General features: G+C 37.4%; 3 protein-coding genes across 3 annotated transcripts; 1 reads left to right on the top strand and 2 right to left on the bottom strand.

The window, feature by feature from the left end:
• Positions 1-62,642: 62,642 nt before the first annotated feature.
• VTA1 (vesicle trafficking 1) lies at positions 62,643-157,297 on the bottom strand. Its single transcript, XM_062186850.1, has 8 exons — positions 157,132-157,297; positions 128,050-128,144; positions 123,879-124,006; positions 122,577-122,652; positions 99,500-99,608; positions 82,701-82,877; positions 77,686-77,766; positions 62,643-65,717 (listed from the first exon to the last, which is right to left on the bottom strand). Exons 1-8 carry the CDS (start codon positions 157,241-157,243, stop codon positions 65,572-65,574), a joined length of 924 nt encoding a protein of 307 aa, XP_062042834.1. The 5' UTR covers positions 157,244-157,297; the 3' UTR covers positions 62,643-65,571.
• Positions 157,298-168,940: 11,643 nt separating this feature from the next.
• GJE1 (gap junction protein epsilon 1) lies at positions 168,941-170,780 on the bottom strand. Its single transcript, XM_062187745.1, has 3 exons — positions 170,742-170,780; positions 169,960-170,142; positions 168,941-169,336 (listed from the first exon to the last, which is right to left on the bottom strand). The coding sequence occupies exons 1-3, from the start codon at positions 170,778-170,780 to the stop codon at positions 168,941-168,943; spliced, it is 618 nt and encodes a 205-aa protein (XP_062043729.1).
• Positions 170,781-202,780: 32,000 nt separating this feature from the next.
• NMBR (neuromedin B receptor) lies at positions 202,781-213,205 on the top strand. Its single transcript, XM_062187743.1, has 3 exons — positions 202,781-203,569; positions 209,427-209,775; positions 212,648-213,205. Exons 1-3 carry the CDS (start codon positions 203,112-203,114, stop codon positions 213,047-213,049), a joined length of 1,209 nt encoding a protein of 402 aa, XP_062043727.1. The 5' UTR covers positions 202,781-203,111; the 3' UTR covers positions 213,050-213,205.
• The last annotated feature ends 75,153 nt before the right edge of the window (positions 213,206-288,358 follow it).

The following is a 288,358-nucleotide window of genomic DNA, read 5'->3' as shown; positions in this document are numbered from 1 at the left end:
AGCTGATCTTCACAATTTGTAGTTGAAAATCTCTTAATTAATGAAATTATATACGAATCCACTCACACTTACCAAAATATTTAGAAAAGAAATATGTGGTTGGCTAAAAATGTCACTCGAGGGATTTTCCTAATTAACAATTGAATTCTCCCCATGCCTTGACATTCAGGGTGGAGTCACATGTTTTAGACAAGCATACTTTTTAGAGACATCTGACACACATTTGATCAACACCTATAGCTAAAAGCTTTCAAGTTTCTGGTGGCCTGGCTGAAGAAAAAAGAATAAAAAAAAATTCACCATGGAAAAATAAGGTAGAGAGTTATCATCACTGCCTACAAATATGCCATTTTTATATGGCTAAGATTAGAATGGCACAAAGCCCTTGCAGGGCTGTTATTTCTGTGGAAATTGTCCTTTCCAGAAGAAACGGAACAATCTAAAGGGAAATTATGACCTTTTGAATAGAGAGAAGAGTAGAAAGAAACTTTTTTTTTTAAAAAAAAATGTCAGAATAGGTGCCCTTGGCAATGAAAATCAAACAAGGGCACCTGGATCTGGGCATACACTGCTCAGAGTAGACCCACTCGGCCACTGTGATTGCTGCGAAACACATTGTGCCATGGATTCTGGTACATCACTTCATTAATCCTAGCAGTTGCTTCATGGGTAGATATCGTTATTATTCCCATTTTACAGATTTAAACAACTTAGGTTAAAAACTGTGTGACTGGAAAGGGAGAGTCAGCTTCTGGACACAGATTTTTGTTTGATTCTGAAAGGCATAATTTGATCCTTCTATTTCATTATCACATCCACCAGAAACAGGAGCAGGCTGGCAGAAAAATATATAATACAAAAGATAAAGTCTCTGGCATTGAATAGATTTAGGTCTGGATTATTTTTTCACCATTAGCAAATGTGATAAGGTACAATTCACTTAAATTTTCTGAGTCTCTGTCCATCATGGTAAAAAAAAATAATAATAAGCAGTCTAATATGAGAAAAGTGAAACCTGTGGTATATAGCATTTTGTCAAAGTCATTGTATGCCTTCCTTGAGTCGTTACTATTTTGAAATAAACAGCTTACAGTTACAATTGATTCAAAAGCAGATTAAAAGGACAAACTGATGATGGAGAAGTGAAAAAGAGGAACTCAGTCCATGGACATGGACATCATTCTAGTCCCCTCCCCCTTCCTTCTTCTGGACATGGTGAAGTGGGCTGGGACTTCTACTGTGTGGCATCCATGATGACTCTCGTGGTCATTTTGTGATGATCTATGGAAGCAGCAGCTCCAGGTCCGATGGTGGGCACTGATAGCATGGCAAGTGTGTGGGAGGCAGGCATATGTAGAGTCTGTCACCATAGTAACAAGAGCAGCGATAGTACTAGCAAATCTCTTAATTTTGTCAGTGGTTGGCGGGAAAGAAAGAAGGTTTTATTTTTAGAGTCCAGAGTATGATGCAAATCAAAGTATTTGGGTGGGCATCATGTGCCCTGTTCTTTCCCTACCCCCACTTCCCTTTACTTTCTGCTCCCCATTGCTCACATCCTCCTGCACATTTGAACTAGCAATTGCTCCGTGACATGCTGTGTGGCCTTTGATGAGGAAATAGATGAAAGTGTGGGCTGTCAGTACTTCCCCATCCAATGTGTATGCAGGAGTGACAGAAGATGGACCTTCATGGAATCTTCTGCCTTACACAGCTTCAATAGAAACTTCACTGTTGACCCTTATAGCTTCTTAGTGCTATACTATTTATTTATTTATTTGAAAGTCAGAGTTACACACAGAGAGAAGGAGAGGCAGAGAGAGAGAGAGGGAGATAGGTCTTCCATCTGCTGGTTCACTCCCCAGATGGCAGCAACAGATGGAGCTGCACCCATCCAAAGCCAGGAGCCAGGAGCTTCTTGCAGGACTCCCACGAGTGTGCAGGGACCCAAAACTTGGGCCATCTTCCAATGCTTTCCTAGGCAGTTCCAGAGAGCTGGATAGGAAGTGAAGAAGCCAGGGACTCAAATGGGTACCCATATAAGATATTAGCACTGCAGATGGCAGCTTTACCCACTTTGCCACAGTGCCAGCCCCCAAACTGTATTATATATTTTTAAAATCACTGTATATTCCAAAACTAAGACAGTGTACTATACTCTGCTATTTATATATGCTATAAGATAGTACATTATTCTCTGCTATATTTGTAAGATTAGAAATCAAAATTAGTGAGAGGTACATCTCACTGATCATCAGAGAAATTAAAATTAAAACCACAATGAGATATACTCATATACCTGTTACAATAGCTACTAGAAAACAAAACATAACAAAGATAACAAGTAGGCCGGCGCCGTGGCTCACTAGGCTAATCCTCCGCCTTGCGGCGCCGGCACACCAGGTTCTAGTCCCGGTCGGGGCACCGATCCTGTCCCGGTTGCCCCTCTTCCAGGCCAGCTCTCTGCTGTGGCCAGGGAGTGCAGTGGAGGATGGCCCAAGTGCTTGGGCCCTGCACCCCATGGGAGACCAGGAGAAGCACCTGGCTCCTGCCATCGGATCAGCGCGGTCCGCCGGCTGCAGAGCGCCTACCGCGGCGGCCATTGGAGGGTGAACCAACGGCAAAAGGAAGACCTTTCTCTCTGTCTATCTCTCACTGTCCACTCTGCCTATCAAAAAAAAAAAAAAAAAAAAAAAGAAGAAGAAAAAACAACAACAAAGATAACAAATGTTGGTGAGGATATGAAGGAAAGGAAATTCTTTGTACATAGTAGAACCATTAAGGAAAACAGTATAAAATTTTCCTTAATAAAATAGAATATATCCTATGACCCAATAATCCGATTGTTGGGTATATATCCGAAGAAATTAAAATCAATTTGTCCTCAAGGGATATCTGTACTCCAAAGTTCCTTGCAACACTATTCACCATAGCCAAGTTTTGAAATCCACTCACATGTCCATTGACAGGTGAAGTGATAAAAATATGACATACATAAATAATAGAATACTGCTCAGCCTTGCGAAAAGAAGGAAATTCTTCCATTTTTGAGAACAGGGATAAACCTGGATGACATTCTGCTTATTCTGAAATAAGCCCAACACAAGAAGACAAATACTGTATAATCTCGGTCATATGTGTAAGTTAAAAAGTCAGACTCATATAAGTAGAGAGTAAAATTATTAAGAACAGAGGCTTTGGTGGAGTTGGGGGAAGGGTATGGGGAGATATTGATCCAAGGGGACAAGGTTTCAGTCAAACAGGAAGAATAAAGGTTAGAGACTAATTGCAAAGCATAGTGACTATATTTAATAGAAATTTATTACATGCTTGAAAATTGCTTACAGAGTAGACTGTTTGAATGGTTGCAACACACATACATACACACACACAGAAATGACAAGTTACTTGAGTTGTTAATTAGCTTAACTTAATGATTCCACAATGTTTCCTATAGCAAAACATCACATTGTATCCCATCCCTAACTGTTAATTTTCAATTAATAATACAATTTTTAAAAAGAAAATAAGAATGTATTTCTTTTTGCTTGACACATTATATTAACAGGGACTTTTCTTGAATATATTATAGGAGGATTATTCATTTATATTTGGCAGCTGCTAGGAATTTGCTAGAATGTAAGTTAGGAATGGCAGGTGTTTATCTGGTTTTGTCCACTATGGTATTCCAGCTCCTAGTACAGTAGGCACTTAATACATTTTTGTGGAATTGAGTAATAATTTTAAAGCTGTATACTTCTGTGCCAATAATAACAATCTCTACCTCTCACCACATACCTCTACTTTCTCCTTTATCCCTGAGAGCCACATTTCCCTTCTATCTTTCCTTTCTGGCTTTACCTTCCCTCTCCTCCCACTACTCCCTCACTTTACCAGCCCTCCTCCCCAAACACACACACACACACACTCTCTCACTCACTCACCCACTCACTCACTCTCTCTTAGTCACAATTCTATGCATTATTATTTACATGTGCCTAAATATTCAAGAAATTTAAGTGAAAACGTCCTCATCCAATTGACAGAGCTTCAATTGTCTTTCAAGAATCTGCAAGTCAATTGATTTCACTGTATCCAACAGGTAACTTTTTAGGATATTTTCTTCAAAGATATTATAGGTAATTTTATGCCTATTATGAAAGACAGAAAGTCATATTTGGTAAGATGATGCTCCTTGTTCTATAATTGTCTTAGGTCATTGTAGTGAGTTGGATGCTAGGCAGGGCCATGATAAATTCTGCAATCTGAGGGCGGCAGCTGGGATGGCCATAACCACTTAAGTATAGTTGGCTGACAACATGAAAAGTGATCCAGGAAATACAACTCTGACAGGCACATTTTTTTTTTTACTTGAAATCTTTCTTTTCCAAATTAGTAAGATAAAAATCTACAGTAGAGTTGCTTCTCAATTTGTTTCTAAATTTCACAAACATTCCATTTTAAAACAATTCTTTTAAACATTTACTCCATCTCATCCTCTTATGGAGAGAGTTTAGAAGCGGCATTTCTTCTCAGAGGTGTTTCACTCACAGTACATGACAGCTGTTCTTTTCACCTGGTGTGGCTACCCATGGGCCTGGAGACACCAATACCTTCAGCTCTTGGGGTGACTGGAGGATGATCAGTTCTGACCAAGAGAAAGCTTGTCTGGAGTTCCTCAGATGGTGGCACAAGGTCTCTTGCTTTTCAGTAGGTGACAATCATGATGAGCCACATGTAGCAGTCACCCCTTCTTAGTGATGTGACTGCTGAAGCCATGTCATGAATCACCACCTGGATTACTTCTTAAGCACCTGGCCTTGGAGAATGCCATCACCCATCACGTTTCTCCACTGGGGGAGCTGCAGAAGGAAACCACATTTGCCGTATAGATCAAGGTTAACTTGTCTGGAGAAACTTGGCCAGGTCCACTGGTAATAGTGGCACCAGATGGTAGCTCCAAGCAAATGTTCCACAACTCATATGAAATAGTCACATTATATTTATCAATGAAAGAGGTTGGAGAACAATTAGTTTTTTGAACACAGTTTCAGGTGTTAAGATATTTAGCTGTTTTAAATAGTGATCATAATATTATTGTCACTTCACTTTTTGAACAAAGTCTCTCTTCATTGATGATTAGGAATTCTATTTTCCTATTGCATTTTTTCAAAGATTTATTTATTTGTTTGGTTGAAAGGGAGAAAGGGAGGGAGAGAGAGAGAAAGAGAATCTTTCAATTGCTGATTCATTAACGAGTGTCTGCAAGAGTAGTTGAGGCTGGTCCAGGCTGAAACCATGAGTCCAGAACTCCATGAGGGGCTCCCACATGGGTAGCAGGGATCCACCTACTTAGGTAATCATCTGCTACCTCTCATGGTGTGCACTAGCAGGAAGCTGGGTCAGAAGTGGAGTGGCTGGGACTCCAAGTGACACTCCAAATTAAGAAGAAGTGGGCATCTCAACAGTAGCTTCACCCATTACACACAACACATACCTGTATATTCATGTTTCTAACTAACATTAAAAAGTTAGCTTTATAAAAGCATATTTAAGTTTTTCATCAGCAAGTTAAAAATATTTTGAAATTGTAGACAAACTCAACATTTATCTCTAACAATTTGATTTTTATGATAATTAAGTAATTTAAAATAATTTCAGAAAGCTGAATATAAGCATCCTCAAACTATCTATGACTTGCCTCAATGTCCTCTAACATTACTATACTTGTCTATCTGTACCGTGATTTAACAAATGTTGGGAAACAATGCCTTACAGAGAACTATTTTCAGACAGTAGATATAAAATAAGAATAAGAAAAACAAAGGTAGGAAGAAAAGCTTAAGTATCTATTTTTTATACCTTGAATCAGTTGAGTGAACCAACAATTACCTCACTGGGATCCACAGAATTGCCCATACTAAGAATTTAGTAAGTGTTTATTTTTTGTTGATGGGTGGAAGGTGACCTGATGAAAATCTTGGCTGTGTTGAGAAAGTTGTTCTAGGCTTCATTCATCATATTTGGCAAATTAAAATTTGATTCCTATTTCTCCATATCTCTCAATCCTATTCTTGATAAACTTGGACAACAGAGAAAGGTTTACAAATACATAAAGAGTTGAAAAATAGAAAAACTGATGCTGCAGAAAAGTTACTTCGTAAAATGTGTAAGTCACACAAAAAGAAATGGGTATGTTTCATATCTATATAAAAACTCATATCCTCCTTCATAATAAGACATGAATTAAAACTTTTTACCATAATTTCAAACCATTAAAGTGGAATAAGTTACAAAGCTTTGTCATCTTCATAGTTAGAGAGGGTGTGAGCAAGGAGGATCTCTCACACACTTCTGGTGGGAGTGAAAATGATGCAATTATAGTGTAGGGGAATTTGGCCATGCCTAACCACATCAAATATGTGTGTACACTTTATATCAGCAGTTCCACCTATTGGCACTTACTCAACAGCTATTCTGCCAAGAAAACAAAAAGAACTTCTGTTCAAAGTGAGCTTTATAAGACTATTATATCAAAAGACTTTATTATTTATAACACTATTATATCAAGACTGTATTATTTATAAGACTATATCAAAAGACTGTATTTATAGAACTATTATATAGGACTATTTTATCAAAAGACTGTAAATACTGCAAAGACTGTAAATAGATTTTCGAATGAGACTGGTTGACTATGGAATACAGTGTAATATCATGCAGATGTAAAAAAGAAATGGGAAAGATCTATATCTATTACTATGGAATGATTTCCAGGATTTAAGTCCAAGACATAAGGTGAAGTAAAATAGAATATTATTATTTATAAAAAAGAGGAAAAGAGATGTACCTGTATGCATACCTTATATTTAAAAGGTACAATAGAAAAATAAACCTAAATTTTTTCATATTGTTGCCAACAAGTGGAGGGAAGAAATAGGGTAAAGGGACTGGTATGGAAGCTAGCTGGATTTTTTAAAAAAGTGATTTATTTATTTGAGAGGTAGAGTTATAGATAGAGAGGGAGAGACAGAGACAAAGGTCTTCCATCCATTGGTTCACTCCCCAAAGGACCACATGGCCAGAGCTGATCCGATCCAAAGCCAGGAGCCAGGAGCCAGGAGCTTTTTCCAAGTCTCCCACTTGAGTTTAGGGGCTCAAGCACATGGGCCATATTCCACAGCTTTCCCAGACCGTAAGCAGAGCGCTAGATTGGAAGAGTAACTGGGACATGAACTGGCACCCATATGGCAAGCTGGTGCCACAGGCAGAAGCTTAGCCTATTATGCCACAGCATCAGCCCAGGGCCTAGATTTTTCAAAATATATCTTTTGGAGCTGGCACTGTGGCATAGCTGGTAAAACTGCCACCTGCAGTGCTGGCATCCCATATGGGCGCCAGTTTGAGTCCTAGTTGCTCCATTTCCAATTCAGCTCTCTGCTATGGCCTGGGAAAGCAGTGAAGGATGACCCAAGTGCTTGGGCCCCTGCATCCACATGGAAGACCCGGAGGAAGCTCCTGGCTCCTGGCTTCAGATCTGTGCAGCTCCCGCCATTATGGCCAGTTAGGGAGTAAACCAGTGGTTGGAAGACCTCTCTCTCTGTCTCTGCCTCTCCTTCTCTCTCTCTGTGTAACTCTGACTTTCAAATATGTAAATAAATAAAATCTTAATATATGTATATAATCTTTTATTTGTAGATTTGTTTTAAACTGTATGTTAACATAATTACAAAAAATGAAAACTTTTAAAAATTCAAAATATAAAAAGTAAGTTTAACATAGACTCATTTGTACCAGTGAATGGCACACTTACAACAAATGACTTCAAAATAGGAGTTTGGGGCAAACGTTTGGCCTAGCTATTGAGAGGCTGCTTCAGATGCCTCAATTCCATATTACAGTGCCTGGGTTTGAGTCCCAGTTCTACTCCCAATTCTATTGTCCTGCAGCTGTGCCCTGGGAGGCAGCAGGTGATGATTCAGGCAGTTAGGCCCCTGTTATCCACATAAGAGATCTGGACTGAATTCCTTGTTCTTGGCTGCAGCTTGGCTCAGCTGTTTGCTGCAGGCATTTGGGAGTGAATCAGTATATAGGATCGATCTCTCTCTCTGCAGTTAAAAGAAAATAAATAAAAAAATAAATAACACTTTTAAAAACAGGAATTTATAAAGTCTTTAATTGGGCTATGTCAAAGACAAAAGAACTGCTTAAAGTTTAGCTGTTTTAGGATTTATATTGTCAGTGGTGATAATGTAATTATTCCAATGTTCTGCTTTATGAGCTAAGTGTACTAAATCAAATAAGGGATTATGTAATTATTTAAATTTAATATGCTCAGTGTCCTTGAAAAGCAGGGTTCCTGATATTGGAGGGAAAAAAAAAGAAAATGTTCACTGAAATGTAATAAAAATAGTCCCCCGGAGTCTGAATTGTGGTTCCTAAGTAACATTGCACACTGAAAGGAATATATCTGAGCTATACATTGATTCTAAGCTCTAGGTTAGGAAGTATACAAGATGAACTTGGAAAGCATGGCAATGATAACACAGTGATGGTGTGGTGGGACAGATGACAATGAAGCATCAAAAACCAGAATTGTGTCAAAAGGACTCAGGTTCCACACTAAAAGGGTTCCACCAACCAAAGACTGGGCATCTACAAAAACAGTAACTACAATAGATGAAAACACATCATACATGCACTTCACAAGTTCAAGCAATAATGAGGAAAAATCTCATAGTTGCCATTAGAGGATGCTGTGGAACTGAGTATTTTAAGAACTGGTAAACAGAAGAAAATGCTGAAACATGCATTCTGCCTCTCCTGTAAATGAAGGCACAGCGAAGATAAGAGGGATTTCTCTGTACTGATGTGTTTCAGTTAATCAAGGAAGAAAAACTGATATTGTACCCCATCATGAATTGATGGATCTGGATCTTAAGTATCAATGGTTGTTGACCTCACAAAGAGAAAGAGAAGCATTAATCAAATGCCTCCTGAAAGAGGAACACAACATTGATGGAATAGTCTTCCAAAACACCAAAACTGAACCTGGTTATGCTATTATTTCTTGGGAATAGGTAGTAAAACACACCGCAACACATCAGCAGCAAAACTAATCAGATAATCAGGTGTCTGAAACAAATCAATGATACAGAAAGAGAAAGAGTTAGATTGTGAAATAAAAAAAAATAAGTGAAGTGGTGTCCTATTAAATAGGACATCTGGGGGGGAATTGACTTGTAGTATTTGCCAATTTCCATGGTATAAATATCCAGTAAACCACAAAACTTGTTCAGTACTGTCTCCTATTGTGAGTCTTCTGTCTTTCCACACAAAGAGAGAGAGAGCCTATGATGGCCAGCTATGAAACCCAGACTTGTACATGTCTTCTGCTCCTAGAGAGCCAGAGAGAGTAGGAATAAGGGTAGCAGAAGCTGTGACTATTCTAATATCCTCCACTATTATCTTATCACTTCTGGCACTGCTACCTCTAAGTAGTGCTTTAAAGATCTGCTGGCTCTAAGATCCCCGTTCCATTGTCCTGTCATTGTGGTAAACACCAGAACAGTGGCTTCAACTTTGTACATAAGGAACTCACGTAGCATACTCTTCTCTGGAGCTTAAAAGGCTAATTTTCTGTTCAGTACATGGTGTTCACCCCAGAGATTTTGATTGGTTGGGATGATCTTGGAATTGTATCTACAAATCACATTCATAACTTTTTTAAAAAAAAGCTCTACAGGTGATTCTGCTGTGCAGCCAGAGTGGAGATACTATTTTTTTAAAACTTTTATTTAATGAATATAAATTTCCAAAGTACAGCTTATGGATTATAATGGCTTCCCCCCTCCCATAGCTTCCCTCCCACCTGCAACCCTCCCCTTTCCCGCTGCCTCTCCCCTTCCATTCACATCAAGATTCATTTTCAAGTCTCTTTATATACAGAAGATCAGTTTAGTATATATTAAGTAAAGATTTCAACAGTTTGCCCCCACATAGCAACACAAAGTGAAAAAATACTGTTGGAGTACTAGTTATAGCATTAAATAACAGTGTACAGCACATTAAAGACAGAGATCCTACATGATATTTTTTTAAAAATTAATTAATTTTCTATGCCATTTCCAATTTAACACCAGTTTTTTTTTCATTTCCAATTATCTTTATATACAGAAGATCAATTCTGTATATACTTAGTAAAGATTTCATCAGTTTGCATCCACACAGAAACACAAAGTGTAAAAATACTGTTTCAGTACTAGCTATATCATTACTTCACATTGGACAACCCATTAAGGACAGATCCCACATGAGATGTAAGTACACAGTGACTCCTGTTGCTGACTTAACAATTTGACACTCTTGTGTATGGCGTCAGTAATCTCCCTAGGCTCTAGTCATGAGTTGCCGAGGCTATGGAAGACTTTAGAGTTCGCCGACTTTGATCTTATTCCGATAGGGTCATAGTCAAAGTGGAAGTTCTCCCCTTCGGAGAAAGGTACCTCCTTCTTTGATGGCCCCGTTCTTTCCACTGGGATCTAACTCGCAAAGATCTTTCATTTAGGTCGTCTTCTTCTTTTTTTTTTTCCCATGGTGTCTTGGCTTTCCATGCATAAAATACTCTCATGGGCTCTTCAGCCAGATCCAAATGCCTTAAGGGCTGATTCTGAGGCCAGAGTGCTGTTTAGGACATCTGCCATTCTATGAGTCTGCTGTGTATCCCGCTCCCCATGTTGGATCCTTCTCTCCCTTTTTTGGTTTTATCAGTTAGTTTTAGCAGACATTAGTCTTGTTTGTGTGATCCCTTTGACTTTTAGATCTATCAGTGTGATCAATTGTGAACTGAAATTGATCACTTGGACTAGTGAGATGGCATTAGTACATGCCACCTTGATGGGATTGTATTGGAATCCCCTGGCACATTTCTAACTCCACCATTTGGGGCAAGTCCGATTGAGCATGTCCCAAATTGTACATCTCCTCCCTCTCTTATTCCCACTCTTATATTTAACAGGGATCACTTTTCAGTTAAAATTCAAACACCCAAGAATAAGTGTGTGTTAATTACAGCGTTCAACCACTAGTACTAGAACAACAACACCAACAACAGCAACAACAAAAATACTAAAAAGGATAAAGTATTACATTGTACATCAAGAGTCAGGACAAGAGCTGATCAGGTCATTGTTTCTTATATTCTTTCTGTAACATAACTAAGGGGTTGGATCCCAGTTTCCCCACAGTGTGCTTCAGATGGGTTAAGAGAGTTCTTCGATGGTGATTCCATCCGTTCTCTGGAGTGCTGGAGCCCCTGCACCTCTGCCTACAGGCAGCCCCTTCTATTTACAATGCACTGTAGCTATATGGTCATTTGCTCTGGTACCTAGACAAGAAAACCTGGCAAGCACAGGGTAAGCAAGAGCTGAGTCTTGTTCCCAGAGAGCACTAGAAAATGGTCATTTATTACTAGGGCAGGGAAAGAAACATGAAAGGAGCACTTTTTTTTTTTTTTTGACAGGCAGAGTGGACAGTGAGAGAGAGAGACAGAGAGAAAGGTCTTCCTTTGCCGTTGGTTCACCCTCCAATGGCCGCCGCGGCTGGCGCGCTGCGGCCAGCGCACCGCGCTGATCCAATGGCAAGAGTCAGGTTCTTTTCCTGGTCTCCCATGGGGTGCAGGGGCCAAGCACTTGGGCTATCCTCCACTGCACTCCCTGGCCACAGCAGAGAGCTGGCCTGGAAGAGGGGCAACCAGGACAGAATCCGGCGCCCCAACCAGGACTAGAACCCGATGTACCAGCGCCGCAAGGTGGAGGATTAGCCTATTGAGCCACGGCGCCGGAAGGAGCACTTTTAAATTATCTCCCTGTGTCCACCCTGAAAGTGCAGCTGACGGCTGCAGCTGCTGCTTCCCAACATCCACCTCACATGCTGCTCCAGGTCACACATCCCATTCCAGCCAGTGGCTGAGCACTGCAGGGGAATCCCAACCAGATCATTGCTCCCCAAGCTGCGTCTCCTGGAAAAGTAGCCTTGTCTCAGAGACTCTCCATTGGTCTGACTGAAGTCTTCGTGCTATCATCTGACCTGCACTGCAGATTGAAACCTTCCTTTCCTCTCCTTTCCCTTCCCTCTGACCTTCATAAACACCTCTCCACCCCCTCTCTGGATATCTCTCTGGCACTTCTAATCCCAGCCTGGCATCTGTTTCTCAGAGGGCTAAAACTAACACACATGCATTAGTGAGAACCCGTCCGTCAGATACAGTAACTGTTTCCTTGGAAGACCAAAAAAGCCTGGCTTTGAGAGATAGGATAAGAAAACAAATTTCTCAAGAAGCTAAAGGAAGTCATCTCTCAATGGGTTCAGCAAAGACATCTTTGGATTAGGGAACAGAGAGTCTGAAGAAGTGAAGCCTTGTATGTAGGGAGTGAGTTTGATAACAGAAAATTAGCCTTTTACGCTCCAGAGAAGAGTATGCTAGGTGAGTTCCTGGCAGATTTGTAGTTAATTCCAAAATTTTTGAATGTGTGCTCCACAGGAGATACTTTATGCTACCTAAATGTAAAAAATAATAAATGAAAAAAAAATAAAAATAAAAATAAAAAAAATGTTTCTCTCCAGTGAAGTTTCAGTGTCACAGTGGATGCTAAGGGTAAACTCTCTGCTTCACACTCTGGTGTGGGCATGCTCCTAGTTCGGCTTCTCCGGCTGTGGAAAACACACTTCCCTCTCACCTGTACTGCTAGGGCAAAGCTTTGCTCTGCCTTCTTCTCTCCCCATTGCTTTCTAACCCAGATCCCACTGTGCACTAAGTGTGTCCTATGCCAATTTGTTTGCTTCTCCGCCCTCCTGGCTGGACTTTGATTCTCACTAGATCTGCATCCTCCACTACTGTACAGGACGCAAAGCTGGAACCAAATAAACAAACGTGAAAGCAATCTTTTCTGTCACTCTGCTAACTTTACGTGTTAGAAGTCTTTGTTAAATTTTACTACTCTGATGGGTAAAAGTGAGGCACTTCTGCTTTTGTAAGCACTCTTTTCAAATAAGAATTTATTTTGAGTGATTTCTACCCATTTAGATGAAATTTACTGTGATTTATTTTCTACTACGTTATACTAATGGATAGTCTTTGGGGTTCTCTGTCATTTTCATTTTTTAATTTTTTTTTAATTTTTTTTATTTTTTTCATTTTTGACAGGCAGAGTGGACAGTGAGAGAGAGACAGAGAGAAAGGTCTTCCTTTTGCCGTTGGTTCACCCTCCAATGGCCGCTGCGGTAGCGCGCTGCGGCCGGCGCACCGCGCTGTTCCGATGGCAGGAGCCAGGTGCTTATCCTGGTCTCCCCTGGGGTGCAGAGCCCAAACACTTGGGCCATCCTCCACTGCACTCCCTGGCCACAGCAGAGAGCTGGCCTGGAAGAGGGGCAACCGGGACAGGATCGGTGCCCCGACCGGGACTAGAACCCGGTGTGCCGGCGCCGCAAGGCGGAGGATTAGCCTGTTGAGCCACGGCGCCGGCCCTCTGTCATTTTCTTGTCAATTTTTAATGCCTCTTTATGTAGTAAACATAGATATATAAATTCTTTAACATCAATATTGCAAATATTGATGTTATTATTACCTCCCAATTTTATGTTTTTATGTCATATATAAAGTTTTTAACTCTGAAAATGTTACACAATTCTGAGTGTAAAACATTGCTTAAAAAGCTTTTCTTTGCATTTTTGTGTTACATGTATTCTTCTAGATTTTCTTGAGAAATTATTCTCACTTTATATTTAACCTCCAAGTATCAATTGTTAATCTGGAGAAAAGTATACACACACACACACACACACATATATATATATGTGATTTTTCTTTTTACTAGGTTTTTACTAGGTTCATACTCAGAATTAAAGCCAATGTCTAAAATCTAGAGGTGCTTCATTCAAAAATATATATGAAGGGTTTTTAAAGCATAGTGGAGATTTTTTTAAATATGTCTACATATTGCTAACAATAATATGCCCAATGTTTTCTATCTCTTTGGATGCTTCATAGAACATAACTTGATGAACTTTCTTTAATGGAAGAATAGAAAGCAGTCTATCGATATTTACTGTGATGACAGGTATTCTTATTCCTTCCATCTTTTTGCTTTTTAAGATTTATTTATTTATTTGAAAGAGTTACAGAGAGGCAGAGGCGAGAGGGAGGCACACACACACACACACATACAGAGAGAGAGAGAGAGGTCTTCCATCCACTGGTTGGTTCACTCCCCAGATGGCTGCAATGACTAGAGCTGAACCAATCTGAAGCCAGGAGCCAGGAGCTTCTTCTGGGTCTCCTACACAGGTGCAGGGACCCAAGAACTTGGGCCATCTTCTACTGCTTTCCCATGCCATGGCAGAGAGCTGGATGGGAAGTGGAGTAGCCAGGACTCAAACTGGCGCCCATATGAGATGATGGCATTGCAGCCAGCGGCTTTTATCCACTGTGCTAAAGCACTGGCCCCCCATCTTTTTATATTTTCCATTGGAGAGGAAGGTTCAGAAAGAGAAAGATATCTTCCAATTCCTGGTTCACTCCCCAAATGGCTGCAAGGCCAGGATTGGGCCAAAGTAAAACCAGAAGCCAGGAACTCCATCTGGGTCTCACATATGGATGGCAGTGGCCCAAGTACTTGGGTAATATTTTGTTGTTTTCCTAATGGATTGGAGCTGGATGGAAGTGGAGCAGCAAACACCAACTGGTCTCTGACATGAGATGCCAGAGTAGAAAACGGCCACTTAACCACCATGCTGCAATGCTGGTCCCTATTCCCACTATCTTGTAAAGTTTACTTCAAACTCTTTTTTCCATTCATCTTGTTTATTATTTTCATGAGTTGAACAAATTGTTATTCATTTCATTTTTTCATGGCCCTCTTGAAATTTCTATTGTGTTTTTACATTTCATCAATGATTAACATTCTTTTCTCTGTGCATATAAACAGTTATGAGTTTGCAAACACATTTAGGTTCAGATTGATTAGCCTTCCTCATTATTTTGTCCTGTTGTAGACATAATGATAGTCTCCTCCTCTCTCCCTCCCTCTCTCTCCTTCCCATCCACCTTCTTTCTCTCTTTTTTAATCTTTGAGGTAACATATTTTAAATTTATATTACAGAAAAAAGGATTAATACTTTACTGAAAAAGAAGTTTAACAAGTGAAAAATGACATTTCATGGGTGTATTAAATGCTATAAAACAGGGGTTACTTCCACCCATACAAAACAAAAAAAAATTGGGCAAAATGTATGAGACAATTATTTAGTCCAAGCCATCTGTAATAGAAAGGAATGGTTTGAGATGAGCCCTTCCTCAGCCTGCTTCTGTGGTGCAGAAAATTCTATGAACAGAGCAAGAGGAGGAGCAATGGAAAGAAAGAATATGGTGGTCCTGCTGAGCAGTGGGGGCTGAGATCCCAGTTCTAGGTACTTAAGAAGCTGACATCAGAAGGAATGTGTGCCTTTCTTTCTTTATTTCTCTCTCTCTCTCTTTCTTCCTTCCTTCTTTCCTTCCTCCCTCCCTTCCTTCCTCCCTCCCTTCCTTCCTTCCTTCCTTCCTTCCTTCCTTCCTTCCTTCCTTCCTTCCTTCTTTCCTTTCTCTCTCTCTCTCTTTCTTGAATCTCTTTCACTTTTTCTGTCAAAATGCATGCCAAGTCTCTGAGACAATTATCCAAATAAAACATAAAAATGTTTTTCTTTTTCCCATTTTGAAAAGAATTGGCCTATAGTATCATTAAAATATAAATTTACTTGAGGATAGATATCAGCCCAAGATATCCTTAAATAAAACAGGCATACATCAACCAGAATTATTTAGCTAGATAAAAGAAGTTCAGAGACTGATGTGGGCAGCTCTCTAGTCCTGGAATAAAGTCAAAATTTGATGCTAACAAAATAGGAGGCAAAGAACCATTTTCAAGAATTAATAGAATAGGTTACCATAGATAGAGTGTGGCTGAGTGGCTTGCAATAGGCCTGGTCATGGAGCCTAGATTTCTGTTTAGAAAGTTATTTCTGGGTGGCCATTTGGAGTAGCAGGAAAGACACTGCTTGGAATGCTTGCATTGCATATTGGAGTGCTTGGGATCAAGTCCTGGCCCCTACTTTAATCTCAGCTTCCTGATACTGCCCACCCTAGGAGCCAGTGGTTGATGGCCCAGGTTTTTGTGTCCTTGCACCCAAGTGGGAGATCTGTAGGTAGTTCTTTGGTCCAAGCCCTAGACATTGTAGGCATTTGATGAGGAGTCAACCAGTGGATGAGCGCTCTGTCTCTTTGTGTATCTCGATTTCAAACAAATTAAAAACTTTTTTAATTTAAAAAAAGAAAGAAAACTTTTTCCTGTCTGAAGATCTTTAGATATCACATCCCTTCTGTCCATTTAAGGTCTTTATGGCACACCTCTGACCACCGTCATATTCAAGTGGACTCGGGAATAATTAATAATATTTCAGTGGTTTTCTTAGGACCATTTGTACACCTTTGTCTGATATTACACTGTCAGTAGATGATACAATACTCATGTCTTAACACTTGTGTTTTATTAGTGAGAAAATCATGATTCAGAGACACCAGGTAACTTTTTTCCTGGCTTATAAAATGACAGAGCTGAGAAGGCAAAGCCAGGTTGGCCGATTCTAGATGCCTCAACTTTTCCTCTGCCTGTGTGGTCTTCTACTTAAGTTACCCACAGCAAGGGCTTCTGTGGATTTTGCTATATTTGGTTGTTGGTGGTTTGAAGAGATGCTTGTACCCTAGCCAGAGTTGGCTCCTGAGTGGTTCTTCTTCAGCATTATTTGTAGGTGGTGCAAAGAGTGACAGATATCTCCAAAGCCAACATTGCCAAGTCATCTCCTTCTGCTCCTCCCAGGGAAGGTGTTTTCACAGTGAGCCTTGATTCACCGCATTCTTCCTCTTCTTCCTATCCTCAGGGTTCCCTCCCCACCTCTTTCTTCCCAGGTGTCCAGTGTCCTTCTCCCCTGGTGCATTATTCATCCGCTATTCATCTTAGAATCTCACTGGCCAATATGGTTGTCCCTAGCCACCTGCAGTCACTTAAGTTTTTATTCATTTAAATGAAATTAAATAAAAACTTAGTAGCTCAGTTGTTCTAGATCCATCCAAGTGCTCAGGGGACATATGTGGCTACCAAACTGTATTGCAAATACGGAGCATTTCCAGTAACACCATCTTCTACTTATTGGACAGGGCTACACTAAAGTGTAAGTGACTAATGACAGCTTGACATATGTTTCCTTCTGAGAGACTTATATTTGGATGAATTCTTTTATCTAATGGAGCAAGCTATGTTATTAACCTTTGCTTAAGAGAGAGCTTATGAGCATCCAGCCTCTGGCTGCCCCAGAAAGCAAAGCACCTTGACCAGTGGTGCCACAACCCAACTGCACATTAGAATCCCCTGGGAAACCTATTACAGTCAGAAAGGGACACTTCTAGGACACTTAGTTTTACAAGTTCTCTACTTGATGCTAACAGTCAGTTGGTGCTGAGAACCACAGACCTAAGTGGTTGTTGGCATGACCAGATCAGTGACCAGCTGCTTTTGCCATCTGACACTGTCCTTCATTGTAATGGCCACATTGATTTCATGTGCCTATGTGGCCCACAGGCCGGGTGTTCTTCACCCTTATTATAGCTTCAAACTCACCTACAGAGTTAATGATACCGATAAAGAAATTTGAAGGATGCAGATAGTAAAGCTAGAAGCAAATATAAGTAGTAAGATAGGGAGTCATTGCTTACTTTCTGCTGTTCAAAAGACATTCATTTCCTATTAGTCAAACTATAATTTAGAATGAAGCTGACAGAGACATTACCTCATGCAACTATAAAGGAAACAAAGAAGGATCATCATCATCAATATAGCAACAAACTATTTGTGGACAGCACCACTGGATAAAAAGGCTCTTGAAGCACATGAGGGCCTGCAGTGGCGGTGGTAGAGGAGCTCTCCAGGGATAGAATGAGGCTAGCACACACCTCTGGTCATCCCCAGCCAGTGCTCCATCCCTAATATGCTGACATCTCCATGCAAGTAAGTTTTAATTTAAAGCTCCAATCTGACAACTTGACATACATGTAACAAAGGCAATGCCTCCATCTGAAGCGGTATTCTAATCGTCATAGCAGTTTTATGAAAGGGGTAGACTGGGAATGAGGACAAATCAGAGTTCTGTGGGCCTCAATTTGTGGGACTCTCTTTAAGAAGAATACATTAATTATGGAAATAAATATTGAAAGTCAGAAAGGAAATGTCATAATTTATAAAAATTAAAATTATAGGCCAGCGCCGTGGCTCAACAGGCTAATCCTCCACCTAGCGGCGCCGGCACACTGGGTTCTAGTCCCGGTCGGGGCGCCGGATTCTGTCCTGGTTGCCCCTCTTCCAGGCCAGCTCTCTGCTATGGCCCAGGAGTGCAGTGGAGGATGGCCCAAGTGCTTGGACCCTGCACCCCATGGGAGACCAGGATAAGTACCTGGCTCCTGCCTTTGGATCAGCGCAGTGCGCCGGCCGCAACAGACATTGGAGGGTGAACCAACAGCAAAGGAAGACCTTTCTCTCTGTCTCTCTCTCTCTCTCACTGTCCACTCTGCCTGTCAAAAAAAAATTAAAATTAAAATTATAAATCAGAAAATTACAAATTAATTAGCTACTAATAAACCATATAATATTTTAAGCTTATTTTTTAGAATAACACAAATTGTATAATAACTCTTAGCAAAATGGAGATTTCAGGTTTTTTCATCCTGAAGAACTAAAATTATCAGAGAATAACTATAGGCATTGATAGTTTTACAAATTTTCAGCTTCAAATGTATTATTGGTAATTTCATATACATTTTTAGGATTTTAACAGAATCAAGAGAACTTCTGGTTTCTTTTTTCACAAATGTTTACAGAATTTTTGGCATTTAAAGTTTGCTTATCTAGTGATTCATTTTACATGCTCAGTTTTGCCCAGTTTGTCAGCAATCTCTCTAGTGGTGGATTAGGGGTTTATTATCTTTACTAAGGTTAGATTTTGTGCCAAGTTAGTAAGAAATTGATAAGAACCTAAGCCTGAGCAAGATGTATATGATCCAGTCAAGGAAGGAGAGCCCTTTGGATAAAGCAGGTGTGCAAGGAGAGCTGGAGTGGGATATAAACTCGAAAAACGTGTCACAGGCTGTTTGATAGTTGGTGATACATGCTTTTGCATTTAAGTTAAGGAATTAGCTGTTTCTAGATCATCAAATACAGAAAGAGAAATTTTTTCAGGAGCATTACCAATCGAGTCAGAAAAGTCTCTTTACCTCCACCAATCTGTGAGACTTCACTTGTAGTAACTAAGCCAGGCATGGAAGCAGCTGCAAACTACACAAAAAGAGCCCACTAAACCCAAACTAAAGGTATCATCAATTCATTCTTAGGGATGGATTTAAAAAATGATATGGTTATTCCAACTTTAACTGGCAAGGGAGAAATCTGTAGGATCTGAAGCTGGAACGCGAGAATATTCTCAACTCATTGGCTAAGATAAATGTTTGCAAATTTTGCAAGGAAAAATGACCACATGAAGATATAACTGAGCCCTAGGAGTTACCCATGAAAATGCTTCATGATAAATCCTCTGCTTAAGCCATACACCTGGGTTTGAAATCTAGCTGTGTGACCTTGCACAAGTTACTTAATCTCTCTGAGTGTCAGCTTCCTCATTTGTAAAAAGCAATAATAATAGTAGTTATTTAATGGAGTTTTTGGGAGAATAGGAATGTTATGCCAAAAATTAATTACAATGTTTAGCATATAGTCATATCTTTTCTTAAGTATATTAATAATATATTAATAATAGGTTCGTCTATTGAATACTTACTAAAATCTTCATTATAACATGATTCACCTTGGGGCATACACTGTGGTGGCACACTACTATCCCATATCAGCGCGCCTAGGATCAAGTCCCACTGTTACTTCTGATCCAACTTCCTGCTAACATGCACTCTAGGAGACAGCAGATGATGGCTTAAGTACTTGGGTCCCTGTCACATACGTGGGAGACCCAGATGGAGTTCCTGGCTTCTGGGTTTGGTCTACCTCAGCCCTGGGCATTTGGGGAGTGAAACAGCATCCGGAAGGTTTCTGTCTGCTATAACCCTCTGCCCCACCTCTCTCTCTCTCTGAATGTCTAAATAAATAAATAAATAATTTTAAAAATTAATATGATTCATCTCTTTCTTTCAATGCTATGTGGTCTCATTAGTCTTGTTTCCATTTTTCAGGTGAGAAAATGTAGGTCCCAGGCATTTAAGTAGTTTGTCTCTCAGTATGTTTTAGATGTCTCTCCTTGTAGTTTTTAAATGTCTATCTCATTGCTCAGATTAACTATGCATTTTTCTCCTCTACTCAAGTATAATAATTGACAGAAAGACCAAGATCTTGTTTGATTCCAAATCCCCAGAGCCTTATAGTGAACAAACACTACAAGTTTACTCCTTACATGACTACACTTTGTGGGGCATGAGCGTGGCCAGGCCAGGCCAGGCCCAGGGGCTCCGCATGCGCAGCTGCCCCTGGGTGCCCCCGCCTGAGTTGCGCTGAACAGAGCCGCGCGGAGCCAAGTAAGATGGCGCCCAGAGGATGTAAGATGGGCGGAATCCAAAGTTGTTTACCACTAAAACTAATTGGCTGCGCAACATCAGGGGAGGTAACAAAACTAGTGACAAGTGTATGTATAGACATAGGGCTAGTCCTATAGAAATCCCCCCATAAGGTGATTTTTTAAGTGATTGGTTGGCCCTTAGCCCTGCCCCAATGACTCTGCAGTTTTGTGCTATAAAAGGTACTATTATGCAAAAGGTAAAGGAGACCTTGCTAGACTTGGCTCCCCGCTGCGTCTGATTGTCTCCGGGACCAGGAGGCTGGGGAACGGGCGAGCGGCACACTCACCTTTCCTCGGACCCAGTCCATCCTGTACGGGTGGACTAAGACCCTGCAACACTTATTTTTTTAAAGATTTATTTATTTGTTTGAAAAGCAGAACACACAAAGAGAAACAGAGATCTTCCATGGGCTGTTTCATTCCTCAAATGGCTGCAACAACCAGGTCCAAGTCAAGGCAAAACCAGGAGCCAGGAACTTCACCCTGGTCTATCCCAAGGGTGGCGGGGTCCAAGCCATCTTTTGCTGTTCTCCCAAGCATTCTAGTGGGGAGCTGAATTAGAAGCAGAGCAGCTAGGACACCAGCTGGCAAGCAGCTGCTTAACACGCTGCACCACAACATTGATCTCCAAGCCTACATTTCTTAATGGACCAGCTCTTATTGTCACCATTGGCTTCATCTGAAACTCTGCAAATGTCTTTTCAAGCTAGAGAAATATAAACCTTTCCAGATACTGTGATGCTAGGAATTGTTTGCAATTCCCATCATTTTCTTAAAGCGTAAAGCTCCCTTTTACATGGTGAGGAAAACATGTACATTTCATGACTGTACTGCAGCATGGGAACTACTCTTTATGGAGAAGTTAAAAAACAGTCTTTCCTTTTAACTGAAGCCAGTGGAGAGAAGCAGAGGCCCACATGCTGGAACTAAGGCCATCTCCACCTCTTTGTTGGCCTTTTTTTAATAAATGGAATTTCCTCTGGAAATCATGTGTTGTAGGTAGTTTCTCTTCTTCAGTCTTACTATTATTAGAACACACTTAGTAATAATTTCTTACCAGCTTGCAAGTTATACGTAATGTTTTCCACCATCAAGAACCCCTGTTGTGGTTTATTTTTAATGGATTTATTGAGAATTCCCACTGGACAACTTTTATGATGGAATTTATAGCTATTCATTTATTTTTAATATATGTTTAAGACTCATTGGGAGTAGTGTGTAGAAGACATGTGGATTTGGTTTAGTCTCTGATTGTTCCTCTATTTCTCTGTAGGATTCTCTGACTTGTACAATGACCAACCTCTGCTCTTCCATCTTGCAATTGTGCAGCAATTGCAATCAATCAGAAATTTGAATAAAAATAAAACTGTGAAGTTCTCCTTTCAGTTCATCTCGATATTATTCCCACTGCAATTTTGTTGCATTTTGGCTGCCTGGGGAGAAACAAAACAAAGCAAATTAAACTGGGGTTCTTTCAAGATATAAGCATACTAGAATTTTTAATGTTAAATATTTAGGTTGATTTTTAAGTTAAAAGTGTAATGTCTTTACCTTAAAAAAAAAAAGAAAGAAAATCTTCATCCTATTGATAAAATGATTCCAGGTTTACAAATTAAACTATAGTAAAAATATGCAACTGCTTTTCAAACTAAGAAAACTTGGTTTGTGAAATATCCAGGTAATCAGAGTTGTCCAGGGGTAGAGACAATCCAAAATTGTGTTTGATATTTCCTCAAAAAGCTAATACTTCTTTCCTTTTTTACTGTTTTATTTCTGTTTTCATTTAAAATTAAGAAGTTTTGCAATTTATCTGATATTTAACAAGTGAACATTGGAATAAATTGAGAGCTTAGAGCAGGATGAAAGCATTGATTGGGAATGGAATGTTAATAGATGAAATGGGAGTTAGCGGGGTCAACAAAACGACAAAAAATGTGAACAATAATGCATACTTTTTTACATCTTCAAACTTTTAAAGTCCTTAACATAGTCTTCACTCCTTCCCATAAGCTCCTGGAAGACTTAGAAGTATAGGATGGGACTCTACACACACTCCTCCTTACACCTAAATAATAGGAAGACAGAAGAAAGGAGAATGACATATATCAGAAAACTCAGAGCAAATGAATTGATCTTTTTTAGGGTAGTTGCATTTCAAGGCCTCATTTCCTAGAAATTTTAAAATAAAGACACTTTCTTCATTATTAATGGAAAACTACAGCTACTTCAGGGACATAAAGTTTTGAATGTATCCTTTGGGAGGACTTTAATGAGTAGGAATGTCTTACTCATTCTTCCATGACCTCACTATTAATAGCTGTAATTCAAGTGCATCATAAAGGTTTAAAGAATGCTCATCCACTGGGAATTAAGGTCTTATTTTTCTTGCACACTGAACAGGGGTAATTAAGAGCCCAAAAGACATGGGATGAAGGGTACAGAGTGCTATTTCAGGTTTTTATTTTTTATTAGTCCACCTACTCTAGGATGCTTAGCCTCTTGCCTTTTCTTTAGTTATCATTAGTGGTTCTGAACTTCCTGCAGAACATCTGCTGGTCTTTCAGAAAGGACTTACTAAGAAGGAGAATGGAGTTGACAGGATCATACTACGACCATTGTCTTTCTGGGACAACACAGTGACCCAAACACTTGTCGGTTCTATATAGCTCACAATAACCAAGATAGAAAGAAATGATTGGAACATGAGCTTATAGCAAATTGTGAAAAATTAATTCTCTTTACACTTAGTTGATTTTAAGAGAAAAATAACAACCTATAAAATTTTCCTTCAGTGAGAGGTAAAACTAAACCAGACTTGAAACTCAAGCAGTCCCTTCCTTTTGAAGAGGGAGGATAAAACAGATCCCTTCCAAGGTTGATGAAAAGTCAGCCCAACCTCAAGGCCAGAATTCATATTCTCCAACCCTCTAGTGTTCATTTTGGTAACAGGAGCTGATTTAATAAATAAGATAAATAAGATTCCCACTCAGAATTTGCCAGTTAGCCACCTGATGAGCTTAGAACCTCAAATTCTAACCAACATGACTGTGTTCACTTGGAGCCTTTCTGAAGCTGAAAATGAATTCAGTGCTTTGCTTGGCTAATTGTATGCCTCATTCCTTTGGGTTATTTACTTGGGGGGAGGCAGTTATCAACTGTCTGTTCTTGGCACGTGAGTTCATTCATTGTCATTACATTTAAGCAATTTTTCTTCCCATGACCCTCATCCTCAAGATTTTATTCTCTGATTTTTCCAAATATTATTTTGTTGGTAATTTTCCTTGTCTCTCGGGACTTGACATATTTCTGTGTCTTTTTTTTTTAACAGTAAACACATTTGAAAACAGAAGGATCATACTATAAAGTTAAAATAAAGGCTAAAAAATTAAAATATTGAACAGATACTACATACAAACATAATAATATACGGGAAATTATGATACTTGAACTTCATCTGCCAGAGCTCATCTCTAAAAAATCTGAAGCAAATATTCAGCAAAAGTATGCATGTTTAGCAGGCAGAGTCACTACTCTTCACTGTCTTTTCAATCTTCTATCTTTATCATTTTTGTTTTTAGAATTCAAATACACAGGACGTTGGTGTAAAGTATAAGTCAAAAACCTCTTCAATGTTTATGAAATAAAATACCAATAATTAGCCTAGAAATGATGGTTGTCTTTGTCTTTCAGTCATTTAACTTACAACCTTTCTTTCCCCACCTTCCTGACACTGTTGGCTCCTATCCAACTGCTCCCCTATTATACTGTGCTTCCTGCCTCCTCACCTGTGTTCGTGATCTTTCCCACTGCTAAGCTTATCTAAAGGGTACTCTGCCTTCTATGTACCTCTCATCCATTGGCTTCCTGAAACATTTCAGAGCTTTGAGCATAATTATAATCACAGCAATGATTGGCACTATTCTTCATCAGTTAGATATCATGGTAAACACTCAGCATATTTTATCTTACTTTGTCCTCAGGACAACTTTATAAGGTTCAGAAAACACAGGCTTAAATACTTGCTTGAATTCACAGACTAGCAAATGTTGAAGTAGATTGGATCTTGGGTTTCTGTCACTGCAACATTCATATTCCCAACTTAAGGGAAGAAGGAAACTGAAGGAGGAGTGACTTCAGGCACTGAAACAAATTAGATTATAGAAATAATCTAAGTGAGCAGTGAGGGGTGAGTCATTGAAAACTGGGGAGGGGGATAGAAAGTGGTAAAATTGTTACAAAAAGTGAACTGACAACATTGGATATTCCAATGAATCTAAGGGCAGAGAAAGAAGTCAGAGAAAATGCCATGGCAGCAAGCATTTGTGGCTAAGGTGACTGGGAGTTCTGTCCAGAGCCAAGGCTTGCATTGTCAGAGTCTCAGCCAAATGGAGTAAAGACAATTACTTTAGCATACTGTCTTAAGTACAGCATATTGTATTTTTCTCTAAGTAACTGAGGTTTGTCTCCAGCGGCCCCTCTGCATAAAGACTTAGACCTGAGCCTGATCTTATTGCCAAGGGCAGCAGAGGGCAGACACTGCCCAGACAAAAGACACCAAAAGAAATCAATGTTCTGTTTTGGATTTCAAAATAGAGATTTTTGAATTCCATAGTGAGATGATAGTCTGCAGTTTTTTTTTTTTTTTAATTTGTAAAAGCTGTGTCTAATGGGAGTTAAAAGGATTTTCTCAGAATTTTCACATCTTGATTTTGAGTATTAAGTTATACACAACATGAAGTTTTAACATACATCATAGAGATGGAAGGCTATGCTTATGGGATGAGGCTGCTTCTATCAGACAGGTAGAGAAAATAGAAGTCCTTTGAATGTGTGAGCAGTGGAGTCTTGGACGGAGGAGAGTGAGAGCAAGAAAGAGAAAAAGAGAGAAACAATGGCAGGAGGAGAATGAGAGCAAGAAAGAGAAAAAGAGAGAAACAAAAGCGCTATTGACATGAAGAGAATAACAGTTGAGCCAACTGGGTGAATCTAGTGTTTGGTCCACTGTCACCTTAAAAAAGTGAAGAGGGGAAAGGACTGGTGACAGGCATAATGATAGAAAGATCCTGATCTTTCTGGGATAATCCTGAAGCAAGAATATTTGCTCTCACTTTCCAATAGCATGGCCTCTTCCAGAGAGCCTGCATTCAGTACAATTCTGCTGTATCCTGGGAATGTAAGAGTGAATAAAACAATAAGTATCAGTTCAAGAAGAGTCTTAGACTTAAGGGCCTGAAATGCCATTTATGGTTTCTAGAGATTATATGTGGATTTCAAGGGATCAAGAACTTTCTGTATGGCCTGAATATAATGTGATAGTGATAAATAACAGGAAGAAGCCAAAGATCAGTAAAGTGAGGCTGAAGAGTGGGGGTGGGGTGGGGACCACCAGCCCTAGAACCTAGTATAGAGATGTTGCTTTGAGATAAGTGTGGGCCTGCAAGGGGCAAGATGGGTCCAGCTACGCCTTATTGTGAATCCCAGCTTGGGATGCTGGAGATTGATAGTATCCATCTAGACTGCAGCAGAGGTCATCAGGAGGTAGGATGGAGAGAGAGGCAGACTGGGTGCTACTTCCCCCATCAGTGCAGCTGGGCACTTAGGTAGGTACTTGACACATTAAATTATCTCTGGTAGGATAAACAGAAAGGAGAAGGATACTGGGCAGAAATCTAAGACACTTAGTTAACCAGGGGGGTAGGAATGGCATTTAAACTGTAAAGACTCTAGTAAACATCAAATTGCAATCAGGAAGAGCAGAAAGCATTGGTTGGTGATCCTCATGAGACAGTTTAGTTGAGTTATTGGGAAGTGAATTTACAATTTTCTGTGTGGAAGTCATGGTGGGGCCATTTTAACTTCTCCACTGCAGATGGCCTCAAATTAACTTTGTATTTCACAGTGTGCAAATTTGCTTCTTTAATAATAGGGAACATTTGGAAGTTTCTTACTTTAATTATGTTTTTTTTGGGTGTGTGTTAAACTCATATATATATATATATATTTATATATATATATAAAACTTCAAAATTAATAAAACACTATTTGCTTAGCTCAGTTTGTATAATAAATGTGGATGACCAGTGCAAAAGTCCTGGTTAGCCCACAATTATTGCATAGACAAAAATAAGAAATAAGGAGTAGAGACATGTTTGGGAGGCAAAATGATGACTTTGCTGTTTTTAAAATAAAATTTTTATTTTAGAATAGTATAGAAAAAATTGTACAGAAAGTTTACATATGCCCTACACTCAGTTCCCTATTATTAACTTTTTATGTTAGTGAAATACATTTGTCATAACATGCAAAAAAATTCTGATGGATTAGTATTAACTAAATTCTATGCTTTACTCAGATTTTCTTGCTTTTTATCTAACTTCTTTTTTATTGTTCCAGGATCCCACCCTACATTATATCAACAGGTCTCTTGAGGCTCCTCTTGGCTATATTTCCCCAGATTTTCTTTGTTTGCAGTGACCTGGGCAGTTTTCAGGAGTACCAGTCAGGTATTTTGCCTAATATATTTCTCATGATTTTCCTAGGTTAGGGTTTGGAGAGGAAGCTACCAGAGGAAAAGTAGCATGTTCATCCACTTCCTTGAGGGTGAGGTTCACATGTAAATGAATTCATTTTTGACACACGAGTGTTAGAAGTGTTAGAAGCCTTCACAATTTTTCGTAGAGACTCTGTGAGTATTGAAAATGTACATTACGAAGCCATATAAAACTCAGAGCAGAGAAGGAGGAAGCATCAAGTGCCACAGGAGGATGATACTCAGCTGGTGTGTAGAAGACGAGGTGCCAGAATGAGAGAGAGGCTGGGAGGAAGCATGCCAGAGGTAGTGGGAGAACTGGCAAAGAACAGTGTCCTGGAAGCCCAAGGGTTCAATATTTCCATCACTTTATAAAACAAAATTCAGCTTTCATTGGCCACTGATGGACTAAATTAGCTAATGGGTCACCCCAATTTCCTTCCCTTCTTCCCCAGTGTGCTCCTAAGACACTAGTGATTTTCTGGGTTCTCTGGAGAGTAATATGCAGATATTTTTTTCTACGTCAGTTTTTCAACTTAATGGCAAAGTCAATATTTATAGGGAAGATTAGTTTTGAAAATAAAACTCAAACAGAAATTGTACAGTGGAGAAAAATTCTTTCAGAATTGCTTCAACAAGCCCAATTCTATGGAGACTATTCTGCCTGTACTGGATGGAAATCTGATTCCCACCCATTTATAGCACCTTGGAAGAAAATAACTCCAGATGCATGCATATCTATCCCATAGACTACTCCCTTTGCCCCTTGGGAAAAGATAGTGTGTCATTGCTTGGCATGAGGTACAGCTCCTACAGGGTTCTCAATATATATTCAACAACAAACATCATCTCTAGCCCAAACATAAGAATAAAACCAATTCTAAAACTCAGATTTCAGAGGTGATGTTAAAGGGTCACCTACTGGGAGTGGTGGCTAGAGGTTGTGGTTAAACATTCTCCATAATCTCCTTCTCCACCACCAAAGCCACCCCAAATAAGACCAGTGCAAAAGTAAACGGAGCTCCCAGGCAACTCTGACCTCTCCTTCAAAAATAAGGCCCAAAGTCCCTTTCTACAGTGCAAGGTTGATACTGCTGAATTCTATTTGTGTGCTTCCTGCCACAGTAAGTATTCCATTTATATTACAATTTTCTTCATAAGCTCTGAGAATGTATATTACTGGAGTCATTGTATTTTCAAGAAATACACAATGGGGCATTGGTTAATCCTCCACCTGCAGCGCCAGCATCCCATATGGGCGCCGGGTTCTAGTCCTGGTTGCTCTTCTTCCAATCCAGCTCTCTGCTATGGCCCAGGAGGGCAGTGGAGGATGGCCCAAGTGCTTGGGCTCCTGCACCCGCATGGGAGACCAGGAAGAAGCCCCTGGCTCCTGGCTCTGGATTGGCGCAGCGAGCCGGCCATAGCGGCCATTTGGGGGGTGAACCAGTGGAAGGAAGACCTTTCTCTCTGCTCTCTCTCTCTCTCACTGTCTATATCTCTACCTGTCAACTAAAAAAAAAAAAAAAAGAAAGAAAGAAATACACTGGGGTTACTCACTGTGTATTGTTTTATCGCCTTTAGAAATAAGTTCCTTAGAAGTTAGGAACAGCAACATTTGCTTTTGTTATAATTTAAATTTGCATTTTATTGGCAGTCAGTTGCATTCTACTGCTAGTATGTTGACCATTTATTCCCCCAGTGTAAGCTCAAGAACTAGTTTTAGATAAAACATTACATGCGTTCACCCTAATGGAATTGTAGTATCATTGTTTTGTAGATAAACAAGTTGTTCAAAGAGCAATTGAATTGCAAGTGCACACTGTGATCTATCCTTGTATTTGCAGAAATCTTTGCATGTAGCTATCAATAAAACATGTCTCAAAAATAATATTCAGACCATTTTTATATGTCACCTTGTCTCATTGCCACCTCACAATGACACACTGTTCGACCAAAAGGAGAAGTGGATATGAATGAATGAATGGATGGATGGATGAGCAAAGCAATATATTTCTCTGGGCAGCACTCTATAGAGTAACCAAGTTAGGTATTTTATACAAATTATTTTTGAGCCCTTGAACAATTCTTCCACTATTATTTCTACTTGCAGATAAAAAAAATTGAGACTCAGAGAAGTTAAAAAATCTTTCCTTCAAATAGCAAGTAACAGACCTGTGTTTAGAGTGCCTTGACAACAAAAACCTCATTTCGTTTATTACATGGCTTTTTCCTAAGGTTGCACTGTCTTTTGTTCCCCCTGAATAAAATCTTACAACAGATACCTAATGGTATTCCCAAAGGATTATTTCAGTCGTGACTCCCTAACTTTACTTCAACTTCAGAATGACAGCTCCTTTCCCGACCTACATTAATGTATTCCTTGGAGATAACTCCCTCAACATATATAGACTCCACCCTTGTTCTCCTTGTGCTTCTTAGCTTATAGGTAGTGAGTGGCATAGCAGAAAGCCTTCAAACACAGTGCACCTTGTCACTGAGATTTTAAGGAATTTAAAAATAACAATTACAAGAAAGAGAGATACAACATTTTCATGAATCACGTTAGAGCTGATGGTGGCAGGAATTTCCACTCACTTGGCAGTTATCATTCATTCTGTGGCAAGAATTCCTCCACTCTATTTTCAAAAAAAGTTCTTTTGCAAAGTATTTATCACTTTATTTAGACAAAATTTCATGCTATCACTCCTTCTTTAGGAACTACAGTTCAGAATCTGTCAATGCCATACCTTGAATACGGAGAAGCCCATGGTAGGAGGGGCTCTTCCACTAATGGTCATTGGTGTGCCTTTTCTTCTCACTGAGACGCGGATTCTGGAGAGGCAGCACTCATGGGTTAAGATGCTTTGAACCCTTCATGGATCAACTTTAGTGTCCACAGATGGAAATGTCCATAGGTCCACCTGTATGAGTCATCAAGTACAGACCAAAATACTCCCATCCTCATTTTACTTTACATTAGGCACCATACAAACACCTCAAAAATCTTCTGTTTTTATTCAAACAAACTATATGGTAGACATCATTGTTTCACCCATTTTATGGATAAGGGAAAATGCCTTGCTATAGCAACAGACTGATAAGTTACAGATCCTGACTTAATTCTGGTGATTGGATGTTAGGGCCTATCTTTTATTATCTATTTATTTTTCTCCACGGAGGCTCATTATTAACATTTATCTCCAAAAATATATAATTGGAGGTTTAGTTTATGAACATAAGCATGTACTCACTGATTATGCTTATATTTAAAGAAAAAATTTTAACAACTGTATTTCTTTTTTAAAAAAGATTTATTTATTTATTTGAAAGGCAGAGTTACAGAGAGGCAGAGGCAGAGGCAGTGGCTTTATCTACTACTCCACAGTACATTTCACAAGACTATCAAAATGCTATAGTAGGAAATTAAAGAGATGGCATATTGGCATATAAGAATTTAATGATCAGTGGTAGAAAATAAGGTCAAAGCCAGTCCTGCTCTTATCTCATATACTTAGAATATTTGGTTTTTAGATAAATTGGATATATGCCAACTTATTAATGCAACCAAAAAAAGTCTCTTCTTTGATAACGATGCCTTTGTCCTCCCCCAAGCCAAGATGTCCTTAAGAGTAAGACCAAGGACTCATTACTCCCTGATAGAATGGTTCAACATCAAAACCTTAAGTTCTACATGCACACGACAGCTATTTTCTGATGTTCATCTATATGAGTCACTCTTCAGACAAGTCATTGATTCTGCTAGGATGGTACATTTTGTAGATAACTCTTGGCAAGTCCATCAAACTAGAATGCAGGTACAAAGATATATTCTGAAGACGTCATCCCGGTATTACCTGGCATTGAACTCTCTAGGCTAAAATCCTTGGTATTCAGTTTAGTGACACAATTCAGAAAACCTTTTCTGTAAAAGGCCAGAAAGGAAATATTTTAGGCTTTGTGATCTCTGTCACAACTGCATAACCACTTATGCTGCAGCATAAAACAACATAATGTAAACAGACAATATATAAATGGGTGAGTATGGCTATGTTCCAGTAACAATTTACTGGCAAAACCTAGTGATGGACCAGACTGTCCTATGGATAATAGATCACTTCCAATCTATAATGTAGAATCCTGAGGCTCCTCTAAAGATGACATTGTTTAGTATCTTGAAAGAAATCAGTGAGAATTTATATTAGTGATAGGCTATTTTTTCTAGACAAATATGATTTCAATAATCTTAATTTTTATAATGAAATGTCAAGGTTACTTGGATATAAGTAAAGAGTGAGAAAAAACTTTTTACTCACTGGAAACAACAAAATAGTTAGGTTACAGCAACTTTTCAAAGGAATTCCAATCTTGGATCTTAGATGAGTCAGAGTTGTCCCTGAAACGTGACCTTGTGACATCCTCATCGCCTAGGAAACATCGATGGCATCTCTGACAACCAGAGGTGTATGATGTTGCATCACCACTCTGAAGTCACAGGGATGTGGTTTACTTCATCTCTTTAAAAGATTTACTTATTTTGCAATGTTTATTTTCTTCTATTTGAAAAGCAGGCAGTGGAAGAGAGAGAGAGAGAGAGAGAGAGAGAGAGAGAGAGAGAGAGAGAACCTTCCTTCCGCAATGCATTTCCCAAATACCTGTATCAGCCAGAACTGGGCCAGTCCAAAGCCAGGAGCCTGGAACTCCATCGGGTGGCAGGAATCTAAGTACATAGGCTGTCATCTGTTGCCTCCCAGGCTACATCAGCAGGAACTTGCCTCAGAAGCAGAAAACCCAGGACTCCAACCAGGCACTCCAATATAAAATGTAAGCTTTCAAAGCAGTGGCTTAACCTGCTATGCCACAATGCTGTCCAAAGAGATATGGTTTACACCCTACATCTTTGTTGGCATTATGGATTTACTAAACCTTGTTGGTTGTAGTACGCTCTGATGAAAATAGTATACAGCACATACTTTTAAGTGTCATTATAAGATAATGACAGAGAGAGAAAGAAAAAAATACTGTATATTTTGCAGAGGGTCTATCACATGGTACATGTTTAATATGCAGTAGATATTAAGAAAATCAACATTTTTTCCTGTATTTATTTGATCCAGGATACCTTGTACTGAACTCTGAAAAGTGAAAGAGGGGAAGATTTATTTCACAAGCAAGTCATAGTGATCTAAGTGGATCAAGAGATCTAACTGGATCATGTGGCCTCAACGAAAACAGAGACCTGGGAAGCTCCTATAATGTGGCTGAATATTAGCAGAGTCTTGGTTGTGAAGACTGGGTCTTCTGATTCATTCCATGTTTCATGGCAAGTTGACACCTTGGTTTTATTTACTACATCCCAGAAGCAAGAATCTCTACAATTCTTTGAATTATATTAGCAACTAAATTATAGAACAGTCTATTAAAATCAACAAAACTATTTCACAATGGGTTCTATTTTATCAGATGATGGTTTCCTTTATATGTTTTTTAAAAACATTTGCTTATTCCTTACATTTAATTCTAACTGTATCATAATGAAAATGAGAAATTCTCTGAGAATTAAGACAGTCGGTAAAAAGCACGCATACTTCATTTTGCATAGATCCAAACATTCCCATTTCTATGCACATAATTTAGTATGGGCTCTAGATTAATTGTTTTTAAAGAACATGATCCTTTTTTCAATTTTTGTTTATCTTACTTTATTTTGTTTTTATAATTGAGACAAAGACAGCCAGATAAAAACATACAGGCAGAGTTCCCATCTGCTGGCTCACTCCCTAATACCTACATTTGCCTGTGTTGATGAATCTATTCAGGTCTCACACATGGGTGGTTGGGACTTAATTACTTGAGCTACCACTTGCTGTATTAGCTGGAAGCTGGTATCAGGTACCGGAATGGGCCTGCAACTCAGGTACCTTTATGTGGGATTCAGGTGACTTAACAGATGTCTTAAATACTAAGCCAAATGCCTGCCCTTAATTCATTATAAACATTCATATTAAAAAAAAAAGTTGGGGGTTGGGGAAAGGCAGCATTGGGCATAGTGAGTAAAGCTGGCATCCCATATGGGCACCATTTCTTATTCCAGCTGCTTCACTTCTGAACCAGCTCCCTACTAATGGCCTGGGAAAACAGCAGAGAAAGGCCCAAGTGTTTGGGCCCCTGCAACCATTGTAGGAGACCATAAGAAGCTCCTGCTCCTGCTGGCCACTGCAACCATCTGGGAAGTGAATCATGGGATGAAAAGTCTCTGTTTCTCCCTCTCTGTAATTCTGACTTTCCAAATAAATAAATAAATATTTAAAAATAAAAACAAACAAAAAACCCCAAAATGGTACTAGCATAATACAAAAACTGCATTTTAATTTATGACTAAGCAACTAAACACTTGATCAATTCAAAGAAAATAATCAGATAACTTGGATATTTGACTTAATATAAGGAATAGCAAATTAAGTGAAAATTTCCTAGTCTGCTACTGTTTTCTAAAGGTAAAATTATTAGCCTTGATAGTAACTGTACTAAGCCTATTCATTCAGGTTCATTCTTTTTCTTTTCTTTTTAAAGATTTACTTGCTTATTTGAAAAACAATTACAGAGAGATACTACTGGTTCACTTCTTAGATGGCGAGCCTGGAACTCCAGTTGGGTCTCCTTGTGGGTGACAGGGGTCCATGTACCTGGGTCATTATCTTCTTTCCCAGGGACATTAGCAAGGAGCTGGATTGGAAGCAGAGCAACCTGGATTCCAACAGCTCTCCAAATGGGATTCTGGTGTCACAGTGGTGGCTTAACTGCTGTGCCACAACACACAACACTGACCCCCAAGTTCTTTCTTGAAGCCATATGAAGGCTGAACCTTGGGATTTCTTGCTTGTTGAGATTCAAACATTGAATATTGAATTTGATTATTGAATATTCAAATATTAAGTTCAAATGCTGAAAAGAAAATTTTAAAAATCTGTTGCAATGAATTTCTTATAAATCTCAGTTGTAAAAGGGTTTCTAAGGGGCCCGCATAGTGGCTCACGTGGTTAATCCTCCACCTGAGGCGCTGGCATCCCATATGGGCGCCAGGTTCTAGTCCCAGTTGCTCCTCTTTCAGTCCAGCTCTCTGCTATGGCCCGGGAGGGCAATGGAGGATGGCCCAAGTGCTGGCGCCTGCACCCGCATGGGAGACCAGGAAGAAGCACCTCGCAGCGCTGGCCATGACGGCCATTTGGGGAGTGAACCAATGGAAGGAAGACTTTTCTCTCTGTCTCTCTCACTGTCTAACTCTATCTGTCATATAAAAAAAAAGGGGGGGGGGTTTCTAAGTATGTCACAAAACAAAGGAAGAATAAAATACATTCAAAAGTCAAATTTGAGTCTCCTAGAAATAAGATCTTTAATTAAAATTAAATTTTATATATATAAAGGCATAGATATGGATGACATCTAAACTGGAAATGCATTTACAACATGTATAAAAATGATATTTTTATGCAAGGTACATGTGCAAATGATTGCAATAAAACTAAATCTATGTAGAATAATCAGCAATGAACATTAAAGAGAATTTATGAGACACGAAAGAAAAATGCCTCCAAAACAACTGAAAAGTTTCACAAACAATAAAATAAATGCCACCTGTAATATCATAGAGATAAAAATACGAATAAGAACAAAGCTTGCAGTATACAAGGCATTGGAAAATGGGGTTTGTCACATGCCATTGATGGGACTGTGACTTGGTATATCTTTTCTGGAAAGTAGCTAGACAACATATTTAAAAATATAAAATGTATATAATCTTCAATTCAGCAATCTCATTTATATGAATCTGTGCCAAGAAAACTACACAAAGACCAAAGTCTACAATTATATCCACAATATGTTTATTAGATAATTATTGATAGTAGCAGAAAAGGAATAGATTAATAAAATGAAGCAATTCTTATAACACTGAATGCTATGATGACATTATTTTATAGCGGTGATATGAAACAATGCATAATAGATATTTCTAAATGAAAACAATCAGAGAATAGAGCTACATAAGTAGCATTATTAAATGATGTAATATCTTCTACAGATTAATATATAAACATGGTGAAATGGAGCATGATTATCAAAAATTTCCAGGGATTATCTCTGTGTTTGGGTTGATCTTTTCATTTTTTTCCTTGTTACAAAGTTTAGATTTTTTTTTTCCCACTGAGAATGTGTTATTTTTCTAAGATAAGAAGTTATGTATTTCACATCCATGGAAATTAACCTACTTATTTCAGTACTAGAAGTAACCTTAATATATATAAATTTTCACAAGGCTTGCTCACATAAATCCGACTCCTCTTTTTTTTTTTTTTTTGAAGATTTATTTATTTATTTGAAAGGCAGTGCTACAGAGAGGCAGGGGCAGAGACAGAGTGAGACATCTTTCCTCCGCAGGTTACTCCCCAGATGACTGCCACAGCTGGAGCTGCGCCAATCCAAAGCCAGGAGCCAGGAGCCAGGAGCTTCTTCCAGGTCTCCCACACGGGGGCAGAGGCCCAAGGACTTTGGCCATCTTCTACTGCTTTCGCAGGCCACACCAGAGAGCTGGATTGAAAGTGGAGCAGCTGGGACACGAACCGGCACTCATAGGATGCCAGCACTGCAGGCTGTGGCTTTATCAGCTATGTCACAGCGCCAGCCCTCTGACTCCTCTTATTTGTGGATACTCAGTTATGCTCTATTTCCTATCCTCCTCTGTATTTAGGTGTGGCCATGACATTTGAGTGGAAGTGAGGAGTACAGCTTCTGGTGTATAACTTCCAAGTTCTCATTCCCATTCCTCCAGCTGGGTGCGGATGCTAGAAAGGTGTTGGAGACACAAGAGGAAAGAGCCTGGCTCCATCCATCACCACTGGCAGTAGACACAGTCTGATCAGGTATACCCACCTTGGACTTTCATAGGAGCAAAGACACAATTTGTGCTTATGCTATCACACATCTTGGAGTATGTATGTTATAGAAGCACAATCCATTCTAGCTACAATGAACCTCAACAGGTTTTCTTTAATAGCATGAAATTGTATGATATTCCCTATGACATTAATTTTTTTAATTTGGTTTTTCTAAGTGCAAACTTTTTTTTTTATCACCATTACATATTTTCTGCATTTTGTTATCATTTACCACTACAAAGTTGCTTAGGAAGTTTTCAGTGATATGAAAATATAAATAAAGTGCTGATCTCATTAGAAGCTTGCTATTAGAGGTATGAGCTGTTTCTCAGGTATGGGAGTATGCAATTGCTATTCCGAAGAGTAACTGAAAACTCTATGAAGGGGCCAGTGCTGTGGCACAGTGCGCTAAGCCACCATCAGCAGTGCTGGCATCCCATATGGGTGCAAAGTCCCGCTCCACTTCCCATCCAGCTCCTTGTTAATGTGAAAGTGCTTGGGCTCCTGGCACCCATGGAGGAGACCCAGAAGAAGCTCCTGGCTTCCAGCTTTGGCTTGGCCCAGTTCTGGCCATTGTGGCCATTTGGGAGAGTGAACCAGTGAAAAGATGTCTCTCCTTCTGTCTCTTTGTAATTCTGCCTTTCAAATAAATAAATATCATCTTAAAAACAAAAATCAGGGCCAACACTGCGTACTGGGTAAAAGCCACCATTTGCCTGCAGTTCCAGCATCCCATATGGGCGCCGGTTCAAGTCCTGACTACTCCATTTATGATCCAGCTCTCTGCTATGGCCTGAGAAAGCAGTAGAAGATGGCCCAAGACCTTGGGCCCTGCACCCACGTGGAAGACCTGGAAGAAGCTCTTGGTTCCTGGGTTCAGACTGGCGCAGCTCTAGCCATTGCGGCCATCTGGGAAGTGAACCAGTGGATGGAAGGTGTCTCTTTCTCTCTCTCTCTCTCTCTTTCTCTCTCTCTCTCTCCCTCTCTATAATACTGCCTTTCAAATAAATAAATCTTAAAAAAAAGAAAAAAGAAATACCCCCACTAGTTTAAGACAAATAGTTTTAAAAAAACTTTGTTAAGCACTTTTTAAATTTTTACAGATTTTTCAACTTAACATTTTTTGCATTTTAGAAAACTCTCTGTAGGACATGCTGAAAATCTCTCGGGTAAAAGAGGTGACACTTACTGCAATTCTGTGTACCTGAGGTAAACAGGATGACTCTGCATCTTAACTAGTGAGAAATACTGGTTTTTAGTTTCTGAAAGCATACTGAGGTTCATGAATAAGGAACACAGATTTACCAACGGAATTAGACCTTGCACAGTGGAAATCTGGCAACATTCCAGTTTTGGCATTCTATTTTGTCTGAGGTCCAGAGGTCATTCTTTATTATGCACTGTGTATCCTTGACCAGGGCTGGAGGCAGGCATCCCTATCCTGTCTGTCTTTCATTACCCAAAGGATCAGCGATTGTATTCTTCTGTGTGAATTTTCAAAAGTGAGAGATTCACAGTTTACAATTTTATAATATTTGTATTAGCGGTTTTGTTCTATTTTTGTTTTCTTAAGATTCCGATGAACACTTAGCAAAATGACTTGTTACCAGAGGGTGTGGACTTATGCTGCTGGGTGTACCCAACAGCAGACTGACTAGGCTACTGTTGACAAAGACAGACGCAAGTTTGTTTACTTCAGGGCTGTTCTTCAGATAAAAGGAAACATCTTTCTTGGATATAAAAAGCTTTTTTTTTTTTTGACAGACTCCAAACGTAACAGATAAGAATGTACTTTTAAATAATATAAGGCAGTTGGCCAGAATTTTATAGACCCTTAAATACTACTACCAAATTTAATGGGCCAGATATGTCAAAAATGTTCTTTACACTTAACAGATAGGAAAATGGAGATTACTTTAAAAATTACTTTGGCATTGACATACTATAGCAGGGTTAGGAATTGATCTCAAGAATTCCAATCAAGAGATCACCAGAGACCCTGTAAACATTGGGAATGAAAAATACAGCCCCTTTGGATTAGGTCTTTTTTATTAGGTTTTCATTTTTCTTCAACAATTCCCTAGCATAATATTTTAGTAGCTGCCTGGTTGATTTGGAAGCTCATAAAGTAATAACATCAATTAAAATCACTCTTCCCCTGGCTCTCATTCCTGCACGAATGAATTAGACGTAGGAATGCAATCCAAATTTGGAGACGGTGGAAGCCAGAAAAAATAAGAGTCACTGAGAATGAAAGTTGAGAGAAAAGCCAAGCCTGAGTGAGTGAGAACTATACTTGTGATTGTGCTATAAAAATTCTTACTGGAACATTGGATAATTATGGCGAACTACAGAAATGATCCCTAAAGGTATAGTCTTAACAATGGATAATTGTGAAAAAAAATTATAGCTTTTCTGTTTGGGTCCCTTTAGACACTGACTGGTGTCACTGTCAAACTACATAAAGTTTTCCATTTAACTGGAGCTGCAGACACTACTAGGCAGTTTTGAATTGCTTTTAGTTTCCCAGAGTAACATGTTTAAGAACATAAGATAAAATGAATAGTATGCGAGTTTTCTATTGTTGTTGTAACACATCACCTGAGAGTTAGTGAATTAAAAAGCACAGATTTACTATCGTATGGTTTTGGAGGTCAGAAGTCTGGTAAAGATCAAACTGGGGTAAAAACTAAGGTGTCGCCAGGTCTTCACTGCTTTACAAAGGTCTGAGAGAGAGTCTGTTTCCTGGCCTTTTCAAGCTTCTAAAGGCCACCCACATTCCCTGGCTCACTGTCCCCTTCTTCTGTCTTCAAACCCTGCCTAGGCAGATCAAGTCCTGCGCACAGCCACCTCTCTGCCCCCACAGGGAAAGGTCCTCTGCTTTTCAGGACGCAGGGCATTCCGCTGAGCCCCCCGGACCATTCCGGACACTCCCCCCACCTCCGATGCTGCAGCCTTCATCACAAGCATGAAGCAAAGTCCCTTTACCACTCCTAAGCTTTCTTACTCATAGGTCCTGGGATTAGGGTGTGTGTATCTGTGGGAGCTATTATTCTACCTGATAGGGTAAGAGAAAAAATAATTATGTGGAAATCAGTAATAATGATGCATTAAAACACTAAATCTGTTGTGTTTATTAACACATTCAGTAATAAGTCCTAAAGCAGGTCTAGCAATATTCAAAAATATGAAATTGTGATGAGCACAAGTGACTTCTCAACCATTGTAATGAGGTGTGATAATACCTGTAGTTTCTACTCTTGACAGCCACACAAAAAGTGGGTTGTTTCTCGTATTAATAATTATAGAAGTGGCTGGAACTGTGGTGTAGTCGATAGAGCCACTGCCTGCGGTGCAGGCATCCCATATGTGTACCGATTCAAGTCCCGGCTGCTCCACTTCCGGTCCAGCTCTATGCTATGGCCTAGAAAAGCAGTAGAAGAGATCCAAGTCCTTGGGCCCTTGCACCCATGTGGGCGACCAGGAGGAAGCTCCTGGCTCCTGACTTGGATTGGCACAGCCCCAGCCATTACCGCCAATTGGAAGTGAACCAGTGGATGGAAGACTTCTCTCTCTCTGCCTCTCCTTCTCTCTGTGTAACTTACTTTCATATAAATAAATAAATATTTTTAAAAATGATAGTTATAGAAATGCGGGGCTGGTGCTGTGGCATAGTAGGCTAAGTCTCCACCTGCAGTGCTGGCATACCATATGGGCACCGGTTCAAGTCCTGGCTGCTCCTCTTCCAATCCAGCTCCCTGCTAATGCACCTGGGAAATCAGTGGAAGATGGCCCAAGTGCTTGGGCTCCTGCTCCCTCAGGGGAGATGCAGAAGAAGCTCCTGGCTCCTGCCTTCAGATCAGCGTTGCCATTTGAGCAGTGAACCCATGGATGTAAAACCTTTCTCTGTCTCTCCCTCTCTCTGTCTGTAACTCTACCTCTCAAATAAATAAATAAAATATTTTAAAAGATAGTTATAGAAATGCTAAATTTCAGCTAGAGATTTTAAAAAGTCAATGCATGTTTTCCTCATCTAAAACAGTGACCATTTTCCGCGTTAAGAACCTCTGCTCTGAGGAGATACCAAGAAATGAATCACTGGGGCTGGTTCCTCACTGGGGCAAAGCCTCTGCCTGCAGCACCCGCATCCCATATGGGCACCTGGTCCAGTCCTAGATGCTCCACTTTTGATCCATCTCCCTGCTAATGTGCCTGAGAAAGCAGTGGAGGATAGGTGGAAGTCCCCGGAACCCTGCACCCCCATGGGACCTGGATGAAGCTGCTGGCTCCTGGCTTCGGCTTGGCCCAGGCCGCATCCTTGCAGCCACTGAGGAGTGAAGCAGCAGATGGAGGATCTCTCTCTCTGTCTCTGTCTCTGTCTCTCTCTGCCTCTTCTCTTCTGTAATTTTTTCAAATAAATAAATACGTCTTAAAGCCTTGACTAAACAAGTTCAGAGTCGGTGAACTCAAGGGGCTTCCATAGCCTAGACAGCTCATAGCAAGAGTCTCGGGTGATTGCTGACGTCATAAATAAGAGTGCCAATTGTTAAATCAACAACGGGAGTCACTGGATACATGCCTCCCCACGTAGGATCTCTGTCCTTAATGTGTTTTACTATGAAATGCAAAAACACTACTAGTTGAATAGTACCCTATACCTTGTGCGGTTGTGTGAGTGCAGCCTGTTGAAATCCTTGCTTAGTATATACTAAGTTGATCTTCAGTATATGAAGGTAATTGAAAATGAAACTCGATAAAGGGCGGGATGGGAGAGGGAGAGGGAGGGCCACGGGAGAGAGGGAGGTTGGGGGGGGGGGAAGCCACAACAATACAAAAGTTGCACTTTGTAAATTCACATTTATGAAATAAAAAATAAATAAATAACCCCCCCCCCCCAAAAAAAAAAAAGAAAAGAAATGAATCACTGATGTTGCCCTGGCAGTTCTAAGAGCATGGACCCTTTCATATGAGATGTATGTTAGAACCAATTAGGTCACTGGACCCAAAACTCCAGGCCCTATGAAACTGGGCACAGTAGACAATCTAAGGCCTAGCAAAATGTTTATTGCTCAGGAAAGTCCTGCACCTGCAGCTCTAAGACCATGCTCTGTAAACTTTCCCAGGGAGCCTTTCTGCTCACCCACCTTATCGGGGTCCATGTGGTGCCAGTAAGCAGCTTAAGTAGGGGTTCTGCTTGCTGCTCTGGCTTCAAACCCTTACCCTTGGTCCAGGGGGCTCAAGCCCCATTCTTTACTTCCTTTCAGTCTGTCCCTCTCCCTGCAAATAAAGTCTTTTCTGCTTTAACTAGGTGATTCCTCACCTGCTTTGAACCCTAAAATTCTAAATCCTAATAATGTGAAAATTGTCTTGGACAGTAAACGTGAAAACAAGATAGTTTCCATAATCCAGGAGAAATATATCCTCAAACTCTGCTTTTTCCACAAATACTTCTTGGATATTTCTTTTTTTTTCTTTTTTCTTTTTATCCCCCATAATTTCCCTTCCACTCGCACCCCTCCCATCTCCCGCTCTCTCTCCCATTCCATTCACATCAAGATTCATTTTCAATTCTCTTTATATACAGAAGATCGATTTAGTATATATTAAGTAAAGATTTCATCAGTTTGCACCCACACAGAAACACAAAGTGTAAAATACTGTTTCAGTACTAGTTACAGCATTACTTCACATTGGACAACACATTAAGGATAGAACCCACATGAGGAGTAAGTACACAGTGACTCCTGTTGTTGACTTAACAATTTCACACTCTTGTTTATGGTGTCAGAAATCTCCCTAGGCTCTAGTCGTGAGTTGCCAAGGCTATGGAAGCCTTTTGAGTTCGCCGACTTCTATCTTTTTTTTTTTATTTTCGTTTTTAACTTTTATTTAATGAATATAAATGTCCAATGTACAGCTTATAGATTACAATGGTTTTCCCCTCCCATAACTTCCCTCCCCTCTCCTGCTCCCTCTCCCCTTCCATTCACATCAAGATTCATTTTCAATTCTCTTTATATACAGAAGATCAATTTAGTATATATTAAGTAAAGATTTCAACAGTTTGCACCCACATAGAAACACAAAGTGAAACATACTGTTTGAGTACTAGTTATAGCATTAAATCAAAATGGACAGCACATTAAGGACAGAGATCCCACATGAGGAGCAAGTGCACAGTGACTCCTGTTGTTGACCCAACAAATTGACACTCTAGTTTATGGCACCAGTAACCACCCTAGGCTCCCGTCATGAGTTGCCAAGGCTATGGAAGACTTCCAAATTCGCCGACTCTGATCATATTTAGACAAGGTCATAAAAGGTTGAGGGTGAGGATAGTAACCAATGATCCTAAGAGTGGCATTAACCAGGTCTGAACAATTATACAGCATTGAGTGGGGAAAAGGACCATCAGTACACACAGGTTGGGAGTAGAGCCATTAGTGGTAGAGTAGAGGTTATGATTACAAAGGAATGAGGCCCAAGTGCACTAGACAGGGTCTAGAACAAAGGACAGAGTCATTATTAGAGGAGCTAAGAAAGGTGCTGTCTAAGCTACAATTAAGTTTTCTGATTGAGAGGCAAATAGAACCTGACAGAAGGGGCTTGATAATAATCTGTTGGACTTTAGGCCTTGTAAGTTAAGAGGCCCAGACCTATCTATCTCTTCACATGGGGTACATCCTAAGGGAGGTGTGAACCTCCTAGGGGAAGGCACTCTGTTGACTTTCATTACTTGGCTGGCCTGGGAGGAGAGCTGGCCAGGTAAAGGCAGGTGGCATCTCTAACAAGAAATTTACAGTTCTGCCTGCAATGTTGCTGACCCTACTTGGCTGTCCCCTCAGCTGCAGTGGTCACTTTGGAAGTTGGGCTGAGTGAAGGGCTTTTCAGCTTAGAGCCAATAAGATCTGTGGCTCTGACCCGGGCATCCTTCGACTCCAGGGCAGGTCCATTTCCAGTGATCCAACTCTTGGCAGAGCTGCCAGGGCTCTTCACAAGCTGACTTCTGCTGAAGCCCAGGCTTACCACATTGAAAGCCACTGCAGTGGACTGGCCTGTTGGGTCTCCTTGAGGGCAGATCACTGTACAGATCAGTCATTAATAGGCCTGCCACCCATTGCTTCTGATGCTGAGCTTTCTCTTCCTCCTGGTTTGTGTTAAAGCAGACCAGAGGATGCAAGTCAAGGGAGTGCCCGTTTCCCATCTCTAATCTTCGGTGGCCTGAATTACAAGTCTATAGTCACAGGCATGTTCTGTAGTAGTTTTTCTAAGGTAGACAATGCCCATGAGGAAAATTATATTCTCACTTTAAAACTTTCTTTCTCTTTGGTCTGAAAGGGAGGTTTTTTCTACTTACTGTATACTTTGCTGATGGCGAAGTAAATCTAGCTATGAGATTATAATTTAAGCTCTTATTTTGGCTATGCTATTACAGAAAAATGTTAGCCATTTCTTTTATAAGGTCTAAAGATTAAATTGTGCATCCTACAGATTCCTTCATAATAGAATTAGTTTCCTACCTTGAAGAGAATAGAGAAATGAAAGAGCAAATTGGGCTTGGAATAGAGAAATGAGGGAGCAAGTCCTAGATCGCTTGCTGACAATAGCAATATCACATGAATACTTAGCAAGCAGTTTCAACCATTAGATAACAACTTAAGAAAACATTTACCAGAAGGTCCAATGCCTTCTATAAATTTTAAGAATCATGTATTTGGAAACACCTCTTAAATATCTAAAGTGGTGTAGTTTGTTTAGCCAGTAAAATTAAGCACAACCATATAAAATGTTTTTAGTTTCTTTCTACCAACAAGTATAAAACATATGATACAGAGATTCAGGTCAAACGAATTAAAATGTATCTTTGATTAATTGTAGCAGCTTAGGCCGGCGCCGCGGCTCACCAGGCTAATCCTTGGCCTTGCGGCGCCGGCACACTGGGTTCTAGTCCCGGTCAGGGCACCGGGCACCGATCCTGTCCCGGTTGCCCCTCTTCCAGGCCAGCTCTCTGCTGTGGCTAGGGAGTGCAGTGGAGGATGGCCCAAGTCCTTGGGTCCTGCTCCCCATGGGAGTCCAGGAGAAGCACCTGGCTCCTGCCATCGGAACAGCGCGGTGCGCCGGCCGCAGCGCGCTACCGCGGCGGCCATTGGAGGGTGAACCAACGGCAAAAGGAAGACCTTTCTCTCTGTCTCTCTCTCTCACTGTCCACTCTGCCTGTCAAAAAAAAAAAAATTGTAGCAGCTTAAATTTATGGACAATCTTATCTATAGGCCAATTAAAATAAAACTCTTAATAAAATTTTCCCATGTGAATATATAATATGTACACACATATAACATAACATAAAAGACCAATATAGCAATTTTAATAATAGCTTTTAAAATCTTTAACTCTTTTTGTAAATTGCCAATTGATTTGAATTGCTTTTTGTTTTTAGTAACCTCAGTTAACCATGCTGTCTCTCAGTTGGTACTGTTAATACATTATTGGCTTCATCTGTTTACAAAGCCATCCCAAAGTACTGAATACAATAGAAGTGGCTGGAAAAGTCCATAGGAACCTATAGGAGGACAGCTAAACACAGAACCAACAATGCTTTAGTTTTATGAGCAGAAAATCATATATAACTGTGGATGACAAAAGACTTTAAGTTGCCATGTTTAAAATTATAAACTCATCAACCAACAAGAGGCACTTGCTTACTTCACAGTATTTTTGAAAGCACCTGTAGGATTTTGCCAGTTTTTAACCCTTTAGGCCTCTGGGGCTTTCTCATTAAGATAACTATCATGTCTAGTAACACAAGATCATTAGACTTTTTAATTCTCAAACATTTGTATTAATAGCATTTTCCATTATAGAAACTTAAAATTTAGTACCACGTCACATCTTGACAGTACTTCTAATATAATCCAAATAGCCTGATTAGTTGGTGTCTCTATAAGATGAGAGACATAAGTCCTTCAATTTTTTTAGTTGGGCCCAAACTGGAAAAACCAAAGTCCAGGATTTACTGGAAATTTTAGAGTCCAGATTGTTTGGAACTTTGATTTTTTGAATGCCTGTCAAGAATGCCAAGAAGGCTCAAAATCCAAAATATCTGGTTGAAATAAGATTCCTTAAAATCATGACATAACATAGACCAAATTTGATCATTGTTACAAGGTGATTATTCAAATCTTTGAAAATAAGCACATATTTAAATAACCTATAGCTCTTAATAAAAATTCAGCTGCTTTTGAACAATTAGAATTTAACAGACATCAAGAGATCATAATAGATTACTTTAACACATTGCTTTAACAGAGCATCAGATTTTAATTCTATGTCAAAGAGGAATTGAGCTTCCTGTGATGTTTTGCTGTGAGGTTACAGCGTTCTAGCGCTGGTGTGTTGATTCTGCCGCTGGTGTCCCGAACTTGGGCTCCCACACTCTCCACGCAGGTCCACTGTGAATCACTACTTCCGGAAGAGTTTCCTCTGCTGTTTCTTCCCCTACTCTTCCTTGAACCTGCAGTATCTCCACTTTTATTTAACTGTCTCTTCCGGGACTATCAGTGTGCTCCCTTTCTATTCCATCATCATGCCGCTCTCCCAAACCACCACCGACTTCGATCTTATTCTGACAGGGTCATAGTTAAAGTGGAAGTTCTCTCCTCCCTTCAGAGAAAGGTACCTCCTTCTTTGATGGCCCCATTCTTTCTACTGGGATCTCACAGAGATCTTTCATTTAGGTCTTTTTTTTTTCCAGAGTGTCTTGGCTTTCCATGCCTACTATACTCTCATGGGCTCTTCAGCCATATCCGAATGCCTTAAGGGCTGATTCTGAGGCCAGAGTGCTGTTTAGGACATCTGCAATTCTGTGAGTCTGCTGTGTATCACGCTTCCCATGTTGGGTGGTTCGCACCATTTTTGATTCTATCAGTTAGTATTAGCAAAAACTAATCTTGTTTGTGTGATCCCTTTGACTCTTAGACCTATCAGAGCCATCAATTGTGAACTGAAATTGATCACCTGGAGTAGTGAGATGGCATTGGTACATGCCACCTTGATGGGATTGTATTGGAATCCCCTGGCACACTTCTAACTCCACCATTTGGGGCAAGTCTGATTGAGCATGTCCCCAACTGTACATCTCCTCCCTCTCTTATTCCCACTCTTAAATTTAACAGGGATCACTTTTCAGTTAAAATTTAAACACCTAAGAATAATTGTGTGTTAATTACAGAGTTCAACCAATAGTACTAGGACAAAAAAATACTAAAAGGGACAAAGTATTACATTGTACATCAACAGTCAGGACAAGAGCTGATCAAGTCACTATTTCTCATAGTGTCCATTTCATTTCCACAGGTTTCCCTTTGGTGCTCAGTCAGTTGTCACCGACCAGGGAAAACAAATGATATTTGTCTCTTTGGGACTGGCTTATCACTCAGCATGATGTTTTACAGATTTCTCCATCTTGTTGCAAATGACTGGATTTCATTGTTTTTGGCTGCTGTATAGTGTTCTATAGAGTACATGTCCCATAATTTCTTTATCCAGTCTACTGTTGATGGGCATTTGGGTTGGTTCCAGGTCTTAGCTATTGTGAATTGAGCTGCAATAAACATGAAGGTGCAGATGGCTTTTTTGTTTGCCAATTTAATTTCCTTTGGGTAAATTCTAAGGAGTGGTATGACTGGGTTGAATGGTAGGGTTATATTCAGGTTTCTGAGGAATCTCCAGACTGACTTCCATAGTGGCTTAACCAGTTTGCATTCCCACCAACAGTGGGTTAGTGTCCCTTTTCCCCCACATCCTCTCCAGCATCTGTTGTTGGTAGATTTCTGAATGTGAGCTATTCTAACCGGGGTGAGGTGAAACCTCCTTGCGGTTTTGATTTGCATTTCCCTGATTGCTAGTGATCTTGAACATTTTTTCATGTGTCTGTTGGCCATTTGGATTTCCTTTTTTTTTTTTTTTTTCTTTGACAGGCAGAGTGGATAGTGAGAGAGAGAGACAGAGAGAAAGGTCTTCTTTTTTGCCATTGGTTCACCTTCCAATGGCCACTGCGGCTGGCACATCTCGCTGATCCAAAGCCAGGAGGCAGGTGCTTCTCCTGGTCTCTCATGCGGGTGCAGGGCTCAAGGACTTGGACCATCCTCCACTGCCTTCCTGGGCCATAGCAGAGAGCTGGCCTGGAAGAGGGGCAACCGGGATAGAATCCGGCGCCCCAACTGGGACTAGAACCCGGTGTGCCAGCGCCACAAGGCGGAGGATTAGCCTGTTCAGCCACGGCTCCGGCCTGGATTTCCTCTTTTGAAAAATGTCTATTGAGGTCCTTGGCCCATCTCTTAAGTTGGTTGTTTGTTTTGATGTTGTGGAGTTTCTTGATTTCTTTGTAGATTCTGTTTATCAACCTTTTATCTGTTGCATAGTTTGCAAATATTTTTTCCCATTCTGTCGGTTGCCTCTTCACTCTTCTGACTGTTTCTTTTGAAGTACAAAAACTTCTCAATTTGATGCAATCCCAATAGTTAATTTTGGCTTTGACTACCTTCACCTCCATGGTCTTTTCTGGGAAGTCTTTGCCCGTACCTGTATCTTGCAGGGTTTCTCCAATGCTCTCTAATAATTTGATGGTGTCAGGTCGTAGATTTAAATCTTTAATCCATGTTGAGTGAATTTTTCTAAGGATGTGATGATAGTCCGAATCCATGTTCTCTCTCTCATTAGTTTGGCATTTTAGCATACCTTCCCTTGGGTTGCTAGATAGCTTTTCCTGAGCGTTAAAGTGCCTATGGGGATGGAGACTCTGAGCAGAAGTGATAAATGTTTTTCTTTGAATGTGGGGCTTTGAGGGCATTTCAAGGTAATAAAGGGGGACTATTTGAAGTGATTCACTAGTCAATGATTTCCACTTGGAATTACATACACATTTTGGCAAAAATGGCAGATTTCAGAACCAGACTTGGTGAGCCGAGCATCTTTTTTGTAATAGTCTTCAGGAGAAGAAGATTGAAAAGGTCCTTGGTCTGAGGCGGTTTCCTTGGGTTTTCTTCTCCTCCACTAAGCAGCTGTGCGATCCTGCATGAGGGAGAAACTACATCTCTCCTGGGTCTTGTTTCCATCCTTTCTAAAATGGAAGGGCTGGACCAGATCATCTTTCAGGTCTCTTCCATCAGCAAGAGTTTGTGAATCAAAGAGTTTAGGTCACTTTCATCAACATTACCAAAGCTGTTAACACTTCATTAGGACTGAATTCAAGTTTCCAGGATTATTCAGCTTCCTCAAGACATGTAAGAATTCAAGTGCCCAAACACCAAGACTTTCCTGAAAAGGTGAATTGTGACTATATCAAACACACCCCTAGTCAGCTACTCTCCTTCTGGTCAAAAGACTCTCAGAGTGATAAGCTATCTTCAGTCTCAGTCAAAAAGTGAAAGATGGATTATTTGATAACATCCTTGGAAACTTTCTTTAGGGACCCGTGTGTGAACCTTTCAACAACTTTTTTTTTTTTTTTTTTTTTGACAGTCAGAGTGGATAGTGAGAGAGACAGAGAGAAAGGTCTTCCTTTTTGCTGTTGGTTCACCCTCCAATGGCCGCCGCAGCCGGTACATCGCGCTGATCCGAAGCCAGGAGCCAGGTGCTTCTCCTGGTCTCTCATGCGGGTGCAGGGCCCAAGCACTTGGGCCATCCTCCACTGCACTCCCAAGCCATAGCAGAGAGCTGGCCTGGAAGAGGGGCAACCAGGACAGAATCCAGCGCTCCAACCGTGACTAGAACCTGGTTTGCTGGCGCCGCAGGCTGAGGATTAGCCTATTGAGCTGTGGTGCTGGGCCTCAACAACTTTCTTACAAATACTACAGCATTGTGATGACATTCCTAAACATTTACTGAACAAAGGGTCATGGCAAAAAGAAATCGCATGGATTCTTTCAGCAAGACTTTAAGCAACCTTTCCTGGAAGTTGAGCTTGAGATGCACCCTCACTTTGATCCTTTAAGACTCTGGGTAGAATATTCCACCTCTTAACCTGCTTCCCTTTCCCTCCTCCCTCACTCTCCTCCAGTCCTGTGTAGCCCTGTCTGCTCTACAACCATCCCTTCCCTATGGTGAACTCATCTCTGCCTTTGACTTTTAGTGTCATGGAGCAGAGCATATGAAGGTCATTAAGAGGACTGGAGTTTATACAGGCAGGTTCAGCTTCAGATCTGCATGTTTAGTTTCAGAAAGAATAAAAATATGGGAAGGGATTTAGACCTGAATTTTTGTCATGTGTTTTGTCTTTCTGGATACCTGATAAGAAATACATTTAGTTTGTTCATTGATTTGCAAATGATTAATATTCATATTTGTTAAGATATACAGTGAACAATACAGCTATGAAAATGAGTAAGATGCTGTATGATCCCCAAAGAACTCACCTCTAACTATGAAAACTGTGCTACAGGTATGCTATGGTCTGAATGTCTGTGTCCCTCCAAAACACCTCAGTTGAAATCTAACCCCCAATATTAAGGGCTTGGAGGTGATTAAATCGCAAGAGTGCAGGTCTCATGATGAGAATTAAAGTCTTTATTAAAGAGACCCCAAGGAGCTTGTCTACCCTTTTCCACCTGCGAGCATGAGCAAAAGGCACCATCTGAGGCAGAGACTAGGTCCTCACCAGGCACTAAATCTGATGACCTTGGACTTCCCACCCTGGAGACCCATGAGCAACACATTTCTATCGTTAAAATATGCAAAAGACAATTACTATTGTAATTGTCAGCTATATGAATAAAACAGCACATTCAGAGTACTTGCCTATCTAAGTGGAGACATCTGACTGTACTACTTTTATTGGGTAGGCTCTCCTCAGGACTAAGATGGCTATTTTGCTGCAACTGTCAAAAGTTATGTGCTTTTCCACCAGTATAAATTCCCTCTTACACTTCTCTTTCATCTTAATTACCCATCTCACATTCTCTATTGGAATCCTGTTCAGTTTAAAAGGTGAAATTCCAATGCTACCATCCAATGAACTGTGCCTCAGTTATCCCAGTGTGAAGGGAAAAATATTGTTTCAACAACAAAGAATTAGCGTTTCTTTTGTGGTACTCCAACTATGCCTTTGAATAGGTTATTTGTGCACATCTGTGTCCTTAGATTTTGAGCTCCTGAGTGGCAGAGATACCCAGTGAAACTTTGTGAAGTCAGGGTATACAACACAGTGGTCTGCACTGCATTTTTAAAAAAAGATTTATTTATATATTTGAAAAGCAAAGTTAGAGGAGAGAGAGAAATATCTTCTATGACCAGGACTCAAACTGGCACCCATATGGGATGCCAGCATCGCAAGTGGTGGCTTAACCTGCTGAGCTATGAGCCTAGCACCATTTCATGACTTCTTAACCAAAGCCTATTGGAGTAAAATGGATTGAAAACTTGTTGTGTCCATTCAGAAAGTCAAAGATCATTCATAAGAAATTCTCTGACCTTTTGCAGTTCATTTTGTAGACCAACAACTGCCCAATATGGAAGCAGCAAAAAAAAAAAAAAAATTACCATTCTTAGTAGAAGAATTAGGATAGAAAATAAATTATTCCCACTTTCTTTGCTTTTTGTTCCAATAGTAATTTTTTTTAGTTTTGTTTGTAAAGCTTTTATTTATTTATTTATTTATTTATTTATTTAATGAATATAAATTTCCAAAGTACAGCTTATGGATTACAATGGCTTCCCCCCCATAACTTCCCTCCCACCCGCAATCCTCCCCTTTCCCGCTCCCTCTCCTCTTCCATTCACATCAAGATTCATTTTCAATTCTCTTTATATACAGAAAATCAGTTTAGTATATATAAAGATTTCAATAGCTTGCCCTCACATAGCAACACAAAGTGAAAAAATACTGTTGGAGTACTAGTTATAGCATTAAATAACAGTGTACAGCACATTAATGACAGAGATCCTACATGATATTTTTTTAAAAAGGTTAATTATCTATGTAATTTCCAATTTAACACCAAAGGTTTTTTTTTCATTTTCAATTATCTTTATATACAGAAGATCGATTCAGTATACACTAAGTAAAGATTTCATCAGTTTGCACCCACACATAAACACAAAGAATAAAAATACTGTTTCAGTACTAGCTATATCAAAACTTCACATTGGACAACCCATTAAGGACAGATCCCACATGGGACGTAAGTACACAGTGACTCCTGATGTTGATTTAAAAATTTAACACTCTTGTTTATGGCGTCAGTAATCTCCCTAGGCTCTAGCCATGAGTTGCCAAGGCTATGGAAGCCTTTAGGGTTCGCCGACTTCGATCTTATTCCGACAGGGCCATAGTCAAAGTGGAAGTTCTCTCCTCCCTTCAGAGAAAGGTACCTCCTACATTGATGGCCCCATTTTTTCACTGGGATCACACTCACTGAGATCCTTCATTTAGGTCTTCTTCTTCTTCTTCTTTTTTTTTTTCCCATGGTGTCTTGGCTTTCCATGCATAAAATACTCTCATAGGCTCTTCAGCCAGATCCAAATGCCTTAAGGGCTGATTCTGAGGCCAGAGTGTTGTTTAGGACATCTGCCATTCTATGAGTCTGCTGTGTATCCCGCTCCCCATGTTGGATCCTTCTCTCCCTTTTTTGGTTTTATCAGTTAGTTTTAGCAGACATTAGTCTTGTTTGTGTGATCCCTTTGACTCTTAGATCTATCAGTGTGATCAATTGTGAACTGAAATTGATCACCTGGAGTAGTGAGATGGCATTGGTACATGCCACCTTGATGGGATTGAATTGGAATCCCCTGGCACGTTTCTAACTCCATCATTTGGGGCAAGTCTGATTGAGCATGTCCCCAACTGTACATCTCCTCCCTCTCTTATTCCCACTCTTAAATTTAACAGGGATCACTTTTCAGTTAAAATTTAAACACCTAAGAATAATTGTGTGTTAATTACAGAGTTCAACCAATAGTACTAGGACAAAAAAATACTAAAAGGGACAAAGTATTACATTGTACATCAACAGTCAGGACAAGAGCTGATCAAGTCACTATTTCTCATAGTGTCCATTTCATTTCCACAGGTTTCCCTTTGGTGCTCAGTCAGTTGTCACCGACCAGGGAAAACAAATGATATTTGTCTCTTTGGGACTGGCTTATCACTCAGCATGATGTTTTACAGATTTCTCCATCTTGTTGCAAATGACTGGATTTCATTGTTTTTGGCTGCTGTATAGTGTTCTATAGAGTACATGTCCCATAATTTCTTTATCCAGTCTACTGTTGATGGGCATTTGGGTTGGTTCCAGGTCTTAGCTATTGTGAATTGAGCTGCAATAAACATGAAGGTGCAGATGGCTTTTTTGTTTGCCAATTTAATTTCCTTTGGGTAAATTCCAAGGAGTGGTATGGCTGGGTTGAATGGTAGGGTTATATTCAGGTTTCTGAGGAATCTCCAGACTGACTTCCATAGTGGCTTAACCAGTTTGCATTCCCACCAACAGTGGGTTAGTGTCCCTTTTCCCCCACATCCTCTCCAGCATCTGTTGTTGGTAGATTTCTGAATGTGAGCTATTCTCACCGGGGTGAGGTGAAACCTCCTTGCGGTTTTGATTTGCATTTCCCTGATTGCTAGTGATCTTGAACATTTTTTCATGTGTCTGTTGGCCATTTGGATTTCCTCTTTGGAAAGATGTCTGTTGAGGTCCTTGGCCCATCTCTTAAGTGGGTTGTTTGTTTTGTTGTTGTGGAGTTTCTTGATTTCTTTGTAGAGTCTGGTTATCAATCCTTTATCTGTAGTATAATTTGCAAATATTTTTTCCCATTCTGTCGGTTGCCTCTTCACTTTCCTGACTGTTTCTTTTGAAGTACAGAAACTTCTCAATTTGATGCAATCCCAAATGTTAATTTTGGCTTTGACTGCCTGTGCAGCTGGAGTATTTTCCAAGAAGTCTTTGCCTGTGCCTATATCTTGCAGGATTTCTCCAATGCTCTCTAATAATTTGATGGTGTCCGGTCTTAGATTTAAGTTTTTAATCCATGTTGAGCGAATTTTTGTGTAAGGTGAAAGGTATGGGTCTTGCTTCAAGCTTCTGCACGTGGAAATCCAATTTTCCCAGTACCATTTATTGAATAGACTGTCCTTATTCCAGGGATTAGGTTTGGATCTTTGGTCAAATATAAGTTGGCTGAGATGTTTGGATTGATTTCTGGTGTTTCTATTCTGTTCCATTGGTCTATCCATCTGTTTCTGTACCAGTACCATGCTGTTTTGATAACAACTGCCCTGTAGTATGTCCTAAAATCAGGTATTGTGATGCCTCCGGCTTTGTTTTTGTTGTACAGGATTGCTTTGGCTATTCGAGGTCTTCTGTGTCTCCATATGAATTTCAGCATCATTTTTTCCAGATCTGAGAAGAAGGTCTTTGGTATCTTAATGGGTATTGCATTGAATGTATAAATTGCTTTTGGGAGAATAGACATTTTGATGATGTTGATTCTTCCAATCCATGAGCATGGAAGATTTCTCCATTTTTTGGTATCCTCTTCTATTTCTTTCTTTAAGGTTTTGTAGTTTTCATTGTAGAGATCTTTAACGTCTTTGGTTAAGTTTATTCCAAGGTATTTGATTGTTTTTGTAGCTATTGTGAATGGGATTGATTTTAGAAGTTCTTCCTCAGCTGTGGCATTGCCTGTGTATACAAAGGCTGTTGATTTTTGTGCATTGATTTTATATCCTGCTACTTTGCCAAACTCTTCGATGAGTTCCAGCAGCCTCTTAGTAGAGTTCTTTGGGTCCCCTAAATAAAGAATCATATCATCTGCAAAGAGGGATAGGTTGAGTTCTTCCTTCCCGATTTGTATCCCTTTAATTTCTTTTTCTTGCCTAATAGCTCTGGCCAAAACTTCCAGAACTATATTGAATAGCAGTGGTGAGAGTGGGCATCCCTGTCTGGTACCAGATCTCAGCGGAAATGTTTCCAACTTTTCTCCATTGAATAGGATGTTGGCCGTGGGTTTTTCATATATTGCTTTGATTGTATTGAGGAATGTTCCTTCCATACCCAGTTTGCTTAGAGTTTTCATCATGAAAGGGTGTTGTATTTTATCAAATGCTTTCTCTGCGTCTATTGAGAGAATCATATGGTTTTTCTTCTGCAGTCTGTTAATGTAGTGTATTATGTTGATTGTTTTGTGAACATTGAACCATCCCTGCATACCAGGGATAAATCCCACTTGGTCTGGGTGGATGATCTTTCTCATGTGTTGTTGCATTCTATTGGCCAGAATTTTATTGAGTATTTTTGCATCTATGTTCATCAGGGATATTGGTCTGTAATTCTCTTTCAATGTTGCATCTTTTTCTGGCTTAGCAATTAAGGTGATGCTGGCTTCATAGAAAGAATTTGGGAGGATTCCCTCTTTTTCGATTGTTCTGAATAGTTTGAGAAGAATTGGAGTTAGTTCTTCTCTAAATGTCTGGTAGAACTCAGCAGTGAATCCATCTGGCCCTGGGCTTTTCTTTGTTGGGAGGGCCTTTATTACTGTTTCAATTTCTGTGTCAGTTATTGGTCTGTTTAGGTTTTCTATGTCTTCCTGGCTCAATTTAGGGAGGTTGTATGTGTCCAAGAATCTGTCCATTTCTGATAGATTTCCCTGTTTGCTGGCATACAAGTCCTTGTAGTAATTTCTGATGATTCTTTTTATTTCTGTGGTGTCTGTTGTTACGTTTCCCTTTTCATCTCTGATCCTATTGATTTGGGTCTTTTCTCTTCTTTTTTTAGTTAGTTGGGCCAATGGGGTGTCGATTTTGTTTATTTTTTCAAAAAACCAGCTCCTCATTTGGCTGATTTTTTGTAATTTTTTTTGGATTCAATCCTGTTGATTTCTTCTCTGATTTTAATTATTTCTCTTCTCCTACTGGGTTTGGGTTTGGTTTGCTGCAGATTTTCTAGATCCTTGAGATAACTTGAAAGCTCATCTATTTGGTGCCTTTCCAATTTCTTGATGTAGGCACCTATTGATATAAACTTTCCTCTTAACACAGCTTTTGTTTTATCGCATAGGTTTTGGTATGTTGTGCTGTTATCCTCATTTACTTCCAGAAAATTTTTGATTTCTCTTTTAATTTCTTCTATGACCCATTGTTCATTCATGAGCATGTTGTTCAATCTCCATGTGTTTGCACGTGCTCTAGGGATTCCTGAGTTGCTAATTTCCAATTTCATTCCTTTGTGGTCTGAGAAGTTGCATGGTATGATTCTAATTCTTTTGAATTTGCTGAAACTTGCTTTATGGCCTAGTATGTGGTCAATCCTAGAGAAGGTTCCATGTACTGCTGAGAAGAATGTAAAGTCCTTAGATGTAGGATGAAATGTTCTGTAGATATCTGTTAGATCCATTTGGGCTATAGTGTCATTTAAATCTACTGTCTCCTTGTTGATCTTCTGTCCTGTTGATCTGTCTATCTCTGAGAGTGGAGTATTGAAGTCCCCCAGTACTATTGTATTGGGGTCTAAGTCTCCCTTTAAGTCCCTTAACAAGTCTTTTAAATAAGCTGGTGCCCTGTAATTAGGTGCATATACATTGATAATCATTATATCTTCCTGTTGAATGGATCCCTTAATCATTATATAGTGCCCCTCTTTGTCCCTCCTAACAGTTTTTGTGGTAAAGTTTATGTTGTCCGATATTAAGATGGCTACGCCCGCTCTTTTTTTATTTCTGTTGGCATGGTATATCTTTTTCCAGCCTTTCACTTTCAGCCTGTATGGATCATTGTTGGATAGATGAGTTTCTTGTAAGCAGCAAAAAGATGGGTTTTGTTCCTTAACCCAATCAGCCAATTGGTGTCTTTTAACTGGACAGTTCAAGCCATTAACATTCAATGTGACTATTGAGAAGGAGTAACTTTGCCCTGCCATTTGCCAAAGATATTTTCTAATATATGCTTTGAACTTTCTGTGATCTTTTGCTGTGAGGTTTCCTTCCTTTACCTTCTTTCATATTGGTGACCGTGTTTCTGTGTTTCTGTATGTAACACATCTTTAAGCATCTTTTGCAGGGCTGGACGAGTGGTGACATATTCTTTCAATTTCTGTTTGCTGTGAAAGGTCTTTATTTCACCTTCATTCATAAATGAGAGCTTTGCAGGATATAATATTCTGGGCTGGCAGTTTTTCTCTCTTAGTACCTGGGCTATGTCTCGCCATTCTCTCCTAGCTTGTAGGGTTTCTGAAGAGAAGTCAGCTGTGAGTCTAGTTGGAGATCCTCTGAGAGTAATCTGGCGTTTCTCTCTTGCACATTTTAGGATCTTTTCTTTATGTTTCACTGTGGTGAGTTTGATTACGACGTGTCGTGGTGAGGATCTCTTTTGGTCATGTTTATTAGGGGTTCTATGAGCTTCCTGTACTAGGATATCTCTTTCCTTCTCCAAACTTGGGAAATTTTCTGCTAGTATCTCACTAAAAAGGCCTTCTAATCCTTTCTCCCTCTCCATGCCTTCAGGTACTCCTAGAATCCGAATGTTGGGTTTTTTAATAGTATCCTGTAGATTCCTGACAGTATTTTTTAGATTTCTGATTTCTTCTTCTTTTCTTTGATTTGATTGTTTCCTTTCCTGTTCTCTGTCTTCTAATTCCGATATTCTCTCTTCTGCTTCACCCATTCTGTTTTTGAGGCTTTCTAATGTGTTTGTCATTTGATCTATTGAGTTCTTCATTTCATTATGGTTTCTCGTCACTATCACAGTTTCATGTTCTACTAGTTGTTTCATTTCATTTTGATTCCTTCTTAATATTTCATTTTCACGAGAGAGATTTTCTATCTTGTCCATTAAGGATTTCTGTAGTTCAAGAATTTGTTTTTGAGAACTTCTTAATGTTCTTATCAGTTTTTTGAGATCTGCTTCTTGCATTTCCTCTATCTCTTCATCTTCATAATCTTGGATTGGGGGGTCTTGTTCATTTGGGGGCATCATAGTGTCTTCCTTGCTCTTGTTACCTTGGTTTCTACATTTGTTTGGCATCTTGGAGGTGTGGCCAATGAGTTCTGTTTGGTTCTTCAGGGTTAAGGGTTTGCCCAAGGTGACTCATCCAGATTGTTCTCTGGCTTGCTGTCTTGTTCTCTCCTTTTTTTTTTTTTTTTTTTTTTTTTAGATTCAGTTGGGAAGAAATTCCACACAGCTCACCGGGTTGCCTAGGTTATGGAGTTTGTCTTACATATGTAAAATGGTAACTGCTCTTTGTCTTGCTCGTCTTTGTAAGGTGAGTGGAGAGAGAGAGGCTAGTGACCCTGCCAGTTCCCCTTATTTGCTTTTTTTCTCTCCTCCAGTCTGCCTGGTGCAGTTCCCCCTCATGGGTACCTTAGACTACTCTCTCCCCTTCCTGGCCAATGTCTCAGGTTACCTTTCCTTCCAGTGCTCGGGCTCAAATTCTGCGGCTGGGCTTCTGTGGCTGGGCTCACTGGGTTCCCCGCTCTTGGGGCTCCCGCGGCTCCCACGGTGCGGCTCGGCGTGGCAGTGGGCCACCTTGCTCTCCCCGTAGGTCTTCTGTGTCACATCCACTAGATCTGGAAGAGTTTCCTCTGCAGTTTTTTTTCTGAATCTCTTCCTGAGGGTACAGTAACTCCACTTTTGTTAAACTATCTTTTCCTGGACTGTTGGTGCATGCCCTCACTCTTCCGCCATCTTGGCTCCTTCCCAATAGTAATTTAAAAATTATTTTCGAAAGCATTATATGTATAAACACAGGGTACTCAAAACATGGAAAGATGGGATTAAAAGGTAAGTGTATTGCAAAGCAAACATTCCTAAAACACACTCGTAGCTTTTCAGAATATGTATTTTCAGGAAATGTTTTGAAGTCCCCTCTTATGTATGGATTTCAAAAATTTTTGAAGCAAAATGAATTTATCTTTTAAAGCTTTATTTATTTGCCAGGGAGAGACAGAGAGAGAGAGAGAGAGAGAGAGAGAGAGAGAGAGAGAGAGAGAGAATTCACTGTTTTACTATCTAAAAACCTGCAACAGCAGGGTTGTGGCCAAAGCTGGGAGCTGGGAACACAACACAGGATTCCTATTTTTGTATCTGAAATCCAATTAATTGAGCCACTACCACTGCCTCTCTGGGTGTGCATTAGCATGAAGCAGAAGCTAGTAGCATGAGTCAGGTGCTCTGATGTGGGACACTGGCATCTTAACTGATAGGCCAAATGGCTGCTTCTGAACTTAATTTTTAAGTCAGCTTTACACACACACATATACACAATACATATTTAATAGGATTCTGTATGCCACTGTCTTTACAATGTTGACCTTTTTTCATAAATGATACCAAAAATAGTGAATTGGTCTAAGAGCTTTTACTATAATAACCTAGAATAAAGTTTTTTCTGGAAAATTACTCGGTTGGCAGACTGTTTTGAAATACTTAGAGACTATCAGGGAATGTCTATAATTTATCTTAGCACAGTACTGAAAAAGTATGTATTCTCAATATGCATAAATACTCATTTGTAAATAACCCCACCATGTGTTTCCATTTAAATTGAGGAGCAAAAAAGGCAGAAGTGCTGTTTCCAATATTCCCATACATGGAAATAAAATCTCTAATCAAGAGAAAAATAGGTTCTGTGGGTCATTTCCATACTATCCTATTTAGAAGTTGCCCTAAAAGAAAATGAGGAAAAGGAATCCACTGCAAAAATCCAAACCAAACCAAACATTTATTTTATTCATGGTCATAAGGACCATTTTGAGTCCAGTATACAAACCTACTTTTCTATCAATTATTGAGATGGTGTTAAGAATCTATTTTTTCTTGCAATTGTGCAGGGTGATTACCTCTTATCTTAAATGCTTAAGACATAAGTTTATAAAAAAAGTCCAGATTTCAGAGTTTTTCAGAATTTGGAATGTTGCACAGACTTTACTGACTGACCATCATGATGCTGACACAGCTCAGATTTCTGATGGTTTTGGATTCTCATATTAGTTTTTGCCTCAGCTTTTTGAAGCTCATTCTATTGGTAGGGACATAATCTTAGGATGGTGTCCCCTTGATAGTAACTGACCATCTTATTAATTTGAGATGACTCTTTATTCCTGGCGATCTTCTTTGTCAGGTTTGTGCCCATTGGCAGTCTGCATTGACAGAAGCAAACTCCCTGTCTGAAGAAACTGCAATGGTTTTGCTGTCCTGGACTTTGATTTCAACTTTATTTAAAGGGTTTATTTATTGCATGTATAGCATGTTAACATATGTCAAGAGCTGAATAAGATGGATGTCAGGATTTAACATCTGAAATATGAAATAATGTGCCTGGTTAAGATGAGGAGTGATTCAAGGATCACAGGTTAATCAGAAAACTTGTCTGCCGAAATCCTTAGTATTACTCTGAAACTTGAAGATTTTTAGCTCATCAAGAAACCTTAGAAGTCCATCTGTGCGTACTCATGTTAATGTGGGAAAACTATGGCCCAGGGATTGGGAGGGGAAGGCTTCTTTTGCTGACGGACAGACCAGATTGTGGCAATGACTGGAAAAGACCCTCAGCTTTCAGACTAAGAACAGAACTACTCTGCATTGCATTGCCCTGTGCCCACAGTTCCATAATCTTCACACCTTTTCTTCAGTTTTGGCTCAGTAGGCAGAAAAAATCAGGACCTCTGAGTTTCCCCAGTGTTCAAATCTCAATGTATTTCCTCAAAGTATTCAAATCTCAATCTCTATGATCACAATCTTCATTTGTTCATTCATGTGAAAAAATATCTTTCAGGTACAATTTCCTTACTTTATATCTATAGTTTTTTATAGTTTTATATATAAAGTTTTCATTCCACACAATTTTGGTAAATATTGGGCTTGATTATATTAATCTCTGCTAGAGTAGACAGACCAAGAACATGTAAGCTGCCAACAGAGAACATGTATGCAATGACTAGGATATTAGTGTTTTGATCACAGCTGATTTACTGCTATGAATTACAAACTGAGACTTTCTGGGTGGCACGGACTCTCTAATACTCCAATATTCTGATGTTGTGAAATGAAGGTTTTTTGGATAACAGACTGACAAATTTCAGAACTTTTGATGTAATTTATCTCACACTACGATTCTCGAGAACAGACATTTCTTAATGTAACTAATTTTTATTTGGTTTCAATATAATTTTGCACCTAGTCATCTATTAATCTCACTAGTTAGGGATACTTAATACATACCAAGTTTCAGGAGAATTACTTGGGATTCACAGATGCATAAATGGTCCTTAGAAATCAAGAATCTTAGCATTTAATGGAGGAAATATATGTAAATAAAGTCAAGCATACATCAAATGGTGAAATAAATAGTAATTTTGCCAAAGTATTGATATTACAGGGGTATTCCTTTTTTTTTTTTTTTAAAGAAAGTACTATATACAGGTATCTAATCACTGAACAATAGAAAAATCCAAATCTCTTCTTCTTTCTCCAGGGGCTTTGAATACACCCATACCACAACACAAGTAACATAGCTGAGGGATAGAGACAGAATAGTTCCATGAATTACTGATAAAGCAGATAACCAATACGGTTAAGAGGGTATTTGAGCCCCTTTGTGTCCTCATATGGCCTGTATTTATGAGAGAGAGCAAGCTCTGGTGTCTTGCTGTTCTTTTAAGGATATCAGTTCTACAGAATAAGGGCCCACCTTTATGACTTCATTTAACCTTACGGGTCTCCTGGAAGGTCAATCTCCAAATATTTCACAACAGCGGTTAGGACTTCCAAACATGAATTCTGAAATGCACAATTCAGTCCTCAACACCTCCCTCACCTGTGGGATCTCATATGTACAACTCCTTGTTCCCATAGACCATCTGTATAAGCAGTAATCAATTGAGTTCCCTTAATTTCCAGCATTTTTTCCTCTATGGTGTTGCTCATGTTTTTCTCTGCTGATTTCTTGTTTCTCTGCCTGACAAACCTCTCTTGTGAGCCCTTCTCTAACTTTGCTCAGCAAAGTCAATTTCTTTTTTTTTTTTTTTTTTTTTTTGACAGGCAGAGTGGACAGTGAGAGAGAGAGACAGAGAGAAAGGTCTTCCTTTTGCCGTTGGTTCACCCTCCAATGGCCGCCGCGGTAGCGCGCTGCGGCCGGCGCACCGCGCTGTTCCGATGGCAGGAGCCAGGTGCTTTTCCTGGTCTCCCATGGGGTACAGGACCCAAGGACTTGGGCCATCCTCCACTGCACTCCCTAGCCACAGCAGAGAGCTGGCCTGGAAGAGGGGCAACCGGGACAGGATCGGTGCCCCGACCGGGACTAGAACCCGGTGTGCCGGCGCCGCAAGGCGGAGGATTAGCCTAGTGAGCCGCGGCGCCGGCAGCAAAGTCAATTTCTAAAAAAGGCATTATTGTGTTAAACTTTGGTGGTAGATACTCAATAATTATTTTTTTGCAAACGAATGCCTGTTGGCATTTTATGAGGCCTGTTCATGAAGCTATGTTCATGGAATATTGCTATCTCTGTCCCCCAACACTTGGTATCTCAAGAGCCAGGGACTCTTGTCCTCAGACTTTCAGGTCAAAGATTAATTGAGGAAATAACTGATGATTATATCGAAGTCAGTATGTTCATGCCCTGTGCTCACCGTCTTACCCATGGTCCTTTGAAACATATTGCCAAGATAACAGGAAAACCCAGTTGCTATACCTCCTACTAGTAACAGGAACTGTTCAATGACTCTGATAATGTGGAACTCACTTCAACACCTCATTGTACTTACAATAATGTAACATGATTTACTTACATGGGTGATACTTCCTATGATCTGAAACAGGGAGTCTGATATTAGAAATGTTGGGCTCTCTTAGGTACATTTTTCTCCATGCAGCTCCCTTTCCTCATTTGTATGACAGAGATAATAAGGCTTACCTCTTAGAACCACTGGCAAGATTAAACAAATTAATATACACGAACTACTTAGAATAGTGTCAGGTATAAAGCAAGCACTCAAATACTAGTCATGTTCACAAAAATCCCTCAGCTCCAGTTACTATTCTTTTACAGCTGAAGGTATTTCTAACAATGCTGCTATAGAAGCAACAGTATGCAACGTTTTAATATTTACACAAAATCCTCTGATTTCTACAAGTTGTATATAAGTAAATTCTATGAACATCCCAGGATTTTAATTTTTAAGATTTGTAACTAGAGTCTTTTTGGTATAATGTAGAAGGCAGTAAATTTCCTTGGTTATGCTAACCATGGGAACTGTTCCTAGAGCTCCCACTGTAGGTACAACTTTGTCTTATTCCACGCCCCACCCCCCAAACACTCATCAGTTTTACCTAGGATGATCACCAGAACCTGGGTACACTATACTTCAACCTAAATATCAGCTTCCAGGCTTACAAGCTAAAAGCCAGGAGTCAAGCCTCATTCCTCTTACATTCCTACTTCACATCAGTTCACAGAAATCCTATGGTTTTACTTAAAAAAAAAAAAAAAAAAAAAAAAAAAAAAAAAAAAAAAAAGTAGGGGTGTGATCACACACCAATCACATCTTTATACCTCCATGGTGACCAGAGGTTTAAGTTTATCCCAATGATCTTTTAACTGGCTTCTCAACTTTCAACTTAACCCTCCCTTTGGTCCATTCTCAACATAGAAGCTCACACAATCTTTTTAAAAGTTCAGCCGTTATCTGGCTACTCTTCTGCTCACCTTTCACAGCTCCTCATCTTACTCAATTACAAAAGCTGGGGTATCCTGCTGGGAATGCTCTTTCTCCATGTATCTCCCGCTTTCATTGTTGCTCAACTGCTACCTCAGGCAGGTCTATCCTGACTACCCTGTTTAAAAATTAGTATGTCTACTCACAACAAATCCTCACCTATCCTGCACTTGTTTTCTCCACAGCATTTATCACTACCTAATGCAGAATTTCCCTGACATGTGATCCCCAGAAATTTCTAGCAAGTTCCCAGGTGATGACTATGCAGATGGCGCAGGGACATCTTTTGAGAATCACTGCTTCAAGAAAATCTCTTTTGATACTCAAACCTTTCTGATTTAGGTAGGGCTAAATATGCAAATTGTTAGGGACTACAAAGCATCCTTTAAAGCTTAGAATTCTCAGCCTCATTCCTTGATATGATTTGCTAGGACTTGGGTAGGACCTAAGGTTTGCATTCCTAACAATCTTTGAGAACCACTGGTCCTGTACCATACGTGATATACACTTTATTAAATTTGTCTGTTTCTTTCCGCATTAGAATGCAAACTGGATGAGGTAGTGATCCAAACCTCCTTCCTTGTTTTCTGTTTCTTCTTGCAAAGAACAATTCAGGCACATAGTAGCAACTCAATAAAGACCTGTTGAATGAATCAATGAAAACTGCTTATCTTAGTATTACATAGAAAATTCTTCCTAATTTTATCACCAGTATTTATATAAAGAAATACACACAAGAGTTAAAAATCATTATACAGTTCAGTCTTTTCATGCAAGAAAACATTCTGAAGCATTCAGCCACATAGACAATGGGATTTCCTGATATTTGAGAAATAAATTATTATTAACAATTAACATCATAGCATTAAAGTTAACAGTAACATTTATGGAATAATATCATGTACTAAGCACTTCATAAATTGTATCTCATTTAATTCTCATGACAAATGCTGAGAGGGTTAGTGGTATTATCTCCCCAGAGGATTCCCTTACACCATGTAGCCCACTAATCATGGACTCCATGGCTTCTGCATGTCTCCTTCCATCAACAGGCTCTCTCAATTAGAAGCCAACAGGAAAGGTATGAAAGAGGTGGTAGCTTTACTTTTCAGTGTTCAGACCTGTTAAAGTTTGAATTAAAATGTGTGCTGAACTGTACTTACCTCTTGTGACACTAAAGATAATCCTAGTCATACTTATTGTGAAAATAATGTTCTAAGGAACTATACCACAGCACTAGATGCAAATGCTGAGCCTTACGAATGTTCACATAGAAGGCATGTTTTGTGCAATAATTAGAACAGTTCGTTTGGTGTACAGATTTCTTCTCCCAAACCCTGTACAACAACATCACACTGATGCAGAGAAAAACAGGCAGAAGTGATTATGAGTTAGTGATTCATTTTCTTTCAAACAGCATGTTAGAATAAATGTCAGTAAACTTTTTCTTCAAGGGCCAGACATTATTTTAGACTTGCAAGACATACAACTCTGCAGTTGTGGAAAGTAACCACATATAAAATAGAAATTAATGGATATGGTTTTGTTTAAAAAGACTTTACACAACAGATGGCCAGCCAATTGTTGACTTCGTTAAAGAATTTCAATGTTAGTGGCATGAATGACAGGAACCAGATACATTTATGGTAAATCTATCATATTTACCTTGTTTCAAAAAAATGCTTCTTACTCTAGAAGTATCCATATTTCTGTAACTAAAGACAATGACTTAAAATATTGACAATTTTGCCATGCAAATCAAAACAGACATCTGGCTTTACAGTAATTTTGAACTAAAAATAATCCTTGTATTTATTTTTTTTTTTTACACAGCAAATTCAGGTGACACAGTAAGTCCATAATTTCCCACAAAATTTATAAACTTAACAATGGAGTATCTTAAGTCTAATAAATCTTCTGAATCATTCACAGCTGTGCACTCTATGGAACCTACTCCACAGCAGCTGAGAAGAATCTTAACTTAAAAGCACCAAGTCTTCAGGCATCTCTACAGATCTCTGTTTTTCATTCTCTATGACATGCAGTCAGACTGCTGATGCAGCAAATACCAATTCACCTTAAGCTTCAATGGATGAGGAAAAGCATTTGGGAAACCAACATTATTAACAATATTAAGTCTGAAAGCAATTCTACCCCTTTACTGAATGACTTTTCCTTCCATCAACTTTAAACTTTAATGAATAAAAATTGAGTTTTGAACATAATTTTTTCAGGTTAATCTAACACTTTAGGACATTTGTATTTGCTTTATAAGTCTTAAGGAAAACAAAAGGGTAATCTCTAATCTAGACTATTTTGGAATCTTTTATTAAATTTAGAATTTTACAGAAAAGTAATATGATCTGTTTGTCCAAACAGTATGGCTTTTAAAAAATTCTCTTCATGTATGTAAATTAATAAAGCTTATTTCCAATACATACTTCCTGTGTTTTCATTTGCTAAAGAAGGGTTCAAAGGGTATTTTTAGGATCTTGCCAATATCAGCCCTATGTACCCATAAATTATTGGAGCCACTAAATGGACAATAAAAACTGGTTGAGGCTGCTGATGAATGCTTCAAAAGGAATCTGATACACACAGATTTCATTGTCATATTCAATTCAACTGAAGTCTTTCTTAAAACTGTACTCTTGATAGGCTGAAGACAGAGTAATGGAGTTAGTTCCTTATGCCAAAAATACATGGATCTGTTGTACAAAGGCTTCATTCTCTGCCGGTTGTCAGTAACTTGAGGGCTTTCTGTAGATTCTGAATGGCAGTGCTTACATCTTCATACTGCAAAGCACTGCCGGCATATTTGCAGTACTTCTGAGCTCTTGCAAAGTCCTCAGGGGTGAGGCGGATATCGCCTAGAAAAAGAGGAGAATTAACCTATTTATAAACATATACAAAGTATTCTGTTGTGTTAGGTAAATGCTTATAGTCAAGATTAAAGAAAATATTTAAAGTTAGTAAAAACAGAGTTTTTTCAATTCCATACATATTTTGATATTTTCTTCAATGTTTTCGCTATAATATATGAAGACATAGTAATTTATATAAGATTTTTCTTCAAGAAGCAATAAACTATTTCTCATATTTCAGAAAATTAATTGCAATAAAAAATTATATGTATGAAAACAAGAACAGTGGCTTGATGTTTATGTCAGAGTCACAGAGCCTGTCTCTTCATGGAACAAAACACACAGACTAAACCATTCAACCCTCATTTGAGCTGGAATATAAATATAGCCTTCATGATAAAAAGAGGAATAACAAACTTTTTGTAAAAAATTACATTACTTAACATTTATGAGCTTAAAAATATTTCAGTTTTGTGTCACCTATGTAAGAAATTTTGAAGGCTTACCAACATTCTGTATTATTCAAATATACAATTAAACCTGTAAAAAAATCATCACAAATTGTCTAAAATTCACTACTATAAAGTTTTCCAGTTACATGCATGAGTAGTAAGTACCCAACTAAATAATTTGGGTACAAAAACATGTAATAGTATTTCATTTAATCTCAGATATGAATGCACTTGCAAATGCATTTTTAAAGATTAAGTTGAAAACTGACATTGTATCCTGTCACCTTGTCCTTTGAAATAATCACTGTTTTCTTTGGAAATGTTTATAAGGACTCCAGGGACTAGTGACCAGAAGGCTGGGAGCACAGAATATAATGAACAGATGACATGTTTCAATTCTGTTGATAAAGCTGCCCTCACAAATAGAATGAAATTGCTCAGCTGCTTTTAATTTTGCCATATATAAAAACAAGTAGTAAACTGATATTAGCTAGGGTAAAGACTTCAAAGTAGGTATCAAATCCAGGTGACTAATACTAAATTCCAGCCCACATTACACTGTAGGATTTTCAAAGATCACTGAAACATTATATTCTCAGCAATATAGCTCAGTGCCAGGTACTACCTGTAGGTGCTAAATAAGTTTACTGACTGATCATGAAAATGCTGTCTGCTGTATTGTACATGAAAATGCTATATTGTACATTAGTCTCATATTTTAAAATAAGTGTATATAGAATTAAACATACATTATATTCTAAGATAATATGTATAGTATATGTATATTTATGTAACAATAACTCAGGAAGGACACTGTAAATCTTCAAATATTTGTTGAATTCTATTACTAAAAAGACTATAATTTGGTTCCTATTATGAATCAGATTTTATGTTACAATTTTAACAGAAATTATTTTAATTTCTTTGAATTTTGCTTACAAAGTAATACAAATCAACAACTAGCACAAACAATTGCTAAGAGACAAAAACAGTTTCTACAATTATATTTTAGTGATGTGAGATTTCTTATTCATTAAACCTAAAAATGCTTCTGCTCAATATTTTCTCTCTTGTAAAATATCTATCAGAATCTTTAACGGGTTTTGAGAACACATCAAGAGGCTCTGCTTACTTAGATATATACACTGTGTAGGCGAGAGAGACATATTTGAAAATCAAGTATACCTAACAATCCTTGCTTGGGCTTTAATACTCTATCCTCCTATCTCAGAGCAACCTTTTAAATACACAAGGTGTCTGTCCAGAATTTACTAGATTTGCTAGACAAAAGCCCTAATGCTCAGACTAATTATATTTTTACAGCATTAGCTTTAGCACTGTCTTACTAACATATCACTTATTTATAAGATAAAATGTGTATCAAGGCAAGAACTCTGTTGTTATTTTAGTCTTTATAAACTAAACTTATTCACCAATGATAAAACTATCTTAAAATATTGCATTTTCATGACATATTACAATATTTATAAAATGTCAATGAAAGTTTTTCAACAGGAAAATATAATTAGATGTATAATATACAGGGCTTATAGAAATGAACAATTATATTAAATAACTAAATAGCCAATTTATAGATGTAAATGTAAAATGTAATAGGTGTACAGAGACATTAATTTTTAACAATTAAGAATACATAGAGAATTTAAGTCCTGTTAAATAGTTATTCTCATATTTTATAACACATCAGGCTTTCTTTCATTTTAAAAATACAATATATAAAACAATTGAATTATGACTTTTGAAAACTTTGAGACAGAGGGGAGGTGGGAGGGAAGGTGACAGGAGGAGACAGACACACAGACAGCACTCCTGTTGTGGGCTCTCTCCCTGAATTCTCTACCACAGTGCTTGGTGGTCAGCTGAAGCTAGAAGCCAGGAACTCAATCTAGGTCTCCCACATGGGTGATAGAAACCAAACCATCTGAGCCACCAATGCTGCCTCCCAGGGATTATGCTAGCAGGAAGCTGCAGTCAGGAGCAGGACCAAGTATTGCACAGCCAGACACTCCAATATGGGATGACTGGCATCTTAACCCTTAAGCCAAATTCCTGTCCCATCCACCAATGTGTTTTCTGAGAGAGTTTTTACTTCAGTATTTAGTGAGAAGTGTCTTTCCTGCTGAGGGATAAGCATCCTGTAGAAATTTTTAGTAATTAATCACTTTCAATTAATGATTTAATAAGTGATTGGGTTCAGAATTCTAAGTTGATATTTACTTTCTAGTAACACCAAGAAAAAAAAATATCCTGTTATCTTCTTGGATTTATTGATTCCTTAAAGTAATGCCTGTCTTTTTTGCCTACTACTTTAAACATTTTCTACTTATTTGAGAGGCAGAGAGAGAGAGAGAGAAGGGGGGAGGGAGAAGGAAAGGAAGTGAAGGAAGGGGTAAGAGGAAGGTAGAGAAAGAGGGGCAGGAGAGGGTGAAGCCAGAGAGAGCAAAGTTTCACTGCCTTAGAACTCTCCTTTTCCATCTGTTCATCCCTTCCTGACTCTTAACCCCTGACAACCACTGGTCTACTCATTGTCTCTGTTAGTATGCTCTTTTCAAAACGTCATATAGTTGGAATCACATTCTATGTAGCCTTCTCAGATTGGCTTTTTTTTTTTTTTTTTAAATAAAGATTTATTGACTTATGAAGGAAGACTTAGAGAGAAGGAGAGATGTGCCATCTGCTGGTTCACTCCTCAAATGGCTGCAATGGCCTGGGCTGAACCAGGCTGAAGCCAGGAATCAGGAGCTTCATCCAGGTCTCCCACATGGTTGCAAGGGCTCAAGGAACTGTACCAATCTTCCACTGCTTTACCAGCCCATTGGCAGGAACTCAATCGGACTTGAAGCAGCACCCATATGGGTTGCCAGCATCATTGGCAGTGGTTTAACCTGCTATGCCACAATACCAGCCCCTGCAGTATTTTTAAATACCAGTGAAGTGGAATTTCGGCATCAGTTTCTGGACTTGCCATGACTTTAATCTTGTCAAACCCACAGAATTCACAGCTGATATCCTTAAGTGTACACATCAGTTTTTAATTGTGGAGGAATACAGTGTTATCAGTTTTATTTAATATGTTGTTCTTTTGTTATTGTATTATATTGTTTTGTCTGTACCTAATCTAAAGTCACAACAGATATTCTCCTGGAAATCTTACAGTTTTAGAGTTTGTTATTCAATTTCTAAAAAAAAGAAATGCCACTTGAATTTTGACTGGGGTTGGAATAAATCAGCAGGATCTTTGATTTCTTTCATCCATGTGTTATCTGTAATTGCGTAATACACGGCCCCAAAATGTAATGCTTTACAGCAATTTGCATTTATTCATTTGGCTTTATATAATCAGTAAGGAAGGAATGTTGATATTTCCAACTACACTTATAGGTTTGTCCATGTCCTTTTCATTCTAGCAGGTTTTATTGTGTTTCTAGAGGAAGCTTTGTTCTAGCACTTGTCTAGATTTATTTACTTATTTGAAAATCCCAGTTACAGAGAGAGGGAGAGACAAAGACAGAGACAGAGATCTTTCATCAGCTGGTCCACTCCCCAAATGGCCACAACAGCCAAAGCTGGGCCAGGCTGGTGCTGGAAGATAGGAGTTTCACCTGATCTCCCACATGAGTAGCAGGGGCTCAAGTACTTGGGCTATTTTCTGCTGCTTTCCCAGACTATCGGCAGAGAGCTGGATGGGAAGTGGAGCATCTGGGACTTGAACCAGTGTCCATATGGGATGCTGGAACTTCAAGCAGTGGCTTTACCTGCTATGACACAACACACCCCCATTTACTTATTTTTTAAAAGATATTTATTTGAGAGGCAGAGAGAGAGAGGCAGACTGACAAAGAAAGAACTACCATCCAATGATTTACTCCCCCACTGCCTGCAATGGCTAGCCTGGACCTCGTGAAGCTGGGAGCCAGGACCTCAATCCAGATCTCTCATGTAGTAGTAACAACCTGCTACCTCCAGGATGTGCATTAGCAGGAAGCTGGGTTCTGGAGCAGAGCTAGTACTCGGATTCAGGTACTATGATATGGAACACAGGCATTCTTAGCAGCAGCTTAACCACTAGGCCAAATGCCTGAATTTACTGCCATATATGCAATCCTTTATTGGCCAAAATAAAAATTGTGCAGCACAGCACATGACTGTATTTTGATTCTATTATAAGTGCTACTTTTGAGACTTTTCAATTATTGCTAAAACACAGACATATAATTGATTTTTGCATAGTGACTTTATAGAATGTGGCCTTGCTAAATCTATTTAGAAGTTCCTTTGAAGACTCTTTGGGATTTTTTTATTTAGACAGTTGTATTATCCGACTGGACACGGTATTCTTTCTTCCTATACAACCTATATACATTTTATATCTTTTACTTACCTTATAAGCATAATAAGGTTTAAATAGCCATGGTGAGTACAAGCATCCTTGCCTTATTCTCAGTGTTAGGGGTGAAGTATTTCATCTTTCACCATTAAACAATTTTAGCTGTAGGTTAGTTACAAATGCCTTTTATCAGGTTGAGAAAGTTTCCTTTTTTTTTTTTTCTAATATATTGAGCAACTAGTTTATCATAAATTTTGTCAAATGTTGTTGATTTGTTAAGAATTTCTTTAGTGATGGTATTCTTTTCCCTAAGCTTACTGATATGAGGAGATACTAATTCATCTTCAAATCTTAGATCAACCTTGCTTTCCAAGGTAATGATAGTGTTGGATTCCATTTGCCAATAATCTGACAGTCTGTCTTAGGAAGGGTATTGGTGTGAAGTAGTTTTCTTGTAAATGGTAATCTGGTTTTGATTAGGGTAATATTAGCTTCCTAAAATGAAGTGTCAGGTACACTTTCTTCCTGTGTTTTCTTTTTTTATTTTTGACAGGCAGAGTGGACAGTGAGAGAGAGACAGAGAGAAAGGTCTTCCTTTTGCCATTGGTTCACCCTCCAATGGCCGCCGCAGTAGGCGCGCTGCGGCCAGCGCACCGCGCCGATCCGATGGCAGGAGCCAGGTGCTTCTCCTGGTCTCCCATGGGGTGCAGGGCCCAAGCACTTGGGCCATCCTCCACTGCACTCCCTGGCCACAGCAGAGAGCTGGCCTGGAAGAGGGGCAACCGGGACAGGATCGGTGCCCCGACCGGGACTAGAACCCTGTGTTCCGGCGCCGCAAGGCAGAGGATTAGCCTAGTGAGCCGCGGCGCCGGCCCCCTGTGTTTTCTTGAAGACTTCGTGTAGAATTGGTAGTATTTCTTCCTTAAGTGTTTTTTCCTTTATTAAATTTTTAAATTTATATAAATGGAACAAATTTCATGTAACTTATACATACAGTATTAACAGCATAATGACACTTCCTACCCCAACCTTCCTCCCACCCTTACCTCCCTCCCTCCCTCCGTTCCTTCTACTTCCTTTCTTGTTTTTAATTTTTGCAATAATATATTTTTTTCTTTCTTTGAGAACAAGTTTTATCATTAACTGAAGAAGCACCTAAGGAAATCAGCAATGGTGTTGGGCCCCTAGACTTACCAAACACTTATGAGACATGAGAATATCCTCTACTTTAAACACACTAAAAATAAAATAAATCTTTTTTTAAAAATTATTTTACTTATTTGAAAGAGTTACAGTGAGAAGTAGAGCCAGAGAGAGAAGTCTTCCATTCCATTGGTTAACCCCCAAAATGACTGCAACTGCCAGAGCTGAGCTGATCTGAAGCCAGGAGCCATGAGCTTCTTCTGGGTCTCCCATGCAGGTGCAGGGGCCCAAAGATGTGGGCCATCTTCTACTGCTTTCCCAGACCATAGCAGAGAGCTGGATTGGAAGTGGAGCAGCCAGGACTTGAACCAGTGCCCATGTGGGATGCCGGCACTGCAGGTGGTGGGTTTACCAGCTATGCCACAGTGCCAGCCTCTGAAAATTTCTTCATCCAGTATTCTGTTGATGGGCATTTGGGTTGATTCCATGTCTTTGCTATTATGAATTGAGCTACGATAAACACGAAGGTACAGACAGCTCTTTCAAATGCTGTTTTCATTTCTCTTGGGTAGATTCCCTGGAGTGGGATACTTGGGCCATATGGTAGGTCTATATTCAAACTTCTGAGGAATCTCTGTACTGTCTTCCATAGTTGCTTTACGAGCTTACATTCCCACCAATAGCAGATTCAGGTACATTTTCCCCACATTTGTATTTAGACAAGTCAGTGTATAGACATAGTATGTAATACTTTGTATACACAGACAATGCCATGGCTGATAAAGAACTTCTAAGATCAATCCCACTCACAGTAGCTACAAAAATATATCAAATACCTTGAAATAAATTTATCCAAGGATGTCAAAGATCTCTACAATGAGAATTACAAAACATTTTAAAAAGGAGTATATTGTTTTGGTAGTATGGACATTTTGATGATACTGATTCTTCCAATCCGTGAACATGGAAGATTTTTCCATTTTTTTTCTATCTTCTATTCCTTTTAAAAAGTCAGTGTACAGACAATGTGGTGGATTAGGGTACCTTTTTCCCAGCATTTATTATTTGTTGATTTCTGTATGAAAGCCATTCTAACGGGGGTGAGCTGAAATCTCATTGTGGTTTTGATTTGCATTTCCCTGCCTGAAATGATCCTGAGCATTTTTCATGTGTCTGTTAGCTATCTGAATTTCCTCTCTTGAAAAGGGCCTGTATAAATCATTTGCCCATTTCTTAACTGGGTTGTTTGTTTTGTTGTTGAGTTTCTTGATCTCTTTATATATTCTGTTTACTAATCCTTCATCAGTTATATAGTTTGCAAATAATTTTCCCCATTCTGTCAGCTGCCTTTTCACTTTGCTGAGTGTTTCTTTTGTAGTACAAAAGCATCTCAATTTGATGTAATCTCACTTGTCAATTTTGGCTTTGATTGCTTGTGCCTCTGGGATCTTTTCCAAGAACTCTTTGTACCAATGTCTGCAGGATTTCCCCAATGTTTTCTAATAATTTGATGGTATTGAGTTGTAGTTGCACTGACTCAATAGGTTAAGTTGGGAAGAACTGACATCTTGGCAATGAATCTTCCAATCCAGGAAAATGAATTATCTGATCACTTATTTACTTGTTCTTTTATTTTTTCAATACACTTATAGTTTTCCTTATATGGGTTTTATAAGTATTTTGGGAGACATAAACCTGAGTTTTTCATTTTCTGGGGTATAAATGTAATAGTGTTGTTTTGTATTACTGTGCTTGTATAAAAACAAATTATTATTGGGTTTTAAATTTCAAATTCCACTTTTTCTGTGCTAGAAGGCAAATGACTTTTGCATGTTAATCTTGTATCCTGCAACCCTTCTCATTTTTCTGTTGCTGCAAATTCTTTCAGATTTTCTACACTGACAATCATGTTATCTGTGAACCAAGATATTTTTATTTCTTCTTCCCAATCTATATTCATGTTCTTCCCTTTGCTTGTCTTACTGCGTTAGCAGGGACTTCCACTGTGACGTTGACAAGACACAGTGAAAAGGGTATCATTGCTTCATTACTGGCTATAGTGGGAGTTTCAAGTTTTTTACCATTAAGTTTGATAGCTGCAGTCCTTTTTTTTTTTTTTTTCTTTTTTCTTTTTGTAGCTATTTGTTGATATATTAAGTTGAGCCCTCATATTCCTAGTTTATGGAGAGTTTTCATGATGAACTGGCTTCACTTTTTTTTTTTTTTTTTTGGTGGGTGGGCAGTTGGCCTAGTGGTTAACACATTAGTTAAGATGCCCATGTCTGCGGCACAGGTTAAGTCACTGCGTGTGATGACGCCATTTAGAACCCCAGCTACTTCCCTTCTGATGTGACTGCCTACTATTGTGCCTAGAAAATCAGAGAAAGATGGCTCAAGTAGCTGGGCCTCTGCCACTCACATGGAGTCCCTAAATGGATTTCCTGCTCCTGACTTTGGCCTGGCCTAGCCCTGGCTATCATGGCCACTTGGGTAATGAGCCAGTGGATGAACAACCTCTGTCTGTCTCTCTCTCTGTTAATTCTGCCTTTCAAATAAACAAATATATTTTAGGAAAGAACAATATTCCTGTGTCCCACATCAGAATACCTGGGTTTGGGTCCCAGTTCCAGTTCCTAATTCAGACTTCCTACTAATGGAGACTCTGGAAGGCAGCAGTAAAAGCTCAAGTAATTGGGCTCCTGCCAGCCATGTGTGAGATATGGATTGAGTTCCAGGTAGTTGGCTTCCATCCATCCTGGCTCTGATAGTTGTGGGCATTTGGGGAACGAAGCAGCTGATGGGGGCTGTCTCTTGTTACTATACTGCTCAAATAAGTAAAGTAAAAAGAAATAAACAAACTAAAAAAACCTTTTGGCATCTATTGATATGACCATGTGATTATTCTTCTTTAGCCTATTAAAGGGATAGTTTATTTTTCAAATGCTGAATCTGTCATACCTGGAAAAAGTCCCACTTGGCCATGGTATATCTTCTTCTTAAACATTGTGGACTTAACTTGCTAGTATTTTTGAGGATTTTTGTGTTGAGATACTGGTTTGTAGCTTCCTTTCCATGTAATGTCTTTAATTTTGGTATCAAGGTAATACTGGGATCAGAGAATGAACTAGAAAGCATTCCCTTTACATCTATCTTCTAAACAAGATGGAACTGTGGGCACAGAATTGTTCAAAGGATTTTCTTTATTTTTAGTGCCCATGGGATCTGTAGCAGTCCACTCTTTCATCTGTGATATTCATAATTTGTTTCCACTCACTTAGCCCTACTTATTAGAGGCAGATGAATTTTACTGATTTTGAATTTTATTATCATTTTAAAGAATCTACATTAGAGTTCATTCTTCTTTTTCCTACTTAGCTATTTTCTGTTTCACTGATTTCTTCTCTAATTTTTATTATCTGTTCTGTTTACCAGCTTACTCTAGATTTGTTATTCATTTTCTAGTTTCCTAAGGTAGAAGCATAGGTGATTGATTTATAGATGTTTTCTAATATGTGCAATCCCTCTAATCACTACATTTATTGTATTTCTCAAATTCTGGAAGTCTGTGTTTTCATTTCATTCAAGTATTTTTAAATTTGTCTTGAGATGTTTTCTATATAAGTATGTTGTTTAACCTACTAATATTTTGGGACTTTCGAGCTATCTTCTGTTCTTGATTTCTAGTTTAATTCCAGTGTAGTCTGATAGCACACATTGTATAATATATTTTTTTTATTTTTAAACTAGTTTAAAAGTTTGTCTTTATGGTCTCAAGTTTGGTATATCCAAAACTACTATTTTAAGTTTGTACATTTATACACTTATAAACATATTAGAAAGTACAGTTTTGTCTTAAATGGCTTTTTTTGTGCATGTCTGAATAGAGCTGCAGTATATAAAATGTTCTGCAAATTCTTTTAAGAGAATATTTGCTTAGTTTATTTATTTGAAAGAGTGACAGAGAAAGAGGAAGAGACAGAGATCTTCTATCCACTGGTTTGTTTCCCAAATGGATGCAATGGACAGGCCTTGGCCATGCCAAAGCTAGGAGCCAGAACTCCAACTGAGTTTCCCATGTGGGTGGCAGGAGCACAGGTACTTGGGCAATCATCTGCTGCTTCCCAGGGACATTAGCAAGGAAACAGAAAAGAAGTGGAACAGTGGGGACCTGAACTGGCTCTCCAACAGGAATGCCAGTGAAGCAGGTAGTGGCTTAACTTGCTGATCGGCTCTTCAGTGGTCCTCTGACATGATAGCGATCATATGCTTTTCTTTTCTTTACTTTTTTTTTTTTTTTTTTTTTTTTTGACAGGCAGGCAGAGTGGACAGTGAATGAGAGAGAAAGAGAGAAAGGTCTTCCTTTTCCGTTGGTTTACCCCCCAATGGCCGCTGGGGCTGGCACGCTGCGGCCGGCGCACCGTGCTGATCCGAAGCCAGGAGCCAGGTGCTTCTCCTGGTCTCCATGCGGGTGCAGGGCCCAAAGACTTGGGCCATCCTCCATTGCACTCCTGGGCCACAGCAGAGAGCTGGACTGGAAGAGGAGCAACCAGGATAGAATCCAGCGCCCCGACCGGGACTAGAACCCAGGGTGCTGGCGCCGCAGGTAGAGGATTAGCCTATTGAGCCATGGCGCCGGCCGATCATATGCTTTTCAATATGTGCACAGTACTACTCAGTACTGTGTACTCATTAAATTGACATTTAAGACTGCTTCTACTATAAATATAAACAACACAGAAATAAATATCTTTGTAAATACACTGTATCCACGCCTAAACATTTTTTTAATGTTTAAAATTTATTTTCCTTTTATTTGAAAGGACGCGATGGGGGTGGGGGGGAAGAGGGGAGATATATAGATTTAGATGGATATGGAGAGAGATCTTCCCTCTGCTAGCTCAATGCCCAAATGCCAACAGCAACCACTGGTGGGCCAGGCAGAAGTCAGGAACTTAGTCTGGGTGTCCCACACCTGTGTGTGACAGGGACTCTAGTACTTGATCTATCATCTGCTACCTCCCAGAGTACTATCTGCAGGAAGCTGAGTTGGAAACAGAGTAGTGAGTCCTCAGGCTGGACTGGAAACAGAGTAGCCAGTTATGTACTCCTTTCATATAGGATGTTGGGCATCCCAAGCAGTAACTTAATAACTGTGCCACATGTCTGCCCCATCTAACTATTTCTTTAAGATACATTACTAAAAGTGGAACAGCCAGGTCAAAAGGCATAAGCATTTGCAATTTTGATAGTGACAAAGTACTAAAAATAATTAAAGCTTTACGAATTTTTATTTACACCAACAGGATTAAGAGTCATTAAAAAAAAAAGTCATTCTCCATACCCTAGCTAATAAAATTATTTTTTGTATCTAATGACATGAAATCAAATTTACTTTAGTTCTCAATTACCCTGATTATTAGTAAGGTGCTGGGCTTTTTTCATATATTCATTGAACAACTACATTACCTACTTATATTCTTGTGTATTTTTTTCTACCAAGTTTTACTTTTTCATACTTAGTTGCTCTTTACTAGATGTTCATTCCTTATTTAAATACCAAATATCTCCCTCTCATTTATGGTTGCATTATAGTAACATGATATAGAAGGGAGGCTCTGTGGTTTATGGAATTTTTAGATAACCTAATAATTTAGTGTAAATAAGGAAGATTCATAATCACAAAACATAGTAACCTTAAGAAAACTGATGTAATCTAGCACAAATTTTCATGGCAGCTTTAGTTAGATGTTTGTGTCACTATATCCAGTATTGTACAAAAAAGAACTGTAACAAAAGGGTTTCCCTTTGTATTCAGGTATTTTTGATAATATGAAATGCTCTTGTTTCGTTTGAGAATCTAGTGAACAAAGGTATTAAAAGAAATGTGCTTTGAATTACCTAGAGATTCAAATTTAAGTAAGAACGCATTTAAAATATAGCTCAAAGTCAAATTACAAAGTAATACTTTCCCTCCCCACCAATCCTCGACAGGAGAAAAAAATACATTTCACAAAACAGTAAGCTGACTCACCCTGGGAAACTGTACTGAAAAGTGCAGGATCAATGGCTGGAATAGTCTGTGGAGCAGGTTGGATAGTATTACTTGTTACACCTGCAAATCAGAAAATCACAAATGGGTATAAAGCATTACATTTCTTAATTTATGTGCCAGGAAAGAACTAAAGAATCATTGAAGAATTTTCTAATTTTACTTGTTTTCTTGAAACTGTATGTATTTTAATTGGACACAATTATGTGATGTGGAGTCTGGCATGGAAGACATGTAGGAAAATACATTATGCATTATTAATGTTACTTAGGGCAATGCCTGAGTTTCTACCCCAACCCTAACATTGCGCCTCTTTGAGAACAGGATGTTTCACCCCCACCCTAACATTGCTTCTCTTTAAGCAACGCTCTGCGTACTATTCATTTTTTTTTAAAGATTTATTTATTTATTTGAAAGTCAGAGTTACACAGAGAGAGGAGAGGCAGAGAGAAAGAGGTCTTCCATCTGATGGTTCACTCCCCACTTGGCTGCAATGGCTGGAGCTGTGCAGATCCAAAGCCAGGAGCCAGGAGCCAGGAGCTTCTTCTGGGTTTCCCATGGGGGTGCAGGGGCTCAAGGACTTGGGCCATCTTCTACTGCTTTCCCAGGCCATAGCAGAGAGCTGGATCGGAAGCAGAGCAGCCTGGTCTCAAACCAGCACCCATATGGGATGCCATCACCTCAGGCCATGGCTTTAACCCGCTGCACCACAGCGCCGGCCCCATGCTATTCAGTTTTGTGCATTTTTTACTTCATATGTCCTAGCAATAATTCCAGATTAACTCATAAGTCTGCCTGGTTTAATAGCTACATGGTGTTCTATTCTATGTCTGTATCACAGTTCACAAATCAGTCCATTACTGATGGGTGTTTTAGTTGTTGCTGATCTTTGCTACTACAGGAAATATTCTTATTCTGTATATATGTGTGGATATATTCACATAGAAATTTATAGAAGTAGGATTACAAAGTCAACAAACACATGAATTTCAAGCTGACCAATTCAATGACTACTTTTTGCTTGGTTTTGATAAGAGCTAACCAAAGACTAAGAATACATGACATAATTTTCTCCACAAAACTTGCCAAACATCAAAAGGCACATAAATATGCTATAAATCCAAGTGTACAATCTTCTCACGGCCCAACCTTAATAGCAACGTCATTCTTTGTGAAGCAATTTATATTTTTGCCTAAATTAAAATACACCAAACAGATTTACTGAAAAGGAATACTTTCTTGTTAGTATTCTGCTTTGGGTTTTAAATGCTTATTGGGACAGCCCAATATGCAAAATTCAATTGTTAGTATTAACAAGAACAATACAGAACTTATAGCCAGAAAATTTGAGTTATGTGGTACAATCTTATTTGAGTGGTAACACAAAAAAAATGTAGGCTGCATCTTATTAATACTTTTCGTCATAGACATTCAGCTAAAGCTTGAAATGACAACACAGATCCAACATGCCTCAGGTAACCCAGCCATGCCGGGCACTGCTCATTTGTCTTGAAGCAGTGAAGCAAGGCCTGTCCTAATGGCAGCCACAGAGAACATGTTTCCACTGGGGCCTAAGGTATTAGCTCACCACAAGTTCATAAGCACCTGATAAGTTAGTAAAATAGTTTTTAGTTTAAGCTACTTATTTCTTTATTGAGATGCCCAATTCTAGTCATTTTTCTTTCCTTCTTTGATCTCACTTGTCAATTTGCAAACGGGAAACAAACCCCAGACTGCAGTATGGCAGTGATGAGATCATTAAAATACTCTTGCAGAAAACAGAACTGTGCTGGAAATTTCTTCCTATTACTTAACAAAACTATTAGTATTAACTAGTAGTTTCTAATTAATTCTTATGTAGATGCTTATCTAGCATATTAGGTAGGATTAATACACACTAAATAATTAAATACTACAAGATTTCTATTTAAATACTAACTTCTTCTACAGACTAAATGGCATTACATTAGGTTCTAGAAAAGGACAGGTGCTGATTATAAAACTGGAAAAAGGGTGGGTACTTGGTTCAAAGGCTAAGCTGCAACTTGGAAGGCCTACATTCCATATTGGAGTGCCTGGGTTCAACTCCTGGCTCCACTTTTGGTTCCAGCCTCTTACTAATGCTCATTCTGGGAGACAACAACTGATGGCTCAAGTACTTGGGTCCCTGTCACAAAGTAAGCAGGATTCAGAAAGCAGACAAAAATGGAGAAAAACATGCTACTTGTCAGGAATAGGGAAGGCAATGGTAAGATACTAGAAGAATAGGGTTGAATAAAACTTCATTGATACAGCATTGAGAAAAATGCTGAGGCCAGAATATCAAGAACTGAATACCAAAGATTAACTAAGGAACTGAAATGAAGTGTATAACCCAGGTCCGTTTTTGATTTATGGATGAGGTGAGATGCATTTACAATGACAAGCTTAGCATTAATCATAACGTAATTCTATTACTTAATCCAATTAGATTTTTCAGTAAGATCTTTTTCCCTAATATTCACAGGCTGCAAAAATCATGTTTCAAGAGAAAGAAAAAACTATAGTTTTATTACCTACATAAGATATTTGTACAGTAAAGCACAAGAGGCAAACACTTTGCCTGCTTAAACAATCACTACGCCTGCCCTCTTTGCACCCCTTTTGCTTTTCTTGTGGAAGAACTAAAAACTGTAAATTAGTACATACTATTCTTCTCAGCTATCTTAAGGATTTCCCTTTGATAAAAGTACATCCTGGACCTTTATATGAGAGAAAGTAAATCATTCTTAAAGTGAGTAAGAGGGGAAACATCTGCTATATTTATAAACTATAGATGTTATTTTGTTTTTTATTAGACAACTACGAACTGATTTTTTTTTTTTTTTTTTACTCTTTCAAATATAATGGAAAAAAAATCTGGGGGCTAATTGGAGATTCCAACATCTTGAATCAATTTTAAGAGAAATAAAGTTTCAGAAATGTAGCTTTTGATTTGATAGGATTTTAGATCCTTACAAGAGAAAACAGGGGCTGCTGCCATGGGCTAGCAGCTTAAGCCTCTGACTGAGATGCTGGCATCCCATGTGGGTGCCAGTTCGAGTCCTGGCTGCTCCACTTCTGATCCAGCTCCTTGCTGAAGACCTGGGAAAAGCAGAAGATGGCTCAACTGCTTGGGCTCCTGCACCCCTGTGGGAGACCTGGAAGAAGTTCCAGGCTTCTGGCTTCAGTATGGCCCTGCCTTGGCTGATGCAGCTATTTGGGAAGTGAACCAGCAGATGGAAAACCTCTCTCTCCTTCTCTCTCTGTAACTGCCTTTCAAAAAACAAAAACAAATTAATTAAAACAAACAAACAAGGGACAGTACCAAAGTGGAAAAAGATTAAGTTGGAGAGAGTTAGGTGCAAATTCTGGTTATGTCATTTACTAAGTATGTTTGTTTTCTTGAGATAATTGCCTAATCTCTTCAGACTTTGTAAATTAGGGTAATATCCGGGCTGGTGTTATGGAGTAGCAGGTAAGGCTACTGTCTGCGATGCTAGCATCCTATATGCCTGCTGGATCATTTCCCAGCTGCTTCATTTCAGATCCAATTTCTTGTTGATGGCCTGGGAAAAAAAGCAGAAAATGACCCAAGTGGTTGGTCCTCTGCAATCAACATGGGAGAACCAAATGGAGTTCCAGGCTCCTGACTCCGTCCTGGCCCAGTTCTGGCCATTGTGGCCATCTAGGGAGTGAACCAAAAGATGGAAGATCTTTCTCTCTCCAACTCTGACTTAAATGAATGAATGAATGAATAAATAAATAAATAAAGTTGCTGTAGTATAAGTATAAATTAGCTACGATTACTATTATGATTATTATTAAGATCCTTATTTGAAACTCAGAGTTACAGAGAGAGAGAGTGAGACAGAGTCTTCCATCTGCTAATCTACTCCCCAAATGGCTACTTCATACAAATTTCTCTTCATACAAAGTTCTTTCATACAAATATACATAGAGAGTATCTTTTATATATATAATATATCATATATATTATATATTATATTCTATATTATATATTTGAAAGGTAGAGTTAGAGAGAGGGAGGGACAGAGAGAGACAGACAGAGAAAGACAGATCTTCCATCCACCAGTTCACCCATCAAATGACTGCAATAGCCAGGGCTGGGCCAAGCCAAAGCCAGAAGCCTAGAACTCCTTCCAGATCCTTCACATGGACATATGGATGGCAGGGACCCAAATACTTGAACCATCTGCTGCTGCTTTCACAGGCACATTTGTTGAGAGCTGGATAGGAAGTGGAGTAACCAGGGCTTGAGCCAGCGCCCATATGGGATGCCAGTATCACAGGCATATGGGTAGTGGCCCCCAATGAAGAACTTTCTATTTGGAAGTAAGAGTAATACTTTGTCAATAATATGATTAAATGAAAGAGCACCTTCAGTTTGTCTATCGACACTGACTACTGGAGATTCATTCTATCAGATCTTTTTGTCTATGACCACACAGTATAGATTTTCTCAAAGATAACAGATATTTCTTTTCTTGTAAAGTCATATGTCTATCATGTTAAAGAAAAAATAACCTGAAGTTCCTGCTTTCACCTGTCTGAGATTTCACTGCTACTGAGAGTCTGAGCTTTAAATCCTCTACTTCACACATCCTAGGATATACTTCACTCAACTCAGTGCTCTTCTTAAACAATATTGAAGGGTGATGAAGGGTAAAGGAAGAAAAAGAAAAAAAGAGTACTATATAAAAAAACACAGAAACTACTCCTATTAGTAAGTTATAAAGTTAATTGTAATCTATATATAAATACTTGTTACTTCTCAAACCTAAAACACAACTAAAATTAAAACTTCAATGAAAAGAATTAAATGTTTTCTGTGGCATCAAATGGAATTTAAGATCTTATACTTCATGAATATCATTAATAAGGCACATATATGATAAGAAGCGTAGTTCGTATATATAAAAGGGAAATCCAAAAGTCCTTCAGTTTTAATTTCCTACCTGTGCCATGAGGCACTTCCGCTGGTGTGTTGGCTGGAGCGTGTGCACCCGGAGGAATCTGTATGCCACTATAGCTGCCTGATGGCATGCTGCCTGGGTCAAATGCCGAAGATGATGATGGCTGAGGTGGTTGAGTGGGCAGAGAGGCTACTCCGGCATCTTCATTTTCTTCACCATCTATTATATAATATATATAATATAATATATAATAATATATATAATACATAATATATATACAATGTTAAAAGTTGGTATTTTGTTTTTATTGGTGTTTTAACTTTTATTTAATAAATATAATTTTCCAAAGTACAGCTTTTGGATTACAGTGGCTTTTTCCCCGCATAACCTCCCTCCCACCCTCAACCATCCCATCTCCTGCTCCCTCTCCCATCCCATTCATATCAAGATTCATTTTTCAATTATCTTTATATACAGAAGATCAATTTAGTATATACTAAGTAAAGATTTCAAGAGTTTGCACCTACACAGAAACACAAAGTATAAAGTACTGTTTGAGTACTAGTTATACTGTTAATTCACATTGTACAACACATTAAGGACAGAGATCCTACATGAGGAGTAAGTGCACAGTGACTCCTGTTGTTGACTTAGCAAATTGACACTCTTGTTTATGGCGTCAGTAATCACCCTAGGCTCTTGTCATGAATTGCCAAGGCTTTTGAGTTCGCCAACTCCAATCTTATTTAGACAAGGTCATAGTCAAAGTAGAAGTTCTCTCCTCCCTTCAGAGAAAGGTATCACCTTCTTTGATGGCCCGTTCTTTCCGCTGGAATCTCACTCACAGAGATCCTAAAAGTAGGTATTTTGAAATGACAAGCATTCTTATTTTATTGTACACATATTACAGTCTACATAGGAAATTCTATTTAATGAATTTGATAAGCAGGTTCTATCTCTTTAAATAACATTTTTAATTTTTTCTATGATATTAAAATTTAATTGTACCTGACATTATTATTAACGATTCTTTCAGGTTAATATTTTTGAATATTTTAACTTCTTTGCATGTAGCATATTTTTCTTTAAATAAGAACTCTATTTTGTGACTGCTGCCTTTTAGTCAATATTATTTTGTACTAGCTATTAAATATTATGAATGTGTATCGAACTACTCATAGACAAAAATTTGGAAGTGGTAAGATTTTTTTATCTTGATAAGTTTTGAAATATACTTTTAAAGAACACTGTATCATTAGCTAAAGCTGAAAACTTTGAGAAAATTAGATTTTGATAGTATATTTAAATGATAACATGCCAATTTTGTGAAATCATGTGATTTAAAATTAAAGAATAAGTATGGGATATAGACTTTTTTTCTTATTTGACATGTAGAGTTTACAGACAGTGAGAGGAGAGAGACAGAGAGAAAGGTCTTCCTTCCGTTGGTTCACTCCCCAAATGGCCGCAACGGAGCTACGTAATCCGAAGCCAGGAGCCAGGGTTTCTTCTGGGTCTCCCATGTGGGTGCAGGGGCAAAAGGACTTGGGCCATCCTCCACTGCTATCCCAGGCCACAGCAGAGACCTAGACTGGAAGAGGAGCAACGGGGACTAGAACCCAGCGCCCATATCGGATGTTGCTGCTGCAGGTAGAGGATTAACTTAGTGCACCTCGGTGCCAGTTCCTGCTTACCACATTTAAAAATACCTTTCTTTATCTGATTATACTATATCATATATTCTCTGCAGGTAATTTTAAATAAAAGAAAATCAAGGTTACCAATTATTTTGAGATGGGCTTTCTACTAGGAAATTTTGTTGATACATTTATACTTCATAAACATTAAAATCAGCTTCCGCTCTATTAGAGAATTCTAACATTTATATACTCTGGGAAGGAAAGCCACCCCACTATTTGAAGGTATTGAAAAATCGCCAAAAGCTGATAGAAACTAGAGTGAACATGACCCTGGGAGATGGGCTAACTTACATGTGATTTTCCCAAAACAGTCTGTGCAGAAGAAAGAGTAACTGACAGCTTAGTCTTGAAATATCTCTATGAACTCCAGCTAGCTACCTGCATACCCTGAAAGTATGCAGACACACTCAAGGAAGACTCCAGGTAGCCATAGTAAATAAAGTAATAGTTTAAAGCTGAAGGACAAAGTTATCAATCTGAGTTCAGGCAAGTTAACTATTAAAATAAGAATCATGACTTTGTAGAAGAAGATAGTATGCAGAGGAGTTACAACATGTTATTAACAATAAAAATCATTTGAGGTATAGGGGAAATAAGAACACTATGACCAGAGAAAGAAGGAAAAAAATAGAGAAAAAGATTTTAAATTGATCCAGAGATTTATCAGTAAAAATGGATTTTACAACAGCTTTTATAAATATATTAAAGACTATAAAGAAAAAATATGGGCATAATTCATCAGAGAAAAGAAAAATCTAAGAGGGAAACAAAAAAAGATAAGAAACAGAAAACAAATGACAAAATAGTAAGCTTGGACTGAACACTATTTTGAAGGCATGTACTGAAACACTGAATAAAACAGAAATGCTCATGTGCAGTGATTAAGACACCACTTGTGCAGCTCACATCCCATATCAGAGTGCCAGGTTTGAGTCTTGGCTCCGCTTCCAAAACCACTTCCTGCTAATGTCTACATTGAGAAGGCAGAAGACGACACAAGGGCTTGGGTCCCTGCCACCCATGTGGGAGACTAAGATTCGGTTCCTAGCTGTTGTTTTTGCCTGTTCCAGCCTTCACTATTGGCAGGCATTTGGAGTGTGAATAGCAGATGGAAGATCTCTTTCAAATAAAATGAAAATGAAAAAAAGGAAAAAATACTTTGGTATGCTTAAACTTTATAAAAGGATGGAAATAGATGTATCATGTAAGTTCTAAGGAACACAAGATGAAGTGACTAATTTTAATAGATCAAACAGAATTGATGATAAGCAATATTAGCAGAGATACAATGGAATATTTCATAATGATAAAACATCACATAAATAGTCAACCAGATGAAAGCAAGGTGCTAACTGTGGTATTAGGAAAAACAAAATTTATGGCAAGGAATAGCAGTTAAATACAGTGGAATATTTAAAAATAATAAAGGGGTTAGTTTATTAAAATTAAGCAATTATAAAATTACATGTACTTAACAAAATAGAGCTTTAAACAAAACCAAACCTGACAGAACTAGTAAAATCCCCATAGTTGAAGATTTTTAACACCCTTTTATTAGTCATACTCACAGAATACTATTAACACCAAAGGCAGAACATTTTGTCAATTGCACATAGAATGCTGATCAAGACTAATCATATGCTGGATTATAAACTCAATAAACTTCAAAATACAGCAACCTTTTTTTAAATTTTTTGTATTTTTTTTTTGTATTTTTATTTTTTGACAGGCAGAGTTAGACAGTGAGAGAGAGAGACAGAGAGAAAGGTCTTCCTTTTTCCGTTGGTTCACCCCCGAAGTGGCTGCTATGGCTGGCGCGCTGCGCCAGGAGCCAGGTGCTTCCTCCTGGTCTCCCATGTGGGTGCAGGACCCAAACAGTTGGGCTATCCTCCACTGCCTTCCTGGGCCACAGCAGAGAGCTGGACTGGAAGAGGAGCAACCAGGACAGAATCCGGCGCCCCAACCGGGACTAGAACCCGGGGTGCCGGCACCGCAGGTGGAGGATTAGCCAAGTAAGCCACAGCACCGGCCAAAATACAGCAATCTTTAAAATGTATTTTATTCTCTGAGAAAAATGGAATTGAATTAAATAACAATAAGATATTTAAAAATATCCCAGATTATTTATTTATTTGAGAGGTAGACTTGTATATATATAGAGAGGAAGAGACAGAGAGAAAGGTCTTCCATCTGCTGCTTCACTTCCCATATAGCCACAACGGCCAGAGCTGTGCTGATCTGAAGCCAGGAGCCAGGAGCTTCTTCTGGGTCTCCCATGCGGGTGCAGGGGACCAAGGACTTGGGCCTCTTCCACGGCTTTCCAAGGCCATAGCAGAGAGCTGGATTGGAAGAGGAACAGCCAGGACATGAACTCGTGCCCATATGGGATGCAGGCACCACAGGCAAAGGCCTAGCCTATTATGCCATGGTGTTGACCCCATACAAAATATTTTGAAATTAAACAATATACTTCTAAATATCCATTACTCAAAAAGGAAATCTGAAATACAGAATGTTGCTAAATTAGTTCTTAGAGGAAAACTGATAGATTTAAATGTTTTTATTAGAAAAAAGAGGTTTAAGAATCAAAGATAGATGTTTCCTCAAGAAATTACAGAAAAAAAACCAAAAACACAAATCTGAGAGAAGGAAAAAAATGAGACAGAAAATTAAAAACTTAAAAATCATTCGTTTAAACAATCAAACAAAACTCTGTCAAGAGATATTAGAATAGAGAGAAAAAAATAGATATTACCAATGTTAGGAATGAAAGAGCTGTATCCTACATACAATAAAAGTGTATTGAGGGGGCTGGTGTCATGGGGTAGTAGGTTAACCCTCCGCCTGTGGTGCCAGCACCCACATGGGCGCTGGTCGGGGTCCCGGCTGCTCCACTTCCCATCCAGCTCCCTGCTAATGGCCTGGGAAAGCAGTGAAAGATGGCTCAAATACTTTGGCCCCTGAACCCATGTGGGAGACCTGGAAGAAGCTTCTGGCTCATGGTTTTGGATGGCCCCGTTCCAGCCATTGCAGCCATTTGGGGAGTGAACCAGAGGATGTAAGACCTCTCTCTCTTTCTCCCCCTCTCTGTCTGTAACTCTGCCTCTCACATAAAGAAATATTTTAAAAAGTAGCATAGTGAGGACAATAAGGCAATATTAAGCCATTAACTAGAATACCTAAGAAAATGTCACACCTACTTAAAATACACAAACTACTAAACCCCATAAAGGAAGAGATGAGCTAACATCTGGCTATACCTATATCTATGGAAGGAATCCAATGCACAGTCAGAAACCTTCCAACAAAGAAAAGGGATGGCCTACAGGGATTAAGTGGTGGATTCTATCAGTCATCTAAATAAGAAACAATACCAATCTGAAGCAAACACCTTCCAAAAACAGTGGAGGAGGGATTACTATCAATTTGTTTTATGGTGCTGTGAAACCCTAATGCCAAAGCTTCCCAAATACATAAATGTAGATACAAAGATCCTTACTATTAGAACTAAATTTAGTTATATAAGGTCCTATCATGAATACAGGAGTTTACCAAGGAGGGTAGCATTGAAAATTCATCAATCAATGCAACACATATTAATAGAATAAAAAGGAAAAACCAATATCTTTTTAACAAATGCACAAAAAGAATTTAATTCCGCATCTCAATATCCTAAGAAAACAAAGTAGCTTGATTCAGACATTTTGTTACATCAATGAGAAGTGGAATAATACAGCATGCATCTTTACATTTACTACAAATATGTGTATGTAAATGATACTTTATATGTAATCAGAAAGTAGAAGTAGCTTTCCCAGTATAATTACTAAATGTGAGGAAGAGCTCAATCTTTGGTACTTAGCTCTAACAGTATACACTCTTGTTGAGAGATCTAACATTTCACTCTGGCTTCACCTCTTCTTTTTTTTCTTTAGTTTTTAAAAAATATATAATGTGAACAAATTTCATGTATTTCATATATACAGATTTGAGGATAATGATACTTCCCACCATAACCTCCCTCCAGCCCACATCCCACATCTCTTCGCCTTTCCTTCTTTTTTACAATGATATACTTTCAGTTTATTTTATAGTCACAAGCTTATCCCTCCACAAAATAGATTTTAACAAGTGGTATGTAGAAAAATTCCTATTCTTCAAGACAAGGGCTATAAACGATAATCAAATCTCAAAATGTCAGTTTCACTCAGACACATTACATTTTTGTACTTTGTATATTAATTACCACCAATCAGGGAAAAGATACATTGTCTTTTTAGGGACTGGCTTATTTCACTAAGCATGATAGTTTCCAGTTGCATCCATTTTGTTGCAAAAGACAGGGTTTCATTCTTTTTATGGTTGAGTAGTATTCCATAGTGTATATATACCACATTTTCTTTATTCAAGTCATCAGTTGATAGACATCTGGGTTGATTGCATATCTTAGCTATTGTGAAAGGAGCTGCTATAAACACGGGGGTACAGATCACTCTTTCATATGCTGATTTCATCTCTTTTGAATAAATTCCCAGGAGTGGGGAGACTGGCTAATATGGGAGATCTATTTTCAGGTTTCTGAGGAATCTCCGGACTGTCCTCCATAACGGTTGTACTGGTTTACATTTCTACCAGTAGTGGATTAGGGTACCTTTTTTCCTCATACCCATGCCAGCATTTATTGTTTCTTTTGATTTTTAGATGATAGCCATACTAACCAGGGTAAGGTAAAACCTAATTGTGGTTTTGATTTGCATTTCTCTGATGGCTAATGATCCTAAGTATTTTCTTAATGTGTCTGTTGGCCATCTAAATTTCATCCTTTGAAAAATGCCTGGGGGCTGGTGCTGTGGTATAGTGGGTAGAGCCACCGCCTGCAGTGTCGGCATCTCATATAGGCACTGGTTTAAATCCTGGCTGCTCCATTTCCAATCTGGCTCTCTGCTATGGCCTGGGAAAGCAGTAGAGGATGACCCAAGTCCTTGGGCCTCTGCACCTATGTGGGAGAACTGGAAGAAACTCCTGGCTCCTGGCTTCGGATCAGTGCAGCTCTGGCCACTGAGGCCATTTGGGGAGCGAACCAGCAGATGGAAGACCTTCCCCTCTCTCTGCCTCTGCCTCTCTATAACTCTGCCTTTTAAATATATATATATATATATATATATATATATATAAAGAAAAATGTCTATTCATGTCCTTTAACCATTTCTTGACTGCTTTGTTACTGCTGAGTTTCTTGAGCTATTTATATATTCTGGATATTAATCCTTTATCAGTGCCATAGTTTGCAAATATTTTCTCCCATTCTGTCAGTTGATTCTTGTTGAGTATTTCCTTTGTTTTGCAAAAGCTGCTTAGCTTGATGTAATCCCATTTGTCTATTTTTGCTTTGATTGCGCTTCTGGGATCTTTTCCAAGAAGTCTTTGCCTATGCCCATGTGTTGTAGTTTCCCCAGTGTTTTCCTTTCATAATTTGATATTACCAGGTCATAGACGAAGGTCCTTAATCCAATTAGAGTTTATTTTTGTATACGGTGTAAGGTAGGGGTCATGCTTCATACTTCTGCATGTGGAGATCCAGTTTTCTCTGCACCATTTGTTGAAGAGACTGTCCTTTTTCCAGGAATTGATTTTAGCTTGTATGTCACAGATTAGTTGGTTGTAGATGCATGGATTGATTTCTGGGATTTCTATTCTGTTCCATTGGTCTACATGTCTTTTTTTTTTTTTTTTTTTTGCCAGTACCAGGCAGTTTTGATTATAACTACTGTGAAGTATGTCTTGAAAGCTGGCATTGTGATGCTTGCAACTTTGTTTTTTGTTATATAATAGTGCTTTAGCTATTTGCAGGTCTCTTGGTTTCCATATGAATTTTAGCATCATGTTTTCCAGATCTGAGAAGGATGTCATTGGTATTTTTGTTGGGATCACACTGAATTTGTAAATTGCTTTTGGTGGTATGGACATTTTGATATTCATTCTTCTAATCCATGAACATGGAAGATTTTTCCATTTTTTTGTGTTTTCTGTTTCTTGAATCTTTTGTAATTTCATTGTAGAGAGCTTTCATATCCTTGGTTAAATTTATTCTAAGGTAATTTAATTTTTTTTTGCAGCTACTGTGAATGGTACTGATCTTACATGTTCTTTTCGAGCCATGGCACTGTTAGTGTATACAAAGGCTATTGATTATTGTTGTTGATTTTATATCCTGCAACTTCACCAAGCTCTCTTATGAGTCTCAATAGTCTTAGTGGAGTCTCTTGGTTTCCCTATATAAAGGATCATGTACTTCCGCAAACAGAGATAATCTGACTTCTTCCTTTCCAATTTGTATTCCTTTGATTTCTTTTTCTTGCCTAATGGCTCTGGCTAAAACTTCTAGAACCATATTGAATAGCAATGTTGAAAGTGGACATCCCTCTTGCTTTTGAGATGACAACTTCAAAGTTCTAATTTTATCACAGATGGTTCTTCTGAAATCTTTGGTAAAATATCAAGTTGCCAATTGTACTACTTCAAGTACAAATTAGAACTTCAGTGTTCTTTTAATTTTCTTAACAAATCTGTTCATCTTGTATTAGCCATTTCTCTGAATGGAAACAGTATGCCTCCAACCACCAAAGGTGGACCTATAGGGATCATCTTTCATCTCTTCCTTCTCTCACTCATTGATCAAGTCCCATTGATTATATTTGTATAATTCTACCTTATTCTCTCTCATTTTTTTAAAAAGATTTATTTATTTATTTGAAAGTCAGAGTTACACAGAGAAGCAGAAAGAGAGACAGAAAAAGAGAGAGAGAGGTCTTCCATCTGCTGGTTCACTCCCCAGTTGGCTGCAATGGCTGGAGCTGAGCTGATCCAAAGCCAGAAGCCATGTGCTACTTCTGGGTCTCCCACGCGGGTGCAGGGGCTCAAGGACTTGGGCAATTCTCCACTACCCTCCGAGGCCATAGCAGAGAGCAGAATTGGAAATGGAGCAGCTGGGACTCGAATCAGCTCCCATATGGAATGCCGACACTGCAGGCAGTGGCTTTACCCACTACACCACAGCACCAGCCCCTACCTTGTTCTCTTTATCTCCAAGGCCAATACCTTACTCAGGCTGCCATTACTTTTCATTTAAATTACTAACAGCCCTTGAATTTGTCTCACAACCTACAGAATTATCCTTCCCAAATTAACTGTCAAAAATATATAATATTTAAGTTTCTATATTCCAGTCAATTTTCATTCTTTTTCTCTCTGCAGAAGGATATTTTTTAATATTTAAATCTGTACTTATTTATTAATTTTTTCTGAGAAGGGAGAGAAGAGAAACAGAAAGAACTCCTATCTGCCATACACACCCCAGATGCCTAAAATGGCTCAGGCAGGCAGGGCCTGGTCGAAGCCTAGAACTGTGAATTCAACCCAAGTCTACCACATGGGTGGGAATGACCCAAGTACTTGGGCCATCTCTTGTTGCTTCTGAATATGTGCATTAGAAGTAATCTGGAATAAATGTAGAGAGGCTGGGCATCGAAAGTGGCATCTTAACTGCTAGGACAAATAGTACCCAATGCTGCCCCACCCCACCCCACCCCACCCCACCACCAGTTGTAGCTTTCTACCTGGTTTGGTTCAATTAATATTCAATATTCATCTAGGCACAATCTCTTACAATCATAGATTATAAATGCTTATTAAACTATTGCTCCTCATGAGAATATAAGGTCCTGTATGAAAGTGACTATGTTGTATACATCCCATGTACTTGCCTAATAGTAGAAAATGACATTAAGACTAAGAAGAAAAAAGTTCCTTGAATAAATGAAAAAAAATATGTGAACTATTTAAAAAATGCAAGCACAAAGGTAAGTCCTGGGAGGGGGCAGGCATTACAAATTCAGGGCTCTCGATCGTGTCTAAAGCATATAGATATTCTTCATAATGTTGACACTATGCTCTCAAAGGAAGGCTAAATGAATAGTTTTCATGTTCAATGGTAGATGACTGAGATATTTTCTTAAAATGCTTATTAGGGAAGATAACTATGTATAAGGTTTGTTATTTCATGTCAAGGTATCTACTTAAATGTAAACAAGAGCATAGACTTTAGAATTACAGGTCTGGACTAAAATCATGGTTATATTCACTATTTAGAGCTTGGGAAAGTTATTTATATTCTGTAAGTATTCATTCTTCTAATTCTAAATAGGGATGTCCTTCTACATTCAGAAATTAGGAGGACTACGATAGATAATATTTGCCTAGGTAAAACATTTAGCACTGTGCCTTAAATCTAGCAAGTATAAAATATATTATAAATATTACCTTGTTATAAATATACTAACATTTTTTTTTGACAGGCAGAGTGGACAGTGAGAGAGAGAGACAGAGAGAAAGGTCTTCCTTTTTGCCGTTGGTTCACCCACCAATGGCCGCCGCGCTGCGACCGGCGCACCGCGCTGATCAGATGGCAAGAGCCAGGTGTTTATCCTGGACTCCCATGGGGTGCAGAGCCCAAGCACTTGGGCTATCCTCCACTGCACTCCCTGGCCACAGCAGAGAGCTGGCCTGGAAGAGGGGCAACTGGGACAGAATCAGTGCCCTGACCGGGACTAGAACCCGGTGTGCTGGCGCTGCAAGGCGGAGGATTAGCCTATTGAGCCGCGGCGCCGGCCTATACTAACATTTTTAAGTATATATTTTATTAGACTATACATAACAACTTTGAAGGAATACAGATGAAAGAGATCAGCAGTGTTCAGATGAGAAAACAAAGATGAGCATTTTAAGAGAAGAAATGACTTTAACTAAAGAAAAATGATATTTTTTTTTTTTCCATTAACTTCCCGGGCCATAATAAAGGGTTTACACAGGTGCTAGGGAATGAAATGGCCTCTCCCTCTGCAGTTCATTTGCTGAAGTCCTAATTCTCCATGTGACTACATTTGGATACAGCATCTTTAAGAGGTAATTAAGATTAAATGAGGTCATAAGGGTGGGACTTTAGTCTTAGACAACTGTGAAGAGGAAAGGAGAAATTTCTGTTTCTATCACCAGCATAGCAAGAAGATGGCCAGTTCCAAGGTACAAAGACAGCATGCAAACAGAAATCAACTCCACCAGACCTTAATTGAGAATAGTGAGAAAGTGTTTAAGACATGCAGCCTATGGTTTGCTGTGACAGCCAAATCAAAGGCAGATTCTGTTACAGTGAAATGGGGTGCTGCTATTAAAGAATATTTAAAAATGTGAACATGGTTTTGAGATTGGGTAGAGGCTCAAAGAGTTTTCAGGTGCATGCTAGAAATATCAATTTAAGAGTGATTTTCCTGAGGTCTCAGAATAAGGAGTATGTCATTGGAAATTAGAGGAAGATAATTTTTTTCTTTTATACAATAGCAAAGAACTTGACTAAATTGTCTTCTAGTGTTCTGTGAAATGTGAGATGAAACTATTTTTTAAAATATTTATTTGAATGGCAGACAGAGAGAGGAGAGGAGGGGAGAGTAAGGGAGGAGGGGAGGGGAGGGCAGGGGAAAGAAGGGGAGGAGAGGGGAGTAGAAGGGAGGGGAAAAGAGGGGAAGGGAGGGGAGAGAGAGCTCTTCCATCTGCTGGTTCACTGCCCAGATGGCTGCAATGGTCAGTGCTGGCACAGAGTGAAGCCAGGAGGCAGAAGCTTCTTCGAAGGCTCCCACGTGGATAGCAGGGGCCCAAGCACTTGGGCCATCCTTTGCTGCTTTTTCCAGGCCATCGGCAGAGAGCTGGATGGGAAGTGGAGCATCTGGGACTGCCCATATGGGATGCTGGCATTGCAGGCAATTACTTCACCTGCCACACCACACAATCCCTTTTCTGAAACTGGGTATTTAGCAGAGATTTCTAAGCAAAGTATTTAAGAAGCAGCTTGGCCCTTATTACTTATAGTAAAATGCAAAATGAAAGAGAAAAAACTTAAGAAGTAATTATTATGTAAAAGGGTATCAGAACTTGGAAATTTGTAAAATTCTTACTCCATCTATATTGCAAAAAACAAGAAAGCTTTTTGAAGAGAACACTTAGGGTGTGGCTGAACAACAATTTAATAAAGAGAGATCATGGGTGAGACCCAAAGATTTATTTATCTTAGCAGAAGCCAGGAATTGATATGGGAATATAACAGCAAAAAAACTGCCAGAAGGGACTAAAGAGTACTGAAAACAAACAAAAAACAAAAAACAAAAAACTCAGAAAAACAGAAGGGAAGCCTGTTACATTTCTTATATATAAAGTATTGAATATGGAGCTATTTAGCAGCAAGTGTGTACCTATTCTTTAAGAAAAAGGAAGAATGACTCCAAACACAATTGTAATATCATCAGGGCTACCTCTATGGTTTCAACATAGGATTATCTCTATTTCAACAGGCTAAAATTCCTCTAACCATAGCTACAGGGGCAGGGCCCTCTGGCCTGCAGACTTAGGGCTGATCTGTAAGGTGCAACTATCACCCCAATGATTCCAGAAAGCAGAGCACTGACTCAAATTAAAATATTTTCAAAACTTAAACTCTAATGAAATTTGCCTTGCTAGGTTTTGAATTTGCTTGGAACCTGTTTTTCTTCTCTTCTTTTTGATTTCTCCATTTTTAGGATGGGAATGTCTATACTAACTATGCCTATTCCACGAGTGTATTTCTGTATTTATTTCTGTATTTTGGAAACACATAATCTGTTTGGATTCACAGATTCACAGGTGGAGGGCAATTTTACCTCAGGATGAACTGTACCCTCAATCTTTACCACTTAACTTAATTTAGAGGCTATTTAGAGGAGACTTTGGTCTTTAGACTTTAGAATTGATGTTGGAATTTATTACCATTTTTCAGATGGAAAGAATGTATTTTGTAGGTAATAATGTCATGAATTTTTGGAGGGCCAGGTATAAAATACCATGGGCTGAAATATGTCCCTCCAAAAATTCACATGTCACCTGGATGTGATTTTATCAGGAAATAGGTGCTTAGAAAGTAATTATTTAAGTGTGTCATAAGGATAGGGCTCTAATCTAGTAAGACTATGGCCTTCTAGAAAAAGGAAGGCAGAAGGCTCTCATTTCACCATGTGAGTTTAGAGAGAGAAAGCAGCTGTCTAAAAGCCGGGAAGAGGGTTTTACTAGAAACCAAACCTTGTGAGATCTTGATATTGATTCTTCTAGCCTCCAGACTGTGAGAAACTAAATTTATGTTAATTTACTATGCTATTTTGTTATGGAAGCCTGACAACATTAAGGTGAGTAGGAAATAAAACTGAAAAAATACTAGTGGTGTCAGATAGTGGTGATTCTTGTTGGTAGGTTAAAGATCTTGAATATTTTCTTGTGGAAAGCTGGAAACAGTAAGCAGTGGAACTGACATAAAAACATCTCATATTATGGACAGTTACTAAATTAGTAAATAAATGAATATACAACACATTCCAGAATATTAAATGAAAAATAAATGTTGCAGCAAGAACATTTCACTTCAAATTTCCTAAGAAATAATGCAAAAACTTAATGTTTTAGAGTACTCAATTTTAAACACTACACAATCTTAGTATTATATTATTTTTGCTACATTGTTAATGAAAAGAATACAGAAATTAGAGAAGTATTTTATATGAAAAAAACTTTAAAATTTAGATCATGAAGTGTGCTTTAGGGATAAACAAGAGTAAATTAACCTTGAAATGTTGTATGGAAGTATATATTTCTAAGAGATGAACTGCAAAATAAACTATACCAAGTATTCAGATGTAAAAGTGCAGTGTTTCTTTTTTACTGAGTGTCACTATAAAGTTCTTATAGTCTTCTGAATAGATAAACAGAAGAGTTTTCCTTTCTTCCTCACTCAAGTTTTTAAACTTTCAGTGAAGTGTAGTTTACATATAGTAAAATTCATGCTTTTTAGGTATATAGCATTGAAGAACTGAAATACAATGTGCAACTAGCACCATAGCCATAATATGGAATATTTACATTATTCTCCAAATTTTCCCATTCATCTTTGTAGTAAATCCCCTCCCCTCACCTCCAAGTGCTCCCTGACTTGATTCTTGTTTATACAGCACTATCTTTTTTTTTTTTTTTTTTTTTTTTCTGACAGGCAGTGTGGATAGTGAGAGAGAGACAGAGAGGAAGGTCTTCTTTTTTGCCGTTGGTTCACCCTCCAATGGCCGCTACAGCTGGCGCATCTCGCTGATCTGAAGCCAGGAGCCAGGTGCTTCTCCTGGTCTCCCATGCAGGTGCAGGGCCCAAGCACTTAGGCCATCCTCCACTGCCTTCCCGGGCCATAGCAGAGAGCTGGCCTGGAAGAGGGGAAACTGGGATAGAATCCAGCGCCCCAACCGGGACTAGAACCCGGTGTGCCGGCGCCGCAAGGCAGAGGATTAGCCTGTTAAGCCACGGCGCCGGCCTACAGCACTAGCTTTTCCATAATGTCCAGAAAGGCAATCTCATAATGTATAGCTGTTTGTTTTAGGCCTTTTAGGACTTTAAGACTTAGTCCATATTAATGCGTATAACAGCTCCTAGCTTTTAACTGCTGACTAGTATTTCACTGCAAGGATGCTTAACAACTTATTGATCCATTCATAAACTGGGAGCATTTAGAGTATTTCTGGTTTTTGGCAATTACATATAAAGTTGCTATTAACATTCATGTACAAGTGTTTGGGTGAACATATATTTTTATTTCTCTTGAATAAACACCTAGGAGGAGGATTGCCAGCTCTTGTTTTAAGACTATGATTAATTTTAAATACAACTTTTTCTCATAAGTAATGTATCAGAGTTCTAGCTGCTTAATGTCCTTGCTAGCACTTGGTACTATCAGTTTGTTAAATTTTAGCCCTAAGTGTATAGAGTAACTTATGGTGATTTTGTTTTTCAGTAAGGATGAAAAATTTCAATATTTTCTTCTGTGTTTATTTGTCACCTATTTTTTGTTTTAAATTTTAATTGTTTTATTTATTTGAAAAGGTGAGAGAGACAAAGATAAATACACACACACACACAAACACAGTGTTAGGGGGAGAGGGGGAAAGAGGGAGAGAGGGAGAGAGGGAGAGAGGGAATATCTTCTATCTGCTGGTTTATTCCAGAAACGCCTGTAACAGCTGGGGCTGGATCAGGCCAAAGGTCAGGAACCTAGAATTCAATTTGGGTCTTTTATGTGCATGACAGAACCCAACTACTTGAGCCAACGTCTGTTGCCTCCCAGGATGCACATTAGCAGGAAGCTGGAATCAGAAGTGGAGTTGGCACTAACTCAGGCACTTCAATATAGGATGCAGGCATTCTGAGCTATGTCTTAACCACTGTGCCAAAGACCTTTCCCAGCTATCTACTCATTCTTAAATGATATATGGAATATTAAACACAGTTGTCATCTTTTGTAAGTGGATACTGCCTTTTACAGATATGTATCTCACCTATGCAAAACTGCAATCCAGGACTGGAAAACTGAGAAAAACACATATGCAGAGAATACTAAAGGCTGAAAGAACTAAAATATTGTTCATTTCATCAGTGCATATTCACTTATGTGGTACTGACTGAGAAAGCACACACTCATAAAACTCGAGGCAATAGATTTGCATAGAATAATGTCAAAAAGCAACTCTACTACCAGGGCCAGTTGGTTTCACAAAAGTTTTCTATCCCTAGAAACTTAAAGAGGAGATAATTCCAAGGCTGTTGAAAATGTTTCAAAGTATAGCAAGAGACCAAAAAACATTCTATATTTATGATGCAAGCATATCATTGGATATGAGAGTACTTCAAAAAGTTTGAGGGAAATAGAATTAAAATAAATATTTATTTTGGTAGAAAATAATTTTGAACTCCATGTGAATGAATCCAGAAAATTCATGGAATATGCCTATTATGAAGAAATGAGGCATGGATCTCAAAATTTTTTACAGCAAAATTAATTTACCCTTTAATTCTTTTTTACATGAAATTTTGCACTTTTGTCCTTAAAATTTTTTTTTCATTAAGATATTAATATAAAAATCACAAATGATACTATAGGAGTGAACTGCATCCATTAGCATAATAAAATACTATATGATGACCAAGTGGGGTTTACTACACAATGCAAAGTTAGTTCAATACTGGACAATCTTTTAACACAATCCACTAAAATAAGATATCTAAGGAGACAGAGTGATGTTAGTCAATTATGGCTAGTGGGCTAGTTGCCTGTTTTATGGTTTTATCCTTGATATTGTCTATGGCTACTTTTGTACTACAATAGCAGAGATGAACAGTTGTAAAAAGCCTAAATATTTACTATCTGATCCTTTAAGAAAAAGTTTATCAATATTAGATGATCATCTTCAAAGATGTCTGAAAGTTGTAAAATGAAATGGCAAGGATCATTTGGAATTTCCTCAGTTTAGAACAAAGCTTGTTAGCTTTTAACCATCTATTCCTATTTGTCTAATCAAGAAAAACAAGTGAAAACATTTTTCCTTTTCAATTCCATCAAAAATTAACCAAAAGCCAAATGAAATAACAAGATCTTCATTTATTCATGACTAAATTTTGTAAAGTTAGTATTTGATGGAAATTTCCTTGTATATATTGTTAAAAACAAAAATCTAGATGCAGAACAGTATGAATTATCAATTGTGTGAAAAAAGGGAGGACCCCTATTTGCTTGTAAATTCATTAAAATGATGGATTTAAAAACAGTATTTACTTATTTGAATTTTGGTAGAATCTAGAAGATGGGAGATGAAGTGGCACACTTTCCATTTTTAACCTGTACTCTAATTTTTGAACCATATGAATATTATTTATCTTCCTTGCTCAAACAACAAAAAACACCTCATATGATTCAAGCAGATCTATTTAAAAAATGAGCTATTTCTGCCTCACAAACATTATATAAATTACAAATGGATTACCTTTCCTATGTAGGAATGAAAAATGACTCTGATGACAGGAGAAGCCAAGTCTCTGTTTTGACATTGACAGATCTGACAGCAGTTATTTATTCCTAGTTTTCATAGATTTTAGACCTGATAGAAACAAAATCATACTGTTCCTTCAAAAATTTCTGAATGATCTATGAAAAATTATGATACTACTAAATCATTTCACTTAGAATAAATAAACACATACCATTATCTTCCTCAATTCCAACAGGGCCTGCTTGAGGAGTCTCCCCATTCTTTAAGCAATTATGGATATATGTTGCCTTCCACCTTGCATACTTTCTGTGTTTCACATTCTAAAAAAGAATAATTTTATATAAATATTAGATGATGGGAAAGAGAAAAACAAGCATTTTCGATGACCTATATAATATTTTTGAAATAAAATCCATTTTTAGAATCTCCTAACTCTATTACTGGATTCTACAAACCTTCTAGGGCTTGATAGACTTCATGAAAATTTATCTTCCTCAAGACACAATTATAGTTCTCTTTTATGGTTTCACATGAAAGGTCGGCAGTAGAAATAGGAGTATATCCATCCAGTCACTACCTGATCAGGTCTTCTTTCATTATACCATCTACCAGATTTCCTAGAAGACAATGACTCCTGTTATATAGCCAATGTTGTTATCTACCTATACACATGTCCATGGCTCTAAAAACCTTGATCATTCTTAATCAAGCTAGTATTTTGTTTCTAATATCCAACTGACTGTGACATCTGCACTTGGACGTCTCACAAACAATTGAAATTAACTTGACTAAAACCACTCGCCATACCTACCCCACTGGCTAACAAGCACTTCATCCTCTCATGTCCGATTATGTGGGAATAATTTTTTGGCATCTCTTTTATTCTTTGTCCTTCTTTGCATTCCTTCATGTATTTCTCCAGTTGATCTCACTTCTGAAACATACTCTGAATTGGTCTTCATCACCCGATCTGCTCTGCAATATACTTTTTCTGTTCTAGCCCTACCCCCACCACATTTTCCCTACATACATCCAGTACTCTGCTCTTTCTAAAATATAAATTCACTCAAGTCAATCTTTTCAGTGGTTTGTTTATACACTTAAAAAAAAAAAAAAAACCTACAATTTGGTCCTTGATTGTTCAATTTCTTGTCAATGTCCTTATGCCATTTATTCACTGCCATTCTGTGATGTGGGCATTTTTTTCTGTGTTTACACAAGCCAATATTCACACAAACTTGTTTTCCCTTCCTTTTTTCTCATAAGTAAACTGACCAGTACTCACTATACTAGGTACTGGGGATAACAGGAGGAATGAATCAGGCATGCACATTAGAGTCCAAGGTGAAAGCCAGGTAGTAAGTGCTATCCCTAAATGTTCCTGTTTTATTGAAGTCCCATAATCTTTCTTCTCCTTTTTTTTCTTAGGGTTTTATAATTTCACCATTATGAGATTACGAAATGCCATGCCAAAAGTAAAATGACTTGCCCTGGGTCACACTATTTTAGTAGTAAAGCCACTCAATTTAGGGCTTTGGTCACCTACACTTATCACACTACAGCTTTCAGTTGAGAGGAAATATGTGGACTGATGGAAAATGGACTTTTAAAGCTCAGCTACTTAATGTGTACTAATGTAATATATATTTTGGTAGATACACAGGATCATTTTGAAAATAAATGAATAAATAGCTTAGCAAGGTTTAAACTGCTTTCTTTGGGAGCTTTAAAAATAAGCCAAATTTTCGTTGATCTGTAACTTAATCCCGTCTAAAGACACAATGGGAAAAGAGTACCATAATGACTTCAGAAGGTTTTCTTCTGTCCCAATTTTATAGAATGAATTAGGTGGAGAAATTTAAAGCACCTTGAAGTTCTTCATTAGTGTTTTAGAAGTTTGAGAAAGGATTAATTTAAGCCAAAAAGCGTTCATTTCATTAGGCACATTTTTGAAAACTGTCCCAAACGGAAATATAGCAGTAAAGTATTTTTGACTCCATACTGTTTCTAAGATATTACTACTCCCACAAACTTGTGTGCATAACATTTACAAGAAAATTCTGGCAGTTTTAACTTTAACAAATCTTCTTTGGAATAAAGAATACTACATATTATACAACATTTTAAAAGGAAATTTTTAAGATGTCAATATTTCTTAAATCTATGAAATTCCTTTTGGCTGATTAGACATCCTTTCTGGGAAACAGGAATTACAAAAGGAACTTTGATTTTTGTGCCTGGCCTCTAAGTTCCTGTTTTGTAACTAGATTGATGAAAATCACTGACAACTGCAGATTTCAGCCACTACAGTCAGCAGTAGTATATGAGTTTTCATTTAATTTTAAATTAATTTTCACTTGCCACAGTGACAAATGACCTCAAATACAGGCCATAAAAAGTATTCTCAAAATGAGCACATAAACAGACATTTTGAGATTTGATTATTGTTTACATTATTCTCTTGAGGAATAGTGGTTTTTCTACTTACTAACTGTTGAATTCTTTACTCCTTATAGGGTTAAGCTTGTGACTTTAAAATAAACTGAAAGTATATAATTGTAAAAATTAAAAAAAATAAGAAAGGAAGGAGGAGGGTGGGTGGGAAGATGGGCCGGAGGGCGAGAAGTATCATTATGCTATTAAATCTGTATGTATGAAATACATGAAATTTGTTCACCTTATAAAAGTATTTTTTTTAAATCCAGTATATATAAGAAGCACATAAGTATAATATATATTTTTGACTGAAACAATCGAAAAATCCATTTAAACCATTTTCCAGCAGCAAATCAAAACTCTGATTTGAAGAAAAGTTTTGTATTAGTTGTCTTCATTTCTTCATCTTCAATTTTCTCTTGAACCCATTCAAGTTTTTATCCTCATTAATTACTGTAAATGTTTTTGTCATGGTTACTGATCACTTCTACATTGTTAAATCTAATGCTTAGACATTATCTTTCTTGATAACTCCATCAGCATGAGAAGACGATCATCTTCCAAGCTCTGAGATTCCCTTTTCACTTGGTTTCCTATTTATTGAGGTCCACAGGCTTGCCACTTAGTTCACTGGTGCTCCTCCAATGCCTTGTACTGGTTCTTTTTCATGTTCCATGGTCTGCAGTGCCACAAACTTCAGTTGTTAGACTCCTGATCTATGTTTTACCTCCTCATGTCATCAACTCCAAAATTTCTACCTTCTGTTCAGACCTCTCCTCTGAACTTAAGGACTTGACATTTTACTCATATGTCTTATAGCCTATAGCCTGCTATAATTTCAAACCACTTACTTACTTTCCCCCCTTGAATCTCTTCATCCACCTGTCAGTAAAACTCCATTTTTAAGTTGTGCAAGCCCAAACCCCAGAGTCATTTTTGAGTCTTCTATTTCTCTCTTCTAAGATTCAAAGTGAAGCTCTTAAATTTTGCCAGCTCTGTATTCTAAGTATATTCAGAATCCATTTCTTTGTTCCTCTAGTGCAAATTCTGGTGTGAACCAAAATTATTTTTCATCTTCATTGTTTAGTAATGCACTAATGGATCTCCTTTTTTCCACTCTTGCCCATTTTAGTGAAAGGAATACTATTTTAAAAACACAAGCCAAATCTTATCAATTCTTTCTAAACTCCAACTTCCTTCACGCATCTCCTATCAATCTCCTTTCTACTTTGGATTCAGTCACATTGTCCTTGCTTTTTCTTGAACCTGAACAGGCAGCAGGTTACAACCTCAAAACTTTGTACTTCACCTCATTTGAAACATCTGTGTTATCTCCTTCAAGGCTTTGCTAAAATTGCCTTCTTAGTGAGTTCTTCCCCAATACCTTACTTAAAAATTGACCTCTTTATCCCCAACCTGAATTTCTACATGGCATTTTATCATTTAACACAATACATGTTTTGCTTATTGTCTGTTTACACTACAGGGATGTGATTCCTGTGAAGGCAGAGAGTTTGTTCATTGGTGCATTGCTAATGCCTACAACCAGTGCCTAGTACACAGGTTTTAACAAATATTTAGTGCATAAATAAATGGGTATTAAATTCTGGAATCCATGCCTTTATCAAGCTCTAAAAGCTGGTTTTCCTGGAAGCACATTATGAAAAACATAGAGCTGAAGCAAAGTACCTTTTGCAAATAAAAGAAAATGTATGCATTAAACTTGAGAACATAGTTCAACTTAGGCTTGCAGGGAAGAGTCAGTAGGTAGGGTTAAGGGTATCTGTGAAGCTTCTTAAATTATATGCAATACATACATTAGTGGGAGAGAATACAAACCTTTTATAAAATTTTCAAAGTAATAAGTGACACAAACAGAGGAATAATTTCTAAGTGGGTGCTGAAATCAATTATATTTACAGTTTTAGTTCCTCAATTATGTTAAGTATATTATACAAATAAGGGTTCTATACGACTCCCAGAAACAATGAGACAAAATATAATGAGAAATATCTGAAAAAAAAATGTTAAAACAAATTGATTACCACAATGAGTCAGATACTAAAGTATTTTTGAGAGAGTATTTTTTTAGAAATTCAATATTTTATACTTTAGCATTTTTCAAAGCAACTAGAATTTCATGCAACAAGTTTTAAAAAGGAAAGTGAAATCATACCAAATTTTAATTGTAATCTTATATGCAAATACTTAATTTTAACACCTATTTTTATCAAGATATTGGAATATATATTTCAATCAGTCATTTTCCAAACAAGGTATCGGTGTTAACTGTTTGATACATCAATTTATGGGGGTAAGAAAAGGAAACAACATTAACTACCTTTTGTATATATATTTTTAAAAGATTTATTTTTTATTTGAAAGTCAGAGTTACACAGAGAGAGGAGAGGCAGAGAGAGAGGTCTTCCGTCCGATGTTTCACTCCCCAGATGGCCACAACAGCTGGAGCTTTGCCGATCTGAAGCCAGGAGCTTCTTCCAAGTCTCCCATGCAGGTGCAAGGGCTCAAGGACATGGGCCATGTTCCACTGCTTTCCCACACCCTAGCAGAGAGCTAGACTGGAAGAGCAGCAGCTGGGACTAGAACCAGCACCCATATGGGAAGCCGGCGCTTCAGGCCAGGGCATTAACCCACTGCACCACAGCGTCGGCCCCAACTATCTTTTGAAAATAACTGTCTTCATCAGTTTTAATAGTGGTACAAGATACTCCCACCATATACCTATTACTCAGATTCTCTCATTGTTTACATTTTGAATTTATCAATCTATTTATATATATATATATATATATATATATATATATATATATCGTTTTCCTCTACCCTGTAAGTTGGAGTCACTGTGTTCCTTTACTCTTACCTTATGCATTCTCTAAGACCGATCTCATATACTTTGGCTATCAAAATAAGGAAATTTAACACCATTGCCTAATATCAGTCCTAATAAATATTGTCAATGGCCCCAATAATGTTCTCTGTAGTTATTTCTCCCTCCTGACAAGATCTAACCTAAGGAGAAAAGGAGAATGCACAGTACTTAGTGGTAATGTCATTCTAGCCTCAATATGGAACAGCCTTTGTATTTCTTTTGTATTTCTTAACCACGACATTAACAAAAAAGTTAGCTTATATGTAAAAGGTTTGTTGATTTGGATTTTCTGACATTTTCTCACAATCTGGTTCAAGTAACATTTTTAACAGGATTACTACTAAGTTACTTTTCTTTCTTAGGTCATCTTAGGATGCATGTGACATTGGTGGCATTCAGTTTGATGAGTTGGTTAAAGAGGTAAATGGGGACTTTTCCTCCATAGACTATTTTTCTCTTTGAAATTAATAAGCAATTGGAGGGGTAATAGTTAGAAATTAATATAAACAACATATCCACATGTCCTTCAAATTTCCACCCATTACTTTTTTTTTTTTTTTTAAGATTTATTTATTTATTTGAAAGTCAGAGTTACACAGAGAGGCAGAGAGAGAGGTCTTCTACCCGATGGTTCACGCCCCAACTGGCGACAATGGCCAGAGCTGGGCAGATCCGAAGCCAGGAGCCTCTTCTGGGTCTCCCACATGGGTGCAGGGGCCCAAAGACTTGGGCCATATTCCACTGCTTTTCCAGGCCACAGCAGAGACCCGGATCAGAAGTGGAGCAGCCTAGTCTCAAACCAGTGCCCATATGGGATGTCACCGCTTCAGGCCAGGGCGTTAACTAGCTGTGCCACAGCGCCAGCCCCTACCACCCATTACTTTTAAAGTCCACTGATAATTTCCTAACTTCATCATTACTTCTGTATTTATTACAAGTTGAAAAACCCTTATCCAAAATGCTTTGGACTAGAAGTGATTTGGATTTTTGAATCTGACAAACTATGTAATATCTGCATAGACTTTACCATAAGTGCATCTTTGATATAAAAATCCAAAATTCAAAATGCTTCCAAATCTGAAGCTTTTGAATATCAAGTCAACACTCAAAAATTTCAAATTCCAGATTCTAGATTAGAAATGTTCTAATTGTAGATAAGACTTCTGTTTTTTTTTTCTTTTTTCCTAAAATTTGTTTTATTTATTTGTAAGAGTTACAGAGAGAGGTAGAGACGAAAGAGAGAGGTCTTCCATCCGCTGGCTCACTCCCCAAATGGCTGCAATGGCTGGAGCTGGGCTGATCCGAAGCCAGGAGCCAGGAGCTTCTTCTGGGTCTCCCACATGGGTGCAGGAGCCCAAAGACTTGGGCCATCCCCTGCTGCTTTTCCAGGTGCATTAATAGGGAGCTGAATCAGTAGAGAAGCCAGGACTAAAACTGATGCCCATATGTGATGCTGGCCAGGACTTTTACCCGCTGTGCCACAGTACTGGCCACATAAATAAGACTTTTAGTATAAAGAGCCTTCTTTGTCTTCCATTTTTTTTTCTTTCATTTATTTTATTGCTTGTGTCTGTACAGTTCCACAGATTCCTACTTTACTCAATGGATTATCACCTACTACTATCATTCATTTTGTCCCTGAATTGGATAGTGGGAGTCCTTTTAAACTGGTCCTGGTCCCAATTATGATAAATGGTTCTGTTTTTTGGCACAAGAATGTCTAGCTTCATCTAGTGATTTCTCTAGCCAGCTGTAGATTCAAGTTTTGTACAAGCATCTAGGTTTCATTTATAGGAAAACAACACTGAAAACTTAGTGGGTGTGATTTCTATGAGCTTCTTGCTACTGGTGATTGCTTCTGAGTTCTCTCAGTATACAGATGTTGGGATTGCCTTATATATCTATTCATCAAATATATATATTTTTAAAAATATTTATTTATTTGAAAGACTTAATGAGGAAGAGGGAGGGAGGAAGGGTGTAAGGAGGGAGAGAGATCGATCACGCATGGCTGGTTCACTACCCAGGTGCCTCCAATGGCCAGGGCTGGGCCAGGCCAAAGCCAGAAGTCAGGGAATTCATCTGGGTTTCTTACTTGGGTGGCAGGGGCCCAAACACTTGGGCCTTCTTTCTTTGTTTTTCCCAGGCCATTAGCAGGGAGCTGGATTGGATGTAGAGTAGCTAGGACATGAACTGGTGCCCAAATGGGATACTGGTGTTGTAGGCAGCAGTTTTACCCACTAAGCTATAATGCCATCAAATATATATTTTTAAAAATATTTATTTATTTGAAAGGCAGAGTTACACAGATAGAGAAGGAGAGGCAGAGAGAGAGAGAGAGGTCTTCCATCCTCTGGTTTACTACCCAAATGGCTGCAACAGCCGGATCTGTGCCGATCTGAAGCTAGGAGCTTCCTTGGAGTCTCCCACACAGGTGCAGGGCCCAGAGACTTGGGCCATTTTCCATTGCTTTCCCAGGTCATAGCAGAAAGCTGTATAGGAAGTGGAGCAGCCAGGACTCGAAATAGTGCTCATAGGGGATACTGGCACTGCAAGTGGCAGTTTTACCTGCTACGCCACAGTGCTGGACCCTCAAATATATTTTTAAAAGAGTGAATATGAATACTATTTCTCTAATTCCAATCCAATAAAATTCAATCTAGTTTCTCCTTTTCCACACTGAAACTAATTTCCCCAAAAGTGAGAAAGCTGTATCCTTCAATTTATTTACCTTAAGCAGATTTACAACTATCAACCCATATCAAGATAAACAAAACCTATAAACAGTAGTTCAATATTTATTTTTCTAGTAAAATAGCTGTAACTTAAGATGTATAAATCTTAGGTGAGTACTCTGATGTTCTGACTATATCCTTACCTGTGTAAACCATATTCCTATCAATACATACCATTTCTAGGTCCCTAAAAAGTTCCTTTATATACCTTCCCATGTCAATTTCCCTTAACACCCACCCTCAAAAAGATTTTCCGCTTTTTTTCACTAGAATTAACTTATCCACTGCAGTTGATTATAAAAGGAGGGAACCCTACAGTGAAGATTTTTCTCACTTTTCCACTGCTTGACATAACATCTACAAGTTTTCCATGCTGTAGGCTATACCAGTAGACAGTTCCTTTTTATATATCTGAATAACATCACAATTTGTTTATCAGTTCTGTGATGATGGATATCTGGGTTGTTTCCAGCTTTGGGTTATTATGAATAAACTTCTATGAGCCCTCTTCAACAAGTCTTTTTCTGGACATGTGTTTTCATTTCTCTTGGATAAATACCAGAAAAAGGAACTGCTGGGTAAAAGGTTAGGAGTATGTTTATCTTTACAAAAATCTGCCAAATCTTTACCCAAAGTGGTTTTAACATGTAACATTTCCACCATGCAATGTTATGAAAGCGTTGTTTCTCTACATTTGATGTGCCCTATCTTTATTCATTTTACTGATTTTAAAAAACTATAATATCAATGACTAAGAGAGGATGTTAAAAATCTCTCACAACAATTATGAGTTTGTATTTTTTAAAAATTACAGTCAATTTTTGTTTCATGTAGCTTGAAATTCTTATTAGGGCACAGGCATTTGTAACAATAATATATTCTTGATGAAATGACCCATTTATTATTATGAAATGTCTCATCCCATTTTACCTCTAATAATACATCTTAACAGTCTACTTTATGGAATTTTGTTCACTTATATCTGTATTGAATGTCTTTTTCCATGCTTTCATTTTCAAAATGTCTGTTTTTGGTTTTAGAGATTAGCCCTAGTAAAAACAGCATACAGTAAATATTTGCCTTTTAAATTCATTCTAAAAATCTCTACTTTTAAACTGGAGTGTTAGTCTATTTATATTCATAGTGTGTCTTGATAAAGCTGTACTTAGGTCTAAAGTTTGCTCCTTGTTTTTTATTAGTCTCATCTGTTTTTGGTTTCCTCTATTTTCCTTCTCTGTTTTCAGTTTATCCAATATAAGTATAGCTAGTTATTTGTATTTTATAGTCATACATCATTTAGAGAGATGAAAAATAGTTTTTTAAATTTAGCTACATTACTGTGTATTTTTCATATTCCTCTCCATATCCAAATTTCCATTCAGTAGCATTTTTCTTCAAACTGAAAAAGCTTCCTTCAACTGTTCTTTGCAGATCCATTAGTGGTATGTTTTAGTTTTATCTTCATTTTCTGGAAGCACAGCTTGCTGTTTATACAGTTCTGCACTGATGGATTTATTTGTTCTTGTTCGTTTGTCCAGCCAGTATTTTAAAATATGTTATATCATTATAACATATTTTTTTTCCTCAACCATCCTTCAAAGCATTGTTAATCCTTTGTATAATGTGTTATTTTTATAAGATTGCTTTTCAAGATTTTCTTTCATCACTGGAATTCACTGATTTGACTCTGATGTTCTTTGGTGTGATTTTCTCCTTATTTATCTTCCTTGAGTTTCATTAGCTTTCTTGGATCTGTAACCACTTCTTCACCTAATTTGGAAAAACTGTAAGTATTCTTCAAATATATTTTCTTTTGATTCTGGTTTTGTACTCCAATTGCACGTTAGACTTCTAAATATAGAAGCAATAATATATAATGTCTTTATATTTTTAGTAAGTTTATCTTAATACAAAGTGAATATTTAAGATTGATAGGTTTAGGTTAGTTTCCATTAAAACTTTCAAGTATTCACTGACAACCTCTCTAAATATAGTATACTAGGACATTATTAAAACATTACTATTCATTGTTGTATGAGAGAGCTATGCTTCAGACTCAGGTTACAGGCTGCAATCAACAATGAATACAAATTCATATTTAACTTTTATATATTTTATTTATTTGAAAGCAGAAAGCAAGAGAAAAAGAGAGCGCTCTCATTCCCTGGCTCACAACTCAAATGCTTAAAACAGCCAGGGCTGGGAACTCAATTTGTTTCTCACATGGATGGCAAGGACCCAGGTACCTGAACCATTATCTGCTGCCTCCCTGGGTACACATGAGCAGAAAGCTGGACTCTGGGGTGGAACTAACCACTAGGCCAAATGCCCACCCCTAATTTAGTATTCAGAATGGTCCACTTCAAAATTCCCTTTTGTGTATGTCAAAGATATTAAAACATCAGCAATTTCATGTGAGTTAATCTAATGCATTTACTGATTTTCTGGTAGAAAAAGAATCATATTTTTCTTGAATTCCACCCTACTCTCATTTATTTGAAATACTAACTCAAGACTTCATCTTTTGTCCTAGTTTACAAGGGATCTGTGTTACAATAATTTCCTATTTGGTCTCCTCAATCTATCTTTCACATTAACAGTCTTTTCATCAAATGAATAAAAGCAGGAGCTAATGTGTTTTAATATATGTTAGGTACTTTGCTAAAGGCCTTATCTAAGTTTTTTCGTTAGATTCCCAGGACAACTTGAAAAAGTTAGTTATTATAATTTTCCTTGTCTTACAGATGAGGAAACAGAACTAGAGAAGTTAACTAACATAAATCGTAGAGTTATGATGTGACGTAATGGGATTCTGAGGCCATGCCTGTACCCTTAACTACTTTATACTAATAGTAATGCAAAAAATGCATTATTCCTTCATAATTCACTGATTAGATATGACATAGTTCTGCACAATTACACATAAGTAAATCCAAGACACACAGAATTTCTACTCCAGTTAGAGATACTATTACTCTCTCATCGATTTACTGTTACAATGATTAACAATGACACTTTTAAGATACAGTGAGAAGATGAACAACTAATGAACATAGCTAAGGATAAGATGAACATATATATATATGTATATATCATATATGTATATATCATATGTATATATCATATACATATATATAATGTATATACAAAACACATGCTTTTATAAACAGAATTTCTCCATTAGCATGGTTTTCTAAACCAACAGGAAGTTGTTGCTTAGTTCAGAACCTCTTGCAACTGGATATTCCTAAACAGACTACCTCTTCTATAGCCAACAATTCATTTATATTAGTGCTTCAATATTTGTGCAACACTGTTTTTTGAGCATGAAGTCCCAAAGTGGAGTCCAAACAGATCTACATTTGAATTACTAACAATTAGGACATGGTTCCCAAAACAGTGCGGGTCTGCAAACTGTACAGAAATTTTGAGAGTATTTAGAAAACTTACTTTTCATGACTTTCGGTAGTTTAATTTTTGCACTCATTCTTTTATTACTGGTATTTGTATTTTATAAACAATCAGTCCGCAAAAGACTGGACATCTAACAACAACAACAATAACAAAAAGGGCTGAGTACTTTCCTCATTGTAATTCAGAGTTCTGAATAGTGAACAAATATATCAAAAGTGTCTATATAAAATATCAGGCAAATGGCAGGTACTATAAGTGGATCATTCCTGGCATTTCATCATTGATGCATCATGTATTAGCACAGTTATTTCGGTTATCCTTTCTAAATTAGAATACCAGCACTGTGAGGGTACAAAATATACTTTTATCCTCTCAATTTAGCAGAAACTCAATAAATGATATAAAAACAATATAATCAGTATTATATTTACTTGCAATTTTCACTAAGCTAGCCGTATTAATCCTGAAGCGAAGATTATGAAGAAAAAAGGGTAACATGTTATTTGCTCCTCAAACACTGTTAATAACAAAAGAAGTCTAAAATAAAAAGAATGAAAATTATTTTGGTATAAAAAGTTTGAACTCTATATATATACAGACAGGGTCTTCAAAAAGTATTATAAGAATTATGCATGAATTCCAAAATTTTTCCACCAAAATAATGTTTAAAAAGAATTTTATTTATTTATTTATTTGAAAGGCAGCATCTTCTATCCACTGGTTCACTTCCCAAATGGCCACAAGAACTCCACCCATGTTGGCCACATGGACAGCAGGGGCCTAAGCACTTGGGACATCTTAGGCTGCTTTCCAGGTGCATTAACAGGGAGCTGAATCAGAAGTGGAGCAGCCAGTACTTGAACCAGAGCTCATATGGATGTCAGCATGGCAGGTGGCAGATTAACCTACTGCAGTGTAACTTGGCTCCCCAAAAAACTTAATTTTTAATCAATTTTTTTTCATGAACTTTCTGACATACCCTCAGATTATGTAAGGTGTTACTATAGGCAAATAAAGTATTTATGTTTTGCATATAATTTTGTACAACTATGAGTAATGACATGAAAAAAGGGAAAACTACGAGGAAATGGATCAAGAAAAAGAAATGTTGAAATGAAAGCTATTATATTTAGGAAAGTTATGAAAGAAAGATATAAAGAAAAATGAACATTATTTCCATCTAAAGATAGAAAAATGAAAAGTTAACCATATCAATGTTTAAAATATCAACTAATCAGCTACTTTTTAAACTCCAGTATTTTATTTAGTGTAAAATTTTACATTTAATTTTAAAAGATCTAGAGTAGCAAAAGACAAAGTATCCCTTTCAAATACTTGCAGTATAGTTTATTTTAAAATATAATAAATACTATGTCAATATATCCATGGCGTAATATTCACACAGTTAAGAGCTTAAAGAATGGAAGCATTGAGAGAATGGAGAAATTCATACAATGGCTAGCATAATGTAGCTAAGACTTGATGACAAGGTATAACTTAGAGCATTGTAGGAGTCTGGGCTTGCATTGCTAAGCAATGAGAATTCTCTGTAGATAGCGGGTGGAGGTGGAGGTGCGAGGTTGGGTAGAAGAAATGTCTGGTCTACAAAATCATTTGGTCTGGCTCTGCCAAAGCAACTGCAGGCGGTACTTGAAACTCAATAAATCCATAGCAGGCTAATATTTAAGTTGATAAATTTGTATGGTCTGTGAATGATGTTATAAATATCCAAACGGTCCTTGGCAGAAAAAAATTTCCCCACTCCTGCTGTAGATTCTTCAATAAAATGACAGACAAGAATGGACTGCAGGGAAATGGAACTCAAAATAGGAAGGTAAATAAATTAGGAAAATTGTGGAAATCTAGCTTGTGAACCAGTGGCCTGTATAAAAGGGTTATATTTTATTAGTTATTTAAAAATATTTATTTATTTGGAATACTTACAGAAAGAGAGGGAGAGTGAAAGGGAGCACGAGAATGATCCTCCATCTGCTGGTTCACTCCCAGATGACTTATAAAGGCCAGGGCTGGGTCAGGCTGAAGCCAGTAGCCAGGAGACCCAGGTCTCCCACCTGGCTGTTGGAGCCCAAGCACCTGGGCCATCTTCCACTGCTTCCCAGGCCATTAGCAGGCTTGGGATCAGCTCAGCTCTCGCCGTTGCAGCCATCAGGGGAGTGAACCAGCGGATAGAAGAACTCGCTCTCTCTCTGTCTCTACATCTCTTGTCTGTAACTCTATGCATTTCAAATAAATAAATCAATCTTTAAAAAAAAAGAAGAAGAACTGCAGCCAGGACTTGAACTGGTGCCTGTATGGAATGCTGGTGTCACAGGCAGTGGCTTTACAAGCTACACCACAAAGTTGGCCCCAAAAGGATTATATGTATCTTTTTAAAGATTTATTTTAGGGGCCAGCGCTGTGGTGTAGCAGGTAAGGCCACCACCTGCAGTGCCGGTATCCCATATGGGCGCCAGTTCAAGTCCCTGCTGCTCCTCTTCTGATCTGGCTCTCTGCTGTGGCCTGGGAAAGCAGTAGAAGATGGCCCAAATCCTTGGGCCCCTGCAACCACGTGGGAGACCTGGAGGAAGCTCCTGATTCCTGGCTTTGGATCAGTGCACCTACGGCCGTTGCGGCCAGTTGGGGAGTGAACCAGCGGATGGAAAACTTCTCTCTATCTGCTTCTCTTCGTAACTCTGACTTTCAAATAAATAAATAAATCTTTAAAAAAATAAATAAAGATTTATTTTATTCATTTCAAAGACAGAGTTACAGAGAGAGGCAGAGTCAGAGGGAGAGAGGTCTTCCATCTGCTAGTTCAAACCCAAATGGCTGGAGCTGAGCAGATCTGAAGCCAAGAACCAGGAGCTTCTTCCGGGTCACTTAAATGAGTGCAGGAGCCCAAGGACTTGGGCCATCCTCTGCTGCTTTCCTAGGTACATTAGTAGGGAGCTGGATTGGAAGTGGAGCAGTCGGGACTTGAACTGGCACCCACATGGGATGCTGGTGCTGCAGGCTGCGGCTTTAACCTGCTGTGCCTTAGGGTTGGCTCTAGGATTATATTTTAAATAAGAGAATTTGAAACAAGACTCAAAAATCATTATTACATTTTATTATACAGAAGTTTCAGGTGTTCTGATTGCTTATGCCTACACTTACTATGCCCATACTACCTGATATTCTTCTCCATTCTTCCCAGTAGAAATTTATTCTTTGCAGCCATAATTTTCAGTGGTTCTATTTTTCACTAATATTTATATAACATATAATTTATTTGTTTTTTATCCCTACTTTTCAGCTTCTAACCTAAAATTACTCCTCTAATTAATTATATATTATTTGAAGAGCAAAGGCAGATTGATTGATCAATAGATTGTAGATTGATGGAAAGATAGATACAGAGAGACATCTCCCATCTGCTGGTTCACTCCCTAAAATCTCGCAATAGCTGGCATTCGGCCAGGCTGGGGCCAGGCTGAAGGCAGGAACTGGGAATGCCATTTGCAATTCAGGTCTCCCAAGTGCACAGCAAAAGTACTTGAGTCATTATCTGCTGCCTCTCAGTGTATCATTAGCACAAAGCTAGAACTGGGGAGTGGTGCTGGTACGCAAAACAGGCACTCCAACATGGGATATAGTCATTTCAAGTTGCACCTTACCTACTGTGCCAAAAGTTCAAACCCTCTAAAACTATTTTTACTTCTCACTTTCCTGGTTTGCATTTTTATCTCATTCTTTCTCCTATTTTCTTCATCACTCTTCATATGCCTGGACAAATAATCATAGACCTGGCATAGCTACAAAGGACCTCAGCGATCCTCTTGTGCAAAATTTCCATTTTACGGAAGTCAAGTCCAGACAGGGAAGAAAAACTTCTTGGCCCAGTGTACAGTGGAGACTGGCTTTGTTTCTTTTTTCAGAACAAATTTTCAGAGCTTATAGGAAATAACCACAAAATTTTAAAAACTTAAAATACAATTTAAAAACCATCATTATCTTGATTTAAAGATAAAAGTTATATGAATAAAAACAATTGTTATTCCTATCCTCATCTTCTGTTGTTATTTTAGATTTTAGCATTTCTATCAGAGTATTTTGAGAAGCAAGGGAAGGAACCAATTTAGAAGGAAGTCTCATTTTTGTTAAGAATAGGGGCAGGCATTGTGATACAGTGGGTTAAATTGCTGCTTCAGAGACTGGCAACCAAGTCCTGACTACTCCACTTCCAATACAACTTCTTGCTAAATGGCCTAGGAAAGCAGTGGAAGATGGTCTAAGTACTTGTATCCCTGCCACCAATGTGAGAAATTTGGATGGAGTTCCTCACTCCTGGATTCAGCACAGTCCTAACTTGGTTGTTGTAGCCATTTGAAGAGTGAATCAGCAGATGGAAGATGTCTGTCTCTCTCTGTAGCTCTGCCTTTTAAATAAACAAACAAATAAAACTATATTTAAAAAGCTATGGAACATCATGCAATTAAATAACCCTACTGCATTTCCATGATAAATACCACAAACCAACAGCCAATATCATACTGAATGAGGAAAAACTGAAAATATTTCCCTTCAGATCTGGAAGAAGACAAGGTTGTCCACTTTTACACTCTTATTCAACACAGTACTGGAAGTTTTAACAAGAGCACTGAGGGAGGAGAAAGAAAAGGCATCAAAACTGGAAAAAGAGGAAGTCAAATTATCCATGATTGCAGCTGACATGATGTTGCACATGGAAAAACCTAAACAATCCACCAAAAAGCTGTTAGAATTGATAAAGCAATTTGGTAAAGCTGCAGGTTACAAAATAAACATACACAAAACAGTACCTTTTTTTGTATGCTACTGATGAACTCACAGGAAGAGAAATCAAGATAGATATCCCCATTCAAAATAGCCACAAAAAATCAAATATTTAGAAATAAATTTAACCAAGGAAGTCAAAGATCTCTACAATGAAAATTAATAAACATTGATGGAAGAAATCATCTAGGACACACAAAAAATGGAAAGATATTTCTTGCTTATGGATTGGAAGAATCAACATCATCAAAATGTCTATAATACCAAAAGCAATCTAAAGTTTCAAGGCAGTACCTATCAAAATACCAATAGCATTCTTTACAGACTTAGAAAAAACAATTTTGAAATTTATATAAAATCACAAAAGACCCTGAATAGCCAAAGCAATACTGAATAAAAAAAAAGCAAGCTGGAGCCATCACAATACCTGATGTCAAAGCATAATTCAAAGCTTTAGTAATTAAAACAACTTGATACTGGCATAAGAAATGATACACAGATCAATGGAACAGAATAGAGAACCTAGAAACTAATTGACATAAACACAGCTAACTGGTTTTGACAAAAATGCTTAGACCATACAGTGGAATAGGATAATCTCTTCCACAAATGGTGCTGGCTAAAATGGACATACATATGTAGAAGAATGAAATTAGACACATAGTTCTCACCATATACAAAAATCAACTCAATATGGACCAAAGACCTACATTTAAGACCTGAGACTATGAAGTTGCTGGAAGAAAATGTAGAGGAAACACGCCAAGACATGGGTGTAGGGAATGACTTCTTGAGCAAGACCTCCAAAGCACAGGCAACAAAAGTATAACTTTAAAAAAAAAAAAAAAGGCAGTTTATCAAAATCAGAAGCTTTTATGCAGCAAAGGAAATGATCAATAGAGTGAAGAGACAGCCAGCAAAACGGGAAAAATATTTGCAAACCACATATCTGACAGAGGATCCCAAATATATCAGCAACTTAAAAAACTAACAGCAATAAAACAATCACTCCAGTTAAGAAATGGGTAAAATGCTCAACATCACTAGCCTTCAGGGAGATGCACATCAAAACCACAATAAGAAATCACCTCAGCCCATCCTTACTGGATGGCTAAAATCCAAAACACTTAGATTAATAAATGCAGCCAAGGAAGTGGACAAAGGGGAACACTTATAGACTGTCAGTGGGGATGTAATCAGCACAGCCACTGTGGAAAACAGTGTGGAGATTTCTCAAAAAACTAGAAACAGAGATGCCATATGATCCATCATTCCCACTACTGGATATATATATCCCAAAGACTTGAACATTATATATCAAAGAGATACCTGAACCATCATGTTTGTAGTAGCACTGTTCACAATTTGGAGCCAAAATTTGGAACCAACCATGGTCTCTATTATCAGACAAATGGATAAAGAACATCTGGTTTATATACAAAATGGAGTATTATTCAGCAATATAAAAGAAAGCAGCAAAACAGACTCAACTGGAGGAAGCATGTTAGGTGAAATAAGCCAGACCCAGAAAGACAAATACATCATGTTCTTCCTCATATGTGGGAAATTTAAAAACCAAACAAAAAATAAAGAAAAAAAGATATGTCTGTGTGTATTTTGTAAAACTTTGTTTTATACCTCTGTCTAATCAATGGTTAAGAATATTATACTAGAGGGTTTCAAGACAGTGGAATAGGGAAGGGTGTACTGCTCTAGGCTAGGGGAAATTAGTAAAAAAAAAACACACACACACACACACACACACAACAAAAAAAAGGTGGACAATGTACAATTTCAGGGGGAGTTAAAAACTGCAGTGGAGATTCTAGGAAGGACAAAGAATGCTGTGGATCGGTGTGGAAGGTGCAGATGTGCAGCAACAAGCACAGACACAACACAGGACCCAAGCAGCTAAGAGCTGGAGAAAGCGTTAGCTCTGGAGACAAGGTGAAATCAGACTGCCTTGGCCCAGGCCACTGGTGAGACAGCCAGAGATAGCCTGGTGAACTATACTGTCTTTGAGTTCGGCATGGGGCCCTGAGGGGGATAAAGTGCCCACTAACCCAGCAAGAAAAGGGGCACGTTTCTCTCTCTCCATCCCTCCCACAACGGCAACAGGCAACCAGCTGAAAGGAAGTGGGTGACAATTTGGATTTAAGAAGGAACTGAGGCAGCTCTTGTGTGTGTGCCCAGCAACCGGCAGGGACAAGATGTTATCTTGACAGCAGCAGCAGTGCTATCAGCTCAGGTGCAAACACCCTGCCATGGGCAGGGAGAAGGAGCCATTTCAACAGTAGCAGCTGCAGAAGCTCTTGTGCGTACCCAGAAACTGGCACCACTTTGAAATGAGTAGGGGCTGTGCCAGATTACTTTCAGGAATTACTAAAAAGGCTTGTATGCCAACAAATTGGGGAACCTAGAAGAACTGCAGATTCCTGGACACATACAATCTACCAAAATTGAGTGAGAGTCATGAAGGCATAGAAAACCTAAACAGATAAATAACCAAGATGGAAACTGAATCAGTAATAAAGACCCTCCCAACAAAGAAAAGCTTAGCACTGGATGGCTTCACTGCTGAATTCTACACAGCAAAAGTACTTGAGTCAGACTTTTGAAGAATAACTAATTTCAACTCTTTTCAAGCTATTCAAAAAGTTGAAAGGGAGGGAACCCAAACTCTTTCTATGAGGCCACGATCATGTTAATTCCTAAACCAGAAAAAGATACAACAGAGAAACAGAACAATATCCCTGATGAAAACAGATGTAAAAATCTTCAACAAAATATTAACTAATCTATCCAACAACACATCAGAAAGATCATTCACTGGGACCAGGTGGAATTTGTCCCAGGTATGCAGGGATGGTTCAACATTCACAAATCAATAAATGTGATACATCATATTAACAAATTAAGTATGTCTTATTAAAACATTTGATTAGTTCAATAATGCAGAGAAAGCATTTGATAAAACACAACATCCTTTCATGATGAAAACCTCAAGTAAACTGGGACTAGAAGGAACGTTCCTCCACACAATCAAGGCAATTTTTGACAACCCACAGCCAGCATATTATTAAATGTGGGAAAGCTGGAAGTATTCCCACTAAGATCCAGAAACAGACATGGATTCATTCTGTCTTCAATGGTATTCAATATAGTCCTGGAAGTTTTAGCTAGTGCCTTTAGGCAAGAGAAGTAAGGCTAAAGGACAGAAATTGGAAAGGAGGAAGTCAAACTAGCTCTATTTGCAGATGACATAATTCTATATATAAGGGAGCAAAAAGTCTCCACTAAGAGAGTATTGGAACTCATAAAATAGTTTGTTAAAAGTGTCAGGATATAAAATTAACACATAAAAAATCAATAGCCTTTGTATACACAGACCTTTGTATACACAAGCTTTTTCACTGTAATGTAATTTTAAAATGCTATCTCAAAAACTGAAAAAAAAAGAAAAAGAAGTGGAGAAAGAGAGAAGGTAGGAGGAGGAGCTAGAGGGAGTGAGGGAATATTATCATATTCTTAGAATTATATCTACAAATCACACTGAATCTGTTAAAAACTAAATTAAAAATTAAAATAAAAAATGAATAGTTTATAGCAAATCCTGAAATATACCTAGAGCACAGTAACTATACAGGTTTTAAAAATCTGCCTACCTGTTTTGTTCCTATTGCTCTGCTTCCTGTCTTTTCTGTGCTAGTGGTTTCAAAGTATAGGATGAAACTAAAGTGGAAATTGAAAGGAGGGAATGAGTGAAAACTACTAAATGGATTGAATAATCAATTACATCCTTGGTTTTTTAAAACAACTAATCCATTCAATAATTTTTGAAATTATAAATGTTGGAATACTGTGTGCTTTGTTTTAGGTAGGCATATACTTCTTAAATCACCAGTAAATACAAGCCTTAGATTTTTTTGGATCATAACGGGGACCTGTGAGAGATGGCTGGTGATGCTGAATGCTTTGTTTATCCATATTTGTATGGATAGAAGATTTTCCCTCCTTCTTCCCCAACATCCTGTCTCACCTGCTGTCATTCAGCCCTTCAAAAAAAGAAATAAGTAAACTGGCTTTGTTTTGTTTTATTTATAAAAAAAGCTAGTAAAATCACGAGTGTAATTCCTCCCTCTTTTGCTCAAATTGAGCATTATTTAAATTGCACTTTAAAGCACTAGGTTTGAAAAATCTAAATGTTAGTAATCACTATGAAGTCTCCATTTACAGAAATAAAAGGATAGAATCAGAAACAATGCTGAATGAAAGGGACAACACATTTGAAACAAGGCGATCAAACTGGTTGGCTTGAGAATTATGCTTATTGTATATGGCTTATCTCACCAATTTTTTTGTTGGTTGTCTTTATACATTTAGTCAACTTTAGTTTGCAGCTCAGAACTCAGGAAAAGATCGCTATAGCATACTGGATATGAAAAAAAAAATCAGTATTATGTTATTTGTAAATTTTCATATATATGCTTTTGCTGAAAAGTACAAATTTTGCATTTTGTAAGTAAAATATATAAGCCAATGGAAAGTATCAATATAATTACATATTAATTGTGTGCACACACATTTTCTAATTCAAATATATAGACTCTATATAAAGGCCCAAGACTAAGCCTCAGTCCAATCACAAAACACATTTCATTCTGGTCTTCAGAATGTTTAATTTCTTCTTTCCAAAACAGTCTAGACTCCTCCAGCTGAAACTTTTATCCAACAAAGATGCTATTTCCTACTTTATCCTAGTGCCATTACAAGGTAGCAGAGAAACTTAGGTAGCAAACTGGGTAATGAGATGGAGAAAAAAATAAAAGAGGCTTATTGTTTTGGAAAAATGTCTCACTTCATTTAATAATGTCAGTATCTAAACAAATCCCATCCCCAATCTCTCCTGAAGGCTTCTCCTTGGGCTCACCTAGAGTTTCTTTGTTTGTTACTATGTTCACACAGCTAAGGAACCTGTTCTTTGTTGAGGGTACGTAAAAATAAACCTAGATTTTTCTTCTGAAATGCAGATGAAACACATACATTATATGTATGGAAATGTTATGTATCAAAAGTAAGAAGGTTCTATCCCATACTTAAGACTTTTGGAAGTCTGCTTTTTTCCTTTATCTATGATTTTACCTTTTATCTGTGTTTCCCACTGTTAGTAGTTATAACTTCAAAGGACCATTTGTCTGTATCTGAGATATATGGGCAAAGGTAGTTTCCCCAGGTAAAGAGAATCAAGACAGTAGTTGGAAGCATTTGGCATTCTGATCTACTACTTTGTGTTATCATGATCTTCTGCTCTGGTATCTTGAAGTCCTATCAATTTCCATTACTTTGTTTCTTTATTCACTTCTTCCTCTTGCATTCTAAACACAGATGTTTATCAAGGGTATTTACTTTACCACCTCTACTTGCAAAACAAAGTTTACAAGAAGGGTTTGTCTAATCTTGTAACTTGAACCATCCTCTCTACTTTGCTGATTTCTTGCCTATTTACTTCTACAAGTCTTCTGGTTATTTCATTGTTGATATCATAAATGCACTCCAAAATTTAATATCTATGTCTCAATGTATATTTTTCTCAAGCTGAAAACAACCCATATATACGACTCCATCACTCATCTAAAGTCCACAGTAATTATCAAGTTTCAAGCCACAGACTTGTACTTCTTCACTCCAGCTCATTCTACAGAAACCTATCATTGGAACCATAGTTCTTTATTTGAAAATTTCACTGAGGATAATAGGCCTTCTATTATCTGTATAATCAGGTTATGACTTTTCTATTGCATTCTCACTATTCCTCACCCAACTGTTACTCTCAAAACAAAACACAATGTCTATAATGTCTCTGCATCTCCAAGTATCTAGCACAATGTCTTATGCTAGTAAAAGAGAAAAAAATAAATGTAGATTGGTAGTAAGAGATAGGAGCTGATCCACCAGGTCTTCAGAATTCACAATACAAACATTTCAGGTCTTCACTCTCCAGATTTCAGTTCCTTTTTATACTACTCTATATCAAAAATACCTGAGAGCAATGGCTCTCAATTACGCATTGTGCCACAATCTACAGGTGTTTCAAAAATCTATCAGGTGGCTTCTGGGTATCTGAGTGACTGAGTAATGGTTCTGAATTGCGTGGACAAGGGCAATGAATGCAGATGTCTTGAAATAAAACCCTGCTTATGATTGTCAAGTCTAGAGCTTAACTTGTTCTATATCACTGTTCATAGTTTTGAAATACAGTACAATTTTTTACAGGAATGCAAGCACCTCAAACATATACTGTATTTTGTTTTGTTTAGTTATTTATTACTTTGAAAACAATCCTATCACAGAAAGCAATGTGCCTCAGTATTCAGGTCACTAATATAACCTGCTTATAGCAGTCTCATTTGTGGTTTTCTCTTTCTAGATTAATAAATCCTATCTCAAAACACATTTTTCACGCCAATGGTAAAGCCTGCTACAGTGAAAATAACAAAGCAGTAAATTTGTCACAGTCTCAATGTGTCCATATATAAATGGATTATGTGCTGAGTTATCTTGGAGCTGCTGACAGAATCATACATTTATGAAGTATCATATAAAATGCCAAGTCTCATGTATTTTACAATGAAAAAAAACACAACAAATATTTCTGACTAGAAATGAAATTGAAAAAAAGTCTTAAAAATCTCTGGTATATTTATCAAATATCACGTAGTAATTAACAGCATATAGGATTAGTAATACCTAAACACATAATAAATCAAATACTATCTGTGCTTTCCAATATAGTATTTATACATGTGCTGACACACTGGATTCAAAGAACTTATAACCAGAAGTGTAAGACATTATTAAAAAGAATATGACCTTTTTACTTTTTTAAAGGATTTCGTAAAAAACTAAAAAATTACTTTTGCTTGTATTACATTTCTGATGAACATGCAGCTCTAAGTAATAAGAAAACAGATAACATTACTGATCTTAAGCTAGTAAGACAATAAAGAATGCATACTAACTTCATCTGTGAGTTCTCCAAACACTGTTATGACATCTATTAAAAGACTTGCAGTATAGAAGGACTTGATCATGTTTCTGGAAGACAAAACAGCAGGTTTCATTTAAATGAAAAACAAATGTAGTATTATTCATGCAGCTATTTGAAAAAAAAAAACAATATTCATAAATGCACTCTGAAAACAACATCTTAAATAAAATCAGATTTCAAAAATATACAAGAGATCCTTTTCTAATCTTATCAGGAGAAAGTAATATGACTCACTTATAAGTATATATTTACAGCAAAGAGTAATTGCATGCTTTGGATTTTAGAAAACGTAATTATAGTGAATCCATATCAAACCTTAACACATTTATCTGCAAATAAATATCATCATAATAATGACTAGGCTGTGATTTTGGCTAAAATCAACACATATTTTACTGATTGTTAAAAAAAAAGACTAATTAGGATATATTTCCTGATAATATAGATCTGTTAGTCATTTTATTCATCTTATTTTCAAAATTTTTATTTATTAATTTGCTTATTTGAGAAGCAGAACAAGAGACAGAGATTGCACAGTTACATCAACTAGTTCACTCCCCAAATGCCTGCAAGCTGGGAGCCAGGAAGCCAAATACTTCAGCCATCACTGCTGCCTCCTACAGTATACATTAGCAGGAAATTTGGAGGCAAAGTCAGAACTTGAATCCAGGTATTCCAATGTAAGACCCGTACATCCTGATGACTTAATGCTAAGCTAAACACCTGACTCAGTCATTTTCTCTAAACTCAAAGGCCTGCGCTTATAAGCATAATTCAGTCTAAGGTGCCATGGTGCCATGGTGAAGAAAAAAAAAAGGTGTGCGTGCGTGGGAGGGGCTTCAGGCATTTAATGTACTGGTTAGAGGATAGCTGGGAGACCAGGATTGTGTTGCTGGCTCCTGGCTTTAGTCTTAGACCAATCCTAAGCTCTGTAGGGACTGAATTGGTGGCTGGAAACTATCCCTTTCTGTCTTTCTGCCAAATGGAAGGGAGGAAGGGAGGAAGAAAGGAGAGAGGGAGGGAGGGAAAAAGGGAGGAAGGGAGGGATGGAGGGAGGGAGGGAGAGAGAGAGGGAGGGAGGGAAGCAGGGTGAAAGGGAGAGAGGGAGGGAGGGAAGCAGGGAGAGAAGGAGGGAGGAGAGTAGGAAGAAGGGAGGAAGGGAGGGAGGAAGTAAGGAATCAATATACATCACTCAAGAAAGACAGTTGTGCCATAAAAAAACTAGATAATTCTGTTCAGTATGCAACCTCTCAAGTTTTCTTTTTTTACTTACTTGTGAAATCGCCCAGCACGATCTTCATTGTCTGCATATAAAAACATTTTCAAAGCATAATTCTCCAAATGGGCAGAGCCAACTATTTCTTGAGTAATAGCTTCATTATCACCCAACTGTTTCTTAAGCTAAAATAAAATCAGATACACAGTTTATAATTTAAGAGCTTGACAAGTATGTTTTTTTTTTAAAACTTTTATTTAGTAAATATAAATTTCCAAAGTACAGTTTATGGATTACAATGGCTTTCCCCCCCTAACTTCCCTCCCACTCGCACCCCTCCCATCTCCCGCTCCCTCTCCCATTCCATTCACATCAAGATTCATTTTCAATTATCTTTATATACAGAAGATCGATTTAGTATATATTAAGTAAAGATTTCATCACTTTGCACCCACACAGAACATAAAGTGTAAAATACTGTTTGAGTACTAGTTATAGCATTACTTCACATTGGACAACACATTAAGGACAGATCCCACATGAGACGTAAGTACACAGTGACTCCTGTTGTTGATTTAACAATTTAACACTCTTGTTTATGGCGTCAGTAATCTCCCCAGGCTCTAGTCATGAGTTGCCAAGGCTATGGAAGCCTTTTGAGTTCGCCGACTTTGATCTTATTCCGACAGGGTCATAGTCAAAGTGAAAGTTCTCTCCTCCCTTCAGAGAAAGGTACCTCCTTCTTTGATGGCCTGTTCTTTCCACTGGGATCTCACTAGCAGAGATCTTTCATTTAGGTTTTTTTTTTTTTTTTTTTTTTTTTTTCCCAGAGTGTCTTGGCTTTCCATGCCTACAATAAATACTCTCATGGGCTCTTCAGCCATATCCGAATGCCTTAAGGGCTGATTCTGAGGCCAGAGTGCTATTTAGGACATCTGCCATTCTATGAGTCTGCTGTGTATCCCGCTTCCCATGTTGGATCATACAAATAAGCCTAAAATAATTATTTAAGGAAAATTACATTCATTTCAATAAGAGATGTATCAGTGAAATCTTGCAAAACAATTGTCCTGCTCCAGCATTTAAAACAAATTCCAATGCTCCCAAAACTTTGAAGAAACACACTTACAATAATCCATAAGCATAATTGAGTGCTGAAGATCAGAATAATCAAGAATAAAACATAATATATTCAAGTATTTGGATGAAAATTTCAAAGTAATGTGGTCTTATCTACTGTACTATCAGATTACCTAAAATTGGAATTAGTCTTTTCTAAACATATATAATTTAAAATTTTAATTTCACTTTTATCAGGTATTAAAAAAAGTAAAAGAACTGTGTTATGTCCTAAATAGTACCACTCAAAACAAAACAATGAGATTCAATAGTAAGTAATGCATAAGATGATAAACTCAGAATTGGATAATGGAAATTTTTAAAATACAGACACATACCTCAAATCAATACACAACTTTTAAGTGTATAAGTCTATCTCCTACCCACACAGTATAATAAAGTATCTTAAAAACAACAAAGTTCTACCTTTTTATTCAGACTATCATATTGGAATAAAATGACTTTCTGGAATACCAGATCTCAGTATCAAACTATTATTTAAAAATTACTTTTTTCAAAGATGTTATGAGGTAAAAATTTAAACAGAAAAGTGTCTCAGAAAATGAGCAAATACTCGGCCGGCACCGTGGCTTAACAGGCTAATCCTCCACCTTGCGGCGCCGGCACACCGGGTTCTAGTCCCGGTTGAGGCGCTGGATTCTGTCCCGGTTGCCCCTCTTCCAGGCCAGCTCTCTGCTATGGCCCGGGAAGGCAGTGGAGGATGGCCCAAGTCCTTGGGCCCTGCACCCGCATGGGAGACCAGGAGAAGCACCTGGCTCCTGGCTTCGGATCAGCGCGATGCGCCGGCCGCAGCGGCCATTGGAGGGTGAACCAACGGCAAAAAGGAAGACCTTTCTCTCTGTCTCTCTCTCTCTCTCTCTCACTATCCACTCTGCCTGTCAAAAAAAAAAAAAAAAAAGAGCAAATACTCTCATAAATATAAAGACATAATTTAAGTCCAGAAGAGAATTAATATTGGAATTTATTTTAGTTCCTTTATAAATGTGCTTTTATACTTTATTATTATAAAAAAACAGCTTGGCTTCTTTATATCCAAAGCTATTATCTTAGTTATTATAATTATATTGTGAAATTAATAAAGAGCTATATTCTACATGTTTGTTAGAGTTGGAATTTGACAAATATATTGCCACGAGTGAAAAAAATTTTCCTGCCTGCCCCAACTTCATCCCTCCAAAAGAGAATATTTAAATTTTCATGCTTCCATAGAAGTAGCTACAGAAGCAGGCCAGACAGGCTCCATTGGCAGCTGAATTCCCTCTGTGGCACCTGAAATCTCATTGCAGTAGATGACAGTTACTCTGAGTCAATAGGCCAGAGAATCACATAAAGTTACAGAGAACACTTCTGTCCATAGTTACTTAAACATAATGAGGCAAGAAAGTTCTATGTTGGGATATGCCTTCATCTGAATAATACTCTGAATACATCTGAATAATACATCTGAATAATACTGAGTAATACAATAATAAAAAGCAAATAGAAAACCCTAGACCCATGAGTCTAAATGTTTTGACTTGATTTTTAGTGTGTCTAAATTTTGTTTCTGTCAACAAAAGAAAGCAATTACAGGGTGGGAACCTGGCACCATGGTTAAGATGCTGCCAGGGACATTTATATCCCATATTGTAGAGCCTGGATTTTTGAGTTGGCTCCACTCTCTACTGAGATAGATTATTGCTCATATGCACCCTGGTAGGCAGCCAGTGATGGCTCGAGTACTTGGGTTCCCGTCATCCATGTAGGAGACCCATACTGAGTTCCTGGATCCTGGTTTCAGCCTGGCCCAATTACTGAAGAAGATCTATTTCTTCATGCACTGACTCCCAATACAACTCATTCAATTTTCCATCCATAAGCACCACAAACAGTGATCTGTGACATTACATCAGGCTCAAGAAGGTGACTCTTTAGTCACCTACCTCATTCCTGCTAAGAGGGGAGGATACCTATATCTCATCCTGGACTGAAAGAGGGAGGATGAGGATAAGCAATCAATAACAATTCTTTTTTTTTTTTTTTTGACAGTCAGAGTGGAGAGTGAGAGAGAGAGACTAGAGAGAAAGGTCTTCCTTTTTGCCATTGGTTCACCCTCCAATGGCCGCCGCGGCCAGCGCGCTGCGGCCGGCACATTGCACTGATCTGAAGCCAGGAACCAGGTGCTTCTCCTGGTCTCCAACGCAGGTGCAGGGCCCAAGCACTTGGGCCATCCTCCACTGCACTCCCGAGCCATAGCAGAGTTGGCCTGGAAGAGGGGCAACTGGGACAGAATCCAGAGCCCCAACCAGGACTAGATCCCGGTGTGCCAGCGCTGCAGGTGGAGGATTAGCTTATTGAGCCGCGGAGCCGGCCAATCAATAACATTTCTTTCATAGTCTCTTTCACTAATAAATGGCTCATTTCACTAAATAAATGGATAATTTCAGTATGTAAGGGGCTGGTGCTGTGGTCTAGTAGTTACACCTCTGTCTACAGTGCTGGCATCCCACATGGGAGCTGGTTCAAATTTCGGCTGCTCCACTTCCAATCCAGCTCCCTGCTAATGTGCTTGGGAAAGCAGTGGAAGATGGCCCTGGCACCCACGTGGAAGACCCAGAAGAAGCTTTTGGCTCCTGGCTTCATATTGGCCCAACTCCGGCCATTACTGCCATTTAAGGAGTGATCCAGAGAATGGAAAACCTCTTTTGTGTCTCTCCCTCTCTCTGTCTATAACTCTGCTCCCCAAATCAAAATACATCTTTAAAACAAAAAGAGAGCTATTTAAGAACTCCCAAATCAATCCATATGACTGCATGAAGGGAGGCTTGAAAGTCTGTCATTTATGAAAGGATATCAAAAGCTACTGTTCCACAATAATGTGGAACAAGATACTTGCATCTGCAAAGATGGCTGAATCTACTTTAATTTTTACTTACAACTCTCCTGACAGTATGGTGTAAATAAAAAAATTGTATCTAGCTTTCCCTCAGGTACAATGTTACTGACTGTTGCCAAGAGAAAAAAACTAAAATGAAAACATATACATGAAAATGAAATAAAATGGTATTTTGAGCATAGTCAGAAAATAAATGATCAGTGTTTAACTTACAGCTTCTAATTGATCCATTAATTTTGATAAAAATTTACGACACTCAGGAGTTTTACTATCAATCTTCATTCCAGTTTGCATGGCATATAACCGACCTATAAAGATAAGAAAGATAAGGTGATTTAAACAATTTTTCTTTAAAACATTCTTTTCTATGACTGAAGGCTTAAAAATATATGTTTTGCCTAGTGAATAATTTAAAACATAAATAAATTTAAAAATAAAACTTTGACAATTTTACTTATAAATAAAAAAAACACAAACATTATATAAAGAATGATAAAAATCCAAGATAGTAACAACATTTTATCAAGTAATACCTTCTCTTTTTGTAGTATATTAAAAAAAATAAAAGAATGACTAGGTAGGTCCTAAACTGTCAAAAGTACCTATAATTTAATTGGAGAATCAGGGCACTCAGAACAATCAGTCAAATGTACAAGAACACTTGCCAAGTATTAGATAAGTGATACTGACAAAACAGACAATGTGGGCTATGGTAGCAAAAAATGAGACTTGAATTAAGGTTTATAGCAAGAATTCACTTTTATGATATACTCCACTTTTAACAAATTTTATGTATATGATCTTTTAAAATATACATGCATAACTTCTCTTTTAAAAAACTAATGGGGTAGATGATTAGCCTATAGTTAAGAGGCTCACAAATCACATAGGTGTGCCTGCGTTCAATTCATAGCTCCAGCTTCTGACTCTGCCTTCCTGCCAGTACTGATCCTGGGAGGCAAAGGTAAATGAATGCTCAGTTGGGCTCATCCCAGCCCAGATTCAGTAGCTGAAGTCTAACCAGAAGATGCAAGCTCTTTCTCTGCATCTCAAAAATTTTTGAAACTTAAAAAATAAAAGTAAAAACATCTGAGGTAAGCAAAGGCTGAAGACATCTACTAACAACACAATCCTAATTACTCTCCTAGTAATTACGTAGTAATTGGTGTTACCAATGGCATGTACATTACATTATAAATTATATCATCTGTAATTTATCTCTCATATCAATTATATGACCTGGGTGGTTAGTGTTAGTGATTCACAGTATGTAAATATCATTGAAACTAAGCACATCTATGTAGTTCTGAAATTTTCATTCTTACAAATAATGTTGTGCTACCATACTTCCTTGTGCATACACTCAACGTTCCCTAGGGTGATTATCAGGAAGTGGAATTATTGAGCTATGATAGGTAGGTAGGTATGTAGCCTTTTTCATTTTGAGAGATGATCTTAAAACTGTCCTCAAAACTTAAACAGGCACTTTTCAAGAGAGGAAACTCAAATGGTTAGCAGACACATAAAAAGTGCTCAGGATCACTAGCCATCAGGGAAATGTCACTGCTAATCCACTGCTGATGGGAATGTAAACTGGTGTAGCCATCGTGGAAGATAATATGGGGATACCTCAGAAATCTGAATATATACCTACCATATGAACCACTCACCCCACTTCTGAGAATTTACCCAAAACAAAAGAACTCAGCATAGGAAAAGAGTGATTTGTACCCTCATGTTTATTGCAGCTTAATTCAGAATAGCTAGGATCTAGAATCAACCCAGATGTCCATCAACTGAAGACTGGATAAAGAAATTATGGTATATATACACTATGAAATACTAAACAGTGGTAAAAAAAAATGAAATCCATTGTTTGCAACAAAATGGATGCAACTGAAAACCAGTATACTTAGTGAAATAAGCCAGTCCTCAAGACAAATATCATATTTTCTCTGATCTGTGGTAACAGAGTACCTAAAAGGTAATCTATTGGAGGGAAATTGACACTTTGAGATATGATGATCTTTAACAACCCTTGTCTCAACTTCTGAGGAATAGTTTTTGTTTTCTTTCATACTTTTTTAAAAAATTATTTACTTAGTGTAGGGTTTACTTTATGAGTGTAAGTTAACAAAATAGACCTTTGTAAAATACAAGAATGGAAATAGGAGAGGGAGGAGGAAGAAGGGTGGGAAAGTGGGTGAGAGGGAGGTTCAGGTAGAAAGTATCACTGTTTTTGAATCTGAATATATATGAAATACATGAAATTTGTATATCTTAAATAAAATTTAAAGAAAAAAAAAACACTGTCCTCCAAAACAAAGTAGTAACATGCAGTTATATCTGCAACATTATGTAAACATCTGCTTTCCCCAAACTAAAAAAAAAATGATATTAAACTTAAATTTCTGTGAATCTGAGGACTGAAAGCAGTATCTCTGTTGGACTTTTCCTGTCAATTTGAAGACTCATTGATTTCTGTTTGTCTCAACTACTAAAAAGGTATTAAGTATTTGCTGGGTAGCTCTATATTTTCCATTTTGAAATAGGTGTAGCCATCCATAAAGAAGAAAAAGCATCTGCCGAATCAGCTTTTTTAACAAATTGATTTATAACAATTCTTTATGTAGTCATAAATAGAAATGTAACATCCTAGCCCCCAATGCAGTCTTGTCAAACTACCCTCCCTTCTAGCTTTACTTTTCTCTCCAGCACATAATCATCTACTATTTATGCATTCTTTGTCTCTATGCTCCATGCTTGGAGCTCTGAAGCTCCAAGATGATAGGGATTTTTGTCTATTTGGTTTGCTGATGTGTCCCTGGTATCTAAGAGAGTGCTCAATAAACATTTTCTGAATAGATAAATACATGAATGAAAGAATAGCTCATTCTGCCCACTGATTTAAATGTCACTTTTCTCATTCATTATAATATATTAAATTTTCTTGGGATAACAGGGTCCAGTTCTGTGTATTTTCTATCCTGTTAGGCTATTGCCCTATCACTGTTTTCTATACTAGAGGTTCACAACAGGGTTTAGTATCTCTTAATTACTCTTATGATTTCAAATTCAATTCTGTTTACCTGATAAAAATTTTTAAAAATGTATTTAATACACCTGCATACAGTAACTGCATCACTGTGTTTTCAATTTTGATGGTTTTATTGAAGGAACTGCCTTTTTTTATTTTTTATTTTTGACACGTAGAGTTATAGACAGTGAGAGAGAGAGAAAGAGAGAAAGGTCTTCCTTCCGTTGATAGACTCCCTAAATGGCCGCTACAGCTGGCGCTGCACCAATCCAAACCCAGAAGCCAGGTGCCTCATCCTGGTCTCCCATGCGGGTGCAGGGGTCCAAGCACTTGGGCCATCCTCCACTGCCCTCCCGGACCACAGCAGAGAGCTAGACTGGAAGAGGGGCAAACAGGACTAGAACCTGGAGCCCATACGGGATGCCGGTGCGACAGGTGCAGGATTAACCAAGTGAGCCAAGGTGTCAGCCCTGAAGGAACTGCCTTTTAATCATGACGCTTTATGGCTACCTCATGTTATAGAATTTGAAATTTAATTTCTTTTTTTTTGACAGTCAGAGTGGACAGTGAGAGAGAGAGAGAGAGAACGGTCTTCCTTTTGCCGTTGGTTCACCCTCCAATGGCTGCCGCGGCTGGCGCATCTCGCTGATCCGATGGCAGGAGCCAGGTGCTTCTCCTGGTCTCCCATGGGGTGCAGGACCCAAGCACTTGGGTCATCCTCCACTACACTCCCGGGCCACAGCAGAGAGCTGGCCTGGAAGAGGGGCAACCAGGACAGAATCCGGCGCCCTGACCGGGACTAGAACACGGTGTGCCGGTGCCACAAGGCGGAGGATTAGCCTGTTGAGCCACGGCGCTGGCAGAAATTTAATTTCTTATTGTATTTATTTTCTCATCTCAAATTTAAGGATTTGATCCATATAGTTACTATTAACAAGAGGAAAAAATAATGGAGTTTCACAAGTGTCCAGATTTACACTGCCACACTAACCATTATGAGAGAACACTTTCACACAGATACTAATCTGAGATGCCAAAAAAAAGAACTTCACTTAAAAAGCCCCTGCTTTGACCACAAACGTTACGGAATTTTCTATCTTCTTTCTTCTTCTATTAACCAGCCATACTTCAGTATGAAGTTGTCCTAGTCCTTTTCCCACTTGCTTATGCCAGGTTTTAATCAGTGACTCCTGTTCCCCTCCAAATAAGGCTTGGGGGCCAGCACTGTGGCACAGCAGATTAAAACCATGCCCTGTAGCGACGGCATCCCATTTGGACACTGGTTCGAGTCCCAGCTGCTTCACTTCTGAACCAGCTCACCTGCTAGTGAAGAAGCACCTGGCTTCAGACAGGCCCAGTCCTGGCTGTTGTGGCCATTTGGGAAGTGAACCAGCATGTGGAAGAAACTCTCTCTCCTCCTCTCTGTAACTCTGCCCTTCAAATAAATAAATAAATATCAATCTCTATTTATATTTCCCAAATAACTGATTTGGCTGAGGTCACAGAAAGCATGATTTGATGACTGGAACTCTACTACCCATTTGGGCCTTAAGGAAACCTTGGAAATGCCAATCATGTGCTGCTTAGTAGCTCTGTTAGCTGGAATGGGCTTGGGTCCCACATAACTTCATGGAGTTGGCACACTAGCACTAGGTACTGTCAACACCATACATTCTTTTAAACAAGGGAGTAAATCCTTATTTCCTTAGCCATTGTTATTTTATACTTTTCACAGTAAGCAAGAAACTTCAGTCTAATAATGCAAAAACAGCATCACGTTGTTAATTCTTATCATTTCAGCTCTAATAATTTCATATACTTTCACTCACACACTTGCCGTTCCACAATTAAATTACCATCTCAAACTTCTGTACTACAAAGCAACCATTCTGAATGCTAACTCTTTTTCTTCTAACACTCAGCTATGCACATAAATTCAAGCTTCCTGTTCACTGGCCTACACATTTTTTTTTTTATTATCTTAGTTTATACACATATTCAGTCTTTGCCACTACAAGGACATTATAACATAATATCTATAATTGAAGAAATTGAAGAACGGGATTACCTCTGCATTAGAAAGCATGAGGACATAAACTAGCGTGGCTTTTCTGAGTTTCTTATGTGGTTTATAATTTGTAGCACAAAAAGTATATAACAAGATACATTCTCTAATGTTAAAAAAAGTGAAAAGACCTTAAAATCCACTTATGAAAATTAGTCTTTTTCTCATAAGGATGAAATTTTTCCCATAAGGATAAAAAAAATCACTTTTATGTAGAATTCTGTTCAAGACAATTTATCCTAGTGGCAGTAATGTAATCAAAAATGAATGTCTAACATGGAAAATACTTACCAAAACAATTAAATGTGTAGCTAAATTCATCTGTAAGAAAATATAGTTGATTTATTTCATCAAGGAAATGTTTATTTTTATGAATAAATATTATTTGATGATGAGTAATGAGGCATATTTGCAATAGGATTAAATACTTTCCAAACTACTTTAATTTAATGAGAGGCATTTAGGAGACAAACATTATAAATTTGAAGGTATGTAGAATTCAAAGTTTCATAGAATCTGAACATTAATATTCTGACATGTTTATGCTTATCCATGAGAAATAAAAAATTCATGATATAAATATACATATAAAGATTTAGAAAATCAATTTTATAAACTGATGTTTTATTTACTGGTTAAATAAACATGACGCTTCAAATAGGATGTATTTATACATACTGATGCTTAAAAGTAAATTTTATTCCAAGAAATAGAACTGAGTAAAGTACTCTACTCTTTTTTTTTTTTTTCTTAAGATTTATTTACGTATTTGTTAGGCACAAGTAGAGAAAGAGAGGGAGAGACGGAGAGATCTTTCATCTACTAGCTCAAAAAAGATGCAGCGGCCAGGTCTGAGCCAGGTCAAAGCCAGGAGCTAGGAGCTTCATAAAGGTCTCCCACGTGTGTGGCAGGGTACCAAGCACATGGGGCATCCTCTGCTGATCTTCTCAGGTCACTAGCAGGGAGCTGGATCATAAATGGGGCAGCTAGCACAGAACCAGTACCCATATGGGATGCAGGCATTGCAGGTGGTGGCTTTATTCACCACGCCACAATGCCGACTCTGCTAACTCTACTTTAAGTACATATACTGTAAATACCAGCTATATGTTTAGCACTATCCTTTGTTAAGGGACTTCTCAAAGACTAAATATTATAGCTTTTGGAGTAACAATATCTTTTTTTAAGAAAAGATTTTATTTATTTCTTTGAGAAGTAGAGTTATAAATAGAGAAAGGGATAGACAGATAAAAAGGTCTTCCATCTGCTGGTTCACTCCCCAAAGGCTGCAATGCTCAGAGGTGGGCCAATCTGAAGCTAGGAGCCAGGAGTTTCTTCCAGGTCTTCCATGTGAGTGCCTGGGCCCAAGCACTTGGGCCATCTTCCACTGCTTTCCTAGGCCATCAGCAGGGAGCTGGATTAAAAGAACAGCCAGGACATGAACTGGCACCCACATGGGATGCTGGTGCCATATGCCAAGGTTTAGACTACTACACCACAGTACAGGCCCCAGAGAAAGTATATCTAAAAATTTGGAATACAAGATGGCTGAACAGGAATACAACATGCTATTTTTGATGAGGGAAAGACAGCAATAGAAAAGCAGAGGAAGTGTGCTGAAGGGTAGAGCTGGAGAGATGTTTACAGTGAAAATTCTAAAGAGGGACACCATGGAGCAGCATGGAAAGAGCAGACATGAAGCTCCAAGTGTGGACACCACACATGATTCCCGTAGCTGCAGGCTGGAGGAGACCCCAGCTTCTGAGAGCTTGGTGATGCTAGACTGGCAGGCTGTGCCACTGGTGATATTTCATGAGGGAGATCTTGAGGAACATACTGACTTTGAGTCTGGCCCGTAGTCCTACTGGGGGAGGGGAGGCATGGTGCCCGCCTAATGGAGTGAAGGAAAAACACATTTCTTTCTCCCTATCCCCTCATAAGGTTGCTCAGCAACCAGCAGAAGGAAGGCACCATCTTGACAAGAGTGGAGGCTGTGGCACTTCTTGTGGGCAGCCAGACTATATGAGAGAAAAATCCACACCTCCCATCGATTTTAAGGCTGGCTGAGAGGGTTGACAGGTGGCTAGGCACTCATGTAGGACTGTGAGATATCCCATCCTCTCAACCCATCAGAGGCTCCGGGGCTCAAACTGCCAAGGTGGAGCACTCACAAGCAGTTGGCTCTGGAAACACTCTGCATTCTCCGTGGATGGGGCAGGCTTGCAGGGAGGAGAGGGAATCCTCTGCATCCTGTGACTGTGGGAGCTTTGTGAGCTGTGACTGTGGGAATTCCGACTGCATGATAGGGCCGGGGTGTAGCTGGGTCTCTGGTGAGTCAGTGGTCTAGTGTCTGAGGCTCAGAACTTCCTAACTATGGAATGGTTCATTGCAGCAGGTTCTGTGCTCACATTAAGGACTGCAGAAGACTTTTGTGAGGTTCATGATTAGCATGGGAAGAGTTGTAGCCTCTATGGACTAACCCTGAGCACTGAATCACCTTGGAAGAGAGGAGGTGATGGTATGATTACACAACAGCCATGATCACACCATCCCCACTGTTAACAATAGAGATCTACTCAACTTGGGTGTCACCCTGGATTCTCACCCAACCTTTGAGCTCTGACCAGAACTCCCTGGTTCAACTCAGAACATGCCTTTGGGTATTCATTCAAGGAACAGATATTCGAATAAGCTACAGAGGCATAGTTCAAAAATAAAACTCACTAATGGAGAAAACCAACAAGTGTTTTCACAAATGTCTAAAAATAAATGCACAAATACAAGAAACAAGAACAAGGAAGACAACATGACTTCCCAAAAAACACATAACACTTCAATATCAGAGTGTGAAGATGAAGAGATTGAGGAAATGCCTTAAAAGGAAGTCAAAATAATGATCTTAGGGTTACTCAAAACAATGCGAAGCAAATTCATGAGTTAATGAAATCTATAAGTGACATGGATGATAAATTTTCCTGTGAGATAGAGATTTTGGAGAGAAATCAATCTGAAATATTAGAAATGAAGAATTCATTGTATCAAATAAAAAATACAGTGGAAAGCCTTAACAACAGACTTGCTGAGGCAGAGGAAAGAATATCTGAACTAGAAGACAAATCTTTGAAAAATTCTCAGATAAAAAAAAAAAGAAGAAGAAGAAGAGAAAGAGGAAGAAGAGAAAGAGGAAGAAGAGAAGGAAGAGGAAAAAGTGGAGGAGGAGGAAGAAGAGGAAAAAGAGGAAGAGGAAAAAAAATTTAAAAAATTAAAAACAGTGTTTGAGCTTTATGGGATACTATCAATTGACCCAATATACAGGTCTTTGGAATTGCTGAAGTGTGGAAAGAGAGATTGGAAAACAAGGCCTATTCAGCATGATAACAGAAAGCTTCCATTATTTGGAGAAAGAAAGGAACATCTGAGTATAGGAAGCACATGGAACACCATTTAGACATGAGCAGAAAAGAACTCCAATAAGACACATGCGGTCAAACACTGAAACATAAAGAAAAGCTTCTAAAATGTGTTGGAGCGAAATGCTGGATTACTGTCACAATATCTACAATTAGTTGATTCCTCATGAGAAACAGCATAGGCTAGGAGAGAATGAAGAGACACAGTCCAAGTCTTAAAAGAAAAAAAAAAACAAAAAACCTTTCAACACAGAATACAGTACCCTGCAAAGTTCTCGTCATTTACAGATGAAGGTGAAATAAAAACCTTCCATAGCAAACAGAAATGGAAAGAATTTGTCATCATTTGTCTGGCATTACAAATGAAGTTTAAAGATATGCTATAAACAGAAACAGAAAAATAGTCATCATTATGAAAGAAGGTGAAGACAAAAAAATCTCCTATTAAAAGTACAAAGGAAATCCAAAGCAAACAATAGGAATATTTAAGGAAAAAGAGCAGGGCAATAGTAAACTTGAAGGTAAATGGTCTAATGGTCGAAATTATCCAATTAACATACAGATTGGCTGAAAGAGTTAAAAAACAAGACCCACCTACTTGCTGTCCACAAGAAATACAACTCAACAACAAAGATACACACACACTGAAAGTGAAAGGATGGAAAAAAATATTCCATGCTAACAGCATAAACTAGCAACTGTAGCTATCCTAATATCAGATAAAAAAGACTTTAACACAAAAACTGTTAAAAGAGACAAGGACTTTATGTAATGATTATGGGATCAATTCACCAGGAAGATGTGCTGTAATAAATGTACATGCACCCAATGCCAGGACAATTGGCTATTTAAAACAAATATAAATGGACTTAAAGGGAGACACAGACTCCAACACAATGTTAATGGGGGACTTCAACACCTCAGTTTCATCAATGGACAGATCAACTAGAAAGAAAATAAATGATAAAACAACAGAGCAAATCTATACTATGGACCAAATGGATGTAAATGATATCTATAGAACATTTCATTCCAAAGTCACAGAATACACATTCTTTTCATCCCTGCATGGAATTTCTCTAGGATAGACTATATGCTAGGCCATAAAGCAAGTCTCAGCAAATTGAAAATAATGAAATCATACCAAATATCTTTTCTGACCACAGTGGGATGAAGCTGGAAATTAACTACTCAAGAATCTCTAAAAATATGAAAACCCATGGAGACTGAACAACATGCTCCTGAATGAAAAGTGGGTCATAGAAGAAATCAAAAACAAAAAATTTCTGGAAACAAAATGGAGGTGACAACACAACATATCAAAACTTATGTTATACATCAAAAGCAATGTTAAGAGGAAAGTTTATAGCAAGTATATCAATAAAGTGGAAAGGCATCAAATAAATGAGCTATCAAATTATCTCAAGGACCTAGAAAAACAAACCAAATCTAAAATTAGTAGGATGAAAGAAATAGTTAAAATGAGAGAATAAACAAAAAAGAATACAAAAGATCAGTGAAATGAAGAGCTGTTGCCAGAAAAATAAACAAAATTGTTACAGGATTGGCACAACTAACCAAAAACAAAACAAAATCAAAGAAGGGAGAAGACCCAAATCAATAAAATCAGAGATGAAAAAAAAGAGATGTAAAAACAGATACCACAAATATAAAAATAATAAATGAATCACCAGAACTACAATAAAGTTTTATGCAAACAAACTGAAAAATCAAGAAGAAATGGATAGATCACTGGAGACTTACAATCTACCAGAATAGAGGAATGAAGACACTGAAACGTTTTTTTATCTTTTATTTAATGAATATAAATTTCGAAAGTACAGCTTATGGATTACAATGGCTTCCCCCCCCATAACTTCCCTCCTACCCGCAACCCTCACCTTTCCTGCTCCCTCTCCCCTTCCATTCACATCAAGATTCATTTTCAATTCTCTTTATATACAGAAAATCAGTTTAGTATATATAAAGATTTCAACAGCTTGCCCTCACATAGTAACACAAAGTGGAAAAATACTGTTGGAGTACTAGTTATAGCATTAAATAACAGCGTACAGCACATTAATGACAGAGATCCTACATGATATTTTTTTAAAAAAATTGATTAATTTTCTAAGTAATTTCCAATTTAACACCAACTTTTTTTTTTCATTTTCAATTATCTTTATATACAGAAGATCAATTCAGTATATACTAAGTAAAGACTTCATCAGTTTGCACCCACACAGAAACACAAAGTGTAAAAATACTGTTTTAGTACTAGTTATAGCATTACTTCACATTGGACAACCCATTAAGGACAGATCCCACATGGGACGTAAGTACACAGTGACTCTTGATGTTGATTTAACAATTTAACACTCTTGTTTATGGCGGCAGTAATCTCCCTAGGCTCTAGTCATGAGTTGCCGAGGCTATGGAAACCTTTAGGGTTCGCCGACTTCGATCTTATTCCGACAGGGTCATAGTCAAAGTGGAAGTTCTTTCCTCCCTTCAGAGAAAGGTACCTCCTACCTTGATGGCCCCGTTCTTTCCACTGGGATCACACTCACTGAGATCCTTCATTTAGGTCTTCTTCTTCTTCTTTTTTTTTTTTTCCCCCCAGAGTGTCTTGGCTTTCCATGCCTACAATACTCTCATGGGCTCTTCAGCCAGATCCAAATGCCTTAAGGGCTGATTCTGAGGCCAGAGTGCTATTTAGGACATCTGCCATTCTATGAGTCTGCTGTGTATCCCACTTCCCATGTTGGATCCTTCTCTCCCTTTTTGATTTCATCAGTTAGTATTAGCAGACATTAGTCTTGTTTGTGTGATCCCTTTGACTCTTAGATCTATCAGTGTGATCAATTGTGAACTGAAATGAGTGAGATGGCATTGGTACACGCCACCTTGATGGGATTGTATTGGAATCCCCTGGCACGTTTCTAACTCCATCATTTGGGGCAAGTCCGATTGAGCATGTCCCCAATTGTCTATCTCCTCCCTCTCTTTTTCTCAGTCTTATATTTAACCGGGATCACTTTTCAGTTAAGATTTAAACACCTAAGAATAATTGAAGACACTGAAATTTAAACATTCCAATAACTAAGATGGAGATTGAATCAGTAATAAAGAACATTCCAACAAAGAAAAGCCCAGGTCCAGATGGCTTCACTGCTGAATTTGACTAGACATTTAAAAAACTAACTACAATTCTTCTCAAGCTATTCAAAACAAATCAAAGGGAGGGAATCCTCACAAATTCTTTCTCTGAAGCCAGCATCACTTTAATTCCTAAACCTGAAAAAAGATGCAACAGAGAAGAGAACTACAGACCAATTTCCTTGATGAACACAGATGCAAAAATCCTCAATAAAATACTAGCTAATCAAATCCAACAACACATCAGAAAGATCATTCACGTGGACAAAGTGAGACTTATTTCTAGTATAGAGGGATGGTTCAACATTCACAAATCAATCAATGTGATACATCACATTAACAAAGTGAAGAAAACCATATGATTATCTCAATAGACATAGAAAAAGCATTTGATAAAATAGAACACACAAAAATCAAATTATGCTTTTGTATAGACAGACAGTGCCATGGCTGAGAAAGAACTTCTAAGATCAATCCCATTCACAACAGCTACAAAAAAAAAAAAAAAAAAAAAAAAAAAAAAAAAAAAAAAAAAAAAAAAAAAAATCAAATACCTTGGAATAAATTTAACCAAGGATGTCAAAGATTTCTATGATGAGAATTACAAAAACATCAAAGAAAGAATTAGAAGATATAAAAAAATGGAAAAACCTTCCATGTTCATGGACTGGAAGAATCAAGATGCTGGCAGACAGAAAAATTTGACACATAACAAGAAGAACCAATAGTCCAAACACATCAAGCAATGACAAAATAATGGAAATAACAGATACTAACATTTAAATATGAAGTCATTAACAAAGAACTTAAAGAAGTCATGCATTAAAGACATGGAACATATACAAAGGAAATCAAAAGGAACTTTTAGAGATGAAAAATGTATTTGAAAGGAAAAATTCACTGGATAGGATTAAAAGCAAGATGCCAAACAAGAAATAGTGAACTTTGCGAAACAGCAATGGAAATCACCCAAAATACAATGTAGAGGAAAAGAATTAAAATAAAAGAATCAAAAGTCAGTCTCCTGAGGTATGAAAAAACATCAAGTGTGGAAAAAAAAGGTGAGGGGAAGAGTGGGCTGATGATAAAAAGTGTTGGAACATGAAATCAACCAATTAAAATTCTTTATCCACCAAAAATATGTCAAAATTAAAGATGAAATTAAAGCTTATTTCACACAATAAAATGAAGAGTATTCATTGGCAGCAAGTCTGCATAAGAAATGATAAGAGTTCTTCAAAAAGAAAGAAAAATATCAGTTTTAAAACATAATTATAAAAGGGAACGAAGCATGCTGAAAATGGTATTTATATGGTAAAACATTGAAAAAAAGACTTTTTTTGACAGGCAGAGTTAGACAGTGAGAGAGAGAGAGAAACAGAGAGAAAGGTCTTGGTTTCTGTTGGTTCACTCCCCCAAATGGCCACTATGGCCGGCGCACTATGCCAATCCAAAGCCAGGAGCCAGGTGCTTCTCCTGGTCTCCCATGCAGGTGCGCAGGGCCCAAGCACTTGGGCCATCCTCCACTGCCTTCCTGGGCCACAACAGAGAGCTGGACTGGAAGAGGAGCAACTGGGACATAATCCAGTGCCCCAACCAGGACTAGAACCCGGGGTGCCGGAGCCGCAGGCGGAGGATTAGCCAAGTGAGCCGCGGCACCGGCCAAGACTTATTCTTATGTATAGATTTCTTTGAGACAGAATGGGTGATTAAAAAACAAACAAACCAACTAACCAACAAACAAAAAACAGGACAGGCATTTGGCACAGCTTAGGATGCCAAGATTCCATATCAGAGTGTATAGGTTTGAGTTGACTTAATTTTTGATTCTAGCTTCCTGCTGACGTACCCTTGCTAGGCAGGAAGTCATGGCTCAAGTAGTTGGATCCCTGTCAGCTAAGTGGGAGACCCATACTGGGTTCAGGGCTCCTGACAACATTCAGCTGGACCCAGAGTCTGCTGTTATGGCATTTAATGGTGATCTAGAAGATGGAAGAGCTCTATTTCTTTCAAATAAATAGAAATTTTAAGTTAAAAAATGTATTATAGGGTTTAAGGAATATGTGTAAGAACAATGCATGATAACTATAGCAAAAGGACAGGAGAGAATAAAGAAAATAATTACCTCATATGTGAGGTTATGTATTATAAATCAATAGACTGAGGTTAAGTGGTAGATTGTGTTGTAGGCACTAGGGCAACCATTAAGTAACTGGGGGACTATTTAATAAGCCCACAGTGGAGGCATAATGACATCTTTTAAAAATTTGAAGGGCAGAAAAAAAAAAAAAAAAGAACAAGATGAGGCATGTAGAAAATCAACAGCAAGATAGTAAACTTAAACACAAACACATTAATGATTACATTAAATATAAGTGGCCTAACCACAGGTAATTGTGTCCCCAACGTTTTATCTCAGCAAAAAGTATATTAACATTGTCATATATAAGCATCCTTAGCCCTAACTTCTTTCACTTAGCAAATTGCTGTTAATTCATGAGGTTGCATGTTTTAGTACATTTTTATTGCTAAGCAATGATCCATTTATTCCACTGCATGGAAATACTATAACCAGTTCATTTAACTTGAATATCAGGACATCTGAATTATTTCTAGTTTCTGATGAATACAAACAAAGCCACTAAAAATAGAAATCACTTAAATATTCTGTTAAAAGGCAGAGGTTATCATATTAGATAAAAAAATAACAAGACTTGACAATATACTGTCTGCAAGATTTCAGTGAGTTGGAGTTAAAAATAAAAACTAATTATCATGAGTCAAACACTGATATGGTTATTTAAAAGTAGAAAAATAAATTAATCCATCAAAAATTTTTTATGAAATGAACGCCATTATCCTGATTTTATGAACAAAGAAACTGAAGCTCACAAAAAATTATATTTGCCCAAGGCCTTGTAGCCAATAACTGGTAAGTTAGAATTTGACTCAGGTGCAGTCTGGCTCAGGATTCACCATATCAAAACATCTCTATATATGCACATAAAATTAAATATAACCACAATTTTACATATACGAGACTATATAATTTGCACTGTTTGTTTTTTACACTATGCTGTGGGAAACTTCTGTAATGAATGTAATCTCATATCACTTTCACAGTTACATAATACTCTGATACGCTATTATTATTATTTTTACAATGTTATCATCTCCTTTAGGTAAATTCTAATAAATTAAGCCACCACTTTAAGAAGTCCAATATTTGGTGTCTTCATATGGAGTTGCCTTAATTTGTGATCCTCATAGATTAAGATATTAATCTCATTAAGAACCTTACTGATCCAATTGTTTCATTGTTCATTTTTTTCTTCATAAGAAACAGGTCCAGAGATATTAGCTAGCACTTGAAGTTATAGAATAAAAATGTTTACATAACATTAACTTTTAATTACTTAAAAAAAATGCCCACCAAAGAAACAGAATGGAAATGTGGCAAAATATTAAGAGACATGGGCCTTACTTAAAAAAATACCTTACTCAAAAAAAATAGATTATTCTCACAAAATAAAACTCATGTTTGAATAAATGTAAAAACCAAAATATTAATGAATCCAAGTAGATAAATCAGTGATCCAATCTCCTGTGTGTTTTTATTATCAACCTGTCATTCCTATAATATAGTACTCTAAGTCAGCATATAATTAAAAAAATATTTAGACAATAAGACTACTGAAAGTAATTTATCATACAGATTCAGAAAACAGCAAAGAATGAATTAACTGCTTTTTCTTGCTTTGTATCTGAACTTTAAATCCAATTTGTATATGATTAACAACAAAACAGTAGGCTACTGATTATTAATGCTAATATTTATGTGGCTTTCCTTGATCACCAAGGAAATCCACTATTACTTAGTCTTTATTAAACTAGGCTAAAATTTTTATTTCTATGTCCTGTTACATCTCAGAACCAACGTAACCATATGTATTTGCAACTTCCTGAATTGTATCTAATTTTCCTAATATATTACTGAGGCCCTCTTGAAAACATTTTCTGAAAGTCTATTAATTTTACAATGTCACCCCCTAGAGGAAACAAAAAACAAAACATGAAACTTTATGTATTTGGTTACTTAGAGCAAATTAAAAAAGAAAAGAAAGAGCTTTGGGATTTAGTTTTATTTATGGCACTAAGCCTGCAGGCTCAGAATACTTATCATAAAGTCTCCACTTTTAATAGGGACTCAAGTGTATTTTCTGGCTTTGCTAAAGGGGCTGGGGGGAAAGAACTTAACAAATACATTGTTAATAATAGAAATGCTGTCGTTAATTTCCATTCAGGAATTGCCCAGGTTATTTTACTGGCTTTCTGCCCCTTCATGTACCACCAATTTAACTAGTTCCTTTTCCCTTGCTCACTCAACAACTAATTCTCTAATTACTATCTACTACCAACAATTTTCAGTAAAACATTTCTCATCTGACATTTGTCATTTAGATCCTGGGTCCATCACTTAGTAGAAACGGCCCAAAATATAACATCCCACAAAGTAATCAGGCAAAAGAATTGGTTAACATCAGCTGGATCAAAGATGGCATCTAACTTAACCTCAAGGAGACCTGAAACCCTATTATACCTTCATTACAATAATATTAGCATAGTAAAAATCGCTTGCATCCTTACAGTTTACAGTTGTCATGACAAGCTAAGGTAGTTGACCATACAAGGAGATCCCTAATTCCTGTAAATTGCCACCCTTTCCTAGAAATACAATGAATGCTCTGTCAGATATATTTTTTAAAGATTTATTTATTTATTTGAAAGGCAGAGCTAGAGAGGCAGAGGCAGAGAAAGAGAGGACTTCCATCTGCTGGTTTACTCTCCAGATGGCTGTAACAGGAGAGCTGAGTCGATCTGAAGCCAGGAGCCAGGAGCTTCTTCCGGGTCTCCCATTGGGGTGCAGGGGCTCAAGGTCTTGGGCCACCTTCTACTGCTTTCCTAGGCCATAACAGAGAGCTGGATTGGAAGTGGGGCAGCTGAGACTCAAACCAGCGTCCATTTGGGATGCTGGCATGCAGGCAGCGGCTTTACCCACTATGCCACAACGCTGGCCCCAAAACTGGAATTTCTAAAGTATAGCTGCCTTAAATTTTACCAAAATGCTTTCTAAAACTTTGTACCAATTCACGTGGCCATTTCAGCAAATATTTTTACCCTGTACTCATTTGCAGTTATAATTTTTTCAGTCAAAAACAAGTAGGTCATTATAATTTACATTTAATGGAAGAAATAAAAAAAAATACAGTAAAATAGATCCCTCCTAAAGCATGAAGTTCTGTCCTACTGAAGCCTTGTTTTTTAAATCTAAAAACAAAAGCCTAAAGAAAGATCTGCTGCCTTTTAACCCAACTTGTATTTCAGAAAAAGAAGCAAATCTCTCAATACTATTTAGGAAACTATCATAATGTTAAACCAAAAATTTCAAAATGAAAAAATCTTTTAGAAAGACTACCAATCAACCTTACTTGTAATATTCTTGGTGTTGGAGACTGGTACAAAAGAAAAAATAGATTAGCACACTAAGAAAAACACAATAAATTCACAGCTTTGACACCAAAAATGGAACACAAAAGAAGAAAAACTGCTAAACTGGACATGATCAAAATGAAAAGCTTTTGATCTGGGGCCGACGCTGTGGTGCAGCGGATTAAAGCCCCGCCTGAAGTGCAGACATCTCACATGGGTGCCGTTTCTAGACTTGGCTGCTCGTCTTCCAATCCAGTTCTCTGCTATGGCCTGGGATAGCAGTAGAAGATGGCTCAAGTCCTTGGACACCTGCACCCGTGTGAGAAACCTGGAAGAAGATTCTGGCTCCTGGATTCGGATCCACATAGCTCCAGCCAGCTGTTGCGGCCATCTGGGGAGCGAACCAACGGACGGAAGACCTTTCTCTCAGTCTCTCCCTCTCACTGTCTCAAATTCTACCTCCCAAATAAATAAATAAATAAATAAATCTTTAAAAAAAAAAAAAAACTTTTGGTCTGTAAAAGACCACGTTATGAAGATGAAAAGACAAGGTATAGACTAGAGGAAAATACTACAAAACAGATGTGTCAAAAGACTAGAGAACTTATGAAGAACTTTCAAGACTCACTCATAAAAAATGGCTAAAACCACGAATGGACATCTCACTGAAGACAATACACATACAGCAGGCAAGCACAAGAAAAGGTGTTCAACTTCAGTAGCCACCAGGGAAACAAAAAATAAATAAATAAATAAATAAATAAAGCCACAACAGGTCTCACTGTAACAATGCCTAGAATTAAAAATATTGACACTCAAAATGTTGGCAAGGATATGGAGAAACCATATCACTTATTATGTTTAGCAAATCTGAGTCTAAATGATGCAGCCACTCTAGAAAACAATTTGTCCATATCTTATAAAACTAAACATGCAATTACGATATGATCCAGGAACTATATACCTGTTTGTATTTAGCTTAGAGAAATAAAAACTTAAGTTTCACAGAAAAATCTATATGTGACTATACCAGTTCTATTCATGTTATAAACTGGAAATAACACAAATGTCCTTCAATGGTTAACTGTTAAACACTTAAAACAGGTTGAGGAAAAATAGAATTAACAGAATCATCCCACCAGACTGAAACTGTGAGTTTAACCTGCTTGCTAGATTTGTTTTCTCCAGACTTGAAACAATAAAATTCTAGATGGCCATGCACATGAAACCTCGGATGGAAGCAGTTTCTGCAAACTGGAACTGCTGTCCCCTTCCAGAAGCCATTTCCTGCTGGAATCCTGTTTTGACTCCTGTTCCCAACAACACCCCTTTTCAGCATGAAGCAGTCAGAGTGATCGCTGCCCAGTTCCCTAACAGAAGTGAGGGTCCATTCTCCTAGGGGTGGGAATGTTAGGAATCAGATGGGTTAATAGGTAGTAGAAATTGGGGTGCAGAGTGCTTGCTTTCCTACTAGGGTTGTTTTTAGCAAGGTCAAAAATGCCAGGTTGCCGACTCCTTGAAAGCTTCTAATTTTACTTAAGAATAGCAAGGGAATGGTGATTCCATCTTCCTGAGGTCAGTTCACTGTAAACAAGTTACCTATCTCACCCTTCTTATGGCTCTTTGCTTTATCATGAGTAAGCCAGATAGGATAAAAGATTGAAAATCAGGTCTTTTGATGGATTTTGTTCCTGCCTTATAACTGAGTGTCAAGCTGATAAGTTTTTCTTTTCTTACCCAAAATTGTGTTTAAAAACCCCAGTACCAAGGGACCTTTTGGGGTTTTTTTTTCCTCTCTTAGAAGCCCCCCATCTATGCTCCTCTGGCTGGAGGTCTCTGACTCTAATAAATCTTGCTTTTAAATCTCATAAAAATAAAAAGTTTATTTTGGTGCCCCAACTTTTTGATAGTCACACTTTTTGTTTCCTAAAATACATTTTCCATGAACTTTTAATGATGTGGCATACATACCACGGATACAGTAGTTAAAAAGGAACAAACTAATTTGAATGAATCTCCAGTGAAGATATAATTTATATATGAACACATATGTGTATATATATACATAAGTGTATGTGTACATGTGTTTATAGGTAAATAGGATTTCATTGATACAGCATGTGTTTAAATGCTAAAATTTTAGAAATGCAAAACAGGTTTGTATTTGCCAGGATTTAGGAGTGAGGCAGGGTAGAGGGGACAGTATGTATTGTTAAAAAAGGAAACACAAGGGATCCTTCTTATAAACTGTTCAGTATTTTGACAAAACTGTTTAGAACTAAACATATACATAAAATACATGTAAGTCTGAGGAAGTATAAGATTAGCAGATTGTATCCATGTCAATATTCTGGTTATAATATTATAGTTTTACAAAATATTACCATGGGGCAGGGGTCACTGAACAAAGGGCACAAAGGACCATACTATATTATTTCAGACAACTGCATGTAGATCTGGAATTACCTCAAAAGAAAATGTTGGGGCTGGCATAGTGGTTAGGCTGGTTAGGCTGCCTCCTGTAATGCCAGCATCCCACATGAACACCAGTTCAAGTCCTGGCTGTTCTGCTTCCATTCTAGCTCCTTGCTAATGTGCCTGTGAAAGCAACGGAAAGATGGCCCAAGTATCTGAGACCGTGTACCCACTTGGGAGACCATGATGAAGTTCCAGGCTCCTGGCCATTGTGGCTATTTGAGGAGTGAACCAATGAATTAAAGATCTCTCTCTCTCTCTCTTACAAATAAATAAAATTAAAGGACTAGTTAAAAAAAAAAAAAAAGAAAAAACTAGTGGGATCCATTACAAAATGGAGAGATGCTACAAATATGAAAAATGTTACTATTTTGCTATTACTCACTACAATAAACAGTTCAGAGAAGTAAACAATAAGCCTCATAGCACTATCACAGAAAGCCAAAAAGTAATTTAATCTACATTTCAACATTCCTTCCTGATTAAAAAAGAAAACACCAAATTATTTAGAAATAATAACTTTTAGCAGAAGTTAAATTTAACTAGCAGAAGTTATATAACAACTCCAAATTATTTAGAATAATAACTTCTAGCAGTAGATGGGGCAAGTGCTTGGGCTCCTGAACCCATGTGGGAAACGTGGAAGAAACTCCTGGCTCCTGGCTTTGGATCAGCCCAGTTCTGGATATTGAGGATATTTGGGGAGTTAACCAGAGGATGGAAGATCTCTCTCTCCCTGTTTCTCTGTTTAATTCTGACTTTCAAATAAAAAAATAAATCTTAAAAAAAGTAAAGATATTTATAAGACCACCAGATTATTATCAAGCCCCTTCTATCAGGTTCTATTTGCCTCTCAATCAGAAAACTTAATTGTAGCTTAGCACCTTTCTTAGCTCCTCTAATAATGACTCTGTCCTTTGTCCTAGACCCTGTCTAGCGTACTTGGGCCTCATTCCTTTGTAATCATAACCTCTACTCTACCACCAATGGCTCTACTCCCAACCTGTGTGTACTGATGGTCCTCTTCCCCACTTAATGCTGTATAATTGTTCAAACCTGGTAAATGCCACTCTTAGGATCATTGGTTACTATCCTCACTCTGTCTTTTATGACCTTGTCTAAATATGATCAGAGTCGGCAAACTTGGAAGGCTTCCATAGCCTTGGCAACTCATGACGACAGCCTAGGGTGGTTACTGGCGCCATAAACTAGAATGTCAATTTGTTGGGTCAACAACAGGAGCCACTGTGCACTTGCTCCTCATGTGGGATCTCTGTCCTTAATGTGCTGTCCATTTTGATTTAATGCTATAACTAGTACTCCAACAGTATGTTTCACTTCGTGTTTCTATGTGGGTGCAAACTGTTGAAATCTTTATACCAAATTGATCTTCTGTATATAAAGAGAATTGAAAATGAATCTTGAAGCAAGTGGAAGGGGAGAGTGAGCGGGAAAGGGGAGGGTTGCGGGTGGGAGGGAAGTTATGGGAGGGGGAAGCCATTGTAATCCATAAGCTGTACACTGGAAATTTATATTCATTAAATAAAATTAAAAAAAATTTAAAAAAAGACAATGTAATAAGATTAAGGATACACAGCAACAATTTCCAAGATTACTTTAAGCAGTCATAAAGAACAACCTGCAAGGAGTAAAATTTGTATTCAATCATTATGATTTAAGTGAGTGAAATTAAGAGAAATGAGAAGGGAATTCCAGGCAGAGCATCACAAGTGAAGCACCAGAAGTAAAAGAGAAAATAATACTTTCATGTATCAGTATATAGTTTGGCAAAGTAATCTTACATTGTTTTTCTCCCCCAAAATTCTTCCTTGCTCTAGGAATTTAGAAAGTCTTATGTGCTCTAAGACTAGAGACATGTATCTCTTCATACAATTTTAAGTTGATAAATAGACCTCTTTATTATATGTTTAAACAGGAAGAAAAAAATGTAATTTCTATGTAATAACAAATATTAACATCTCTTTTCCAAGAGTCAGAAGTTTTATATTTTTCTTTATTCTTTTAACCCATATTTGTATTGACTAACTTTAGAATCTCATTAAAAGGAATTTGTATACATACTCAAAAGTAGTTACTTGATTATCCTATTTCTGAAAAAAAACAAAAATTAAAATATAAATTTTTACCAAATTTCCTGTGAAATAAGATGCTAAATATTAAAATTTTTCTTCTTGAATAACCTGCATTATCGTAATACATAATAGATCAAAACACCATAAATATTATATTTCTTAACAATCACTAAATATAAAAAGTTGTATTGGAAATGCATCTTATAATGAGTTAAACTGGGGCTTGGCTTTGGGGTACAGCAGGTAAAGTTTTCACTTGAGAAGTAATATCCTATATGAGGGCTGGTTTGAGTTCTGGCTGCTCCACTTAGAACTCAACTAATTGCTAATGAGTCTAGGAAGGCAATGGAAAATGACCTGAATATTTGTGATCCTGCCACCCATCAGATGGATTTCCAGGCTCCTGGCTTTGTGGGGAAAGAACCAGAGGATGGATGATCTCTGTTCTCCTGCCCACTTCTCTGTCACAATCATTTCAAATAAATAAATCGTATAAAAATGAATTAGATCAAACTAAGTTATATTTATCAGCATCATCAGCTAGATTAGAACACTGAAGTTCCATTCCTACTTCTGAATCTAACATGGGGAAAAATTTCATTCACATAAAGAAGCAGATCAGAATGGAAATTGTGCCAAAGCAAAATCTGAATTCTTTCAAGTTCTTCTGTGTTATAGGCTAACAACCATATAATCACTTCTCATTGAATAATAATTTTTAATAATATCTTGGCTGATTCTTCAATTAAGGGCTGCTTAATTGCTTCAGGGCTGGCACTGTGGCAGAGTTAATGCCCTGGCCTAAAGAGCTGGCATCCCAAAAGGGCACTGGTTTGAGACTTGGCTGCTCCACTTCTGATCCAGCTCTCTGCTACGGCCTGGGAAAGCAGTAGAATGATGGCCCAAGTCTGTGGGCCCCTGCACACACGTGGGAGACCCGGAAGAAGCTCCTGGCTCTTGGCTTTGGATCAGCACAGCTATGGCCGTTACAGCCAGTTGGAGAGTGAACCAGTGGATGGAAGACCTCTCTGTCTCTCCTTTTCTCTGTATAACTCTTTTTGTTTGTTTGTTTGACAGGCAGAGTTAGACAGTGAGAGAGACAGATTTCTGTTGGTTCACCCCCCAAATGGCCGCAACAGCAGGCACGCTGCGCCAATCCAAAGCCAGGAGCCAGGTGCTTCCTCCTGGTTTCCCATGCGGATGCAGGGCCCAAGCACTTGGGCCATCCTCCACTGCCTTCCGGGCTACAGCAGAGAGCTGGACTGGAAGAGGAGCAACTGGGACAGATCCGGCACCCCACCTGGGACTAGAACCCGGGGTGCCGGCGCCGCAGGCAGAGGATTAGCCAAGTGAGGCGCGGCGCCAACCCTCTGTGTAACTCTTTCAAATAAATAAATAAGCCTTTTCTTTTTATTTATTTTTTTGACAGGCAGAGTGGATAGTGAGAGGGAAAGACAGAGAGAAAGGTCTTCCTTTACCATTGGTTCACCCTCCAATGGCTGCTGCGGTCGGCGCACCACGCTGATCCGAAGCCAGGAGCCAGGTGCTTTTCCTGGTCTCCCATGGGGTGCAGGGCCCAAGCACTTGGGCCATCCTCCACTGCACTCCCGAGCCATAGCAGAGTTGGCCTGGAAGAGGGGCAACCGGGACAGAATCTGGCGCCCTGACCAGGATTAGAACCTGTGTGCCAGCGCAACAGGCGGAGGATTAGCCTATTGAGCCGCAGCGCCGGCCAATAAATAAATCTTAAAAAAAAAAAAAAAAAAAACAGGTGTGCTTCAAAATTTGTTTAAAAATAGAAAGTGTGCATGCATTTGGCATAGTAGTCAGGATACCACTTAAGATGCTTACATCCTGGCCGGCGCCGCCGTAGCTCAATAGGCTAATCCTCCGCCTGCGGCACCGGCACACCGGGTTCTAGTCCCGGTCAGGGTGCCGGATTCTGTCCCGGTTGCTCCTCTTCCAGTCCAGCTCTCTGGTATGGCCCAGGAGTGCAGTGGAGGATGGCCCAAGTCCTTGGGCCCTGCACCTGCATGGGAGACCAGGAGAAGCACTTGGCTCCTGGCTTTGGATCAGCGTGGTGTGCAGGCTGTAGTGCGCTGGCCGCGGCGGCCATTGAGAGGGTAAACCAATGGACAAGGAAGACCTTTTTCTCTGTCTCTCTCTCACTGTCCACTCTGCCTGTCCAAAAAAAAAAAAAAAAAAAAAAATGCTTACATCCTGTTTCAGAGTGCATAGGTTCCAGTCCCTGCTACACTCCTGATTACAGTTTCCTGCTGATTAGCACGCTGGGAGGCAGCAGACGACAGCTAAAGTACTTGGGTCCCTGCTGCCCCGTTGGAAGACTCAGAATGAGTTCCAAGCTACAGGCTCTAGCTAGGACTAGGCCCAGGTGTTGCAGGCATTTGGGGAGTAAACCAACAGATGAAATTTGTCCATCCTTCCCTCCATCTATCTTTCAAATAAATGAAAATTAAAAAAAAAAACTATAAAAGATATGTTACTCTATAATTAGTTATTTATTTACTCAATTCCTATGTTATACACAAAAATGTTACTACAAAAATTCATTATTTCACTTTCAATCAGAGCTTTCTAATTTATCATAGAACAGAAAAGATTGGGAAGAAAATGGAAATACGATTAGTTTGAACATCCCTTAGTCTCCCACCACCAATTCCAATCACCCCTGTTTTAAATGTATTTCAAAATCTTATTTAAGGAGAATATTTACTAGATTAGATAACTGGCAAAGTCATTTAATGCTAAACCAACCAAGACTTACTTTTTCAGAAAAATGTGAATGATTTTCCCATTGGAGTATCAACCCAGGCCCTATCTCATTTCTGAATTCTAACTCTGAAACAATAAGCTACAGAGCCTTACAAGAATGTGCTGTTCTGATGGAAAAGGGTACTTCTACCTTCAGTATTTTTCCTTTGCTTTTTTTATTCTGTTCTCAATTCAAGCATGATATTCCTTAAGAATGAACAGAAAATGAAGAAGTAAGGTAACAACAAAAATTTTTATCATTCTGGAAATTTAGAACATTTTAACACAGGAGAGTTTTTCAGAGGCATTACAATTAACAGATATGTGTGTACATGTACACATGTAAAAGACTGTGAAAGACACAGAGAATTTTCTATTTTGGTCCTTTCATGTCCTTATTTCACCTTGGCCCCAAATTGCTACCCTTTCCCCATTGATGAAATACAAAATGATCAAACAATGGTTGCCAACAGCTAATCCTCAGATCCATTCTTGAGCAACTATTCCTGAAAAGAGATAAGATCCAAGTGACTCCATGCATCCCCTGTACATAAAGTTCTACTCTCTTCCCTCACATCAGAACATACTTTTATAACTTTTCTCGTCCAGCATTCTCAAATAAAGGCTTAATGTTGGGGCCAGCACTGTAGCACAATGGGTTAAAGCCCCGCCCTGCAGCCACCATCCCATGTGGGCACCAGTTAAGAGTCCTGCTGCTCTATTTCCTAGTCAGCTCCCTGCTTTGACCTAGGAAGGCAGTGAAGATGGCCCAGGTCCTTGGGCCCCTGTGCCCATGTGGGAGACCTGGAAGAAGCTCTTGGCTCCTGGCTTTGGATCATTGCAGCTCCAGCCATTGTGGCCATTTAATAGGGAGTGAACCAGTGGATAGAAGACCTCTCTCTTTGGTTCTACCTCTCTCTGTCAATCAGTCATTCAAATAAACAAAATAAATCTTTAAAAAAATTAATAAAGGCTTAATGTCTGCTATTTGATTTTATTTCCTAAAAGAAAAGAAGAGACAGGAAGCTCCGGCTAAAAATGCATGCTTCCCAAATAGTAATCATTTGAATAGTCTCTTTTTCTGGACATCCTGCAAGATTTTCCTCCTTCACTCCTGGGAGGGGCAATACTCATAAAAGTGATCATGTTTGGGGCTGGCGCTGTAGCACAGCGGGTTAATGCTCTGGCCTGAAGTGCTGGTATCCCATATGGGTGCTGACACAGATGCTCCACTTCCAATCCAGCTCTCTGCTATGGCCTAGGAAAGCAGCAGCAGATGACCCAAGTCCTTGGGCCTCTGCACCCACCTGGGAGACCCAGAGGAAGCTCCTGGATCCTGGCTAAGGATCAGCGTAGCTCCGGCCGTTGTGGCCAATTGCGGAGTGAACCAGTGGATGGAACACTCTCTCTCTCTGTTTCTGCCTCTGCCTCTCTCTGTGTAACTCTGACTTTCAAATAAATAAATAAATCTTTAAAAAAAGTGATTATATTTGAATATATGCTTTTCTTCTTTAAAGGAAAAGGGCAACTGTAAACAGGAAATGCCAAAAGACTACTTTGCTATCCTGACCACAGGAGTTTTGTCGGGAAGATCAATTTTAGGAAACAAAGCATCGTAATTCAGAATTGGGACACTGATTCCTTTTAAATTACTGGAGCCCAGTTTGAAGAGCACTGATTTCCTATGCTTAGCACACAACTATAAGGAAAGAAGTTGCTATAAATGGTATTTTGTTGAACAGTAGAATCAGACCCATAAATATAGTAGCTATGGAAATGATCACACAGCAAGTATAAATAAACACATTAAAAGTGTTTCAATAAATAAGTGATTAAAAATATCATCAGTAATAAGAAAGTATCAGAAATAACTAGGCCAGTTTGAAAACAAATATAGTGGCATTAAAAAACAAGAGAGAAAAATTCAATAAGTGGGTTAGACAATAGGATATGCGGAGGTGGAAATGGGCCACAAAAACTCACAGGATGTACCACAGACAAAAAGTAAAAAACATGAAAGAATTAAGAGACATGGGAATGAAAAATGTCACGTTAATCAAAATTTATGAGGAAACAGGGATAATAAAAGAGAAGCAATATGTGAGCAGATTATAATAGAGAACTTTCCAGAACTGATGAGATACCTGCTAGTTGGAACATATTTTGGTCCCCAAACTCATACAGTAGGCTAAACTTCAGAGTCTTACTGGCACTGAGAATGCACCAACTTAACCCAATTATAAAGCTGGAAGTGAGGCATTTGGCTGTGATTAGATTGGATTGGGTCACTGGGGTGAAGTCCTCATAATTGAATCCCGGCAGCTTTAGATGAGGCAGAGACACAGACACACATGCGCCCTCTTGTTTTATGATGCTCCACATCACCTCAGGACTCCTGCCAGTAGGAAAGCCTTGGCAACAGGCCAAACCTATGATCTTGAATTGTGAACCTCCAAAACTATAGAAAGAAAACAAACACAGTTTTTTCTTTTACAGAGTTAGGCTGTCTCAGGTAATTCATTGTAGTAGTGAAAAGCTACTAATATGAAATCCATCTAGATATTCAGAATCCAAAATCCCAAAAAGTACACACAAAGAGAAAAAGGCCTAGGAAATCAGAATGTAAGCCATAAAGAAAGAAACAGAGAAGTTGGCTATATTTTAAAATTAAATACTTTTGAATAAAGGACTTCTTAAATAGAGTAAAAAACCAAACTTCGAACTAGAAGACATTTCCAACACATATAAAACAGAATTAGTATCTACATTATTAATTTAAAAAAAAGCAGAGCAATACAAAACAGACAAAAGCAATAAATAGGCATTTCAAAAGGGGATCACAAATGGTTAATTAACATATGAAAAGTTGTTCACCCTTATTAAGACTCAGAATTGTAAATTTCTGCTCCAATGAGACATCATTTCACACCCAGCAGGCAGACAGAAATTACAAAATCTAAAAACCTATCAAATATAGTGGGAATGTTACTGTCCATTATTCCTTAAATTCTACATGTGCATGACATATATTCTTTTATATGCATCTGTTTGAAAACATAATTTTCATTAAGTCTGGACTTGGTGATTAAAACGTTTGTTCATAACCCTGATGAGAGTAATTTCGGTAAAATATTGCGCATCAATACTAGTCTGAATTGGGCTGAAAAAACCTTTATTGATAAGGATGTAAAGACAACCACAGACAACTATTTCAATCTACAAGGTTCGGTAGACAGCAAGGTGGGACACCTTGGAAAGAACTAGGAGACAATACTAACACAGGAAATAAAGGGTCCCTTGGGCAGTCACAAAAGTTTATAATATAGTTCATGAACAGGGATGAGTTTCAGATAGGAACAAGGGGTCCTATTTCACTGTTAGGAGAGATTACCTCTTTGTCCATGTCACATGAGTTTCCCCCTCCTGGTATCCAATTCAGTCACAAAGGGTCCCCTGCTCCTCCTTTCACACATGCAGCAAGACCTGCCTTTCATGCCTTTCTTAGAGTGAACTCAGTGAATTGTTCTCCAAACACTTGGAAATTGAAATACCCTCTGCACTCCCTACCATCATTCCTGGTATTCCTTATTCTCTTCCCCTGCTTTACTTTTCTCCATAACCTAACATTCTAACCATGCTCATGTTACTATATGTAAGATCAAAGACTACAGGAATTATAGCAAAAGTGCCCAGTGATTTGGCACAAGGCAGAAACTCAATAATACATTTTGAATGATTAATGGTCCCTGCTTGAGGAACTTGAAGAACAAATATAATAGGAATAATTCTCTAAGATTTGAACGACACGACAGAAATCCACAGAGAATGATCAACTGACTGACTACAGAAGAGGAGATATTTGAATTTAGATTTTGACTCAAGAGTTTTCCAAGCACAGAAAAAAGGTCGATGTTGCAAGAGAGTGGAAACATGGTGGTTAGGCAGAGGGTCTTGCATTTGAAAAATGAGGTGTGGAGTATGGCAGGGATGATGTGGACCAGGTTGTAGCTAACCTAACGCCCACAACAGAGGACATACAATACTGAGCTCCACTAAAACCAAACCAAACCCTTTTCAGCAGATTTACAGGTGCTTGGTCACCTGTTTTATTTGCACTGAAGGTACAGTATGGGATATGAAAAATTTACATGAAATTACGGGAACCACTCCTCTCAATCGCCGTTTAAGAAGACGTCTGGACAATCTATTTTCCACCAACTGTAGCTTCTGCGTATCACAACCGAAGTCGCACGTTGCTACTGAAGGTGTCAACTGCAGGTATTAAAGTCCTGACAGGTTAGTAACAAACTCTCCACTGAACCATGTATCTGCTTCGGAATGGGCTTGCAGCCTGTGCATGTTACCACGTTTCCAGCCGATCCGTCTTCCTTTAGTCCACATCACTCCTCCCTTAGAGGCACTCACCTGCGTTTATCCCCAGACTCAATTACTGCCCTACCCGAGTTACTTGCCAGAGACAGAAGGCTCTCCTGTGTGGACACAGACAAACTCGGGGAAGTGTATTCGAGTTCCAGAGCCCATGCAGTCACTTCTGGGGCATTTAACTAACTCAAGGTGTTTTGAGTTGGTTTTTTTTTTTGCCTTCCTGGGGTCTATGAAAAGGTTTGGCGCCCTGAAGTCCGCGGGGACCCCAGGGCTTTCGCAGGGAGGCCCAGAGGTCGAAGCTCAAGTCTAAAGTCGGGAGGCGTGGCGTGCCCCACACACCCAGGGGCGGTGGGAGGGCCCCGGAACGTAACTGAGTAAGGGGAGGCGCGGCGACTCGAAAAGACTCACAGTAATAGGCCACCACCGGGTCCCGCTTGTCATGCTCCTGAGCCGTCCTCAGGTGATGCTGTATGCTCTTAAACTGTGGGGGGAGCGGGGGCAGCGGAGCCAGCGCGGCCATCTCCACTCCGGACTATCACCACTTCCTACTTGCGCGCTGCCGACACTTCCGCTTCCGTCTGGCCGGTCGCGCGCACGGTCACTCCGCGCAAATCCCACGCGCTGTTCCTTAACTCCGCGAAATCGGGTCGACTACGGGAGCCCAATAGGGACATCACCAGTGCGCCTGACTCGTTGCTCCTGGAGCCTCGGGAGTGTATGGCGCATGGCACCAGCGCTCTCTGCTGGTAGGAGGAAGACTTCTTGTTTTGCTTTGCTTTGTTATTTGTTCTCTTTGTGACTAAAGGATGGAAGATTCTCTGTCTTTCCACCTCTTTGGAATTTTACCTTTCAAATAAATAAATCCTTGAAAAAAACAGGACAGAACAAGAAAGTCATGTTTGTTGACTAGGAGAAGGGTTATGGGCGTGGATAGACTTTGGTATCATTCGGGAATGATCAATTCCAGTTCTTAAAATATCAGCAATGTCTGTAGAAGGCTTTTGATTTTAGAAACATTAATTTCAATTCTTGTATGAGGGGGGAAATGGTGTGTTTAAATTTAAAATTTTTTATGTTGACACATTGGTAAAATAACTATGCTTTTTTTTCCCCCAACTTAAACATATTCAGATACATAAAGCTTAAAGAAAATCGTGCCTTTGTTCTGGACTGGCTAATGCATGTTTTGGTAGATGAATCATCTGTAGATTGGATAGTGTTTAACCATTTGGAGATTATTTTTACATTCATTATCTTGTAATGCACAGGTAGGGTATTTGGACTTCCTGTTTTCTTACTAGTATGCAGAAGAAATCAGCTTTGCCTTCTGTCCTCGGTGACTGTAACTCGTTTTCTTGCCTCCTTCACAAACTATCATTCTTCAGGAATTTACAGCTTACTTCCTCCAACCACCTTCGTATTTATTTACAATCTGTTTTAGTCCCAGTGTTGAGGACATTTAAAACTCCTTTTCATAGTTCTGAGATTTCCCTCTGCTTACCATTTTCTAATCACTCCCATTCCTCCACTCTGGAAGGACTGGCTTCATGGCCTTATGTCATCCACAGCCTTTGTCTGTATCTATTTGCAGAGTACATCATCTTACTCTTGGTCTTTTTCACCCAACTGGGCTCTGAGTTCTGTATTCTCTCTCAATCTGAGCCACATATATGTGTGTTCTTTCTCTTTCTTTTATTCCCATTCCCATGACATTTCACTCAGGAATTGCTGAAATTAAAGAGAAATTAATGAAGAAAAGAAGACAAGGATAATCGTAAATGTCTTTTTTTCCTCCTGATAACTTCTCACATATTATTTTCCTGTTCTTGACTCTCAAATGTGGTTGCTTTAATCTCAGAAGTTATTAAATGACTGAATTCATATGGAGGTCAGTCTCCCAGGCATTCTGATTTTATTCTTCTTTGTTAGATCCTAAATGTCAGAATTTCTTCAAATGTCCCCATGAAATTTTAATGGGACATCCAGGGCTGAAAACCTGCCCCAGTGAATGTCCACAGATGACTTCCCTCTGCTCTGATTGCTTTGAGCGACACCTGCACTTCCTGCTATTGAGATTAAGGTTGTAAGATGTGAATTCTTTCTACTTCATTTGGCTACAACTCAAAAGTAATATGTACTTAGCTTTTGCTGTACATCTACCGTGTATCATGAATGTTTCTATGGTATTTACATTAATTTGTTTAGTCTTCAGTAAACTCTGTGAGGAGTATATTATCATGGCCAATATTTCATTAATGAGAAAAATGAGACATAGATTTAGGTCTCTTTGTTTAAGATTTATTTATTTTTACTTGAAAATTCAGGGTTACAGAGAGAGAGAGAAGGAGAGGCAGAGAGAGAGAGGTCTTCCATCCACGGGTTCACTCCACAATAGGCTGTAATGGCTGGAGCTGCACTGATCTGAAGCCAGGAGCTTCTTCCGGATCTCCCACGTGGGTACAGGGGCCCATAGGCTTGGGCCATCTTCTGCTGCTTTCCCAGGCCACAGCAGAGAGCTGGCTCAGAAGTGGAAGTCGAGACTCGAACCGGCGCCCATATAGGATGCCAGACTGCAGATGGCAGCTCTACTTGCTATGCCATAGCGCCGGTCCCGATTTTAGGTCTCTTGCACAAAGTCACAACAGCAAGGATTAATATTCAGCACCCAAATCTAGGCATTTTGGATACAGAGCTTGTGCACCTAACCATTATTACTTGCTGGTGACATCACTACACAGCACATATTCTTGTGATTTATGTTTGCTCTATTCCATCTTTCTGTACCTGAAAAAAGAATGTTTCTCTTCCTGGTGAAGGCTGTTTCTTCCTGTTATTCTTCTCATCTCTTCTTTTAGGGCTGGAGACTGCCAATTCCTTTCCCATTTGGAAACATTTAGGGAAGGAATAAAAATGTAAGTGAAATAGAAGTGGATTTTACTCCAAATGCACACATACGTGACTGTTTTTTTAAAATTTATTTTTATTTTTCGACAGGCAGAGTGGACAGTGAGAGAGAGAGAGACAGAGAGAAAGGTCTTCCTTTGCCGTCGGTTCACGCTCCAATGGCCGCCGCGGCTGGCACGCTGCGGCCAGCACACCGCGCTGATCCGAAGCCAGGAGCCAGGTGCTTCTCCTGGTCTCCCATGCGGGTGCAGGGCCCAAGGACCTGGGCCATCCTCCACTGCACTCCCGGGCCACAGCAGAGAGCTGGCCTGGAAGAGGGACAACCGGGACAGAATCCGGCGCCCCGATCGGGACTAGAACCCGGTGTGCCGGCGCCGAAAGGTGGAGGATTAGCCTATTGAGCCACGGCGCTGGCCCAAGACTGTTTTTATGAGAGGATAATTGATATGATGGACAGAAGTACAGAGACATTGTTAGCATGAGAGCACATTGCAATTACACTATGAAGCAAAGTAAATACCATCAACAGTGAAGTTTGTTTTTCTGGTTTTGCTATTAATAATTTATCATGATGTTTTAGTATGAAGAAGGATCTAAGCTCTCCTCCATCCAGCATTGACTAGCCTATTTAAAATCTTCATCTTAGGGGCCAGTGTTGTGGTGTAGTGAGTTAAGCTACCGCTTGTGACACCAACATCTCATGTCAGAACACTTGTTTGTGTCCTAGCTACTCCATTTCTGATGCAGCTCTCTGCTTGTATGCCTGGGAGAACAGTGGATGATGGCCCAAGTACCTGGTTCCCTACCACCCATGTTGGGAGACCTGGATGGAGTTCCAGACTTCTGGATTGGGCCTGGCATATCACCAGCCATTGCCACCATTTGGGGAGTGAACCAGTGGATGGAATATCTCTGTCCATCTTGTCTGTCCCATTTGCTCTGTCACTCTGCCTTTCAAATAAATATATGAATGATTGTAAATATTTTCATTTTATTTGAAATGTAGAGACACACACACAGAGACAGAGATATCTGGCAACCACTGGTTTACTTTCCAAATGCCCCCAACAGATGGGGCTGGGCCAGGAACTGAAGCCAGGAGCTTAGAACTCTACCCAGGTACCCGACACGGGTGGGAAGAACCCAAGTACTTGAGCCATTATTACTGTCTTCCCAGTGTGTGCATTACCAGGAAGTTGGAATGTGAAGTGAAGCCCAGATTAAAACAAAATACTCTGCTGACCCAAATACCTGCCAGTCACTGACCAGTTGTTGAAGGATCTGGCATCATGGATGCTGGGATGGGGCTTGACCTTTACAAAAGGGGAATGAGAAGAGATGTGCAAGGGGACAAGACCTACAACAGGAAGAAGAAAAGACACTAGAACTGACAGGTGTTTTGATGATAAACACTTGCACCATGTCCTGAACTCCGTGTGTATTTATGATTAAAGAAGTTTCTGTTTCAGCTGTGGTCAGAACAACTTTGGGTGTTACATATCTGTATCTATATATTTTGGAAACTGTGTATGTGGCATTAGTTTCTTTTTCAGTGTCATATCCTATTTGTTTACAGTTGCCCCTAACAGAGATCAGAAGAGTAACAGAGAAGACCCTGAAGATGTGGTTTGGTCCATTTACCAGGATGGTGGCTGGAAAACATTGAAATGATAAAAATTTTAATTTATAGTCTCAGCAAAGATATTTAGTTGTCGCAGCACCTTTGAGCTACACTATCACATATTTTAAACAATTAGCTACATATGTGCAGAATGCCTTCTGGTCTCTGGTTTCTGTAGTATTCCTGTTTGACTTGCCTGTCCTGATACCAGATCCACACTGTTTTATTACTGTACTTTCAGAGAAGTCTTGAGAGTAATGTGAGTCTTGTCTTTTGTATTGTTACTTCAAAGTTGTGTTGGCTATTCTAGGTGTTTCACGTTTCCTTTTAAATTTGTAAACTGCTTCAATTTCTGCAAAAATTTGCTGAAATTTTGATTGCAATTGGATTGAATATACAGGTTAATTTGGAGTGATTGATGTTGTAAATGATTAAGGCTTTCCAACTATGGATATGATATGGTTATTGTTCCCATTAACTTAAAATTATGCTTTGTTTCAACCCTTACTATTTTACAGTTTTCTTTGTGCAAGTCTAGCACATATTTTGTGAAATGTATCCTTATGTATTTCATGTTTTATGTATGGTTGTAAATGACACCATATTTTACAATTTAATTTTCACTTTTTATTACTCTGCAAATAGCTTTGATAAATTTAATCATTCTCTAGATTTTTTTTACATCCTCTAGAATTTTTTGTGTACATGATCTTGTCCATGAATAAGGATAATATTTATTCTTTTCCAGTCTGCATTGCTTATCTCAGTCTTATTATAACTTTTGAAAAAATATGTTCAAAATATACATTTATTTTGTTTTTGTTTTTGTCTTACTGAAATCCAATTTAGTATTCAATAGAAGTAGCAAAAGTAGATAGCTTTGTCTTTTTCCAGATTCTTTCAGTATTAAATGGGATGTTTCCTATAGGTTTCCTTAGATAGTTTGTATCATGTTTAGATTGTTCCCATTTGGAATGAAAGACTTGGATTTTGTTTATTTCATCATTGATAGGTATTAAATTTAGTCACACTTTTAGCTGTATCAATTAATATTACTGTGTACTCTTTGTCTTTTATTCCATTAATGCAATTCAGTTACTTTAATTGTTTTCAGGTGTTAAAATAACCGTTCATGTATGGAATATACCCCACTTGAACATGATATATTATTTGCATATATTTTTCTACACTATGCTTAATAATACACCTCAGTACAAATTATGATATCCAGATTATGCTGATGTCATTAAACAAAATGGCACTTGTTCCCTCCTAATTCCCAAAAGAAATTTTAGAATATTATTTCATCCTTCAATATTTGATGCAGGTCATCAGGGAGCCATTTAAACATGGAGTTTTCTTCATGGAAAATCTTTGGATTTTAAATTTAATTTATTTAATAGATATAAGCATACTAATGCTTTATGCTTATTGTTGATTCAGGTTTTAGAAAATGTCTTTCAAGGATTTTTTCCATTTTATCTAAGTATCATACTTACTGCCATAACATTCCTTATGGTGTTCCCTTATAATCATTTCAATGTCTTATTGTGATATATTTTTTCATTTATCATACTACCAACTTTCCTTTTCTTCTTCTTTATCTTAAATTATTTAGCTAGAAAGTTATCAGCTTTTCTAATATTTTCAAAGGGCTAACTTTTTGTTTAATTGATTTTCTCTATTGTCCCTCAGTTTTTGTTTTAAACTTTGATTTTTGTTTCCATCATTCTATTTGATTTGTATTTAAATTCTTCTCTAACTTCTTAAGACAGGAAGCAAAAGGCATTTTATATTTTTTCGTAATATAATATTAGAACTGTTATTCGGCTGAACACTGTTTTAGTGCACTCCACAATTTTGATTAATTGTGTTTGCATTATAATTTTGTTTAACTTTTTTTAAGATTTATTTATTTGAAAGTCAGAGTTACAGAAAGTGAGAGACAGAGAAAGAAAGAGGGAGAGAGAAAGAGAAAGAGAGAGATACTTTCTATACACTGGTTTATCCCCAAATGGCCACAATGTCCTGGGCTGGGCCAGGCCAAAGCCGGGAGTTTCATCTGGTTCTCCCACATTGGTGCAGGGACCCAAGCACTTGGGCCATCTTCTGCTGCTTTTCCAGGTGCATTAACAAGGAGCTTGATTGGAAGTGGAGCAGCTGGAATTTGAACTGGTCCCCATACGGAATGTTGGCACTACAGATGGCAGCTTAACCCGCTGTGCCACAGTCCTGGCCCCTAAAGTTATTTTAAGTTTCTTTCATAATTTCTTTGATTCGTGGTCTAGTAAATGTAAATGTATATTAGTTTTTCAAACATTTTGGAATATTTCTGATATCTGATTTTTATTGATTTCTTAGTTTAAATCCATTGTTTTCAGTGAATATACCCTATATGATGTCAATCTTAGAGATTTTCTTATGGCTCAAATTGTCTCATTTGGTGAATATTCCACATACATATGAAAAGAATATATATTCTGTTGCTGAATGGGTAGAATGTTATATGTATGTCAGTTAGTTCATGATAGTTACAGCAATATTTAAATCCTATGTATTCTATCAGATGCTTTATTTGCCAATTGGCTGAGAGAAATGTTTTGCAATTATTTAATATAATTGCAATTATTTCTCTTTTCAATTCATCAAGTTTTGCTCTGTAATTGGTGACATACACATTATAACTGTTATGTTTCCTAATGAAATTAAACTTTAATTGTTGCAAAAAACTTTTAAAACTTTCTCAGTTGTCCTTGCTCTGACATGCTCTTGATTTCTGTCGTATTACTATATTTAGTCCAGGTCTCTGAATTTTAGTGTTTCACGATATATTTTTTTCTGTTTCTTATTATCTACAAAATACTTAAATATTTTAAATCTTAAATATTTTTTTTTTTTGACAGGCAGAGTGGACAGTGAGAGAGAGATACAGAGAGAAAGATTTCCTTTCCGTTGGTTCATCCCCCAGTGGCCACTGCGGCCGGCTGGCACACCGCACTGATCCGAAGCCAGGAGCCAGGTTCTTTTCCTGGTCTCCCATGCGGGTGCAGGGCCCAAGCACTTGGGCCATCCTCCACTGCACTCCTGGGCCACAGTAGAGAGTTGGACTGGAAGAGGAGCAACCGGGACAGAATCCGGTGCCCAGACCTGGACTAGAACCCAGTATGCCAGCACCGCAGGCAGAGGATTAGCCTAGTGAGCCGGGGCGCTGGCCTTAAATCTTAAATCTTTAAATACTTAAAAATATTTAAGATGAGGGTCTTGATAATTTGGTATGACATAAAAATACTTTCAGATAATATCTGTTTTATTTAGGTCTCAAGACCTTCTATATTTATTGTAATATTGATATGTTTGGGTTTAGGTCTACTGCCTTATTATTGTTCTGTATTTATCTCAACTGTTTTTGTTATTCTCTTTTCTGCTATCTTTTGTATTAATTGAATATTTAATGATTCTATTTAATTTATTTTGTTAGCTTATTAGTCAATATCATGTCGCTTTGTTTTGCTTGTTTGTCTTACATTTTATAGTGTACATCTTTATTAAAATGTGCTCCCAGTTATATACTTTATATATATATCATTATAATAATCTTAATAATCTATTGCTTTCTTGATTTCATTTGCCAGAGTCTTATTTAGTTTATTTATTTTAAAGAGCCATCATGGATTTATCTATTGTGTATTTTTCTAATGTATGACTTTTTTTGCCAATATCTTTATTAAATTATTTTTATTCTTCCTAGTTTTATTTTGAAGTCTTTTTTCTTTCTTTTCTTCTTCTTCCTCTTCTTCCTTTTTTTTTTTTTGAAAGTCAGAGAGAAAGAGGGAGACAGAGAGAGATCTTCTACCCACAAGTTTGTTCCCCAAATGGCTGCAGTAGCCATGGCTGAGATAGGTCAAAGTCAGAAGCCAGAAGCTTCATCTGGGTCTTCCACATTGGTGGGAGTAGGCCAAGTACTTGAACCATCTTCTGTTGCCCTTCGCAGGCCATTAGCAGTGAGCCAGATCAGAAAGAGGAGCTGCCAGGACTCAACACAGTGCCCATATGGAATGCTGGTGTTGCAGGCAGTGGGTTTACCTGCTGCCCCACAACACTTGCCCCTATTTTAAAGTTCTTATGTCTGATTTGAATTATGCTGCTTCTTTTTTCACAGTGGATTTATCTTCAGCTGTCAATTATCTGTACACTACAAATTTTCCACACAGTGTTAACTGTGTAGCCTGTGTGTTTCATTTATAAATAGCCTGAAAAACTCCATCTTGACTTTATTTGACCCAATAATTTTTTATGAAATAGTTTTAAATATATTTTTAAATGGTTGGATGTTTATTTAGTTTGACACTCAGTTTTTTATTATATTTGTATTTTTGTCAGATAAATTAGGTTTTCATATTTGAAACAATTTTATATAGCATTTATTATCTAAAATCATATGGCTGTGTGTTACCAACCCTGATCAGTTATTAACAAAATATAACTGTAGTATAATAGATCAGCAAATAATTTAATCTAGTACTTTCACTTTATATCCATCTTTGACTATAAAAATATGTACTTGTGTTAGTCCTTTCTGTGTTGCTATAACAGAACAGCACCAACTAGGTATTTATAAAGAAAAGAATTTATTATTTTTACAATTCTGGATTCTTAGAAGCCCAAGAAACAAGGGCAGACATCTAGTGAGAGCCTTCTTGTAGTATCATAACACAATGGAAGGCACCACACAGTGGCATCATCAGAGAAAGTGAGAGAGAGAGAGAGAGAGAGAGAGAGAGAGAATTGAACTGCCTATTACAATAAACCCAATCTTGCAGTAACAAATTCACTCCTTCAATAACAATATTAACCCCTTACTGGGGACAGACCCCTCATGATGTAATAATCATCTCTTTAAGGTCACACTTCTCAATATGGTTGCGTTGGGAATTAAGTTTCCAACATGAATTGGTGGGGCCAGGGAATTCAGACCATGGCAGTGCCATTGGAAGTGGAGGTAAGCAGTGTCCTTTGGGGCTTTGATATCCTATCCTTCCACCTTGCCTGTGGAGGAGTCCAGGGATGTCAGGGTGGCTGGGTTTCAAAGGGCAGACTGAAACCCAGGGGAGAGCAGCAAAGCAAGAGAACTCCAGAGATTTCCAATGGGCCTTCACCTGAATTCTGATCAGTGCAACGCCTTTAAAGATGTTTCTTGGAAAAGAACATCAGGAAAGGATTAAAACGACCTGAACTCATGATTCACACAGGACACTGAGAATAGTAGCAGTTTCCAGTAGCTAGAGTGGAAAATCTCTCAATAAAGGGGCATACTTTAACAATGGCCGACTCTCAAGAATGAATAAGAGTAGATCAGCATGTTTATCTATGAATGGCAATGACATTAAGGGGTGTTTAGAAAAAAATATCTTCCCTGTGAAAAATCCTGAGAAGCAGGCCATGATAATGTCTTTACCCCTCTCCATTTTTTTCCCTTGGATGCACAGAAGACTTCCTTCTTGTACATATATCCATTCATCTAGCAACTATGAGCCAACCAGTATGAGGATGAAATTCAAGACTTTGAGAATACTGGAAGGATAGGATTTCCAAACCAGCAAAGGGACACCTGATAAATCACTCAGAAAGGATTTGTCTTAGTAATGAGGCAAATTTAGCCCTTTGGTAAAAACTACACTGGTTATATCTAGCAAAGCTTAAAAAGGCAGACAGGACCATCTTTTTCCAAATAACTTTATTGTGTCCCAAAATAAATATTAAGAATATTTATGATTAGGAAAAACCCCAGCTTCCATCGAGGTAAAACCCACGATATCTGACATTCAACCAAAAATTACTAAGCCTTGAAAAGATGCAGGGAGGAAAGTATCTCCTGTAATGATGATATGTGTGTTTGTGGGAAGATGGGTGGGAGAAGTCTCCCTTGGATTCAGGCAATAAAGGAGTCTATTATCTGCAGACAATTTAAGTATAATAATGTTTATTTAAATGAAATAGATTAATGGTGTTTATTAACACGAACCATAAGTGATTCTAAATACAAGACGGTAACTAAATAGTTATTTTTTTCCCCTCAGAGAAGGCTATTTGCATCAGTTCCAACTATCTTGGCATGCCATATCCACCCACTAGGATGTGGTCTGATAAAGATAACTACATCTTAGTTATCGTTATATTTGGACTGTCAATGCAGTACATGCTAAATAATATATCCTCAGAGGCACTTGTTGAATGGATACAAATTGGATGCTTTCCTGCACTTTTATGTGGATAAAATGCAATGATTTAAAAATTCTAAATCCACAAATTCATAATATCAAAAATAGACTGAAGAATGAAAGATAAAAAAAATTGAAAACCTCAGTATTTGACTATCCTTTTCTTTTTTTTAAAAATTTTTTTTGACAGGCAGAGTGGACAGTGAGAGAGAGAGAGAAGGTCTTCCTTCTCCGTTGGTTCACCCCACAATGGCCATTGCGGCCGGGCACTGCACTGATCCGATGGCAGGAGCCAGGTGCTTCTCCTGATCTCCCATGCGGGTGCAGGGCCCAAGCACTTGGGCCATCCTCCACTGCACTCCTGGACCATAGCAGAGAGCTGGACAGGAAGAGTAGCGACCGGGACAGAATCCAGCGCCCCGACAGGGACTAGAACCCCGTGTACCGGTGCCGCAGGCAGAGGATTAGCCTAGTGAGCCGCGGCGGACTATCCTTTTCTTAGGCAGACACCAGTATAATGCAGTAACACATAAAGATTTTAAATGATACAAAATGAAGATGATAAGATGATTGTTGGTAAGGCATGCAGATAAAAAGAAACACACTGAATTAATATGAAACTGTCTTTGAAATAACTTCTTAGCTATTGAAGAAATATAACTTAATATTAGCATAACTTTCCATTTCAATAACATTGAATATAGAAGCTGTTGTTACAGGATATCTAAGGGCATAGAGGTTTTTCCTTTTTCTCTTTTCCCAACACGAAACAAGGAATCTATGCACAATATAATCCATAGCATTTACAATTTATTCTCTGGTTATATTTCCATTTCATTTGATACTAAAAATTTCAAGAAAACAGGATTATAATACTAAAATGAAATTTTTCCATTTCTTCAAGTTAGTGACCAAAATATAGAATTACTCTTTAGTAAATAATTTCCAACTTTTTACTTAAATCAGTCACATTTTACATGAATGAGAAAATGGTTTCGTCTTCAAAGTGAACACTGCTTGGCTGAGTGGAAAGGGAATAGGAAGATCCGGAGCCTAGTCTGGTTGTATGACTTCAGGCACATAAATTAATCTTCCTGAATATCAACTTTCCATTCTGTGTAAAAGAGATTGTAAAATTTTCTCTAACCACGAAACACTGTGATCAATGAATATGCTCTATGTGAAAGGTCTCTCTGAAAGCATTGTTTAAAAATGAGTTAACATTGCCTCTATGTATTTATTTCAATAAAATAAGTGACAAAATTAAAATAAAATTAAGTGGTTTTTTTCAAGGAACACTATCTTAGAACTTAGTGTTAATGTTTTATAGTTGACATAAATTTCATACAACTAAAGTAAGTTTAAAGAACAGATAGTTGTGTTTTAAATTGGGATACTCAATGAATAAGAAAAAAACTAAATAAAAATGAATTATAAGTAAATGTGGCATGATTACAGTTAAACAACTCTTTGGTCATTGCCTAATTAGAAAGCATAATCTTCTAAATATGATCTCAAAAACTTCAGCAATACATAATATAATTGTAATTACAGTAAATGTATACATAGCAATGAGAAAAATGGTCTTTTCAAAGTGTTCTGGAACCATGCATCTTATAATTGTCAATTTCCCCCCAAGAGATCCAGCATCACACAGGAAAAGAGGTTTTACTTGGAAACCAAAGAGGTGAATCTGAAGCCAAAATGCTATTACCTCTAAGCTAATTCTTAATAAAACTGAGAGGATATATATCACAGTATAGATGGGCTTTTGAAGAATGCATTCTTGATTGATGCTTTTACATGCAGCATAAAGATGGAAAATGGCTCCAGGAACCAGGACAATCACTAGTTGCAATGCCCAGAATACCTAAAGATGCCAGAAATAACTTAGTCAAATTAATTAATCCTTGTAGAACCAAGAGTACACTAAAAACAATTCACTGATTCCATAGAGGTTAATTTGAAAATTTTGGTTTTATAAAATTTTTATAAGCAATAAAGTAATACAGTGAAGGTAATAAAGTTAAACATATCTCATTTATTTAGTAAGATGTTTAAAATTTTAAACATACGGCAGTTTTGAAAATATAGTTATGTTTTACTGTCATTGCCTATACTATTACTGATAATAGTGAAATGATTTGTTTCTATCTAGAAATATGAAGTATAATGTAACAATAATGTATAATATTATATAACATAATATATATAATATAATATTACATAACAATAATGTATAAATATAATGTATCTAGAAATATCTAGAGTAACAACATCAACAGATAGTAGAATGCTATAGTTGAAAGAAAGTCCTGACCACCTCAAATTAATTTATTTGTAACATGCAACTAGTTAGAAATAAAGTAGCATAATTATAAAAATAGTACCTGTTAGAGTATTTCTCATCTAATTATGACATATTTTACATTAGAAAGCTAAAAATTGTATTGCTTGCTGAGTCAATGTTCATGACCCCACAGGAAAACTTACTTGTGGAGTGATTGGCCTGAACTGATTGTAACAGAAGAGGTTTACTTCTCTTTTGTCTGGATCACAACTGAAGTGCAAAGCCTCATTCCCATAAACTGCAAAGCCTAGCACCCCAAGAAAGAACATCCGGACAGATCCAAAGAAAAGGGTGTGGAATTGGCCAATCACAGTTGGAGGTTTAACCTGTTATGGTTTTAGGAGAAAAAAAAAAAAACTTTAGGAAAAGAAACATTGAAGAGCACATTTTAAGGCTCTTTTCATTATCACATTTTTAAAATTTAAGATTCAAGACGGTTTGAATCAAGATAGACCCTTAGGATCATCAAGTCAAATACAAATCTTTTCACTCAAATTTCACTTTAGATTATGAAATGCAACAGATGAATAGGGACATATTGCCCATCAAATGTGTAATTATGGAAATATTTAAACAGTTATTAATTCAATTAATATCCCATTCCCCTGTCATTTCTTGGAAATCAAGTTCTTAAAATCTTAGAATGTCCAATCCTTTTAAAAGAAAATTAGATTTAAAAATTCAGTATTAAACTCATTATACATACTGTCAGAACAAGCAGATAATGCTTATTAATTATCATTATAGCTTTTATTCTACTTGTTAGTTATGGAATTGAGAGCATAAACTACTTTAAAACACCAACAACTGAAAGTACTTCCTGAATTTTTCTGTTTATAGAGATATTCATCAACAATCATGCAAATCAGTTTGAAATACAGACAAGACTCATAAGATGGATTTGTTTGGTTTGTATCATACTTACACATCCTTCATAGAAGTTTTTGATGTAATTTAGAGACATGTCTCAGGAGATGTTACCTTGGCATCCCTACAGGTTTACTCTTGACCCACATAGCCAGTTTCCTTCTGCCAGATGAAACTCCTGTATTCTCTCATGACTCTTACGGCAGAAAATTCTATCACTGCAAATTTCTCTCCCCTCCTCCTTCTTTTCTTTCTTTCTTTCCTTTCTTTTTTTTCATAGCTCTCTGGGGCCCCAGTCAACTTTCCTATCTCTATCCTAAAACAAAACAAATACAAAGAAACAAAAGCAGAGGGCATGTGGTCAATCTAATAATCCCTTCACTTGCACTGTCAGCATAGCCAGCCAGTCAGCCAGCCAGGAGTGCCAGCAAAGCAAGAGGCCAACCCCACAAAGACTCTGAGTGCTGTATTCCCCTGCAATTACCTGAGAACCACCCATAGGTTAATCCGTGAACTCTAGGTTAAGGTTTTCTCTGAAAATGTAGTGATTTTTTTTTTTCAATTATGTATGTCCTAAAAGATAAACACATGAGAAATATACCTACTTCCTTCTTGCTTACCCTCATGGAATACAATTAGTTTCTGAGAAGTGTAAGAAACTGTAACCCACAGGCTGTGCTAGCTATTCCATCATTAAATATTACTGATGTGTTGCTATCGTTGTCTCTTTTGCTGAATGATTGCTGTCAACATGGAAAGCTCTGCAAGCATGTTTCTGCTCTAAGGAAAAACACAAGGGACTGCTAAGCAAGGTAAGAGCAGGATCTAGCACAAACCATGAGCACAAACCATGCTTTATTTTGTCCTCTAGTAAGCACATCATCTGCTAGACAATGTTGGGGCACTGAGGATCACCAGGCACCAAAGAAGACAAATAACCACTTCTAATTGGTAAGAGGAATCTTTAAAAATGTATACAAAATGGATATTATGAAAAACCTCTGCTGGATGTTAAAAATTTGCACCAAAGTAAATTCGAACCAACTATTTTTTTTTTAATTATTATTTGAAAGGAAGAGTTACAGAGAGAGGAGAGAGAGAGAACTTCTATCTGTTCGTTCACTCCCCAAATGGCTACAATGGCTATAGCTGGGCTAGGCCAAAGCTAGGAGCCAGGAACTTCTCCCAGGTCTCCTATGTGGGTGCAGGGGCCCAAGCACTTGGGCTGTATTCCACTGCTTTCCCAGGTGCACCAGCAGGGAGCTGGATTAGAAGTGGAGCAGCTGAGACTGGAACTATCCATATGGGATACTAACACTGCAAGAGGTGGCTTTACCTGTTATGCCACAGCCCTGGCCCCAAACCAAATGGTTTTGTTTGTTTGTTTTTTGTTTGACAGGCAGAGTTAGACAGTGAGAGAGAGAGACAGAGAGAAAGGTCTTCCTTTTTCCGTTGGTTCACTCCCCAAGTGGCCGCCATGGCTGGCGCGTTGAGGCCAGAGCACTGCGCCGAACCGAAGCCAGGAGCCAGGTGCTTCCTCCTTCTCTCCCATGCGGGTGCTGAGCCCAAGCACTTGGGCCATCCTCCACTGCACTTCCTGGCCACAGCAGAGAACTGGACTGGAAGAGGAGCAACCGGGACAGAATCTGGCACCCCAACCGGGACTAGAACCCGGAATACCGGCACCGCAGGTGAAGGATTCAAGTGATTCGTGGTGCCGGCCTGTATTCACGTCTTTTGCGTGTATACCCCAGTAGTAGGATGGCTGGATCATACGACAAGTCTATTTCTAGCTTTTAAGAAATTCCCTTGCTACAGTGGCTGCAGTAATTTACATTCTCATCAGCAGTATAAAAAAAAATTCCTCTTTCTCCATATCCTTCTCAACATTTGTTAATCTCTGCCTTTTGGATAATAGCCATTCTGACAGGGGCGAGGTGATACCTCATTATGGTTTTGATTTGCACTGCCCTGATGGCTAGTGATGGTGAACATTGAAATTTTCTCTATGAAGGGATGAGACTATGCTGAAGTTGAAGCTTGCAGAAGCAGACTATCCATATCAACTTGAGAGGAAAAAAGTTAATTTTGTTCATGACCTAATTTAAGAGGACTGATGATTAACAAGGTAAATAATAGCCAACATCATAGACATCTCCATTAGTTCAGCTGACTTTCAATTTTAATTGAAAAATTAAAGAGGAACAAACTTTCTGCTCAATGGGTGCCCAGACTATTGTACCCAGACCAAATGTAGACAAAGAGCAGAGCTTTCAGTGGAAATTTTAAACAAGTGAGATAAAGATCTTGAAGCATTTCTTCAAGAATTGACACAGGAGATGAAACATACCTTTCCTAGTGTGATCTTTTGTCTTTAGGGATGGCAGCCATGGCTACTGGGAGGTGGTGGTAGTACAGTCAAAAAAAAAGTGGACTGGTCAATACTAAAGGTCAAGGCAACTGCATTTTGGATGCCCAAGGCATTTTGCTTGATGTCTTTCTGGAGCATCAAATAACAATAACATTTGCTAATTCTAAGAGTGTATTAAGATAGTTGAAGCACTGGCAGAAAAATTTCACCAGAGTTCTTCTCTGCCTTGACAATATTCTGCTTATTCCTCTCATTAAACCAGGATAATTCTGTAAAGTTTTGATGAGAGATCCATAGGCATCCACCTTACAGTTCTGACTTGGCTCTTTCTAACTTCTCTTTGCTTCCTAATAATAAGAAAAACTTCAAAGGGAATCCCTTTTCTCTTTAGTTAATAATGTAAAAATCCTGCATTTACATGGTTAAATTCCCAAGACCTTCAATTAAAGAATTAGATGAACTAAATGGCTGGTAGCATTGTATACAAAAATCTATTGAATTTGATGGAGCTTACCTTGAGAAATAAAGTTTATGTTTTTATTTTTTGTCTTCCATTTTCCATGAACTTTTTTAATTCTCCGCATATATCTACTTATTATCTTTTATCTCTATAATGCCAGACTGGCAATGTGTGTGTACTTTCTTCATTTGCCTTTCTCATCTTTGTCTTGTGATCTGCAGATTATAACTTTCTAGACAATATAACTGCTCTCTTCTAGCAAGTAGAGGAGTTTCTCTATAACACATGTAATTACAACTAATGAGAAAGAGACCATGGCCTTGTAGTACTGGAATGCTTTGCTGGATATGAAAAATAGGCAACTTTAACAATCCCTCATAATGGTGAGATAAAAGAAATAAGTGTTACCTTTCTCTGAAGGGAGGAGAGAACTTCCACTTTGACTATGATCCTATCGGAATAAGATCAAAGTCAGAGAACTCTAAAGGCTTCCATAGCCCTGGCAACTCATGACTAGAGCCTGGGAAGATTACTGACGCCATGAACAAGAGTGTCAAATTGTTAAGTCAGCAACAGGAGTCACTGTGTACTTACATCCCATGTGGGATCTGTCTTTAATGTGTTGTCCAATGTGAAGTGATGCTATAACTAGTACTGAAACAGTATTTTTACACTTTGTGTTTCTGCGTGGGTACAAACTGATGAGACCTTTACTAATTATATACTGAATCGATCTTCTGTATATAAAGAGAATTGGAAATGAAAAAAAAAACCTGGTGTTAATTGGAAATGGCATAGAAAATTAATTTTTTTAAAAAATATTATGTAGGATCTCTGTCTTTAATGTGCTGTACACTCTTATTTAATGCTATAACTAGTACTCCAACAGTATTTTTTTTCACTTTGTGTTGCTATATGGGGGCAAACTGTTGAAATCGTTACCTAATATATACTAAACTGATCTTCTGTATATAAAGAGAAATTGAAAATGAATCATGATGTGATTGGAAGGGGAGAGGGAGCGGGAAAGGGGAGGGTTGTGGGTGGGAGGGAAGTTTTGGGAGGGGGAAGCCATTGTAACCCATAAGCTGTACTATGGAAATTTATATTCATTAAATAAAAGTTTAATAATAAAAAAAAGAAATTAGCGTTTATTCTTATCTTCCCAGAATCAGAATTCCAGGTTTTTCTTTGTTTTGTTCCTATGGAGGAAAAAAAATCCATCTAAATGTCATGGAATAAATTGGGCTTTGACTTCTGCCATTATTTAGTAATAAATATTATTATTTATAAAAAAATAGATGAATGCCAGATCTATGAACATCATAAGTCTTATTAGGTTCTTTCAGAATGTATAAACTGCCTTAACCTTTCAAATGTTAATAGAAGATTAAATTGCAGCTTCACCATCATTGCTGGGTCATTGTGGGGGGGAACAAATAAAATAATTCTGGTCCACCCCTTATAGGTTTTGCCAAGTTTACTAAAGACACAAGGGAATGATGCATACAGGAGGCCAAAATATCACATAAAATTAGATTGACAATGGGCATGACCTATATCTTTGGGAAAGGGTGACTTTTAAAAATTAGGAAATGATTTTAATAGTTTTATTTATTTATTTTTATTTATTTGAAAGAACGAGAGTGAGAACAAAAGTGTGTGTGTGAGAGAGAGAAATCTGTTGGTTCACTCCCCCAATTCCTGCAATAGCCAGGATGAGCCAGGAATTCCATCCAGGTATCACATGTGTGTGGCAAGGAACCAAGTACTCAAGCCATAATCTCTGTCTTTCGGGGTGCATATTAGAAGGAAGCTGAATCAGAATCAGAGGCAGGACTTGGTCACAGACAATCAGATAAGGGATGTGGGTGTTCCAAGTGACAATCAACTATGCTATGATGTTTTCCCTTGGAAAGTGTGATACTTAGACAAATATATTGCTGCTGCTCTGGTCATTGTTGTATCATGGCTGCTTTTCTTGCATGGAGTACTTTGCTACCTCTGGAAGTCTTAAGGCAAGAGGAGAGCAGAAGGAGCTGTTGATCTCTGTGGGCAACTTGCTCATGAGGTGACAGTGCCAGGCAATAAAGGATGTATGCTCAGTGATACCTTCCTAAAGATAAGGGAAACTCACCAGATAAGATAGCAGCTATACTATAGTCTCATATGTATGTCAATTGGTGGATTATTTGGTAGGGAGATAACCTGGGCACCTTTAGATGCTATCAGTTGCATATTTTAAAAGCTGCAGGTTTCAAAAGTAACCAAGGGACAACTCCCAATGCATTGCTTAGGCTTGTTACATGTTTACTAATATTACATTAAGTAAAGCACATTGCAATCAATACCGGATCACATTTGAGAAATAAGTTCTCCTTCTTGATGGATATGCAAAGTCACTTTGCAGAGGTGTGCATGCAGTAAGAGGAAAGATTTAGGGACAATTATATGTTCTACCACTATGTTCCCTCTGATCACAATATTCACACCTTTCCCACTTGTCTTCACTATCATCCCCAGATGCAAAAACTCTAATTTAATTATAGCATGAAGATCTAAGTTTAAGGTGTTGTGATTTGCATTATATCTGCATGTGGTCAGCTATGACTCCTCTTGACCCAGAGTCTGAGTGAACAAAAGGAGCAGCGATCTTCTGAACAACATCAATGTACACTGGTGATGCAGGGAAAGGATGATAACAATCACTCCCAAAACAAAAGGAGATAGACAACTCTCACTAGTCCACAATAATTGTGAAAACTTTAAGGAAAAAGCTAGTTATTCCCACCCTGAATACTTAGAATGTCCATTGGTTAAGGCATAATATTCTTCTCTAAAAGCTGCTCTCAAGTTTATTGTTCTCTGCTCCTTAAAGGAAATAGTTTCCTGGTCCATTGTATCAATGACCTATACATCCAGCCTTTGGGTTCCTGGTTGAAAGTGTTTTCACCATTTTATTAAAAAGAAAGCATTGTGCTTGAAGCTGAATACCTTCCTCAGAATGCTTCCTGAAAGGAGAAAGTTGGGGAACCAGAAGACTTATATATATATATATATATATATATATATATATATATATAACTTGACCAGTATCTGGCCCTTTAACTTAAATCTGTGCTTCTTTTGTGGATATGATATTTAATTTTTTAAAATTTTCTATACATTAGATTTAACACATGTAGTTTGAAAAATGGTCACACAATTATTTTAAATACTTCTCTCCCTTTTCACATATATATTGATTGCTGTCTTTATTTTGTTAAAGATTTTTATTTATTTATTTGAAAGTCAGGGCTACACAGAGAGAGGAGTGGCAGAGAGAGAGAGAGAAGTCCTCCATCAGATGGCCCACTCCCCAACTGGCTGCAACAGCCGGAGCTGCACTGATCCAATGCTAGGAGTCAGGAGCCTCTTTCGGGTGTCCTACATGAGTGCAGGGGCCCAAGGACCTGGGCCATCTTATACTGCCCTCCTAGGCCATAGCAGAGAGCTGGATCAGAAGAGGAACAGCCGGAACTCAAACCAGTGCCCATATGGGATGCCGACACTTCAGGCCAGGGCGTTAACCCGCTGCGCCACAGCGCTGGTCCCAATTACTCTCTTTAGATCAGTCTTCTCTGAAATCATGCTTCTAAAAAATTTTAGAAACCTTTTGTATATTTGAGATGATCATTAGTCATACCAAATGGCCAGCATGTTTATCAAAATGTGTTCAACATCATTAATCATTGAAGAAATGGAAATTGTGAGATACCATCTTATATCTTTTAAAATGGCTATTAGTTTCCCCCAAAAGGATAAATGTTGGCAAGGATATAGAGAAAAATAAACACCTTTACACTGTTGTTGGATGTGAACTGCTACAGCTGTTAGAGAAAACAGTTTGAAGTTTACCCCCAAAAATAAAAATAGAACTTCCTAATGATTTGACAGTTTTACTTTTGAGTATGTACCCAAAGGGAATTAAACCAATATCTGTATTGCCATATTCATAGCAGCATTATTCAACAATAGCCAAGTGTTGAAATAACCCAAATGTCTACCTAGACGAAGATTATATATGTGTATATATATGGTGTTAGTCAACTTTTCATTACTATATTCTAATGAATTATCTGAGGCAAGCTTCTTTATGAAAAAGAGGTTCATTTAGCCCACCATTTTGGAAAATAAAAGTCCAAACAGCATAGTGCTGTCTCTAATGTAGTTCCCTCTTAGCTGGATCATCTCAAGGTGGGAAGCAATGGTAAGAGCACATGTACAATGAAGCAATTATGTCCTGACGAGAAGCCAGAGAAAGACTCAGGGGAGAGGCTCAAGCTTTTTTATTAACAACTTCTAGTGAAAGCTCATCCCAAGAGACCAGAATTCTCTTCTGTGTAGAGAGCACCCAATGAATCTAAGGAACTCTCACCAGACCCTGACTCTGAAAGGTTCCATCGATTCCTATATCACCTTTGGGGCCCAAGCTCCCAGTACTTGAAGCTTTAGGGGGAAAAACCTTTAAACCATAGCACTTCTGAATGTACAAATGCACATGCATATGCGCATGTGCGCACACACACACACACACACTGGAATAACATTCAATGTCACAAAAGAATGAAACTAGCCATGCGCAACCACATGGATGGAATTGAGACCATCATGCCAAGTAAAATCAAGCAGACACAAACATCAAATACTGCATGATCTCACTTAACGATGGAATCTAAAATCTTCAGACTCATGGAGTCAGAGTGGAATGGTAGTTCCCAGGGGGGAGCAATGGGAAGATAATGGCCAAGAAGCTACAACATTTTTATTATGCAAGATAAATATACTTGGGGAGATTTAACGTACAGCAATGAATGTATAGTCAACAATATTGTGTTGTATACTTGAAATTTGCCAAAATGGTTGATCTTAAGTTTTCTTAATACACACACACGCATATACATAACTATAAGAAGTGATGAGTAAGTTAGTTTGTGGGATTATTTCACCATGTATATCAATATAATAACATTATGTTGTACATGTTAAATATATGTAACTATTTTAAATATGGCTGAAAATTGAAAATAAGCTGCATGTCTTATCATAGAACTATACCTTTTTCTCTTTTTGTGCTCATTCACCCATTTTTTTATCCATCCATTTAACAAACGCCTACAGGACGGTAGCTTTGCAAAGTTATGAATTTGTGAGCACAGTGCAACTCTTGCCTTCAAGTGGCTTACATGGAACACATGTGCTTATGCCATGTATGTATGCATATATTTATATGTGTATATGATAGAGATATATGCTGCTGAGGATTTGCTTAAAATAAGGCATGGTTTATATTTAATCCTTCAGAAAATGATCACAAACTGTCTTGGCTGATTTTGCATCTGACAAATGGGGGAAATGATTTCTATGTAAATTTCTTCTCTAGCATTCTTCAATTCTTGGTAGTTAGCACTTGTCACAGTAATTTACTGTTGTCCTCATGAGATACCCAATGAGTGTTGAATGGGTGGAATAGAGGTCAATTTAGGTATTCACAGTAGTATGCTTCCCAGAATGGCAGCTGAGATAAGGCAATCCGGATAGCTGCCTAGATTCATAAATCACAGCCCTTACCAATTCACATCTCACTGAAATATCTGACCTGCCAAAATTGGGTTTGTCTTTCTCCATGAATAATTTATGTTTTCTGGAATGGAATTGGGCATAGCTTGTTTAAAAGGGCCAATAATCAATGATGTTATTTTGGGCTAATGATTTACCCTTCTGGAGTGTGCTTCCATTTCTTCATGAAGAAAGACCTGGATACTATTTAAGTAATTTCACTGTTCTTTGGTTTTATGGTTCTATGTATTATAAACATATTCTCATTATGAATAATATTTTCCTGCTTTCAGTGTGTCTGATATTTTATATTTCATTTTGTTGATGGTTGAATTTTTTCTTTTCAAAAAATTTAGAATTTGTCCTGCAGCATAATTCAGTTTCAAGAACCAGTGGAATACATTTGAGGCTTGGTTTAAGAATCATTTAGGTGAGTTTAGACTAACTTATAGTTTAGATAAACTTGGGCTTACAACCCAAATAATCTATTTCTCAGCAGATGGGCATAATACCTACACAAATGAATTTTCTCAGTGCAGACAATTCAGTGCTAGGTCTCCCTGAGATTTGATTAGACATCCCTATTAGAAGTATCAAGATCAGCAGTTGTTGTAAATTTGTAAGGATGGTTTCCATATCCTCCCTTCCCTGTGCCTTTTTTTTTTGACAGGCAGAGTGGACAGTGAGAGAGAGAGAGAGAAAGGTCTTCTTTTCCATTGGTTCATCCCCCAATGGCCGCTGCGGCCGGTGCGCCGCGTTCATCCGAAGCCAGGAGCCAGGTGCTTCTCCTGGTCTCCCATGTGGGTGCAGGGCCCAAGCACTTGGGCCATCCTCCACTGCACTCCCGGGCCACAGCAGAGAGCTGGACTGGAAGAGGAGCAACCGGGACAGAATCCGGTGCCCAGACCCGGACTAGAACCCGGTGTGCCAGCGCCTCAGGCGGAGGATTAGCCTATTGAGCCATGGCACCGGCCCCCTGTGCTTCTTATCCATAATCCATTACCTTACCTGTTTTGAAATTTTTTTATCTGAAAACCCTTATACTACATATGTTCTTGAACACATTTCATGCCTGCTGAGAAAGAAAAAAAAAAGATGTGGAGAACACATAGAAAAGGAGGCAATAGTTAGACCAACCAGTGTAGTTCCTTCAGAAATTACAAAACGGTAGATCCAGGCAGCCAAGGTGCTAACCCTTTAGTTGTGCTAGCAGATATATTATTTCCAATTTCTGAAACTCATATCAACTTCCCCAAAGCTTCTATGCTTTCTACCACTTTTTAAAAAATTTGTTAATACATTATATTCCCAGGGTCATAGAAAGTGTATGATAATTCCTACAACACAATTCTCATCAATATTCATGTTAATGTGATATCAGTACAAAAGAACAGATTATATGTAGTTCATAAATACAGTTCTAAGATTACAATACTTCTCTCTCTCCCTCCTCATCTCTCTTTCTTTTATCCTCATCCTTCCTTCCTTCTTCCCTTTTTAAATTTTTGAGATAACATTTTTAATTTACATTAAAGTCAAAAGCTTAATGCTCAACTAAGCAAAGAGTATAAAAAGCAAAAAGTAAAAAGACTATGGTTCATTGAGGTCTATAAACAATAATCAAATATAATATATGAGCAATTCCTTGCTAAACCTGAGAGAACATAGGGATAATTCTTCAATTAATAGGTTGCTCCATTATGAGACAATGTGCATCATATAAACCTGCTTTGGAGAGCTCTTATCTGAAGATATCACATTACCAAATAAGGAACTCAGAGCATCAGAGTGGGCTATAGGTACATGATTAATATTCATGGAAATAACTTAGTGATGACTGCAAGAGTAATAAAACTAATATTAGCATATGCCATTCAACATGTTCAGGTTTTCATGTTATTTCAAATCATTTTAATACCAAAGGAATTAGAGAATTTTACACACAATAAATAGATCATTTAGAGTCATTGATAGGAAGATTACAGTCATCTTTCTGATAAATACTCAGTTTTTAAACTTGTCTATATTCAGTTTCCCTTTCTTCTTTTCTTGTAAACCAAATAGCTGTAGGAACTTGAATACCTGATAGTCAATTAATTTTTGTGAAATTATTTGCTAGAGAATCAAAGTCAGAAAGCCTGTGCTTACTACTACTCCTTTATCAGTGCTTATTCCTGACTTCATCCCAATTTTCATCAATAAGAAATTCCATTTTATCAACTTGTTGTCAGTTTTCAATACTGAACATAATGAAGCATTGTCAATGTTTTTGTTGTGTGCCTCATTGTGGAGAAAATTGATTGCTTTATATTTAGCAGAACAGTGTATTGTATCTGCTTCTTAATTTCAGTATACATGAAAACATATTTTGTGTTACTGAAATACATACCATTCTTTTAACTTATGAAATGCTTGTAAAATTGAACTTTAGTGCATATAATCAGTCTTATGTGCATAAATTCCAGATTACTGAATTAAAACCTAATACTAAATTGCTGGGCTATCATTAGAACTTCCATTCCTTATTCCCTCTGTGACATGTTACCAGAGAAAATTCACTGCTTTGAATAATAATAAGCTTGAGACAGATTTAGCTTTTGAAAACTGATTAATGTCCTTCCCTGTTATGAACTACTAATTTATAAAACACCTTTGCTCCCTTTGGAAAGAGGAATTTAATGTCAATTTTCCTATGAATTTCTCCTTATTAAGTATTTGGATGTGCTAATTTATCCTTAGAATGTTAATACGTATCTTAGATATACTAGAGCTGGTAAAATAAGAAACCAGATGTACTATGGTTATATTAGTATGCTACTGACTATAATTATTTGAGTTTTATGAGTCTTATAAACTAAAACCATGACATATTCTTTGGTAGTTTCAGAAGGAATTATTTTCCAGATTTACATGCTAGGGGTATAGTGAAATGTTTTGTAACTTGAAGACCTTCAATCACCTTATCATTGCAAACCATATTGCACACACAAATAAATGGAAGTCAATCACAGAATTTATATGTTGTCAGGATTGGTATAAATTTTAATACATGATTTCACATACTGCAAGTTTCTAATATCAAGTTTTTACTTTAATATTTATTTATTTGAGAGGCAGAGTTACAGATAGAGAGAGGGAGAGACAGAGAGAAAAAGTCTTCCATCTACTGGTTCACTCCTTAAATGGCCACAGCAGCCAAAGCTAGGTCAAGCTGAAGCCAAGAGACAGGGGCTTCATGGGTGAATACAGAGACCTAAGCACTTGGGCCATCTTCCACTGATTTCTCAGGCAGTTAGCTGGGAGTTAGATCAGAATCAGAGCAGCCAGGGACTTGAGCAAGTGCCCATATATGATGCCGGTGCTGCAGGGTGAGACTTAACTGACTACGCCACAACTCCAGCCCCCCTCCAACATCAGTTTTTAATCTATGAAATGTACATAAGAATTTCGTATTTTCAGTGAAATGGCAGGTTTCCAATGATATTAATCTTTATGATGTTAGATGTTAATTAGTTAAAAATTAGCATGTTAGAAGCCGGCACTGGGACATAGCGGATAAAACCACCACTTTCAGTGCTAGCATCCCAAATGGGCACTGGTTCGAGTCCTGGCAGCTCCAATAACGATCCAGCTCTCTGCCACTCAACATGCTCAGGTAGTAGAAGATGGCTCAAGTCCTTGGGCTCCTGCACCTGAGTGGGAGACCCAGAAATAACTCCTGGCTCCTGGCTTCGGATCAGCAGAGCTCCAGCCTTTCCGGCCACCTCGGAGTGAACAAGCAGATGGAAGACCTTTCTCTCTCTGCCTCTGCCTCTCTGTGATTCTGCCTCTCATATAAATAAATAAATAAATCTTTAAAAAATAAAAAAAAAATCATGCTAATGACAATGGTAATAATTATGTCTTATTTGGCTAAGCTTGGATATAACTTATAGTAATAATAAACTGAAAGATGATTTTATGCCAGTATACTTGTTAGGAAGCATATACAACACTGAATTATTAATTAAATATAGAATGAGTAAGCACTAAAGATGAATGACTCCTAACAACACTTGGCTAAAAATGACTTATCAAATATTAAGTAATACAAGGATGTCTTGATGAAAAGCATTCTTGTTTCCTAACATTTGTAACTCGGTAGCATCAACAATTTTGCAGGATTTCAAGACTAGTGGATGGATGGTCCCAGTAATTTATTTTTGAAAAGTCCTAAAAAAACTCTGAAAATCGAACTCCTTGAAGGCCTTAATCCATCTGATCAAGATTTTCACTGTACAAATCCCTTCAGATCTAAGTATTCTGTTACAGCTTCCTATAGTAATTGTAGGCTACAAGAGTATTTTGTGTAAATGTGGATATGTGTGTTTGGGTAGATGTATCTTTTTGTCAGATTAATGTAGAGAATGCTGCCTAAGTGCCTCTCAGGGGGGCACACCCCACTCCCAGAGGTCTGGGGATGGACACACCCACCCGCCCCCAAAGGAATGTGGCAGTGAGTGCAGCAGGGGGCTAATGGACATGAATTGGTACCTGGAGTATTTTCAGTAATTTGTAAATTTGCATGAGCATCTAACTGGGCCTGTCTCTGAAGATTTACAACACAGCTCTAATCCTTATTTTAGGCCACCAGACTGAATTCCTTTTCCCAAATCCTTAAGTTGATGTATAACCTTGCCTTTGAGCCTGCTGGCTTATAGATTTGCTGGTAGCCTCTAAATAAAAGTGGGAGTGCAGGGGCCAGCGCTGTGGTGCAGCCAATTAATGCCCTGGCCTGAAGTGTTGGCATCCCACATGGGTGCCGGTTCTAGTCCCGGCTGCTCCTCTTCCGATCCAGCTCTCTGCTATGGCCTGGGAAAGCAGTAGAAGATGGCCCAAGTCCTTGGGCCCCTGCACCCATGTGAGAGACCTGGAAGAAGCTCCTAGCACCTAGCTTTGGATTGGCACAGCTGTGGCCGTTGCAGCCATCTGGGGAGAGAGACCTCTCTCTCTGCCTCTGCGTAACTCTTTCAAATACATAAATAAATCTTAAAAAAAAAAAAAAAGTGGAAGTGCATAGCTATCCAGTGGCATGCTCTTAAAATGGATGCTCCCACGTCCTGTCTCCTCATTTAAAACACCCCACAGATTAAGAAGTTGTGGTTGAACTCTTTAATTAACACCCAATTATTCTTAGGTGTTTAAAATTAACTGAAAAGTCATCCCTGACAGTAGCTCTCTCGCTCTCTCACTTACCTCTCTTTCTCTGTCTCTCTCCCTCTGTCATTCTGCCTATAAAATATAGAAAAATAATAAAAAAATTTGAAACCCATGCAGTTTTCTCATAATATACATTTTAATGAACTTCTTGAAAATCCTTTGTGAAAGTGAGAATATGAGATATTTATCTGTGTGTGCTTGATGTATTTCACATAATCTTTTTAGCTATAGCTCCTTTTTTCTATGCATGGCTTGTTGAATGGAGATTTACTGAATTTTGAATATTTTCTGTCACTGTCTAACTGGATGACCTTGAAAATAATTGTTCTAGATTTAGTTTTGTCACTCATAAAATGAAAATAATATGAAGATCCTAGTCTGCTATGAATATGACAACAGATAATGGATGCAAATTACCTGGCTTGATATTCGACACATGAACCCTAATCATCAAATTGTACTGGTTATATCAGTAATTATGTAGTGGCCATATCAATAATTATGTATGATTTAATCATCCTTACTCTCAATGGTGGTCTATTTTTCTCCTTGAATTCACATTTTTGGTGCATAAATTAAATATATTTATAGAAATAAATTCTTTCATCAAAATTTTTACTGATGATCATGATCAAGTATCTATCTCTTAAATAGATAAAATAAGGACTACACTTTTTGAACTATGATGTTCTTTTCTTCTACTGTTGACGTCTGCTAGACACATAGAGATGAATGAACCCAAGAGGGAAAAGAAACATGAGACAGATATTAGTCTTGTTAATACCTGATTTTGATTTAAATTTGTAATGGATTTAGAAAAAGATAACTTTTAGCATGATTCATTGCTCCTAATAATTAATAAGAACAATTTCCTTATTCTGAAAAAAACAATTTGTAAAGAAATAGTAGATTACTAATCACAAAAATGTGAAAACCACCTAGTTATATAAAGAAAGATGCTTCTCCACAAAATACCAAGGAAAAAAGCTTTAGCCTTGACCCATGGAGATTGCCTTCAAGGCGACAAGGTAATTTATTTTTTCAACCTAAGCTCATTCAAATTCTTGTCTTCTCTGGCAATATCACTGCAGGTTATATTCAGTGGGCCAAATTCATATCAGTCTTTTAACCTCTCCAGAATACTTTGCAACTGCATGTATCAGCTTTGAGTGGAGCTTTTCCTATTTCATAATTGAGCTCTTCATGCTGAGAAACCTCTTGGGGATCAGGAGGGATAGCCATGAAGATGCGAATGTAGGGAGAATAGGACTAAAGAACAATTTTTTTAGACAATTTATTTACATGCAGAGAGTGGAATATGTTTTAGCTAGGAACATATTTACAGAATAACAACATTTCCCTATGAAAATGTAACACTCCAGGAGTTTATCTTTTATATTTATGATTATCATTTAGATATTTACAGATATAGAGATGCTTCCAAATGTGGTAAGGTTGCTTGTTATACACACTGTGGAAAAGGAAGCATGCGCTGTTCAAATCTTCAAAACTGGTGTTTTGCCTGCATCACATAGAAAAGATGAGTGTAATGAATGTGTTTAATCAGGTAGATGGAATTACTTCTTTTGATTTTATTGGTAATATTTTATATTGGTTATTATTTCAGATCATCTCTACAGAGAAGTCATGAAAGGGCTAAAGTTTGTGAGAGGAACATTTTATATAGAAGAGTTCTATTTTATAAATCTTATCAACAGTCAAATATCAATGAATTTGCTGCTTAACCACACTAACTTCTTGTGCTTCAGGAATATTTCAGTCATTCAACACCATGACAAGCTTGAGTCATCAAAGATACTTTCATTAATGGAGTCTTCCTTGGCCACACTTGGTATGTATGATTCAATCCCTTTTCAAAACTGAAGAATATAAGTGACTTTAGGCTATAAAAATAACCACTCCATTTTTATGGAAATGACAAGAGAATAAGAAAGCAGTTGTCAACCATCTGACATAGAATTTCTTTCCAGTGAAGTCGCATATTTCAGATTTTCCACTGCTTAGTCTCAAGTGAACCTAAAAGTAGGTGGGGTCACAGGTCCAGTTATGAGGCATTAAAAATTTTTTTTGAAAATAATTAAATGAAATTCAAAATGCCATCACATTTGGGTAAAATTGTATAGAAATTTTTTCATTTTTAATATTTTATGATTTGCAGAGGTTTTCCACTTGAGTTATTTTATGTAGCTAAAAATAAACCTACCTGATGAGTAAGGTATATACACACACACACACACACATATATATATATACACACATATGTACATATATATATATATAAAATAAAAATAAGTGTTGGATTTTTGTAAAGGAAGCCTAAAATGATTTTGTTTCTGATTTGACACTGCTTGGGTTACTGCACTTATACTTCAGTAGTACGGGTGAAAATAAATTGCTGGAGACATGATCATTCTGTTGTCACCCTTTGTTATTTTGATTTTGGTTCCCTTTGTGGTTTACCTGTACATGGATTTACAAAATGTAAACATTGCTCAGTAGGTGGCGCCAATGAGACATGCAATATTGAATTGTCTAATCCTGTTTATTACCAGAGATTTATTATAGTTTAGTAACATGGATGTTGCGGGTAAAGATAGTAGTCCTGCTCATGTGGGGAGTGCTGAAGCCACATCAGACTATTGTAGAGACTTATTAAATCCTTGCCTTATACAGAATTTGAAGATAATGTTTTTTCTTTTGTGTCTACTTCATTATATTTGGAAAGAAAGAAACAGCATTTTTATTTTTGCTGACAAGAAAGCCTACTCTTTGCCTACATACAGTGCCATTAAGTCATATGCTGCAACAGGAGAAAACCTGCATTGCATTAGTTGATCTGGTAACATGAAGTACAGAAATAAGATACTTTGGAGTTACTAACTGCTAAGGAATTGTAATCCTACATATTTGGAAACCAAACAACTTCAATCTGAACACAGAATAGTGATTAGAGGCTGGGATGAATCACAGGTTTTGATAACAGTTATGGAATCAGAGTTAGATTGAAGGAATAAATTCCTAGTGCTACACAGTGTAGTGGGTTACTATAGGTCACAATAGACTATCATGTACATTCTGAGCAAAAAAAGAAAGCAACTCCAAGGCTGCAATCATAAAGTAATATCAAAGAAGATGAAAAATATGATTTCTCTGATTTGATCAGCACATTGTGTATGTGTTTTGAAACGTCACAATATAGCCCATATATATATATGTATATATATATATATAATTATTGCGAATAACAAAATTTTAAAAATTGAGAAACACAATTTTTTAAAAAAAAATTATAAGCCTTTTTTCCTCGACAAATTTATAGAATGCTATTTAGCAGTTTCCGGAAGTGTTTCAAATTAGAAAATTACATTTTTTAAAGATTTATTTATTTATTTGAAAGTCAGAGTTACAGAGAGAGGAGAGGCAGAGAGAGGTCTTCCATCCAATAGCTCACTCCCCAATTGGCCACAATGGTTGCAGCTGTGCTGATTTGAAGCCAGGAACTTCCTACGGGTCTTCCCACACAGATGCAGAGGCCCAAGGACTTGGGCCATCTTGTACTACTTTCCTAAGCCATAGCAGAGAGCTGGATCAGAAGTGGAACAGCTGAGATTCAAACGGGTGTCCCTATAGGATACCTGCACTGCAGGCAGTTTAACCATCTAAGCCACAGCGCTGGCCCCCAAAAATGTTTTTTAGATAATTCATACTTGTGCGATCATCACAACAGATTTTAAAATATTAAATCACTTCCAGAAGAAACCTCACAGCATTAGCATTGCCTCCATTGTTTTCCACTTTCCTGCAGTTCCTCTGGTCACAGGCCATGACTAATCAACTTTCTGTCTCTACACATTTGCCTGTTTTGAACATTCCATCAATTTTGTGCATTTCATTTTATACCAATGTAGTAATCTAAAATGAGGTCTTTAGCTTCAAAAACATATAGTATATTGCATTTTTATTGTAATCACAAAGTATTTTTTCTTTTTTTAAATATTTATTTTTATTTATTTATTTGAGAGAGATGCAGAGAGAAAGAGAAGGATAGAGAGAAAGAGATCGTCCACCTGCTAATTCATTCCTCAAATGAGTACAATGGCAGGGCTGGGCCAGACTCTTGTCTGGTCTCTCTTGTGGTTGCAAAGACTCAAGGATGTGGGCCATCTTCTACTGATTTCCCAGGCCCAATAGCAGGGAGATAATCAGAAGTGGAGAAGCCAGGACTCAAACTAGGGCTCATATAGGATGACAGCCATTGCAGGCATCAGCTAACTCTATGCCTCAACACTAACCCCACAAAATATTTTCTAATATCTCTTGCTATTTCTTTTTTGAACTTTAGTTTTCATATATTTGTGAATTTCCAGAATTTCTTTGAGTTGCTTGTTTCTACTTGGTTCATTTGTTATCAGAGAACATACTTTGTTTGCTTTCAATTATTTCAAATTTATTAAGGGTTGTTTTAGTGCCTGGCATATAGTCAATCCTGTGGGAAGTTTCCATATTCACTTGAGAATCTGTATTCTACTGTTTGGTGAATTGTTCTATAGATGGTAGTGATGTGTCTTTGGCTTGTATTTTTAAGTTTTTTTTTTCAAAGATTTATTTTATTTATTTGAAAGAGTTACAGAGAGAGGTAGAGACAGAGAGAGGTCTTCCTTCCGATGGTTCACTCCCCAGATGGCCGCAACGGTTGGAGCTACACTGATCTAAAGCCAGGAGCCAGGAGCTTCTTCTGGGTCTCCCAATTGGTGCAGGGGCATCTTCTACTGCTTTCCCAGGCCATAGCAGAGAGCTGGATCAGAAGAGGAGCAGCTGGGACTAGAACCGGCGCCCCTATGTGATGCTGGCGCTTCAAGCCAGGGCTTTAACCTACTGCATCATAGCTCTGGCCCCTTTAAGTTCTTTTTTTCCTTATTACTCTTCTGCCTAATTATTCTAGCCATTATTGAAAGTAAAATATTTGAATATTTGAGTTATCTATTTCTCCCTTTATTTCTGTCAATATTTGCTTCAGGCAATTTTGAGACTTGGTTGCTGGTACCTATCTGGCTAAAACTATTAAGTATTCTTAATGGATCAACACTTTTGTCATTATAAAACATCCCTCTCTATCTCTTGTAAACTTTTTGTTTTAGTTTATTTTGTCTGACATTTGCATAGCCCTCTGGCTCTCTTACAGTTGTTTGCTTATTCCTTTCCCTGCCCTTTTGCTTTCAACTTATTTGTGTCTTGGAATCTAAAGTATGTCTTCCATAGAGTCGGATCCTACTTTTTCATCCAGGCTGACAGTCTGTGATTTTTGATTTGATTGTTTCCTCCATTCATATTTTATATCATTATTGATAGAGTTGGAATTATATGTAACATTTTCTTTTTTATGTATGTCTCATTTATTATTTTGTACTTATGTTCCTTCTTTACTGCTTTCTTTTGCATTAAGTAGATATTTTCTAATTTTTAATTCCATATACATAATTTTTACATCTTTTGTGTTTTTAGTGGTTGCCATGTACATTTTAACTTATGAGAATCCATTTCAGATTTATAATAACATTTACAGTGAGATATAAAAATGTTAGTCCTATACAGGCATATCCTCTCTTCTCTCTTCATGCTAGTATTATACATATTACATGCATAATTGTTATAAAGAAGCTGGGAAAAGAAGGGAGAGCAAGCAGATCTTTATATAGTTTGCTACATTAATCTTACTGTTTACTATCATACTCTCTTTAATAATTATGTAATTATATTTTCCAGTGCTCTTGGGCTTTTTACATGTAGATTTGAATTAGTGTCATTTGCTTTCTGCTTGAAGAAATTGCTTTAGTATTTCTTTTTTAAAAATATTTATTTATTTGAAAGTCAGAGTTACACAGAGAGAGAGAGAGATGGAGAGAAAGATCTTCTATTCACTGGTTCACTCCCCAGATGGCCGTAATGGCTGGGCTTGGGTCAGGCTAAAGCTACTTCCAGGTCTACCATACTGAGTAGCAGGGGTTCAAGCATTTGGGCCATCTTCCCCTGCTTTTCCCAGGCCATTAGCAAGGAGCTGGATGGGAAGTGGAGTAGCTGGGACACGAACCAGGGTCCATATCAGATGCCAGTGTTTTACCCACTATGTCACAATGCTGGCCCCTCCTTTAGTATTTCTTGTAAAGTCGTTCCAATGAAAAAAATCTTACTTTTTATTTACCCAAAAATATTTTTGCTTACCCTTTTGAAGGATGGTTTTTCTGGATTTAAATAAATGGAACTGGGGCCGGCGCCGTGGCTCACTAGGCAAATCCTCCGCCTTGCGGCGCCGGCACACCGGGTTCTAGTCCCGGTCGGGGCACCGATCCTGTCCCGGTTGCCCCTCTTCCAGGCCAGCTCTCTGCTGTGGCCTGGGAGTGCAGTGGAGGATGGCCCAAGTGCTTGGGCCCTGCACCCCATGGGAGACCAGGATAAGCACCTGGCTCCTGCCATCGGATCAGCACGGTGCGCCGGCCGCAGCGCGCCTACCGCGGTGGCCATTGGAGGGTGAACCAACGGCAAAAGGAAGACCTTTCTCTCTGACTCTCTCTCACTGTCCACTCTGCCTGTCAAAAAAAATATAAAAAATAAATAAAAAAAATTAAAAAAAATTTAAATAAATGGAACTGTATCAAGCTCAGAAGCTTTTGCGCAGCAAAGGAAGTGATTAATAATGTGAAGAGACATTCAACAAAATAGGAAAAAATATTTGCAGACCACCTATCTGACAAAGGATTAATATCCTGAATATATCAACAACTTTAAAAACTCAACAACAAGGCCGGCGCCGTGGCTTAACAGGCTAATCCTCCGCCTTGCGGCGCCGGCACACAGGGTTCTAGTCCCGGTTGGGGCGCCAGATTCTATCCCGGTTGCCCCTCTTCCAGGCCAGCTCTCTACTATGGCCCGGGAAGGCAGTGGAGGATGGCCCAAGTGCTTGGGCCCTGCACCCGCATGGGAGACCAGGAGAAGCACCTGGCTCCTGGCTTCAGATCAGCGCGATGCGCCGGCCGCAGCGGCCATTGGAGGGTGAACCAACGGCAAAAGGAAGACCTTTCTCTCTGTCTCTCTCTCTCACTATCCACTCTGTCAAAAAAAAGAAAAAAAAAAAACAAAAAACTCAACAACAAGAAGCTACCAATTCAGCTTAGAAATGGGCAAAAGACTTCAATAGACAGTTCTCAAAAGAAGAAATACAAATGGCCCATAAATATATCAAAACATGCTCAACGTTAGTAGCTATCATGGAAATGCAAATCAAAACTACAATGAAATATCACCTCACTCCTGTCAGAATGACTAAAATACAAAACACAGAGAGTAACAACTGCTGGCCAGAATGTGGACAAATGGGGATACTTATACACTGTTGGTGGGAATGCAAATTAGTGCAGGCATTATGGAAAACAGCATGGAAATTTCTTAAAAAAACTTGAAATAGACTTGCCATACAATCCAACAATCCCGTACTGGGCATATACCCAAAAGATTTGAACGCAATGTATCAATGAGATATTTGCACCACCATGTTCATAGAAACACTGCTTACAATAGCCGAAATTTGGAACCAACCAAGGTATCCACCATCAGATGAATGGATAAATAAAATGTGGTACACACACACACACACACACAGATACACACACGATGGAATATTATTCAGCTATAAAAAAGAATGAAATTCTACCTTTTACAACAAAATGAATGCATCTGGAGGATATCATGTTGAGTGACATAAGCTGGACCCAGAAACACATATTCTGCATGCTCTCCCTTATATTTGGCACTAAAATGCAAAAAACAAACAAAAAGAAGAAAGAATAAAGTAAGAAATGTCTGTGTTTACCAGTATTGCTGCAAACATAGTTTTGAGAACTTTGTTTTATACTTTTGTGAAACTAGTGGTTAAGGATGTTATACTACTATAGTTTTAATGATCTGTGATTACTTCAAAATTTACTGTGTATGGATGTGGTCATTTTTCCATTCAATTATTGTTTATGGTCATTTGTCTATATTCCCACTACATTGAGGTCTTTGCTTAAAAGAAGAAAAAATAAAATAATGAAAAGGTAGGACGAAAAAGATTATTGTTTGAGTTTTTTTTTTTTTTCATTATTCAGTGTTCCGAACATGGCATCCCATTGGAAGTAATATGCCTCCACCATTTTTGATGAGAAGTCAATTGTTAACCTTACTGGTGTTCCTATATATTCGCAAGTCGTTTTTCTTTTGATGCTTTCCATATTTTATTTTTGGCTTTGTCTTTGGATATTGTCACTTTGATGTGTCTGGATGTGGATTTCTTTGTGTTTATACTATTTGAAATTCATTGAGATTCTTCAATATATATACAGATTAGTGTTTTCCAATAAATTTACTGTTACTTCCTGGTGTATTTTTAATCTCCTTATAGTTTGTCTTCTGTTCTGGTACTCTGATTATGCATATTTTTATATTTAATGATGTTCTGTATTTCTCTGAGTTTCTGCTAATTTTTTTAAATCATCGCCCTGCTCTTTAGATTGCATTTATCTATTATCCCATCTTTAACTTCACTGACTGGCCTGCTGGTTCAAATCTACTGTTGAACACTCCAGAGAACGTTTCATTTCAATTATAATAATTTTCAACTCGAGAATTTTCATTTTGTTCTTTTAAAAATAATCTTTATTTCTTTTAAAATGTTTTATTTTTGTTTTTAACAGATTCACTGTGATTTGTAGATACTATTCTAAGAATGTATGATATTCCCTCCTTCCCTCCCTCCCCTCTCACTCCCTCCTTCCTTTTCCTATTTTTTTTTTTTTTTGGTTCTTAAGATAACATATTTTAAAGTTACATTATAGTAAAAAGACATAAAACTTCACCTAGTAAGAAGTTTAACAAGTGTCTTTTAACTCTTTTTGAATTCTCTCTTTGATGAGACGTTGTCACCATGCCTTCATTCACTTTATATTGGCCTTTAGATATCTGACCAGATTTAAAGTAGTTACTTTGAAATCTTTGCTCAGTTTGACATTTGGATCCTTGTAAAGACAAATTTTTGTTGTCTGTACTTTTCCTGTATATGGATCACACTTTTCTATTACTTTACATATATATATATGTGTGTGTGTGTGTGTGTGTGTATATGTGTGTATATCTATAATATGTTTGAATGACTTAGATAATATGTTGTAGCAATTCTGTATATTGAGCCTCATTACTCTTCCAAATTTGTGGTTATTTGCTTAGTAACTAAGTTGGGCTATTTTAGCTGTGTCTTTTTTCCCACATTGTGCAGTCTCTGACATCACGCCTCACAGGACAAAGCCTGGAGTATGTGCAGTCATGCTGGGATGAAGGGATTTTAGCAGTATTCTTTTTTGATTGTTTTCTTGATCTCTTTATTAATCTGTCTGTCTCTGTAGGTATTACATCCAGCTGTTAGTCAGCTGTTGCTGGCTGGTTGCTATATTGTTTTTAATAATGCCTTGGGGGCATTAATTACTCCACAGTAAGATCCAATTACATCCAGGACCTTTTACAATAGTAGTCTTTGAGGCCAGTCTTTAACATTTGTTCCAACCCCAGGAGTGCTCTTAGCTGTCTCTCTAGCTTTCTCTGATAAACTTGTAGCTGGTTTACAATTCAGATTATTGATCTTATGGAGCTACAAGCCTCCTTGTAATTTATTGCCTCTATAATCTTTATTGTTTTCAAGAGTGTCCTTCAACTTGTATTTTCCCACATTGTATCACAAGTTCCTTTGGAGAGAGCTTTGGAGCTCTGTTCTTTTTTGGCCTGTTCCTCTGCTCTCCTGGGCAAAAATCTCTGTCACAGTTTTGGGGGTAGGGACAACTGACTTCTTACCTTGAGTGACACTGCTGCCTTGGGAGCAGAACCATGTGCAAGGGTAGTGGCCTTTGATCTCCTTTGTTTATCTGTCCTAGTATCTCTTCCCTACAAGGGAGATAGGGTGAGAGTGATCAGAGCTCAGTAATTATGGCCTGCTGCACCTGGGGTAGAACTTCTGAATTACTAGTGCTGCTACCATGTATTATTAAGATAGTCCCAAATCACTCAGCTGCTTTTACCTAGAGTAGAGCATGGATCTGGGGAGGAAGAGAATTGGAGGTGACCTGTCCCTCTTGGGGGATATTGAAGCACTTGACTTAGAGAGGAGAAGAAGGATTTCTGTGTTCTTGGCTGCACACATGGAGAGGAATTTGTTATGCTGAACAAGAGACATGGATGGTAGAGAGAGAAGGTTGAGACTCAAATGCCCCAGACTTTCACTGGTTTTACTGGGGTTTAGTAAATACTGTTGAGTAAAGATTCTTCACTTGCTGTATGCACTTTGGGCAATTTCTACAATGTTGCATGCTTATGTAACTATAATTTTACCAGTTATGGTTTTTCACAGAATTACTGTCTGTGGTGCTCTTTATACCACCATTCAGAAGTTGTGTTCTCATCCAGGGCTACTTCTGCTTCTTTTGTAATAGTATATCTGAAGTCCTGCTTGGTTTAGAGCTGTTTTGTTGGCTCATGTTTTCTTAACACTTATTCCATATGGAAAAACTATTTTGTTAAGCCTTCTTTTGAAAATTAATTTACTTATCCTCCCCTCCCTTCCCCTCCCCTTCCCTCCCCTCCCCTTCCCTCCCCTCCCCTTCCCTTCCCTTCCCTTCCGTTCCCTTGGAGACAGAGATTTTCCATTGACTGGTTCATTTACTGAATGTCTGCAACTCCCAGGGCTGGGATACACTGAAGCCAGGAGCCAAGAACTCAATCAGGTCTCCCAGATGGTTGGTAGGGACACAACTGCTTTAGCTACCATTTTGCTGCCTCCTAGGGTGTGCATTAGCAGGAAGCTGGAAGTGGAAGCAGAGCCAATACTCAAACTGATATTCTCTGATAAGGGTTATAGTTGTCCCAAGTGGTGTCCTAACCTCTGCACCAAAAGCCTGCCCTTTTTAAAGAGTCCTTTATTAGACTTAGAAGCTTGTTATCATTTGCCTTTCTCCTCAAATAGCTTAACAATGGAGTCTCAATATTCTTGCCAGAAACTTCTGTTCTCTGAATGTCACTTTTCATTAAATGCAAATTGTTTGTTGTAATTTTGCTATGCTTTGTTATAGTTAAACTACATGTGTCCTTGATCTGGTAATAGAATTTTATTTTATCTACTATATATATTGCTAACTACCTGGTGCAAATTAGGAAACACATTTACATACAAAATGTATTTCTCATGAAAAGTCATGTGGTAGTTGTAACCCCCCCCCCCTTTTTTTTTTTTGGCCACGCAGAGTTAGACAGTGAGAGAGAGAGAGACAGTGAGAGAGAGACAGAGAGAAAGGTCTTCCTTCCGTTAGGTCACTCCCCTAATGGCCACTATGGCCGGCACTGCGCTGATCCGAAGCCAGGAGCCGCGTACTTCCTCCCGGTCTCCCATGCGGGTGCAGGGACCCAAGCACTTGGGTCATCCTCCACTGCCCTCCCGGCCCACAGCAGAGAGCTGGACTAGAAGAGGAGCAACCGGGACAGAATCTGGCACCCCAACCGGGACTAGAACCCCGGGGTTTTGGCGCCACAGGTGGAGGATTAGCCAAGTGAACCACTGAGCTGGCCAGTTGTAACCCTTTAATAAGACTTTATCTATGTGTAGCTGATGACCTGGTACAAGATTGTAGATACTGTGGTCATCAGTACTTTCATCCTCTTCTGATCCATGTAGATCTGTTTAAAATAACCTCCACATTATGTTCTTTTAAAGAAAAAGGTAAGTGTTATGGCTTGTATATCTTCTGGTAGAATTTGTATGTTGAGATCTAATCCCTAATGTGATAGTACTAAGAGGTAGGGTCTTTAGAGTGTAATTAGGTTCTGATAGCAGAGGGATTGGTATTCTCTTAAAGGGCCCAAATGAGATATTTGACCCTTTCTACCATGTGAGGAAGAAATGAGAAGGCACCAACAACAAGGAACAGGACTTCACCAGACAGTGATTCTGCTAGTTACATGGTCATCTACTTCCCAGTTTACAGAACTATGAGAAATAAATTTCTGTTCTGTACAAGCTACCCACTTTATATTTTGTTGCAGTAGTCCAAAGAGACTAAGATAGTGAAAAGCTATTTTGACACAGCAAAATAAAGACTGTGCAGTGATTTCCTGTGTAACTTCCTGTCTCCATACCTTAACAGCTTTCCTCATTATCACCATTCCATCCTGAGTAGTACATTGTTACCACTGAGGCACGCTTGTTGATAGAGCACAATTAATCACCCACAACTCATAGTGTATGTTAGGATTCACTCTTGGTGTACATTTTATGCATATTGATGCATGTATAATGACATTAATCTATCTTTATGGTATCACCAAGGATAGTTTCACTGAATTAAAATCCTCTGTGCTACACTTTCTCTGCCCCTCATTGCTGGTGGCCACTAATATTTTTCTGACCCCAGATATTTTCTTTCTCCACTGTTTTGCCTTTCTTTTCCATATTGTCATATAGTTGGAATCGTATGGTGTTTAACCTTTTCACATTGACTTGTTTCATTTAGTAACACACTTAAATTTCTGCTGGGTCTTTTCATGACTCATCACCTTATTTCCTTTTAGTGCCAAATAATTTTCTATTGTCTGATACATCATAATTTATCCATTTTCCTACTGAAGGCATGTTGGTTGCTTCCAAGTTTTAGCCATTATGAACGAAGCTGCTACAAACATCCTTATGCAAGTTTTGGGATAGATACAGATTTCCAACTCCTTTGGGTATACCATGGTTTATGATTGCTAGATTATATGACGAGGGAACGATTAGTTCTGTAAGAAATTGCCAAACTTTCTTCCAAATTTGACAATTCCACCATCAATAAATGAGGATCTCTGTTCTTCTGCAGCCTCCTTAGCATTTGATATTTTCACTGGTTTGTATTTTAGCCATCTTATAAATATATAGGGGTATTACATGTTGTTTTAACATGCAATTTCCTAGTAAGATATGATATGGAGCATCTTTCACTCGTCATTTGCATCTGTATGAATTTTTGCTGCCGTGTCTGTTAAAGTCTCTGATCCACTTCTTTTCATTGGATTGTTCATTTTCTTATTTTTAAATTTTAATTTTAATAATTATTGGTATATCGTGTATATTTTGAATTGCAATAGTTCCTTGCCATATTGGTCATGATTTAGATCACAGATTTCAGTCTGTGATATTTATTTTCATTTTCTTGACAGTGACTTTTGCAGTACAAAAGTTTTAAATTTTGATTAAGCATTTAAGTACCGCTTATTAGTAATTTTTTCATTGATTGTGTCTTTGGTGTTACATCTAAGAATTACTTGGATTTGATTTGTTTTTTCTCCTTTGTGAACTTCTAGGAGTTTAATGGTTTTCTTTTTTTTTTTTAAATATACGTTTGGGTCTATGATTCATTTGGAGTTACTGTGTGTATGTGTAGGGTGTAGGGTCAGTCTCTAGCTTATTATTATTATTTTTTTGAATTTGGATATCCAACTGTTGCACCACCATTTGTTGCAAAAACTGTTACAGTGTCTTTGTTATTTTGTCATAGATCAGTTGACTGTGTTAATATGGATCTATATCTGGGTACTTTATTCTGTTCCAGTGATCTACTTGTCTATACTTTCATCAATACCACATTTTCTTGATTACTGTAGGTTTACAATGTGCTTCAAGTCAGGCAGGACCTGTCCTCCAACTTTCTTTTCCTTCAATGTTCTGTAGGCTGTTCTGGATCTTGTACTTCTCCATGTAAACTTGGAATCAGTTTTTTGATACCCACCAATTACCTTGCAGGGATTTTGATTGATATTTCCTAGAATCTATAAAAATGGTATGAAAAAATAATATTGACAACATTGAGTATTCTCATCTGTGAATAGGAGATATTGTTACCATTTATTTAGTTCTTTTTTTGTTAACTTTTATTTAATTAATATACTGCTTATGGATTACAATGGCTTTCCCCCCCATAACCTCCCTCCCACCTGCAACCCTCCCCTTTACCGCTCCCTCTCCCCTTCCATTCACATCAAGATTCATTTTCAATTCTCTTTATATATAGAAAATCAGTTTAGTATATATTAAGTAAAGATTTCAACAGTTTGCACCCACATACAAACATAAAGTGAAAAATACTGTTTGAGTACTAGTTATAGCATTAAATCACAATGTACAGCACATTAAGGACAGAGATCCTACAAGAGGAGTAAGTGCACAGTGACTCCTTGTTGACTTAACAAATTGACACTCTTGTTTATGGCATCAGTAATCACTCTAGGCTCTAGTCATGAGTTGCCAAGGCTATGGAAGCCTTTTGTGTTCACTGACTCTGATCATATTTAGACAAGGTCATAGTCAAAGTGGAAGTTCTTTCCTCCCTTCAGAGAAATGTTCCTCCTTCTTTGATGACCTGTTCTTTCCACTGGGATCTCACTCATGGAGATCTTTTATTTAGGTTTTTTTTTTTTTTTTTTCCAGAGTGTCTTGGCTTTCCATGCCTGAAATACTCTCATGGGCTTTTCAGCCGGATCTGAATGCCTTAAGGGCTGATTCTGAGGCCAGAGTGCTGTTTAGGACATCTGCCATTCTATGAGTCTGCTGTGTATCCCGCTTCCCAGGTTGGATCGTTCTCTCCCTTTTTTATTCTATAGGTTAGTATTTTCAGACCCTAGTCTTGTTTATGTGATCCCTTTGACTCTTATTCCTATCATTATGTTTAGTTCTTTGCTTTCACTCATTAGAGTGTTGCAGTTTTTCTCATATAGATCTTGTACATATTTTATTAATTTATACCAAAATATTTAATTTTCTAAGTATTTGTAATGTTTTAGTATTTTTAATTTAAAATTCCACTCAAACATCAAGGGTAGATGAAGGTTCTCTGAAAGGTCATGGGAACGTGGATCTAAAAAATATTACTTTGGTGCAGAAATTTTTAATATCCCTGCTTAATTTCACTTCCATGACCTTGTTGAAGTCATTTCTTATATAGGAAAACAATTAAGTTGTGCATATTAACTTTGTATCTTATAACCTTGCATAATTTTTTCCTAGTGGAAAGAGGGATTTTGGTCTGTTGTTATGGATTTTTGACATTAAACAATCATGCAAATCTGTGAACAAAGATAATTTTAGGTCTGCTTAGCCAATTTACCTCTCATTTCTTTCCCTTGTCCTTATTGGCTAGCACTTCTAGTAGAGTGCTGAAAAGGATTGAGGAGAGAGGATATCCTTTCCTTGGTTCTGGTCTAAGTGGGAAAGCTTTGTTTCTTATCTTGGTAGAATTTATGTTTCTTCTGCTTGTAGTTTATCAAATTTCTTGGTTAGGAGGAATTTTAGCTTTAATTAAATATGGAAAATTTTTGGTTATTCTTTCTTTTTTTTCTTTTAAAAATTTATTTATTTATTTGAGAAGAAGAGTTACAGATAGAGAGAGGGAGATTCAAACAGAGAGTAAAGTCTTTCATCCATTGGTTCACTCCCCGAATGGCCGTAGTGGCTGGAGCTGAGCCAATCTGAAGCTAGGAATCAGGAGCTTCTCCTGGGTCTCCCACTTGGGTGCAGGAGCCCAAGCATTTGGGCCATCTCCCACTGCTTTTCCAGGCCATTAGCAGGGAGCTGGATCAGAAGTGGAGCGGCCAGGACTTGAACTGGCACCCATAAGGGATGCCGGGGCCACAGGCAGTGGCTTAACCTAGTATGTCACAGTGCAGGCCCTGGGGCTATTATTTCTTCAAAAATATTTTTTTCCTATTTCTTTCTGTTTTGTACTTTAAGGGCTCAATTATAATCATAATGAACAACTTAAAATTTCTCACAGTGCACTATTTCTCTGCTTATTTTCTTTTTAAAAATTGTTTTTTGCAATAACATTTTAAATTTACTTTGTAATAACGGGCTTAATATTCCACTAAATAGAGTTCAAGTAAAAGGTACGAAGGCCATCGTTCAGTAGGAATATAAACAAAGGCTATAAACAATAATCAATTCCCAAGTTATCATTGTCACTCATATATTAAGGGTGTTTCTTCTCTCTATATTAGCTATCACAAACCCTATGGTTTGTGCATTATTTCAAGCAGTGAAATATAATAAAGGTCATATGAACTTTTAATTGAATTAGTGAACATAAAATTGATTACAAAGCCGAGGTCTGCCTTGCCTAATTCAACAATGATAATGAAACACTGTTCTTGGTGGAAAATATCTGAAAATATGGCTTAATTTATAAAAGACTTTGTACAGGTACACATTTTATCAGTTTATGACTAGATCATTGTAGGTAATCCTTGGTTAATTTCCTTGTTCTTGAACAAATTTATCCTTTTATAAACAAAAACTAGCAAAATGCTTTTCTTAATGAAAAAGAATATTATTTAGCTAACTCCAGAGCTGGGCAACCATTATGGTTGATGTAAAGCTCAAATGGTGAGAGTTTAAGCAATTATTTTATTGATGGAACCATCCTGTTTAAAATAGTATATCAAGGGTGGGATGTTGGTGCACCAATTAAGATGTCACCTGCAATGCTTGCTTACATTGGAGTGCTTGGGTTCCAGTTCTGGCTTTGTATCCTAATCTAGCTTCCTGCTAATGCATACCCTAGGAGGCAGCAGGAAATGGCTCAAGCTATTGAGTCCTTGATACCTGTGTGAGAGACCAGATTGGGATCCAAGCACCTGGGTTTATCCTGGTCCAACTCCACCTGTTGTGGGCATTTGGAGATGAACTAGTGGGTGGAATATCTCTCTCTGTTGGTCTGCTTTCTAACTAGCTAACTGGATAAATAAATAAATGACTTAAAATAGTATATTAGATATTTATTTAGTATATACCTAGGTGTTACATTGCTCCATCATAGGCGTGCGTTTGCTCAGTCTTAATAGAGAATCTATAAAAATGGTATGAAAAAATAATATTGACAACATTGAGTATTCTCATCTGTGAATAGGAGATGTTGTCACCATTTATTTAGTTCTTTTTTTGTTAACTTTTATTTAATTAATATACAGCTTATGGATTACAATGGCTTTCCTCCCCATAACTTCCCTCCCACCCACAACCCTCCCCTTTACCGCTCCCTCTCCCCTTCCATTCACATCAAGATTCATTTTCAATTCTCTTTATATACAGAAAATCAGTTTAGTATATATTAAGTAAAGATTTTGGTGTTCCTGAGGCCTCCAGAGGCCGGCCTCAGCCTCTAGGTAGGACTTGGGGCCCGTTTGGAGCACCGGGCTGGCTCTTGTGTGCCCTGGGGCGGGCGAGAGGCAGACCAAGCCCAGCGCGGCCAGGCCTGCTGTCCTGACCGCTGGCCTCTCTCAAGCCGTGGCCTGCATTCTGCCCTGCATTCTGCCGGGCACCTGAGCTCAGCCCTGTCCCAAACTTGCCCTCTTGGGCTGCACAGCCCTGTGCGTGTGTGCCTCCCACTCCGACACCTAACTCACTCCCCTAGGCCCTGCTCTAGAGCTCGCAGGCCTCCCAGGCTGCCCGTAGAATTAAAAAAAAAATAGAGATTCTCAAGTCAGTTTCTAAAAGAAGAGAAAAATTTCCAATTCACCTTGAAAAACTCAGTTTTTACTAAAGCTGAGTGTATTCACACACTGTGACCTAGCAAATCCATACCTGAAGTTTATGCAGATGTGTACCGGAAGGCATGTACAAGAGTATCCATGGAAACATTATTTAAATAGGCTAACATTTTTAAGTATCCAAATGTCTGTCAACACTAGAATGGAAAAATAAATGAGAGATTTATAAAATTGAATACCACACAGCAGTAAAAATCCTACACAAACATGTATTGGGGGGGGGGGTGGATCTCAGAGATGTAATGGTGAATGAAAGCAGCTAGATACAAAAGTTTACTGAGTGATTCCATTCAATCCGTGCTCTGGGAAGGCAAAGCAATCTAAGACAGTAACAGGCTGAAAGAGGATGGTTTGAGGACTGTTCTGAGTAGCGGCTAGACTGGGCACTACGGTTAATAACCTATAACTAAAAGTAATATTGCCAACTGTAGAAAACTGTTTCACATTTGGTAGAGTGAAAGGAAGAAGCACGGAGAGGGAATTCCATTCATTTCATTCACCCTTTGTCATCACTTTCATTCCTAAATTAAGCCTTTAAACTTGAGGGATTTGAGCAACGCCCAAATCCTCCCAAACTTCTTGCCTGGGGCTCCTCCCGCTTAGAGGCGGGCAAAGATGGGTGGATGTAGGGACACAGGGTGGGAGAGCGAGGAATCAGCGCCTCTCCAGGTCCACATAATACAGTAGGAGCTGCGGGGCGAGCGAAGTGCCCAGGGTTCTACGTCGCCCCCAGCGATTCAGCGACGGCTGGTTGGACAGCTCCCGGGTCGCTTCCGCTCCTGCCAGCCCAGTCCTGGGCTGGGCAGGTGCTTCTGCGAACCCCAGAGGAACAGATCCTCGTTTTCCAAAGGACTGGTCTCTGCTAGCTGCAAGCTAGAACAAACTACCGAAGAAGAAACTGAGACGCGGCTGCCTTGCCGCTCCCCCCTTGCCGTTTTTAAACTCAGAGCTAGCAGGAGCCTAGGTATCCCCTGGAGAGTGGAGATTCTGAAAGTGAGCGCCGATGTCTTCCGGGGTCCTGTCCTGCTCGGGACGCGGCGCTGCAATAATTGCCCCGCGGTTGTAAACCTGCAGGGACCAGGGGGTAATCGCTTAACGCCAAGTCCGTGAGCTTTGCACTTTGCAGGGCATCAGAGTGCATGACAACTCTGGTGCACTTTTCCGGAGCAGAGACCATGCCCGCCACGTCTCTTCCTAGCCATTCCCAGAGCACCAGCGCGAATCAGAGCAGTCTGTTTCCCGAGGTGTGGGAAAGGGATTTCCTGCCTGCCCCCCACGGGTCCACCGCCGAGCTGGTGATCCGCGGCGTGATCCCGTCGCTCTACCTGTTCATCATCACGGTGGGTTTGCTCGGCAACGTCCTCCTGGTGAAGATCTTCATCAGCAACAGCGCCATGAGGAGCGTCCCCAACATCTTCATCTCCAACCTGGCGGCCGGTGACTTGCTGCTGCTGCTCACCTGCGTCCCGGTGGACGCCTCGCGCTACTTCTTTGACGAGTGGATGTTTGGCCAAGTGGGCTGCAGGCTGATCCCGGCCTTCCAGCTCACCTCCGTGGGCGTCTCTGTGTTCACTCTCACTGCCCTCAGCGCGGACAGGTGAGAGCCCAGGTAGCACGAGGTGGCCTAGAAAAGTGGTGGAGAGGGGAGGTTAGGGTGTGGGTGGGGAGAGGCTGGGGATGGAGAGGAACAGAGAGTATCCAGGAGGTAGAGTCAATGGAGTAAGGGTGGACTGAGCTGTGAAGTTTGGTAACCAGTAGAGTACCTAAAAAGTAACCTATAGGAGGGAAACTGACGCTGTGAGATGAGATGATTTTTAACAGCCCTTGCTTGTCTGGACTGTGGAGGAGCAGTGTTTTTTTCTTTTTCTTTTTTCCCCTTCATACTGGTTGTTTAACTCTTAATGTAGGGTTAATCTTATGAGTATAAAGTTAACTTAAAATAGATCTTTGTAGAAAAAAAGAATGGGAATCGGAGTGGGAGGAGGAAGGTGGGAGCGTGGGTGGGAGGGAGGGTAGGATAGGAATTATCACTATGTCCTGAATCTATAGACGTGCAGTACATGAAATTTGTATACCTTAAATAAAAATTTTAAAAGAAATAATATAACTATTACTTTAAGAATACTTAAAATTGGATTAGTTTGAAAGTAGGTTTAAAATTGCATTTCCTGGACCTTCTTGTCTACCACCACTTTGGGAACTTTATTATGTACTTCATAGAAAAGCTATAGAATAAACATGAAAAAAATGCAACTATCTAGTGCATGTGTTCCTAAACCTTAGATGTGCATTTTCCTTATTCAGTAGGATAATAATCTGTTAAGTAATAATGTTTGCTTATGTTAGCTAAATGCTTAATTTTCTTTTTCTCTCAAATATGAGGAGACATCATTTACATTTATTAACTGAATTATATTACTTATTTGAAGCAAAAAATTATAATCATAAATGATCTTCACACAGTTCACATAGTTCACATGTCACATTCTTGTTTTATACTTGAAGTTAGGAAATACATATTTTTCACATATAGGTGCTAACTTTTAGTATCTTAAAACAATGCTGAAAAAATCCATCCTTCATATCAGATCTGCTTCCCACATATCTTAAGTGTGTGAAGTTTTCTATTTTCTACCTTGCAGATCAAAGAGTTTAAACCTTGTCATTTTCTAGGTGTGAATATTGAAGTCCAGGGCATGTAAGACTTCCTGGAAGAGCTGGGAGGAATATCTAGGCCTCCTAACTTGGGGTTCAATACTATCATTCCCCGATATCTATGCAGGAGGTAATGTCTGAGAGGTAGTAGGGCCGTATGTATAATTAGACATCATTACACAAAGCTGTGATCCAATTCCCTGGAGGAATGGGAGCCTGACTTAAACTATTTAGCTAAACAATTTGACAAAGATAATTAAACTGATGTTCACTCTCCTCTTTACTTTATATATTAAATGATTAATGAAAAAGGACTGCAGACATGAATTTCCTGTTATTCCCAATTTTATCTTACATTATTGTTGGATTGGAGTTAAGCATTTTTGAAGAAAAGAAAATAATTCTGTGAGGAGTTGAGAGCCATAATCATTTTGAGTTGAAAATTTCAATGTGTAGTTCATGTAATATATCTCCAAAAACATATCCCTGAAAAATTGGATGTTGTGTAAATTAAGCACCTCGTTTCATTTATATCACACTTATTCAATGATCTTTAAAGAAGTTTTTCTTTGAAAATCAAAATTAAAACTTGACTTTTTTACTTTAGCTGCCCTTATTTATGGCATCCATTTTAATTGGAAAGTTAAAAAAATCTACCTTATTATTCGGGCAAAACCTAAAGATCAGCTATGATAATAGTAAGATTCCCATCATTGTGCTTTCAGCTTTAGAATGCAACATCAGTAGCAAGAACTAGGTCTTGAGTTTATTTCACAACAGTTTTCTCAATCCTTTTTCATGGGGAACCCCCTATCAAGATCAGAGAAAAATGCTAAATCTCATATATTCCCTGGCCTTTTGGTTGTTACTGTTTCCTTCATATAGGATGTGTTTTGTGAGTATAGAATGAATATTTTAGTAATAATGATAAGGAAATGTAGTTTGACTCTTTCACTTGGGCCATGGACCACTCTTGCTTATCTTCAGTTTGTTCCCAAGGATTTAAAGCAGCTTAAAAATAAAAATACAGACAACATACAACAGAAATAAAAAGAAAACTAGAGGTAGGAAGTTGAAAAATAAAAGATGACTGACACTGTTGCCAAAAGTGAGTCATAAGTTTTTCTAAAAGCTTTCTAGTTGCCAGTCCAAAGAGAAAAATCAGCTTTTCATAATAAGTGCTCAGTTGCTATTTCTACATAACCATAGAGGCAGGATGAATTGTTAATACCTACACTTGATTTTATTGACTTTAATTTGAAATTACATGATTTATTGTTAACTAAAAGTCATTATACTTCAGTGCAATAAATTAAATATCACTTATTCATTGACCTCAAACTTCTGTTGCTCATTTCTTTTGTCTGTCTCTTTAGAAGGAAGGATCATTTTATACTGAATTAGGGAGACACTATAGAATTCTGACAATATCCATATTATTGTTAGAATTTATGTGTTTTATAGTTGCTGATAATTTGTCTGTCTTAACCTGAGACCTGCGGAATACACTGTAAGGAGGCAGCACAGCAGGCGGAGTATTTATGACACCTGGGTGCTGACCTTGCACTATGTCCAAATATCTTATTTGGAGACAAAAAAAAAAAAAAGAACAACAAACAGCAAAAAACACGTTTGTAAAGCAGTATTTTTCTTATTTGCAAAATAAGAATAATGTTGTTAATGGGATGGGATATACTGTGAAGGACATGCATCTGATTTTTCAAATATCTGACTTCTGTTAGCTTCCAGATGCTCTCCAAGCTGCTGCTGAACAGGTACCCATTGCAATGGACAACCTTGCAGGAACCCTGTGGGGAAGATGCTGGAGGTTGTACTTGGTTCTCTTGAAAGGGGGTTTCAACACCTGGTTTATGCTTGGAGTCACCTGAAAATCTTAGTGAAATGCAGAATCTCATACTTCCCGTCTTAGAGACCCTACATGAATAAGTGTGGGGAGAAAAATCCTAGCAATCTTTCTTTTTCACAAATTTTCTGGGTGATTTTGAAGATTGACACATTCTGGGCAGCACTAGGGTAGACTCTGTCTTCATTTCTCTGCACCATTTCTGCTTCAGAGCAGTATCTAATAACTCCAAACCCATTCATCCACAATTGCTCTTAATAAGTGATCTCCTTGTTGCTCAGGCCACCTTTTCATTAATAGTTCAACAACCATTTAATGAGAAGCTACTATGGATCAGGCATGGTGTTATGCATGAGGCATACATCAATGAGCAAGACTTTCCTGTTGTCATATAGTTCACACTTAGACTCTTTGTTGTGGGCCTATTCCCTGCTTGAAGAAAGAAATAAATGCTTATAAGAAAAATAAACTACAGTAGTGTAACTAGAAAGATTTGTCCTCTGGTGCTTTTTTGCTTTTTGTCCATCATTGGTTAGTGCGTAACATATTCTTTGACAAGTGAAAGCTATGCTTTAGTAATGATAACAACACTTTGGTAATCTCTTATTTTTCACCCATGATTTCTGGTTTTGTAGATTTTACAATGCTGCACTTTTGTTAAATGTATATGATTTAGGAGCTATCCTGGGGCTCTGTCCTCTCTTTCTCACAGGAGGTGGTTTAGGATGATCCCTGTTGAAAAGACCTGCCCTGACCGGCACCGTGGCTCACTAGGGTAATCCTCCGCCTGCGGCGCTGGTACTCTGGGTTCTAGTCCTGGTTGAGGTGCCGGATTTTGTCCCTGTTGCTCCTCTTCCAGTCCAGCTCTCTGCTGTGGCCTGGGAGTGCAGTGGAGGATGGCCCAAGTGCTTGGGTCCTGCACCTGCATGGGGGACCAGGAGGAAACACCTGGCTCCTGGCTTCGGATTGGTGCAGTGCGCCAGCTGTAGCTGTGATTTGGGAGGTGAACCAACAGAAGGAAGACCTTTCTCTCTGTCTCTCTCTCTCTCTCACTGTCTAACTCTGCCTCTAAAAAAAAAAAAAAAAAAAAAAAAGACCTGCCCTATCCTGCCCTGCACTCCCACCGTGTTGCTTTCCCTAAACCAGGAAGGCTCTTTCTGGGCTAGAAATCTTATTGTAATGGGAGTTTTATGATTTTAATTTCTATTTCAAGTTTCTGAACATCCTTTATGATCATAGTGCCTGATATAACCTGGATGCTTATACATCCTCAGAATTCATAAGTTGGAACCCTAACCCTAAAGGTGATGGTATTAAGAGGTGGAGCCTTTGGAAATGATTAGGTCATGAGAGAGGGGTCCTCATAGATGAGATAAAAGTCTTTATAAAAGAGACTGAGAGACCTTTGTCCCTTCCACCAAATGAGGAAGTAGTGACAAGGCATTGTCTTTGTGCCAGTAAGGAGACGCTCACCAAACACTGACTCTGCCAGTACCTTGATCTTGGACTGCCAAGTTTCCAGGACTGTGATCACTAAGTTTGTGTTGTTTGTGAGTCACCTGGTCTGTGATGTTTTATTACAGCAGCCCCAATTTGCTGAGACAGAGCCTCTCCAATAGTATGTGTTCAGATACTGAGTAGAGAAGTGACTAGCTTTTGAGTTTCTTGATAAACTAAAAAGAGGGCACAATCTATTTGTAGTAATCGCTTCTCTTCACTCTTATCCACATAAAAATAATTTAGTAGTTTTTGGTACTTTGCTATTAAATATGAATTGTCAATCAATATTAACTTTTGGGAAGACATACAAGGCCAAAGGCACTACACAAACAAAACCCTGAACCATGCCAACAAGAGATGATTCAATTTTTTCTGTATTAATTTCATAAGAAATATGACAAGACTATAAACATATAATAGGAATGGTATACTATGAAAAATGAAAGCTTTAAAAACAAGAAAGAATTTTAAGAAAAAGAAAACATGGTAGCAGAAATAAAACATTCAGAAAAAGAGATGGACGCTAAAGCAACAGAACATATTAGAAGGTAAACCAAGAAAGAGGTGGAGATATGCTTCATAGATATGAAAAATACTAAGAAAAAAAGACACATTGGGGCAGGCGCTGTGGCACAGCAGGTTAAAGCCCTGGACTGAAGTGCCGGCATGCTATATGGGTGCCGGTTCATGTCCTGGCTGAGGCTTTTTGCTGTTATTCTTCCTTAATTTCTATGCATTTCATGTTTCACATGGGGTGTTCTACTTTGTGAACTCTCCTTCCCCTGGAGGGGCTGGAAATGTCACCAGCAACAAGATGAGAAGGGGAGAGAGAAAAAGGAGAGGAAGGGAGAGAGAGAGAGGGAGAGAGAGAAAGAGAGAGAGAGAGAGAAAGAGAGAACACAGGATATTGTTTGACTTGTTATTCTTTTAGTCTTCATATTTATAGACAAAAATTATCAGTCTAGATTTTTCTCTAAAACTTATTAATGTCCTTAGGAAAAACAGTGGCAGGTCTCAGACTCAAAAGCTATAGAAGATTATCAAATTAAAACATAATATTATTTTGTGGATATTTTATATTTTATGGCTATTGTGCAATTATAAAAATTACAGTAACAATAACTTTTTGAAAATAAAATGCTTAAAATATTAGATAATTAATGATATTCAGTGAAAGATGATAGTATGTGTAACTTTAGAAAGTACTTGTGAAAGAGTTAAGCAAATGATCACAATTTGAGAGATGTCATTTTAAATTATTTACTTCTATCTTCCTGTCTTCTATGCAGTGAAATTACTTGCTTGTACACAGACATGGGGACCTTAGGACAACCAGGGACTAACGGGGTATTAATGCTTCTGCCATCAAGTAAGATGTCCACCCTCCCCCCCCCCCCCCTTCACAGAGTAACTTGAGACCTATTTGCTTTCCCAGGTACAGAGCCATTGTAAACCCTATGGACATGCAGACATCAGGGGCGCTGCTGTGGACCTGTGTGAAAGTCGTGGGCATCTGGGTGGTCTCTGTGTTGTTGGCAGTACCTGAAGCTGTGTTTTCGGAAGTGGTGCGCATCAGTAGCTTGGATAACAGCAGTTTCACAGCGTGTATACCCTACCCTCAGACAGACGAATTACATCCAAAGATTCATTCAGTGCTCATTTTCTTGGTCTATTTTCTCATACCACTTACTATTATTAGTGTTTATTATTATCACATTGCAAAGACCTTAATTAAAAGCGCACATAATCTTCCTGGAGAATACAATGAACATACCAAAAAGCAGGTAAGGTTAATAGGTATGTGTGCTGGGTGTGTATGGGTCAATGTTCTGTTTCATGGGCTCTCAATACTGGATTTGATTAGAAAAGATGCACCTGCACTACACTAGCCTTAACTAGAAGTGTTTTGGGGGATCTCTAGTATATGGTTATGCTATAGCCCTTCAAAGCCCCAACTGGGTTTGTGACAAGACTAGGAATCTCATCATTAGAAATTAATGCCTTTGAAGGCCTCTCTTTATGTGCAAAAGTTTATGCAAAGGACATAGTAAGCCAAAACAATTTAACCTAGTAAGTATATATTTCTGTCATTAGGCCACTAAAGAATTTGTAAGAAGCATGTATCAGGAAAGGACTGTGTGACACTGACACTGGAACCTGGGAATGAGACTTGGGTTGGATGCCAGAGTGAGAGGGTCTGGAAAAAGTGAGAACAGTAGAAAGAGAATGAGTATGATCCAGAGATTATTTATAAATTTAATATCATTATTCAAAGTGCTTGGGACCAGAAGAATTTTAAACTTACTGATTTTTCAGATTTGAGAATATTTGCACAGACTTTACCTTATTCTGAAAATCTGAAAATTCAAAATGGTTTTGGATTTTGGGACATTTTGGGATCTGGGACATTTGGGATTCTCAAATTTTACTAACATAAAAATACAGCATACACTGCATATCGTTTTTGTTCCCTAAAAATATGCAGTAATGATTTCAGGTGAAAACTCATTGTGTTAATCCACAAACAGATAGAAATAATGTTCTTGTGGGAAGTTTCTGGTTATACGTTTGTGTACACCTAGAGCAGAACTCTAAAATTTTCTGTAGGTACAGGGAGGTCATGGGTGCCTGTTCTCAATTTGATGGCAAACAAATGGAATCTCAGACTATTAATATTTGCTGAAACATAGATGGGGTAATTGGTGGGGGCCGTGTGTACTTTAGCAACAGTAGAAGTGGGTAAATGTTTCTTGCATGGAAAATAACCTTTTGAATGGCCATGGACATCGAAGATCAACATCTGCTTTAAATACTTAAAAATTAATCAGCTATTGAAAGTATTGATAGATAAATTAGTAGATTTATTATTTAAATATCTGATGCCCCTGAAACAAAATATCCAGGCCCTGGGCTCACTGTGCTTTTTGCTGTACATAAACATTTCTTTTATTTGGGGTCTTTTGATTCAATTTGTATCTCAATTTTGGGAATGCAAGTTTTGGCTTTTGATATCTAAGGTCGAGTTTCTCTCATGCACACAAAATGCACACACAAATGGCCTTGGTTCTCTTTGTTTTGGTGAGTCTCCCTACTGGGCCAGTGGGTCTTAATATTTGCCAAGAGGTAATCTCAGTGTCAACAGCCTGCCTATGCACCAGAGTCTCCATGTGCAGACTGCTGTGAAAGTCTTGCATCCATGCTCCACTGTTTAGAGAGGACACTACTTAGAAATAAACAGTTCACATTTGACCTCCTTAGAACTTCCAAGATGGCACTGGAATACATCTGTGGTACCATGTGACAGTACTTCACGAAGGTCATGGAAAATGCACCAAAATTAAACCCTTTTAATTCTAGTTTTTCATGAACTTTCTGAAGTGTTCTCTCATTTGTGTCTTGAATTGGACTCCTCTTTATTTGCACCTTCTTTTGCTTCCTCATCACCAATCTCTGTTACTCATCGACATCAGCTTTGTTCCAATGCTAAACTTTTCATTGGTTTCTGGAAATTCTAATTGATGGACAAGAGTATTAGATGAGAAAATATCATGATGCCTACCATTAGTGTTTTTTGGTGAATTATGACTTAATGTTTTCATTTGTCTATTTAAATATTTAAACAAGTTAGACAAGCATGAATTAAACCTTGGACTGTGGATGTTAGGTAATTATTTTTAATTTAAAATGCTATATCCAGTATTTGAATTTTTCCTATTTATCACATTTATGAAAACCTTCTTATAAAAAAGTAAACACAGTGCCACATTTTATTATACAGGAAAATGTATTTTTATTTGTAAGGGTGACCTAAGATAGTAATGTTTGTTTGATTTACACTTATATCAGGTGCTTTCACTTGAATCAAGAGTTTAAATCTCAAATTCTTTTTTTATGAAGTAGGAATTAAAAATGTCAGGCTGTTTCAATAAATCTATTTTCCTTATTTAAAATATCTCTCACATGAGAGTGCCTGGGTTTGACTCTTGGCTCCAGCTCCTGATTCCAGATTCTCATCAATGCGGATCCTTGGAGGCAGCAGTGAAGATTCAAGTATTTGTGTTCTGCCACGCATATGGAAGATCTGGATTGCGTTCCAAATTCTAGGCCTCAGCCCCAGTCCAGACTCAGCTGTTGTGGGCATTTGGGGAATGAACCAGTAAATGGGAGATGTTTTTCTCTATCTCTCTTGTTCTGCCTCTCAAATAAAGCCAAAAATAATAAAAAGTGTAAAGTACCCCGAGTTTTGAAAAGTATCTCAGCTTGCATTTCTTCCACCCTATTAATTTAATGGATTTAATACAAATAGAAATGAGTTATTTTAATATCAACACAAAGAGACTAAGCAAAAGGAAAATAGCTCAAAATAAGTTAATTTTTGAAGATTACAGTTTTCACATGAATACATAGCCATTTATGAATAATTTATCTTCTAATATTGTATAAGCTAAAGTATATTGTTAAATGAAAATAGCATAGTGATCAAAATGGGTATTTCAAACTATTAACATCATCATTTTGAGACAGAAAATAAATAATTCATATATTTCAGATATATTGTTTATGCTATGACTTTTACTCCTTTTGTGACATTATAAGTTTAAATGTGGCTGGGTCCATTTTCATTTTAACCAATGGGACTATTTCCTTATATTGCAGATGGAAACACGGAAACGCCTGGCTAAGATTGTGCTGGTCTTTGTGGGATGCTTTGCCTTCTGTTGGTTCCCAAATCATATCCTCTACATGTATAGGTCTTTCAACTATAAGGAGATTGACCCATCTCTAGGACACATGATTGTCACCTTGGTTGCCAGGGTTCTGAGTTTTTGCAATTCTTGTGTCAATCCATTTGCTCTTTATCTACTCAGTGAAAGCTTCAGGAAGCATTTCAATAGCCAGCTCTGTTGTGGGAGGAAGTCCTTTCCAGAAAGATCAACCAGCTACCTACTCAGCTCTTCCGCAGTGCGAATGACATCCCTGAAAAGCAATACTAAGAACATGGTGACCAATTCTGTCTTACCAAATGGAAACAGCATGAAGCAGGAAATGGCGTTGTGATTTTGGCCATTCAACTCAACTATCTGGAAAGAATTTACTGACTTTTCTATTCCTATTGAGCAGAACAGAACCAAATAATTTGACCCTTCTTACACTGCTAATTCATTAAACATTTCTCGATTGACTCAGGAAAGGCAAGACAAACATTTTTCTCAGAACAGGACTGTACATTATACATGGAGCAGGTATTGTGTTGCAGCAGGTTAAACCAACCCTTCCAATGCTTGAATCCCATGTAGGTGTACTGGTTGGAAACCTGGCCACTTCACTTCCTATCCAGTTCCTGCTATGTACCCTGGACAGCAGCAGATGATGGCTCAAATGCTTAGTCCCCTGACACCCATGTGGAGGACTGAGGAAGTTTTGAGTTCCTGGCTTCGAATCCTGGCTTTTTTGGGCATTTGGGGAGTAAGTCAGTGAAGAGAAGAACTCTCTGTCTCTGTCTCTCTCTTTCTCTCTTTTGAAAATAAATATGTAAACATTAAATTACATTATGCATGCATACTTATAACATTGAAACTGTTCAAAAAGAAATTTGATATATGTATCAATATTAATATGCAATATTAATATATGCATATTAATTTTAAACTAGTTCTGTCTTGAAGCATAAAATAAATTCCTATTTTAACTCATTGATTCAATGAAGATTATATTCAGATTATTATTATTCGAAATGCAAGTCATATTTTGATGGTGAATTTTATTCATAACTAGCTCATACACACACACACACACATATATTATATATATATTATATAAATCTCCATTTGATGAAAATAGCAGAAAATCCAAACGGCAGAGTTAATCATAAGTCAATAATATTCATTGTGGTTCTTTGTGTGATTAATCATACTTTAGAGAAATAGTTCATATCTGCTATTTATAGGTATGTGATTAAAAAGTATGATGGAATTTGTATTATGAATTGTAAAATAGGTATATAAATATGGTTTACATCATGAATATACAATAAGTACGTGTTCCAAACTGCAAAACCGTGACTCAGATATTTGCATAGCTGTTTTTGTGTACATGTCTAAATCTTTGAATACTTAGATGATTCTGCACAGATGTGATAAGACTTGGGTAATTCTGGTGAGCTCAACCATTTACTCATTTTTTCTTTTAATAGCCAACTGACAAGTGTATGAGGTTTCACTGAGGCAATTTTCTCTACATGGTATCACATTTTTCTCTGAATAAATGTCTAGAATTTTTTTCAGCACAAGGCAAACATGATCTCGATTAAATCCTAAAAGATAATTCCTTCTTAAACATGTATCAATACTTGTAATTCTTATACTTAAGTCAATCTCTTTCATACTCTTTCCTTTTCTAAATCTCCTAGGACGACTTAATATATTGTTAGTCTGTAAACTCTACTCACTCATAATCAATTGTATGTAGCAATAGGTAAAATAAACACAAGAAAGTTGCCTGTGATACATTAAGGATAATAAGGATAATAATTTTTGTGTGTATTATACACATAGTGCTAAAGATTTACATGCATTATCTAATTTAATCATCAGCATTACCACTCAGGTGAACAAGACACGAATTCAATCTTGATGAGTACTAAGTTATACAGTTTGGGGAGTGTCTTTATCCACAAGAATACACAAGTTTGTGAATTTTATAAAACACCTAGTAACCTACCCATACTGTGAGAGCTCTGAACTTAGACTTCATTAAGTTCATGATAAATGTACCTCTGAGCAGGTCATGCTATTATATTTTTTTATAGATTAGAAAATTGAGATTCAGAGATATTAAATAACTTTAAGATAGTCATGTGAAAAATGTGGATTATAAACTAGCTACAACCATAGTATGTGTGCTCTATCAAAACTCAGATGTGAATTTCTTCTACTTGAATAATTTGTCATAACCTTTAGAAAAGCAATAGATTCACTCATTAAAAATACCTTATGTAGCATACATAAATTTTTGTGCTATGATTTTATAATTCTCTTAAGGTCTACCCATTGAAATCTAAGAAGTAATAAAAAAATCTGGTTGGTGGAGAGTCTCCTTGCTGATATAAAGATGTTTGTATTTTTCATGTCTAAATGAAGGTGTATTAATATATATGAAAAATTATAAGATTTGTGCACACATTTGTTGCAAGATTAATTTAATTTCATATATATACATATATCTTACATATATATGTATATTAAAATAGATGAATATGTATCTTGTAAGATATATGTATCTGAAATTACGAGTATATATGTAAATATGAAATTAAATAGGAGTATGTAGATCTTATCTGTGAATCCCCAATTTTAAGAGACTTATTATTATGTAGCCTGATATCTGATTTGTTTTTCAAGAATGACACATGTATATCCATAAAATATTTTTCAAAATTTTTACTCACTTTTTTTTTTTTTTTTTGGACAGGCAGAGTGGACAATGAGAGAGAGAGACAGAGAGAAAGGTCTTCCTTTTCCATTGGTTCACCCCACAATGGCCACTGCAGCCGGTGTGCTGTGGCCGGCGCACCGCGCTGATCCAAAGCCAGGAGCCAGGTGCTTCTCCTGGTCTCCCATGTGGGCACAGGGCCCAAGGACTTGGGCCATCCTCCACTGCACTCCCGGGCCACAGCAGAGAGCTGGACTGGAAGAGGAGCAACCGGGACAGAATCCGGTGCCCAGACCAGGACTAGAACCCGGGGTGCCGGCGCTGCAGGCGGAGGATTAGCCTAGTGAGCTGCAGCGCTGACCTTACAATTTTAATAAAAATATCTCCATACTGCACCTAGTGCAATAGCAATGGCATCACAAAATTCAGTTTTCCTTTTTATGAAGTTTATTTATTTATTTAGAAGATACTGAGAGAGAGGTTTACTTCCCAAATGCCTGCAATAGCTGGAGCTTGGCTAGGCCAAAGCCAGGGGCCTGGAACTCCATTTGGGTCTCCCAAGTCATTGGCCATCTTCTGCTTCCTCCCAAGTGCATTAATGGGAAGCTGGATAGAAAGTGGAAGCAGACAGAGAGCAGGCACTCTTGATACAGGATGCAGATGTCCTAAGCAGCAGTGGCTTAATTCACTATATCAGAATGCCTGCCCACCTAAAGAAAATATATCTGAATGTATGATTTTTATCAATATTTCAAACTTTTGGATTCACTTAAAATATTTTCTTTTTCAATATTGATGTTGAAAGTCAGAATTTCTCTCAATATTCACCCCTATTTCTTGGAGACTTAGTCAATACTTATAGTTCTGTTCACAAGTTGAACAGGTTCAGGATTATCTGTGAAGACTATTTTTTCATTTGGCTATTGCATTTACAACTGAGTTACAATCCTAATTCAATCAATAGCTGTTATGATTTCTCACTTTGAAGAAATTCTGTGAGTGGTGCTATTTTTTCAAATATTCTTTCTTTAAAACACATACCTGAGTGTTACTACAGTAGTATATATGGACTTGAAGTGTTCATGGAAATTGTGAGTTATCTTTAATTCTACTTCTTTAAGAGTTCTTTGAAGCCTCCTCTAATAATAAAATTAAAGCAAGTACTTAATATCTGTTCTTGTTGTATACTTCCTAAGTCAACACTTCATGCTTTACATACACATACTTACAATCATGCATATATGAGATTGGGTTTGTATTAAAGTTAGAGTTTAAAATTCAGCATGTGTTACATTTTATGTTTTTAGTTTATATGCACTTATTTTATGTACTGAGCTTTAGAAATGTTAATGCAAGTGCTCTCTTAGATTCAATGTATAAGTGAATGAAATTATACAAACTCAGTAGGCACTGCACTTCAGATTCTCAATTTTGACCTTTTCTTGGCTGGTGGTATATGGTATGATATTCTCTTGTGTTGCTGGATGGTGGCAGTGAGCTGCAGCTTCTGCTCAACAAATAACATTGTACAGTGCACTGTATTTAATAAATTATATGATATAGTTCATACTCTTAGAAATTAGGCTTCGTGTATAAATGACTTTGGCCAACTATAGGCTAGTGAAAGTGTTTTGAGTACATTTAAGGTAGGCTAGGTTAGGCTATGATGTTTAAGAGGTTAGAGGTGTGAAATGCAATTTTGACTTGTACTATTTTCAATTTATGTGATTATTGTGATATAACCACGTTTTTGAGGAACATCTATATTTGTTTATGAGGATTTGAAGATTTCACTGTTTTTGTTAGGATTTGAATGTGTCTCCCCAAATTCATCTTAGAAATTTCATTCACAGTGGAGCAGTATTGAGAGATAAGCACTTTAAAAGGTATTTATTTTATGAGCTTTTGACTTCACACATGGATTCATGCCTTGATTATGAGAGTGGATGCCATATGGTGTAACTACTCAGCTAGTTAAATTCTAGGTGAGCTGGAATGCTTGCAGCCCTGCAGTGCAATATTTTTCTTGTTACTATTGGCCTGATATGCCCACATTTCCAGGATGCACTTGTTTCTTCTGGGATCAGGTTGCGTTCTAAGACTCCACTTCATTTCTATATCAGAAAAGGTGTCACCCTCTACTGAGGCTGGGTACTGGAAAGAGGTCTCTTTTCAGCAAGGACCATATTTGGAAATATTGCTTTTTTTGCACTCCTCTCTTTTCATCGGCAACCCTCTGGCCTACTCATTATGGGTGTTTCTCTGCATGGAGTGACCCACAATAACTCATTAATGTATATTTATTCCCTTACAGTCAAATAAATCCAGTTCATACTTGTTTTATATAGATGTCTCCACTTTGAATTCTAGTCTCTATTGGAGTAAGGACCTGGAATGCAAATTAAGATAACCTGGCCTACACCAGATTCATTATCTTAGGTATGGCATCCTTATAAGGAGTGAGTTTGGCCCCACCCTTTGCGCTCTCAGATGCTTTCTCCCCATGTGATGTGATGCCTTCCTCCATGTTATCCAGCAGCTGTGTCACCTCAGCCTGTACTTCCCAGCCTCCAGACTGTGAGTCAAATAAATTTCTGTTGTTTATAAATTACTAAATATTTTCTTATAACACCATAAAGCAGACTAATAATTCTTGTTACCAAATAACAATGTCAAAGAAATTAACTGCAGATTGAGTGTTGTGGTATTAAGATCCTGCTTGGCATGCCCGCATCCTGTGTGACAGTGCCTGGGATTGAGTCTTGGCTCCACTTCTGCCTCTGCTTCCAATCATGTTCCTGCTAATGTGCACTCTTGGAGGCAGTCACACAGTGGGAGAACCATATGGAGTCCCAGGCTCCTGGCTTTGGCTAGTACCAGTCTTAGTTGTTGCAGGCATTTGGGGGAATGAACCAGTGGATGGAAGCTTGCTCTCTCTCAATCTCTCTCGTTTCTCTCTCTTTCAAGTAGATGAAAATAAATAAAAATAGAAATAAAACATAAATGTATTCATAAAATCATACCATAGAAGTAAACCAATAGAATGATATGTATTAGAAGGAGAATGAAAACATTGAATTTCAAGTCTTAAAAAAATGCATGGATAGAAACATATTTTAAGAGCTAATCAATGACTGATTTACATAATCCCATTTAGTGGTATCTTCAAGGAAATATTTCTGAAAAAAATGTACCTAAGGTGGTAATATCTAACATAACAGAAATTTTATCAAATTATTATTTTAATGCAGATGTAAAATATGTACTTTTATATGAATCTCTTTTTAAATCAGGAGTTGTTCAAAAGAAACACAAGAAAATCCCTGGAATGACTGGGATCAGAGACTGTCCCCTTCAATTGTATTATTTGGAAAATTGGTTAATGATACCATAAGGGTTAAATCAGATAGTGCTTTACATGTGCTTATACAGAGCCTGCCATAATAATATTGAGGGAAAGTAGCTTGTATCACCATATTTTAAGGTTCTTTTTCCACTTCCAATCTAGCTCTCTGCTATGGCCTGGGAAAGTAGTAGAAGATGGTCCAAGTCCTTGAGCCCCTGCACACACATGAGAGACCAGGAGGAAGCTCTTGACTCCTGGGTTTGGATTGGTGAAGCTCCAGCAATGGCGGCCAATTGGGGAGTGAACCAGCAGATGGAAGATCTCTCTTTCTGCCTCTCCTACTCTCTCTGTGTAACTCTGACTTTCAAATAAATAAATAAATCTAAAAAAAAACCAAAAACACAAATGTAATTTCTCCATTTACTAATATTTTGTTACTGGCTTCATTGCTCACTAGGAAATAGTTCCACTAAGTTTCTGAAAAATGAAGTGCTTCATCAACTAGGCATCTCTTTGAATAAGCATATGTATTTCAACCTCAAATAAAATAACATATTGCATATTTTCCTTAGACTATTTCAAAACAAGGGTGAAAAGTGTGAGGATATATGGTCAGCTTTGGTGTAGACATTTTGGTAAAGTTTTAAAAGAAGTGTGCTACAGAATGTCTGATTCTAACTATATCCTTAGTGAGTATTAGAGGAAACATAACTTATAAGTTGTGGTTACAGTATTTTATACCACCTCATTTTCTAAATTGTTTTACCAAGTTTTACAAGTGCTCTATTTTTTCCATATGTTGTGTCTTAACACAATTCAAAACAGGAAATTTTCTTACATGTGGAGCCAAGTCTTAATCTGAAGCAGGCAGTTTGTGTTTGAAGTGGTACACAATAAAACTTAAACACAATTTCATTTCTGGGAACTATTCTTTTGGGCAATAAACAGATTATAATTATTCATTATTTCTCCTAGTCGAAGAATAATATAAATATAACATCCTTAGTAACATAAGAAATATTTTACAAAATATTTATTGATACTCAACAGGATTATTTGAAGTGTAAAACCTGTAACAAAAGTGGAAGTTTTTCAGTGAACTCTGAAAATCAATAATTAGATTGTCCAAATGGCTGTTTTTATATATTGAGGAGATTTAATTGGGAAACATGAGTCTATTCTGAGAACTACTAATTTTCTGTTGAATGTTAGAAATCTATTTACTTCTGGTATGTGGTATTCTTCATACCTCCTAGTATAAGTCAGTATGATCTGTCTTTTACTATTTTGTGCATATTTTATTTATACGATTACAAGAATGAAAGAAGACTCCTTTCTTTTCTTTCTCAGGACATGAATTTATAAGAGTGAAGAAGATGGAAAAAAAATCACAAATCTTTTTAATGTGATCCTGTCATTTCCATTAGATTTATATTCAGGAGTTTATGGTTTTCAGTGGGTGAAGTTTCTCCAATGAAGTGATGATCGACAGTTACGTGGCATCTATCAGGGGTGAAGAATGTCCAGCCTGTGAGCCATAAAAGCCCTGGGGAATCATGTGATCTGGCCCTGCCAAGGCAATCACAGGCAGGACTCAAAATTCAACAAATCTATAGCAGGCTAGCTTTTTTAAAAAATTTTTTTATTGGGGCCGATGCTGTGGCGCAGAGGGTTAACACTCTGGCCTGAAGCGCCGGCACCCCATATGGGTGCCGGTTCAAGACCTGGCTGCTCTACTTCTGATCCAGCTCTCTGCTATGGCCTGGGAAAGCAGTAGAAGATGGCCCAAGTCCTTGGGTTCCTGAACCCACATGGGAGACCCGGAAGAAGCTCCTGGCTCCTGGTTTCGGATCCGCACAGCTCCGGCTGTTGTGGTTATTTGGGGAATGAACCATTGGATGGAAGACCTCTCTCTCTCTCTGCCTCTCCTCTCTCTGTGTGTAATTCTGACTTTCAAATAAATAAATAAATCTTTTAAAAAGGTTTTTTTGTTAATATAAAAAGAACAATTATATGTATTCCTTAGTTATAATTCCACGAAGGCAACCACACTTCCCTCACTCCCCTGCTGGCCCTGATCCCCCTCCCTCCCTCCTTCCTCTTCATCAGTTTTTGCAAAGACATGCTTTTCATCCATACTATATTCACAGGGTTAATTCACCACTAATCATAACATCCAACAAGAAAAAGTAGGAAGACCACAGTTCCATAGGAGTATATATACAAGCTAAAAATGACAATCATATCCTAAAGTGACCATTTCATTCCTATACTTTATTTACATTCTATATTAACTGTTACATATCAAAGAAAACATTTGATATTTGTCAAAAAGAAAATACAGTGGAAAGCCTCAACAACAGACTTGGTGAGACCAAAGAAAGACTATCTTAGCTTGAAGACAAATCCTTTGAAATACTTCAGTCAGACAAAAAAAAAAAAAAAAAAAAAAAAAAAAAAAAGAGAGAGAGAGAGAGAGAGAGAGAGAGAGAGAAATTAGAAAAAAGCTTAGAAAAAACCTGAAAATAGTGTTTGAGATTTATGGGATACTATCAAATGATCAAGCATACATGTCTTAGAAGTTATTGAAGGCATGGGAAGAGAATGGATTAGAAGGCCTAGTTAGTGAAATAGCAGAAAATTACCCTAATTTGGTGAAAGAAAAGCACATCCAAGTACAGGAAGCACATACAACTTCTAATAGACATGATCAGAAAAGATCTTCACCATGATACATCATAGTCAAATTTCAACAGTAAAACATAACTAAAAAATTCTAAAAATGTGCATGAGAGAAACACCAGATTATCTTCAGAGGATCTCCAATTAGACTCATGGCTGATTCATCAGATTCCCTACAAGCTAGGAGAGAATGGAGAGACATAGCCCAAGTCCTAAAAGAGTCAACCCAGAATACTGTACCCAGCAAAGCTCTCATTTATCAAGGAAGTGAAACTTAGACCTTCCAAAACAAACAGAAACTGAAAGATTTTGTCATCACTTACCCAACCTTCTAAATGATTCTTAAGGTTGTGACACACAGAAACAGAACAATAGTCATCATTATGAAAGAATGTGAAGGCAGAAAATCTCCTAGTAGAAGTACAAAGGAAATCCAAAGCAAACAATAAGAACATGTATAGAAAAATAGCAGGCTAACTTTTAAGTTGATATTTATATATGGCCTGTGAATGATGTTCTGAATGTCCAAATGGCCCTTGGTAGAAAAATGTTTCCTTGTCCTTGAGAGGCACTTAATTAAATTCAATTTAGTGTGTATTTCTAACTTACTTTGAAAGCAGAAATGTATTCAGCTAACTATTGACAGTGGTATTATGTCTGCTTATGTGCTTAATCAAACACATCTCTTGGAATTAATAAGAAACCTATAAATGTACATACTGGATTTCAGGTGTGCTTGAGCTGGCTGTTTTATTTTTGTATTCCTGCTTAAGCTCTAATAAATTGTCAAGATTGTCTAAAAATTAGAACTTGTTATTCCTATCTGGCAGTGTGCCATGAAGCATATTAATGAAATGTAACATTGTTTGAATATAATGACTTGGCATATCTCATGGAAAAGGGCAGGAGAATTTTTTATTAAAGAACTAATGCAAGAAATAGAAAACAAAGATAAATATTTGAACATTTTTGATGCCTTTTACTTCTTTGTTTTATGTGGACCTCAGCATTTTGATTTCTTTTTAATTAGTAACACATTACCTAATGAAATCAGGGTGGAAAAGCTGCCCAATTGAAGATAAAAATCACAAAATTCTGGAGGTGGGTACCACAATCTTTTTAGAACATTCTTTTGACGTCAAGTAGGGAAATTTCTATTTAAATTATCTCCTGATTACATCCTTTGCCTTTACTAACAATTCCTTAGATTGGTGAAAATCTAATTTTCATGTAAAAATAATTTCCTGTCTATGTAATTACATAATTTTTCTTAATCCCAACTAGAATCCTACTAAACATTTCTCAGGAGTATTTTATTTTCTCTCTGCAGTAATTTAAACTGCAAAACTAGCAATAGACTCTGAAGGGAGCCAATTTCACTACTTTTAAGTCTACAAAGCTAGGCCAGAAACAGAGCTGGGATTGGATCTCAGGCACTTGAATATGGGAATCAAGCAAACCAAGCAGTAGCTTAACCTCCTGCACCATAAGGTCCACCCCAGGCATAATGAATTTAATTCAAATAAAATCAGCATTGCCAACATGAGATATTTTCCATTTCCATTTCAGAATCTCTGGAATAAGTATTTTTGAACTTATTGTTTATGTTGTGGGTTTCTGTGAGTGAGCTTACTGATAGAATAGTCAGAGATCATTAATTATAATTATTCCACTTATTTGATGCATGTGTGATTACTTTCTATGATCTTTAATTTAATAATTAAAAAATCTTAGTGTATCATAAACAATAGCATCATAAAAGTAGATTTGGGGGATATTATAGGAGAAAAATATACAGAAAGAATTTATGGATTTGTAATTGTTTACAAAAATGCGAAAAGTAGTATTTCAGAAACTTGAAATTTATAAGAATTATAAATAAAACATTTGAAATTTCTCTTTTCAGACATGATCTTGAAAGTTTTTAAAAATTTACCTTCATTTTTTTTCAAACCCAGAGAGAAAGAGAGAAAGAAAAAGAGAAAGAAATCTTCTGTCTACTCACTCATTCCATAAATGTTGACAATATCCCAGGTTGGAACAGGCTGAAGTCAGGATCCTGGAACTCAATCCAGGATCTCCCATATGGGTGGAAAGAACCTGACTAATTGAGTCATCCATCTACTGCCTCCCAGGATGTGTACTATCTGGAAGCTAGTTTGGAAGTGGAGGGGCCTGGATATGTACCAGGTGCTCTGATATGGGGTGTGGGTATAGCAAAAGCATCCTAACCGCTGCCCTGAATGCCCCTTCAAAATACAAATATTGTGAATAAAACAGCTTGGGTTTGATTTCCACTGCATATTCTAAGAAATCTGAAAATCTTGTACTTTCAGTATATTTTTTGAGACTTTTTACTTCAATATTCAATATGTGAGCTGTCTTCTACTTTAACTATACAGCTGGTTGATACATCATGATTTTTGGAGACTATTCGAGTTTCTTGAATGTTTTTGTGTGGATGGAATCATACTGTTAGAGACAGTATTTCTTGACATATTTTTTTCAGAATTGTATTATAAGAAAACATGTTTTGGTGTCAGTACTCTCTATATCCTTTAATAGAAAGGCTGCAGAAATGATGATGAGCTGATTTTTAGTCTAGATAGTTGGGATTTCGGTTAGCATGCCCACATCCCACCTCAGAGTGTCTGAGCATGAATTCCAGCTCTGGCTCCTGACTCCAGTTCTTGCTAATGCAAACTGTGGGAATCAGTCTTGATGTCGTGAGTAGTTGGATCCCTGCCATTCACTTGGAAGACCTGGACTGAAATTCTAGCTTTCAGCTTTAGTTTGGCCTACCCTACCATTGTGGGCATTTGGGGAAGTGAATCAGTACATGGGAGCTCTTTCCTGGTCTGTTTGTCTCTTTATAATTCTCTCTCTCTTTCTCTGCTTCTCAAATAAATAAAGCAAAATTAAAAGTGGTGGCAAATGAAAATGTCTTAAATTTTTGTAAGATAATATAGGGCAAAATGATAGATGAAACTGAAATATTTAAATAAATTTGCTGCACTTAATTACTCTTAAAACATAGCTTTCATTCCTTTTTGCATACGTACTTTATGCTAAGATAACATTCTTGTTCTTTGGAGAGTTTCAAAGTCGTAATATTTTAATAGAGAGCCAAACATTTGGTTAAAAAATAAAGTATCCAAACAACCATTTGTTTCTTATTTGGCATCGAAATAAAATTTACATGATTATGTGAATCTTTCATCATATTTCAATATTTTAATATTGATACTGTTTAGATTCTTATCAGATTCAAGTGGCTAGGTTAACTATAAATAAATTATTTTGTTACTACAGGTTTACTATGTATTTCTTAGATTGAATCAGTTAACACATATGAAATTCTACCTACTTAATAATCACCATTAAAGAAAAATAATGAATACATGATATATTTGTTTAAGTAACTGAGCATCCTGCACTCTTAGGAATAATAGCCATTACAAATAATAATTAGCAAAGGCATTTGTGCATCTGATTATTAGATATATAAGATAGGAGACAATAATTAAGACACATATAGGGGCCGGTGCCGTGGCTCACTTGGTTAATCCTCCACCTGTGGCCCTGGCATCCCATATGGGCGCCGGGTTCTAGTCCCAGTTGCTCCTCTTCCAGTCCAGCTCTTTGCTGTGGCCTGGGAAGGCAGTATAGGATGGCCCAGGTGCTTGGGCCCCTGCACGCATTTGGGAGACCAGGAGGAAGTACCTGGCTCCTGGCTTCGGATCGGCGTGGCTCCAGTAGGAGCAGCCATTTGGGGAGTGAACCAACGAAAGGAAGACCTTTCTCTCTGTCTCTCTCTCACCATCTAACTCTGCCTGTCAAAAAAAAAAAAAAAAAGACACATATAGATAGTGCCTCATGTATCCTACTTCCTGTGCATAAGTAGAAATTTGCATGTTTTACACTAAAAATATTCATAGAGTGGTATAAAACTCAGAAATATCATTAAAGAGAACTTATTTTGCTCAATATTTTTATCAGAGAAATGATAGCTTTTATGTATTTCAGTTTTAATTTGTTAGTATGGGCTCTTTTCCCTCTTTAATGTTCTCTTTTATGAATATTCTGGATGACTTTAGAAATTACACTTTATCACTGCAGTCAATAAATTTGTTTCATAAATTACTCCATGACTTAGAAACAATCAAGGAGTATTTATTTACTGCTTTCCTTTGTAGTGATGACTTTGAAGTGGAATCAAATACTTGAGTAAAATCACGCAACAAAACTAGAGATGGAGTGGGTATTGGTGTGATTTGGAAGTAGCTGTCAAATTTGTGCATAAGAGAAAGTGGTCTGATGGAAAGTAAGCCACCAACAGCCATTACTGATATAACAGAGTAGGAGTGGATGCTTTTTGGTAGGGTATATGTGCTTAGGCTCAAACAAAGCATAATTTTAAGTTCCAAATCCATGCTGAAGTAGATTCCAGTGTACTGGGCATTCTCACTCTTAGGGATTAAAGATAGGAAGGTTTCCAGTATGGAGTGAGAAAATAAAAGAGAGGAAAATGAGAAGGGTTGTTGAGTCTGTGACAAACATTTTCAAGTTAGGTCGGGGACTGATTTGCCCAAGAAGGTACTGTATGGCACCTTGAAACAGCGATGTAAGGGCTTGACCTGAAAATCCACCATGACTTATTCCTAAACATCTGCTTTGGATATTTCAATGTGCCTGCAGTTAACTTATTTCCAAACTCTATCCCTCATTTTTTCTACATTTTGGTAAATGTCATACCTTTCACCTTTTACTGAAGTAAGATAGAGCCAAGATCTTCATCTTTAAATTCTAATGCCACTCTTAGGATCATTGGTTACTATGCTCACCCTGTCTTTTATGACCTTGTCTAAATATGATCAGAGTTGGCAAACTTGGAAGGCTTCCATAGCCTTGGCAACTCATGACGAGAGCCTAGGGTGGTTACTGGCGCCATAAACTAGAGTGTCAATTTGTTGTGTCAACAACAGGAGCCACTGTGCACTTGCTCCTCATGTGGGATCTCTGTCCTTAATGTGCTGTACATTTTGATTTAATACTATAACTAGTACTCAAACAGTATGTTTCACTTTGTGTTTCTATGTGGGTGCAAACTGTTGAAATCTTTATACTAAATTGATCTTCTGTATATAAAGAGAATTGAAAATGAATCTTGATGTGAATGGAAGGGGAGAGGGATCGGGAGAGGGGAGGATTGCGGGTGGGAGGGAAGTTATGGGAGGGGGAAGCCATTGTAATCCATGAGCCATACACTGGAAATTTATATTCATTAAATAAAAGTTAAAAAAATAAATTCTGATTCTCTTAATCTATTACTACATACTCAAAGTGACCATTTTTTTTTTTTTTGGCCTTGACGAATATTGTAGTTCTTAATCTTCCTGTTTTTGCTCTAGTACCAGATAAAATCCACATTCCACATCCATACTCTACACTGCAAACAGAGATAATGATACACCTAAATCAGATCACCCTGCAACTTTTCTTCCCTTTAACCTTAGAATCAAATACAAATTGGCTTGTTTAGGGGCCGGTGTTGTGGTGCAGCAGGTATAGCATCCATTTGTGATGCTGGCATCCAATATCAGAAGGCTGATTCCACTCCTGGGTACTCAGTTTCCAATCCAGCTTCATGCTAATGTGCATGGGAAGGCAGAAGAAGATGGTCCACGTACTTGGGCTCTGGACACCCTTGTGGGGAAGTCAGGATGGAGTTCCTAGCACCTGGTTTTGGTCTGGCCCAAATCTGGCTATTGCAACTAATTGGGGAGTGAACAAGTAGATGGAAGATGTCTCTCTCTCTCTTTTTCTCTCTCTCTCTTTGCTCTGCCTTTCAAATAATAAATGTACAAATTTTTTTATAAAACCACTTGCTTATTTTTCATGATCTGGCTGCTCATTCCATTTTCAAATTCACTTTTTACTTACCTTGCTGAACTTCAGCTTCCCTGGCCCTCTTTTATGTTACTTCAGCAGGTAAATTGGCTCTTATTTCAATACTTTTTTGCACTTGTGCCTTATGTCTGGACTGTCTTTTCTCAGATATTCACAGAGTTAACTCATGGCAGAGAAACTGTCTGTGATCAATCTGAGGCAGCCACTCTTAAATCGTGTCTTCATATTATTTTGTCCTGGTTTATGTTCTTATAGCTCTTGTTTATTTACTTAGTTATATGATTTTCCTCCTTTATCTTGAATATAATCCTTTAAGAGCAATGGACTTATTTGTGTTGATGCATATAATATCCTAGGGCTTAAATATAGTTCATGAAATGTAGTTGAAAGTATTTGGCTCTAACCCAAGTAACTGTCATCTAAATAGATATAGCATTGGATGGTGCTGAACTGAGAGGTGAAAAGTGTACCTGGAAATAAAGTATGGAAGCGTTTGGTATGTCATCTTAGGGGCTGATTCTACAGTCCTCTTTTTTTTGGCTGACATAAATGGTAACACTTCTTTTGACCAGAATTAAATGATAATTGATCCAACTCTAAGAAGTACTGAACTTATCATTATCTCATACCTTGCTTATATATTCTTTGGACCATAGCACAGAGATCAACATGACTTCTTCATGCACTCATGGAATTTGACAAATTTGCATCTATGACCTCCCAGAGATTGATATTTCTGACAAAATGTCATCTGGATATCCTAAAGGAGAAATGACAAGAGCAAAAATCAAAACTGGATTTTTTTTTTTTTGTCCTGAAAACCACAGAAGAAACTCATGCTATTTTTTTCTTAAATACCTTGTGATTTGAAATGATGTGAAGTTCAAAGTTGTTTATTAGGAAACAACTTTTTTATGCCACCTGAGAATTCTTTTTGTAGGTTAAATCAGTCATCTTGAGATGTGGGATCTTGGCTCTGCAGTAGTTGATTCTTGTTATACCTGCATGAAGACTTCTGAATCAGTAAGCTTTGCATTACTGTAATGAACCACCTGAGGCAGACTTCTTTTAAAGAAAGGCAAATTATTTTGGCTCATGATTCTGAAGGTGCAATGTTGAGGGCCCTCATCTGGCAATTGCTTTCTTCTTGGCAGATTCCGAAGCAACACAGGGTGTCACATGGCAAGAGACAGGGAATGGGGTCACTGGGTCAGTGGCAATTAATACACAGAGCACAAAAAATGTGATGTATCAGTGAAGCTGACACTTTGAGATTTGATTGTTTACAGCTGTTGTCTATGCTGTTGAGTAACACTGGTTTTTCTACTTACTACTTTATTTGAATTCTTTATTTGGTGTAGGGTTAAGCTTGTGACTATTAAATAAACTGAAAGTATGTCATGTAAAAATTAAAGAAAAAACAAGAAAGGAAGGAGGGAAGGTTGGCAGTATCATCATACTCTTAAATCTGTGTATATATATATATATCTGTAGTTCATGAAATTTGTTCACATTACATAAATAAAAGTATTTTAAAAAATGACAGGGAGAGGACAGTTTTTGCTCTTTCTCCTTCTTGCAAAACCACCAGGATCCAATCATGGGGATTATATCTTGTTGACTTTACCCAATTATAATCACATTCCAAAGGTCCACCTCTAAACACCACAGCTGGATGAAGTTTCCATCCTCAAATCACTAACATATGGCTTTGAGGATAGAACTCCTGCATGAATGTGTGAGGACAAACCATTCCGTCTTCAAACTACAGTGACTTCCTTCCATTACTGTGGATGTGTAACCAAAAAAAAAGGATCATATTCTGTTCTAGCTCAGGGTTCCACAAAGGGAAAATAGGGAGGAGAGAGTCTTTGTGTAATATAGTCCTAGATATCATTATGATATTGGTAAAATGGGTAAATCAAATTTCTAAGACAATCTGTAAATTGTATGACAAATCTGCTAAATTATTTTCCAAAACAAATGCTTTATGGCTAGATAAATTTGATTACAATACAAAGACCAGTGTCTTTAGGTCAGCTACGTCCTTTATCAATGTGACTATTTAGCTATCTGGTCTACTGTATTGAAATCTCTGAAATTCTGATTGCTGTGAATTCCATTCTTTCTATGATTTGCCACCTTTTTAAAATTTAAATTTGATTCTCTCTTTTGCAAAATTTATTTTTATTTTTTGAAAGACACAGAGACAGAGACAGATGAAGCTTTCCATCTGCTGGTTCACTCGTCAAATGCCAGTAACAGCCAGAAAGGGGCCAGGCTTAACTCAGCAACCAGGAGCTCAGTCTGGTGGTCTCCCTCATTGATGACAGAGACCCTACTATTTGAGCCATCACCTGTTGCCTCCCTGCGTGTAAATTAGCAGGAAGCTGGAATGGGGAGTGAAGCTGGAACTCACTGGTTCCAGGAATTGTTGATATGGGATTCAGGCATCTCAGGCAGCATTTTAGCTGCTGATTCCAACACCCAGCCCTGAAATTTGGTTCTTTTAGCCATGAGATGCATGTTGCCTAAAATGCTGGGGTGGAATAGGGTAGCAGCGTTGAACAACCATAGAATTATAACTTTTGCTTTGTCTCCAGATGGATGCTAGTTGTGTTCTTGATCTAGACAGATGATTCATTGCTTCAAATGATTGATCTCTTATTATTTTTATCTTCATATACTCAATAATAAAAACAAAATGAAGTTATTGGGATGTAGACATTGATAAAATACTAGCAAGGGGTTAAAACAACCTTGCAAAGCATAACAAATGATGAAAACCAAGGATTTTTCTTTGCAGATCAGAGGTAGGCTCTGAATATTTCTGTTCCTAAGTCTTGCTTGGTAAAATGGCATTTTAACTGAGGTGAAGAGCAAATTTGACCATGGTGGCTTCTTATAAATTCATTATATTAGTTTCTCAAAAATTGTAGTTTATTAAAACCAAAGTCTATGTCAAAGCATTATTTGGATGAAATATGACATCTAAACCACCAGTAGGGGTGGGTGTTTGATATAGTGGTCAAGAAAAATTTGGGAGTCTGAATTCCATATCAGGGGGTCTGAGATCTAGTCCTGCCTCTACTTCCCATTCTAACTTCCCACCAATGTATACCTGGGAAGCAGCAGGTGATGGCTCAAGTACTTGTGTCTCTGCCAGTCAGGTGTAAGGTGAGGACTGAGTTCCAGTTTCCTTATTTTGACCTGGTCCAGCTCCAGCTATTGTAGGCATTTGTGGAATGAACAGGCAGATGTAAGTTTTCTATCTGTCTGTTTTTCTATACCTTTCAGTGAAAAAAGAAAATAAATAAAACTGGTGAAAGAATTTTAGTGTCTCATCTTTGAATGTCTATGGGTAACAGCCATGCATTTTTCTCAGATACGTGATAGGGTACAACTTCAATGTCAGAAAATTTTCGTGTTAGCTCCTTTTACTTTTTTTTTTTTTAATTGTGGATCATGTTAGAGATAAAAACAAAGCAAAACTCCAGGGTTGAAATTCCCAAGATAATACTTCTTTTTTTTTTTGACAGGCAGAGTGGATAGTGAGAGAGAGAGAGAGACAGAGAGAAAGGTCTTCCTTTTTGCCATTGGTTCACCCTCCAATGGCCGCTGCGGCCGGCGCATCTCGCTGATCTGAAGACAGGAGCCAGGTGCTTCTCCTGGTCTCCCATGCGGGTGCAAGGCCCAAGGACTTGGGCCATCCTCCACTGCACTCCTGGGCCACAGCAGAGAGCTGGCCTGGAAGAGGGGAAACAGGGATAGAATCCAGAGCCCCTACCGGGACTAGAACCCGGTGTGCCGGCGCTGCAAGGCGGAGGATTAGCCTGTTAAGCCACGGCGCTGGCCCCCAAGATAATACTTCTAAAATATTTATCTAATTTGTTTGAAAGGTAGCAGAGAGGGAGAAAGAGAATGAGGGAGGGAGGAAGGGAGAGAGAGAGAGAGAGAGAGAGAGAGAGAGAGGAATCTTCCATCTGCTGATTAATTCCTCATTTGCCCACAGTGGGTGATGGGGTGCTGTGTGATTGGAAAGAACCCAATCACTTGAATCACCATTGCTGTTACCCAAGTAGGCATTAGCAGGAATCTGGAGTCAGGAACCAGAGCCTAGAGTTGAAGACAGGTTTTCGGATGTGGGTTGCAGGCATCCAAATGCTGGGCTAGATGAGTACTCCTTCAATATTTAAAATATTTTTATTGTGTTGAATACTCATCACAAAGAAAAGGAAAGTATTTATAAACAATATAATCTAAGCCTATGATGCTCTTTTTAACCAATTATTACTTTGCCCAGTGGTCTATTATGATTTGATATATATATATATATATGCACATATATACACACATACAGAGAGAGAGAGGGAGAGAGAGAGGGAGAGAGAGGTCTTCTATCTGCTGGTTTACTCCCCAAATTGCCACAATAGTCGGAGCTGGGCGATTTGAATCTAGGATCCAGGAGCTTCCTCCAGGTTCCCACCACATGGGTGCAAGGACCCGAGGACTTGGGCTATCTTCTACTGCATTCCAAGGCCATTAGCAAAGAGCTAGATTGGAAGTGGAGCAGCTGGAACTTGAACTGGCATCCATATGGGATGCCGGCACTGCAGGCGGCTTTACCCACTATGCCAAAGCACAGGCTCTGACAATTTATATTTTATTATGTGATTTTAATCTCAAATTCTGAGATGAATGTGGCCCTGGCCAGCTGCAAAATCACTGATATCCTAGATTTGAAAAACTTTGACTGAGATCGAAGTCATGAAAAGGGCTTATTTGCCTGAACTTCAGCAGGGATTTTTGTTTTCAACCACGTTTGATCACTTTCTAGTTTTTAGGATTTTTGGTGGAGTAACTTAACAAAAGACCTTATAAGGAAATATGCTTTCTATATGAAATAGAATAAATATTTCAATTCAGCAAATATTTTTGGAACAAGTATCCAATGGATACTTGATTACATTTTGCATATCCGTTGTAAATGTCAGACATGGTCAGAGAATTGGAGAATCTGTGGCAATCAATAACTTTCAATTAACTCAAGCAGAAGCAAAATCCTGGGGAAGGATATTGAGGATTCTGAGATTAATGTAAACTTGAAAGTTAGGCAGGAACAAATATTTATGCTGGATAGTCAAATAATCAACGTGTTCTATTCTCTAAGACTTTATAAACAATGGTGGGAAAGATACAATGACCAAGAAAACAAAATAAAAATCACTTATAATTATAATGTGCTGTCGCTCCTGTTAAAGAAAGAGAATGCTGAGAATCACGGTGTGTGAGTTATGATGGGAAAGGATATCTGACATTTAAGAAATGAAGCTTTCCAGTATGTTCTTTTTTAATTTATTCTTTATATTGTTTATTACATCATTTGTACTTCAGGGAGCTATGTCTGACCCTGGCGGCTAGGATGTGGAAGGGGGCCGTGGTAGTTAAGGGAGGAGGGTGTGAGGCAGAGGCAATGGCACATCTTGGTGACAGACAAAAGCAGCATGCATCTGATGTCCCCGGAGGAGGCAACTGTGGCTGAAGTAAATAGGTGGGTGAGGAGATGACTTTGGGAGTTAGGCAGCAGGGCAATCATGCCAGATTCTGCAATTTTATTGAGGTGAAAGGGGAAGTTTTAACCATGCCAGTATCCTTATTTTTTATATTTATTAAGGAAAATATAATGTATCATATATTAATTACTAGTCTGCTATGTAGATGATAGATGAGACAGTGATAAATCTTGTATTCACATGGTGGCAATGCAGATGGGGGAGAAGTAGTCAAATTTAAGACATAATGGAAGGATGCATCTGAAGAATTGTTGATGAATTACATACTAGTTTTAATAGTGGGAACTTCAGTTCTTGAATGAGTAAATTTTACATAAGTGTCTGAGATTTGTATGTTATTCTAGACTATTTTGATTGCATATGAAAGAAATTGAATTAAAATTAGATTTTAGAAAAGAATTTATTGGTTCATCTGATTGAGAAGTCTAACAACCCATTAGAGAATTAGGCAAAACTGTATCCAAGTCCAAATATTATTTCTGAACTTTATGTTAATTTTTTTATTTCTATTTCTGTCCTTTTAAAAACATGTATTGTAGGGACCTGTGTCTTGGCATAGTGGTAAAAGTCACTGCCTGCAGTGCTGGCATTCCATAAGGGTGTTGATTTGAGTCCCGGCTGCTCTACTGCAGATCCAGATCTCTGTTATGGCCTTGGAAAGCAGTAGAAGATGATCCAAGTCCTTGGGACCCTGCATCCATGTGGGAGACCTGAGAGAAGCTCCTGGCTTCGGGCTTTGGATTAGCTCAAGCTCTGGCCATTGTGGTCATTTCGGGAGTGAACCATCATATATAAAACCTGTCTCTCTCTCTCTTTCTCTCTCTCTCTCTCTACCTGCCTCTGCCTCTCTCTCTCTCTCTCTGTCTTTCTACCTGCCTCTGACTCTCTGTAACTCTGCCTTTCAAATAAATAAATAAATCTTTAAAACATTATTTAAAGAATAAAAACATGTACTGTTCTCCCTTTTCCAAGCATCAGTCAATATAATCCATATAGCCCCTGATTAAAAATATCAGAAGAAATCAGAGAAATCCTCTGATCCACAGCATCATCTCTGAGTGTGTTAACTTTTTCTTGGGTGTTACTGTATGCATTGATCAAGTGTTTCATTTAAGGCCCAGTGCATAGGCCTCCTTCCAAGGGGCAGCAGCTATTAACAGCCATGTCCTGATTCTTTCAATCTTCATTCTACAACCCTCAGTTTAGCAGTCTTCTCTGTTATCCTGGATAGTATTATCTCTCATATTTACATCATGATATTGGTTTTCTTTTTAGAGTTTTTCTAGGTATCTAACAGCTTCTTTTTTTTAAAAAAAAATCTAGTTGCTTATCTATGGTCTGTTTTCTCACTAGAAATGAGTTCCTTGTGGGCATGGGTCTTTTTGCTCATGTATTTATCTCTATTCCCAGTGCCTTTTATGGGTATTGGGATTTAGCAGACGCTCAACAAAACTTTATTGAACTTATGAATAAAAGGATAAATAAAATTGCTTTAGGAATTCCTTACTGTGCTGCTAACGGCAAATACATACTATTTTATGAAATGCATTACAAACTCAAGAAGTGTGCTAACAATGGGAGTTCAGGGGTTTGCGGTGCCCTGATGCTTGGGTGTCAGGGCTTGAAGAACTGGTAGCATTTGCACAAGGCCTCAAAGGACAGTCAGGATTCCCTAAGTGGAGATTTAGGATGAGATGCTATCTGCCTATAAACTTAATATCAAGTGATACCATACCGTGATATTGCTCAATAGCTATCTCAAGAGCTATAATGGCTCTAGACTCATAGACTTCCCAGAGGGAACTGTAGAAACAAGGGCTGGGAGGTATGTCGAGGTCAGACTTTGCAGTTTTTAAGTCATGCTAAGACTGGATTCTGTATTGTAAATGAAGAACAGCCTTTGTGAGTATGTATGTCACTTCATCATATTTGTTCTTTTGTATGACTACTGAAAGTACAATGCAGGAGGGTTGTATGGGGGACAAGTTGTCAGGAAAATAAGGAGGATTATGGCCAGGAAGAGTGCAGAAGGCCATATTTGAGGACAAAGGTCCTGGAGTGGGGATAGAAAGAGAATGGTGAGTGCAAAAGACAATTTAGTGATAGGTAAAGCATACAGCATTCAACAGGGTATAAAGAATTGTTCTGGGAACTTACTATTTTTTTTTTCTTTCTTGCCTGTATATGAACTTTTTGGCTAGTACAATTAGCTTTTTTATTGAATTTGTGGAGTCGAAAATTACTTGATCTGGAAAGAAAGCAAGGGCACTCTGACTGATTTTCAAATTTTGGAGAAAAAAAACTTGCAGTCAACAGAGTTCAGAGAGGTACATTGTATCACCAATTCCAGAGAAATATCTGTAGACTTGCAGGGTAAACTGACAAGATGCATTCAGCAGTGGATGAGGGTTAGGTTTTCATTCTTCAGCAATGGATCAGGGTTGGGTTTTCATTCTTCAGCAATGGATCAGGGTTGGCTTTTCAATGTAGGACAGAATGTCACAATGATCTTGCAGCCAAGACCAATAGTGTCTCATAGAAACACAATCTGTAGATAAAGGCTTCAAAGTCCCAGTTTGGGCTTTTCTAGACTTGAGGTGAATAGTAGTAATATTGCTTAAATGGAATCAATAAGCTATGTTACTACTATCATTGTATATTAGAATGTTTCATTGTCATCTCAGTTAATCAATTATTGATGAACAGACGTTAGCTCACATTTGGGGAAGCCTACACATAGTCTTTTAATTCAAAAAGGTTTCAAAGTACTATTCTTTTATTCAAGTAATTATTTGTGTGCCCAATTTGTAAAGAATAGGTATTACAATAATAAACTGTTCTGATAGCATAAATACCTGCCTTATATATTTAAAATTTAATTTACTATTATTTCCATAATAATGAAAGGCAGTGTTTAAAGACAAATAAATCCTAGTTACATTATTCTTTACTCTCTTTAGTATTTGAATCAACTGGCCTCCGAACATTTTGGAGTCATTGTTATTTGCTGCTCAAATCCAGCATTTAATTTAAATGATGTTTTCAGCTATATATACATTTTAATCAGCTCTTTTTCCATGTTAGAGTACACTTCAATTCTATTAAATAATTCACTTTGCCATTAAATTCACCTCTCACTGGTGTTGCCTGTTAAATATGGTGTTTTGGAGAAAGTCCATATTACTGAACATTCACTGGTGACATGAATTATCTCCTGAAGATCGTGTTGTGATTCAATGCCATAAGTTATTTGGACAGCTCTTACGGTAACTCTGTTTTGCTCTGTAACACCTCATAACTCACTGCTGTCAGCAGAAAGGGTGGGAGGAAGTTTCCAGATCCTATATGCCCTCTTCTATTAGTTCTCTTTCTGTTCTTTCCCAGGAGAGAAAAACTCTATCATGGAAATCATTGGTGAAATTCCCCCTTGAACTATGTGGCCTATGCTTTGAATTGTTTTGATTCTAAAATGATTAAATAACCGCTTGAAAGAAGAAGAAAGATTTTAATGCTTTATGTACCCAAAGCATTTGCCTTTTTTCTGGAGCAAATATTTATATTAAGACTTCTTCACTTCTTCATGTTCTCTTTGGGACAAGTAACTTATTTGCAAATTGAGGTCACCCAAGAACCATCTGAGGATGTGCCATGTCATTATGCTGTGTTAGAAATAGCAAATGGAAGTAAGAGGGGGCAATTTCCTGGTTAGGATACAGAATTTGTACAATTGTCTGTCATTTCAGACAAATGCCAGAAGATGGCAGTCCTATTTGTTTGACTTTATGAATTTTGCAAGACCCATGAGTCCTCTTTGGTTTCAGCATGATCATAGCTCATAACAAAACCCAGAAATTAGTTTTTGTTACCATAGAAACCAAATGGAATGACTGAATTTTTCCTTTTTAAAGAAACAGTCTCAATAATCAGATAAAAAGCAACAAAGAGTGCCAGAAAAAAATGCTAGGGAAAACGAAAGAAAACATTTGATTTTTCCTCAATATGGCAACATTTGGAAATCCTTGGATCATTATAAATTCTTTAGAATAGTTTTTTTTACTTAACAGAAACATATTAAAATTGGCTTTTGAAATTCCCCATTTTTAAAATAAAAGTAAAATTGCATTAATATAAGTGCAACAATTATACAAGTAGAAGGTTGAAATATTTGTTTTATTACAAGAAATGAAGCAAGACATGTTTCATGCTTTTTGGTTGAATAAAAAGAAATATAATACAGAAGTAATCTAAGACAGTGCTGAATTTAGAAGATAAACATTCTGTTTGTTCCCCACCCCCAAATCCTATAAATTCAAGTAATTTTGCAATTGCTTTCATTGAAATTATTTACTAGGTGATTTATGAGATAGATTGATCATTTTTGACTTCTCCAGCCAATAGTTTCAAAAAGCACATTTAACATTAGGGCAGCCAAGCTCCTTTAAATTTAGGACTTGATGGGTTCTATGTTCTATTACATTTTAATTTTACATGAAATCTGCTAACTAATGAATATAAACAATACATATGAAATTGCATTTTAAGAAAGCAACTTTCTTCTCTACCCTAGGAGTAAAAATCACTTGCCCATGAACAGTGACCTCTCATGAGGAAGAGATGCTCTGCAGGCAGATTGGGAGGGACTAGCACAAGTCAGCAGTATGATTGTTAAACTCTGCTTGATTGCCAGCCCCTACAAACTGCCTTTTTCCTCATTTGAGAGGTATAAATCTCTCCTGATTGTCTTAGACCATGGAAGTTATCATGACCCACAGCTCAGCATTTTTGCCTTTAATGGCAGAGTGCATCTGGCGTTGGGCACTGGGTTTCCTCTCCCTGCCCTCCCCAAACTTACCCAAACACCATTATCTCTCAATCTTTACAGGTCTCACACTGCACTCTCCTCAAAGTTTCATCACAAAAAATCTGACCACCATTTCCCCTGGTGTTCAAGTCAGAACCTTGGGAATAATCTTTGTTCAAAAGTCTTCACTATCTCTTCTTTCTCCTTCGTTGCTACCTTGTCTGTACTGTAGCAACCACTTCTTAATCGTCCCCATGTTTTATCTTCTTTAATACATTTTCCACTAAATAGCAAAAGTGAATTTTTGAAAGAGCAAGTCAAAGTCCTACAGAGATTTCCCTTAAAACATTTTCTCAAGGTGTGATCAGTGGATAGATCATTAGCTTCTGCAGTTCCAGAGAATTTGCCAAATATGCAAATTCTTGGGCCCCACCCCAGACCTAATGGATGGGAAACTCCGGAGGTGAGGTCCATTACTCTGTTTTACTGAGCTCTTCAGGTGATTCCAGTGCATACCTGTGTTTGAGAACCACTGACTCAGGATGAAGTTCAAAGTCCTTAAATGGTTATAGAGTTTCTACTAGCCCATTTGTGTTTACCCATTCCCTAATCTCTCTCTACAACTTTAATTCTTTGCTTGTGCAATATAGAAATACACCCAATTCTTCGATTTGAGGTCATGTTTTCTTCCACCAATCTCTCTTTTGTCATTGGCCCGTTGCAAAAACCTGTGGCTCAGTCTCTTCCTCTCTCTATCTTCTGCATAAAACTTTTCCCATCGATCGTCAATCTTCTCTATTACTTTCCCAGAGTAATACATAATCATTTCCATAGTTAAGATTTTTGAAGATAATTGCATGTCCAAATATCATAGGTGAAAAATGAACCAGTTTTATTTTACTTATGTAATCCTTCAACTCTTATGTATTTATATTGCTAACTTAAGTTTTGTATGTCATGTAGATACAGATTAAGTCATCGAAAGTCATTTTATTCTTATCATTTGAATAATATTTCACTAAAATGATTTAAAAGATGTGAATGCAAAAATCATAAGTAATTATAGATAATGAAAGAAAATAAAATTTATGTGGGTATTTATACATAGTCATAAGTTCTTGGACTCATATTAAGATATTATAATTAAAAATAAATCTTTAAACATACGCACCATACTTTTGAAAATAGAATAATCATGTATTAACAAATTTGACAAGAGGTAGCACAAGAGAGAAAGAATACTGCCTTATCATATTATAAAATGTAACATATGTGAAACTTTCAAAAATTTTTGCATTCTAGAGTCACTGTATATTTTGATGAATGTCTTATTTCTGTGTTGTAGTACTTGTTTCATTATATTTCAAATTGTACCAAATTAATCAATGCTTCCTGTTGAGAAAAGATGATTTGATACCTTAAAATTATTCATTACATTAGAGCAAAAAAAATCCTGGATAGCATTTATATAATAGCTGTAAGTTTAGTGGGGAATAAAAGAATAATAAGAATCAGAGCTACTTAAGAGGTGAAAATGTCACCCAACGCTGCTGATTGCATTCAGTGTGGGTCTCTCTTTATTCTGTTTCTTTCTCTGACATCTTAGAATGAAATCTTAATACTTCTAACCAACTGATAGAATTCTAGAAATGACTATATCAGCCATTGATACTGAAAAGAAAAAAAGCTTGATTTGGAGTACACACAAAATCAAGAAAGAGTAAATAGTGAAATAGTGAAAGGAAGAAAATGTCTTTTATTCCTTATAATACTTTATGATTGATGAAAAAGTTGTTTTGATTAATGGCATTGTGATTAAATTAGGTTGACCTTTCCTCTTCCTTAGCTGTGAAAGCTCACAGGTCCAACCGTTACACTCCTTTTTAGAGAGCCAGCTGCCTGAATCTTTTCTATGATCACTAAAATGATTTGGATTGATTTCTGCATTCTTAAGACAAACCAGAGCTAAAGGGATACAAAGAAGAACAGCTGCACAAAATCAGGTTTTTCATTATTTTAGAAGCATTTCTAAAACACAGAGAATTCTATTTTGTCGGTTGCCTGTGCCTTTAAGCACAGAAGAATGAATTAACTCATTTTCTGTTAGCTTATTTTGTGGGTTAAGTAAATTAATACAGGTAATACACATATAACTGTGTCTACTACATCACATTTGTTATTATTTTCATTGAAATCAGTAATTTTATTAAATTATTTCCTATAACACTAAGTGGACTGCCTGTCAAGTGTGTTTCAAGACTTTGTGGACCCCTGATGTGTAACAAGTAGGGCTTTTACTGAAGCTGTGGAGGCACTGAAGAAGCAACCAATGTGATGTTGATGTGAACACTTAGGTCTGAGTGAGAAAAGAAATTCAATAAGGAGCCTTGGAATCTCCTCGACATTTAGATTTAGTTTCATCAATAATTCTTAGAACTTGTTCTATGTCACTTGCTAGATAAGCACAAATATTCACATGCAGTGCTAAACTTAATGAGTTGGGAGTTGCCTTCGTTGCTTCACAATGAGGAAATAGTGGCTCAGAGGGAGAAGCAATTTGACAAGTCTACACAGGCATCAAAGAAAGTCCTTGCTCAAAAGAATTGCCTTGAGGATACTTAAATGTCATAATGTACTTCTGAATGATATTCCAGTAATCTTAAAATGTTGCTGATGGTTGATTCCTGCTTAGTTGACCTAGCAGACCTTATTTCAGGGATAGTTAATATCACACAAGTGTCTTAATATAGGGGCTGGCATTATGGCGTAGTGGGTAAAGCTGCCACCTGTGATACTGGCATCCCATATGGCACCGGTTCGTGTTCTGGTTGTTCCACTCCCAATCCAGCTCCCTGCCAATGACCTTGGAAAAGCAATAACAAGATGGCTGAAGTGCCACCACTACTCACATGGGAGACTTGGAATGAGCTCCTGCCTCCTGTCTTTAGCCTGGCTCAGCCCTTGTCATGGCAGCCTTCTGCGGAGTGAACCACCCAATGGAAGGTCTCTATCTCTGTCTCTCCCTTTCTCACTCTGTAACTCATACTTTCAAATAAATTAATAAATTGTTAAAAAAATAGCACTTATAGAAAGCAAAAGATAAATGAATTTGAACCCAGAACCCCCCATCCCACATCTGAAGTTACTGCCGCTGTGCCAGAGCCTTGTCACAAAACGGTGCACCTCCACTCATTGCTTCCTGTTTTAGCTCAAAACTTCTCCAGCTGGCCCAGGATAGTGACTCCACGTTCTCATGGTATTCCCTGGACACTAAGCCAATCTGTGAGGTAAGAATGGGGTTGATGGAAGGCCATAGTCACTGAGTAACTAGGCTATGGCAAGCATCAAAGGGAAAGTCCTTTTAAGAATAGATTTGAGGTTAAAATGTCCTTGGGTGCTTCCTATTGGTACTCCAGTAATCTTAAAATGTTGTGAATTTTTGGTTCCTAACTGCTTACTTGACTTCATAGAAACTGTTTCTGAGGATAGTTAATACCACCCAAATGTCTTAAAAATGGCCTAAGATAGAATCCATTTCTGCTTCATTTTTATGAAGAGCCAAATGTTTTTATATCTGAGATTTTTGGTATGTATTGGATTCCACTTCTTTGTTCTTGGTTATTGAACCATCATCTTCTCATGTAATAGTTTTTGCTCATTCTGTATTTCTTTGAAATTTTGCTCCATGAGCTTTATGCTACTATTTAGTTTCTTAAATAAGCAAATGAATCAATTCACAACTCTTTCACTAACTCCCTGCCTTCAGTCAGTTGAAAATAATGGATGCTATTACCTAAAATGATTTTATAACTACTTATATAACTGACAATATCAAAATCTACCATCCTGAAGCACAATAAATAATGAGTAACCTAGTGAGTGATCTATAAATCTGTAAGAAAATACTAAACCACTGAGAAAAATTCAGTAAGTCATAGGTATTTTTTTGTGGCAGGGGGTACTCAGCACAGTTTTCTATGTATAGAATCTTATATACTTGCAGTATGTTAGACTATGGGGATTTAAACTTGTTTCAAGTTAAATGTTATTAATGCTTCTCAAGAGAACCAATTTATCTCATAATTCTTATTCAGATTTTGCACTCTGTATGAAGTCTCTGAAACATTAATACCTAGAACAATTCTCAAAATACCACAGATCTCACTGACACATGGAATTCATTACATTATAATGTTTACCATAGGAGAAGATACCAGGGAGACCAGAGAGATGGAAATGATATATGTAAAAGACATTTATATTGACCAAGTAGAAAAGCACACAGTATAATTAATACTTCCGAGGACAAAGCTGGTGACATTTCTAGGGTTAAAAATCTCCTTTACTACATTGCTATTGGGGATGTATATTGGAGTCACTTTGAAATAGAGCATCCTCATGTATATTTAAGTATAGAAAGATAAAATTATTTTCCCTTCTCCCTGTTGGACCATCCATAATTTATTTTTGAAGGGTCAACCATGATAGGTGGAAATGCAGATGCTTCAACCCAGTTTTGTAGTCATTAGGGAAGGGCATGATTCAGGAGACATGTGTTGAAAGACTTATAAGTGAAGATTATAGTTTTACATGGTCTGTTGTTAAAAGGCCACTGTCTTACATGGCTTTTATGTGTGTGGGGAAGTAGAAACTGGAGGAGAGCTAGCCCTGAGGAGGGAGAGCTTACTTCTGCAGCTTAATGGAGAAAAAGCATCTTCAGATCCTGCTTCACAAAGCAACTGTTGACTTTAAGCAGCTGTTACTGGGGCACCAGAGTGAATTGAACTATGTGTATATTTTCTTTCCCTCACTGACTCTATTTGCTTCACACTGAAATTGGAAGACGTTCCTCTTAATTTGAGAAGTTGGTCTTTCTTTTTTGTTCTATTGCCACAATATAAGCAGTATCACATGCTTCCCTTTGTGTCTCTCCCTTGGACCATATTTCTCAAAATCTCCTTGTAACCATTTGCATTCTATTACCTTGGAGTAGAGGGGATAATTAAATGCATAGATCTATTGATATATATATATATATATATATATATATATATATATAAAACCTTCAGTTTTAACATGCTTTTTTGGTAAATCTTGTGCACATTAGCAACAAAGATCTCAATCTGCATCATAAAGGAACAACTCAGATAAAATTATCAACATGCAGGTCTCTAAGTGCAACTAAATGTGAGTTACAAAGAGTCATTCCTAAATTTTCTATTGCATAGATTAGATAAAACCACAACATACAATAATGCAATGTTTTAATAAAAATGAATTAGGACTCTTATATGTTATATATTAAATCAGAATATTATTATGTATTATATCAGAATACTTTTTAATTTATAAAAAAATTGTGAGGTAGCCACACAAAGGGTTCCCTTATCCTTAACCTCATTTCCCCTATTAATATCTCCTATTAGTTTTTTATACAGCTTCCCATATTCTTTATCTAAAATCCTTTTAATATGCATATTCACAATGGAATTTATCTTTCTTCTTCCCATTCTATTGGTTGGAAAGCCATGAGAATTAGTAGCCTAGGATGAGGCAACATTTATGAAAAATTGTCTAAATGTAAATGGAAGATGAGTCTTGAATTTTGTTTCTTTCTTTCTCCATTGCCCTCTTCGCTCATGCCCAAACATGAAATTCGTTTAAGTTGATTAGTTTTCACAAGATAATTAAATCAGAGAGGGACTGTCCCAAGAACTAAAATTAAACAGAGTTTCCCTTATAGTATGCATATAATTACTAAAAAATGTTATGTTACCAAGTACTATACTAGGTGTTTTGTATATATTTAATCATTCACCTTTTTATTACAACAACCCTATGTTATTATATTCATGTTACAAATGCAAAACTGAGGCACAGATAATTCACATAACTTATCAAAGGTAATAGTGCTAGCAGGTCATCAATTTGGGATTTTGACTCTTTGTAGCCTAGATTTCGTTAATTTTCTCAGTGTTCAAATATGCCACAAAAATAAACTTTATTGTTATCAGAAAAAAGCAAACAGCTATAAAATATTTTGAAAATTTTGGAAAGGAAGAATAATATGCAAAAATTAATTCTATAAGATAATCATTTTATGAAAACCGAATTATTAAGTGTATAATTTAAATGATTAAGCTACAGCAATTAGCAATACAAAATAGATCAATGGAATAGCATAACTATTGTAGAATCAGACTGTATAATGTTATGCATGATTAATGAGTCCTGATGAATCAGGTGAAAGAGATAGATCATTCAAAATGTATTAGTGAGTGCATTGATATTGTTGTTTAGAAAATCCATTTTTATTTTATTTCATTCCATTTCATCAAAACTAATTATAAAAGATGAAAGGGCTAAATGTAGAAAATGAAATTAAAAATAGTTGAAAATCTAAGTGGGTATCTATTTAACCTGTGAATGGACACAGGCTTTATGGGGCCGAATAAAATCTAATACTAAAAGGATCAATATACCTTTCTGAATGTAATGTAAACTCACTCAAATCAATAAAGAAAAAAATGGAAATAGAACATGTGCAAATGTATTTGAAATAAAATGTGAAGGATTATTTGTGTTCTTAATTTACAAAGACATTAAACCCTAATGTAAGCCACAAATAATTGGACAAAACACCTGAAGCAGTCACAAAGCCAGAAAGGCTAATGGCTAATTAACATTTGAAGATTATTATTACTAATAATGAGTAGGCAATTCATAACTATACTATTTTCAGCAAATTGCCAAAGGTGTAAAACCTCAGCAATTAATCTACTACTTAATGCCAGTGGATGTATCATTGGAAAATAAGATAGATATGGTTTATTTTGAAACTGTTACTATGATCTGGAGCCCAAAAATGTCCACATACTTTATCCTAGATATTCTATATCTGAGTATATGACCTAAGGTACACTTTTAAGAGTAGGTAAACATTTATAGAATAAGGATTTACAATGTGTTTTATGCTGTTAAAAATAAGCAACTACCTAACTGTTTAAAACTTAACTATGGCATATCTATGCCACAAAATAATATAAAACCTATACAAATTATAGCATTTTATTATTTAGACAATAGTAGTATGTGTGCACACATAAAATTTCATTTATTTTATTTTTGGTTATTTGAAACGGAGAGTGAGAGAGTGAGAGCAAGCTCTGAGTGTTGTACTTGCAATGAAAGAGAAGACTGAATTTTCACTCATCCTTAAAAGAATATTGACTGCTATAAAATTAATGTATCCACTAGAATAAATATAAATTTTAATTTTCTTATATAGCCTCTATCCACGCAGAATACAAAGAAATCCAAATCCTCTTGTATTATGAGGATTAACACAAAAACTTACATCACAAGAATGGTGCTCTGCTTTGTAATTTTGATTAGCAGTTTAAATGTTGGCTCTTGATAATTGGCTTGACATAGCCAACAACACCTCTTAAACAGGAAAAAATCAGTTGACTAAAATTATGTGAAGCAAAAAAAATTGAGACTACGGTTATATAATTATGATTGTCCTGGATATAATGTGAAACAATCAATTGAAAAGATTGTTCAAGTATCTTTTATCATTCACACCAGGGGATAATATTTAATGATACCATATACTTTTACTGAGGGTATTAACTAGCGTCAATGAGAATTGTGGGTCTTTTTCCTCAGAAGACAATTACAAATTAAAAAACTATGTTTGGCTCACTTGCATTTTATTACAAAAGATTAACTTAATAAAAACATTTTTCAGAGAAATCTTATTATTTTACATTTTAAAGCTTCATGCTTTTTGGAAAAGAGAAGTGACAAATTTTGAGTAGACTAGCATTCAAAATATGGAAACCTGGAAAATGTTCAATAATTTCTCTTGAATTTGAAACCACAAAAATGAAAAATCCAACAATGCAATCATTATACTAAGAGTAAGTTACTAAAGAATATTTCTTTATTAAAGTTAGATTGTATCCTTTAAGGCTATGGATGCGCACATATTGCCAAAAGTCAAGGCTTTTCCTCAGCTCCAGGGCTATCTGCAATCTGTTTTTGCTCTAATGAATGGAATTTACCCTCACAAATTGGTGTTCTGAATTTTGTAGCAGAATCTCATTAAATAACTAATAATGAGAAACTGTGTATATTGAAAGATGAAATCTGTTCTTTTCATATAAATACATTAAAAATACTAGGGAAGGCCAAAAAAGGAAACTCAAATTTTCAAAAGATGTTTACTAATAAAAACCAGAGAAAGAAAGGAAATTCAATACCCACTGGGTAGCACTTTACTCAGATCACTCCATAATATTATTGTATACAGAGGTGATTGTCCATCCTTCACATAGCTACATTTCACTCCATTGTGTGGGTATATGCATTTTTTCAACAACCTCCTATTAATAATAGCTATAGCTTTAGTAGTTTTTTGCTATTACCAATAGTGCTGTAAAGAATTATACTGATATGAGTTTACTTTTTGACTAATTACTCTCTAGGCTAGAATTAATATGGTTTGTTCAAAGGTGAAATGCACATGGAATTTTGGTAGTTACTATCAATTCCTTTTGATTTTTTATTCCCACCAGTAGATATGACTGCAATATTGGTCATTGTAGGAAAATCAGTGAGAGCAAATAAGAAAACTTCAATAGCAAGGAGCGTAGGGCAGATTTGAAGTACAGGCTAATCAAATCAATATGGTACAGATCAAGTAAATAGAATGCGAACATTTGAGACGTGAACTAGTGGATGGGGGCTTTCTGTCTCTGCCTCATAGCACTCAAATAAATAAATTAGAGAAAATTTAGTTAAAAAATAGAATACACAAGTAAATCCAAATTCATATGAGATTTACATATAGGTAGGATAGCGTTCAGAAAAATAGGGGAAAGGATGAGCTAATCACTAAATAGAGATGGAAAGTTAAGAGAATATCCAGAAAAATGTTGGATTTATTTTGATATTTCACAACTTATACTGTACAAATACTGAAATACTTAAAAAATTTAAACATGAAAATTCAAAATCATGTACACTCAGAAAATAGAAGAATTGGCTAAAACTTTTGGAATGTAGAACTCTTTCTAAATGAAAGAAAGTCTTGAATATTTCATGATCTAAAATTTAAAAATGTTTGAATTCTTCTTTAAAATAGCATGAGCAAAATCAAAATATAAATGAAATATTTGGGAAAAACACATTCAGCTTTTCTTAAATAACTGAAGAATTTAGATAAAGATTGAGAACTAGACCAAATTTTCCACTGAACCATGATGCTATGGCCATACAAAGTGTCCACATCTGGCATCTATTTCAGTTGAGCTGGTGTCTTTGGCTAATGGCTTAAGATGTGCAAACTGATTAAGATCTTTGAATACCAAACTTTCCAGTAACTCAACATAACAAATGATAAAATAATATAAATAGTTCACAAAAAAATAATGTAAAATGTATGTTTAGCATATGAGAAGATTCTTAACCTGATTCATAATAGAGGTTTGTTGAATGTCTAATTTCCATCTATCAAGTTAACAAAACTAAAATTTGATATACTTTCGGCCAGGCTCTGGTGTCATTGGTCATGTCATCCATTTCTAGGGTGGGAATATAGGTTGGTACTATCTCTAGGGATGACAATTTATCAATACTTGTCAAAAACACAAAGACAAATAGAATCTGATTCTTTTGTTTTGCTTCTGGGAATTTATTGCTGTGATACACTTAGATATCTAAAATGAGATTAATAAACAAGGCTATTAATTGAAGAATTACTTGTAGATGAAAACATTAGAAACAAACCTTAAACCTCCAAATAGATGATACTAGCTATAAATTAAAGTCTTTCAGTAAATATCATGATATACAACTGTACAGTAGAATGATTTTCTATAATATCATAGATAGATGACTCCAATGTATTGTCAAATGAGAAATGCAAGGCCCAGAACATGGTATATAGCCTAGTCACCTGGTGGAAAAACGATGGAAAAATATAAAAAAAATACATATACTTTTTAATTTGTTAATGCTAGAAGTACAGGTACATAAAATCATAGAAAAATAGAAAACTATATCTCACAGCAGTTGCAGTGAGTAACTAGCTATGTTGCCTGCTCTTAAGATTTATCCTGTTTTTCACTTAAATTTTTCCTGGCTGAGTGAAATTATTCTTTACTCTCTAGTCACAGAAGAGACTTATCTTTGTAGGAAGCATAGGAAGCATAGAATTGTTACTAACTGGTAGAATTATTTCTTGTCATATGCTGTTCTTTTTTTATGGATATTTTGATATTCCTACCACTCTGCACTTGACTTGGTTTTCTACTTCAACAGAGTGCAGGAACTTAGTATTAAAATTTGGCTTTGTTCTGTTTTCTCCTTTTGTAATAAATTTTGAGCTCCTTTCCTCTAACCTGCCTTGTTGGACTTCATCAGTGTTGAAAATCTGTACTGCACTTAACCTATGGTTATTTCTTTCTTCTCCAGTCCCTTGGGGTTTAATGACAAAGTATTTCCTTTACAACTGGGCATCTGAAATGCTGAGTAATTTGAACTTATCTTTTACATTATTTTTGGTCAAAACAGAGTTGCATCACATATCTGGAGGTATGTTGAAAACTCAATTTACAGCTTCAACTGTAGTTGGAGGTTGATATAATGCATATTCAGTATGTCATTTTTTTTTTTTTTGACAGGCAGAGTGGACAGTGAGAGAGAGAGAGAGAGAGAGAAAGGTCTTCCTTCTCCGTTGGTTCACTCCCTAATGGCCGCTGCGACCGGCGCACCGCGCTGATCCGAAGCCAGGAGCCAGGTGCTTCCTCCTGGTCTCCCATGCAGGTGCAGGGCCCAAGCACGTTGGCCATCCTCCACTGCACTCCCGGGTCACAGCAGAGAGCTGGACAGGAAGAGGAACGACCGGGACAGAATTCGGCGCCCTGACCAGGACTAGAACCCGGTGTGCCAGCGCCGCAGGTGGAGGATTAGCCTATTGAGCTGAGGCGCCGGCCTCAGGTCTCAGTATGTCACTTGTAACTGATTGGCCGCCACCTTTTCTATAATAATAATTCTAAAAGTAATCAGGATAGATTAAAGGAATGGATACTGTAGCAGCAAACTCTTTCACTTATTTATTTTACCCCAAAGGAAGAGAAAAAAAAGTTCCTTCTCACCACCGTTCAATTTTTCCAAATGTCCTTTTGTTCTTAGATGAGATGGTCAAACACCCATACAGGGGCTGTCTTGGTAGTATTCTATGCTTCTCACATGCTTAGGAAAAGTCACCCTGAATTTGGAGATTATATCCTCCTTTTTGTTATAGCTTTCTAAATTTTTCCATCATGACATTCTTTCAGAGCTTAACATTAAAGATCTGTGAACTTTATAATATTCATGAGAATATTATATTTCAGATCCTAGTTTTTGTGAGATAATTGTCTATATTCGTTTGCTAACTCTTGTATCCCAGGGACAGGAATGTGTCCTACACAAAGAGTAAACTTGAAAGAACACATGCATGAATGAATGATTTCCAAGAAGCTTTCTGTGAGGGACCCTGGGTAATGAATGATCAAGAGCTTAAAGAAAATCCCCTCCCCCCTTTTTAAAAGTTCCATTATGGTCAGTCTCAGGAAACCCAATGTTATTTCAAAAATCAGCTGAGTTTCCAATCAGGAAAGTAAGTGCTTCTGTCTGGAAGGACCTATTTTACTCTACTTCCCTTTGGGAAGCTCTAGGTTGACTGTAGTAGTCATCGTGCTTGACAGAAAATAAGAGCATGCCAAGACAGACAAAGCTGGAGCAATCTGGAAGTAAGATGGTGGCAGGTGGGTGAGCACAAGTGCTAGACACCAACAGTAGTTCCACTTGGGTTTGTTTCAGAATCATGTGAGAACTTGTGAACACACTCCCATAGTCTCCCCTTGGACTCTTAATCCAGAGGCTCTGATCCAGAAGTTCTGAGAATTCCCATTTCAAACAGCATTTCATGTGATGCTATGGATTCAGTGGTCCAGGTACTCACACTACAAAATTCATTGCTTTCACATGACTTTCTCTGCATTTGTATTGAGAAACTGAATAACTGTTTCTGTTACTCTTTCCTGCATGACATGGCTATACCATTTTTTTAGAATCTTGGTTCTTTGCAAATTTTTTTTTTTTTGTATACTGGACTGTAGGATTCTATAATACCCATCTCTTTTTAAACGGTATATGAGTTCATTCCAAGAGCCAATTGAGGCATCTGCACACATAGAATTATAGGCTGAGTCATTACTCAATGTTTTCTGATGTCCTGGAATAAAGATTTTTCAAAGTCATCCTTAACTTGGGTGTGTGAATTGGACTTGGCAAAAATATGTTTTCTTAAGGGATACCTTGGGTAAAGAAAGTTTACAAATGTTCGTATTTTTGTAGGTTTTGTCCTCATTACCAAGTCCTCAGAACTTACACTTTCTGTTTATTATAAAACTGATGTGTCAAGGAATATATAAAAGAATAGGAAGATACAGGCAGAGAGGGAGAAAAGGAGAAATAGGAAAAAAGAGAGAGGAAAAAAGAGAGGGAGAGGGAGCAGGAGAAAGGCGAGAGAGAGAGAAAGAGAGGCAGAGAGAGAGATATGGAAAGATCTGAAGTAAAGCAAAAATTATGTGAGGCGTAATCAAAGGATGTGACTAGAAAAGAACAAAAGAGAAAATTCAAATAAATGTCTGAAGATACACTCAACATTATTAATAAAATAAATATAGTAAAAATAGTAAATTACCCACTTGAGAAATCAGGAACATTTTTAACAGTGATGATGCAGTAAAGGGTATAGCAAAATAAGAATTTGCAGACATTGCTGATGGAATGCATACTATAAAGAAGGTATGAGTGATTTCTCAAAGAGAACTATAAGCATATAAAGACCTATGTTAGAGGCTAAAGTATTCAAAAATCCTCCTCTCATATTTATTTCCCCCTTTATCTAAATTTCATAATACTGTAATATAAACTGTAATACTTTCTAATAGCTCAGATGAAATAATGTAGCTATAGAATGGTGAAATGAAATAATGACCTGATGTGTTAGAGTATTTAGTTTTAAAAATGCAAAGGGCTAAGACACAAATCAAGGACCAGGCTTAGATATTTGAATGCTGAGAGAAACAAGCTATCATGTACATGACCCCTTGTCAGTGGGAGAATTGATGATTGGCAAATATCAAAAACTTTTCAGTAATTTGAAACCTACAAGTAAGAAAATTCTTCCGAATCAATACATTGTGAAACTGAGCATCTCAAACTGCAAATTTACTCTACTGTACAAACTGTAACATTGTAACGGACTGCTGTGAAGATAGAGGAGCCTGATTTTCCCCATTATTTTTTTTCTGTCATTTGCACTTTAATGAAAGTTCTAAGAACTTACAATTTATTTTAGAAAGTAATATATATCCTCACTCTCATGTTCTATTTATATCGCTCATGACAGTAGGAAAAACTTTTTTTCTTATGCGAAGTCAAATGTTCCCAGTTCATGTGACACCATTTCAACTGATGACTCCTAACAATAATTTTACTACATTTTATATATGAATAACCACCAAAACATGAATAATTGACACAAAATGGTATGGCCAATTTGTTGTAGGAAGATCAAACAAGAGGAATTTTGTTTATGAACATGTTGAATCTATTGACATGTAATTGGCAGATTCTGTCTCAGTTATCTTTGCTGTGTAACAAAAAAGTTAAAAACCCAATGGCTTGAAACCATACCATTTATTTTTGCACAGGCTTCTGCAGATTTGTAGTTTGGTCTCGGTACTGCTGGGCAGTCTGCTTTTGGTTCAACCCCTCTATATGACAGTGGTCACATGTCAGGTCAGCTGGAAGCTAATTGGCATATCACCATTTTGGCATTATTGCTCCAGAAAGACACTGACGACTACTGATGAGACAGCCTACACAGGAGTTAAAGATATCAAGGGAAGAATAACTCTGCTGGGATGTGCTAATGCAACAAGCATCTGTCCATATAAACTTGCTGTGATAGGCAAAAGCTTGTGTCTTTGCTATTTAAAAGGATAAATTTCTTGCTAGTCCATTATTAAAACTAACAAAACATGTGGATCACCAGGGACATCTTTCCTGATTGTTTTCATAAACATTTTGTAGAGTGGCTCATGCTCACTACAGAGAAACTGTGCTCAATGACAATAGCAAAATTTTATTATTTCTTGATAACTATTCTGTTCAACCTTCAGCTAAAATTCTAATAAAAAATGTTTATGGCATATACTTTCTCCCAGAGTAACTTCATTAATTCAGCCATGCAAAGAGGTATCCTTACATCAAGGGATAGTAGACATAAAAGAGTAACTTCATTAATTCAGCCATGCAAAGAGGTATCCTTACATCAAGGGATAGTAGACATAAAAGTGTTTCTTGAACAGCAGCAATATGGGGGCATGAAAGGTTTTAAAAAGGAGTTTAGCATGAAGGATGTTGTATATATTGTTTCCGACACTTGGAAAGCAATAACCAAAGACACATGTGTATATTTGGCACAACCTATCTTCATTTCTGTTTAATGACGATGATGAACAAGGTGTGACTTTGAAAGATTTTATGTGAAGTGAGAAAAAAATGTGTCCTCTTTACATATGCAGCATATATAATTTCAGTCTGTCATCAAAATGGAAATCAAAGAAATTTTTTAGTATTTGCAATGAGTCTCCAGTTGTTCATTTATTGAACAATGTTAAATACCTGAACTTTTCTAAATCAAGACCATTGGGTTAATTGTAAGAAAGATAGTGTTAATACTGCAGAAAGCGTGCCTACAGATGACATAGTGAATCTATGTGATGGGCTTATTGAAAAACTAGAACAGTGTTGTTCATAATTGGATAAGAAATCATGGCAGTTTATAAATTCAAAGGAGTACTTCTAAGACAAAAACCCATCAATAGTGGGGAAGATGACTCTGAAGCAAACATTTTAAAACACACTCAAGAATCCTCCTCATTACTAGAGGACTCAACTTTCTGTTCTCTCAACTGTTTCTGATGTTTCCTTTCATCTAAAAAAATGCAGTGTACAGCAATCTTTTAATGAAAATACCATTGCATTAACAACTTGCCTCTATTGCTTTTGCTACTGTCTAACATTTGATATAGGTGTTGTGATTATATTGTTGTGCTGCTTAGTTACCCTAAGCACATTATTTTTCCACTGCTTTACTGGTGTATAACATTTTTTCCATTTACTCATCTGTGAGTGAACTTGAGAAAAGGGTGGCTGATTGGTAACATATAAATTCAGTCAAGAATTATGGGGATGCCACATAGCCATAAATTGTGCACAAGGATGGCTGCGATAGTCACACGTTTGCTCTTTGATAGTTAAATGTACACAAATTTTGTTTCATGGACAAAATTGTTGAAAATGCCATATAATATTATAATACCACATAGTATTATAATATTATAAAATTTAATTAATTCTGTATCTACAAGGTACATATGAATTGTGAATGAGTTTCACATCCATTAGGCATATCATTATATATATAATATATAATGCACTTATATATCATATTATATATTTATATATTATATCATATATTTATATAAATATATTTGCACATATATGCATATAATATATGCATTATATATAAATATATGTGCAAATATATTTATATAAATATATAATATAATATATAAATATATAATATAATAAATATATCCAAAATTTAAAAATAGCTCTGCTTCCAAGAATTTATGAGAAATGGTACTTAATTTGCATAGAATTTAATTAAATCCATGTTTTCCTTCTCTGTACATTAATACCTGCTTAACACCTACAGAAAAGACAGCTGGATTTCTTAAGTGATTACCATTTATGGAATCCCCATTTTCAACTTCTCTGGATTCTTCTGAAATTACCTCACTCCCCCGTTTTAGTAGTGTTTCACAATATGTTGTTTCATGGATGACTCATGGGCTTTTATGTCTTCACATGGGTGTATGAGTATGTGTGTACTGTGTGTGTGCAAGAATCAACCCACCTGCATGGAAGTCCTTCATTTATTTATGTGTTTAATGATCCCTCAGTTTCCAAAGCATCAATTGAACCCCATGAAACTTCTCTTATGACTTCACTTTCCGATAAATCAATTTCAGAAGCAGAACATCTACACTCCATTAGTGCCCATTATTGAGTTGAAATAATTTGTTCTCAGATACCTGGAGTGCAAATATTTTTCCCATTCTGTTGGATGTCTCTTCACACTGTTGATTGTTTCCTTAAGCTTCTGAGTTTGATGTACTCTCATTTGTTTAGTTTTGCTTTTGTTGTCTGTGCTTGGAGGTCTTGTCCAATAATTCATCGCCTAAGCGACGTCTTGTAGTGTTTCCCCTATGTTTTCTTCTAGCAATTTCATAGTCTCAAGTCTTGAATTTAGGTCTTTGATCCATCTTGAGTTGATTTTTGTACATGGTGAATGGTTTAGCTCTAATTTTATTAATCTCTCTCTCTCTGTATATATATATATATATATATATATATATATATATATCCATCCAGTTTTGCCAGTACCATTTGTTGAAGACATTATTTTTGCTCCACTGTATTGCCTGAGTGCTTTTGTCAAAAGTCAGTTGGTGGTACGGATGTCGATTAATTTCTGGACTCTCTATTCTGTTCCATTGATCTACGTATCAGTATCTATACCAGTACCAATCTGTCTTAATTACTATAACTTTGTAGTATGCCTTGAAATCAGGTATTGTGATGCCTCCAGCTTGGTTGTTATTGCTAAGGATCTCTTTGGCTATTTGGAGTCTTCTGTGATTTCATATGAATTTTAACATTGTTTTATCTAGCTCTGTAAAGAATGCCATTGGTATTTTGATAGGTATTGCACTGAATCTGTAAATTGTAGTATAGACATTTTAATGCTATTGATTCTTCCAATCCATGAGCAAGAAATATCTTCCCATTTTGTGTATCCTTGATGATTTTTTCAATCAATGTTTGATAATTTTAACTGTAGAGATCTTTAACTTTGGTTAAACTTATTCCCAAATATTTGATTTTTGTCTGGCTATTATGAATGTGATTTCTTTCTTGATTTCTTTTTCTGTGAGTTCATCAAAGGCATACAATAACTACTGTTTTTAATATGTTTATTTTGTAACCTGCAACTTCACTGAATTGCTTAATCAATTCTAACAGTTTTTGGTGGATATTTTTAGATTTCCCCTGTACAATATTATGTCAGCTGCAAACATGGAGAATTTTACTTCCTCTTTTCTAATTTTGATGCCCTTTATTTCTTTCTATTCTCTAATTGCTCTTGCCAAAACCTTTAGTATTGCATTAAATAAGAGTGGTGAAAGTGGGCATCCTTTTCTTGTTTCAGATCTGAGAGGAAATGCTTTAAGTTTTCCCCATTCAGTTGATATTGGCTGTTAGCTTTTGAAATGCAGTCTTTACAATTTTTAGGGATGTTTCTTCTGTACCTAATTTGTGGGGGGTTTTTATTATGATGGGGTGCTAAATCTTATCAAGTGCTTTCTCTGCATCTATTGAGATGACCATATGTTTTTTCTTTTTAATTATATTGATGTGATATATGACATTTATTGATTTACAAATATTGAATCATCCTTGCATTTCTGGGATAAATCCTAATTGATAGTGATATATGACATTTTAATGTGGCTTTGGATTCTATTTGCTAGCATTTTGTTGAGAATTTTTGCATCTATGTTCATTAGGTCTGTAGTTTTCTTTTTGTGTTGTGTCTTTGGTTTTGGTATCAGAGTATTGCTGATCTCATAAAAAGGGTTTGGTAGAATTCCATTCTGTTCAATATTTTGGAATAGTTTGAAAAGTATTGGGGTTACTTCCTCTTTGAATGTTTTGTAGTATTCAGTAGTAAAGCCATCAAGTCCTAGATTCTTCCACAATTAGAAGACTTTTGATTACTGCTTCATTCTTATTGTTTGCAATTGGTCTGTTTTCATTTTCTAAATCTTCTTGATTTAACATTGGTAGGTTATACTAATCTAGGAATTTATCCATTTCTTTGAGGTTTTCCAGTTTATTAGTATATGATTCTTCATAGTTGTTTCTTGTTATTCTTTGTATTTCAGTGGTGTCTTATTTTTCATCTGTAATTTTATTTATTTAAATATTTTCCTTTTTTATTTATTATTCTGGCTGGAGGTTTATGTATTTTGTTTATCTTCTCAAAAAAAACTACAACATTTTGTTGTGTTGATTTTTTTTTTAGTTTCAATTTCATTTATTTCTTGATTTCTTCTTCTGTGAGCTCTGATTCCATTATTTTTCACCTCTTGCTGATTTTGCGTTTGCTTTGTTCTTGTTTTCTGAAGTCATAAAGATGCATAATTAGATGTTTAATTTGAGGCATTTCTCTTTTTTATTGTAGGCACTTAATGCTATAAACTTTCCTCTTTATACTGCTTTTGCTGTATCCCACCAGTTTTTATATGTTATATTTCCATTTTCATAAAAGTTCTTGATTTTCTTTTTAATTTCTTCAATGACCCATTGATCATTCAGCAGCATTTTTTAAAAAATATTTTGCTAGGCAGAGTTAGACAGTGACAAAGAGTGACAGAGAGTTATAGATAGTGAGAGAGACAGAGAGAAAGGTCTTCCTTCCGTTGGTTCACTCCACTAATGGCCACTACGGTCAGTGCGCTGCACCGATCTGAAGCCAGGAGCCAGGTCTCCCATGCTCCTTCCCTGGAAGAGGAGCAACCAGGACTAGTACCTGGTGCTCCAACCGGGACTAGAACCTCGGGTGCCATCACTGCAGGTGGAGGATTAGCCAAGTGATCCATGGCGCCAGCCCAGCATGTTGTTTAATTTCTAAGTATTTATGAGTGTTCTATTGATTTCGTTGCTAATTTCTAGTTTTATTTAATTTTATTTAATTTCTAGTTTTGTGGTCTGAGAAGATACATGGTATGATTTCAGTTTTTATATTTGCTGAAACTTGATTTGTGGCCTAATATGTGCTCTATCCTAGAAAACGTTCAATGTGTTGATGAGTGAAATGTCCTGCAAATGTCTGTTAGGTACATTTGATTGAAAGTATGCTTTAGCTCAAATGTATCTCTATTGATTTCTTTTCTGGATGATCTGTCCATTGATAAGAATGGGGTGTTGAAGTCACCCATTGCTATTGTTTTGGAACCTATCTCTCCCTTAAGCTATAATAAGTATTTTCTGTATAGATCCATGTGCTTTGTGTTGGGTGCATATGTATTTATGATTGTTATGTCCTTATATGCTGAACTGAATCTTTTATCAAAATATATTGTCTTTAGTTATCTCTTTTAACAGTTTTTTATTTAAAGTCTATTTTATCTGATATTAAGATAGCTACACCTGCTTCTTTTTGGTTTCATTTGCCTGGTGTATCTTTTTCCAACATTTCACTTCCAGTCTGTGTGTATCTTTGCTTGTGAAGTGATTTTTTCGTAGGCGGCCTATAGTAAGGTCATGGCTTTCTATCCAGTCATCCAGCCTAAGTCTTTTGGTTGGTGAATTCAATCCATTTATATTCAAGGTTAGCATTGATAGATAAGAACTAAGACCTATCATTTTGTTGATTGGATAATGATTCTACCTGCTCTGTTAGTGAATTGGGTGGTGTCATGTGTTTTCATGATGTTTACTTCGAAAGCCAGATGCCCTTCAGAATTTGTTGTAAGGTTGGTCTGATGGTGGTGAATTATCTGTTTTTGCTTATCTAGAAAATACTTTATTTCTCCTTCACTTTTAAAGGATTGCTTCATTGTATATAATAGCCTTGGTTGGAAGTTTTTAAGACTTTGACTCTATCATCCCACTCTATTCTGGCAAAGGATTAATATCTTGTCTATATCAGTAACATATAAAACTCAATGATAAAAAGCAATCAATCCAGTTGAGAAATGGGCAAAGGATTTAATAATTAGTTCTCAAAAGAAGAAATACAAATGACCAACAAATATGTAAAAAATGCTCAGCATCACTAGCAATCAGGGGAATGCAAATCAAAACCACAAGGGCATATTAGCTCACTCTATCAGAATGGCTAAAATCAAAACACAGCAAATAACAAGTGTGGGTGAGGATGTGGACAAAGGGGAACACTTATGCACTATGAATGGGAAAGTGTATTAGTGTACCACTGAGGAAAACAATGTGGAAATTTCTTCAAAAACAAAACAAATCTAGAAATAAACTTTCCATATGATCCAGCAATTCCTACTAGATATATACCCCAAAGACTTGAAGAAAATGTACCAAAGAGATACCTGCACCTCTATTTTTATAGTAGCACTATTCACCATTTGGAGGCAAAATTTGGAACCAACCAAGGTGTCCACCATCAGATGAATGAATGGATAAAGAAATGTGGTATATATACAGAATATAATATTCTTCAACTATAAAAAAGAATGAAGTTCTAGCATTTGCAGCCAAATAGACAAGCCTGGAGGACACAATATTGCATGAAATAAGCCAGACCCAAAAAGACAAATACTGTATGTTCTTCCTGACATGTGGGAGTTAAAATTTAAAAAACAACTAAATCAGAAAGAAAAAAAAAAGGAAACAAAGAAATGTCTCTGTGTATGTTTTACTTTAAATACAGTTTTGTAAAACCTTGTTAAACCAATGGTTAATAATGTTATACTACTGTAGGTTTAATGATCTGTGATTACTTTAAAATTTACTGTATATGTGTGAAATGATCATTTTTCCATTCAATTTTTTTATAGTTGTTTTCCCACTAAACTAGGGTCTTTTTGCTTTTTACTTGTTAAATTTCTTTTTTAGTGAAGTATTAAGCCTTTTTACTGTAATGTTATTTTAATATGTGTTACCTCAAAAAATAAAAAAAAAGGAAAAAAAGGGAGGAGCTGGCGCTGTGGTGTAGCAGGTAAAGCCGCCACCTGCGGTGCAGGCATCCCATGTGGGCACTGATTCCAGTCCTGGCAGCTCCACTTCTGATCCAGCTCTCTGCTATGGCCTAGGAAAGCAGTAGAAAATGGCCCAAGTCCTTGGGCCCCTGCACCTGGGTGGGAGACCTGGAGGAAGCTCCTGGCTCCTGCCTTGGGATTGGCATAGCTCTGGCCATTGAGGCCAATTGGGGAGTGAACCAGCAGATGGAAGACCTCTCTTCTCTCTCTCTCTCTCTCTCTCTCTCTCTCTCTCTCTCTCTCTCTGTGGTTGTCTCTGTCTCTCTCTCTTTTTCTGCCTCTCCCTCTTCTCTGTGTAACTGACTTTCAAATAAAAAATAAATTAAAAAAATAAAGGGAGAAGTAAAGAAGGTGAGAGGTAGAAAAAAGGAAGGGGGAGGGAGAAAGAGGAAGGGAATGCCATTATGTTCTTAGAATTATATTTACAAATCACATTGAATATGTAAAAACTAATCAAAAATTAAAGTAAAAAAATTTCAACAGTTGTGCTCAAGTATAATTCTGCTTGTTAAATAAAAGCATCTTGAGGGGAAAGAACGTGTCCTAAACATCTCTATATAGCTATAACTAAACCCTGTATATTTGGCATGTAGTAGGTCTGCAGTAATTCTTATAAAAATTAATAAATGAATGAGGGAGTTAATGAGAGAATAAATGGATTTATTTATTTTTCTCTTTTCTTCCATCTTTGTCAAAATCTTTAAACTTCTTTGATAACTTGAAATACTCCCACAGTTTCAACCATTCATACTATGTAAATGACTCAAGTCTTTTTTGTGTTTATTTGCTTGTGCAATTTTTTTATTTGTTTAGTTATCACTGTTTTCCTGAGTTCCAGGGCTGTTTCCAAATGACTTTTTGAAACTGACACCTACATTTCCTGCTGTTCTCTTCAATATAACATGTTGTGATCTGCCCTCCCCTTCTTCCTCGAAGCCTGCTTCTGTACCTCTGAAAAATACTGCAGTCAATGACATCATCATCTTATAAAACTTACCAAGTCTTTTTCATAGTTTCATTTGGATTTCAAATAAATTGAGTGGGAAAGAGAAACAAAGATAATTGTTGTCACTACTTTACCAATAACAAAATCAACTCTCAAGGAAATAAAGAGGGTGGCTACATTTTTAATGATCATAAGCGGTAGAATTGAAATTCAAATTCAGGTTATCCATCTTAAGAAGACTGTGTTCTTTTTGTTTTATAACTAATTTCAGAGTTGCGGAGGAAGACCTGATGGGGTTTGCTAACTCATTGGTCATGGACTAGGAAACAGAAGAGAACACTTTGCTGCTCATTCTCCACACATAGACAGTTTCCAAATGTTCTTTATTTGTCTTAAAAACATTTTCTCATCAGTATTTCCTGTTTCCTTCAGGTAGTGCTTCCTTAGTTCACTTTTTTCCTTTCTTTTGGTAATTTTTATAATAGCTTTATAATTAATGTCTCTTACCCCTATATCTCCCAAGTTTCAGGACAGGGTGATGACTTTACATTTCAATATCTTTACACAGATTAGTTAATCATGCATCTGGTAGGGAGCTTAATAGATTTTTGAATAAATTTTTACTTTCAGATTTCTCAAACTTAAATATTTTGCTAAAACTAATAATTATAGAATATATGTTGCATAATAAGTAATGTGGCAATATTTATACACTTAACCTAATTAAAACATAAGCAAACAAAACTTTTCTTTTTAGAAATCAGTAACATGTGCTGCCATTAAAAAACAGACAGCATATTAGAAAATGTGTTGCTAAAATGGATACAGTGCCAGCTATTTAACTATTTTCTACTTATGTAAATTCACCTGCTGTTGAAGCCAGACAAATGTTTATTTGCATCTATATTTTAACATTTATAGAAAGACATTATTTGCAGAATTTTGTATATTACATTCAGAACATGTGAATATTTACTTTTGGCCTGTATACACACGCTTGTATTTTTTTTAAGCCAGGAAAAGAACACTAGAGAAGGAAAGAAATTTGAGTAGTTAATTAATACTGTCTAATACTTCTGAGTGTTTACTATATTCTAGGAAATACACCAAAAGCTTAAGGGCATTATCTTACTTAATGCTCATAATAAATTATAAAATAATTACTCTAATCCCCATTCCATAGATGAGGAAATACAGATTTTGTTAGGTTAAATATCTTGTCTGAGATCACTGAGCAATTAAAAGGTAGAGTGGGATTTAAAGCATCTGACTAGCTTCAAAATTCAACGGGAAAAGATTCGACCGCAGGCAGAAGCAGGCATCTCCTACAGCAGGAAGTTAGATTCTGATAATGAGGACTGAATCTCAAGGGAAGGACCTTCAGAAAGCTTGAAGGTTTGGTAAAGTCAGTCCTGCCTTCCAAATTTGTGATCCAGATATAGATTGTAAATCTTAGCAAGTTAGAGGCTAAGTTCTACCTGTTAGCCTTGACACAAGCCTGACTAAATATATTAGAAAGGCATTTATAGGTTATATTAATTTCCATTGTTTCACAATATATTCACTCAAATTTAACACAGTGCCTTATGTTTAAGGCATCTTAAGTAAGTATACTGCTTAAAACAGTATTTATTCATGTCGGCTCACAGAGCAGAAGTACAGGCATGGCATAACTGGGATGTGTCTCACAAGCTGAGATAAAGGATTCTGAAAAATGTATGTATTTTAATTTCTGCTATGATTTGGATGTTATTTGCCATCACAAAGTTTTATGCCTTGGAGCTTGGCCTTCACAGTAGCTGTGTTGAAAGACGATGAAAATTTTAAGACTTGGGGCCTAGTGGGAGTCCCAGCTCAATGAGTGATATAGCCTCAAAAGGGACTCAGGAATCTCTCATAGCACCCTGATGAGTTTTCAAGAGACCAAATTGTTAATAAAAGCTGGAACCTGGCTCTACCTAATCTCTCTGGCATCCTGCTTTTTCGCAATGTGCTATTTTCCTTTTGTGTGCCTTCCTACCATTTGCCATAGGACCCAGTCAAGATCTGAACCATGCTGTTTGGATTTTCAGCCTCTAAAACTGTGAGCTAAATAAACATTTCCTTCATAAATTTAACCTGCCTCATGTATTTGTTGTAGCAACCAAAAAGTGACTAATATACCCACTGTAGCAAAAAACCAGAGGCTGAGTAACTTTATAAAGAAAAGAGATTATTTTGACTCACATCTTTGAAAGAGCAAGGTTGAGGGTCTGCATCTCATGACGGCATCACCTTGAAAGATAAAGGAGAGTGTGCATGCATGTCTCCCTGTTTGAGCTGTGTACATCTGCTCACTAAGCCACCAGTACTCACTCAATGGGGCGCCACACTAATCTGTAACCTTAACCTCATCCCAAAGGCCCAGATCTATAATCCATAACTGGATTGCGCTCTGTCCTCTTAAGACCTCACAATGGGGATTAAATTTCAATACATGATGCCTTTGGGTACCTCAAGTCATATGTAAACCATTGTAGTGTGTTCATATTTGGAGCCTAGGATCCGGGTCCAAGTTCATTCAGCGTTGTTTTTAAAGAGTGAGGCTGGTTCCCTTGCTAGCTGTCAAAGCCAATCTCATCTGGAAGAGATCACTCCCAGTATCTTGTCACATGTTCTCTATTTTCAAAACCAGCAATAAATAAACTCTCTTTTGTGGAACCCCTCTAACATTCTAAACAGGAAAAGCCTAGTCTGTCTTAAGGGCTCAGATAATTAAGTGAGACTCATTAAGTCAGCTTTCTTAACGTTGATTATTATGAGATCTAATTACAGTTGCAAACTCCCTTCACAGAAGAACCTAGACTAGTGGTTGATTGAATACTTAGAAGAAAGTTTATGAATCCTAGGTGGTGAGATTTTGGAATCTTGGAATTCTTCTTGCTATGCCTACACAGATTCTATAATTTGACATGGGCTTCTGTACATCTATGTTCCCCACTAATGGAAGATATTTTTCCTTTAAACTATGTTTTATTTAGTCTAGCATTATGTTAGGTAATAAGCTTTGGTTTTTTGTACCTTATTCTAGTCTATCTGATGACAGCTTTAACTAGATCTTTGCCTTGAGCCCTGCTCACCATAGTAACTAAACCTTTTATCCTCTATTCTTTGCTGATGCATGCAATACAGCTTTAGCCTCATCATATCAACTAAAATCATGAACATTCATTGAGTTTTTGCTATATTCCAGGCTTGAAGACACAGGGATAAATAATGCACAGAGTAATTACCTTAGAAGGTCCATATTCCAGAAAAGAATGTAAATGGTAGCTAGTAATTAGCTCTGTATTTTTTATGTTTTATGCTGTCACAGAGATGTTTATGTGGTTTATGGGGAGAAAAAGGAAAAGAATGACTGAACAAAGTCTTTATGAAAAAGTTGAACTGGGGCCGGCTCTGTGGCGCAGCAGGTTAATGTGCTAGCCTGAAGCGCTGGCATCCCATATGGGCACCGGTTCTAGTCCTGGCTGCTCCTCTTCCCATCCAGCTCTCTGCTATGGCCTGGGAAAGCAGTAGAAGATGGCCGAAGTCCTTGGGCCCCTGCACCCACTTGGGAGACCAGGTAGAAGCTCCTGGCTTCAGATCGGCGCAGCTGCGACCATTGTGGCCAATTAGGGAGTGAACTATTGGATGGAAGACCTCTCTCTCTCTCTGCCTCTCCTCTCTCTGTAACTCTGACTTTCAAATAAATAAATAAGTCTTAAAAAAAAAAGTTGAAGTGCCAGGTGAACTAGGGCACTGTGATTCACAGAGATGAAACAAGATTTAAAGCAGAACACATGAATTAAACTGCACTTTATTTGGTGCTGCAGATACACAGGGTTAAAGGAATATGAATGTGAAAAATATAACTAGCAAAATATGTAGCAGGATACTAGTAATGCTAAAGTTCATAATTTATAATACCTATCTAAAAGCTATGAATATGTATATGCCAAAGTGTCACAGTAACTACCATCATGAAGCAGAAACTACAAGACACAAAATAAAATATCTAGAGATTCCAAGTCAAGAAGATAAATAATTAGGGGCCAGCACTGTAGTGTAGCAGGTTAAGCTGTTGCCTGCGGTATTGGCATCCCATATGGGTGCCAGTTTTTGTCTAGGCTGCCCCACTTCTGATCCAGCTCCCTGCTAAGACTCCTGGGAAAACAGTAGAAGATGGCTCAAGTCCTTAGGCTCCTGCACCCACACGAGAAACTCTGAAGAATCTACTGGCTCCTGGCTTCAGATTGGCCCAGCTCACATCATTGAGGTTATCTGGGGAGTGAAACAGTGGATGGAAGATCTTTGTCTGTCTGTCTGTATATCTCTTTCTGTAACTGCCTTTCAAATAAATAAATACATATTTTTTTTAAAAAAGAAACAATTAATAAGGAACCAGAAAAGAAACACAATTTGATCTACATAAGATAGTTCTTAAAAAATATTAATTAGTGATCATATATTAAATATTTTTCTAATTCTTGTGAAAATTATCTTTCTACTGAGTACTCTATTTTAACTTTTATTTAATAAATATAAATTTCCAAGTACAGCTTATGGATTACAATGGCTCCCCCCCATAACTTCCCTCCCACTCGCACCCCTCCCATCTCCTGCTCCCTCTCCCATTCCATTCTTCATCAAGATTCATTTTCAAATATCTTTATATACAGAAGATCAATTTAGTATATATTAAGTAAAGATTTCATCAGTTTGCACCCACACAGAAACTCAAAGTGTAAAATAATGTTTCAGTACCAGTTATAGCATTAATTCACATTGAACAACACATCAAGGATAGAGATTGTACTTGGGGAGTAAGTGCACAGTGACTCCTGTTGCTGACTTAACAAATTGACACTCTTGTTTATGGCATCAGTAATCTCCCTAGGCTCTTGTCATGAGTTGGCAAGGCTATGGAAGCCTTTTGAGTTTGCCGACTTCAATCTTATTCTGACAGGGTCATAGTCAAAGTGGAAGTTCTGTTCTCCCTTCAGAGAAAGGTACCTCCTTCTTTGATGGCCCTGTTCTTTCACTCTTTTTTTTTATTTTTTTTTTTTATTTTTGACAGGCAGAGTGGACAGTGAGAGAGAGACAGAGAGAAGGGTCTTCCCCTTGCCGTTGGTTCACCCTCCAATGGCCGCCGCGGTAGCGCGCTGCGGCCGGCGCACCGCGCTGTTCCGATGGCAGGAGCCAGGTGCTTCTCCTGGTCTCCCATGGGGTGCAGAGCCCAAACACTTGGGCCATCCTCCACTGCACTCCCTGGCCACAGCAGAGAGCTGGCCTGGAAGAGGGGCAACCGGGACAGGATCGGTGCCCCGACCGGGACTAGAACCCGGTGTGCCGGCGCCGCAAGGCAGAGGATTAGCCTGTTGAGCCACGGCGCCGGCCGGCCCTGTTCTTTCTACTGGGATCTCATTGGCAGAGTTCTTTCACTTAGGTTTTTTTTTTTTTTTCCCAGAGTGTCTTGGCTTTTCATGCCTGAAATACTCTCATGGGCTCTTCAGCCAGATCCGAATGCCTTAAGGGCTGATTCTGAGGCCAGGGTGCTATTTAGGACATCTGCCATTCTATGAGTCTGCTGTGAATCCCGCTTCCCATGTTGGATCATTCTCTCCCTTTTTAATTATATCAGTTAGTATTAGCAGACACTAGTCTTGTTTATGTGATCCCTTTGACTATTATTCTTATCATTTTGATCAATTGTGAACAGAAATCGATCACTTGGACTAGTGAGATGGCATTGGTACATGCCACCTTGATGGGATTGAATTGGAATCCCCTGGCAGTAGATAAGGAAAGGGGTTCCTTTGTCCTGAAGACAAGGTGCCAGCCCCTGTTGGAGGAAGCAGGATTGAGGAAATAGAAGGACCTCTGAAATACCAAGGCATTTCATCAAAGGACAGATCTGTCTGAAGAACACGGACTCACCTTTAGCTTCCTGCATAAACAGAAGCTGTTGGAAGTAAGCTGTTACGTTTTACCTATCAACTGGCAAAGTCTTTTTTCCAATGAAATTCCTCAAACTGGCAAGCATAAAATAAAATAGCCACATTCAGACACTACAGGGAATCTGATAGGTCAACCATTCCATTTTCTATCCTAAGTGTTATGAAAAAATAATGTGCAAATTGATAAATTCTTAGCAAAATAATGGGAAAGGATCTAAACTACCACAAAGCAAGAGAATAATTAAGTGATTGTTAATGGATAAAAATTATGTAACTTTCCCAGAAGATAAACATTAAGAACTCATAATGACATGGCAAAGTTCTTAGAATTATTAGATGGAGAATGTAAGAGAAAATGTGTATGTCTATTACACACACATGATCGAAATTATAGAGAACATAAAGACGTAAAGGACACATACTACTAGGGATTATTTTCAATATATAAGAATGTTCTCTTTTCTGTGTTAATCTTTTAGTTAAAATGTCCTTAGATATTGCAAATGATGATTATTTTTACTTATGTATGGTAAGATGAGTTCTCTGTTAGATTGGCTGTTTCTAAATCATTCAAAGGGCAGAGAAGGGCTGGAGCTATAAATCAGGGTGACCAGAATAACAGAGCTATTATGATTGAATGTAGAATGTTCTGTAGGTGAATTCAATCTTTCCCCACTTTTAGTTTCACCAACATGCAGGTCCATTAAATAATACTTTTCCCCCTTATATAATATTTCATAATAACCCATGTCATGTGATTCTCTAGACTTTTGCCAGATTGAACCCAAGAATCTCTCTTTCTATTTTGTCTGTATACTGATTTCTTCTGTTCCAGAGAGAGATTACTGATCCTCCACCCCTACTCCAAGGTAGCACCAACTTTGGGGAAATATTTTGTAAACTAGGTTTGGGAGGAACAGAATTTTGTTAATTAATGATGATTTGCCGAGTGAATAAAGAAAATGTCTGTCTTCAATCTTACATTTTAAACTTAGAGGAGTGGTTCTTTGGTGTGGCACGTAAGATAACACTTGGGACACCCACATCCTATATCAGAGTGTGTGAATTTGAGTCCCAGCTCTGCTCTAAAATTCATCTTCCTGCTATTGTCCTCCCTGGGAGGCATCATGTGATAAGTCAAGTACTTGGATTCCTAACTTCAGTGTGGGAGATCCAGATTGAATTCCTGGTTTCTACTTTGCTCAGACCCAGCTGTGGTAGGCAACTGGGGAATGAACTAGCAGATGGGTGAACTGTCTGTCACTCTCTGTTGATCTACCTTTCAATCAATAAATAATACAAATTAAAATATAAATTCAATTTTACTATTTGAATTCCAACAACACTTCATCTACTTTTAAAGACATCTATCTCTAAATGTTTCTTGAGAGTTAAATATCTCATTTTTATTAGGTAATAGACTATTTTGCATTTTTTTAATGGGTAGAGATTATTTAGAAACAAAACTTTCAACTTAAATATATATTAACACATTGAGATTTTATTTATGAAGGTTCTTAAAAATTTTTGGATAAATGGAATTAAAATATGAGTTTGTTTGGTGCAAAAACATTTTGAAATCCATGCATAGTTTTATAGTACAGTTCCCATGAAGTTTTTGAAGACCCCTTGTTTAACAGGCTCATAGTAACTGTTTTGAAGTGATGAATGTATGCTTTCCATAAGTATTCAACTAAAAATTAAAAAAAAATAAATGATACCACATTCTGTAGTTTTGAAAATTTTATTCTCTAAATAAAATACTTTTGAAAATCTCAGTAGTAGTTTTGAGTGCAAAATGTTTTTCACTGAAAGAAACTGGCATTATACCAACACAATTTTTTGTTTTATACAGGACACATAGTACATTCTATTCATCACACTGTGCAAAATGTTCACTGCTTATAAAAAGGAAGTGACAGTAATTGGGAAAAACACTAGTCCATAATTCAATCATTTCCAAATCAGCATTGTCACATTTATTTAAATTATTTTGCCATATCCATATTAGAATTATCTTTTATAATTTCTGCCTATTGTAATTATGTTATTTCTTCTTCTAATTATACAATTTCGCAAAATAAATTATTGTCATTCAGTTACAGTAGTAGAAAATATTGATAGGTTGTAATCTTTCAGTAGATCATAAATTCTATGTGGATAAAACTCATCTTTATTTTACCTATCTGGGTCCTTGCGCAATATCTAGAGGATGTTAGGAATATAATAAAAATTGTTTAATAAATATATTTCTTTTACCATTATAATTACTTCTGATTCTTTTTCATGCTGTTTAGTAGTAATTTCTTTAGGAGATGAGGAAAACTCCTGTCTTTACTCAAATCTTTCAAAAATAGCAATTTAATCTTAGTATTTACAATTTACTGAACTTCATATTGTCAAAGGTATTTATCACCACATACATTAATAAACTTATTTTCAGTATTTCTTTCTGTTGTTTTATTACTTTATAAATAGAATCTGCATCATTTTGTCTTTTTCAAAGGATTGAAATTGTTTGGTAATCAACTAGATCTAAGACAGCAATACATTAAGGCACTAGTAATCAGGCATTTTGTTAATGATCTAATCTTTCAAAGACATTGGTATTAGTCTAAGATGTCAGAGGTGTAGAGATGTTATCAAAAATGTACACTTTCCTCTTACTATCAACATGTCATAAGGAACTCTGTTGTACAAAAATTTCTTGGATTTTCTTCAAAGAGTTTTTTAGGTTTCCTTTGATATTTGATTACATAATTCACTCTTTTGTTTATGATGTCTTTTGGTGATTCTTTAGCAGCTCTACCTCTACAAATACCTCTGAAGAGACTTCCTTGGACTGTTTAAGAACACCAAACCAAATAGTCGAAATGTTCAGCACCCTTATCTCAGAGGAAGGAAAGGATGTGGGACATCCTTGAGTTCCGAAGCCATTCTAGGCACCTTAGAATATTCTCTTAAATTATTCTCTACTTCCAAATAGTTTGCTGCTAGAATAGCAACATCATCCTTGTGTACTTGCACCTTTGGTGCATAATCAGCAGGCTTCGTTATTCTGAAGGTCATAATTCACATCAACCTGCTGCACTGAGTCAGATAACATTATTTTCTTGTTCATGGAAATAAAACTCTGCAGGTAATTCACTGATGTACTAATTACCATTCCCAGTCATGAGTTAAGGAAAACTGTGCTTTCTCAAATTGTTCCTACCTTGAAAAATGTATTTACATTTCCAAACACCTTGAAGCATAAAATGGTATTAGTCTTGTGAATGGTTGCCAACATGGTTGGCAATATGCTCATAATTTTCTTCTTTGTTGTTGCAACTTATCATCTATGCTAGAGCAGAAAATGCTATAATGACCAATTTATTTGTGTGTGTGATAAAAACAGATAATCACCCAAGGAGACAAAGCAGATAGGAAGATAGGATATATATATATATATATATATATATATATATATATAGACTCTATTTTTTACACAACAGAAGCATTGAGGTGCTTAAAGACCTGCAGAGGAAATAGCACTCCCAGTGATTCAAAATTTCAAAAGGTTTTTATTTTAATTGTCTGCTCCCTTTAATCTTCCCAATTCCTTTGCTTGCTGCCATCTGGGCATTCTGCAGCTTTTTATTTTCAGGCATTTCTAAAGTTTTTTTTTGTTTGCTTACTTTCCTGTTTGTTAGTCTACACATATGAGTCCAATTTATCCTTCAAATGTATTTTGCCCTTACTCTCTGAAACTGGTTCAGATTTCCCAACAGGCTATGAGGGCTTATTTTGTGTCTTGCTCAGGGCTCTTAAAATAGTATTCCTTAATTAGGGCTCTGGTTATTAGTTTTGAAATGTAGTAATTGATGTACTTAGCTTATGCCTTTGCTGGATCATGGACTTTTTGGGAGCAGGAACTTTGTTTTTCTTGTCTTTGCAATTCCCCTTTTCTCATATTTAGTTCTCTGTTGGGTACATAGTAAATCACAGAGCTTCTTGATTGAACTGTTGGCCCAAACTTCTTTTTCACTATTATCATCTCCTTCCCTGGCCTCATAGACATTCTTCTCATTGCTTTATTTCTAGCTGTTTTCTAGCTGTTCCCTGATGTCTATACATTCAATTTCTATTTTCTTCATACAGCTTTCTCTATATAACTGCTCTATCTTCACTTTTGCTAAACACATTTCAACTCCAGACATTTATTTCCTCCATTTATATAACCTAAATCTGTTTTTATGATTCTCTTCCTGAACTTAGCAACCAGAGGTGAAAGGATCATGAAAGTGCGTCTTTGTACTGGATTTCTATACTAGCTGCCTGAGAAAGTACTTACTATTTTGTTCTGCTTTTTCTCTAATCAATTTCCTTTTTAAAACATATTATATGCATTTATAGGTCCTGGCCTATAAATTAGAGGAGGGGGTAGACAGAAAGAAAAGAGAGAGGAGAGAGAGAGAGAGAGAGAGAGAGAGAAAATCTTCCATCCTCGGGTTTACTCCCCAAAAGGCCACAATGGATGAGGCTGGGGTAGGTCAAAGCCGGGAGCCAGTAGCTTCCAGATTTCTCACGTGGATGGTAGTGGCCCAAGCACTTGGGGTATCGTCTGCTGCTTTTGCAGGCATATTAGCAGGAAGCTGAAGCAGAAGTGGAGCAGCTAGGACTCAGACTGGTGCCCATACGGGATGCCTACACACCAATGGCAGCTTTAACCACTGTGCCACAGTGCCAGCCACTCCCCCGCCCCCCGCCAACAATCTCTAAATGTAGTTGAGAACAATTAGAAGAAATGAACAATCTACTGAAAATCTCTGTTTTGACATAATTTATAAAACTCAGATATAGTATTTGCAAATTAAATTCATTTTACCCTAAACCTTTCTCCTTGCTGCTGTTTCCTATTTCACAATTAGTGGCAGGAATGGAATAACACAAGAAGAAATGTATAATTTCTATCTCACAGGGTGAGTGGGAGGAGGAGGGAAAAGAGAGAGGGAGGGAGAGAGAGAGAGAGGGAGAGATGTGGTGAATTGGAAAGTATAATGGGGAAAATACCAAAAAATTTATATCTAGACATTTACAATTTATGCACAAATGTTTATAACAAGTTTCTTCATAGTTGACATAAACTGGAGATAAAGATCTTAAAAAACAGCTAAATAGAAATCTTGAAAATGAAAAATTTAACAAGCCAAATAAAAATATAGTTAAAACTCTCAACAACAGAAGAAAGAATATCTGAACCTGAAGTCAAGATTTTCACAATATCCCAATAAGACAAAAGATGGAAGCATTAAAGAAAATAAAGACAGTCTATGAGACTTTTGGGCAACCCTTAAACAAATAAATAATTGAGTTGTTTGGACTCGTGAGAGTGAAAAGAGTAGAGGCTTGGAAAAATTGCTGAAAACTTCTTCAATTTGGAAAACGATATGGCCATCCAAGTACCCATAGAAAGCCCATAGGACCTCAAACAGACATGACCAGAAAATATCCTCACCGTGACTCATAGTCAAACCCTCAAAATTACAACACGCAAAAAAGAAACTCTAAAACTTGCAATAGAAAAACACCAGGTAACTTTTAAGGGAGCCCTCCGTCCCTTAGATAAACAACATATTTTTCAACAGAAACACTATAGACCAAAAGGGAATGAGATGACATATTCCATGTTCTGAAAAAAACAAACACCAACCCAGAATACTTTTTCCAGAAAAGTTGTCTTTTACAATGAAGGAGAAATAAAGGATTTCCAAGACAAGTAAAAGCTGAGAGAATTCATTGCCCTCTTTCAAAATAAACTTAAGGGAATCCTATGTATGGAAGAAAAAGAAAACAAACATAAAAATATGTGAATGTATAACCCACTAGGGAAAAAATGATAATAAAAGTAAACATAAAATGTTACAAAATGGTATAACTAAGTCATTACTTAACCATAATAACTTTGAATGGAAATAGACTAAATTCTTCAATAAAAAGGAAGATGGAAGTGTGGGTGGGAGGGAGAGTATGGTGGGAAGTATCACTAGGCTCCTAATTCTGTATATATGAAATACATGAAATTTTCTTATCTTATATAAATAAAAAATAAAAATTAAAAAATTAAAAAATTCAAACTTATTAAATACATTACAAAACAAGATCCAAAGATATGTTGCCTAAAAGAAACTCACCTCAATAAAGACACAGAATGAAAGTGAAAGGATGGAAAAAGATAGTCTATGCAAACCAAAAGTGAGCAAGAGTAGCTACACTCACATGAGGCAAAATGGACTTTAAGACAGAATCTGAAAAAGGAGCCAAAGATCACTATATAATGACCAAGGGATAAATTCAACAAGAAAATATAAAGACTGTAAATTTATATGCATGTAATAGCACAGCCTCTGACTTTATAAAACAAACATTATTAGATCCAAAGAGAGGTATATTCCAACCCAGTAATATTTGGGTACCTCAGCACCCTGCTTTCATTGACAGATATAATCATCCTGACATAAGAATCAATGAAGAAAATCCAGAGTTGAACTGTACTATAGAGCAAATGAAGCTAATAGACATTGATAAAACATTCTATCCAGCAGCTACAGAACATATGTTCTACTCATCAGTTTGTATATTCTCTAGCCTAGAACCATATGTTAGGCCACAAAACATATCTTAATAAATTAAAAAATATGAAAATCATATTATGTATCTTTTCTGACCATAATGGGATAAAACTTGAAATAACAACAAAATCCAATATAGAGAGACTGAGTGACATTTTTCTGAATAAACAACGTGTCATTGAATAAATCAAAAGGGAAATAAAAATTTTCCTGAAACTAATGGTAAACAACAAGAGCTGTATTAAGATGGAAGTTTATAGCAGTGTGTACTAAAAACCGATAGCTATCAGATAAACAATCTAACATGGATTTCAAGAGTCTCAAAAAACATGAATAAATCAAACCCCAAGTTAGTATGAGTATAGAAATAATAAAGACCATAGTAGAAATAAATGAAACAGAAACTATAGAAGCAATGCAAAAGATCATTGAAATGAACAATTGATTTTTTACAAACAACATTGATAAACTTTTAGCTAGACTAAGAAAAAGAAGACTCAAATAAGTTCATAGATGAAAAAGAAGATATTGTGAGTGATACTACAGAGACACAGAGGGTAATCAGGGATTATTATGAATAATTACATGGAAAAAGTTGGAAAATCTAGGATAAATGATAAAGTTATATATATATATATATATATATATATACACACACACACACACATAATGTACTTTCTCTCTGCAGGAAGGAGGTAGAGATGTTACTAAAATTAAAGAAAACATTAGTGGAAAATACTGGATATTCCAGAATGTCATGTCCACATTCTGTTGAGACCTCACTTAAAGTAGGAAGGAAAAAATGTAGTTGGTGAGGCTTGTATAAGCTCTTAGCATGTGTAGGTAAAGCTACATCCATCTTTGGATAGGCTTAGGTCACACTGATATTATTCAGAAGATGTCTTTGGGCTATATCATTAATTATTAATATTTGATTAGAGTAACTAAGTATCAGATCTATATTAAATACCTTTATTTTGAATTTTTCCTTTATGATTTTTCTAAATTTATAATTTATATCCTAAAATCCATGGTAATTTTCATAATTCTTTAAAGTATTAAAGTGAAATGACTGTGTTCAGAAACCTCATCTGCTTGTGGTAACAATAGTTGAATTTATAAAACATGTCTTGTATTCTGCTGCTAGCACATTTAGGCTTTTGAGAACTATGTACCATACATAAATGATCTGACACAGAAGAGAGGACATCTGAAAAACAAACAGAATTTTAGATTTCAAACAAATTGTGAAGTAGTATCATTATTATGAAATATGTAATTGCAAATATGAGTGGAAATCATGTAGTAATTGAAGGATAAATTCCTATTAGCTTATAAACTGGATTTAGGTAAACATTTAACAAAACCAACAGAGTCCATATGCTGAAAACTACCAATATTGTTTAAAAAATCAAATACCTAGATAAATGTGGAGACATACCACTTTTATGATTTGGAAGGTCAACATAGTAAAACTGTCTTTTCTCATCAAGTTTACCCAAAGGTTTATTTAATATAATTCCTATGAAAAAAAAAACACAATTTTTTCCCGGCATGTATAAGCTTGTTCTTTAATTTATATTGAAAGGGCCAGATCTTAGAATAGCTACAAAACAGTCTAACACAGAAGAATCAAGCTCAAGGAATCACTGTACCCAATATTAAGGCTTATAATACAGTTATAGTAAATGAGACAGTGTGAGATTGGTGGACATATAGACACATAGGTCAATGGAACAGATCAGAAAACGCAAAAATAGGACCATACAAACACTCAAAAGATTTTTAGAAATCATTTGAATGTCAGAGAGAGAGCAGGAGATACAGAAAGACAAACCTTTCATCCACTGGTTTTCTCCAAAATGCCCAAAGCAACTGAAGATGGGGGCTAGCAAAAGGCAAGAACCTTAGTCCAGGCTTCCCACATATGTGACAGGGTACCAAGCACTTGCGTCTTCACTGGCTGCCTCCAAGGCTGCTCATCATTAGAAGTTGGGTGTGTAATGAACTATCTTCAGCATGCACCCCTTTTGGAGGGCATTGTCAAGCACTGGGATTCTTTTGAGCCTCAAACTTTGAATAAAGAATGCTAGGTCTTTTTCTGTACACTGCATGACCAGGATACAGGCTAGAAGATGGAGAAACGTGGCCCCCAGAGATAAGTAGGAACTGTAACACCATTCTCCAATGTGCTATGGATATTGTCAGGAGCACTTCAAGAGAAATATCCCTATTCTTATTGCCAGAGAAAGTCCACATGGCCCTCTTTTATTTGCAATGGGGCTCATTGAGGGGCTGACGATCCCCAGAGATCAAGGCCTCTAGGATCAGGCCCCCTTCTTCAGATGACTGACAAGAAAGAAGGGGCCTGGGGCTTCTACACCATGTGCCACTGAGGTCATCAGCAGTAAGGAGACCCGGCAGGTCCTAACCATTTAAAGGAAGGAAGTTGACTTCCTCCTAGATCCTGAAGTTGCTTTTTCTATCCTGTTTTCAAATACAGGTCTCTGTTCTTCCCTAGGTATGAACTTGAGAGGTGTCTCAGAAAACCCCCTCAGTTAGATATTTCAACCTGCTCCTAAGCAGTAACTGATATAACTTGCTTTATACCATGCCTTCCTGGTTATATCAGGGAGCCCAACAGCCCTTCTGGGGAGAGACATCTTAGCTCAGATAGGTACCACTGTACTCGTGGCTTTAGGGCAATCCTTATACCCTCCCCTAATTGATACAGACATTAATCTAGAGGTTTGGGCAACTCAGGGAAAGATTGACTGTGCAATAACTGCCCAACCCAACAAGGGTTAAAATCCATGATAGACAACATAAAGTCACAGGGACTTTTAAACCCATGCAATCATCCCTATAATTCTCCAAAACCTAAATGGAGAATGAAGGCTGGTATAATATCCTTTGATGGTCATGCAAATGGAGACTTCATCTGAAGAGACCCTCATATAGGCCTCTGGAGAAACTCTGACTCCCATCCTTCAATGCTGTCCCTTTTCAATTTGAAGCAGCCAGAATGGTTGTCACCCCTTTGCCTATTGGCAGTTGGAAGCACCACTTCAGAGCAGGGGATTGATAGAAAAGGAGGCAGACAGATTCTCAATACAGTCAGGCAGAGAGGGACAATGGGATCTGAGGAATAATAATGCAACCACTGGGGTCGCCAGACAAGGTCATAACGGTCAAAGGCCTCCAACCTGTGTGGACCCTCTTGAGCACTCGATCAAATTCATTAAGCAAAACAAGTTACTTGTCTCTGACATGAGTGGCTCTTCACGTGTGCTTCAGCTTCACCTGCTTAGCCTGTTTACACAAAAAAATAAGTGATATGAGTGGCCCATATGCAGTGTTATAGGTTCTCATCTTATTATCATATATATTGGCCAATCAAAACAATCACTGCTCAATGTCTCATTTGCATCTCTTCCATACCAACCATGAGAAATTCCCCTTGGAGTCCCTAAGAACCCGAGACATGAACTCTTCTTTGACTACCCCCTCTGGGAACCCTCTGGTTCTGCCAGTAGCTTTTTTTTTTTTTTTTTTTTTGACAGGCAAAGTGGACAGTGAGAGAGAGACAAAGGTCTTCCTTTTCTGTTGGTTCACCCCCCAATGGCCGCTGCAGCCGGCGCACCACGCTGATCTGAAGCCAGGAGCCAGGAGCTTCTCCTGGTTTCCCATGCGGGTGCAGGGCCCAAGCACTTGGGCCATCCTCTACTGTGCTCCCGGGCCACAGCAGAGCTGGACTGGAAGAGGAGCAACCGGGACAGAATCCGGAGCCCCAACCAGGATTAGAACCTGGTGTGCCGGCGCCACAGCGGAAGATTAGCCTAGTGAGCCACGGCACCGGCCAAGAGCTTGCTCTTTTTCCTTTTTTTTTTTTTTTTTTTTTTTTTTTGACAGGCAGAGTGGATAGTGAGAGAGACAGACAGAGAGAAAGGTCTTCCTTTTTGCCTTTGGTTCACCCTCCAATGACCACTGTGGCTGGTGCATCTCGCTGATCCGAGGGCAGGAGCCAGGTGCTTCTCCTGGTCTCCCATGGGGTGCAGGGTCCAAACACTTGGGCCATCCTCCACTGCCTTCCCGGGCCATAGCAGAGAGCTGGCCTGGAAGAGGGGTAACCGGGATAGAATCCGGCGCCCCAGCTGGGACTAGAACCCAGTGTGCCGGCGCCGCAAGGCGGAGGATTAGCCTGTTAAGCCACGGCGCCGGCCGCTCTTTTTCCTTAATAAGAGTCTTTGCTTTGCTCACTCTTCTTTGTCTATACTCCTCATTCTTTGTGAGTGTAACACAAAGAATGCAGTAGTGATAAATAATTGTAATATAAACAAGCTGTAACTTTTCCAAAATTCAGCGGAAATAAAAATCTGCCCCATTTCTTGGGGATGAGACATAAACCCAAGTGATTACAATCATAGACTCTCGCAACATCAGGATGCTGGTTATTTCTTACTCATTTCAAGCATCATACATTAAATATATTGTAAGTAGGGCCAGCTGTATCTATGTGTGAAGTTATTACAGTTGTTAGTTTGTCCAATTAAATCTCACCTTAAAAATTTCTTTTGAAATTTCAAAAATATGAAAATTAAAATAATTGTAAGTAGCTGTTAATTGAAAGAATTTTTCACATATGTTGTCATATCTAGACAGATAATACTGCTATAGTCTTCAAGTACTAACAAATGCTCTGGCTAGTGATTTCTATAATGTTGTAGACCATCTCTGTGAGAAATGTAGTCAAATGTCTCTATGATAATTTCAGTTAATCTTAAAAATCTTTTGGCATCTTTGTAACTCATTTCCTGAAACATGCAGCCAGTCACATAAACTACTAATTTCAAGTAGGTTGCATTTTTCGGAGATGGCATATAGCTTATTGTACTCTGATTGATAGTACTCTGCATTTTAAGGCATTTGATATCTGATTTAAAGGATGAGGTAACTTAGAACAAATGTTCTTATGAGTCTGTAGTTCTATGTCTTGTTGACAGAAATGGGTTTTATCTTCAGAACTACAAAGTGTAATAGTATTTCATAATATTTTGCTTAGCCCTGAAATGGTGTTAACATTCTCGTTTAACCTTTCAGATGCTTTACTAATATAGATTGTTTTGCAAAACATGGTAGCAAAATAGTCTTAAAAACAGAAAAAATAATGAATTTAAATTTTCCCATTATATTGTATTTTTTTGATAAGAAAATGTCTAAAAGCTTCCACACTGACAATAAAGTGCTTATAGAGCTGATGCTATTTCTCACACTCCATTACACTACCTCCTTCGTCTTTGAAATCAATGTGAAAGCAAAATATTTATGATATGTTGCCTTTGCTTCTTAAATTGTTTTTTGATAAGAAAAATTAAAATAAATATGTCTGAGTCTCAAAAGTAACAAAATACATTGAATCCATTTTGTAAGGATTGTTAAAAGTCTTGTATTCTGTTGAATTGTAACTAGTTAACATTAGGGTGATGATTTAGAACAATGGAGAAGTTTTTGAGTAATTAAAATAATTTCAATTTCCCAGATTAATATTTTAAAGCTTAAAATAAATAAATAAATAAATAATAAGGAAGCATCACATATCAAAAAAAAAAATCACACATACAAAACCAGCCAGCCTTCAACAATTTGGGCTTTAACATTTGCTTATTAAATTCAATCTACTCTCCTTGACCCACTCTTATTTTATTTTCAATTAAAACCTACAAGCCGGGCCCGGCACTATGGCGTAGTGGGCTAAGCCTTCTCCTGTGGCACCAGTATCCCATATGGGTGCCGGTTCATATCCCAGCTGCTCCTCTTCCAATTCAGCTCTCTGCTATGGCCTGGCAAAGCAGTAGAAGATGACCCAAGTACTTGGGCACCTGCACCTACATGGGAGAAAAAAAAAAATTCCCAGATTAAGAAAACAAAATCTGATTGCCAGATTTTACTAAAGATAAAATACATATAAAATCTGAAAAATTTCTTTCCCTTATCCATATGATTTATAGATTGTTTTTAATGTAGCAAATCCTGAATATGAAGACAATAATAGGCAAGAACTCAAAACATCTTCATATGCAGGTTATGTATGCTACCTTCCAGAAGCTAAACACACTAAATTTTCCATTCTTGATGTGAATATTGATGAAGTAGTAAGTTAAAAAAGGTCAATAGAAAACAACTTAATAGATTTTTAATTTTTTTTTTATTTTAAAGGTGGCGTTACAGAGAGACAGAGGCAGAGAGAAGGAGAGAGTGAGAGAAAGAGAGATAGAGAGTCTTCCATCTTCTGGATCACTCCCCAAATGGCCACAATGGCCAGAGCTGGGCCAATTTGAAGCTAAGAACCAGGAGCTTCCTCCAGGACTCCCATGCAGATTCAGGGGCCCAAAGACTGCTTTCCCAGCCTATAGCAGAGAGCTGGATGGGAATTGGAGCAGCTGGGACCTGAACCAGCACCCATATTGGATGCCAGCACTGTAGGAGGTGGCTTTACCTGCTGCACTGTAGGAGGTAGCTTTACCTGCTATGCCACAGCTCCAACTCTGTAATAGATTTATTATTATTATTATTTACTTACTTTATTTGTTTTGAAAGGCAGAGTTACAGAGAGGCAAAGGGAGGAAGAGAGAGAGAGAGAGAGAGAGAGGTCTTCCAACTTGTGGTTCACTCCCCAGATGTCTGCAATGGCCAGAGCTCCATCAATATGAATCCAGGAGCCAGGAGCTTCCTTTTTGCCCCCTGTGTGGGTGCAGGGATCTAAGGACTTGGGCCATCTTCCACTGCTTTCCCAGGCCATAGCCTTAATAGATTTTTAGAGTCAAATGACATCTTCAATCACAGGAAAATTAAAGGTATCTATATTGTGGGGCTGGCGCTGTGGCATAGTGGGTAAGGCCACCACCTGCAGTGCTGGCATCCCATATGGGTGCCAGTTCGAGTCCTGGCTGCTCTACTTCTGATCCAGCTCTCTGCTATGGCCTGGGAAAGCAATGGAAGATGGCCCAAATCCTGGGCCCTTGCACCTAGATGTGGGGCTGTAGGAAGCTCCTGGATCCTGGCTTCGGATTGGTGCAGCTCCAGCTGTTGCTGCCATCTGGGGAGTGAACCATCTGATGGAAGACCACTCTCTCTCTCTCTCTCTCTCTCTCTCTCTCTCTGCCTCTCCTTCTCTCTCTCTGTGTAACTCTGACTTTCAAATAAATAAATAAATCTTTAAAAAAGATGTCTATATTGTATTCTTAGGCTAATAATACACAATACTTATTAAGGTCAGCTGATTTTATACACAATGCAGTGAACAAACAATGGATCATCTAAAATTCTTTATGGGGCTTCTGTTTTGTCTTCTGGCATTTGCACTGCCCTTGTTTGCAGACCTCCATCAGAAGGAGAAGAGAGACTACATATGAATGGAATTCCCTGAGGTTCCAGGCTGAGAGGAGAATGCTTCTTCCTGGATGAAAATCAGTTGCAGTATGCCCTTCAGCGAGAAAGTATTTTTACTTCCCTAACCCCAGACATACAAGGTGCCAACCATACTAAATAGTGCACTTGGTGACATAGTGGATTTATAATCCGACTCAGTGTCAATATCTAGCTATCAGTCTGCTAGCAGACAATTTATGGACAGCAGTCAGTCTGGTGTCCACACTCTGATAGCATTGCCACAATAGCTTATTATTGCCCACAAATAAAGAGGTGTTAAAACATCTTAGTAGCAAGAAATTACTGAAGTTGACACCGCAGGGCACGGAAACATCTTTATTTCTTGCTTGATCATTTGGCACCCTGTGAAATCTAATAAAAACAGAAGTCCACTGATTGATAAACTTCACTTTTGGGTTCTGGTACAAAAGCATTGCTTGGGGGTTAGATTTGCACTTCTAAGACCATGAAGCTCTGCTGTTCGATCCCTTTAATGACAACATCCTATGTGCTATCTAGGGCAAATGTATAATCATTGCAGTATACCAAAAGGCATCCTAATAGAATATTTCCTATGTGGTGAGAACATACTAAAATCATCTGCAAGAAAATTTTATGCTCAAATCAACAACAAAATCTGTCTTCCTATTATTTATAGTTGCTAGTGTGGGACAGTGGGACAGAAGGTAACCAAAGATATGATAATTGATAAAAACGCAGGCCACAGAATCAGATACTGGCAAGTTATTGCTCCATTTTCACATGTGTGTGACTTTTAGTATAAATATATGGCCATAAATAATTAAGACAAATCACAATGTTTCTGTATACAGGTGTTGGAAATTATACAATAAGTGCAAAAAAGTTTACTGGACTATTCTGTGCACTATCGAATTTTAGATATTTTGGGGCCAGCATTGTAGTGCAGTGCCTGCAACTCTGGTATCTCATACAAGAGCCTGTTTGAGTTCTGGCTGCTCCACCATTAGTCTGACTCCCTGCTAATCTACCTGGAAAAGCAGCCAGCCAGAGGGGAGACCTGGATGGAATTCCAGTTTCCTGACTTCAGTCTGGCTTAGTCCTGGTTGTTGTAGCCATTTGGGGAGTGAATCAGTTGATGTAAGATATCTCTCCCTCTCTCTCTCTCTCTGTAGCCCTATCTTTCAAATAAATGAATATTTAAACAACCTTAAATAGTTTAAAACCAGACACATTTCTTATTAGTGGCAGCTGATTTTTTAGTTTTTAAAAATTATTATATGCTGCATTCCATTCACTAAATTTATTTTTATAATTGAGTTCTTGTATATACAAAGGCATATTTGTACTATAGATATTCTGTGCTATTCCTGTACATATTCTATTAAAGCAGGTAATTTATAAGTGTTATCCTGAGTTCATTGGAAACAGAAGATGCGAGTTTTATGCCCTGCTTTATTGAGTCCCAGAACTAAACTGGATCTCAGGTTGCTCATTTGTAAAACAAGGAGGTTGGCCCAAGTAACACCTAAGACTCTGTACTGAGCAATATATTGTGTGTCTGTCTCATCTACTGTAGCTGGTGCTGGATATGAGAAGATAAAGCTAGAAACATTATGAATCTTTCTCGGCCTCTAAGATAGTCTACTATCATAATGATTGTTAATGAATCTCCATTAAACAGCACTGCAGTTTCTTTACAACCCCATGAAATTAATGAAAAGCATTGCAATTGATCCATTACTTTTCTCTATTTTAATGAAAGTGTTTAATTAAAGTAATACTGTTTATAGAAAGCAGAGATCAAGCACTTAGTTGATTTCATTGTTGTGGGAACATCAGTGTACTGAGAAACCTAGAGGGTATAGCCCACTGCATATTTAGGATGCAAACTGTATGTTACTGTACTGAACACTGAAAATAATTTTAATACAATGGTAGATATTTGTGCAACTAGATATATCTAAACAGGTTTATTTGTACCCACATCACTACAAGCACATGAGCAATACTGCACTAGGATGTTTGAATAGTATAGCATTAATAGGCAATAGGAATTTGTCAGCTCCATTATAGTCTAAGAGTCTGTGGTCCTATAAATGGCTTGTCATTGACCAAAATTCAAAGCAGTATATGGTAGTAGTTTAGTTTAGCACTTTTTATATTTCAAGAATGGTTGGACTAAATGTTTGATTTTATATTTACTGAGGACAGATCAAGTTAATAATAAATAGCTTGGTGCCTAGGAGATATTTGGAAGAACAATTTACTAATAAAATGCAATATTATCTACATCTTTGCAGCTCTAGACAAGATTTATAAAGTTTTATTCCAGAAATAACTAGAAGTTATTAAATACAGTGCATGAACTCTATCAGCCAGCTAAATGAATTTCTGCAAAATATTTTAATCTTTTATCTGTTTTGAAAAGGGAAGTTAGAACTTTGCTTTTGAAGGCCCTTAATGTTATTAATGCATGTTAATTTATATGTAGGATCAATCTTTGATCACAGCTCTAAAATATTATGAGTGTGTTAAGATAATTCGCCTCATTATTATTTCCCCATTATACAGGGGTGGGTGAGGGAAGCAGAGGAGTATTTGAAATCAATTTCTATGCTCCTAATAATTCTAAATTTCACTATCTTTGCGGCTAAGTCACAGTCTTTTTTCTAATTAGGCTCAGCTATAAAATAAGTTAAAAAAGCACCATCATGATATTGACTGGTCAGTACATGTCTTCCAAATGCTTACAGTGATGATGATAAAACGCTAGTTGCACTTTGCTTGCAACACTTCCATTTTATTAGTGTTGAGGTCTACAAGCAGGAACCATTAGATACCCACTCCTGAATTCACAGGAACACTAGCTTTTTGAGCAGTTCACCAAATTTCAGTGTTGCCATGACAACCTCTGTATTCATCCTTAGGTGTACATGGCATTACATCTTACCAATTGATGGGACCACACGATCCCTCTAGGAAACGACTTAAATTATCACCTTTTAGAATAGCGACAATTAAAAAATTTTCACTTCACTGTGTATTAAAGTATCAGGCAGCTCCTGGCAGAAGCAAAGTGATAATTTTTGTAATTATCTATCTACAAAGTAACATGTGATGCCTTACAAATAGGAGCTATTTAATTCTTAGTGGTAGGTCATAAAAAAATAAAAACCATTCTTTCAGTTCCTGGAATTTTGCTTTAAATGAATGCGAGGCTCATAATTTAGTTGAATACGGTAGTAATAGGTGGTGTGGGATGGCTTATGTGATTGATTTTAGGAGATAAGGAGAAATAGATTTCTTGTACTGGAACCTAGGAATTTGGGTTGGATTCATTGGAAAGGAAGGGAAAATGCTTTGGGATATATTTTCTTTCTGCTTTTAAATGATGATCACTCTCATTCTTTGTTTTTTCTTTCTTTCTTCACAGAGGAATAAGGGACACTAATTACCAGAGATAAAATGATGCTTTTTCTCTTTTTACAATATTATAAATTCTGTTCTATTCAGAGAACAAATATTTCATTTGTAATTTTTAAAGAAAAAGTCCAAATACCAGACATTATATGTATCTTGTCTTAGAATCTGTCTTGACTTCTTTTTAAGATGTATGTATTCCATGAAATTGAAAGATAAAGTCTTCCAGTTTCCTAAAAGAAATACTAGCTCTAAATACATAAATGCACAATATGGCAAATTAATTATTTATTAAATTATCTCAGACTGAGGGAAGTAATTTATGACTGACCAAAGCAAGTGCTATGCATGCACATTTACTGATTTTAACAAATCTTACTGTAAATTTTAGTAAGAACATATTTAAAGCTCTATCATCACACACTATTGACATAAAATGATAGATAATTTTTACATAATTAAAAACAATGATATTTTCAACATTGGTGTTTTTAATGCAGCATCAGAAACACGGAGAATGCTCATCATATATTTGACAAAGATCAAATTGAAGCCTCATTTTGACATACGAGAAGATTATTGATATAGTTACTGCAGAATATGTCATGTCTTGAAGAAAACAATGGGGATGGATATAGTCAATGTACTTCCTTTACAGTGGTGGAGATGGCAGTATTGTAAGGGATGCTAGGAGAACAAATTTAAATTTCAGTTGCTAGGGGAGGGTGGATGGATTGGGGAAGAAGTAGGGAGTATAATGAAGTAGACAGGAGTCATGGAAACAGTTGCTCCTGAAGGGAAAAATGAAGGAACTTTGCTCTTGGTGTTGGTTTAACACTGATCTGGATCTGGATGAAGAAGTGAAATCATCTACCCATTTGAGTGAGGAGGGCCCATGCATAAGAAGATCTTGGGGAATGAAAAGTGAAGTCAATTAAGAAATTAAGTTGTGCATGGCCAAAGAAGGTACTAGACCTGATTTATTGGAGAGCATTTTACAATGGAGATAGCTTGGAGAAACTGAAAAGCATTAAAAATGAAGAAGATAGAAGAGGAACGCATCCTATCTGCTCCTGTTTGGACAATAGTTCAATTTCATGGTCTCCATGGAGACCTTGGAGTTCTGAGAAAATTAAAACTGGAGAGAGAAGGCTAGGAATAGATACAGGAGTAATCTTCCCTTTCTGCAGCACAAGGAAGAAATTATGAATCTGCAAAGCTATAGTAATCTAACTGGAGGCTGTTAGTCTACCTACTTTTTTGTATATAGGTTTTTTAATAAGAGGTGGGTTGGAAATTTCTATATATATATATATATATAATATATATTATATATGTGCCTCTGTCTATATACAGAGAGATGAGAGAGAGAGAGAGAGCGAGAGCGAGAGAGAGAGAGAGAGAGAGCTTACTTTTTGTATACAGGGTTTTTTTTAATAAGAGATGAGTTAGAAATTGCTATATATATATAATATATATTATATATGTTTGCCTCTATTTATATACAGAGAGATGAGAGAAAGAGAGAGAGAGAGAGAGAGAGAGAGAGAGAGAGAGAGAGAGAGAGAGAGAGAGAGAAATCTTTCATTGCTGGATTACTGGTTTACTCCTCATATGGCTGCCCAGTTCCTGGGCCAGGAACTGCATCTGGGTCTTTCACAAGGGAGGTGGTGTCCCAAGTGCTTGAGCCATCATCAGTTACCTGCCCAGGTGCATTAGTAGAAATCCAGATCAGAAACAGAGGAGCTGGGACTTGAATCAACACTCTGATGTATCAGGGGATTTCAAAAAGTTCTTGGAAAGTCAAATTAAAACTTAAGTTTAGGAGCAGATGTTTAGCCTAGGAGTTAACACCCCACATTAGAGCACGTGGGTTCAATTCCTGGCTCTGGCCCTTGATTCCAGGTTCCTGCCAGTTTAGACCATGGGAGGCAGTAGTAACAGCTCAAGTATTTGGGTTCCTGGATTGATTTCCTGGTTCCCAGCTTCAGCCATTGTTCAGATCCATCTGTTGTGGGCATTTGGGAATATATATACCAGCAGATATGAAGGAGTATTTTCTCTCTATCAAATATATTTAAAGGTTACAAATAACAACAAAAAAAGTTTATTTGGTAAAAAATTTTCTGAAATCTATGCATAATTTCTTCAAAATACCTATTTTTACATTTTGTGAACTTCTCAAATACGTGGATTTAAAAATTTTTGCATCAAAACAAACATCTATTAATTTCCTTTTTGTGAACTCTTTGAAGGTCCCTCATAGAAGGAAAAGAGATATGGATAGAATGAAGCAATGTGTACAAGAGGAGCAAAAGGTTAGTAGCAAGTTGAGAAGAAAACCTAGAACCAAGAAGAATCTATAACCTGCTCATTATCAGGGATTTTATCCCCTGGGGTTAGAAATGGGTGCTCCTTATCTCCTAAAATCAATCACATAAGCAATCTCAAACCATCTATTACTACTATATTCTACTGTATACAGTATTCTTACTGTGTAAGATCTGAATATCAGAGAGTGAAGATTCTTGATCAAGAGTAATGGCTTAATGAAGTGATGTTTTTGAGAAATTTTTGTTTGGTAGTAGTTTACAGATCCAATTAGAGATGATTGAGACAATAAAATAGGAAAATTAGTGAGGTATGTGTAAGTAAGATGTAAAACATGATATATAATGAATATAATAAAATATAACATATAACATGAATATAATCATTCATCATTAATGAAAAATAAAAAGTAAGGCAAATTCAGTGTCTTGAAAGCTAAACTGGAAATAATTTTAGATTTTATAGAGAGCTTTGTTAGTGCCTAAACTGAAAAAGAGTTAACAAATTTAGTCATCCTGCTCTTAATGTTTCTAGTGCAGAGAAGTATAATTTATTTGAATGCTCCACAGACTCTTGATAAGTTTGTATATGTCAAGTTGTTTTTGTTAATCAGGAAAAAATCTTTGTGACAATGTATTCTGAATTACAGAGAACAAAATGTAGCATATATTTCATTGGAACCATACTATCTGATTCTTCCAATATCATGTCTATTTGTAATAAAATGAAATTACATTTTTAAGCAGCAGTAAGCTTTTGCTTTCTCTTATCAAAAGTAATTAAGATTATGTCTTTACAGTAAGGCAAAGAGGATTAAGTGAGGGAGAAAAAAATTCCTGACCTGTGTTTTATTAACAATAAATTTTTTTTCTGTTTGTTTTTCAAGAATATAAGGAGACAGAGAAAGAGAAAAAATTCAGAAAAAAAGAGTACATTTGTTTTTGGCTTTGAAGTATTGCTTCTGTAATTGTCTGAGATCTAATCATTCTTCTTGATAAATAAGTTAGTGGTCAAGGCAGAAGGAAGAAAAGGTAAATGTTGCTTCTTTAATCAAACCAGTGGTCAGAATTCAGTGTGATAAAATCCAGAGAGTACACTTTAAGATAACATAGGAAGGGGAAAGAGACTCATTAAAGCCAGAAGATGAGAATAACTTGTCTTACCAAGCAAGAGTAAATATCTAAAGATCACATGGCCTACATATTTATTGCAATTTGACCATATTTTTTAATGGAAAATTTTTCCTTCCTGTTCATGTATTTCAGCAAGACATTGCTTCATTTTCTTATTGCTTCTTTGGATTTTCCCATTTCTGTCTTTTAGATTTGTGGTCCTCCAAGACTTGCACTTCTAGATAGTGATTCATTCTTTGGATATTCTTATGTCCATCCCTCTACCAAGATTTACTGATTTAACATTTCACTCACTTGGGATTGGCTCTGTGGTGCAGTGGGTTAACGCCTGGCCTAAAGCGCTGGCATCCTATTTTATGGGTGCTGATTTGAGACCCGGCTGCTCTACTTCTGATCCAGCTCTCTGCTATGGCTTGGGAAAGCCGTAGAAGATGGCCCAAGTCCTTGGACCCCTGCACCCATGTGGGAGACCCGGAGGAAGCTCCTGGCTCCTGGCTTTGGATCAGCGCAGCTCCGGCCGTTGCGGCTAATTGGGGAGAGAACCGTTGGATGGAAGCCCTTTCTCTCTCTCTCTCTCTCTCTCTCTCCACCTGTCCACTCTGTGTAAGTCTTTCAAATAAATAAATAAATCTTAAAAAAATTCACTCTGTCACCATGTCACATAGTATTAATGCCCTTTGTATCTACCTGATTTTATTCTTTATGAAGAATCTCCAAGATTACATACAGCAGGGAACATTTGTTCCCTAAAAATCCTACTGTGAAATCACTTCACATTTGACAGTTGACTCGTCTGTAAGAGTGGAAGTTCAGGATGTCCTGAACAAGTAATTTCAGTGGTATTGGGAGATAGTGTTGCAAGCTGCAAGATAAAACTGTGAAAACTGAAAATAGAATTAAGGAACTTGGTATCCTAAAACAAACTGTATAAAAGTTATTTAAAGTTAGTAGTCTACATGTTGATAGTATTGTTTAGATGACATTGACATTCATCATTTTCCAATGATATTGACATAAGAAGAAATAGATAAGTCTAATCTATTTACAAAATAAAAACTATAACTTACACTTCAATAGGAAAAGAGTAAATATATTAAAATTTGTCTGCTATTTAGATATATTCTCATATGTTAAAATATATTAATGAATAGTCACAAGTAAAGTCTTTCTGAATATTTGCTTGGAAATCTTAAGTAGAGAGGGTGAAATGTTTTAAGAACTTTTATCAAAATGTTTCCTGTGCTCAGGAAGTTGGGGAAGATGTAAATTTTAAAAAGCCCCAAGAAATGTTTAAAGCAGAAAAATGTATTAAAATTATTTCATATTCCAAATTCTAAGGTAGGGAAAATAATTGAAAAATTGAAATTGTAGTTGTAAATTTGAGATCTAGGGTCAAAATTTATAAATTAGCACTGCCACAAACAAATTTTGTGAAGTTGAAACATGTACACACACCTAATACAAAACCATACTGATTAAGGAGAACAGTGATAACCAGAGACCAGGAAGACATCTCTTCCTGAGTGCAAATTCATTTTGAAAGAGTTGGAAACATTATAAAGAGCTACCTTTATTCCATCATTCAATCAGAAAATCATAGTGAAGTAGAGCAATGGATTTGAAGAATAATTGCCTTAACCAAACTGCCTCAATTTCTTTCTTTTGCTTAGAAGGGAATTCATCCAAACTTAAGAAATGATGACTGAAGTTGCTCCTAGGAATTTGCATGCATTGAGTCCAATTGCCAAAGATAGCAATGCACACTTTTTAGATGGGGATAGTGTATTGAGATTCACATTGAT

The sequence above is a fragment of the Lepus europaeus genome, chromosome 3, assembly GCF_033115175.1.
Source record: "Lepus europaeus isolate LE1 chromosome 3, mLepTim1.pri, whole genome shotgun sequence".
Lineage (NCBI taxonomy): Eukaryota > Metazoa > Chordata > Mammalia > Lagomorpha > Leporidae > Lepus > Lepus europaeus.
This window is presented reverse-complemented; position numbering and strand designations above follow the sequence as displayed.

Excerpts from the sequence above, each read along its gene's own strand:
- GJE1 (XM_062187745.1), bottom strand. The coding sequence starts at position 170,780 with ATGTCTCTAAATTACATCAAAAACTTCTATGAAGGATGT. Across the intron at positions 170,143-170,741 it reads AAAACTTCTATGAAGGATGT|GTTAAACCTCCAACTGTGAT; the intron begins GTAAGTATGATA and ends AAACCATAACAG. Across the intron at positions 169,337-169,959 it reads TCAGGCCAATCACTCCACAA|GTATTCTGGGCATTGCAACT; the intron begins GTAAGTTTTCCT and ends TGGCATCTTTAG.
- NMBR (XM_062187743.1), top strand. The coding sequence starts at position 203,112 with ATGACAACTCTGGTGCACTTTTCCGGAGCAGAGACCATGCCCGCCACG. Across the intron at positions 203,570-209,426 it reads ACTGCCCTCAGCGCGGACAG|GTACAGAGCCATTGTAAACC; the intron begins GTGAGAGCCCAG and ends TTGCTTTCCCAG. Across the intron at positions 209,776-212,647 it reads ATGAACATACCAAAAAGCAG|ATGGAAACACGGAAACGCCT; the intron begins GTAAGGTTAATA and ends CTTATATTGCAG.
- VTA1 (XM_062186850.1), bottom strand. The coding sequence starts at position 157,243 with ATGGCCGCGCTGGCTCCGCTGCCCCCGCTCCCCCCACAGTTTAAGAGC. Across the intron at positions 122,653-123,878 it reads CGTGCTGGGCGATTTCACAA|AAACATGATCAAGTCCTTCT; the intron begins GTAAGTAAAAAA and ends TTTGTCTTCCAG. Across the intron at positions 99,609-122,576 it reads TTGGAGAACTCACAGATGAA|AATGTGAAACACAGAAAGTA; the intron begins GTTAGTATGCAT and ends ATTCTTTTTTAG.